The following is a 285769-nucleotide window of genomic DNA, read 5'->3' on the forward strand; positions in this document are numbered from 1 at the left end:
GCTGAAGCCTGTTCGCCTGCACTGATCCTACTGGTATTTTAAATACCAGTTGCAGAACGTCCAGCATCCTGGCAACACGAAAGCCAGCACAGTACAGCAAACAGACAGACAAGTGGTAGTAAAGAGAAATTAGATGATTTAAAAAAAAAATGGCCTCAAGGAACCTCTTGAGGCCATCTGAGGACCACTATTTTGTCACCTAGCCTGTGCCTAACATCACTGGCTGAACTACTTCTTCGTAACTTGCTAAGCTGGGTTCTTGGAACACATGCTGAGCTATCCCGAGGAAGCTCAGGATAATATGTGATGGTATGAGGACAGGGTGTGTGTGCCATGGGGAGGCAACCGGGTCAGCATGGAGAGGCTTTCTGATTCCCCGGGAGTATAAGGATGAGCAGAAAGTAACCAGCCAAGGCAGCGAGGTTCTGGGTGGAGGGGGCAGGATGATGAAGGCCCAGAGGCATAAGAACTCTCCACAGGTTTGAAATCCATCCCTGGATGTTTGCCCAGGGCATGAGCAGGCATCACTGATGTCTATTGTTCCTTATAATGGCTGCAGTTCTCAGCAACAATTACCCCCCCCATCCCCCATGAGAAGAGGCTTTCTCTGCCCATTCAGGAACTCTCTCACCTAGGGATGTTGGCAAAGGTGACCACCTGTATGCTTCTGAGAAATTAAACTCCTAGCCGGCTGACACAAGTGGTGGGAGAGAAGGTCCTTGCTCCTGCCATTCCCTGTAGCAGCATCTCTAGGGAGCACTGAAACTTCAGAGGTATGAGTCACTGCAAGGTTGGTCCAAAGAATGACAAGACCACCTGCTGAAGTGCTATCCTCAGAGCTGGGGCCTGGGGAAGGCAGGGTGTAGGTAAGAGAAAATTTCAAAGGGCAGCTTGAGAAGATGGAGCTAAATATGACAACAAAACGTGCAAGGACCTAGAATCAGAAAACCCAAAGGGAAGAAAATGCCCAGCATATCGGAAACTAAAAGAACTCAAGCCTCGATGACAATTTTGAAAGGTTCTTTAGGAAAAATATTGAATGATGCAGTGTGGTAGTTACATAATCTGTTGTCAATTTGAGAGAATTAAGAGTGAAGAGGTGGCATTTAGCTTGTCAATCAGGAGGCACTAAGGAGATAAATAGCTCATTTGAGGTGGGACACACGCTGACTCCCTGGGAGACATTGCTGCTGACAAGCCACATGGAGACAGGTTGATGGCAGCCAGAGACTCAGAGCTGGAGAAGCCACGTAGAGACCCTGCCAGCCTATACCACCACTGGATCCACAAGACTTCCCACCCACTGGCCTGTGACCTTCCTGCATTCAGTGTCATTGCAAGTGTCTCGTGAGTCTGAAGAGGATTTTCTAGTTTAGTATCGGACATACGGGCTAATGTCGGAATTATGAACTTGCTCTGGACTGAGCTCGGATGTTTTCTTACTGTACAATTACTCTTTATATAAAGCTCTTTCTTATGCACATATGAGTCTCCCTGGATTTTTTTCTCTAGCGTACCTGGACAATGGCATGCAGGAAGCATCAAGAGGAGATGGCGAGAATACACAGTCACTGTGCTCAGAAGAACTGGTCCACCACATCAGGAATAGCATATTAGCAACAACCAATGGTGCGGAAGGAAGACCTTCAAACTGCACTGAATGCATTCACCAAAAACAAGCCTCCAAGAATTGATGGGAGACCCACTGAAATATTTCAGAAGGCTGAAGAAGCCCTGGAAGCACTCACTTGTCTCTGTCAGGAAATTTGGAACCTAGCTACCTGGCCAACTGACTTGTGCCCATTCCAAAGACAGGTGAGCCAACAGAATGTTCAAACTATAGAATGATATCATTGATATCACACACAAGTAAAATTTTGCTTAATATCATCCAACAAGAGTTCAACAGTACATTGGCAGGGAACTGCCAGAAGTTCAGGCTAGACTCGGAAGAAGACATGGAACATGGACTATCACTGCTGATGTCAGATTGATCTTGGCTCAAAGCATAGAATAACAGAAAGATGTTTATTTCTGTTTCATTGACCATACCAAGAAATTTGACTGTGTGAGCCATAATAAACTGTGGATAACCTTGAGAAGAACTGGAATTCTGAAACTCTCCAGATGCTCATTTGGAACTTGTATATGGATCAAGAGGCAGTTGTGTGAACAGAACAAGGGAACAGTTTGGTTTAAAATGCACGGTTTAAAATCAGGAAAAGTGTGCATCAGGAGTGCATCCTGTCACCAAACTTGTTCAAACTATATGCTGAACAAATCATCAGAGAAGTTGGATTATATGAAGAAGAGTGTGGTATCAGGATTGGAGGAAGGCTTATTAACAACCTGCAATATGCAGATGACACAACCTTGCTGCTGACAGTGAGGAGGACTTAAGGTACTTGCTGATGAAGATCAAGAATTATAGCCTTCCCTATGGATGACAACTCAATGTAATGAACACCGAAATCCTCACAACTAGACCAATTGATAAATGGAGAAAAGGTTAACGTCTTCAAGAATTTTGTCTTACTTGGATCCATAATCAGTGCTCGTGGAAACATCAGTCAAGAGATCAAAAGACATGTTGCATTAGGTAAATATGCTGCACAAGAGCTCTTGAGAGTATTCAAGTGCAAGGATGTTACTTTAAGGAATAAGGTCTGCCTGCGCCATAAGGTATGATATTCTCCATTGCATCACATGCATGTGAAAGTTGGACAATGAATTCGGAAGACCATAGGAGAATCACTGCACTTGAATTGTGGTGCTGAAAAAGAATATTGAAATATGAAATTATCATGGACTGCTAAAAGGCCAAACTAAACTGATCTGTGTTGGAAGAAATACAGCCAGCGTGCTCCTTGGAGGCAAGGATGGCAAGACTTTTTCGTACATACTTTAGACATAGTGTCAGGAGAGACCAGTCCCTGGAGAAGGACATCATGCTTGGTAAAGTGGAGGACAGCAAAAAAGAAGAAGGCCCTCAATAAGATAGATGGACACAGGGGCTGCAACAATGGGCTCAGGCAGAGGAACAAGTGTGAGGATGGTGCGGGACGAGGCAGTGCTTCGTTCTGTTGTGCACAAGGTTGCTATGGGTCAGAGCTGACTTGATGGCACAACACCACCATCACAACTACAACACAGCTGTTGGGGGAAAAAAGAAAGAAAAGAAAGAAATGAAGCTGGAGATCCCATCATAAAGTTTTGCAAGACCAATGACTTCTTCCTCACCAATATCTTTTTTCAACAACATAAATGCCAATGATACACATGGACTTACGGAGATGGAAAACCCAAATGGAATTGACTGTACAATGGGAAGAGGTAATGGAGAAGCTCAATATCATCAACCAAAAAAGAGCAGGGGCTGACTGTGAAGCAGATCATCAATGGCTCATCTGTAAGTTAAAACTGATGTTGAAGAAAGTGAAAACAAGTCCACAAGAGCCAAAACACGACTCTGAATATGTCCCACCTGAATTTTGTAAATAGTCCAAAATTAGTTTAGACTCAATGAACATTAAAGACAGAAGACATGACAATATGTGAAATGACATCAAGAACATCATGCATAAAGAAAGTAAAAGCAAAAGGTCATTAAAATACATGCAAGAACAAAAAGGTCAAAGTGGATGTCAGAGGAGGCTCTGAAACTTGCTCTTAATCACAGAGTAGCTAAGGCAAATGGAAGAAATGATGAACAGAAACTTTCAAAGGCAACTCTTGAAGATAAAGTATTATAATGAAAAATGCACAAAGACCTGGAGTTAGAAAGCCAAAAAGAAAAAACATGCTCAGCACATACCAAGTAAAAAGAACTCAAGAAAAAAAATAATAAAGCATCAAGTTGCAATATTGAAAGATCCTACGGCAAAATACTGAACAATGTAGGAAGTATCAAAAGAAGATGGAAAGAATGCACAGAGTCACGATATCAAAAAAGTACTAGTTGACATCCAACCATCTCAAGAGATAGCATATGAACAAGAACCAGTGGTACTGAAGGAAGAAATTCAAGCTGTTTTGGCATTAGCCAAAAACAAGGCTTCTGACCCATCTCCTCTCCTAAACCCGGGTCAGTCAGGGCGCGAGGTAGTACCGATGAAGAACACAGCTTTCCCCCAGATCCTGGATGCTTCCTCCCCACAACTACCATGATCCGAATTCTGCCTTGCAGGATTGGATAGGGCAGAGGTTGTACACTGGTGCATATGGGAGCTGGAGGCACAGGGAATCCAGGGTGGATGATACCTTCAGGACCAAGGGTGTGAGGGGCAATGCTGGGAGAGTGGAGGGTGAGTGGGTTGGAAAGGGGGAACTGATTACAAGGATCCACATGTGACCTCCTCCCTGGGAGATGGACGGCAGAGAAGGGGGGGAAGGGAGACTCCGGATAGGGCAAGATATGACAAAATAACAATCTATAAATTACCAAGGGCACATGAGGGAGGGGGAGCGGGGAGGGAGGGGGAAAAAAGAGGACCTGATGCAAAGGGCTTAAGTGGAGAGCAAATGCTTTGAGAATGATTGGGGAAAGGAATGTACAGATGTGCTTTATACAATTGATGTATGTATATGTATGGATTGTGATAAGAGTTGTATGAGCCCCTAATAAAATGTTTTTTAAAAAAAACAAGGCTTCAGGCATTGATGGAATACGACTTTAAATGTTTCAACAAGCTGATAAAGCACTGGAAGCACTTATTAATCTATGCTACAAAATTTGGAAGACAATGAGTTAGCCAATGGACTGGAAGAGACACATATTTGCACCCATTCAAAGAAAATTGACCTTAGAGAAGGTGGAAATTATTTGACAATATCATTAATGTCACATGCAAGTAAAATTTTGCTGAAGATCATTCAACAACTATTGCAATAGTATGGAGACAAGAAACTGCCTGAAATTCAGTCCAGATTCAGAAGAAGTTTCTAGAACAAGGGATATCATGGTTGATGTTAAAAGGATCTTGACTCAAAACATAGAATACCAAAAAAGAAATAAATGTATGTGTGTTTTATTGATTATGCAAAGTCATTTGACTGTGTGGATCATAACCAACTACAGATAGCTTTCAGAAGAATGGGAATTCCAGTACATTTAATTGTGCTCCCTGGGAACCTGTGCATAGACCAGTATCAGTCTTTCTAACAGAACAAGGGGACGCTTCATGGTTTCAGATCAGGAAAGGGGTGCGTCGGGGTTGCATTCTTTCACCAGACTTATTCAATCTGCACGCTGAGCCAATCATCAGAGAAGCTGGAATCTATGGAGAGGAATGCTGCATGCTAGTCACACAACCTCGCTGGCTGAAAGCGAGGCGGCCTTGAAGCTCTTGCCGACGAAGATCAAGGATTGCAGGCTTTACTGTGGACTGCAAGTCAAAGAAAACCCAAATCCGGAAGCAGTGTTCAAGAGATCGGATGACCCATTGCCTTGGGTAACAACTGGGAGGACAGTACAGCACCGGGCAGTGTTTCCCTGTGTTGCCCATAGGGACAGTACGAGTTGGAACTGACTCAGTGGGATGTGCCCAACAGAAAGAATATTTTCCCTTTATAATATGACAGTGTCCGTATTATATTTGGAGGATGAGTTAACATTCCTTCTTTGGGGGTGATAGCAATGGTAACATCTTCCTTCCAGTGAATTCCTAGTGGGGAAAGGGATTACATTGGCAATGGCCTGAGAGTACCACGGAGAGCGGCCCCCAGTCCACCGCAGCCAGAATCTGTAGCAAGTGCACCATTCTTGGAATGGAATTTCAAAAGAACAAACAGATCCATGAGAAAAGATGGACAGTAGAGTCCCAGTACTCAACTGCATCAGTAACTCAACATCATCGGATTTTGACTCAAAATGTCAAGAAAATGTTGCATCGGAGATTGAACAAAACATCGGAATCAGATCCAATGCACATGATGTTTGTAAACAAAAGCAGTTCATGTTTTGGACATTCAGCGTTAATTGACATTGTTAGTACACATTGTTTAAATCTTTTGTGCTGTGTTTCAAGTGTTTTTGCTATAATTTTCTTAGTTTTTGTGGCTTTTTGTACTTTTTTTGATAAAAAACATGGGTCCTAAGAAAGAGTGTTTTGAAAAGAATCATCATGATAAGGAACTGGTTAATCATGCTATCTATACTGTTGATGATGATTTAGTAAACCCTTTTAGAAAACAGTTAAGGAAACGCCAACAGCAGACCACACTACACAGATTTTTTTTTTAAAGAGAAAGCCAGCCAGGTCTTAGTGAAAAAAGGCAAGGAAGGGGGAAAACCCTCCTGAAAAGCAGCTACCAGTTAATTTTATGGAAGGGGATTCCCTTTCCCAACAATGCCTCTCTCTCCATCCCTCCTCTCCACATCGGTGTCCACAGATCCAGATCCCCATCGATCTCAAGGTGTGGGCCATACTGCAGTTGTTAAAAAAAAAGCCTTTAAGTGTTGTGTTTCTTATTTAAATTATATCATTTAACTCTGAACTAATTTACTTTGAAATTTCTGTGTGATGTTTTCTATAAACAGGCAAGGTTAGGGTAAAAACTTGGTGGTCTAGAATGGATTAATCCGCTTTCAGTTATTTCTTGTGGAAAAAATTGACTCAGAACTTGACTCCATCAAGTCTCGATACTCCTTCTAGAACACATTAGCGTCGAGATCTGGGGATCCACTGTATTATTATTATCCATGGATGATTTATTAGCCAACGGAGGCAGAAAAGTTACATGCTCAGTGCCGTGACTCTGCGGGAACATTTGCTAAGAGAAGGCCAGGATCTCATTTATTGACCCTGACCTTTATTTGTGGAGAATGTTTGGTGGTATGGCAGTTACACGCTGGCTTGCCATCCGCATAGTTGAAAGTGCAAAATCACCAGGAGAGAAAAGCTGGGCTTTCTACTCTGTCAACAGTTGCAGGCTCAGAAACCCACAGGGGGTCTTGAGAGTCAGCACTGACTGACGGCAGTGAGTATTTGTTGGGTGCGGGTACATTGCCAGGCACGGAAGATGGTGAACCAAACAGTAGGTTCCTGTCATCCCAAAGTGGGTGTAGGAGGGACTGACAGTAGGCAGATAATTATATTGTTAGAGGGCTTAATTAATGCATGCTATAAAGGAAAATCTAGGATGTATATCTTATATACATGTATACTTTTATAGACATCTAGGGCGCCATAAGAGATTATATAAGGGGAGGAGTGTTGCCTGCCAGCATTTACTAGGAACTTACTGTGTGTGTTGGTGACTCCACTCTGTTCAGACTTGGCTCATTTTACCACAAACATAGGGAGATCTCATATGCCCTTTGCGTAGCCTCACCTGTCAAAGGTGGTGCATGAGACCAAAAAAAGAGAAGACAAACAACTCGACCGTCAGTCAACAGATTTCCAGCAGTGAAAACCGTACTGCTTTGGTCCGGCAGAACTGCTGTGAGTTGAAATCGAGTCAGGCAGTGGGTGTCGCCCCACTAAGGTAAACCCATGTGGAGTACCACGCTTGCTCTCCTCAAAAAGATGGCCATCCTTTCCCTCCCCCACCTTCCCTGAGTTCTTCTCTGGAGCCAGCTGAGGGAGCCAGTGGCCTCAGGCTTGTGTGTTTGCTCCTCTTCCAGCACAAACAACCTCACCAGGAGGTTTTGTAAAAACCACAAAGAGGATGAGATGGGAAAGGGACTCTCCAAAGCGGGGAGAGATTCAGAGAGAGACCTTCTCCACTCTTGACCCTGTCTGAGAGGTGGCCCCAGGCCACCAGGCCTCCTGTGGACAGAGGCTCCTCCAGATGAATGAGAAAACAGGGAGGAGCTTTCTTGTCTGCCACCTCCCAGGAGGCCCAGCAGCTTGGGGCCCAGTCTGATGACAGCCTGCTGTAGGGTGCCAGCAGGGCCGGCCCAGGGAGTTGTGTGGGAATGAAGGAGAGCTTGGTGCAAGCCCTGGCTGCCTTCCAGGCCTGACTTTTCCCAGCCCAACCTCCCTCTTGCCCAAGCCTGCGGTGACTCAGCATCCAGAGCACTAGCCTCTGCCGGAGGAAAGAGGAAGTACTCTAAGGTCTTTGAGGCGCAGAGGCTGGAAGGGCAGCCCAGGAGAGGCCATTTGCAGAGCAGGGTTTGTGTGCAGGACGAGGTTTGTGAAGGGGCCTCTTCTCCGACAAGTGAGAGAGCCCCAGGTGACACCTGGGTCATAAGGTGCCTTCATACCTGGAGCCTCCTTGTAGGACCCGCACCACTGACCTGAGGGACAGATAAAGAAGCGGTTGGTGAGCAGCTTGTTCTGACACAGCTCTCCGATCAGTGGTTACCACTTGGCCACTGCCCCATTTCCCTGCTGCCTCCCATTGGCCCAGGAATTCCTGCTTTAAAGATGGGAGACAATGGACATCACTGCCAACCAACCTGCCATCCCACCCCTGCTTCCCTCCCTCTAGGTCTGAGGAACTAGTGCTTCCTGGCTTGTCAGTGATTGCCCCACAATATGAATGACTTAAAGGATCATTGTAAAGATAGGATTCTCAGAGTAGAACAGCAGGCAAGAGACCATCAGAATTGCTAGTTGAGGACCTCGCTGTAGGTCCTTAAAAGAATACAAAATTTTACGTTGTAGTCGACTCCAATTCATGGGGACCCTATGTGCATCCGCATAGAGCTGTACTTCTGCTTTCTTCCATCACAAAATGCCCGCAGGCTGACAGAGTTGCACAGGAGGGACGCCCAGGCCCTGCCATCCTTTGTGCTAGCAACAAGGGCCAAGAGGCTACACCTAAGCCCCACCCTCCGTCAGCACCCAAGATGCCTGATGCCCAATGCGAAGGGAAAGCAAGGGAGCAAAGAGCACGAGAGGCCAAGTGCTCACCAGAGGCCAAAGCCAGCTGCCAAGAGCGACGTGGGGAATCTCAAAGAAGGACCGGCCAACAGCTGAAGGAGGCAGCCAATGACTGAAGCGCAGCCAGACCAGCAGCAAAACCCACCCAGCCTTCTCCGCAACAATTGCTTTGGCTGCCAGCCATCCCCCGCAATGCGCACAGGAGAGTCTATCACCAGCAACTAAGTCACACCGACCACAGCAGTGAAAACCTTTCCAAACCGACACCTTCGCTCTGGATGCTTGAGGGGAGGATGTGAAGAAAAGAAATGTTGTCTATTGGTGGGGGAAGTTCTATGGTTCCTTGTATATTTAGAGAAAGCGAGTTCTCTAGAAACGCAAAGAAGCCTTTCCCTCTGCAGAAATGTTTGTTTCTCATCACCATGGGAGAAACGGTGTCATGTTCCCACTCTTTTCCCTTCCTCCCCATTTCAATCAGGAAGCTAAGAAGCTTTGTGATTTCTTAAGAAAGGGCTTTGACAAGGCGGAAAAGAGAAGTCGATTCTGGTGCAATTGACATCAGAGGTCAGGAGCAGGGAGAGACTGCCGGAACGCCAAGGTAGAAAATGGAGTTTCTTAGAAATTGGAAATCAGGTGGCAAAATTTCAGAGAGGATTTGCTAAATGGTTACTGCCTCACCAATAATTCACATGGTCCGAGGTTGGCCTGGAAGGGACTCCAGAGAATGGGACCGCAGGTAGCTAGCTAGGTGGTGGTGGTGGGAGTGCCAGAGCCTGGTGGTGGTTGTTAGGTGCTGTCGAATCTGTGCCAGCTCATTGTAACCCTATGGACAGCAGCACAAACCCTGCCTGGTGCCATGCCAGCCTCTCAGTCTTCGCGATTGTTGGGCCCATGGTGGCAGCCACAGCGCTGATTCATCTTGTTGGAGGCGTCCCTCTTTTTTGTTACCTTCGATTAAACCAGTAGGATGTTCTTCTCAAGGAACTAACTGGTTATCCCTAATGACACGCATATTCGCTAAAGTATCACCATGCTTACTTCTAAGGAGCATTCTGGTTTTTCTTCTTCCACAACAGAGTGGTTTGTTCTTTCAATATTCTTTGCCAGAACCATAACCGAAGACATCAACTCCTCTGCATTCTGCATTCTTCTTTGTCCAGCTTTCACGGGCATGAAGCACAAAGCAATTGGAAATACCATGGGTTGCACCAGGTGCCCCTTAATCCACAACATCTTTGCTTTTGCATCCTTTAAAGAGACTCTTTGTCTGGTACACTATGTCGTTTGATTTTTTTCAGCTGCTGCTCTCATGAGGGTTAGTTGTTGATCCAATTAAAATGAAATCCTTGAGAACTTCAATCTTCTCTCCATTTCTCAGGATGCTGTTGATCTGTTCATTGGGAGGATTTTCCTTTCCACTCTGTTGAGGTGTAATACATACTGAATGCTGTAGCTTTTGATCTTCATCAGTAAGTGCTCTGAGATTGTTCTGCTTTCCGCATGCAAGGTTGTGTTATCTGCATGGTTCAGGCTGTTAATGAGTCTTCCGCCAATCCTGATGCTGCGCCGTCTTCATACAACTCAGCTTCTCAGATGAGTTGCTGAGCATACAGATCAAGTATCATGAAGATACAACTCTGATGCATACCTTTTGTTTTAAACCACAAGTTCCCCCCTTGTTTTCTATAAGAATTATTGCAATTCAGTAATACGATGACAGATTCAGTAATAAGATGACAAAATTAAAAATGGGCAAGTGATTTACATAACTGACCAAAATTTAACAAATCTGTTGTTATTTGCCATCAAGTAGATTCAAACTCATTGTAACCCAGGTGTTACAGACTAGAATTTCTCCCTGGATTTTTCTCACTTATAATTATAACCAACGTCAGTCTCCAAGCTTTTTCTTTAAGGATACCACTGGGTGATTCTGAACTGCACACTTTTTAGTTAGCAGTCAAGTATAAACCAATTGCATCGCCCAGGGACCTGAAAAAAACAAATATACGCAGTAAATAAGCTCAGGAAAAGATTCTTCGTTAGGGTGATGCTAATTAGAGTATTGCAATACTAGAAAAACGCACATTTAAACTAAGATGCCACTAGAATGACTATAACCAAAAAGATTGACCAAGCCAAGTCATATATTGGAGCTGTTGTTTACCCTGACCCATAGCAACCGTATGCACAACAGAGTGAAGCACCACACGGTCCCGTGCCATCCTCACAATTGTTCCTATGCCTTAGCCCATTTTTGCAGCCACTGTATCAATCCATCTCATTGAAGGCCTTGCTCTTTTTGCCGCCCCTTGACTTGACCAAACATGATGTGCTTCTCCAGGGGCTCATCTGTCCTGACAATGTGTCCAAAGTATGTAAGACTAAGTCTTCCCATCTGCCTTATTTCTTCCAATACAGGCTGGTTTGTCCTTGTAGCAGTCCATGGTACGTTCAATATTCTTCTCCAGAACCACAGTGCAAATGCATCAACTCTTCGACAATCTTTTTTATTCGGTGTCCAACTTTCACATGCATATATATTGTAAGTAAAATGTAAAATAATACAGCAAGTTTGGAAAACATTTTCACAGCTTCTCAAAATGTTAAACTTAGCACTCACCAGCTGTCTGAGCCACCCCACTCCTGATTTATCCAAGATAAATAAAAATATATGTCCGCAGAAAAACTTGTCTGCAAATGTTCATGCCGCATAAGTAATACTTGTACTCCCAAACTGGAACGAATCGATCTATCTAGTAACTACTGAGTGCCGTTCTTGTTAGATTTCCAGTTAGTGACCCTATATACAAGACAATGAAACGCCTGTGGCATCCTCACAACTGTACTTATGTGTGAGCCCACTGAGGTGTCCATCCCTCTCATTGAGAGTCTTTCTTTTTCTCCAGCCCTCTACTTTACCAACTATTATGTCCTTCTCCAGAGACTTCTCCCCCGATAACCTGTCCAAAGTACGTGTAATGAAGTTCTGCCATCAATTCTAAGAAGCATTCTGGTCGTACTTCTTCTAAAATAGATTTGTTAGTTCTTCTGGCAGGCCATAGACCTTTTAATATTCTTTGCAAACTTGATCATTTAAATGCATCAATTCTTCAGTCTTACTTATTTATAATACAGCTTGCAATACATATGAAGCTAGTGAAAATTCCTTAATTTGTGTCAGGTGAACCTTAGTCCGCTAGTGACTTAAGTGAAGCTTGGATTTCTTCCTTCAATACCATCAATTTTTGATCATATGTTATCTTTTGAAACAGTTGGACATTGATCAATCCTTTATGGCATAGTGACTGTGTATTTATTCCATCTCTTTTTTCTTATGCCTTCTGAATCATTAAACATTTTGCCAATGGAATCATTAAATATTTCTACTCCAGGCTTGATTTTTTTGCTTTGTTTTCATTTCTCTCAGTTCAAATATGCCGAGTGTGTTCTTCATTTTTGCTTTTCTAATTCCAGGTCTTTGCATCTCTCATTATAATATTTTGTTTGTTTTCTTTTCAAACTACCCTTTGGAATTTTCTGTTCAGTTAGTTTACTTCATCATCTTTTCTATTTGTTTTATCTACTGTACATTAAAAGCAAGTTTTGGTGTCTCTTCTGCCATCCACTTTGGCCTTTTCTATATTTCTTGTTTTTTTTAATGAACTTTTGTTTTCTTCATGTCTGTTGGTGAAAATAAGTTTTCACAGTGACTAAATTACTGATCTTGCAAAACTCTAACATGCAATCTTGAGCTCCATTTCTATCACAAAAAACATATTTTCTAACTACCAATTTTTTTTCTCTGTTTCCAATGTTCACATTCCAATCACCAATAATCATGAGTGCATCTTGATTGCATGTTTGACCAATTTAAGATTGAGGGTTTTGGAATGATTCTGCAATTTTTCATCACTAGCTAGTGGTTGGTGTGTATAATAGTTGTAGAAACCTGACTTTCTAGTAACTAACCACATGCATATTGTCATATGACAGCAAGCTTTGTAGTTCAAGACAGGTGTTGAAATGTATTTTTGATGCTGAATGTGACACCAACTCTCTTGAATACATCATTCCCAATAAATCATATGATTGTCTGACAAAAAATGACCAATCACTGTCCATTTCAGCTCACTAATGCCTTGGAAACTGGAGCCCTGTCAGTGTAGTGGTTATACATTGGTCTGCTAACTGCAAGGTCAGCAGTTCAAAACCACCAGCCGCTCCATGGGAGAAAGATGGAGCTTTCTATTCACATAAAGCTTTACTCTCTCGGAAACCCAGAGGGGCAGTTCTTCTCTGTCTTATCGGGCTGCTGTCCTAGGGGGTATCTTTGAGTTCGCATCAATTCAATAGCAGGGAAATGCCTTAGATACCAACCTGTACTTCATCTTTGTCATATTGTATGGGTTCCAATTTCCCTAATCCAAACTTTGTCCATTATATGTTCCGATTATTAATGGACATTTGCAGCTATTTCTTCCCAATTTGGGCCACAGCCCATCAGCCAATGAAGGTCCCCAAAGCTTTACTCATTCACGTCATTGCATTCAGCTTCCCTTTGAGCAGCCGTCTTCGTCCTGTTTTATTTGAGTGCCTTCCACCTGAGAGGCCCATCTTCTGCCACTCTGTCTAACAAGGTTCTGCTGCTGTTCGTGTGAGTCTCAGAAGTGTTCTGCTCTGTCTGGCTCTGCTCCCTAGTCTGGTCTTGGATTGGAAATTCCACTGAAACCTGTTCTCCAGGGATGACCTGCCGCTACTTGTAATCATGGTGGATAGCTTCCAGCATCACAGTCATATGCAAGCTGCCACAGTAGGTAAGGGGTGGGGGGAATGGAGACAACATACACATGTGGTGCATTCCTACAATGGAGTGTTTTTCTGCAGTGAAAAGGAACAAGCCACTGAAATGTGCGACAACATGAATAAAACTTGAACGCATGATGTGAATGAAAGATGCCAGGCATATTACTTGGTTCCATTTAATGCAATTTCCTTGGAAAGGCAAAAAAGCTTATCAGTGGTTGTTTGGAAGGGAGGTGGGCAGGGATAGACTACAAAGAGGAACAAAGAACCGTTACAGGTGATAGAAATGTTCTAAAATTGGACTGTCGTGCTGGTGGGAAGCAAATCTGTGTATATTTACCAAAAAAAAAAAATCATTGTTCTACACAACTGCAACAAATCTGCCATCTGATTTATAACTAATTATACCTCAGTAAAGCTGTTTTCAGAAATAGAGCTAATTCTTGCACATGAGTTTCCTTTCTGTTTTTCCCCCTAGAAGAAATCATTTGTACTCTGAAAATCAATTAAGGAAAAGTGTGTGCCCTTTCTATCACCGTTTGATAATTTATCAATAAAGCACAGAAGCTTCTATGCCTTTGAGGCCCCCTCTCCTTCAAAACCTTTGCTGCGATGGGATGGCTCAGCTTCAGGAGAGCTCAGCCATAGAGCCAGAACATAGGATTCCATGAGAATCATGACACTCAGGTCCAATGCCCTATTTTTTTTTCAAAGTCAAAGCAGTGATTATGTTCTACTCAGGAATAAGATTACAGCATTTCAAAGTCTGAAAATAAATATATATATATCTCAGGAAGGGTGAGGGAGAGAGGGGGAAAAGAGGAGCTGATAAGGGCTCAAGTAGAAAGAAAATATTCTGAAAATTATGGTGGCAACTTATGTACAAGTTTGCTTGATATAATTGATTTATGGATTGTTATAATATCTGTATAAGCCCCCAATACAATGATTTAAATTAAAAATATGTATATCTCAGAAGACCATTGATTCCTTTACTCAAAAAACTCACTACCATTGAGTTGATCCCAATTCATAGCAATCCCATAGGACAGGGAAGACCTGCCTCTATGAGATTCTGAGACTGTAACTCTTTATGAGAGTAGAAAGCCTCATCTTGCTCCTGTTAATTAAATGTCATCTCATTAAGGTTGAGAAGACCCTTGTGAGACCATTCTCTGGAGCTGTTCAGAAGCCTCTTGAGATCCAGAGCCGCCCAAGAGCTAGAACCTTGAAAACTCTAGGCACACTTGCTAGATGACTTTGCCGCACTTTGTAAATCTTTCTTTCTTCATACTTTGGAAGTTCAATAAATGGATTATAATGTCTTTTTTCCAAATCGAATATTAGTTATTGTTTCTTTCTAAATCTATAAATTAAATTAAATTACTGGTAAAATTACACTCTACCTAGTGTTGAAGTTGCATCAAGCCTCAGTGAGGTGCTGGGGCCTCACAGATTTTTGCTTGCCTTAGTAGTGGTTCTGTGTTGGGCTACTAACTCAAGATTAGTAGTTCAAACCCGCTAGCTGCTGCAAGGGACAAAGATGAGGTTTTCTCAAGAGCAGAAGCTCAAAACCACTAGCTCTTGCTAACTCAAAATTAGCAGTTCAAAGCCGCTCGCTGCTGTGATGGCGAGGCTTTCTACTTCCATAAAGAGCTACAGTCTCAGAAGCCCATAGAGGCAGCTCTGCACTGTGCTGTAGGGTCCGAGTCGAAGGTGACTTGATGGCTGTAAGTGTGGTTTGAGTTTGGGTTGGTAGTTTGTAGTTTTTGCGAGAATTTATTATAGAGTGGGGTGCCTTTGTTGTTGGATTTTTTGTTTGTTAGATGCTAAAAGCTGACTTTAACTGAAATGATTCAAGTAAAGGGCAATTAAATAACTTCATGGTAGAATAAGTGAAGAGTGGGTTAAGAATTAGCTAGAATTTTATGAGTCTGATTTGTTTTGGTTTCCTTGGCAGTAAGAATGGAAACAAGTGGACAGTGTGTGAGTGTAGGCCAGAGGCTCCGAGTGCTGGTCAGAGATTCACTACATTGGCATGTGTGCCCTGGAGTCCCATGGGGAGTACGAGCCATCTTCCCTTTGTCCTGTCACCACCTGAGGAACACAAACCACCAACCCCCAGAGCAGAACACAGCAAAGGAAGAAGACGGGTTTACCAAGCGGTTCCTCATAACTTAGTTACAAGACGATTACTGTTCCTTTTCCAAACCTCTCGCCCTTTTCAAATGTATGAAAATTCCCTCCTTTCTTTGTTTGGAAGCAATCCTCCACCACCTTGTGTTACAATCTTACAACTAAAACCATCTTTCTCTTTGCCAAAAGCCTGGGTTGAAGTATCTTGGCTTGACACTACCAGCAGGTATAGACCCAACTTCTATGGTAACACCAATTTGTCCAGTGAAACGCACATCTAAATACTGGCCCAGTTCTGGGGAGAGTAGCCCAAGTCCAACAGGTGTAGCTCCATGGCCCTGTTTACAACTGGTTGACGAGACATAAGACAATGATTATTTCTCCAATGGAAAGTAGGATGGTTTTAACCTTGGAATGTGTTTTTCACACAGAGGCCACCCATTTCTTCCTGGATACCATCCACTGAAGCTTTCCCAAAACAAGTGTGTCTGTCCTTGAGCTTTTATTTAGAAAACATAAAAGATACCAAATCAAACTCACTGCCATCAAGTTAGTTCCAGCTCACAGGGACTCGATAGAGTAGAATTGCCCCTTTGGGGTTCCAAGACTTCAAATCTGTACAAGAGCAGAAAACCTCATCTTTCCTCTTCAGATCAGCTGGCGATTTCAAACTGTTGATCTTGGGTTTACCGCCCAACATGAGACCCACTCTGCCACCAGCGCTCCAAACCAATGCCAGACACTGTCGTGACTCAGATTCGAACCAAGGATGTTGTGGTCACAACAAAGACTATCAACCACTCTTAGATCTCAGCAGGCCAAAACTCACTGCAGAGTAAACTCACAGAACGACCGAATCTCGGAGTTGAAGGAGACCTAATTCATGAGTGAGCTTCTCAATATCCCTGGCATTCATCCACACAGCTCTGTCAAAACAGAGCAGCAAAAATGGACTCGCCACGCCCATGATGTGAGTGACTGGAACATGTTCATTCTGTTACACACCAGGTCTCCGTGAGCCGGAACCAACGTGACGGCCACTAAAATCAGCATGAAGTCCAGAATTCCAGGGTGTGGGTACTTTTCTCTTTGGGTAGCACGTTGAACACTCCAATGGTTAGTGCAGAATCAAATCGGACTGTATTTTCTCTAGACGACTGCACTTTTTCAGCCGGAGGGGAAATTACAACAAAAATAAAGAAATTGAACCACCAGAAAGGTTTGCGCCTGTTATTTGAAGTGTTTTTTTTTAAACAATTTATTAGGGGCTCATACAACTCTTATCACAGTCCATACATATACATACATCAATTGTATAAAGCACATCTGTACATTCTTTGCCCTAATCATTTTTTTTCTCCTCTTTTCTTTTTTTACATTTTATTAGGGACTCATACAACTCTTATCACAATCCATACGTATACATACATCAATTGTATAAAGCACATCCATACATTCCCTGCCCCAATCATTCTCAAAGCATTTGCTCTCCACTTAAGCCCTTTGCATCTGGTCCTCTTTTTTTTTTCCCCTCCCACCCCTCTCCCCCTCCCTCATGTGCCCTTGGTAATTTATACATCATTATTTTGTCATATCTTGCCCTATCTGGAATCTCCCCTCCCCCCCCTTCTCTGCTGTCGCTCTCCCAGGGAAGAGGTCACATGTGGATCCTTATAATCAGTTCCCCCATTCCAACCCACTCACCCTCCACTCTCCCAGCATCGCCCCTCACACCCTTGGTCCTGAAGGTATCATCCACCCTGGATTCCCTGTGCCTCCAGCCCTCATATGTACCAGTGTACAGCCTCTGCCCTATCCAGCCCTGCGAGGTAGAATTCGGATCATGGTAGTTGTGGGGAGGAACATCCAGGATCTGGGGGAAAGCTGTGTTCTTCATCGGTACTACCTCGCACCATAATTAACCCATCTCTTCTCCTAAACCCCTCTATGAGGGGATCTCCATTGGCCAACACTTGGGCCTTGGGTCTCCACTCTGCACTTCCCCCTTCATTTAATATATATATATACACACACACACATACATACATGCATACATATACACACACATATATCTTTTTTTTTTTGAATGATGCCTTATACCTGGTCCCTTGGCACCTCGTGATCGCACTGACCGGTGTGCTTCTTCCATGTGGACTTTTTTGCTTCTGAGCTAGATGGCCGCTTGTTCACCTTCAAGCCTTAAGTCCCCAGACACTATCTCTTTTGATAGCCGGGCACCATCAGCTTTCTTCACCACATTTGCTTATGCACCCCTTTGTCTTCACCGATCCTATCATGGAGGTGTGCAGTCAATGATATGATTTTTTGTTCTTTGATGCTTGGTAACTGATCCCTTCGGGACCACTCGATCACATAGGCTGGTGTGTTCTTCCATGTGGACTTTGTTGCTTCTGAGCTAGATGGCTGCTTGTTTATCTTCAAGCCTTTAAGACCCCAGTCACTATCTCTTTTGATAGCCGGGCACCATCAGCTTTCTTCACCACATTTACTTGTTCACCCCCTTTGGCTCCAGCAGTTGTGTCGGGAGAGTGAGCATCACAGAGTTCCAATTTAATAAAAGAGAGTATTCATGCATTGAGGGAGTGTTTGAGTAGAGGCCCAAGGTCCTTCCACCACCTTAATACTTAACCTATAAATATAGACACATAGATCTATTTCCCCATCCTCCTATATATATTTGCATGTACATGTCTTTGTCTAGACCTCCATGAATGCCCTTTGACTCCTAGCTCTTTCCTCCATCTCCCTTGACTTTCCTCCTGCCCTACCACCATGCTTCGTCACCACCTGGGCTAGAGTATACCTCTTCTCTAAGCAACCTTACCCTTGAACATTCCCCACCAGGCCTGCCACTCCCCCCTCTCTACCATTTTGGGTCCCATGTTTTTCCCTTGTCCCTGTGTTTGTTAACACCACTTCCTTACCCCCCATACCCACCCCACCCCAAGTCCCCCAGAACTGTCGGTCCCATTGTTTTTCCTCCAGATAGTTCATCCAACCTGTCCTATTCAGACAGACCTGTGGAGACACTAACATGCACGAAAACAAGACAGAGGAAAACAAAGCAACAGTATACAACCAGACAACAAAACAACAAAAACAAACCACTGACAAAGAACAGAACAAAACAGTTCACAAGAGAAAAGCTTGTAGTTAGTTCAGGGATCGTTTGCTGGCCCTTAGGAGCGTTTTGCAGTCCAGTCTGTTGGGGCACCACGCCCTGGCCCCAAAGTCCACTTTCAGCATTCCCTGGGGACCTTGCCACTCCATTCCCTTGCTGTTCCGCTGCACTCCCTCAGTGCTTTGCCTCGGTGTGGTGGGATCAGGTCAGGTGCAATTCCCACACTGTGTCTCCGGTGCAGTCCCCTGTATCGCACTTAGTCACTGATTGGCATCATTTCTCATAGTAGGCCAGCCATCCTGTTCTCTCTGTGGACTGGCTGCTCTACTCAGGAACATCATCATCACGGCCTGGTGGGCCAGGCTGTGCTCCACTCTCTCCTCCTGCCCCTTCATCTGCTCCCGTGTGCTCTGATCAGATATGTTCATCTCCCGGAGCTGCAGAGTCAATGTCGTCCTTTGGAACAAATTCTTTTTGGGGGAGGGGCAGGAATCCACTTAATTTATGGTGCTGGGGCCAGCCTCCCAGAACTCTGCACTGGTTCCCTACTCCACGCTGGGATATTGCATTCACACCTTGCGGCACTGTGTTGAAGTCTGGTCCCACTTTCACTGTGGAGATATAAACAATACCCTCCCCTTGGGTGGATTAATGCCCCATGCCCCCGCTCCCCTTTTCTTCCTTATATTCATCCTTTTGTTTTCCTTCCAAAACCAGGGATGTACATGGTAGACAATGGTGGAGGGGGGGGGGGGGGAAGGAAAACAAAAGGATGAATATTTGAAGTTTTTACCACGAAAATAGTTTTGCTCCTATTTATATCAGTCCCGATCATTGTCTACTGATCGCCTGCTCTCTTAGGCTTCAAATACAACCCACGGGGCTCTCGATCTTCTTGGAGGAGGGTAGAGGAGCCAGTGAGTTTCTCTTTCAAAGTTTTATTGTTTTCAAGACTTTAAGCAAGAAATTCCGCCCAACTTGGTATGTTTAACTTTTGAGTCATACAAGAAACAAAGAAATTCCCCGGACCACGTGCACACACACATGCACACATATATCTTGGGGGTATTATATTAAAAGAGATTTCATGTATCACATAGTTACACATAGTAGTTGTGTAAAATACAAGCAAGGCTTTTCCTCAATCCTGTAAGCCTTTTAAGGAAGAGCTAGAGGGGCTGTCTACTCTAGGCGTCATCATCTTGGTAAATAGTTGTTGCTCATGGGGTGTCATACAGCTTTTTCTAAAAATAGATATTTCCATGGAAAAGCATAAAGTGTAGCTATTGTATGAGACAAAAATACAAAAGAGGTTATTTTTATCTCCCAGGCAGTTACATTTATATTCTGAAAGGATCATAGCAGAACTCCCCCGCCTCCCAAATAAGAGGGTGGTGGCGGGCAGAGGGGTTGGGAGAACTTAGACAGCAGGAACTCTGCTACGTTTTTCTTTTCCTCCAACTTCCTTTTCTGAAATACCTTTTCCTGTGGCATGAAACCATACTGGCTAGCCAAGAACTCCCCAGCTTGTAGAAGCATGTGACAGTAAAGTCAAGCTCTTGAAGAGCACAGGAAACCAGTAGAGAGAAATCATATTATTCAAAAAGCAAGCAGCCGCTCTAACCCCTACCTCCTTTTCCTATCATTTCTCTGCTGGGCCACATTGAATGGCAATTCAGCCTGAGGCTCAAGAGCGTGATCTGCCATTAGCAAAACCAAATTGTGAGGCTCTCGGTGGAAGTGCTGGTTCGATCAGATAGTTCTGCCTGATTATCATGATGTCTTTAGGGAAGAGGCTTGATCGCTAGCACCTCAGCTTGCTCATCTGTGAATGTGGTTACAGCACTTCCTTCCCCAGGCCACAAGAGTAACAGAATACATAAGCAACGTGCACACTTCGCGTTACACGACAAACACCACAGATTTTAGGAAGGAGGAGCCTTGATTCTAGACTTACACAGGCTTTTGGGGAAGGAATGGCTGGGAACAGTGTGAAGAACATAGCAAAAGAAGGAGGTTGTCTGAGGGAGCTACCCAGACATTGGGGTCCTAAGAGAATGAGAGGCCGTCTACCCCATAACGATCTATACTCTTAGAAACCCGTCGGAGTGGTTCTTGTGTGGCCTACCGGGTTGCTCCCAGTCAGAATTGAGTCAGTGGTAGTGGCTTGGGGTCATTTATGTTGTTGTTATTGTTATTGCTGGACACACAGCAACCCCAGGTACGACAGACCCAGGCCTCCGCCATCTCGCACTTGTGAGACCTTCGAGCCCACTTGGGCAGTCGCTGGGTCAGTCCATCTCCTTGACAGCTTTCGTCTTCGTTGCTGACCTTCTACTTTAGCCAGCATGATGTCCTTTTCCAAGGACCAATCTCTTCTGATAAGTGGCCACATCCTTGATTCCAAAGAGCATTCTGGAAGAACGTCTCTCTTCCAGAACAGATTAGTGTGTTCTTCTGGCAGATCATGGTACTTTCGATGTGTTCACCAATGCCATAATTCAAAATGTACCAATTCTTCAGTCTGCTCTACTCAGACCCTCGCCTTGTTTCGGCTGCTAATATTGACCTTCGCCCCGGCTCTTCCCACAGAGGTACTGAATATATTTGTTTGTAAGGTGGCTAATCATCAGATCCCGTTTTTCATAGGCCAAACTGAAATCTGAAAGTGTTGAGGCCCCAAGGCAAATCCAGAAAGGAAACACACACCTTATTGTGGTCATTCTGCACCAAAAGTGGATTACATTATCACTTCACTTTTCAAAAACCAACCATATAATTGTTAATCATGAGTGTAGGTACAAAATAAAATATGAATGACAGCACTCTAAATTGTCGATAAATTGCATATCAAGAGAACTAGAAGTCTACTTGGATGGATTAAAATATCATTTTATTTTGGATGACATTGTGTGTGATATATATATATGTGTTAGAACTCAATTTTCTTAAAAAAAATTTTAAAGCAAAAACTCCACCACTCATCCATAGATCGTAGTAATATTAATGTCATTGTTTTCCATAAAACTTTACAGAAATTGACAGCCTCATATCTCTCCTAAAGAGTGGCTGGTGTGTTCTGAGTATCAGTCTTTGGGTTAATAGCCAATGCTTAATGCTTAATGCACCGCACCACAAGGACTCCTTCAAGAAAAGGATAGAAAAGAGGAAAGAGAAAGTGATTAAGAGCAATGGAGGTCAAGACACGGAATCAGAAGAGCCCGTTGCCATCCTCAAACCCAAGAAGCTCTCTTGTCAGATGAGGCAGCTCGATGGAGAAAAAGAAGTTGTATGTAGCAGGATGAATTATGTACTCACAACTCTGTGCCAGCCAGATGCCTCTCAGGCAAGGTTTTATGCATTGCCCATGACTGGGACAGCTCATCCATTCTCTTTCAGAGTAACAGCATTCTCATTTCTGGATAAGATCCACATCGTATAGTCACAAGATGTTATTTAGAAATCCCCAACATTGCACATCAGTTCCCAGTTGAAACAGTGACCAGTTTTCAGATGGCAAGCATGCTATTATTTTTATTCCTTGGATTGGCATGGTGTTAGGTCCAGCACACTCATATCATGAAGACTTGGGTCTTAGCCAGTTTCATTTGCCAAGAGACTCGGGATTCCCCAAAGCACAATATATGGGATTTGATTCACAGTGTCTTTTTTTAAAATTTGCTTATCAAAATATATACATGTGTAAGTAGCGTGCAAATGGCTGATAAACACCCGTGTTTTCCTAACTGACTTAGACTACCTCACTTCCTGCCATCATGAACAGGATGTGACCCAACAGGATGTAGTTCTCCCTTGTTCTCTATTTTTCAGCTTTACAAAATTGATGTCTGGGTTTGATAACTGACCTTGACAAAAATCTACTCTAATCATCTACATCTTTGCCTTTTTTCAGATGTGACTAGTAACCACCTCTCGGTAGTAAGTAACCTTAAGGAAAGGGCAGCAAGAACTGAATCTCTGATCTGTCTTGTGATGTCTCCATAGTGGCTCTGCCACATCTCTGCGAAGTCTCTGCTGCCCTGGGAAGATTGCACTTTTAAGCCTGATGCTTAGAAATTGCAGGCACTACCCTCAGATCTGGAGGCTAAACTTGGCCATCTGAGCCGCTTCCTTCTCTCAAGACCCCTTTGAAAAAACTTTTTATTGTGAAGTAGGTGAGGGTGTACAGATAAATTTATGAAGTGCCTGCGAAGGTCCCTGCTCTGTGCTAAGTACTTTATAGACCTTATAAAGTAGGTATTATGACTGCATTTTATAGATGAATTAACTAAAATATAGAAAGCTTATACAACTTGTTCATAGCTGAAGCTTTTTCTAATTCAGGGTGTTTCTATGGGAATAACAACAACAGCAACAAAAGCCTTGGGGACTCGAGGCTTGCCAGGCCAGGCTAACAGTAGACTGAAGACAAATCCAGGCCCCATAATAGGGCCTAAGTAGGCCTTCCGCTCCAGTGCCTATTAGCCACCTGTTACTGATTTGTCTAAACCCTCTTGGAATGTTTTCGTGTAGCTTGCCTGTGTTGCCGCTCAGGATAACATCTGCTGGGCACGCACTCCTCTGCTCTCTCCTGTGGGTTGAATCCTGGGCACCTGGACGTTGGTCCTAGTGGCTGTTCTAAGCGTCTCCTGTGAGTGCCTGGAGTGAGATTACCATATATACTCGTGTATAAGGCGAGTTTTTCAGCACCAAAAAATGTGCTGAAAAACTGGGGTTCAGCTTATACACAGGCCAGTGGTACCCAAGCAAGCTGTAACATCTCGTCGCTTCCCTCCGACCCTCCAGGTAACGGGACAAAAGCCGGTTATCTCGCGGGTGATTTATTCAAAGCCCCACTGACACTGCAGGGCTGTGAATGTTTGTTTACTCACATCTAACCAATCAGAGCCATTCTATGATGTGCATCTTTCAATAAGCCTTTTAAAGACTGTGTGCGAAGGATGTGGTATGAATGGATGTCATCTGGTCAAGCCCGACTAACAGAAGGAGGAAATCTCACGAAGCCTGACATAGAGTTAATAGCAAAGTGGGTTCGAGATGCATGGGAAGACATTCCAGAAGACATGGTGCGACGTGCCTTCCAGAAATGTAGTCTTAGTAATGCTGTGGATGGCAGTGAAGACTGCGCTTTGTATGAAAATGACAGCAGTGATGGTGATGACGGCGATCTCAGTGAGGACAGCGTCTATGATGACCTCACACCAGCTGAAGCTCTGCATTGGGATACGGATGATGATGAGGAATCCAGTTTTGAAGGATTTTAACTCTACATTTTAGCTTGGTTGCTGATTGAGCTCAGGGAATAGTATTCTTAAGGTATCGCTGTTGATACTTTATTGTTTTTGTTGAACCTATTTTCCACTTACTGTGCTGGTTTACTAATGTTAAATGACTTGCTGTTCTTTTATTTATGTTTTATTATTTAAAATAAATATTTAAATACATTACCCCACTGATGTCTCAAGTTTTAGTAATTTTATTTTCATTTGTTTTGATTATTGAAACTCACCAATAGCTTCTGCATTTCCCACCCTAGGCTTATACTCAAGTCAATCAGTTTTTCTGGTTTCCCAGGTAATAATTAGGTGCCTTGGCTTATACTCGGGTCAGCTTTGTATAGCTCTTCTAGTAATGCACGATCCTGTGGCACCCCAAAACATGATTGAGTAGAACTATGCAAATAAGAAATGTGCCATCCATCATGCAGATTGTGCAATCTGCTGATAATGAAAATAAACTTCATGAACCTTCATGAACTTCATGAGGGAGGGCATGCAAATAAAGTAAAGAAATTGGCCATATCTGACCCCCTTTAGCTACACAACAATGAAGAAGAGTCTATTTCCATACAAACCCAGCTGGTTGCCACAGGCAGAATTCAGACTTGCCTCCCCCTTACACTTCCTTTCCCTTAGTCTGAAAACAGGCGTTCCTCCCACCCCACTCTCCTCTGCTAGTTTCCGTAACTGTTACAACCACCACACAGAACTCACAGGCAATATTCAGGATTAAAGGAGTTATCGGGGCTATTAACAGGTCACCACAAGCCAGTCTCAAAAACATTAACACCTCTTCTCAGCCAGCAGCCAAATCTGTCAGTGGTCCTTAGCCTCTCTGTCACTTGGTCCCTTGGCCTCTCCTTCCATGGGCCATGATGCCAACCCCCCAAAAATAAAGTGTGTTTCTAGGGGAGTAGCAACAGGAACACTGGAGAGAGACTTGAGGAATTGCCTCATAGTCTCGTGGTCTTGGTGTTGATCCTCTCCTCTGTCTCCTGGTCTCCATACTCTGGTCTTGCTGTGGCCTGGCCTCCACCACATGAGGCAGGAGTTTTAAGCATGTTCTCACAGTGGCTCTTTTACCTTGATGGTCTCAAGAGTTCTTTCTGTCTGTTTCTGAGTTGGATGTCTTAATCATAAGGGGAATGCTTTCATGGAGGTATGGTTTTTGTCTCTCAGCAGACTATACTCCCAAGGAAATAAAGGGTGTTGACTTGAGTCATACTGTGATAGTTACATAATCTGTGTCAATTTGGAAAATTAAGAGTGAAGGGGTGGAGTCTAGCCTGTGAATCAGGTCATAGCCAGTGAGGCCTCTTTGTGGGCATGCCCTTCTCCTGAGGATTCTGGGAACTCCTGTATTCCTCCTTGGAGGCAGGAGACACAAATACTCTCTCATTCTGTTCACTCCCTGGGAGACACTGCAGCTGACAAGACACATAAAACTATGCTAGTGTCCTGAGCTGGTGAAGTCATGTGGAGACCCCTGCCAGCACTGAGATGCTTCCCCTGCCACTGGATCCACAAGACTTCCTACCCACTGGCCTGTGATCTTCCTGCATTCAGCATCATTGCATGTGTTTCATGAGTCTGACGAGGACTTTATAGATTGGTATCGGACATATGGGAAATATCAGACTTATGAACTTGATCTGGACCTGGCTGGGATGTTTTCTCAATATTCAATCACTCTTGTATATAAAGCTCTTTCTTATACACATATGAGTGCCTATGAATTTGTTTCTCTAGTCTACCCACACTAACACACATGCACACACACACATACACACACACCTTCTAGTAAGGTAGACTCAGAATATGTTACACCTTAATTCTGCCCATTCATACAACATAGGACTCCCTTTGAAATGAGATTATAATCATGAACATAAAAACGGTAGAATTTATGATACATCACAAAAGAGATTATGGATAGAAGAGCCCAATCAAGAAATTTCACTTCCCCGGGGAACCCTAACAAGAAGATTGATGAGTGTTGCCATGCCTTTCGGCTTAAAAAGAAAGCCAGTTCCAGAGCAGAGGGGATCTGGGACCTCATTACCTCTGAGAGGAATTGATGGAGGCAGTGCAGTTCCTGTCCTGAGACTTTCCTTCACTCAGTGAACTGAGTGAGCTATTGCTGTCCGATGGGCTCCGGAAAAACTAAGCAGTGCTTTGGCCTCCCCGTAAGACAGTTTTATTCACAACAATGTAAACTATTGCCCATAAAATGCATTTTCTTTCCATGATTCACCTCTAAATCAAACCCAAATAAGCACACAACTGTATCCTATTAGCTATAAATCTGTTGTCATCAATTATGACTATATAGGACAGGGTAGAACTGCCCATTAAGGTTTCTGAAGGCTATATTTTTAAGGAGACAGACTACCATCTTTCCCTAGAAGAGCAACTAGTGGGTTCAAACTGCGGACCTTTGGCTTAGCAGCCCAGCTCTTAGTAGAATTAATCACATCCTGTTCCACATGCTATAGAAGTGGCTAAGGAGGCAAGAAATGGAATAAAGCAACTTCCTTTGATCTCAAGACAAACACCACCCATATCCCACAATTTATCAGAGCCAAAACTCAAAACGATACTTCTCATTCATAAAAATGTGTAATTGTTGTACAACATATATATTTGTTATATATATATCATCGTAACAATTAATAGATGCAGCATTAATCGTATTCATACTATTGTACAGCCTTCATCATGGCCTATTTCCGAGATTTTTTTTCATCCCATACAAAAGATGGCTGAAGAAGAGTTGCCTTCTCAAAACAAGATGGATGGTGTAACACCTGCAGGGGTCAACCCTGTAGTGATGTGGATGGTGTAACACTTGCAGGGGTCAACCCTGTAGTAATGTGGATGGTGTAAAACCTGCAGGGGTCAACCCTGTAGTAATGTGGATGGTGTAACACCTGCAGGGGTCAACCCTGTAGTAATGTGGATGGTGTAACACCTGCAGGGGTCAACCCTGTAGTAGTGTGAATAGAGTGGTGGCTTTAGGGGTAAAGTCTTTAATATCTTTATTTGCTGAAGGGGTATGACTCAAAATGAGAAGAAGCATCTATAAATAATAATCTAATAATCTGATCATCTGAATTTAGGATGTACGAAATCACCAAAAATGAAATTGAATGCAAAAAGATCAATATCCTAGGTGTTAGTGAACTGAAATGGGCTATCATTTGCCACTTGGAATCAGGTAGTCCTATGGTTTGCTGTGCAAGGAATGACAGATGCAAGAGGAATCACATGACATTCATAATCAAAATAAAAATTTCAAGATCTATCTTGAAGTACAATGTTGTCTGTGATAGGGCAAGGTCTATCCCCATACAAGGAAATCTAGTCAATACAGCTATCTTTCAAATTTATACACCAAGCACAAAAGTCAGTGATGCAAAAAGTGAAGAATTTTACAAAATTCCTAAGACTGAAATTGATCAACCATACCATCAGGAAGCATTGATAATTATTGGCAATTAAATATAAAGGTAGGAAACAGAGAAAGAAACAGTACTTGGAAAAAATATGGTCTTGGTGACAGAAACAAGACTGTAGATCGAATGCTAGAATTTTGCAGATCAACAACTACTTCATCACAATAACCATTTTTCAACAACAAAAAAGGCAACTATATACGTAAAACTACATCTGTGGGAAGAGATGATGGTGATATTCAATATCAGCAGTTGAAACAAGGTCAGGGGCTGACTATAGAACAGATAATTAATTACTCATATGTATGTTCAGGTTAAACCTACAGAAAATTAGAATAAATCTGCAAGAGTCAAAATATGTGCTACTTGAATTTTGAGAAAATCTGAAGAACAGATTTGCTGCCTTGAACACTAATGACAGAAAACCTGACAAACTGTGGGATGACGTGAAGACTATCATCCATGAAGAAAGAACTAATTGACATTCAACCATTTCAAGAGGAAGCACATGAACAAGAACAATGGTACAGAAGGAAGAAGTCTAAGGCTCACTAAGGCTCCAGGAATTGATGGTATTCAAACTCAATGCCAACTGAAAAGATTCAACAAACTGATGAAGCCCTGGAAGTATTAACTTGTCCCAAGAAATTTTGAAGACAATTACTTTGACCCACAAGCTGGAAGAAATCTGATATTTGTACCCATTCCAAAGAAAGGTGACCCAACAGAATGTGCAAATTATAGGACTGTATCATTTCAAGTAAAATTTTGCTGAATATCATCCAACAGCAGTTGCAGCAGTATATTGAACAGCAGTCACCAGAAATTCAGGCTGAATTCAGAAGAGGACTTGAAACAAGGGATATCATTGCTGATGTCAAGTGGATCTTGGCTAAAGTAGTTAATACCAGAAAGATGTTTCCTTGTGCTTTCTTGGCTTGTGGATCATAACAAACTGCAGAAAGCCTTGAAAGGAATAGGAGTTCCAGAGCACTTCATTCTTCTCATGTGGAACCTATGCATGAATCAAGGGGCAGTTGTGTGAACAGAACTAGGAAACACTTCATGGTTTAAAATCAAGAAAATTGTGCATGCTGAGCAAATAATCTGAGAATCTAGATTATATGAAGAAGAACTTGGAATCAGGATTAGATGAAGGCTTATTAACAGCCTGCAATATGCAGATGAGACTGCCTTGCCTGCTGAAAGCGAGGAGGACTTGAAGCACTTGCTGATGAAGATCAAGAATTGCAGCCTTCAATATGGATTAGGACTCAATGCAAAGAAGACCAAAATCCTCACAACTGGACTAGTAGTTAACATCACGATCAATGGAGGAAAGATTGAAGTTCTCAAGGATTTTTTCTTACTTGGATCCACACACATAGATGCTCGTGGAAGCAGCAGTCAAGAGATCGAAAGATACATTGCATTAGGTAAATCATTGCATTAGGTAAATCAAGACCTCTTCAAAGTATTGAAAAGCAAGGAAATGATCTTCAGAACTGAAGTGCACCTGACCTGAGCCATGGCATATTTTCCATTGTCTCAAATGCATGTGAATGTTGGACATTGAATAAGGAAGACCAGAGAAGAATCTATGCATTTGCATTGTGGTGCTGGGGAAGAATATGGAAAATACCAGACTGCTGAAAGGAAGAACCGACCTGACTTGGAAGAAGTACAGCCAGAGTGCTCCTTGGAGGCAAGGATGGAGGACCTTTGTCTTACATTCTTTGGACATGTTGTGAAGAAAGACCCATCTCTGGAGAAGACATCCAGTTAGGTAAAGTAGAGAGGCACCAAAGGAGAGGAAGACCTTCCAAGATATTGACACTGTGGCTGCAACAAGGGGCTCGGGCATAAGAACAATTGTGAGGATGTCACAGGACCAGGAAGTGTTTTGTTCTGTTGTGCATAAAGTTGCTATGGTTTGGAACTGGCTTAATGGCAACTAACTACAATGACAATAAGCAGATGGCACAACCTTGTTTGCTGAAAGTGATGACTTGAAGCGCTTGCTGATGAAGATCAAGGATTGCAGCCATCAGTATGGACTACAATTCAGTGTAAAGAAGACCTAAATCCTCACAACTAGGTAACTTGTTAAATGGAGAAAAGATGGAAGTGGTCAAAGATTTCATCTTGTTTGGATCTACAATCAATGCTAATGGACCAAATGACACATTACATTGGGTAAATCTGCTGCACAAGACCACTTTAAAGTGTTCAAGACCAAGACTATCACTTTGAGAACTAAGATGAGTCTGACCCAAATCATGGTATTTTCAATTGCCTCATATGCCTGTGAAAGTTGGATATTGAATAAAGAAGTCCAAAGAAAATTGGATGCATTTACATCGTGGTGCTGGGGAAGAATATGGAAAGTAGCATGGACTGCCAAGACAAACAAACCTGTCTTATAAGAAGTACAGCCAGAGAGGTGTCCAAGGGATCGGGTATCAGGCATCATGAGAACAAAAAATCCTATCATTGTGAATGATGGGGAGTGCAGAGTGGAGACCCAAAGCCCATCTGTAGGCCATCGGACATCCCGTTACAGAAGAATCGTGTGGAGGAGATGAGCCAGTCAGGGTGAGACATAGCAACAATGAAACATACAACTTTCCTCTAGTTCCTAAATGCTTCCTTCCCACCCCACCCCACTAGCATGATCCCAATTCTACCTTACGAATCTGGCTAGACCAAAGGATATACACTGGTATAGATAGGAACTGGAAACAAAGGGAATCCAGGGCGGATGATCCCATCGGGACCAGTGGTGAGAGTGGCGATATCAGAAGGGTGGAGGGAGGGTGGGGTGGAAAAGGGAAACCGATTATAAGGATCTACATATAACCTCTTTCCTGGGGGACAGACAACAGAAAAGTGGGTGAAGAGAAATGTCAGACAGTACAAGATATGAAAAAATAATAATTTATACATTATCTAGGGTTAATGAGGGAGGGGGAGCATGGAGGGAGAGGGGAAATGAGGAGCTGGTGCCAGGGGCTTAAGTGGAGAGCAAATGTTTTGAGAATGATGAGGGCAATGAATGTACAAATTTGCTTTACACAATTGATGTATGTATGGATTGTGGTTAAGAGGTGTATTAGACCCTAATAAAATGATTAAACAAAACCAAACCCACATATAATACCATCAGACCACACGTGAAAAAGAAAGAAATACAGCTAGAATGCTCCTTTGAAGTAAGGATAGTGAGACTTTGTACTTTGAATGTGTTATCAGGAAAAATCACTCTCTGGCAAAGGGCATCATGCTTGGTAAAGTAGAAGGGCAGCAAAAAGGAGGAAGACCCTTCACAAGATGAGTTGACACAGTAGTTGCAATGATGGGCTCAAAAGTAACAATTGTGAGGCTGGGGCAGGACTGGACAGCGCTTCCTTCTGCTGTACACAGGCGCGCTGTGCGTAAGGACCGACTCGATGAGGCGCGCTGTGCGTAAGGACCGACTCGACGGCCCCTAACAACAATAGCACGAAGGGCAGTGCCTCTTGAGCAGAGATTGCCCATTGACCCCTCTCCAGCCCTGGTACCCACTTAGAAGTTTTTGGTTTTATGCAATATATAAATAAATGTATTTTGAAGGGATCAAACCCAGTCCAAGGATGCCGTGAGCACACCACCCCACAGATCTCTGGTTCACTACATACAAGCACACAAGTTGTTCTGATACCTGAATACAATCTTGAGAACGGATTTGTTTGTTCTTTTGTCAGTTATTCTAAAATGCACTGGAGGATGAGAATAATGAACTGTCATTTCCATTTTCAAAAAATATAATTTTCCAAAATATGTAGCCTATCTAGTAATTACAGCAGAGCCCTGGTCGAGTACAGTGCATGTGCTTTGGGATACTAACTGAAAGATCATCAGTGGGAAACCACCAGCCACTCCACAAGAGAAAGATGGGGCTTTCTGCTCCTGTAGAGAGTTACAATCTCAGAGACCCATGGGAGCATTTCTACCATGTTCTACGGGTTCAGTGTGACCCAGAATCGACTCAATGGCAGTGTACCTAGTACTAAAGAAATTAAAATTGAAACAACAACTTGGCATCATCTCAGATTATCAAATAGGCAAAGACTAAAAATGAATGCTAATACCCAAGCCTTGATATGACACTGTGTCTAATTGCAAGTTACTAGCCGTTAAAGTCAGGAGCAAGACGAGGCTGACTACTCTCATAAAAAGGAACCGGCTGGAAACCCACAGAGGCGGTCCTACTCTGTGCTGTAGGGCGACTCTGATGGAAACCCACGGGGCGGTCCTACTCTGTCCTGTAGGGGGCTCTGAGTCAGAATCGACTCAATGGCAGTCAGTGAGTGAGTGAGTGAGTGAGTGAGTGAGTGAGTGAGTGAGTGAGTGAGTGAGTGAGTGAGTGAGTGAGCATCTCAGTCGGTCATTCGTTGATCATAAAAGCATCTTCATGGACCAGATGCAGAATATTTTCTTACTTAAAAAAGAAAGTGAGGAGGCCACTCCACCCGGTAAGGATGATGGAGGAGCCGTGGTGGTGTATTAGTTACAGGTTGGGCTGAGCGCCGTAAGGTCCCCTGTTTTAAACCACAAGCCACTTATTTTCTGAGAAGATGGGGCTTTCAAGTCTCTAGCGTCTTGGACCCTGACAGGGGTAGAACTATGCCCTGCCCCTGTAGGGACTGCTCGGAGTTCGCATCAACTCTATGGCAGTGCATTTTGAGGCAGGAAAATATTACACTTTTCTCTCATTTATAAATCCTGGGTGGTACAAAGGATTTGGTGGCTCAGTAAGTTCACCATGGCTGTACTGCCAACCACAGTGGCTTGAAAACACCGTGGCTCTGCACTGTGGAAGAGAGGTGGGTGATCAGCCTCTGTAGTAGTCACAGCCTCGTAAACCCTATGAAGCAGTTCTACTCCATCCTACAAGGTTCCTTGCTCTGAGTTAAAATCAATAGCAGCGCTTTGGTTTTGGACATGGCAAATGCTTAAAGTGCTTCGATGTTAACTAAAAGGTTGGAGATTCAAGTCCACCCACAGGAGCATTGGATGAAAGGCCTAACAATCTCCAAGGGCACTTCTAATAGTTTGAGGGAAAATTCCATTATTTTTTAGTTCCAGTTTTATGATGTTTTTGAAGCCCTTCATACGTTTGAAATGTAAGCCATGGAAAACTCTAGGGAGCTCTAAGAGTTTGACTTTGTTGGGATCCACTCCACAGCAAATGGTTTAGGAGAGAGAGAGAGAGCTGAATCATTAGATAAAATGCATTTCCTACAGTGAGTCCTGGTGCAAAAGGTTTGAAATGTCTATCAATAGATAAATGAATCAGCAAACTAAGCAGTGGGATATTACTCGGCCATAAAAGGAAATGAAATCCTGGTGGATACCTCAGCATGGATGAACCTTGAAGACATACTGCATGATTTCACAAATAAAACAAGCCAAGAGATACCCCCTGCCATTGGGTAGATTCCAATGCATAGCCACCCCTTATATGATTCCACGGTGATAAATCTGCCACGTGGCAGATGGCCCATCCTTCTACAGAGCGCCGGGTGAGTTTAAAAGGATGGCTGATTGCTAGGTTCTCGGTTAGCAATGCCACTCTTACCTCGCAGTGAGCTTCTATGAGCAGGGATGGATAGATTCGGAAGAAGATGGTGAGGAGGGTGGTACAATGTGAAGCATGACATCAGTGCCATTGAATTCTGCATGCGGATTTTTAGTTGGTGTGTGCACTGCTGTGTTTTCACCTCCACAAAAATTGGAATCATAAAAAGATAATGCACAGCATAAAAGTTAGATGTCTGTCATTGTAGCGAGATTGTTAACAGTCACATTGATTTGGTGTAGAGCTGAACAGCTGATTCTTGTAAGTGTTGTCGAGAAGTTGTTCAGCTGGTAAAGCTGAGTGATAGGTACTATTTACAACAATGGTGATAACAACAACAAAAGAGTAGCTGCCGATGTTCCTTGCGTACAACCGAATACATCCTAGGATCTGATTTCTTGATGTGGCGATTTGGGGGTGATGGTTTCATGGGGCATCTCTGTTAATTTGGCCTCATTATGGGTTTGTTGCTTCTGTTCTGCCTCTCTAGTTTTGTGTAGTGGTGCTGGACGTCTTAAAAATCTGCAAACGGTCGTCAAAGGCAAAATAATTGATCTCTCTTCAACTGGAGCAGCAGAGGAAAAAGAGTCAAGAATCAGAGGCGGATATGAAATGCGTGGCTAATTGCCTCCAGGCACAGTTGTCTCTTTTACCATGAGATCAGAACTGGATGAGGTCCACCGGCCACTACTGAATGTTTTGATAGAAGAATCCAGATAAAAGGACTAAAATGCAGAGTCGAATTTCAAATTCTTATGGACTCCAGATTTTCTGGAGTCATGTAAGTGATATGAACCCCAAAATTATTACCCTAAAATAATATTCAAACCTTCCTTCAAAAATAATCCTGGAGTCTTCTTAAAACCAATCAATACTTAAGCTTAATTAATAAAAAATAATAATAAGCTCACTGCCATTGAGTTGATAGTGACTAACAGCAAAACTATAGAATGAACTAAACTGCCTCTGTGGGTTTCTGAGACTGAAACTCTTTATGAGAGCAGAAATCCCTGCCTTCGTCACACGGAGCGGCTGGTGATTTTAAACTGCTGACTGTGATTAGTAGCCCAGTGAGGAGGCACTATGCCCAGGGCTCCTGTAACTCATAAAATACGGGAGATGTATGGGATCGCACTGACAATAGCAACTTGGAAGACTAAATAAGAACGTAGGGGGTATTATTTTTTATAAATAGTGTCTAAGCACTGAAGAGTCTAATCTATTCAAGTCAACAATTCGTGTATTGAAGTTTGTGGTAGTTACATAATTTCATGTCAATTTGATAAATAAAAATGTAGGGGTGGAGTCTAGCCTGTCACTTGGGTCACAGCCTGATGGTGCCTCCTTGTGGGCATGGCCTTCTCTCATAAGAAGGATCCTGCGAACCTTCCCCTCTCACTCTGCCTTCACCTTGCTGCCAGTGAGCTGCACTGAGGCTTGCAACAGGCCTGTGATGCAGTTTGTGAACTTTCTGACTTCTGCATCATTGCATGTGGCTGCATGAGTCTGAAGAGGGATATATGGACTAGTATCAAATTTATGGACTTGTGTGGGACTGGATTGGGATGTTTTCCTGATCTATAAAAATTCTTCAAATAAAGCTCCTTCATACACATATAAGTGTGACTGGTTTTGTTCTCTAGTCAACCCGGCCAAACAGAAGGTTCGTAGCCAGCCTATTTGTATGAGAGGGTACCCTCCCCTTCCCCCCAAAAAACCACAGATTTTCAAAAATATGTATTCAATTTTTTTAACAAAACAATCTTATCACCTTCAAAGTACTCTCCATTACACAATACATTTGTCAAATCTGTGATTCTGTAAGGTCTCTCTCTCCGGCCTAAATTCCAACCTCAGTCCTTGGCTCCACATGAGAAAGATTTCACGCCGAAGCCGGGCTCGTGATCCAAGTGAATTTAATGAAAGTTCAAAGAAGCTTCAGGTTTTATGCGGCACCCATAGGATTCCTTTGACCATGCGGCCTGGCAGAGACTGCCCCAGGTCATGCAAGGATCTCTCCCCTCCCACAAAGACGACCAGACCAGCCAAGCAAGACAAGCCCCTCTCCCTTCCGGTCCCTGTCTTTTCAAGGGTTCCTGGGGGAGGCGTGGTGAACGACCCCAGGTTGATTCCATTGGCTGAATTGCAATCACCTGGCCCAGGTGGGCTGCTCCAGGTGTAACGCCCATCCGACAGCTTTGTCCTTTGCTGGCTCTCCTGGGCATGCGTAAATGGATTTCCCAATTCCCTAAGCTAATCTACCTAACAATTCCATCCTTGGAAACATTTTTCAAACTCATCTGTTTGGATGGCTGAGAGCACCTCTCTTGTTTTTTTCTTCATCTCTTCTATGTCGTCAAATTGTCCTTTCATGTCCCTCTTCATTTGAGGAAACAAAAAGAAGTCTCACGGAGTGAGGTCAGGTGTGTCAGGTGTGTGAGGCAAGAGAGGCAGGCTGTTTTTTTGGCCAAAAACTGTTGCACTGAGATGGCTGTGTGAGCAGGTGCATTGTCATGGTGGCAAAACCAGTCCTGGTCTGCCACAAATCAGGCCTTTTCTGTCACACACTGTTATGCAACCTTTTCAGAACCTCTAAATAGAAAGCTTGATTGACAGTCTGACCTGGTGGTGAATGAACTCCAAATGCACTATCCTCCTCACCCATCAATAATACAAATGAGCATCATCTTCATCTTTGATTTCACTTGATGAGCTTTTTGGGGGGCAAGGTGATGATGGTTGCTTCCTCTGGCGTGATTGATATTTGCTTTGGGGATCCTAAAAATAACACCATGCCTCCTCACCAGTAATGACCTTGGGAGGAAAGTCTGGGTGGCTTCACAGCTGTTCTTTCCAAGCAGAGCATGTTTCCAGTCCACGCTCTTTTCCTGGTCTACCAGAACCAGAGACACAAATTTACAGCAACCCTTCTCATTCCCAAATCTTCCATTAATATTTGCTGATAGTTCAGATAACTTCCCCATATCTTCAGTGGTCTGTCGTTGGTTTTCAAGCACAAGTGCACGAATTTGGTCAACATTTTTCTCCATTTGGAAGTGGATGGATGTCCAGAATGAGGTTTGTCATCAATCGACATTTCACCTTTTTGAAACAAGAGCACCAACTCATACACTGGAGTTTTTCCATAGTGCTGTCCTCATAAACTGTGTTCAACATCCCAACAGTTTCTGGGGAGACTGGAGGGACATTGGCAACCAGGTAGATTTGCCCACTGAGAGCTCCTGCTGCCAGACCAGAAAATTAAGAGGTAAGGGGAACGAGACTGGGAGGCGACTACCAGAATTAGAATCTGGGTACAAAGGTCTGATCCAGACTCCCGCTTTTTAAAAATGTTTCAACCACAAAGCGAACCAAGAATGCACTTGGACACTCTTGGGTCCCTCTTGCTGGGCTTGTGGGCTCGGGCAGACTGGGCCCCTCCCAGATTTCTAGTCTGGCAGCGAGCAGCTACAGTCCCAGGCTGCTGTCTAAAAAGTGGCTGTGATCCTAGACTCGAGGCGAGCCTCTAAAAGCTGGCCACAGGATCCCACACCAGAGTGCCCCATGCTGTTGGGTGGCTGGCATTCACAGCCTGGGCATTGGCGTGCGCAGCCATAGATTTGCAGCAATTGAAAAGACGTCGGGAAATTTACCTGTGTCAGATCGCAGTTTGGCCGAGTACAAACAGGTAGGCGTAGAGGTGGGTATTCAGTTCCAGTGGCCAAGAAGAAACAACCTCTCTGGTAAGTTAGATCTCTTCCCCTGGGGGTCAGCATGACAGCCCCGAGATCAGGGCACCCCACACGCCCAATATAAAAAGGAGAAAAAATATTTTCGTGGTAAAAACTTCAAATAACAGGCGCATTGGTTAACTCCTGACAAACCTGCAGGACATGTCCTTAAGCATACATCAACATAACAAGGTAGCTAGAGCTAAGGAATGCCAGAAGTTCGCTACAGAGCATAGCCCAGAGACTTTCAACATAATAAAGAGTCTCAGAACAGTTCCACAGAGCATAAACGGACAGCCCATAGCCAGGGGCTAATTTAATTCAATTCCAGTTTGGGGGATGGAAAAAAAAGATTTCTCTGAGCTCTTGGGCATTAGCAGTCCCAGCACAAACTAGGACAACTCTATAAGCACAATGAGGGGAGCCACTGTCTGCCCTCAGTGAACCTACACACAGCTGGAGAAATCCTGCCTGTTCCTTAGAGTCCTTCTCATGGCTGGGGGATCCCGTGCCTGTCCTGGGGCCCCCACATGCGGCTGAGGGAACTTCCTCCTTCCTGTTGCTGCATACTACACAAGGCAGCTATACCAGTCCTCCCCAGCCTCCACACTGCTGCAAGAACCTCTGCCTGACTTCCGCTGTGATTTTGCCTGTGAGGGTAAGTCCTCCCAGCCTCTGTGGGACCCTGCACCAAAGTGGGCACACCTTGAGGCAGGGTTGGAACCTTGAGGCAGGGTTGGAACCTTGAGGCAGGGTTGGAACCATTACAGCCCAACAGACAGGCAGGCAATCAGGGCTCAGCTGTCTCCTTACATGATTTTCTTCTCTCTCCCTTCTCTCTTTCCCACCACAGTCAGTCTCAGCGGGCCCAGATTTGTCTTTTTCCTTTCCTTTTTCTGTCTTCATATCTTTCAGCTTCCTATAGAAGCAACATGAGGTGGCGAGCATCACAAATTTGATCAGCAACACAGTCAGATTGGAACTTAAGCCATGTGAAGTGCTTTTAACCCAAGCGCATAGGATCCAGCCTCTTTCTATGCCAACCACCATTTGTTCAAATACCTCAGCTGGGGAATGCCTTACATCCACCCTGAATGTATAGAAAATATCCCTTTTAAGCTGATCAACATCTAATGAAATGTTTCCCTTAAACCCTTGCAAATGTTTCCTAATCAAATCCCAATCGTGCAATGTTACATTATGTAGGTAAGGAGTTACACAGAAATCAGTTACATTCCAATCGCATTATAGCATTGACAAGTCCAAAATCTTGATCTTTCAGCAAAACAGTCTGTAATAATAGTCCAGTCACTATTGTATAAAATGTTCAGTATGATAGAGTCCCCGAGTTTCTCTTAGACAGCGTCAGCAATGGAAAAAATATCTCAGCGGTCAGCTGCCGCCATTCTCAGGACTCTGCGAGGTCTTCTATACGTTTTGGATAACTTTGTAGGGAACTGCGTGTCCCCCTACCCTGGATTTAAGCCATGTATGACCTTTATGAATGTACTCTCAGTTTCCTGTCAATACAAACTGTGCCCAGTGGTTTTCCTGCCTCTGTTTCACCTGCCAGATGGTGGCTGTCTTGACCCTTGCTAGGACTGGTGCTCTTTCACTAGCAGTTGCTACGTTCATTGGTCAATACATGACTGGTGGCATTTCCCCCAAGGCGCTTGGAATGCTTCATTAGCATACTGACCTGTTCGAGCACAGTTGCCCATTTCTTCCTTATTTGGGAGATGCACGACTATTGGCTACCTCAGCTGTACCTTATTTCCATGTGAGGTAAGGGTGCCCGCTCTTCGCTGGCTATTTAAGCCTCTGCTCTCAGCTCAATAAGAGAGACTTGATCATACTCCTGTCTTGTCTCCATTTTCCGTGTCTCTTGCCCATCTTCATTCCCAGTCCATCTTTAAGGTACCCACGCTGTTGATGGATGACCCGCGGGATGGGACATAACTTCAGTAACAGAGTCAGGGCACATGTCAGCTTCCCTCCTTTCTTCTGGGCCTTGCTGGCTGAAGAGAAATCCACCTCTCTCCTTTGCCTGTGAATATATAAACAAATAGCCCCTCTCTTCGGGGTGTCATTAACCTGAAAAGGGAATTATGATTAAGCTTTTGCAGTTCCCTCATGTCCTTTATGTCCATCTTTCTCCAAACATGGTTGTGTCCTTCTAAAAGGAGTCTATCAGCTTTATTCTGCGAAAATACAAATGCATAGCCCTTTCTCCAGGTTTATGGACCCGGATCCCAAACACGGTTTCCATCTCCTTGGGACTTCTTCGGATCAGTTTTTTCTGTAGAAGTGAAAATGTGTTTATCTGCCCTAATTTTATTACCAGCTTTTAATAAGGAGAAAAATTTTTTTGGCTAAATTGACAAATGAAATTCATCATACATAAGATTCCTCTTCTCCCTCTTCTGTTTTAACAATGCAGACTTTACAGCATTGCTGGCAATCTCAGTTAACTTGCTAGGCTTTGAACCAGTAAAAGGACTAGTTAGAGAGCCTTCATTGTTATGTAAATACTGGCTCCCAGCCCTCAGAGAATTAAGAGAACTGACTAATGGGGTGAACTTCTTACCATACTTTGAAAGACTGAAAAAAAATTTTTTTTTTTTTGTCGCTTGCTTGCTTTGAGTTTAATTCTGTCCTGGCCTGCTCCCTATAACAGCACCTGGGGGGCCGCTGACTTGCAGACTGCCAAGTGGGTAAAAAGTCAGTTTGGAGTGCATGAAAAGGGGTAGCTGGGCCTGGGCCCCACGTCGGTCTATGCAGAGGACTGCTCCTCGGGTTCCCCGTTCTCGGCCAGATGCAACTTCTGTATGGAATTGCTGAGATCTTCCAGATTGCTGAGCAGCTGGTCCAGGTTGTGGTCAGCCATGGTCTTCTGCTCCTCGGGAAGCCCCTCGGTGGCTTCGTCCTCCTCCCCACACACGTCCAGGCTGAAGTGCAGCCGGGCCAGCTTCTCCTGTATCTCCCACACGTGCTCCAGCTTCTTGAAGGAGCATTCTTTCCCAAAGGCTTGCAGGCAGCATGAGTGGAAGTCATTGAGCAGGTTCAGCAGCGCCAACCTCCATCTCACAGATGTCCATCACTGCGATCAGGTAAGAGTGCTGCAGGGGGTGCCTGCCAAGTCGCCCCCAGCTCCGGCCAGCATGGGGCGGCATTTCACCTTGCCTACCCTCTTGAATTTGGCCCGCTGCTGGGGAAATGACAGGTGAGGGAGTTCCAGGGTCAAGGAGCCTCTGTGACTGGTGGGCACAGGGCCCCTGCGTAATGAGCCTGAGGGGGGGCCTGGGCTGGTTGGGTCAGACAGGGCTTGGGACTCCCCTTCTTCTTCTTGTCCTCCATTGGGTGCTTACGGGGCCTCAGGTACTGGAGGCTCAGCATCCAGAGCGAAGCTGCCTACTTGCAGGTTCCTCTCTCCCACCCTCCGCGCTCCGAAAAAAGTCTTAATAAATTTGTTCAGCTGTTCTTTAAGTAACTTACCAAACACATTTTTTCTCCAAGCTTACCAATAAGGTTATAGGTTCAATTAAGCCGTTTTGTCTTTCAGGCTTCTCACACTGTATGATTTTTACTTTCTTGCAATATTCTGTCTTGGTTAACTTCTCTCATTCCTTCCATGCTAGATTTAGAGGAAGTTAATGGGAGGGTCTTAGATCTTCCTGATTGCTCTAAAGAAATGATCCTGTTAGGTAGCTTAGCCTAGGCATGGGATGTCCATTGACGCATGCCCAGGAGAGCCAGCATAAGACAAAGCTGGATCTTCCCTCTGGTGGGCGCGGATGGGCGTTATACCTGGAGCAGCCCATCTGGGCCAGGTGACTACAATTCAGCCAATGGGAGAGACCTGGGGTTGTTCACCACGCCTCCCCCGGGAACCCTTGAAAAGGCTGGGATGGGAAGAGAGACAGGGGTCTTGCCTGGTCGTCTTCATGAAAGGAAACTTGGGAGGGAGATCTTTGCGTGACCCTGAGCAGTCTCTGCCAGGCAGCAAGGTCAAAGGAATCCTATGGCTGCCGTGTAAAACCTGAAGCTTCTTTTAACTCTCATTAAATTCACTTGGATCACGAGCCCGGCTTCGGCGTGAAATCGTTCTCATGCGGAGCCAAGGACGGCAGTTGGAATTTAGCCCAGAGAGAGAGACCTTACAATCCCATATCCAAAGTTTAAAAACCTTTTCCCTTCAATTTCTAATTCCACGAGGGACACTGTTGTTTCCCCACAACAGCATTCCAGAAGACCCCTTGATTTAAAGGGTAATCAAACTTCTCAAGTACTCTATCCTGCCAGACATAACTTTTAACTCTAGAAATGCAAGGAAGCAAAAATTGCCTTATGCGGCGATCTTCCTTTTTTATAAGCCATGGTTTATCAGAATTCATCACTGCCTTAACTTTTTCATAATCCTGTTCAATAATTCCAGCAACAATCAGAATACCTTGAGAATTTAGATTAGACTTTCCTAATAAACATCTCATAGTTATTTTAGGTAGCAGACTCCAATTATCACTGTTAATAATTTCAGATTTAGTCACAGATTTTGGCTTTTCCTCACAACTCTGATCAACTCCAGTATCAATTTTAATTTTTTGAGTACTTGGGTTAAAACTCCCTGATAAAAACGGTATTACTCTTTCAATAAGATGTGCCTGCCTTTTAGAATAAAACTGCTGTGAGGGCTACGGAGCCATCTCTTGGTTAATCAATCCAACTGCAGCGAGAACAGAGGCTGGGGTTCTGCAAGTTTGGCTAGGTCTGGTCTCCTGCTGTGAGATTGGGGGATACCTGCAGTTTCTAAGATCTTTTTTGCTCTGCCTCCCATGCTCTGCTGGGTGGGGTCTGTATCAAGCTCCTTCCTCTATTACATGAGCTCCATACAAAGGGGCTCGGAGGATGCCCCGCTACACAGTTTTGGGCTGGGTATTACTTCCAGGTAAATGTCCTCTATTGCTAACCTTTGAATGACCATGCTCTGCCCAGTGATTACCTCTGTCACAGCAGGGGCAACATCCAGTTCCCTCCGACTCTTTCCCTGGGTCTTTTCTGCTGTCAATCATGCTGTTCTTTTGCAATACCTGCCTGCAGTCTCTCTGGTAATGACCCTCTGCACCACATGTAAAGCATCTCCCTTTAGGTTTGGTGTAACTTGCCATAGCAGCTGCCATGAGGTTGGCCCTGTGCTCATCTGTCCCTACATCTTTGCATAGCCTGATATAATCTGACTGCGTGCTCTGTTCTTTGAAAGGTTGTATGGCAGCCGGACAAGATGTATTCGAGTTCTCAAATGCTAACATAAGGATAAGATTATCTGCTGCCCCTTTGTCTGTTACATTCTTGTGGACCGCATCCTGCAACCTGGATATAAGGTCTATATAAGACTCATCATTCCTTTGCTTTACTGTCATGTAACTAGACCGTCTGCTTCCTGATGGTATTAATTTCTCCCAGGCCTTTAGACAGACTTCCTGTACCTGTGCAAAAGTCTGCTCATCAAAGTTTAACTGTGCCTCGATTGTGATATAATTCTCATCTCCTAGCAGCTGATGAACCCCTATATCTATGCCCTCTCCTGCATTTTTGCATGCTCGAGCTAGAGCTGCTTCGTTCCATAGCATCTGATATTGCAAAGATTCTGAAGGGGAAAAGCACACTTTTGTCAAAGATTTTTAGTCTGCCGGGATCCAATATTCCATATCTGCCATAGTCTTGACCATACCAATTTACAAATGGTGAATCTGGACTATAACTAGATACTGTTTGCTTGAGATCTTTCAGTATCTTAAAGGGAAAGGCATTAGATAGCCTTTCTTGATTCCCTTCAGGGTGCTGCTCATTAGGCTCCCTGTCTGTAATTCTAACAGGATAAGCCATTCTGAATTATAAGTCTGCTTCTTGAGCTATACTCTTCTCCACCCATAAGTGCAAAGGTGACTTCCTACTCCCTGACTCTTTGCTTCTCACTTTCTGAGCATCACCTTCTATGTTAAATATCTCCATTAGCATTTCTTTGGATCTAATCTCTTCTCCAGCAGCACTGGCTTGCTTGAAAGCATTGTGATTCCCTGTGATATATTCTGGCAGGGCAGATGCTTCCATTCTGCTATGTCCTAATTCAAACTTAGTTTTCTCAGCTACACCTAAGATCTCATCTGCCTGAAATTCATTCTGCCTGCTTCTCACCTGATTTAAGCCTGCGTAGCTTAGAGATTTCTCACTATTCTGTTGGTTTTGTTCCTTCACTCTCTAATCCCATAGTGGCTCTAACACTGCTTTAATCTGCACCCACAGCTGCCAGGCCTCCTTGGATGTGCTCTGTCCTTCCCTGTGAGCTTTTCTTAAGTTAATGGCTACCTCATCCCAGATCTCCATATCAAAGGTTCCTGACTCCTGAAAAGGATTAGATTTCTTTACCACTTGAAGAAACTCTTTCATTCTCTTATTCATTGCCACTACACTTTGCTTCTTCAAGAGGTGGCAAAGAGTGATGCCGTACTCTGCATCCTTGCTCTTTGCCTGACCCATATCTCACTTGGACTAAAAAAAAAATCACTTAAAAAATAAACTAAAAAAAAAGTCCCAATTCACCCACACTGTCCGATGAGGCCGTACAACTGTTATATGGGATATAAATCAAAAGAGTTATTTTCCTACGAGGGCCCACGTTGGGCACCATATGCCAGAGGAAGCGAGCCCCTAACACATCATTACGTGTCCAGAAGGCGCAATTGTACAGCAATAATAAGTAAAGATTATAGTAAAGTCATAGAGAGCATGAGAGATAGAAGAGAAATATTGAAATAAATGGAGTCAGACACATTTCATAGTAGCATGCTCACCTCAGCACTGCATGTTGGTCCACGTGGAGAGAGCAAGAGAATCTTTAATGCTAACTAAGGATTTTATATTCCCTGGGGATATGGAAGCCCCCTAATTACAGGTGAAGACATACGTCACAGGAAGGGGTGGTGCTATAGGTAATGCAGTAATGGGAGGGGTGATCTAGGGGTATCAGGCAATAGGGAGAGGAGGGATTGGGGGTATACATGTGGCAAGATGGGTGGATCCTAGATACAAGATGGCAGCCTAACTTTGGATGTCACAGAGCCAGTTTGGCCTGTTCCCTGGCTCAACTGATAGAGACCATTATCAGTAGGGTGTGAACTCCACTTACAGGAACCAAGCTAATGGTCGCAAGCCTTGGAGAGAAATAATCCATTGTCCCCAGCAGCAGGGTGGGGCGAGACAGCAGCCTGGCAGCGATTGCCTTCAGAGAAGATGTCTGTAAGCATCCGACCTCCCCCCATGCCTGTCCTCCTCACTCTTTTACCCTGCATAACCCCCAACACTAGCCCCACTGCACCAACACCCCAAAACTTTTATTCTACTTGCTGTCCCTATGGAGTCATCAATCCTGGGTTCATATGCCAAAAAACAGAACAACATATTACATAATTCCAAAAGGGTAAGCCCCCAATGACTCAACACCTCTGAAATAAACCCTAATATGAACAAACAAAATAATCCACAGAAAATGTTGAAAACCAGATCAGGTCCAGTGTGCATCAGAGAGAGAGGAATTAACTGACAAGGTTTTAACCATTCAAGTCAGGTTTATGCTTTGATCTTCTATGAACATCTCTCCAATGCACTCTGTTTAGTAACAACATTCCTCTGATCCCTCAATTATGGATAGAGGGAGACATCAGAGGCTCATTTCCTATGTAGCTCCCACAAATGTATCTTTGGCTCCCACTGTCATCCATAGCCTTCCACGCCCTGGATTCTCACAATTTAGCCTCTGATACTAATCCCTCCTTTTACTTTGGATTATATGATTTGAAATCCTTTGGTGACTGATAGTATGCTTCTTCCATGTGGAATTAACTGATATCTTACTTAGATGCCTGCTTATTTGGAGGCAAGTCTTTAAGACTCCAAATGTTGTTGGGTTTTTTTTTCTGGTATATAATTTTTAATTATTATTATTTTTTAAAATCATTTTATTGGAGGCTTATACAACTCTTATCACAATCCATACATGCATTCATTGTGTGAAGCACATCTGTACATTTGTTGCCATCATCATTTTCAACACATTTGCTTTCTCCTTGAGTCCTTGGTATCAGTTCCTTGTTTTTCCCCTCCCTTCCCGCTCCCCACTCCCTCATGAACCCTTGATAATCTATAAATTATGATTATTTTGTCATATCTTACACTGTCCAACATCTCCCTTCACCCGCTTTTCTGTTGTCCATCTCCCAGGGAGGAGGTTACATGTAGATCCTTGTAATCAGTTCCCCTTTCTACCCAACCCTTCCACCACCCTCCCAGTATCGCCACTCTCAGTACTGGTCCTTAAGGGGATCATCTGTCCTGTATTCCCAGTTCCTATCTGTACCAGTGTACATCCTCTGAGCTCCCAAATTTTTTTATCTGATAGCCGGGCACCATCTAATTTCTTCACCACATGTTGCTATAGCACCCATATCTTCTATGTTCCCTTCCTAAAATTTTTCTCTTTTTTACTTTGTTATTATTGTTAGGCATTGTTGTTGTTTTTGGTGTATGTTTCTGTATATGAAATTCAGGATAGGTAAATCTATAAAGAAAGTAGCTGGATTCATGGTTTCTTGGAGATACGGCGGAGGAGGCTTAGGGGGAAAGGGGAGTGAATGAGAAGGCATTCAAGCAACAAGAAAACGTTCCCAACTTGATTGTGGTGATGATTGTACAACTCTTCTTGACACACTTGAACTATTAATCATATGACATTCAGATTATGTGCCCATAAAACTATTTTATAAAAATACAAAGAGAACCATAGTAGGTGATGGTCCTTGGCCATCCCCTTGGCCCAGTGGGGGAGGGACAACTCTGCCCAGGGCTGAGAATGGCTGCACAACTCAAGGAAGGTGGCCAGTGTCACTCCATTGCACACGTACAAAGTGTTAGACTGGTGTAGGTGGTAGTTACATAATCTGGTGTCAACTTGTGAAGGGGTGGAGTCTAGCCTGTCAATTAGATCACAGTTTGAGACCTCATTTGTAGATGGAAAGGAGAAAAATAACTCATGGGAGGACAGGCTCTTTGCTTTGTCTCCCTGTGAGACATTCCTGTTGACAAGCCACACGGAGGCACAATGATGGACCCAGAGTCTGGAGCTGGAGGAGCCACGTGGAGACCCCTGTCAGCACTGACATGCTCCCACCACCACTGGATCCACAAGACTTTCCACCCACTGGCCTGTGATTTTCCTGCATTGGGTATTATTGCATGTGCTTCACGAGTCTGAAGAGCAGTTTATGGACTAGTATTAGACATATAGGCTAATATTAGATGTATGGGCTTGATCTGGACTTGGCTGGGATGTTTTCTTAATATAAAATTACTCTTTGATATAAAGCTCTTTGTTATACACATAAGTGTCTATGAATTTGTTTCTCTAGTCTACCCAACTAACAGAGTGTATGTTTGCAGTGTAGTCTCAACAGTAGCAAAAATAAATGGCATACTTTAGAATTATATAGTTGTATCTAAAATGGCATTTACTACATGACTTTCAGTTAAAAAGTCAGAAAAAAATACTAAAGCAGAAATGGCAACAGCCACATATTCTGATTGGATTTTGTTTACTTCTTTAAAGAGACAACATTAAGGATTTTTACCCAGTCAGGCAAGGAATTCTTGCCTGAAGTTCTCTTTCCCTTATCTGGAATTTCTATAGCTTCTGTGACAATCCTCTTTCTCATCCCTTTCTCTACCCTCTCTTCTGCTTTCTCTCACTTTTTTAATCCAAGGAAGTCCACTGACAGAAAGCACATGAAATTGCCCATAGTACTCGAGCAAGGCCTCCAAGCAACTCCGTGTTGGAACATTGTACCTGAGGCGATTGCATTACTCATGAAAAAATGACCACATCCTGTCCAAAGAAAAGAGTTCAAACTGAGCTGGACTGTCCTTTGTGTTTATCCCTAAGTTACAGACAGGGACCGGAATGGCGTGGTACGTGGGTGGGGGCTCATAAAGAAAGTGGGAATTTACAAAAACACTGGGAAAAGGGGATTTTAACATCACCTAGTGTCTCTCCAAAGTCCATTAGTAGCATGTGAGTGTATTTCCTTCCCATCTTTTTTTTAGGTTACGGTCGTCAGATGGGGACACAATGAGGCACGCTGGTTTCCTCACTTAGTGCTGCAAGCATTCACCAGTCTATGACATAATCTGCAAAAACGCTGTCCTAACGATTGCATTCCGTTTCTTCAGGGGATATGCCGTTTCCCTAACCATTTCTCTGCTTAAAGGACATTCAGACACTTTAGCTGTTCTACTTAAAGCTACGAAGCTTTTTTGCACACGAGTTCGTTATACAAAAGGAGGCTTCATGAAGGTCCTGGGGAACTTCCTTTATTTTTCCATCCCATGTTGAAGACCCCTCAGATAAATGGCTTCAGTTTTTTACATATGTGGAATCACAGAAATCGAATTACTGTCTCAAGGTTCATGCGCATTTAAATCTTATGGTACATGCTGGCAGAGTAAAACTGATGTTGTCCAATTACTACCATATATTTAAGCTGGCATTACGAATTGGTACAGCTTTGTAAGAAAGCACTAGAAATATTGTTATTAATTTATCTGCAGAGCCCTGGTGGCAAAGTGGGTCATATATTGTGCTGTTAACTTCAAGATCTTCAGTTCAAAACCGCTAACTGCTCCACCAGAGAAAGATGAGGCTTTCTACTCCCATGAAGATTTACAGTTTTGCTAACCCAAAGGGGCAGTTATACCCTGTCTTATATGTCTTATAGAAACCCTATGAGTCAGCAGATGATGTCAGTGAGTTTGGTCCTTTATTCCAAAAAGAATTTGAAGATGAAATTACAGAAATAGACACAATTGGAGACTTTGTTTAAGTTGGTAAATTAGGATAAAGAGACAAAATGAGAAAAGAAACAAGTATTTATTGTACTGATAATGTGTATCAGGCACTAAGCCAAATCCATTCTATATGCTCTCATTGAATCCCTAGATATTATGATGTCCATTTTACAGATAGGAAATTGAGTCCCAGAAGGTTAGTAACATGTCAAAGTTCACAACACCTATAATGCACAGAGCAGCTTTTCAAACTCATGGATTTTAGCTCTTAATCACTAAGCTGCACTCCTCCTGGGGGTATGGTTGTTGTTGTTGTTCTGACTCATAGCACCCTTAAGTACAACAGAACTAAATATCGCCTCATCTGGGCTATCCTCACCATTGTTGTGTCGGGCCCATGGTTGCGACCACAGTGTCACTCCATCGCGTCACGGGTCCTTCTCCTTTGCTCCGCCCGTTATTTACCGAGCACGGCATCCTTGTCCAGGTACTGGTCTTGCCTGATAACACGTCCAAAGCACCTAAGACGACATTTCCCCATCCTGGCTTCTAAGGTGCCTTCTGGCCGTACTTCGACCAGGACAGTACTAAGACATGGTACTCTCCGTGGTCATCAGTAATAGACCAAGCCCTCTCCAGCCGTCCTTAGTCATTGCCCACCTTTCCCATGCATGTGAGGGAACTGCACAGAGCGTGGCTTGGGGGTCCTCAAAGCGACGCTCTGCCTCTCCTGCCAACTGTCTGTCCATTTGCCAGACAGAGGAGTTACTTGGATGCTAGAAGCGATGTCACCAATATTTCCAAAATGATTAGGGTCACCCAAGGTGAGCAAATTTCAACAGAGCTCCCAGATAAGAACAGACTGCAACGAAGCAATTGGCGGTCCACTTCTGAGGGAAAACCTTAGGAACAGGGGCTACGCTGGTATAATTACTGAGGGTGAACCACAGTAGAGCCTGCTTTCCAGGCACAGAGGGAGATAAAAAATATTAAAGATTTCATGGTGTTCACAAAATAAAAAATCTCTTCTGCACGTGAGCAAGGTGATTTTATCACACCAGCTTCAACACGGGACTGTTGGATCACCAAATATTTTAAAATGTATATCAATGAACCTTAAGTCACTCTGGCTTTCACTTTAACAGTGGAGCTTGAGCTGTTTTTCCTATGTATAGTTACATGGTGAATTATTTACTTGTTGAATTGACCTTCCCCACACCTCTTTTGTCCGTTATTCCGTTGGCTTCCCCTTCAATCTGCGTGATCACATCTTAGAATAAGGACACGACTCTTTTAGGAACCATTCGCAACAGATATGGCGAGCTTCCATTTATTGGAATTCAAATGACTTTTTATGTTCTGTGGCCAAATCTTATCCATTGATTTCCATGCATGATTATCTGTTAATTGCTTTAAAACCTTTAAGATTTCACCTTTGAGAAATTGGATTAAAATCAAAATCTATGCCTTTGAAGTTTTTCCATGACAGGACAACTATTTATCCTATCCTATTTAATATAGGACAATAGGCCTGATACACATCCCCTTTATTTGATCAGTAGTATTATAAATGTATTTTATTTGTTTACTTATTCATGTACAGGACTTTTCCAAAAAGGATTCATTTTACTTGTTATGGTTTGTTTATTTCCAGTTAGAGCAAACATTGAGTTTTTAGATGCATCACATATACTGATTCTGCTCCACATACAGTATCCTTTCCATCACTGGCACCCAATAGCTTGAGTGACTGGCTGATGACACCAGCCATGGTGGGGTGGTGGTTACGAGTCGGGCTGCGATCCGTGTGGTGGGCAATTGGAAACTACCCACAGTTCCTCGGGAGAAAGCCTGGGCTTTCTACTGCCTTGCACAGGTACAGTCCTGGAAACCCGCAGGGGTCGCTGTGAGCCAGCACTGCTGTGGTGGCAGCCAGTTGGGTTTGGAGCTGATGTTACCAGCACTCCCTTCGCACTATCTCCTTCTCCTCGTCTTTAGAATTTGACATGTTCTCATCTGTCTGCTAACCCACAACCAAGTAATTTGAAAGACTAGGTGATGTGTGTAGGTAGACTTTTATAATAGTTTTGTAATATCTGTTAGATCAATGAAATAGATGTTGGATCAATTGCTAAAAAAGGGTGGGAGGGTGGTTGAAATGTTCTTTCCTGAAAAGACATCCAAAATAAAATATTGTTTTTAATCCCACTAGTTTAGAGAGCTCTGGTGGCTTAGTGGTTACGTGTTGGGCTGCAATCTACAAGGTCGGCAGTTCCAAACCCCCAGCCGCTCTGAGGGAGACAGTCGGGGCTTGCTATTCCCATAAAGTTATAATCTTGGACACCCACAGGGTGGTTGCTAAGAGTCAACAGTGACTTGGTGGCAGTGAGTTTGGTGTTTTGGTTTTAACTGAGATTGGGAGCCCTGCTGGCACAGTGGTTTGGCATAAGGCCAGCAGCTCAAAACCACCAGCCAGTCCTTGGGACAAAGTGAAGCTTTCTACTCCTATAAATAGTTAGTCTCAGAAACCGACTTGGGCAGTTCTACCCTGTCCTTTAGGGTCACTGTGAGTCGGCATCGACTCGATGGCGGTGAGTTTATGTGAGGTTGACATTTCAGTACCCCTATGCATCAGTCTTGGAAGAAGCCACATCTCAGGAGGTTTAGCTTTCTCCACCCGGTGGGCCAGACCCCTGCTGACTCCAGCTCTCTTTGGGGTGGCTCAGTGAATGTGTGCTTTCATCTCTGAAGCCACTTTTTGTTTGCCCCTAACCTGTCCCCATATTAGACTCACTCTGTAGCCTCTGTTTCTTTACAGAAGGAACATAGCATGTACATAATATTTGTATAGACTTACATCTATAAAAGATTTATATAGGACCTTTATATAAGATCCCTTACATGAGATTTATAGAAGATCCTTGACATAAGATTCCTTATCTGTGGATAAAGATTTCGTGGACAACTTTTCATTTAATTAAATAATTAGTTAACAAAGGCCCTGTGGAAGAGACCCAGGATACAACTGGAAAGGTGGAGTTTGCTGAGCCATTTGTTTTTGGTTAATAGCCACTTGGCACCTGAGAGTCCTGTGTTTGCCTTAAATTTAAGTGGCTTCACCTGTTGGGTCAAATTTTGAATATTGGGAATAAGGACAAGTGGAAGTTCCCAGAATAGGGCTAGGACAGGGATGAGGCAAGCAAGGCCCCAGGGTACGAACTGGGAGGGCTTGCTCTCCCAGGCACGCTCACGCCTCCCTGGCTTCGCTGGGTAGTGGCTGGCGTTTTGAGCAGTGGGGTAAGGAAGCCCTTGGTTCCCACGGCTCTGCCTCAGGACCTCCGCGTTGGGAGTTGGCTGGGAGTGGGTAGGGCATCTCCTCTGAGAAGATCTTGTCTTCGCCTAACAGACGGGCCCCACCTTTGTTTGTCTAGGTCACTTTTGCATTTGGGTTTCAAAAGGGCTTTGCAAGCTGAAACTGTTCGAGAACCTGATACCTGTCGCAATGAGAAATTCACATTGAACTATTTGGTTTTTTAGGTGCTTGAACTTTTTGTTATTGTTCATGAGGTCATGACCAACACTCTGCCCCTGACCACCTTTATCTGCCCAGCTCAACCTTGCGTTAAAGGGAGAGTTTAAAAAAATGCTCGGGGAGCCAAAGATAAGCACATGAAAGCAGACAAAGCCTCCAATCGCAATATGTGGGGCTTGATCCTATTGTCTTAAGATGCAGAGCAAGAATTTCAGATTTAGTAAATATTTCAGTACTTCCCATTGATGTATATGACTTTAGTTTTGATTTTACACCTTTTAAAAGAAAAACTCATCAAAACATGGAGGAGAGGTTTGGGAAAGGAGAAATTTATTTTTACCTGTTTTTAGAAATTGCATCAAAAATGAAGCATCTGCGATAATATCATTCAGAATAGAGATGGACAGAAAGAGAGAAGAGGGGATGTGGCTGGAAGAGACCTGAGAGAACAGAGCATTGGCAGAAGCAGCAAGAGACCCGCCAGCAGTAACCCCAAGACCCTCAGGGAGCGAGATGCAAATCACCAAAGAGAGGGTCTCCCATCACCCACCCACACGCCCATTATTCCTAAAATTCATCACTTGCATAATAATCTCTGGTTCTAATAATGACCCTGTCTGTCACGGAGGAAACTGAAGCACACCTACCCCCAACTGAAAGCAGTCCCAGTGAAATGGTACACGGCCAACCCATACAGGAAGCTACCAGTCTGCATTCCCCATGCTCTGAGTACTGCCATGTGATCCAGGAGAACGACTGCCAGGGACACTGATATTGTCACCTGCCAACTAGTTGGTTCTGATGCACACCCGCTCTTTACTAGCCTCACAGATACTGCTCTGATTGAGCCTGCTGTCACAGCCATCTGCTCATCTCTCTCCTTAAAGGTCTTCCTCACCCCCACCCCCTACCCCCCACTCCCCAACACTTTACTCAGCATGATGTTCTGTTCCAGGCACTGGCCTTGATAACATGCCCAAAGGGCGTGAGACACAGTCTCGCCATCCTCGATTCCAAGAAGCATTCGGGCTGTATTTCTTCCAACACAGGTTTGTTCATGGTCTGGCCGTCCATGGTACTTCCAATATTCTTGACCAACCCCACAATCCAAAGGCCTCAATCCTTCTCTGATCTCAGCACTGGAAGTGAACATTAACTCATGTCTACAAAGGCTCTCAGTCACGAGCCTTCTGCTGCCCCATCCTGAGCTGATTTGTGTGATAGAATCTGTGTTGTGGACTTGCTGTCTGTCATTTAATTCATGTCCCAGAAAACAATTTTAATGCAGAGTACAGAAGGGATGGTGCTGGGCCTACCAATACCCAAACCCAAACATGACTGAAATGCTTGGCTGCCAACCTAAAGATTCCCCATTAGAAACAGAGGGAAAAAGGAGGAGGCAAAGACAGTTACAGAGGTCTAAGCACAGGCATGTACATATGTAAATATATTTATATATAACAATATGGAAATAGATCTATGTACATATATGTATATGTTAAGTAGCAGATGGACATTGGGTCTCTACTCATGTCCTCCCTTAAAGTAAGAACACCTTGTTCTAATAACCTGGCATTCCATGATGCTCACCTTCCTGACATGATCGCTGAAGACAAAATGGGTGCATAAGCAAATGTGGTGGAGAAAACCGATGGTTCCTGGTTATCAAGGGAAATAGCACCTGGGGTCTTAAAGGCTTGAAGATAAACATGTGGCCATCTAGCTGAGAAGCAACAAAGCCCACATGGAAGAAGCACACCAGCCTGTGTGATCATGAGGTGTTGATGAGATCAGGAATCAGGCATCCAAGACCCAGAACAAAAAAATCATATCAATGTGAATGAAGTGGACTGTGGAGTTGAGACCCAAAGCCCATCTGTAGACAATTGGGCATCCCCTTACAGAAGGGACACAAGGAAAGGATGAGGCAGTCAGGGTGCAGTGTAGCACTGATGAAACCTACAACTTTTCTCTAGTTCTTTAATGCTTCCTCCCTTCCAATTCTACCTTACAAATCTGGCTAGACCAGAGCATGTACACTGGTACAGATAAGAGCTGGAAACAAAGGGCATCCAGGAGAGAAAAATCCCTCAGGACCAATATTGAGAGTAGCCATAGCAGGAGGGGAAGGGGAAGGTGGGGTGGGGGGAGAAAGGTGGAACCGATCACAATGATCTACATATACCCCCCTCCCTGGGGGGCAGACAACAGAGAAGTGTGTGAAGGGAGACATGGATTGATTGATCTGTGTAAGACATGAAAAATAATAACAATTTATAAATTATCAAGAATTTGTGATAGAGGGAGGGAAGAAACGAGGAGCTGATACCATGGGCTCAAGTAGAAAGAAAATGTTTTCAAAGTGATAATGGCAACATATGTACAAATGTGCTTGACCCAATGGATGGATGTATGGATTGTGATAAGAAGCTGAATGAGTCCCGAATAAAATGTTTAAAAAAAAAAAAGATTCCCCACTTGAAACCCACAGCTACTGTGCAGGGAATGATGTGGCAGACTGCAGTCTGCGTCCGTACAGACGGACAGCTTGGGACGCCCTGTAGGGCTCCTGTAGGGAGCGGTGGTCTGTGGCTACCCAGGTCAGCTTTGCAGGCGCTCTTTGAGAGGGCGATGTGGTTCTCTGCTCCCCAGGTAAAGATTCAGTCTCTGAAACCGCTGACTTACTGATTGAGGTTGACTACACAGCCACTGGCCTACACTGCCACCTGCTGTAAATATGTGGAAACTACATCAGCCCTCGCATCCCTTCTCCAAAGCCCTGTGTATTGCCCTGGCGCAGGCAATACATAGGCTACTGGAAATAGGGAAGGACACAAATGCAGAGGAAGCACAAATTGACAAGTGGGATATACTGAAGATAAAACCTCTGTGTACATTGAAAGACTTCCCCAAGAGAGTAATAAGAGAGTCCACAGACTGGGAGAACATCTGTAGCAATGACACATCAGACAAAGGCCTCGTTACTAAAATCTACACAATACACCGCTAGCCTACAATAAGAAAAAGCAACCCATTTGCCCAGGAGATGGGCAAATACCTGAACTGAAGTTTCACAAGGCCATAAATTCAAATTCACAAGGACCAACAATCATAGGAGAAAATGTTCCTGATCATTAGACATAAGGGAAATGCAAATTAAGACAACTATGATAGACTACCTAACACCTCAAAGATAGCCCAATTAAAAACAAAACAAGCAAAAAAAAACCCTAGAAAGCAACAAGTGCTGAAGGGGTTGTGGAGCAATAGGAACTCTCATCCACTGCTGGTGGTCCTGTAGGTATTTGCAGCCACTATGGAAATCAATATGGCGATGCCTAAAACAGATGGAAATCGAGCTACTATATTACCCAGCAAACCCCTTTCTGGGCCTATACCCAGAACAAGTAAGAAACAGACCACTACCAGACATCTGGGTTCCAATGTTCATCGCAGCTCAGTTCACCTTTGCAAAGAATTGGAAACAGCTTAACTTTCCATCAACAGACCAAGGGATCAGAAACTGTGGTACATACATACAATGGAGTTCTTTGCATCCCTAAAAACCAGTGATGAATACATGAAGCACATCACCACATGGGAAGAACTGGAGGAAATTATGCTAAGAGAAAGAAGCCAAGCACAAAAGGACAAGTACAACACCAGTCCACGGTGGTAAGCTTAAAAAGCACAGTGGCAGAGGGGAAAAGCCACCAAATGCATAAATTCCTGGGGTGAAGTCCAGACACTTTGGCAGGGGTCAGACCCAACCCAGGGGATGCATATGGAAGCCAACTAAAAGGGGGTGGGGAGAGGAGGAGGAGGAGGATAGTGGAGAAATGGGGCAGTAACCCACACATGGGGTGGATATTGTTCATGTTTCCACAGGTAGGCGAGAAAGGGACCAGACCTCAGCCTGGGGTGCCAAGCTTCGAGGGCAACGTACGAGCAGGAAACAATGAACTAACAGAAAGGTTTGGAGGCCAGCCCCAGTCCCAGCTACTTCCACCCCCTCTCCAGAAGAATGTACTACAGGGGACAGCACTGAAGATACAGCCAACGGATAGGGGTAGATCTGTCCAGACCACACAGGAGCAAAATAAGAGGGAGACAGGGAGAGAAAGACACACACACACACACACACACACATAGAGAGAGAGAGAGAGAGAGAGAGAGAGAGAGAGAGAGAGAAACACATACTGGCCCACCAAGCCTTGAGGATGACATTCCTGCTCAGAGCAGCCAATGCACAGAGAGGACCATAGGCTGGCCCCACCACGAGACATGATGGCCACTCATTGACCCACAAGGCTACAGGGGACAGCACTGGAGACACAGAGTAGGAATTGTGACCAGTCTGACACACACACACCAGCACCACCACCACCAAAACGAAACATGAAGGAAGCGCAACAGAGAAGCAAGGGGAGCAAAGAAATGAAGTACCCCAGGAATCCCCAAAATGAACTCCGGAATCCATAGGCGGGGTGTGACACTTCACCAGAACTGATCGGAAAGCATTCAGAAGGGTCAGCATTCAGACCTAGAACTCATTATAGGCTTATTTGTTCTCCCCCCTTTCTCTTTTTCTCATGTTTATCCATATAGGACAGGCAGATAACCTATCCCAAGTAGAAAACAATGGGGCCAACTATTATCTGGGAGAGGAGGATGTGGGAGAAAGCAAGGGGGAAGCGAACATTCCCAGGGACAAGGGAATAACAAGTGATCTAAAATCGATGGTGAGGAGGGTGTAGAATGCCTGGTGGGGCTGGATCAAATGCAATGAGCTGAGAGAAAGTACTGAGAGTCAAACAAAGGTCGAACATGATAGTGGGACAGAAGGAAAGTAAAAGGAAATAGAAGAAAGAACTAGGAGGAAAAAGACATTTATAGAGGTCTAAACATAGGCATGTACATATGTACATATATTACTATATAACAATAGGGATATAGGCCTATGTACGTATATTTCTAGGTTAAATAGCAAGATAGTAGACAGACATTGGGCCTCTACTCAAGTCCTCCCTCAATGCAATAACACTTTGTTCTAATAACCTGGCATTCTGTGATGCTCACCTTCCCTGACATGATTGCTGAAGGCAAAATTGGTGCATAAGGTAGTAGGCTAAAATAAGTTGATGGTGCCCAGCTATTACAAGATATAGCATGTAGGGCCTTAAAGACTTGAAGTTACGCAAATGGCCATCTAGCAGGGAAGCAACAAAACCCACACGGAAGAAGCACACCAACCCATGTGATCATAAGGTGTCAATGGGATCAGGTATTAGGCATCAGAAGACCCAAAACAAACAACCATTTTGATATGAACTCAGGGGATCGGAGTGGAGATTCAAAGCCCATCTGTAGACAACTGGACATCCCCTTACAGAAGCGTCACAAGGAAGGGACGAGCCAGCCAGCGTGCAGTACAACACTGACAAAACACACAACACTCTTCTAGTTCTTTAATGCTTCCTCCCCTCCACCCCCACCCCCCGCCACTATCATGACCCCAGCTCTATCTGACAAATCTGAGAATGCACACTGGTACAGATAAGAGCTCTCAACACATAGAATCCAGGATAGATAAACCCCTCAGGACCAATAATGAGAGTATCGATACCATGAAGGTAGGGGGAAGGTGGAGGGAGAAAGGGGGAACTGATAGTAGTGATAGTTGTACACCTGTCCCCCCACCCCACCCTGGAGGAATGAACAATAGAATCATGGGTGAAGGGAGACAGCGGACAATGTAAAATATGAAAATAAAGATAACTTACAAATTATCCAGGGTTCACGAGAGTGTGAGGGTGGGGGTGGGAGGGGGAAAAAGAGGAGCTAATACCAAGGGCTCAAGTAGAAAGAAAATGTTTTGGAAACGATGATGGCAACATATGTACAAATGTGTTTGATACAATTGATGTGTGGATTGTTATTAGAGCTGTAAGAGCCCCCAATAAAGTGATTTTTTTTAAAAAGGATAAAAAAGAGGACTGTTGGATTGATAAACTACATTCAGGAGAGAGAGGAAAATTCCTTCCTCACGAGGAATGCAAATAAAGATTTTTTTTAAACATTTTATTAGGGCCTCATACAACTCTTATCACAATCCATGCATATACATACATCAATTGTATAAAGCACATCTGTATATTCTTTGCCCTAATCATTTTCTTTTCTTTTTTTACATTTTATTAGGGGCTCATATAACTCTTATCACAATCTACACATATACATACATCAATTGTATAAAGCACATCCGTATATTCTTTGCCCTAATCACTCTCAAAGCATTTGCTCTCCACTTAAGCCCTCTGCATCAGGTCCCCTTTTTTTTCCCCTCCCTCCCGCTCCCCCCTCCCTCATGAGCCCTTGATAATCCACAGATTGTTATTTTGTCATATCTTTCCCTATCCGGAGTCTCCCTTCCCCCGCTTCTCTGCCGTCCATCTCCCTGGGAGGAGGTCACATGTGGATCCTTGTAATCAGTTCCCCCTTTCCAACCCACTCACCCTCCACTCTTCCAGCCTCGCCCCTCACACCCCTGGTCCTGAAGGTATCGTCCACCCTGGATTCCCTGTGCCTCCAGCTCCCATATGCACCAGTGTACAATCTCTGCCCTATCCAGTCCTGCAAGGTAGAATTCGGATCATGGTAGTTGGGGGGAGGAAGCATCCAGGATCTGGGGGAAAGCTGTGTTCTTCATCGGTACTACATCGCACCCTGACTGACCCGTCTCCTCTCCTACAGCCCTCTGTGAGGGGATCTCCAGTGGTCGACACTTGGGCCTTGGGTCTCCACTCTGCACTTCCCCCTTCATTCACTATGGTATATATATGTATATATATATATATATATATATATATACACAAACACACATACACATATACATACATACATATATATATATACACATATATATTCCTTTTTTTTTTTTTTGCATGATGCCTTATACCTGGTCCCTTTAGCACCTCGTGATCGCACCAGCTGGTGTGTTCTTCCATGTGGGCTTTATTGCTTCTGAGCTAGATGGCCGCTTGTTCACCTTCAAGCCTTTAAGACCCCAGACACTATCTCTTTTGATAGCCGGGCACCATCAGCTTTCTTCACCACATTTGCTTATGCACCCATTTGTCTTCAGCGATCCTATCATGGAGGTGTGCAGTCAATGATATGATTTTTTGTTCTTTGATGCCTGGTAACTGATCCCTTTGGGACCACTCGATCACACAGGCTGGTGTGTTCTTCCATGTGGACTTTGTTGCTTCTGAGCTAGATGGCCGCTTGTTTATCTTCAAGACTTTAAGACCCCAGTCACTATCTCTTTTGATAGCCGGGCACCATCAGCTTTCTTCACCACATTTACTTGTTCACCCACTTTGGCTCCAGCCGTTGTGTCGGGAGAGTGAGCATCATAGAGTTCCAATTTAATAAAAGAAGGTATTCATGCATTGAGGGAGTGTTTGAGTAGAGGCCCAAGGTCCTTCCGCCACCTTAATACTTGACCTACAAATATAGACGCATAGATCTATTTCCCCATCCTCCTATATATATTTGCATGTACATGTCTTTGTCTAGACCTCCATGAATGCCCTTTGACTCCTAGCTCTTTCCTCCATCTCCCTTGACTTTCCTCCTGCCCTACTACTGTGCTTCGTCGCCACCTGGGCTAGAGTATACCTCTTCTCTAAGCAACCTTACCCTTGATCATTTCCCACCAGGCCTGCCACTCCCCCCTCACTACCATTTTGGGTCCCATGTTGTTCCCTTGTCCTTGTGTTTGTTAACACCACTTCCTTACCCCCCTACCCTTCCCTCACCCGAAGTCCCCCGGAACTGTCGGTCCCGTTGTTTTTCCTCCAGATAGTTCATCCAGCCTGTCCTATTCAGACAGACCTGTGGAGATACTAACATGCACGAAAACAAGACAGAGGAAAACAAAGCAACAGTATACAACCAGACAACAAAACAACAAAAACAAACCACTGACAAAGAACAGAACAAGACAGTTCACAAAAGAAAGGCTTGTAGTTCGTTCAAAGATTGTTTGCTGGCCCTTAGGAGCATGCAAATAAAGATTTTTAAAGCAGCACATTTGTGCTGGGCGCTGGTGGTTCTCCTGTTTTGAAGAGGAGGAACATTTACTATACATCTACTCCAAGCAGACAGGTTATCCGTTGAATGGTGGAATGGGTGTTACAGATCATTGAATACAACAAACTTTTAAGAAAGAGAACTCAATCTGCGTTCTAGTAGCTTACACTCACATCTCTTAAAAGTTCAGACCCTTACATCAATCAGATCCTGGCAAAAGCCGATGGCATCGTGGCTTCCTCGCCCTGCCAGAGTGAGCACAGAACCAGCCGCCCTCCTTTTGAAGGCTGAGAGGCTCAGTGAGCTCAGACCACTGGCCGGCGTATTCCCTCGTCCGCAGCCCCAGGGGAGGGCACCTCCTTTCCACTTGGGGGCCCATGGGTGGTTCTCGGTGTTCCTCTGCTGCTTGCTCATCTGCCACAGGGCAGCTGTCTTCTTTCTGTGCGTGACTCTACACCACATCTGGTCTTCCTTTTTATAGGACACCTCTTAGCAGGGTCAGGATAAAGGCACACCCTGCTATCGTGTGACCTTGTTTAATTGAACTGGTTAAACAAAAGAACAACCTTTCTCAAGCATGGCCACACTCACAGGTACAGGGGATGTATATATGTATATCCTAACCATGTATATATACTAATGGTACCCTAATAGATACCCAGATACTACCCTAATTTATAATTGACTGGTGTGAAAATACAATGCAGTCTTACATCACATACTTAACAAATGAATAGTGTCAAGCATTCAAATTATTGAATCATGCCCCAAGAAGGTCTTGAAAGGAAACTTACGTTAGACTTCTGGGCCCATAGCCTGTGCTTCCTGCTACCTAGTGGTCTAAGGAAACCTAAATTGTAGACCTCATCCTTTCTCTATCATGACCTGTGACGAGAAACCAGCCACCACTTCTGTGGAGTTGATTCAGACTCATGGGCCCCACAGGGAGCAGGAGGACTGTTCCCCGGGTCCCCGGCTCTCAGTCTGTACAGCAGCAGAAAGCCTCATTGTTCTCCTGAGGAGCCGCTGGAAGACAGGACGCCCAGAACATCTCAGTGGGCTCATGCAGAACTAGTGCACAGGCCGAGAGTGGTCGTCGAACAGAACCGGGGGGTTGCGATGTGGTTCAGAAATAGGAAAGGTGGAAGCCAGGGTCACAACACTCCGCCCTACTTGTTCCACCGCTTTGCTGACTGAAGAACCTGCGTGGCTGCCTGTACTTTATGAAGAGCAAGGGTCGGGTGTGGAGGGAGACTCACTAACAACCCGCGGTATGCCGAACACACAACCTTGCTTGCTGAAAGTAAAGAGGTCTGAAAACTCGTAGTGATGAGCCTCAGAGCTACGGTCACCAGTATAGATTATACCTCAACATAAAGAAACAAAAAATTCTCATAACTGGACCCACAAATGAGATCATGATAACCAGAGAAAAGAGTGAAATTGTCAAGGATACCATTATACTTGGGCCCACAGTCAACACACATGGAAATCAAACGATGCATTTCATTTGGCCAAATTTACTACCAAATGTCTTTCTAAAATGTTAAAAATAAAAATAAAGTGTTAAAAAGCAAAGATGTGTCCTTGAAGAATAAAGTGCCTGGCCCAAGCCACAGTATTTTCCATCATGTTCTGTGCATACGACAGCTGGACCCTGGCTAAGGAAGACTGAAGAACTGGTGTGTTTGAATTCTGATGTTGGTAGCGAACAAAAGAAGATGGAGGGAAGATAGAGTCATTACCAAAAATAACTGACCGACATTCGACCATTTCAAGAGGCAGCATATGAGCAATAACCAATGGTACTACAGAAAAAGGCCCAAGCTGTATTGTATTAGGCTGGTTTCCTAGAGAAGAAAAAGCAGAACACTAACTTATGTCCATAAAGAGAAAAGTTTTTATCAAAAAAGAAATGTAATCAAGGGCAATGTAGTGGAGAGGAATGACTGAAACCCACATGAAGGCCAAACATGATAGTGGGACAAGAGGAAAGTAAAAGGAAATAGAGGAAAGAGCTAGGAGGCAAAGGACATTTATAGAGGTCTAAATACAGGCATGTACATATGTAAATACATTTGTATATAACAGTAGGGAAATAGATCTACGTGCATATATGTACATGTTAAGTATTAAGGCAGCAGACGGGTATTGGGCCTCTACTCAAGTCCTTCAATGCAAGAACACTTTATTCTAATAACCTGACATTCTGTGATGCTCACTTTTCTGATACAATCGCTGAAGACAAATTGGGTGCATCAGCTAATGTGGTGACGAAAGCTGATGGTGCCCGACTACCAAAAGATATAGCCTCTGAGGACTTAAAGGCTTGAAGATAAACAAGCCCATCTAGCTGAGAAGCAAGTAAACCCACATGGAAAAAGTACACCAGCCTGTGTGATCATGTGGTGTCAATGGGATCAGGGATCAGGCATCGAAGACCCAGAACAAAAAATCATATAGATATGAATGAGAGGGGGTGTGTGTGTATGGAGTGGAGACCCAAGGTCCATCTGTAGATAATTGGACATCCCTTACAGAAGGGTCACAAGGAAGAGATGAGCCAGTCAGGGTACAGTATAGCACAAATGAAACATACAACTTTCCTCTAGTTCTTTAATGCTCTCCCCCCACTATCATGACCCCAATTTTATCTTACAAATCCGGCTAGACCAGAGCATGTACATGGGTACAGATAAGAGCTCACAAAGCAGGAAATCCAGGACAGATATGCCCCTCAGGACCAATAATGAGAGTAGCGATACCAGGAGAACAGGGGGAAGGTGGGGGAGAAAGGGGGAACTGATCACTACGATCAATATATAACCCCCACCTCCCATGGGGGAAGGGGGGAGGAATTACATAAAAGTGGGTGAAGGGAGACAGCGAACGATGTAAGATATAATAATAATAATAATTTATCAAGGTTTCATGAATGAGGAAGGGTGGGAGATGGAAGGAAAAAATGAGGAGCTGATACCAAGGGCTCAAGTAGAAAAAAAAATAGTTTGAAAATGATGACGGCAACTTATGTACAAAAGTTCTTGACACAATGGATGGATGGACGGATGGATTGTGATAAGAGCTGTAAGAGCCCCCAATAAAATGTTTTTTAAAAAAGACTGTGGGTCACAGAGCACAGAGAGACTAGCCAGTCTCATTGACTCCCATGGAGTCAGATGCTGGGTCGAGACAGAAGAGCCCACAATGAGGAATCGGAACAGGGGTGGCCACTGTGAAGGTAGCTGTGGTGCTGCTCAGGGGTTACTGCAACGGTGACTTCCCTGGCTGCAGCGACCACAGACAAACTGCAGGCTGTGAGGTGAAGCTGGTGGCTGGTGTGGTGGAATCACACCAGCAAGCAGAGGGGAGGAAGGGAGTGGTGGGGAGGTGGTGGAGAACACCTCTCTGGGCATTCACTCAGGGACAGATCAAGTAGATGAACAATTAGGAGGAAAGTGCAGGGCCGGGCAGAGCATCCTTCTGCTTTGCACAGGGTCACTGTGGGTCAGAACAAACGCGATAGCATCTCACAACAGCAAACGAGACTCTGTGGATTCTATTTGAGTTGGAGGTCTCCTTTTGTCCTGTCGAGCAGGGCAAAGCTCTTTACATGGCTGGCAATGGCCAGAATGAGCTCGGTGGAAGCTGAATTTATGTCAAGACTCAAAACAGGGCTGAGCCTCCTACTATAAACGGTAGCCTCTGACCCACCGAATGCTTAGCCTTCACACTCTCAGACGAGCCTAATCCTGAAGCCTGGAGAGAAGACTGACGTTGTCAAGGATCTCATTTTGCTTGGATTCATGGTCAACACCCATGGAAGCAACAGCAAAAACAGTCAAACTACAGACGGCATCGGGCAAATCTACAACAGACGGTCTTTCTTGCCCCCCAACTCCTGCTCCCCGACTCCCACCCCAGGCCCCACCCACCATAGAGATGCCCAGCCTTGGAAATCTTACACAGAGTTTGACTCTGGCCTAAGTCACTCTAAGAATCGCCTCTATGGCAATGGGTTTGGTTTGGGCTTTTGAACTCTTTACAACAGCAGCTCACCATATCTTTCTCGGCTGCTGGATGGGCTTGAACCACCAACCTCTCCGTTAATAACCAATGGCTTAATGTTTGCACCACCAGGGCTCCTTGGAAGGCACTGCAGTGTTTGCAAAGAGGCGTTCTAGTGGTGTAGTGGTTATGTGTTGGGCTGTAATCCACATGGTCAGAGTTTGAAACCACCAGCAACCCTGAGGGAGAAAGACTGGGCTTTCTACGCCAGCAAACAGCTACAATCTCAGAAAACCACTAGGGGTCGCTATGAATCAGCACTGACTCCTTGGAAGTGAGAGAATTTACAAAGAAGCCACCTTGAAGATAAGGAGCCCAGCCTCTGACCATTCCTGGGCCTCTGCTGGCCCCACACCTTCAGAGGAAAGGCAATCACTGTACACGCAAGGGAGGAGAGTGTGAAGTTCCCATGGGATAACCCAGGAGGGGTGTCTTGGAGATGGGCAGAGGGGAGAGAGTGTGGCCGGCAAAGTGTGGAAAAAAGACCAAACACTGTTAACAAGAAAGGAACCTGAGGCCCCCTTTTGATGGTTCATTCTACGCACACAGGAAAGTTCACAAAGGTCACGGGCCCACATGAAAAGCACTCAGAAATGAATATGAGGCGGAGACATCGCGGAGAGCGGGTAATCATAAAATCGCGAAAACCCCTTTTTGTGACAGGTGTCTGTTAGCCAACTCCTAGAGGGAAAAGGGCTCCCAAGTTCAGACATATTTTATAGAGACCCCTTTATTAACTCTAAGACAAGATTAAAATGATGAATCATTCAGATGAGGGAGACCATCTGCTTGAGGCCACAATAATGTCCAAAGGATTTATGGCCAAGTTGCTTATTATGGAAGATGGGAAACAAAAGAAACTTACCAGAAAATCATGATTGCAAGCAAATCAATCCATCACTGTCAGAGGGGAGACGATGATCAGGAAAGGTCTATGCTTGAGACACAAACACCGTAGCAGATTAGAAAAGCAGACAGGTTTGTTCTGGGGCCCTCAGATCATGAGGCCTGCGCACCTCAATTTCTAGTAGGGGCACACCCAGGTAAATTCCTGAGGGCAAGACATTCCTCCCTTGGGCTGGTTTCTCACTGCCGCTGAGTCAATTCTGACTCTTAGTGACCATTTCAGGGTGCAGTGTTGTTGCTGCTACTAGGTCCCATCAAGTTGGTTCTGACCCAAAGCCACTTTATGTACAACAGAATCCTCATAATTATTCCCCTGCTGGATCCCATTGGTGTGGCCACTGTATCACTCCACGAGGGCCTTCCTTTTCTTTGCTGCCTCTCCCTTTTACCAAGCATGACGTCCCTCTCTGGGCACTCGTCTCTCCAGACCACATATCCAATGTATCCTTGCCATTAAGGAGCATTCTGGTTGTACTTCTTCCAAGACAGGTTGGTTTGTCCTTTTAGCAGTCCGTGGATGGTACTTTCAATATTCTTTGCCAGCACTACAAATCAAATCCATTAATTCTTTCCCAGTCTTCTTTATTCAGTTTCCAACTTTCACATGCATGCCAGGGGGTACCCACCCCCACCCCCCACCAAAAAATGGAATTGCGCTGGGTGGAGTAGAGATGTCTTAGTAGGCATATTTTTCCCACTAGGTGAGCATCGAGCAACTTGCTCTGAGTTAGTGCACCCAGTGGCATCGCCTGGGAAGATTCTCTCTGGCCACGGTGAATTTTTTTGTAAAAGCACTTTTGCTGGAACCTCGCTTTTTGTGATGGCCGATTTAAGAGAACAGCTTGCAGATGTGAAATTTTGTTTCGTGCTTGGGGAAAATGCTGCAGAAACTTGTGATGTTGAACACAGCTTACAAGGACAGTGCTATGGGGAAAACTCAAGTGTCTGAATGGAGTTCTCATTTCAACAAAGGTAAAATATCGATTGATGACAAACCTCATTCTGGACATCTGTCAACTTCCCAAATGGATGCAAACATCAACTCATAGTGCATTTGGAGTTTGTTTTACCTGGTTGGACTGTTTATCAGCGTTTCTATTTAAAGGTTCTGAAAGATTGCGTAACCATGTGAGACAAAAAAGGCCTGATTTGTGGCAGACAGGGGACTGGTTTTGCCACTACAACAATGCACCTGCTCACACAGCCATCTCGGTGTGCCAGTTTTTGGCAAAAAACAGCATGCATCTCTTTCCCCACACACCTTACTCACCTGGCTTCTCTCCTGCTACTTTTTTTTTGCTTCTGTGAATGAAGAGGGATTTGAAAGGACAACAAATTGATGATGTACAAGAGGTGAAGGGAAAAAAGAAAGGGAGGTACTGTCAGCCATTCCAACAGATGTGTTGAAAAATGTTTCCAAGAATGGAATAACAGATTTGACAAATGTGGTAAGTGTAATGGAGAGTACTTTGAAGGTGATAAGGTTGTTTTGTAAAACAAATTCAAATATATAACTTTGAAAAAAATCTGGTTTTGTCTGTTCGGTACCCCCTCATATGAGACCATGGAAAATACCATGGCGTGGGCCAGGCCACCTTTGTCCTCAAAGTAGCATCTTTACTTTTCAATTCTCTAAAGAGGTCTTGTGCAGCAGGTTTACCGAATGCAACTCCACTTTTGACCTCTTGACCGCTGCTTCATGAGCATTGAGTGTGGATCCAGGCAAGACAAAATCCTTGACAACTTCAACCTTTTCTCCACTTATCAGTTGGTCCGGTTCTGAGGATTTTGGTCTTCTTGACGTTGAGTTGTGATCCCCACTGAAGGCTGCCATCCTTGATCTTCATCCGCAAGTGCTTAGAGTCACCCTCCTTTCAGCAAGCAGGCTTGTGTCATTTGCACCTGGCAGGTTGTTACTAAACCTTTCTCCAATCCCGATGCTGCACGCTTCTTCATAGAATTCAGCTTCGCTGATGATTTGCTCAGCGTGGAAATCTTTATGGGAGTAGAAAGCTCCTCTTTCTCCCTCAGAGCGTCGGGTGGCTTCGAACTGGTCCCCTTGCGGTTATCAGCACAGAGCAGGACCCCAACCAGGGCTTTTATACCCCACTGCAGGGCTCCCCAAACCCCAAGAGGGCTTTGCCGGAGAAGTTCTACATCTGATTCAGACGACCTCGGGCTTCCTCGGAATCGTGGGCTTGAAGTCCAGTCCCTGGGGCCACCGCACCCTGAGCTGTGCCTCCTGGGAGCGTCCACCGCACAGAATCTGGGCAGAGACGCGCCCCGCGCCGAGCTCTACTGTGTAGCTGGCAGAGCGCCCTGCCCAAAGCTGCCCGGCGGGGAGGCCGCAGCGCCGAGCACAGGCCAATGCCGGTTGGAGCAGCCGCAGCTCGGGCGGGGCACGGCGCGCGGGGCGGTGCTGCGGCCCTTCCCGCCCCTCGGCCACCTGCGCGACTCTCCTGCAGGGTCCTGGGCGCTGCAGGTGCCCGTGCCCGCGGTGCGGCCGGCGGGGAGCGCAGGATGCAGTGCCTGAGGGCCGAGGACCTGGTAAGAGGCCCAGAAGAAGGGTCGGGCTCGGGCCGCAGACCCACACTTACCTGTGGCAGTGCTTAGGGAACCCTGCTGCCCCCTTCCCCCAACTCTTGGGTGTAAAGCCTCTGTCCTGGACCCCCACCATGCCCTGGGGGACATCTGAGGGGGCAAAGGCGAGGGGTTTCAATGCTCGCTGCGGGGCTCAGTCTTGAGGCTGCCCCCTGGGCCACTGGAACCAAATGTCTGGCGGCTATAGAACAGGCGCTTCAAAATCTCCCCGGAAGTTTCAGGAAGCCAAGATAAGATACATTGATAAACGTATCTTTTTATAGACTTACAAACGTACTCTAGTCATATAGCTAGACAAGGGATTGGTCGCACGGAGCAGTCGTGGAGTAAGTTTGGGTCCCAGGTTGGGACCCACATGGTTATTGGTTCTCCTCTCGCGTCCTTTTCCTTCTGTTTCCGGAAGGTTTCTGCCGAGAGTCCCAGGCCGAGAGAGTGGCGGCCCCAGATTCACAGGAAATGCACCGATACGTCATGGCTGCTCCTATTCTTTCTCTTTTGGACTGGTCTGGTAAGTGTGTTTGCCAGAGAAGAGGCGCGCGGAGAGCACGTGTGTGTGTGTGTGTGTGTGTGTGTGTGTCTTTCCCTAAATAGCCAGAAGTATAAATTGCAGTCCTACTTCCTTCCCTGAGGAAGTTCCGAAGTGGCACCAGGTTAAACCCAGTGCTACAAAGAGAGGCTGTCATTACCCCAAAATAAACATCCGCAGTCCCTGGAAAGCTTGTTTCATAGTCAAAGTCACATTCACCGCCATCCAGTCTCTTCCGACTCATGTCGACCCTCCAGGCCAGCATAGACCTGCCTGTGTGGGCTTCCGAGGCTTTACATCTTTACAGGAGCAGAGAGCTCACCTTTCCCCGCTAGACCTCCTGGTGGCTTCCAAGCAGCCCAGCAGGTAACCCGCTGTGCTGCCAGGGCCTCTGTGCTGAACCTCATTGCTTTGTTGCACTGGGTGGCTGTCTCTTTCTTCAGGCTGCCTGCTCGCTGGATGACTGTACCAGAAGATCTAGAATCAAGGTCTACAACAGGATCACTGCTCAGCGAGCTGAATGCGACCTCTTATCATCTGAGCTTGCTGGGCGGAAGTTCTATACTTTCCTCCTCCCACCCCAAATCCCACGTCCCTCGGGTTTTGGCTGAACTTCTAACAAAGGACATGCCAGGATCTGCCCAGAAAGGCTCTTCCTGCAGCATAGTGAACTACACACCTTCTCTCTGGACGCTGTGTTCAGCTTTGGTATCAAGCTTCTGGTTAGCTAGGAAGGAGCCCAGGTGCCCGGCTGCTGTCAAAGGGCATCCATTGGAACCCAGGAGCTGTTCCTTGGGAGAAAGTTGTGTGGCAATCTGCTTCTTTGAAAATGCACAGCCTTGCACACCCTACGGTGCCCTATGAGCAGCTCCGACTCGGAAGGGGCCCCACAGCAGAGGGCTTGGCCTTGGTGAGGCAGGTAATGGTCGTTTACCTCTCAGGTTTCAGGGATATGTGGTTATTGGCAGACCTGATCGGGGAGGCTTATTTTAGTCTGAGGACAGTCTCTTGGATGCTGAATCTTGATGCTTCTAGACTTACGTTTACGTTGTAGGGAAAAGCAGGGAAAGTCTCGTTTTCCCTTCTCCGAGACCGTGTAAATGAACTCACCCATGCCAGGTTGAGGTTTGCTTCCTAGTAAATGATTAATTTATAAAGCCCAGCCATAACCACCCAGCAGTAATTATCTTTGTTGAAAAATAAATAAATTTGAGTGGGCCATATTGTTTGTTCTTCTCCCATGCTAAGAAAGGCCTTTGTTCACTTGTTGACTCTGCCGACTGGTTTCAGGCAGACTTTGTTGCAGGCGCAGTAGAAGGCTGGCCCTTAAAGGCGCAGCAGACTGCTCCGTGTCCTCTACACAGTGGCCTTGAAACTCTTATCCAGGAGCTGAGAGAGGTGCCCGACCTACCCCCACTTATGCTTCACTTCCCTGCAGGTAGTCTGTGTTTTTATCGTTTTAGAACTCCACTCCTCTCCCCCAACACCCCAGCCTACTCTCAGCCGCTGTGACCATCTTACTGTTGTCTTTTGATCTGACTGTTGTATACAGCGGAGCCCACTATGGTGGCATAATGATTACATGTTGGGCTGCTAAACCATATGGTCATCCGTTTGAAGCCACCAGCCACCCCCACCCCAAGGGAGAAAGATGGGGTTTTCTACTCCCGTAAGAGTTATTGTCTCAAACTCACAGGGGCAGTTCAACTCTGCCCTAAAGGATCACTATGGGTCAGCATCGACTCGATGGCAGTGAGTTTGGTTTGCGTTTGGTATTCTGTATAGGAGAAAAATGAGGCTTTCTACTCCCATAAAGATTCACAGGCTCAGAAAGCCACAGGGACAGTTCTGCTCTGTCCTGAAGGGTCATTATGAATCAGAATGAACTCCGTAACAGAGAGCTTGGTTGGTTTATTCTATATAGAAGGGGCTTCAAAAGGCTTATGGGAAAATGGAATTAATTCTAAGGAGCCTTGGTGACTGTCAGATAGCAGTTCAAACCCACCAGCCGCTCTGTGAAAGAAAGATGAGACTTAGTATCTGTTACCCTAAAGATTTATAGCTTCAGGACCCCTACATGGGTGTGGTGTGAGTCAGAAATGACTCCATGGCGGCGGGTTATGGTCCAGTCTACATTTATCTGCCGGCACCTTTGTGCACAGAGGGTGGTTTGTGTTTTCACTTGGACCAGCTGCTTGGTAAATCCAGGGGAGCAGCTCTTCTGCCTGGCTGTCGGTTGCTTTCTTTTCTTTCCTGGTCGTCCCTCGCACCGACCAGCTCTCCAAGCCTCCAGCCCCCCAGCTCCACCTGAAAAATTCTGAAGAAGTGGGGCACAGCTGAAAACTGCTCTAAGATGGCATTTTATTTGCAAGACAAATCTGCAGGTTTCAGTAAGCCCCTGTTGGCTTCACTGTGTTCTAATCTGAGAAATTTGAGCCGTTCCTCCTGGGTTGTCATGTTTGCGGCAACCTTCTCTAACGGAGGATTCGTACACAGAGTAAGTAGCGTTTCCACTGCATCTGCTGTCTGCTTCTGGGTCTCGTGGTGGGCTGACCAGTGAGAGGGAGGAGTGGAATCTGCACAGACAGGCTGGAGAGGATGCTTACTGATGGCGCCTCCCTGAGTCAGCTGAACAAAGGGCATTTGCGAAGAGGGCCTCACTTGCAAACAGAGAAAACCCCCAAAGCCAGGCTCTCTGCCATCGAATCGGATGCCACTATAAGACAGGGTAGAACTGTCAGATGGTTTCAAGACTCTCACTGATTACGGGACTAGAAGCCAACAGCACACCTGTCTTTGGTTATGTCCCTAAGACATGCAACAAAGTCTCCATATCTAGACCCTTCTGTTCCTCCTTCCCTCTCCAGTGCCCCATTCCTCCCACCTTGCTCATTGCTGCTTTCCTGTAGCCACTCGGCCGTTCCGCTGTCCCCAGGCATCCTGAGTGGGAGCTCTTTGGTAGCCTCCCATCTGGGCCATACAGTTTCACCTTGCCCTTGGGATTGCCATGGTGTGCTTGGAATTGCCGCACCATTTTGAAGGAGTTAAGTAGTATTCTTGCTGCACGGAATCAGGACTAGCCACATCTGCCCCCACCTCCAAAGTAACTCTTCTTCCCTATTCGCAAGCTCCCCAAAGGTGGTGGTATTCATGTAAAGCATGATGGCCAACGAAAAATCGTCCTTCTGTGACTGGATCTCTGGTGAGCTCGGCTGAAGCATGAGCTTGCTCCTCCTCCTCAGGTCAACCCCAGCCGATCCTACCGCACGTCCTCCAACTAGCCACTCGTACAGAGAGACGAGGGGGCTGAGCCTCGGTCATGCCATGCCACACCACTCAAAGTCAGGCCCACACCCAGAGCCGTTAAAGATGGGGAGAGAGACCCTGTCCACTAGCAAAGGGGACCCACTTAGGCAGGAATCTGACCAGTCAGTCGCATGGCCGAGCAGCTGGGAGAGTGGGAGGGACTTCCTCTGGGGTAGGGTACTTCCTTCCTTACCAGGAACGGTTACACGTCTTTCCCTTTGGGGTCAAGTTTCGTCATGGCAGGGGCAAAGTTCTGCTCATGCGTGTGTCTCTAGTAGCAGAGTACCCGCCACACACTGGGCACCTGAAGAATGTTAATTATCTGGACTACTAAATTAGTAATGAATGCAGAAGGTCTGAAACCTACTTTACCGATGTCAGTCTACATTGAGGATGATGGGACTGTGCATGAACCGTGTACTCTATCTTCTCTCCTGGAATGAGTCTGTCAGCACCAAATGTTAAATTTTATTCTATATATTATGTGTTAGCAACTCACACACTCTATATTACAGGGAAGAGCACACTGCCATTAAGTTGACTCCAACGCATAATGACCCTGTGAGACAGAGTGGACCTGTCCCCTTGGGGTTCCAAAACTGTGACTCTTTACAGCCGTAGAGAGCCTCAGATTTCTACGACAGAGAGGCTGGTGGTTCAGAACCGCAGGTCTCACAGTTCGCAGGCCAATGCATAATCACCTACCCCACAGAGGCCCCTATATTAAAGGAAGATAGATCATCTATTTTGTTCAATCCCAGCACAAGACCTGTCAGTGTGCGATAACACAATGATTGTTTGAGCTGCATTCACTATGAAATTGAATTCAAATAGATCCTGAGATTCTTTAGTTTGCATTTCTTACCCAGTAATTCCAAGCAGCAGTTTCAGACTTCTAAGGGATAGTGTTGGTAGTGTGTTTTGACACACATCGGGTGCCCCCCAAGGACCCGAGTCCCCTAAAAATAAGACAAAAAGAAAACAGGAAAATAACCACATGGTGGGGGAGGGGAGAGTCAGCATAGTCTTGATGCGCTTAGATAAACCAAGAACTTCAATATAAAACCCGAGTTGTCCTGGGGAAGCTTGGCCAAGGAGAAAGAGAGAGAGGAAGAGATGGAGGGTGGGAAGGACAGGCTCTTGGAGAAGAGAGGAAGAAGCATAGAGATGGGGAGGAATCTATTTCAGGTTTGAGAATGTTCTCTCTTCCTAACCCGTTAAACTAAAATGAAGTCTTAGATGAGCGGGATCTCAAATGATTTAAGCTGTTGACCTCAATTTGAAGGCGAGACGCGCATGGCAGCTGGGAGATTCCATTTTGACCAAGATACTGCGGGATGGGAAGGGAGGCTGGTGCCCTGAGCCTTTTGCCACAGGCTCACCTGCCACCCGGGTCTTGCTAGATGTTCATCATGGGCTACTCGGTGATGGCGGGGGCCACCGGACGACTCCTCTTTGGCTACGACAGCTTTGGCAATGTGTGCGGCAAGAAGAACTCCCCGGTGGAAGGGGCGCCTCTTTCAGGCCAGGACATGACCCTAAAAAAGTAAGTGTTCAAGCAAGTTCTCCAACCTGCTGGGTCTCAAAGCTTGCGGAATTCTCACTTAAACCTGGAAACACGTTTCCCATTCAAAGCTCTATCAGAGCAGCTCATTAAAAGTGGGGGCTGTGTGGCAGGGAGGGACATGCCTTTTAGAACCAGGCTGCTTTTAAAAAAATCATTTTATTGGGGGCTCGTACAATTCTTATCACAATCCATCCATTGTGTCAAGCACATTTGTCCATGTGTTGCCATCATCATTCTCAAAACATACTTTCTACTTGAGTCCTTAATATCAGCTCCCCACTTGGGTGGAGAGCAAATGTTTTGTGAATGATGAGGGCAATGAATGTACAAATGTGCTTTCCACAATTGATGTATGTATGGATTGTGGTAAAAGTTGTATGAGCCCCTAATAAAATGATAATAAAAAGAAATGAGTATATATAAAAATATCAGCTCCTAATTTTCCCCCTCCCTCCCCACTCCCCACTCCCTCATGAACCCTTGATAATTTATAAATTATTATTATTTTGCCATACCTTACACTGTCCAATGTCTCCCTTCACCCACTTTTCCATTGTCCATCCCCCAGGGAGGAGGTTATATGTAGATCCTTGTAATCGGTTCCCCCTTTCTACACCACCTTCTCTCCACTCTCCAGGTATCGCCACTCTCACCCCTTGTCCTAAAGGGGTCATCTGTCCTGGATTCCCTGTGTTTCTAGTTCCTATCTGTACCAATGTACATCCTCTGGTCTAGCCAGATTTGTAAGGTAGAATTGGGATCATGATAGTGGAGGAGCAGGAAGCATTTAAGAACTAAAGGAAAGTTAAATGTTTCATCGTTGTTACATGGCACTCTAACTGGCTCATCTCCTCCCTGCAACCCTTCAGTAAGGGGGTGTCTAGTTGCCCACAGATGGGCCTTGGGTTTCCAACGCTGCACTCACCCTCATGTACAATGATATGATTTTTTGTTCTTTGATGCCTGATACCTGATCCTTTGACACCTCGTGGTCACACAGGCTGGTGTGCTTCTTCCATGTGGGCTTTGATGCTTCTGAACTAGATGAATGCTTGTTTACCTTCAAGCCTTTAAAACTCCAGACGCTATATCTTTTGATAGCCAGACACCATCAGCTTTCTTCACCACATTTGCTTATGCATCTGCTTTGTCTTCAGTGATCATGTCAGGAAGGTGTGCATCATGGAATGCCAATTTAATAGAACAAAGTTTTCTTGCATTGAGTAAGTACTTGAGTGGAGGTCCAATGTACATCTGCTGCCTTAAAACTAAACCTATAAATATATACACGTGAATCTATTTCACCACCATCCTATATAAATATATTTACATATGTACATGCCTGTATTTAGACCTCTATGAAAACCCTATGTCTCCTAGTTCTTTCCTCTATTTCATTTTACTTTCCTCTTGTCCCACTGTCATGCTCAGCCTTCATTTGAACCGCACTGCTTTAAGTTCAGATTCAAGATCTGCTGCTTATCAGCTGTGCGACCTTGGGCAAAGTACGTAACCGCCCTGAACCCAGTTTTCGTATTGTTAACTGGTTGTGATGCATGCGGTTGTGTCTGTTGTTAAGTGCCATTGAGGCGAGCCCAGGTACAACAGAACGAAACCCGGCCCAGTTCTGTGCCATCCTCACCATGGCTCTAATGCTGGAGCCCGTCGATGCAGCCACTGCGTCCATCTGTCTTGTCGAAGGTCTTCCTCTTTTTCGGTGCCCTGATGCTTTACCCAGCATGATGTCCCTCTCCCAGAACTAGCTCCTCACAAACTGATTTAAAGGTCCCCAGAGCCACTGCGAGAGCTAAGGGGTGATAAATGTTGATTGTTACCCTTCTTGTCCATAAATGCATCAGACCCGTGGTGGTATTGATGGGCCTACAGCTATTCACGGGATTGCTTCCATATGGAAATGAGGGAATCCCAACTTGGAAGGCCCAGCCTGCACCCTCAGCAGAGTCTCATTCCAGCCACAGGGAGCAGGGCTCCACCCAGAGACAGAAAGGAGGAAAGGGAGATGGGACTGCTCTGGAGAAGAGAGAAGTCGCTGGTCAGATTTTTCTAAGCTAGAGACTGCTCCACAATGACTTTGAGACTTGACGATCAGAAACAGATGCTAGAAGAGCTATTCGGAGGTGTAACAAGTAGGTCTTGGTATAAGTTCGGTGTCAACAAATTCTGACCAGCACTTTTCTACGTCAGTATTTACCAAAGTGGGCGTTACCACCTGCTTGGGGGTGCTGGACCGATCCAGAGAGGCTGCAAAAACAGATCCCTGCTCTATCCTGGATCATGGGCAGAAGGGTGCATTTTTCATTGCCAAGAGGGCGCTGGGAAGCTTTTTAAAGGGGTGGTCAGACCAAATGCATTTGAGAGCCTGTGCTGGTGATGTCACTTACAGGAGAGGCGTTGTGTGTTCGGGGCACAGACTGCATGCGAGACAGTGCCCCTCCACTTGCAGATCATGAAGCAGACAGGAGGAGGAAGGGGTGACCCAGAGTTGCCCATCCTTGCTCTTCTCTCTCACTGCATTTAAAATGCAATTCTAAGAGTCGTCCTTCTGGGAAGTAAGAAGTTTCTATTTATCCCAGACCCGGGAATTCTGCGCTGTGATTTCCTACTGCACCACATCTCTGCCTGCCACCCTAATCTGGAGGGAAAGAAGCTTCTGGAACCCTTTCCCAAGATCCCTCCCTGCAAGGTTCTTCCTATACTCTCCTCTAATGTGCGTGACCTACATCGGTGTTGGCCAAGGATGGGCTAGCATGCTCCCCAGGAATGATAGTGCCAACCAGTTCTAGTCTGGTGACCCACCTGCCCAGCTGCTGGGTAGCTGCGGCAGGAAGGGTCTCATGAGATACCTGCAGGGAGGAGGAGGGACACACCTAATTCACAGCCTAGGCCTCCCCCTGTCCACCTTTCACATCCCTGTATCCAGCTGTTCTCACAAGTCCGTTTGAACACAGGTGCAAATATGCATCCCTGGATAATATGTCCAGCTGCTAACCAACAGGCTGGAAGTTGGAGTCCACCTCGATGTGCCGCAGGAGAAAGGCCTGGTGACTTCTGAAAAACCAGCCACTGAAATCCATGAAGCACAGTTCTACGGGGACACATGTGGGGGGTCACACCAAGTTGGAATCAACACAGCAACAAGTTGGTTGCAAATACGCTTTCTGTGGCTCCGTGGACTAGAGCAGGCATCGATGGTGCCGGTGACCCTTGGGCAGTCTGGCCCATCCCATCACCCCTCAGTTTCTCCTCAAAGTTATCTTCCAGAAAACGTTAAATTTGGGAAAGGACAGCTTGGGTAACATTGACTCCTGAACTGCCTAATCCCAGAAGACATAATAAATGTTTAATTATTCCAAAGTAGGAGATTATAAAAAGTTTGCCCGAGTCATTCCCACGTTGTGTAGCATCCGTGCAGGTGTGCAGTTTTCTAAGGCCTGCATAAGTCCAGGGAGGGAAAATGCTCTAAGACACCCTTCTGTTTCATCTGCCTCCTAGACACGTGTTCTTCATGAATTCCTGCAACCTGGAAGTGAGAGATGCTCGGCTCAACTCCATTGTCCTCTGCGTGTCCAACTGTCCGGAAGAACAGCTTGACACCCTAGAAGAGGTCCGGCTCTTTGCCAATAGCAGCGGTGAGTGCTGAGGGGCGGGCTTTGCTCCCTTCTGTCCCCACCGGGTAGGAAACACAGCAGGGCTGCCTGAGGGGGCCTAGAGAAGAATGGTTGTCTTCATCGTGCAGCTACTGAAAAGAGAGGACCTGTCCGGGTGGGTGTCTCTTCTTTGTGGAGAGGCCATCAGACCATGCAGGTAAAACACTAGCTACTCCTTGCCTGCGCCCCCTGCTCACTGCTGGGCATGGTTTTCCACAGAGAAGGCAGCATTGACAGGCAGACCCAAGCCGTGTATTGATTTATATCTGGGACCCAAGGGCAGCGTCACTGTACTCTGTTCACAACTGTCATTTCCAAATCGAGAGCCTCCCTCACTGGCTTCAGATGAAATTGCCAACAAGTACAATTATTCCTTGAGGCCTTGGGTGGTGCACCCAAAAGGTAGACTCTTCGAGTCCACACAGAGGTACCCCGGAAGAAAGGCCTAGCGGTCCGCTTCCGGAAAGACAACCATGGGAAGCCCAATAGAGCACAGCTGTACTGTAACAAGCATGGAGCCATCATGAATCAGAACTGGCTCGACAGCAGGTGGTTGGATTTATGTTTGTCAGTAAAATGTTGGGGCCCCATGGATATTTTCACTGATCCGTTGTGTTACTGACATCACTTCTTAGACTTATTTTTATAAATCTTCAATAAGCAAAGGAAAAGCCAGAAAACCAAACTCAACTGTCATCAAGTCAAATCCAACTCAGAGTGACCCTGTAGGACAGGGGAGAACTCCCTCTGTGGGTTTCTGAGACTGTGAAGCCTCATCATTCTCCCATGGAGAGACTGGCCTTGCGGTGAGCAACCCAACGTTATACTAGTGTGGAAGAAATGTAAGCAAACGACTGCACAGTTATGTGCCTGTGATACGATGTGTCATTGGAGCTTTTTTGGTTTGTTTTTAAAGAATTATTTGCAAGACCTTTTTTTTTTAACCAAATTAGGTAACAAGTCACCTTCAAAGAATTTTCAATTCACTCTAATACTAATCATATGACCCGTGGTTCTGAGTTTAGGGTTTGGGAGAACAACAAGAGGGGGCCTAACTTGACCTACTCTTTGTGTGTTTCAGTGACCCGTAGGCCTGTTTTCTCCAGCTGGGGTTTATTTTTCCATCCCAAGAGCAGGGTTTCCTTATCTCCTCTACCAGGAAGATGGACATAAGATAACCAGCCTGTGTGTCTTCTGCTTCTAGGTTCCTTCCTTTGTGTTTATAGCCTGAATTCCTTCCAGAACCCAAATGCAGACTCACTGTGTCCCAGGCTACCAGTCCCTCCGAGGTAAAGATGTCCATGCCTTTCCTTCTTGTTCAACAAAAGTTCATGGATTCTTGGTGCATGTCCGTTACTCTTCTACATATTGTGGGGATTGCATACGAGATGTCAGCCAGAACCTCTGCCCACCACAGAAAGATTCCAATCTGGAGACCAGGGGGAAACAAGGAGAGACAATCTGCAAAATATGCAATGATAGTGGATCAGTATCCAGGCTAAGTAAGGAGACAACTCCACCAACAGTCCTGGCATATGTAGTCTTCAGATAATAAGAGGGCTCGCAAGGATACCATGTGAGTGATTGTTAAATCAGCGAGTGGTTGTTAAAAATATTCTATGTGTACTTTTCCTACTCCAATTGTGTTTTGTGGTTTAGTGCCATTGAGTTCATTCCAACTCACGGCAGCCCTCCATGGCAGAGGGGATCTGCCCCATCGGGTTTCTAGGCCGTCAGCTTTCTGGAAGCAGAGCGCCAGTTCTTTCTCCCACAGAACCACTGGGCAGGTTTGAAGCCCCAGCCTCTCAATTAGCAGCCAAACACTTAACTCCGACCTCACCAGGGCTCCTGCACTCTTCAGGTCGAAGAAGAAATTGTTACTTTCCATTTTTTAATTATCTCCAGGTACTGTTGGCTTGACACAGATCCAAGTGGGTGAGGCCAGTGGGCATCGCAGCATTCCTTCCAGGGAAGAGACATCACACTCCTTAAGAACATACCCAGTCAGCTCTGTCAAGGACCTTACTTATCCCTGTCAAGTAGTGGGCCGCCAGGCACGTTGTTGTTGCTGCTAGTTGATACCAAGATAGCCCCAAACTCATGGTGACCCACACACAGCAAATGCTGTCCTGACCAACACTAGTCCCACGATCCATTGCACACCAGATTGTTGTGGTCCATATTGCAGTTTTCACTGGTTGATTTTGAGAAATAGATCATGAAGTCTTTCTTCTTAGTTTCATGTACAAGCTCCTCTGAAACCTGTTGAGTTCCTTGGCAACAGAGAAATCTTCTACTGACTGGCTTGACATACATTGGCTATTAATTGAATCATATAAACCAAATGATGATAACATATTTAAACCATATGTTAGGCCACAGCATGCTTCAGTGAATTTAGAAGCATCAGAATACTGCGAAGTATGTGTCTTCTCAGGTCGCAATGTTAGATATTAATGTTAATATCAAATTATAAATCAATAATAGGAATATCTAATACATGAAAATTCTATAACATGTCCTTCTTAAAGATTGATGGATAATAGAAGACAAAAAAGTAAAAAACAAAGTTCTTGAGTCAACTGAAGGTGAAAATACAACATAGCAAAACATTTGGGACAAAGCAAAAGCAGTGCTCAGAGGGCAACTTATAGCAAAAAGAATTAAGAGCCAAAAATCAGCATCGTAATCCAATGTCTTCAACAATTAAAAAAAAGAGCAGCAAGATAAGCCTACCATCACCTGGATAAAAGAAATAAAAAAGAGTAGAGCAGAAATAAATGAAACCAAAACAGAAAAACAATAGACAGAATCTAACGGACTAAACGTTCTTTGAAAAGATTGAGTAAATTGACAAGCCATTGACAAACCCAACAAAGGATAAGAAAATTATGAAAGTAACATGAATAAAGAATGAAATCAGTGATGTCACAACAGAACCAAAAAAGGAAAAAGAATAGCAATATTCTGAATTACTGTACTCCAACAAATTTGAAAACAAAGAAGAAATGGACACATTTCTAGAAATCAATCACTCATAGAAGAGCTGACACCAAGTCTACTTAAACTAACCTAGAATAGAGAAAAGATGGGAAATTACCAAATTTATTTTGTGGAGTGAGCACTAGGCCCTCTATTTGGGATATACCCTAGTGAAATAAGATCCACTATATGAATACGTACTCACCCGTGTTCATCGCAGGACTATGCACACTAACAAAAAGATGGAACAGCCTCACTGCCCAACAATGGGAAGATAGACAACCAATGGATACCATGCAACATTAAAGAATAATGATGACTCTGAAAAGCCTCATAAAACGGATGAACTTGGAGGATAATATGTTGAGTGAAAAGAGCAAATCACAAAATGGAATATAATTGTGTGAGTCCACTCTCATAAAAAGTTATGATAAAGTTTTCACACTAAAAGAATCATTCTTTCATAACTCCCAGGAGAGAGAGGTGAAAGGAGCAAAGGGTTGACTAAAGCATAGATTCTCAGACGTATTTGACCAACTGACCCCTTTTCAAAACAACAAAATAAAGCTACTCGGTACCCACTGGCAATTAAAAACTGTGGCATAGCTTATAATCCAGGAAAAAGTACATGTACTGGCTGCTGCAGCCCCTCTGGATTGTAAAAGTCCACTGGGGAGAAGCATTGTAGGCCACTCTGGAAAACACCGGTCTAGAGGATGATGTTGTTGTTGTTGATAGGTACCATCAAGTCGGTTCCGACTCATAGCGACCCTCTTTAAAACACAACAAACACTGCCCCGTCCTGTGCCAACCTCACAGTTGTTCTTATGCCTGAGCCCACTGTTGCAGCCCACCGTGGTATCAGTCCATCTTGTTGCAAGTCTTCCTCTTTTTCACTGCCCTCCACTTTACCTATCAGGATGTCCTTCTCCAGGAACGTCCCTCCTGATGACACGTCCTAAGTAGGTGAGGCACAGTCTCACTGTCTTTCCCTTTAAGAAGCACTCTGGTCATACTTCTTTCAAGACAGATCAGTTTGTCCTTTTAGAAGTCCGTGGTACCTTCAATATTTTCCAGCACCACAATTCAAGTGCATCGATGCTTCCCCGGTCTTCCGTTCTCAATATACAGCTTTCACATGCATATGAGGTGATTGGAAATATCATGGCTTGGGTCACACACACCTTAGTCCTCAAGGTAGCATCCTTGCTTTTCAATACCCTACAGCAGTCTGTGCAGCAGACTTACCTAGTGAAACTTGACTTTCGATTTCTTGACTGCTGTTTCCATGACCATTGGTTGTGGATACAAGCAAGACAAAACCTAGATAACTTCAATCTGTTCTCCATTTATGGTGATGTTACCCATTGGTCCAGTTGTGAGGATTTGGGTCTTCTTGACATTGAGTTGTAATCCATACTAAAGACTGAAATCATTGATCTTCATCAGCAGGTTCTTAGAGTCTTCCTCACTTTTAGCAAGCAAGCTTTTGTCATCTACATATCACAGGTTATTAATCAGCCTTCCTCCAGTCCCGATGCTGCACTCTTCTTCATATAATCCAGTTTCTCTGACGATTTGTTTTGCATATAGATTAAGTAGGGTGAGAGGATATAACTGTGATGCACACCTTTCCTGATTTTAAACCATGCAGTATGACCTTATTGTGTTCCCACAGGTTCCACATGGGTACAGTGACGCGTTCTGGAATTCCCATTTTCCTCAAGACTAGCCGTAGTTTCTTATGATCCACACAGTTGGATGCCATGGCACAGTCAATAAAGCACAACTACACATTTTTCTAGTATTCTCTACTTTCAGCTCAAATTCATCTGACATCAGCAATTGTATCCCTTGTTCCTTGTCCTCATCTGAATCCGGCCTGAATCTCTGGCAGTTCCCTGTCAATGTACTGCTATAAACATTGTTGGATAATCTTCAGCAAAAGTTTAACTCGCATGACATCAGTGATATTTTTCTATAATTTAAGCATTCTGTTGGGTCACCTTTCTTTGGAATGGATACAAGTATCCATATCTTCGGGTTAGTTGGCCAAGTGATTGTCTTCTAAGTTTCTTGGCACAGACAAGCGAGTGTTTGCATTGTTTCATCAGCCCATTGAAACATTTTAATTGGTATCCATCAATTCCTAGAGCCTTATTTTTGGCTAGTGCTTTCAGTGCAGCTTTCTTGCTCATGGACTATCTCCTGAAATGGTTGGATGTCGACTAGTTCTTTTTGGTGTGTTCACTGTGTATTCTTCACAATTCTTTTGATGCTTCCTGCATCATTTGATATTTTGCCCATTGGATCTTTCAGTATTGCAACTCAAGGCCTGAATTTTTTCTGGAGTTCATTCAGTTTAAGATATGCTGAGTGTATTCTTCCCTTTAGCTTATGTCTTTGCACATTGCATTTTAATATTTTACTTTGTCTTGAACTGGTCTTTGAAATTTCCTGTTTAGCTCTTTGACTTCATCTTGTCTTCCACTTGCCTTAGCTACTCTACAATTAAAGGCAAGTTTCAGATCCACTTTCATCTTTTCTTTTTTTCCTGAATTTTCTATTACGCTTTGATTTCTTGATGAATGATGTTCTTGATGTCATCCCACAGCTCATCAGGTCTTCCCTTATTAGTGTTTAATGCATCAAATATGTTTTTGAGGGATTCTTGAAACGGGGAGATAGACTCAAGGTCATATTTTGGCTCTCCTGAACTTGTTTGTATTTTCATATGAACTTACATCTGAGCAGTTGATGATCTGTCCCACAGTCAGTCCCTGGCCTCATTTTAGCTGCTGCTATTGAGTTTTTCCATTGTCTCTTTCCAAAGATGAAGAAGTCCCTTTGTGTTGTTGAAGAAGGTATTTGTGATGAAGTCGTTGGTCTTGCAAACTTTATTATTCGAACTCCAGCTTGAGTTCTGTCACCAAGACCATAGTTTCTAACTAATGTTTCTTCTTCTTTGCTTCCAATGTTTGCATTCCAGTTGCCACAATGGCCAATATATTTTGATTGCACAGTTTATCAAATTCAGACTGAATCCTGCTAGAAGTCAATTCCTCATCACTAGTATTCGTTGGTGGTGCATCAGTTTGAATAATAGTTGTACTGAATAGATTTCCTTAATCCTATTACAGATGGCATTGTACTTCAAGATAGAGCTTGACAATTTGGGGTGGGGGTGGGGGTTGATAATGAAAGCAATGCCATTCTTCTTAATTCTGTCATTCCCAGCACCATAAACCATATGGTTTTCTGGTTCAAAATGACCAATACCAGTCCATTTCAGCTCACTATCACCTAAAATATCCATCTTTATGTGTTGCATTATATTTTTTACCACTTTCAATTTTCCTCGAGTCATACTTTGTTCATTCCAAGTTGCAATTGTCAGTTGTTGCTTGCAGCTGTTTCTTCCTATTTTGAGTCGTGACACATCAGCAAATGAAAGTCCCAAAGGCTTTAACCCTGAAGGCTTTCCTCCATCTAAGTCCTTGTGGTCAACTCTACTTTGAAAAGGCAACTCTTCCTCATTCACATTTTGAGTTCCTTCAGACTTGAGTGCCTCATCTTCTGGCATGATCGCTGACAATATTTTGCTTCTAGTCATGAGGTTTTCAGTAGCTGGCAATGTCTTGATGCTGTCTAGAGGATTCTCAGTGGCTCATTCCTCTGAAGGGCACAGCCTAGTCCTTCTTCGTCGTCTGCTCTTAGCCCGAAAGCTCCACTGAGACCTCTTCCCTTTGGGTGACCCTGCTGGCATTTGGAATACCAATGACCTAGCTTCCAGCATCACAGTGACACACATGTCACCACAGTGAGACAAATGGTGGGGACTAGAGGACAGAGAGGAATTAGCTTAGTGGGAGGGGAAAGTAAAATACCTCAAGAGGGAGGTTAGAGAAACAAGTCCGAGCCAGGAGGACACTGAGGAGTGCAAGAGGCGAAGGCATCCGAGATGTATGTTGCTATCTGTATACACAATTCTGCAATCATGGGGATGCGTAGTAGATGCGCAATAGACCCTCAGACTACATGGGGATGGGATGGAGAATGAGGGGGAGGGAATTTAGACTTCCTTTTGCAATATCAAGGAATTCCTTGGTTAAATATTAAATAGCATATGAAGCCTCAAAAGGAGATAGAAAGGGCATTTTTAAAAGATGGCAAGAATGCGTAGTCACCATGCAAAAAAGTTGGTCAACATTCAATAGTTTCAGGAGACAGAATAGGTATCAATAAATGAACTAAGAAGTCAAAGGTACACTGAAGGCATTGACAAAAAGCAAGGCTCCCAGAATTGATAGACTACCAATTGAGATGTTTCAACAAAGGAACAAAATTCTGGAGACACTCACTGATTTATGTCCCAAAATTGGGAAGACAGCTACCTGCTCAACCAACTCTAAAAGATACATCTTTACACCCATTCCAAGGAAAGGTGATCCACCAAAATGCAGAAATTGTTGTAGTAATATTCACAATTATATATGCAAGTGCAATTTTGCTAAAGATAATCCAAAAAACATAGTAGCAGTACATCGACAGGGAGCTGCCAAAAACACAAGCCAGATTCAGAAGAGGGTATAGGATAAGGGATAACATTGCTGACATCAGATGATCTTGACTGTCTTTACTGAATATGTCGACATATTTAGTTGTGTCAAGAATCTTAACAAATTGTAGAAAGCATGAGAATTCCAGAACTCGTTAACTGTGTTCATGAGGAAACGACATACACAGGCCAAGAGGAGGTCATTGGAACAGAACAAGGGGGTGCTGTGGAGTTCAAAATCAAGGAAGATAGACTCAGTGTTGTAGCCTTTCACCATCCTTACTCTGTGCTGAGCAAATAATCTGAGGCACGCAGTAGATACCTTATAACTATTTGCAGAATAGAATCGTAATGATAAGGCAGTGATTTTGTTGTCATTGCAGACGGCTCATATACGTACTCTTGTTTGTTGTGAAGTTGAATCCAATGCATACAGACCCTATTGCACAGAGCAGAACTCCTGTCACCTGTACAGGAGCAGATTGCTAGGCCTTTTCTCCTTCTGAGAGGCAGGTGGGTTTCAACCACCAAGCTTACTGTTAGCAGCTATAAGCACTTAACCATTGTACCACCAGGTCTCTTTTGCATAAGTTAAAGGATAAAATTCAATGAATATTCATTGCCACCTTTAGGATGCCTGGATGTACTGAAAGAGTGGTTGGATTTGTTGGGCATTGCTATTTTTCTGGAAAAAGGTATATTTTCAGTGAATGAGACCTCTGTGCAAGCCCTGAGAAAGTGCAGTGATTTAAGTAAAACAAGGCATTGTGCAGGCCTCTAGCACAGTGTGTATCAGACGCTCCAGTGGAAACCTGTATGAGCCAGAATTCCACAGGGCCGCTTTGTGTTTCTGGGTCTCAAGAGCTTTCTGTCTCTGTTGCTCCTTTTAATGGAAAAGATTTAACTTCTCCATCGCTGATCGGTTCTGGCTTTGACTAGTTGTACTGTATGTGACCGCACAACCTCACCACACACTTCGCTTCATCCACAATTGGGTACGTACAATGGAAAGAAAGGTCCAGCTCAATGAGACTCCCCCTTTGTGTGTGATCCCCACTAACAGTCCCTATTCTGTTACACTTCAAAAAAATTCATTTCATTATTCTGCCAGGTGGAAATACATCCAGAAAAATGCTGATCTAATGGCCACTTAAAAAAAAAAAAAAAGACGAGTAAGTTCAGCCGACTAGGAGGCAGGATATAGTTACTCATCCAGTGGGTTCTTTTATAAAATATGAGCTACTTCATGTTATAAGTAACTAAAAGGAGAGTGTTGTTTGCAGAGGAAGATGCTCGTTCTATTTTTAAGTTCTGGTTATATGCAGAGATTATAAGCATGCCCCAGTGAAACTTAGCTGGGCCCCAGATGAAAAAGCAGTAAGCTTTAATCGGCTGCAGGATAATTTAGCACTTCGAAGGAGGATTTTTTTTCACAAACACTATTTGTAACTCTACCTAAATAAAGAACTAAAAGAGAATAGAATTTTTAAGAGTGTAATTTAACCAGAGTTCGACAAACTCTCCTCTTACTGTAAACTCTCCTCCTCTTACCGTAAACTCTCCTCTTACTGGAAACTCTCCTCTTACTGGAGCCCCGGGGAAGCTTACATCTTGATGCTTCAGGTGATAATCATGAACACGTGATGAGCTTTGATACATGCCAACCACTGTTCTCAGCACTTGACAAGTGTTCCTTGGTTGGAGATTCTAAAAACCTGTATATAAAACCGGTAGGCATTATTTTCATGCTGATTTCACAGCTGGGAAAACTGAGGCAGAAAGAGGCTGAGGTCATCAAACCAGCAAGTCGAAGACTTGGCATTCAAACTCCACAGCATCTGCATAATCTGTTTCCATAATCTAAAATAGTCAAGGCGGGACTTTCGCTGTTGTTTATTTTTGGCCTCCTTAGCCTTATACCACTGAAGAGGGGAGTGGAGGTGGATAGGGGGGAGGGGGGGGTCTCAAACTGTGAGCCCTAGGGTCACCACCTGTTCCATAACCCTTGTCCCTTCTCCCCTTAATTCAGTCCTTTCCAAGACTAACTTTCCGCTGAAGACAAAACAGTTGATTGACTGGCCTTTCTGGGGCTGAGGGAGGGAGATAGAAACAGCCTCGAGGCCTCCGTGTCCATCGCCTACACAAGCAAGTGTTTGTCTAAGACCGAAATGATCATCTTTAGCATGGATAGACGGTGCCAAAAATAAAATACATCGAAAAATGTGAGCAGTGTGACTATAGGCCAAAGAACATTTTTAAAATACCTCTTGTTCACTAAGCCGATTGTTTCTGCTTCCTCTGGTGATCATGTGTGGTATAACACACCCTTTCGAGCAAAGCCTGAGTGTCAGGAAAGGTTTATGGACCTAGGACTGAGCCTTTAAGTGAAACAGTACTTCTGTAGAGAGCCAACAATATGTGCTTTCCCTTTGGTGTGCAGTGACCTATTGTCTTTTGAAGGCGAACTCTAGTTCCGACCTCACACAGAAGAGTCCACAGATGTCATGGTATTAGTTGTTTGCTCGGATGAATTCCATACATAGGGTCATCTACATCTACAGTCATGAAGCAGATATGATTCCCAGCTTTCCTACCAGACTCCTGGGTTCAAGTCCCAGACAGGGAAACACACGCTCAGCTGGGGCGCTCTGTCAGCAGAGGGTGGCATGCTGTTGATACTGAACAGGTTTCCCAGAGCATCAGTGACAGATGGACAATTCAGAAGGGCCAGGTGATCTGTTTACAGAACTCAGTCACTTAAGTAAAAACTCGGAGAGGTTCCTTCTGCAGCTGATGGTGGAGAAGGTGCAGGGCAGGCAGTGTTCCGTTCCTCCCCAGGAGGCCAACGTAATGGCAGCAAACAACAACAAGAAGCAGATAGCTCTCTAAAGGACTTCCTGCAAGTTTAAGTGGGTCTGGTGATGGGGTGAAGAAGCCGATGTGGGAAAGAAACCAGAACTGTGGCTTAAAGACACTCCTAATGATCCCATAGAGAGCCGATCAACCACCCAGCAGGGGCTCCCCAGACCTGCATGGCTGATGGGTCCTTCTGCAGCTTCACCTGGTGATTATATGGCCAAAACAGACAACAGTTGGCAAAACAATGTTGGAAAGATTAAGGTCTGACAGAGAAGTGGATTTGGGGGAAAATAAATACGGTGGCATTAAATCTAGATCTGATTTTATCCTGTTTAAACCCTAAAGGAAAGTTTGGAAAACACTGCTTTCAAAACAACTCGGATTTATTGCGGTTAGAAATCTGTTTAGGCATAGCCATGGAAAAGAAAGAAATTAGAGGTCTGAACATGGGAAAGCAGGAGGTAAAACTACTGCTCTTTGCAGAATGTCTGATTGTATCCCTGGAAACCCAAGACAATAAACCGGTCAAACTTCTCCAATCTGAGAGCTCATACCACAGGGAACAAGACCAAAGTACTGAAGTATATAGGACTTTAGGATTTACATCTTTTTAAAACCTCCTTTTAGCACAACATGAGAAAGCAAATATAAAAACATAAAAATTCCCAGAAATAAATTAATTGAGAAATTTTAGTGTGTCCGTGAGGTATAAAGAAAAGAAAGGGACAATCAGACTGTGCTCTTGATAGTACAACTCAATGATTTAAAGTTCCCACTTCACTCCAAGTTGAGCCATAAAATTATCATGTGTGCAATTAAAATAACAATAGGATTTTTGAATCACTAGGCAAGTGGGTTGAAAAGTTTACGAGGGAGAAAAAAGAATAGCCAAGGTCATTTTTAAAAATCAGCCACGGACTGCAGGGTCAACCACAGCTCGAGACATGAAGCCCCCTCACTGGATCATACTGCGACAGAGGACAATACTGGGGACAGAAAGAAGACCAGCAACAGAAGCAAAGCAAAACCACAAAGCTCCCGAAGAGTCCCCAAAATAGACTTCAGGTTAGAAGGGGCAGTTCCCAGAATTCCCTCAGAACCAGTGGGGAGACAGTCATAAAGATCAGCAGACAGACCTGGAATTATGTATGCTTTTTTTACTTTTTCTGTCTTTCCTTCAATCTTTTGTTTGCTTTTTGTTCAGTCTCTGTTATTGCTGGGTTGCCTACTTATATAAGGCATGGGAAGCATGTTGGGGGAGAAGGAGGTAGGGGATGGGGGCGGTGAGCAAACAACACCAAAGACAGGGGAACAACTGGGGGATTAAAATCAACAGCAATGCGGGCGTAGAGATCCTGGGGGTATTGGAGCAACTGCAATCTAGCTGAGAGGAATTAGCTGAAAGGAATTACTAAGAGGCAGAAGTAGGGCCAGTGTGATGGGGGTGAAGGAGAAAGGTAAAAGGAAACAGTGGAAAGATCTAGGAAGCAAAGTTATGGATAGAGGTATAAACATAGGTGTGTACATCTGTAAATACATTAATCCATAATAATAGAGGTATTGGTACATACATATATTAATATGGCAATACACTGAGGTAGTGGACGGACTATGGGCCTCTGCTCATGCCCTCCCTCAATGTAAGAACACTTTATTCTAACAAACTGGCATTCTGTGATGCTCACCCTCCTGGCACTATCACTGAAGACAAAATGGGTGCATAAGCAAAGGTGGTGAAGAAAGCTGATGGTGCCCGGCTATCAGAAGATAAAGCGTCTGGGTTCTTAAACGCTTGAAGTTAAACAATCGACCATCTAGCAGAGAAGCCACAAGGCCACATCAAAGAAGCACACCAGCCTGTGTGATCATGAGGTGTTGACAGATCAGTAATACACATCAGAAGACCCCAAACAAACAAACAGACAAAACCATATTGTTGGGAAAGAGCAGGTGGAGACAGAGACCCCAAACCCATGTGTCAACAATGGGACATCCCCTCAGAGAGGGGTCACAGGAAGGGATGAGCCAATCGTGGTGCAGTGTATCACCAATGAAGCACACAATGTTCCTCTGGTTGTTCCTTGAGGCTTCCTCACCCCCACTATCGTGACCCCAGTCCTGCCTTTCACTGCAGGCTAGACCGGAGCATGTGCATAGGTACAGCTAAGACTGAAGAGGCCCCGACACCTAGAATCCAGGAACAGGAATGGGAGTAGTGATACCAGAAGGGTCGGGGGAAGGTGGGGAGAACAGGGAAGTCAGGGGGAACCGAGTGTGATGATCAGCAAATAGCCACTCGCAAACCCCCTCCAGAAGGATGAGCAACAGAAACTGGAATGGGAGACGCAGTCGGTGTATGATATGAAAATAATAATACTTCATAATTTATTAAGGGGTCATGGGGGTGGGGATGGGGAGAGAGGGAAAAAAGAGGAGCTGATACCAAGGACTCAAATAGAAAGTAAATGTTTAGAAAATGATGATGGCAGCATATGTACAAACATGCTTGACACAATTGATATACAGATTATTTTAAGAGCTGTAAGAGACTCCCCCAAATTATTTAATAAATAAATAAAAGTCAGCCATGAAGGGAACCAGCCTTCCCGTGGTCAAAATGGACTGGATTGTTATTTTTGTGTGCTGTCCAGCCTATTCCTCCTAATAGTACCTCTCTCTACACGGCTGAGTCGGACGGACCCATCGCTCTTCCACGGCTCTGAATCTTTACACAAACAGGCTGCCGCATCCTTTCCATCAGTTCACCCCACCAACCCTCTGGCTAGCAGCCGAGCACTAGACCAACCTGCCACCAGGGCTCCTTAACATAGATTATGAAGCTGTAATAATCAAGATACTGTGGCCCTAATTTATTCTCAGATGGATCAGTAGAAAATAAAAGATAACAGATGAATGGATCCAAAGACTTACAAGAATTTAGTTTGTGATAAAAACCGGCTTCTCAATCAATGACAAAAAGAGAGAACAGTCAACAAAGGGTTTGGGACAACGGAGTAGATGCAGGGGGGTGGGGGGAGGAGGGGACTGGATCCATCCTTGGTCTTTTGGTAGATTAAGGATTTTAATGTAGCACGTGAAACCATGAAGTACTAGAAAAATCTATTGAAGAAGTCTTTTAGAAACTGTAGGAAGTAGGAAGAAGGCTTCTAACTATGGCTTAAACGTTGAGAACATTAATTGGGGCATGGACGGAGAGAAGAGGACCAAGTTCCCTAATTTCTAATAAAGAATAGACTCCCTTGTGGGAGGAGTGTAAATCTTGGTGGAAACGGTGGCGTGTGCAGCTACCTAACGAGCACTGTGGAGAGGTGTGCGAACACACTGTATTGACCAGGGCGAGGGGGGCCAGGCACGTTCCTACATGTCAGCAGTCTTCACCCATTACGAATGAATGTGCCTTTTGTGTATGCAGGTCACCTCTAGAAATTTAATCTGCAGAGATACTTGTGTGTCAGAGCATCCACTGCATTGACAAGAAGTAATTGTCAAGAACGAAACTCTGGTACATCATTTGCTGCAACTCTAGTTAGGGTTCCTTCCTTAAAAATAGCAAATCCCCCAATTGCATCGATCAGCATTTCACTACATTGACATCCTGGAGTGGTAGACCATCTCTCGGACTCTGTGTCCAGCGGCCATAGCAGAGAGGGTACGTCAGAATTTGGCACGAACCTCGCCAAACACACCCCACTGAGTTGTACTGCCCTGCTCCTGCATGTCTATTCAGTGATCCAGGGACTGTTTCTGTGATCTTGTGACTTGCTGGGAACGATTTTCCGTATGTTCTGTGTTGAGGATCACCGGAAATGTCTGGAAGCGCTCAGCCCCGCTGAGCAATGTAAGGTCTGCATTTGGCTTTTCCCTTCCTCCATCCTCACACATTTCACAAAATGCATGGTGGGTGGCTGACTGCCTAGGGTTGGGGGGATTTCTGCCGGGTAGGACCCCTACAAGGAAAGGAGACCAGGGCCCTGTGATGATAGTTGTAGCCCATTAAGATTCAATAAGACAAAAAAGGCGTCTTGATGGCGCAATGGTTAAAGCACGGCATGCGAACCCAGCGGTGACTCCAAGGGAGAATGAGGCGGCTGTCTGCTTCGGCAAGCATCCTGGGAGTTGGCATGAGTTTGCGGCAGCAGAACAGGGTTAAAACAGAAAGACAGAATGAGGCCCCTCGCCTCCGGTCGGGAAGAACCCCGCAAACCCACTGCCATGGAGCCGCTTCCAACTCACAGCCACCCTATAGGACAGAGTCAAACTGCTGCATAGAGTTCCCAAGAGTGTGACTTTGTATGGGAGCTGACAGCCTCATCTCTCTGAGGGCTGGTGGGTTTGAACTGCTGACCTTGCTGTTAGCAGCCCGACATCCAGCCCACACCACCACCAGGGCTCCTTTAACCCAGCTTCGCTGACACATTCATGACACGTGATCTCCGCTCTCACTCAGCAGCCTGAGAGCCCTTCTTGGGAGGACATAAGGATCCCTGGGGGCGACGGGGTTGCACGTGGGTCTGCTCACTGCAAGGTCAGGAGTTAGAAATCACCACCTGCTCCTTGGGAGAGACAGGTCTTTCTACTCCCGTAAAGAGTTACCATCTTGGAAACTCTCGGAGCCAGTTCTCCCCTGTCCTGTAGGGTCACTAGGAGCGGGCCCGGATGGCAGTGAGTGGGAGGAGGAGGAGGAGAAGGAGGAGGAGGAGGAGGAGGAGGAGGAGGAGGAGGAGACAATGCAGAAACAGCATGTATTTATCATTGATACAGGTTCTGGTTGATTTCATCCAAGTCCTAATACTTCCTTAAGGAAGTGTAGTGCGTGTGTCTTTGTTCAGAAATATAATTTTCATGTTGCTGTTAGTAAGTGTCTGGGACGGACCAAGACATGATAGTGAAATTTGGCACTCCCTACGTTTAGCTTTTTGGTTTCTATTGGTCTCCAGAGCAGTCCTGGCAGTGCAGTGGTTAAGGTTCAACGGCTAACTGCAGTGTTCAAAGTCCAGGCTCCACAAAGAGGACATGCCACCGGGCAGGGCTACTCTGTCCTGCAAGGGGGGGAGGGCGGGGGGCTCAACAGCACTGAGTGTGGTTTATTTTTGTTTTGGTTTTTTGTTGCTTTTTAATTGGCCTCCACAATCAATTTCCCATCGGGTGCATTAGCTGAATGAGGTCGTTTCCAGGCTTGCTAAGGCTATGAACCGGATGGTGCTCTTATGCTGTCTTGGTTGTGGAGAAATTTAAGTAAATCTCTTTGGCGTCTATTCTTTTCTTTTCAGCAAGTCTTTCCCCTTGTTTAACCGATGCATCCCTCAAACGCCTGAATGCTATTCCCTATTTGCGTCTGTGTTGATAAATGACGTCGGCACCCTGCATCGAATTCTAAGTGGAATCATGTCAGCAAGAGACACAGTCCTGGGCTTGTGTGTCCTCGCACTAGGTAATGTTCAGTTAATTTTACTTCGGTAACTATGGAATGCCAGAGCCCCAAGCATCTGCATGCATGTTTCACACTGAAGAGTGACTCTGTGACTTGAATAGAAGGCTGCACTTCATATTTATTTTGTATATGTTTTCCCAAGAATGTCGGATTCCGGTTGGTGCTGGGATGGGCAGAGCCCTCCTCAGTGGGCGGGCGATGCCTTCTTCCTGTGGTGGCCATGCCCCAGCATCTGGTCCTCTGTGGACACAGAGATGGCTGTGGAAAGCAGGTTACTGCCATTGGGAAATGAAAAGTAGATTCGTCAGGGAAACCTGACCTGTCTGTGTTCTGACCAGTGGGCTCTCTTCCTGCGGACCTTGAGTCCAGTCAGCAGGCTGCTTGGTGGGCAAGAGGAGCTGTGTGCATCTCACACACGGTAGCCTGAGGCTGCCCCTCTTCAAAGGGACGCGCCTGCCTTGTGGTGTGGGAGCAGCCGAGTCTGAGCCCAGACATGCCTCCTCTGGGCATTTCTGGACGCACCTACCAACCTCTGGTCCTTTGGCTTTTCGGGTTCTGTGTTCAGATTGATGCGTCCCATTAAGATCAGTCCTTCTCTTTGAGCAAAGGCAAAAGTAATGGCCTTTCATAATCCCCTTATCCAGTGCCCACCTCCCGACCTACTGACCAGTGAAACTCTTGCTCGTTCGTTAACACACTTCTGCCAGTTTACAAATTGAGCTTTCCATAATTTCATTGCCAAAAAGTCTACTAGTTCCTGAGTGCTTGGGGATGCTCTACTGTGCCCATTATGTGACTTCCAGACTTCTTACTTCCACTGGGAATGACTTCAGATGACCCAAATAGGATGCTTTGACTTCCAGACACTGGTGTGGTGACCATATTATACCAAAATCTAGAGGCTCGTTCTGCCATACCATAGGATGGCCTAGTGTCCCCACGGGGACATGATGTTTACACTCATATTAACAGTGCTTGTGGGACTCTAAAGGGTGTGAGCGACTACCATTTACCGAGCAATTCTCGTGCACCAAGCACTGTGCTTACCCTTATCCATTAAAACCCACCTGCACTGTGTTGTTGTCGTGCGTCCTGCAGTGAATTCCAACTCATAGCGACAATGTAGAACGGAGTAGAACTGTCTCATAGGGCTTCCCAAACCGAAACCTTCATGGAGTCGGTCACTAGGTCCTTTCTTCCACGGAGCTAAGGGGTACAAACCACTAAGCTTTCAATGAGCTTCCGATTGCTTTACCATTGCACCACCAGGCTGCACTCCTGAAGCTCAGCAATTGAAAACTACCAAGTACTCCCAGGGAGAAAGACGAGGGTTTCTACACCCATAAAGAGTTACAGTCTCAGAAGCCATGAGGCAGTTCTAATCTGTCCCATAGGGGTGTGATGAATCAGAACGGATTCAGTGGCAGTGAATTATGAACATTTCACGTTTAATACAAATACCTGAGAAAATTTAGAACTTGACATAATCCCAGTGTGAGGTTGAAAGAGTGAAGTGTGACAACTTTTTTAAATGGTCATTTGAAGTTGTAAGAGAAAAAGATTTTAGTTCATAGGAATTCTCTCTCTCTCTCTCTCTCTCTCTCTCTCTCTCTCTTCTTTACAGAAACCGCTGTTAGAAACTGGTCTGGTTTACTCTAGCAGGCTTAGCGCACATGTTTCCGACAGGGCCCGGATATAAATTGCTGTGGGTTTAATGTTTGGTAGCTATGCCGACGGACTTGGAGATTGATCAGCTTCAACACTGCCATTACATTCTTTGTTATTTTGGGATTTATTCATTTTGTTTTTCAGCCTTGTCTCTGGCCATGATGTTCACTTTCCGATTCATCTCCACCCTTCTGGTCCACATTTTCATTGCACTGGTTATTTTGGGATTACTGTGTAAGTATTTCTACATGGTCACCTCTTCTTGATTCAGTGAAAAGTCTTTCCATTAAGAATAGAACTGTCTGAACTTAACAGAGTCGTCAAGCATACCTAGTCTAACCCTAGTACGTTGCCTATGAGAAAACTCAGGCTCAGAGAGGACAATGGGAGCGGGTATGACTCAGATAAGAGCAAAATTAATGCTCAGTTTGTCATTTCTACTCTCCCACCCATGCCACCCCTGAGAGGAGCCTCCGGTGGAATGGCCCTGGTGCGCCTGACATGAAGGGGCACGCTAGTGCCTGGTGGAAGCATTCTAGAGAATTTCTTCTGTGCCTGTACACTGCCTGTTGGCATGGGCATGGGTTTCCACAATTGTCAAAGGCACCAGTCAGTCTGAGGAAACAAAGGCTTCGCACTGAACTCTCTTCTGGGCCCATTATTTCCGTTTGAGTACATGTGGTTTGTCCCAGAGCCTGGCAGCGTCTGAGGGGCAGGGGCATTCAGAAGGCTCCAGGCAGCCACTACTCATCTATCAAAATGGATGGCACAGTTAAGGATTCGACTGCTAACTAAGGTTGTCTGTTCAAAAACACTCTGAGGCAATCTGCTTCCAAAAGGCCCGAGCCCTGAAAACTTACGGATCAGAGTTCTATCGGCACACACACAGGCAGCCATAGTAGGAACTGACTTGTTGGCAACGGATTCCGTTTGTACGGACTATTATAATATATCATGACTGGTAGGTCGGAGCCCTGGTAGTACAGTGGTTAAAATGCTTGGCTGCTAACCACAGGGTCAGCGGTTCGAACCACCAGCTGCTCCGTGGGAGAAAGATGTTGCTGTGTGCTTCTGTAAAGATTCACAGCCTTGGAAACCCTATGGGCAGGTGTACTCAGTTCTAGAGGTAGCTATGAGTTGGCGGTGTTGACACAACAGCCACAGGTTTGCTTCTGGTGTATGGCCAGTGTTCTGTTCTCCCCAGTAATCAGCTCTGCCCTTGGTAGCCTAGAGCCCCGCAGCTCACCAGGGACACAACTGTGCCCAGCGCCTCAGCACAGGCGCGATGACCCCTGTGAGCGATGCTTTTCCATGTCAGTTAGTGCAGGCGACAGTGGCCTTCCTGTAGCTATTGTGGATGTGGGGGGTAGTGGTTTCCCTGTTGTCACTGAGAACTGACAACAGCAAAGAATCCTGGGAACAAACCTCCAACTTCGGTTTTGTGGGTGGAGAAGCCAATACCAGGCTGCCGTGGTGCGGCATCCCCAGCAGGGATGGTTTGAGAAGTCTAGACTGAGGACTCTGATCACTTCTGGGCAGTTTCCTCTCTGCTCACACTCACACTGCTGGGAAGTACTACTGTTCTGAGATCAACCCCCACCACCTCCACCCCTACACACACACACACACACACACATACACACACACACACACACACAGTCTCCCAAAGAAATGCAGGAGCTGTGGGACTGGCAGGGCAGGTGCAGCTCCTCCTGAAGTACAGGTGTTGCCCAGGGAACTAGGAGCTACTGCTTGAGCAGGGCTGCTGAGCTGACAGCAGCGGCTAAACTCTGCGTGTGTGTATGTGTCCGTGTGCATGTATGTGCATATGTATGTGTGTATGCGTATGTATTTGTGTGTGTATGTATGCATGTATGAGGGACTACCCCCAAAACAGAATAAAAAGCTCCCCTGGCTGAGCTTTCGTGGTGTGCATTTTTCCCACAAGGCGAGCATTGAGCAACTCCTCTGAGTTAGAGCACCCAGTGGCATCTCCTGGGAAGGTTCTCTCTGCTCACTGCTTTCATAAAAACAGTTGCACTTGAACCTTGTTTTTTGTGGTGACTGATTTAAAAGAACAGCTTGTGGCTGTGAAATTTTGTTTCTTGCTCGGGAAAACGCAGCAGGAACTGTTAAGATATTGAGCACAGCTCATAAGGACAGCACTAGGGGAAACTCAAGTGTGTGTACAAGTGGTATTCTCTTTTCAAAAAAGGTGAAATATCGATTGATGACAAACCTCATTCTGGATGTCCATCAACTTCCTGAAAGGACAAAAAGGTCGGCTCATAGTATACATTTGGAGTTTGTTCCACCAGGTCAGACTGTTAGTCAAGCTTTCTATTTAGAGGTTCTGAAAAGATAGCATCACAGTGTGTGACCAAAAAAAGACCTGATTAGTGGCAGATGGAGTACTGGTTTTGCCACCACAACAATGCACCTGCTCACACAGCCATCTCAGTGCACGTTTTTGGCAAAAAAAGAAAAAAAAACGAAAAAAAAAACCCATGCTTCTCTTAGCCCACTCACCTTACTCACCTGATCTCTCTCCTGCAACTTCTTTTTGTTTCTGCAAATGAAGAGGGACTTGAAAGGACAGCAATTGAATGCTGTGCAAGAGGTGGAGGAAAAAAAACTTGGGAGGTGCTGTCAGCATATCAAACAGATAAGTTTGAAAAAATGTTTCCAACCATGGAATCACAGATTTGATGAATGTATTACGTGTAATGGAGGCTACTTCGAAGGTGATAAGGTTGTTTTGTAAAAAAAAATGTAAACACACAAAATTCCGGTTTGGGCACTACCCCCTCGTATGTATGTGCGTATGCTTTGTGTGTGTGTGTGTGTGTGCATGCACGCGTGGGCATACACACGCAGGCTGTACCCTGGGGAAGATGGGTACCTCGGGACATGGGATCTGAACACCGCCGATTCCTGCTTTCTAGTTGTCTGTGGTGTTTTGTGGTGGCTGTACTACGACTATACCAATGACCCCAGCACAGAGCTGGACACAGAGAGGGAAAATATGAAGTGCCTGCTGGGATTTGCTCTTGTATCCACAGTTATCACGGTAAGAACCACCCCCAACTGCAGCGCTCACGGCCAGCCAGAACTCTGGAGTCCAAATAACTGAATTCTGGCCAAACACAATGAGAACTGGTTTTTCTTTCCCCTCCAACTGTGCTGTCTTTGAATTTGAGATACCTGCAAAGGGTTGGGCAGCTAACCGCGAGGTCAGAAGCCTGAGAGCCCAGCGGCTCAGCAGGAGAAACACGGGGCTCTCTACTAGGGTAAAGAGTGAGTCTCAGAATCCCCCAGGCACAGTCCCACCCTGTCCTGCGGGGTCGCTCTGCACACCGTGGACGCAGTGTCAGTGAGCGAGCAAGCCATCTATCGAGGGCTATACAGAGACTTTGAAGAAATACGGAGGAAAGGGGCTTCCCCGATCGTTTCTGCCATCTCCAAGAGGCGAGTTTGTCATTCTTGGTGTTGTGCCCTTTTCACCTCTAAGTGGCTGTAAGATGGACATCCGCCTGGAGGGGGATGTCCAAGTTTAAAACAAGGTCCCAGTACCTCTTTGTGAGGCCAGACATCTCCTTTCAGCCAAAGCGTGCTCAAGGGCCTGGGGTGGGACCGCACCCAAAGCCATGGAGCACACAGAGCCCTTTGTTTCCGAACCTGCCCACCCCACCGCAGGGCTAATTTGGTCTTCTGAGAAGCTGCCGCTGCCTCCTCTGTGAACTCCAGCTGGAAGGAGAGAAGCTTAGCACAGGGAGGCAGTGATTCAGGTTGCTTGGGGAGGGTGCTGGGCAACTAAGAACCATTCAGGTCACCCCTGGGCGAGTCAGAAGTGCTGGAATCTCTGGAAACAGGAGAGGGTGAGGAATTGATTTCAGGGGCCTCCCCCACCCCTGTCCCCTTTGCTGGTGTGTTTTATAGGCCATCGACAGCAAGGGGTCTCCACAAACTCCTGAAGTCTTTCAGCAAATGCAAATTCCCTCACCAACTTAATGTTCTTTGCCAAGGGAGTCCCTGGTGTAGTGCTCACACATTGGGCTGCTCACTGCAAGGTTTGCGGTTCAAAACCTCCCGCTGCTCCAAGGAAGAAAGATGAGGCTTTCTACTGTGAAAACTTATGGCTGTAGAAACACACATAGGGACTGATAGGGGCACGGTGACTTGGCACAGACTCACTGGCAGCTGAGTTTTCTTGGTAAGGAAACCCCTCCATTCCCATATCCCAGGCTTTCTTCGCATTGTCTCCCTTCAACATGGGGGGGCGGGGTTGAATTTGTGCTCTACACGTAAACAGGAGGAGGCCCACGTGCACAAGGAACTTCTGCAGGTCCCAGCTGAGCCAAAGGAGCAGCGCTTCCTGCAGCCTGGGCTTAGGGTGGGCCTGTCATTCTCAGCAGAGGACTCCCGGCCCGGTGTGGAGTGGAGGAGAGAGAGCCTGATTCAGCCAAGAGCCCTTCAGGGGCTCCCTTTGTTTTCACACACCCATGGGTGAGTGGGTACCCACCTCCCTGGGCCTGGAGGCAGAAGTCTACTCTGAGCTGAGTGTAGGTAGCAGTGGAAAAGGGAAGGCAGTTGGTGGAGGAAGAGGAGCTGTTACACTCGCTTGTCTGGGAAGAGCTGGCCGGGCCCAGTACGGGGATAGAGTCGAAGTGTAGCTGTCACTTACCCCAGTTCCTATCAAGTCCTGCTTGCTGGATGAGGTGACGAAAAACCAACTCAAGGCTGTCAAGTTGAGGTTGGCAAAGCCTCATCTTTCTCCGATGCAGTGACTGGTAGTTGCGAACACTGACCTTGTGGTTAGCAACCCAAAGCGTAGCCCGTTATTCCAGCAGGGCACCTGCTGCTTATTCTGATAAGCAGCCCTAGATGTCCCCTTGCCATCGCCGTTTCGGAAACGGCATGTACGAGGAGAGGAGCCCTGGTGACGTAGGGATAACGCACTGCCCTGCTAACTGCACGGTCTGCGCTTTGAAACCACCAGCAGCTCCACGTCCCACAGGGTCACTATCAGTTGAAATCAACTGCATGGTATTTTTATTAGAGGCAGGGGACTTCTGGGGGCACTGTTACATAAGTGTTGGGCTGCTAACCCCTAACCACAAGATCTGTGGATCAAGCCTACCAGCCACTCCTTGGGAGTAGGATGAGGCTGTCAGCTCCAAAACGATTTACAATGACTTAGAAACCCTACATAAGGCTCCTTGGGAGTCAGAGTCAACTCAATGTCACTGGGTTTGATTTAGTTGTGTGTGTGTTTAATTTTCCAAAAGTATTTCTGGATGCCAGTGGGCTAAAACGAGCCTGGTGCTGCAGTAGTTACGGGCCCAGCTGCTAACTGAAAGGTCAGCAGTTTGAACTCACTAGATGCTCCATAGGAGAGAGATGAGGTTGTCTTCCTCATCTCAAAGCCCCATAAACCCTACATAAGAGTCAAAATCAGGAGGGATTTAGTATATACTGCAAAGGTCCATGCAAGCATTGCAGGTTAAGCACTGGAAAGTTGCTACTAGCAACTCTGCATGGAGAAGGATGAGGCTCTCATGGAAGAAGCACACCAGCCTGCGTGATCACAAGGTGCCGAAGGGGTCAGTTATCAGGCATCAAAGAGCAAAAAAATCATTTCATTGTGTGCTCACCTCCCTGATACAATTGCTGAAGACAAATGGGTGCATAAGCAAATGTGAAGAAAGCTGATGGTTCCCGGCTATCAAAAGATATACCGTCTGGGGTCTTAAAGGCTCGAAGGTAAACAAGCGGCCATCTAGCTCAGAAGCAACAAAACCCACATGGAAGAAGCACACCAGCCTGTGCGATCACAAGGTGTCGAAGGGATCAGGTATCAGGTATCATCAGAACAAAAAATCATATCATTGTGAATGAGGTGGGCAGTGCAAGTGGAGGCCCAAAGCCCATTTGGACATCCCCTTGCAGAAGGGTCTCGGGGAGGAGACGACCCAGTCAAGGTGCAATGTAGCAACGGTGAAACATACAACTTTCCTCTAGTTCCGAAATGCTTCCTCCCACCACTGCACCCCCACCCCCACTATCATGATCCCAATTCTACCTTATAAATCTGGCTAGACCAGAGGACGTACACTGGTACAGATAGGAACTGGAAACACAGGGAATCCAGGGAAGATGATCCCTTCAGAACCAGTGGTGAGAGTGGCGGTACTGGGAAACAAGTTACTGCTGCCCGTCTCCTCCCAGAGAGGCGAGAGGAAGGGGAGAACCACTATTAACAGAAGCCGCCTAGGAGCAGAGGCGAGGCATAAGAGGAACTCCGCTACCCCTCACCTTCTTATGCCCCTCTTCTCTCCTCCCCCACCCTCCTCCCACCCCAGGCTGGAGCAGCTGTGGCCCCGAGAGCCTTGCCTAGTGGAGTCAGGCCTTGTCCATTTCCTGGACCTCCAGGGCTGATCTAGCTGCTCGGTGTTCTGAGTGCCCAGAGCTGCCCTTTTAATCCACTCCAGAATATTGTCCTGGAAAAATGGGTGGGGGTGGCACCTGCTGCTAGTCTTTAAGTGGTTTCAATAGAACCGCTACAACAAGGACGAGAATGGGATCCAGTGGTCTTACAGGCTCTCCGCAGCCTCCGCCTGAAATGCATCTCTTGGAAGCCAAAGGCCAGAGGAGTGACGTCAGGGCTTGGCCACTGGGCGGTGAGTCACCCTACTGCCTATCCTAGCTCAGCCCCGTGTGTGTACCAGGCCTATTGGAGTCCATAAAGCATGACATTAGCTCATCGCTGCTCATCAGCATCCTGGCTGTAGACTTGGAATCAGAGAAGGGCCGTGTGTGCTTGTGGAGAGAGCAAGCACGTTGTAACAGAAACGTGCATTTCGACACACACGCTTGCTAGCATTCAGCTTGTGAGCCAGAACAATTTAATGTGCCTACAGAGGGGATCATTCAGCTCCATTACAAGTTTAAACGGCGGCAATGCTGTGTTATGAAGATTGCAAGCTAGGAAACGGCTGAACTGCCAGCAGCCCTCCCAGCCGAGGCCCCTGGCTGCACACGCAGCTTTGGAATCAGTGTCAAGCCTCCCAGCTTTTTCAGGAACCGAAGGAAGACAAGAGGGGCAGCTCTCCCAACGTGCCTGCAAGTTTGATTCAAAGACATAGTCAGACCTGACAAATGGGCCTCGTTGGTGACCAGGGCTGCCTGTGCAATACAACCAAGCCGAAACACCTTTGTGGCAGGCAGGGAAGACACAAAGGCCGAATGCCTACGAGGCCTTTGAGTCTGAAAGGGCACCTCTGAGTGTCTCACTGGCCCTGTCAGGCAGCTGTGTCCCTGCTCCTGCACCGCTCACCCCACTGACCCGTGACTGTCAGCCCAGCGCAGCTTTGAGGGCAGGGATTCCTAAGCCCAGTTTCTTTAAGGCCAGAGAGGTGTGGGTATTTTTTTTTTTAACATTTTATTAGGGACTCACACAACTCTTATCACAATCCATACATATACATACATCAATTGTACAAAGCACATCCGTACATTCTTTGCCCTAATCATTTTCAAAGCATTTGCTCTCCACTTAAGCCCTTTGCATCAGGTCCTCTTTTTTCTTCTCCCTCCCTGCTCCCCCCTCCCTCATGAGCCCTTGATAATTTATAAATTATTATTTTTTCATATCTTGCCCTATCCGGCATCTCCCTTCACCCCCTTCTCTGTTGTCCATCCCCCAGGGAGGAGGTCACATGTAGATCCTTGTAATCGGTTCCCCCTTTCCAACCCACTCACCCTCTACTCTCCCAGTACCACCCTTCACACCCCTGGTCCTGAAGGTATCGTCTACCCTGGATTCCCTGTGCCTCCAGCTCCTATCTGCACCAGTGTATAACCTCTGCTCTATCCAGTCCTGCAAGGTGGAATTCAGATCATGGTAGTTGGGGGGAGAGGTGTGGGTATTTCCATGCAGAGAGGAAAACCTAGCAGAGAAGGCGGCACAGAAGTGGCTGTGAAGCACAAGTGCGGTCATGTCCACAGTCCCTGCTGCTCCCTTTTGCAGCTCCTCAGCCTTCTGGAAACGGTGGGGGCAGGAGGTTTTGAGACATCGCCCTGACCCTGGCTGCCATCAAGTCAATTCTGACTCTGAGCGGCCACAGGATGGAGAAGAATTGCCCTGGGAAATTCCTAGGCTGGAACTTCTGCTAAGAGTAGAAAGCCTCACCTTTCTCCTGGTGGTTTCTAACTGCTCACCTTACAGCTAGCAGCCCAACTCGGACCCACTAGGCCACCAAGGCTGCAGGTCCTGGCCCTGGAGGAGCTGTTTCTCATTCTCTCCCACTCCGTGAAAGGAAGGCAAGCTGCTCTACCACAGGGCTGGCATGCGGACACGCACATGGTAGGCACGTTAGTGCTTGTTTGAATTCTCCACAGAAGCTGTCTGCTCAGCTGTGATCAGACCAGCAGGCGACTATCATAACAGAACTGTTCATCAAGATGTGAAGAAGTACGAGGGGGCTTCAAAAAGTTCATAGAAAAATCCATTACCTTTTCATTCCATTCTTCCATGACCTTGATAGTGGAATTTTCCATAAACCTTTTGAAGCCCCCGTTGTCTTATTACGATTTGTTTCTGAAAGGAGTGCGCTGCCCGGGTCTGCATTATTTTGAAAGGATTTATTGTAATACCCTTTTCTCACCAGGGAGTTCTGCTCGTCCTGATCTATGTCCTCAGAAAGAGACTTAAGTGGACAGTCGAGCTTTTCCATGTCACAAACAAAGCCATCAGCCGCTCCCCGTTCCTGCTGCTGCAGCCACTGTGGACGTTCACCATCCTCGTGTTCTTCTGGGTGCTCTGGGTAGCTGTGCTGCTGAGCCTGGGAACTGCAGGTAAGGGCAGGGGTGTGTGGTCCCGCGTCCTGCCCACCCCCACCCCCGCCCCCAACAGGGACATCACCATGTCAAAACCAAGCAGGTATCTGAGGACAACACTGGCAGTGCTAGGGGCTCTGTGCTGGGGGGAAATGGGGAGCATATATACAGTTTTATTGGGACAGCATCCAAATAGCATACAATTCTACACTTCTATCCCATCAAGAAGTATTGTATACTCATTGCCACCATCAGTTTTAGAAAGTTGTCTTTTCCCTAGTACTCCTTGTTATTGGCTCCCCAACATCTCCCCACCTCCCTGCCAGGCCCCACGGAGCCATTCATCCAGTCTCCACAGATTCCATCATCCTGGGTTTCATGTACCGGACAACATACAGAAATAGAAAAGGCAGAGTCAAAAAAGCTAACAACACTAACAAAATCAAATAGAGAGAAACCCCAGTTGGGAAGAAAACAGAAAATGTTAAAAACTAGAACAACTTTAAATGTGTCCAAAGGGAGCAGTTCCCAGTATATCTGTGCCATTCCACTTCCAGTGCATTCTGGATGACAGCCGGGCTGCTCAGAGGGGATTCACCGCAGGCTTCTTCCACAAGTATTTCCCCTTGACTATTTTTGTTTTTTAACGGATAGAACTTTTAGATGTATCAGAAAAGGGATCAAAGCACGTGTTACATTTTAACCATTCAAAGCAGATGTCATATTTTAATCTACTATAATTATCTCTACAATACTCTCTGTCTAATAACTAGACTACTCACATCTTTCGACAATGGTAAGAGAGAAATCACCAGAGTTTTCGTCTGTGTGTAGATCCTGCCAATGGGTTTTGGATTTCCACCGTCATTCATTAGCCCTCTGCAGACCAGGAGTTCACAGTTTGAGCTCTGATACCAGTCCCTCCTTCGGATTTGGATTATATTATTTACAGTCCTTGGGTCACACAGGCTGGCGAGAGCGGGTATTCTTCCCCCTTTTGCATTGACTTTAAAGGAACCGGGTCTGCATTACGTGGGAGAATGCGAGCAGCAGGAACGGAAAGAGCTTCAGGAAGACTGCCACCGGCACAAAGGCCGGGAGAAGCCAGTTTCACATGGCTCTGGGTTTGGGTCTGGTCCCAAATGATTAGTCAACTCCGATCCAGCGAGCGCCTCTGCGGGAGAACAGAGCTGATGCTCAGCTCCCGTAAAGACACTCCGAAGGAACTCTCGCCGGGCAATTGCACTCCTTCACAGTGGTCGTTGTGAGCGGGAATGGGCTCAACTGTGCGCAGCAACAATAATTGACTCAGTGAGGGGTAAAGAAGAACCCCCAAAAGTGCTATTAAAATTCTCCTGTGCTCAGCAAGGGCAGCTTAAGTTTAAAGTAAATGCACCCAGATGTTCTCGAACTTCAATCCGTCCCCTTGTCATATCTGACGGGCATTCCTCACATCACCAGTGGTGCTTCCTACAGACACAGATGCCTGAATCCTGTCCCCAGAGATTCTAATTCCGTTGGTTTGGGTGATTGCAAGTATCTCTATATTTTAAAGCTCTCTTCAGATTTTGAAGGGCAACTAGACAGCATTCAAAGAAGTGCTGTCACACTAGGTAGGAAGCCTGTGCCAGAACGAATATCTCCCCATTGCTTCATTAATAATAATGTCAGCCCAGAAAAAGAGTGTGCTTAGGGACCCAGTTATCTGCATTCTGATGGGCGTTCCTTATGCCACTGCATATTGGCCATCGAATGTGTGAGGGTGGTAGCTGGCTGGGGACCACACTCTAAGTAGCTCTGTTGTAAATCTTCTGTAACTCCTCTCGCCGACTTGATTGGGGCCCATATGTATACGCTGAGATAAAGGCAAAAGAGCAAGGTGATTTCGAGACTGTCTCTAGGCAGGTACAAACTCCAGCCGATGTCAGATTAACAAGGCAAATGGCGTTCCTGAAGAAGCCCTGGTGGTGCTGTTGGGTAAATGTTGTACTTTGAACCACACGGTGGGTAGTTCAAACCCACCAGCTCCTTCAAAGGAGAAAGTTGAGGCTGCTCCCGCACATATTCCCAGCCTGGGCACCATATCCAGGGTTGCTCTGAGTTGGAATGGCCTCAGTGACAGTGGGTTGTTGTCGTGTGCTACTGAGTTGGCTCTGACTCATAGTGACCCTGTGTGCCACAGAAGGACACACCGCCTGCCTGGGTCTGCGCCGTCCTCACGTCTGTTCTGTGTTTGAGCCCGTCTTTGCAGCCACTGTGTCAACTCGACTTACTGAGGGTCTCCTCCTTCTCGCTGCCCTTCGACTTGAGGGAGCGCAGTGTCCTTCCCCAGGAACGGGGCTCTTCTGACAGTATGTCCAAAGTACAGGAGGCAAACTCTCGCAGTGCTTGCTGAAAAGGAGCATGGTGGCTGTCCTTCCGAGGCGTTTTTGTTTGTATGCAGTTCCTTAATGTTTCCATCAAGTTCATTGTGTCCCTTATTAGCTCTGGGCGAGGAGCCCGGAGGGCATAGTGGTTACTCACTGGGCTGCTAACCCAAGGTCAGCAGTTCAAAAGAACAAAGCTGCTCCGCAGGAGAAAGATGAGGCTTTCTATTCCCATAAAGAGTAACAGTCTAGGAAACTCACAGGGGCAGTTCTGCCCTGTCCTATAGGGTTGTTATGAGCCAGAATTGGCTTGATGGCAGTGAGATATTAGCTCTGGACATATATTGTAAGAACAGATTCCCTGGATGTAGCATCTCTTGAAAACCCAAATGTCCAGAGATGTCTAGAGACATCCTCATCTGTAGAGGCCTCCGGAAGCTTACTGAAGTTGCAGTGAGCTTCAGGAATTACCTCGGAAGGAACCTTGAATAGGATATAATCAGTCAGAATGAGCTTTGCTCAAGAACGAGAAAACCACACCAAACTCACTGCCGTTGCGTCAACTCTGGCTCCTAGCAACCAGAGAGGACCAGGTGGGGCAGCCCCTGTGCGTTCCCGAGACTGCAGCTCTTTATGGGAGCAGGAAGCCCCATCTTTCTCCCTTGGAGCTGCTGACGGTTTTTGACATGTTAGCAGCCCAACATGTAACCACTAAGCCCCTGGGGTTCCTGCGAGGAGTGACAAAGCCCTCAAGATAACAATGGTCTAAACAAAAGATAAGGGGAGTTCTCCCTCCTCTAAGCGCCGTGCACGAGAAGATCCCATTCCAGTAAGCCCTCCAGAGGCTAACCCAGGAACCTTATTCCTGCTCCACTCTCCTTCCCAGTTGCTTGCCACTCTTAAGAAGTCCAGGAAACCATAAGGAACACAGTCTGACTCAGTAGCACCCATTGACACTAAGGGCCATAGCCAGCCTGCTGCCGGCAGGGTCTCAGGATGGGAAGGTGAGGTTCATGGAGCCATTGCCCTCATACCTCGAGCCCTCTTGTCCAGCTCCCTCTGCCTTCCCTGCCCATCCTTCCAAGCAGCTCTCCAAGAATGACGTCTGCTCCCTCTCCTCTGACTGCAGGGCCTGGTGTCCCCAGGCCTGCCCCCTGGCCAGGGCACAGAGATCCTGCAGCTCCACTCCTGTGCAGGCCACGGGGGCTTCGGGCACCTGGGGAGCAAAAGCTCAAAGAAGCCCCTAGGCAAGTCCTGTGCCGAACTCACAGTGATTGTGATGTTTGCGCTCTTGGCTGCGGTCACTGTGTCGGTCCTTCTCCTTGCCGGTCTTCCTCCTTTTCCCTGACCCTCTACCGAGCACGATGTCCTTTTCCAAGGACTGGTCTCTCCTGATCACGGGTCCAAAGTGCATGAGACAAAGTCTCACCGGTCTGGCATCTGGGAGGCATCCTGGCTCTACTTCTCCAAGACAACATGCTAGTTCTTCTGGCAGTCGGTGGTACTTTGAATACTCTTCGCCAACACCATAATTCAAAGACATCGATTCGTCTGGGCTTGTCCTAATTCAATGTCCGACTTTCACACGAGGAGATGGAGAATACCCCAGCAGGATCGGTGCACTTTGTGTGGTCCTTGGCAACTCCAGTGTGTGCTCCGCTTATCATGATGCTGCTTCTTGATCCAGGTGTGAGGATGTCTCTCTCGGGGTCTGTCTGACGCTGTAGTCTGTGAATCGCATCGCTAAGTGCTGTCCTGCGGAGCAGTGTCCCGCATAGCGACCGTGAGTGGGAGGAGGCCCAGCAGCAGCGGGGCTGGGTTCTGTTGTTTGGCTTGTGGGGACGGATAGGGCACTGGGCAAGAGGCTCCTTTTACCACGCACGGTCTGGCAGGACAGACTGATAAGTACACAGATAGGCGCAGTAAAGGTTGAGAAGGGCCATGATGGGAGACGTTCAGGGAGCTATGGAGAGCCCGAGAATGAGGCCTAACACACTGTGCGTCAGGCAGGGCGTCTCAGAGGGTGGGTTGAGGATTGCCCAAAGATCAAAAAACATAGAAAGCAGCAAAAGGGAATTGAGTGGGATGGGATAGAGCATGAGCAGAGGACCTGGTCAGCTGGGTAAAGGGGGAGCCCAGCAACGGAAGAAGACGCTGCAAAAGGGACTTGCTGACAAGCTGCCTGCACTGCACCCCTTAAGTTCCTCTGCTGAGCCCAGAGCCTATAGTTAAGTAGCCTGAGGTTCTAGGTTTGAGCATGGTGGGGACTGGGGGCCAAGTAGATTATTCTTCAGAGCGAAAGGTGGTACAACATGGAATTGCTGCCTTGCACAGACATTGTGCTAGTCTGGGTTGACTAGGAAAACAAATCCAGAGACACTAATATGTGTGTACGAGAAAGCTTTATATCCAAGAGCAATTGTATATTAAGAAAACACCCGGCCCAGTCCAGAACAAGTCCATAAGTTCAGTATTAGCCCATAAGTCTGATATGAGCCCATATGTCCAATACTAGTCCATAAATTCTTCTACAGACTCACGCAGCACATGCAATGATGTTGAAAGCAGGCAGATCCCAGGCCAGTGGGTGAAAAGTCTGGTGGAAGCATCTAAGCGCTGACACGGCTCTCCACGTGGCTCCTCCAGCTCCAGGGCTCTGGCTGCCATCAGCATAGCTTCATGTGTCTAGTGAACAGAATGTGTAGCAGAGAGAAAGTGTGTCCTAATTGACAGGCTAGACTCCACCCCTTCACTCTTGTTGACAGATTATGACACTACCACAAACACGTATTGGAAGCGTGGCAGTTCTCTCTCCATGGCAGAAACAAACTAACCAAGAGGTGCAGGAGCAGAAAGAGGACTCAAAGGGCGGGAACAAAAGCAATGGCTGGAACCTCACGGAGGTGTCCAAGCAACTTGGTCTTCCAAAACCAACCAAACTCATGCCCTGGGGTCAGTTCTGAATCACAGCCACACTGTGGGACAGAGTGGAACTGCCTCTCTGGGTTTCCAAGACTGTAACTCTTCACCGGAGTAGAAAGTCCCGCCTTTCTCCCATGGAGTAGGTGGTGTTTTCAAACTGGTGAACTTCCAGTTAGCTTGTGAAGGTGCCACACAGAGCCCCCACTTTTACTTTCCTCCCCCCGTTTCAGGTATCCTACAGATCAGATTGGATTGTCCCCTCAGGCTTCCTGACTCCCCCAGTCTCTCACCTGTGGGCGGACCCAGATACACAGAACTCACATTGCTTCCAAAGGTCTTGTCACCCAGTGCCAGAGGCCAGAGCGGAAGCCAGCCCGCCCGGAGTTGGCAGGGCAGCAGCAGGCGCCCTTTGCCTCCTGTTGTGGTGATTGCCACAAGAGCAGCAGAAGGTGCCCCAGCTACTGGTGTGCCTGAGAGACCTTGGACTGCCCTCACCTCTGGAGAAGAGACCTGAGGCGGCCTGTGGGGCAGGCTCGTTTAACTTAGCATTCCCCCCACATGCAGTGAAGACAGGCTCTTCTCGGGAGTCTAACATTGAGGATTTCCTCAGTGGGTAATACTTGTGGGTTTTCCATTGTGTCCTTTGGAGGAATGGATTAATATTCTAATGCGCCAAAAAGAAAGCTGGAACATGCACGAAGGAAAAGCAAGAGGGGGAAAGGAAGTCGAGTCTTTTAACCCAGATGAGCTGTTAAGTAGTCCATAGGTTCTGGTTTGGTTTCTGCAGTCCCTGGGTGGAATAAAGGGTTCATTTAATGTGCTTAACTGCTAACTGAAAGGCTAGAGGTTTGGGTGCACCCAGATGTGCCTTGGAAGAAAGGCCTGGCAATCTACTTCTGAACAAGTAGCCATGGAAAAGCCCACGGTGCACAGTTCTACCCTGACACACATGGGATTCCCAGTAGCTGGAATTGGCCTGGCTGCCTGACAACTGTTTGTAGGCTTGTTAACGGCTTGTTTTTAGCAGCGTCTCTAAAGATCCCCTAGCAATGAGATTTATTAATAAATCAATAGGACCTTGTTTTCTATAAACAGTATGATGCTCAGAATCCACTGCCATCCAATCATGCTAGATGTGAGCTTCTTTCCTCTCAAAAACTACTCTAGCCAGCTGGACTATCTCCCTTCACGAAGCTGCCATGCACAATGGCTTAACCGTATCATCCAAGTCTTCTGAGATGTTTTAAAGTGTGCTAACAACATCCAGATTTACATCTAGCCCTGATGGTATTGATGTTCCACAAGGAGGTCTCCAGAAAACTGTCTGCAAATCTCTGTGGTAGAATGTATCACTGGAGGGAGACACAGCTAATCATTCGACAAATGCTTATTGAGCTTTGACTGTGTCAGGTCCGTGACAGATGCATTCCTTCCAGTTTGGGAGGTGGAAGGAGGCAGGCAGTTAAATAAAATAAGTAAGTGTGTTTTCTAGTACATGACCTGTGAGGTCACGGTACAGAGGAAAACAAACACAGAGGAAGGTGCATTTTAAAATTGCTGATCAAGAAGGAACCCACTGAGAAGGTGGTAGAAGCACTGAGCAGAGATTCTCAGGAGGTGAAGGAGGAGCCTGTTTGAGGGAACAGCAGGAGCTGTTGGGCCTGGCTCAGGGGACTGGTGCAGCCAGAGTTAAAGAGTGGGTCAGAAAAACATGGAGTCATATCCCAAGGCTCCCTAGGGCTTGACAGGAACTTTGGCTATTAATCTGAGTTCGATTGAAAGTCGTTCTAGGACTTTAAATGGATGGTACTGTGAGCTGGCTTACATTTTAATAACACTGAGCCGCGAGGAGTTGGTGATGGCTTAAGGGTATGGTCATGGCGGAAGTCATGTGACATGTTGGATTCTGGATCAAGTTTGAAGGTAAACCTGAAGGATTTCCTGATATGTGGAGTATGAAATAAAAGGAGGAGTTTGGAAATGATTCTAAGAGTTCTTGGCGGGAGCCGTAATCTGAGATGGGGCAAGACTTTGAAAGAAGCAGGTTTGGGGTGAAGATCAGAAATTAATCTTTGCTAAATCCACATGGAAGAAGCATACCAGCTTGTGTGATCCAAGTATAGTAAACAATGAAATCCAAGACCAGAGGAGGGAACTGTATTAGGGCTTAAATTCTGAGCACCCAGTTTGCAGAAGGCTGTGGATGACAGTGAAAGTCGAAAATCCAGGGGCAGGGTCTCCCCGTGGACTAAGCCTCCAGAGACTCTCCTCCTGACCATTGACAGAGATGCGGATAGCTTTAAAGTGGATTCATTCCAACGCCTCATTTGTTTTCTCGTTTTGTCTCATTTTAAATTTGTTCTAGTTTTTATTCTTTTCTGCTGTCTTTGGATTGAAATTTTTCTGTCTTATTTTGTTATTATTGTTGTTTTTTTTACGTGTTTTTCTTTGCATGAAGTCCAAAACAAACAAACAAACAAACAAAATCACTGCCGTCAGTCAGGAGCCACTTAGAGCATCCTGTGGTATCTGAGACTGAAACCAAGACCTTCACCATGGACCAATCGTTGACAACATCATGGTAACTGGAGAAAAGACTGAAGTTGCCAAGGATTTTGCCGGCTTGGGTCCACAATCGATGCTCACAGAAGCAGCTGTAAGAAGACCAACAGGTGCATTGCATTAGGCAAATCTGCGGCCTGAGGCCTCTTTAGAATGTTCAAAGCACTAAGAGGACGAATAAGACTAAGGTGCACTTGACCCGAGCCATCGTATTTTCAACTGCCTCATCTGCATGTGAAAGATGGACAAAGTATAAGACAAAATGATGCATTGGATTGTGGCACTGGAGAAGAATATTGAAAGTACCATGGACTGCTACAAGGACACACTGAAGAATTTAGGGCAGAGCACTGCTTAGAAGCAAGAATGACAAGACTTCATCTTACATATTTTGGACGTGTTGTCAGGAGAGACCAGTCCCTGGAGAAGGACATCGTGCTGGGTGTTGTAGCGGGGCAGTGAGACAGAGGAAGGCCCTGGAAGAGATGGCTGGACACAGTGGTGACAACAGTGGCTTCAGTCATGAGAAAGCTGTGTGGATGGCATAGGACCGAGCAGTGTTCTGTTCGGTTGTGCATAAATAAGGTCCCTGTGGGTCAGAACCAATTGGACGGCACCTAACAACAACCACTCTTTGCTGGAGTAGAAAGCCTCATCTTTCTCCTGAGGAGCAGCAAGTGGTTTTGAACTACTGACCTTATAACTTGTAGCCCAACATGTACCCCCTGGGCCAACAGTGCTACCTGTGAAGTCCAGGGCAGGTCCAGAGACAACTGCATCGATGGTTTTGGAAGAGTTATGGCAGGGGAGGTTGGCAAATAGGGAGCTAACAGAAGCCATGCATACAGGAATGAAGAAAATGTTCTAAAATGGATTGTGGGAATGATCACACAGCTCTTTTTATTGTGTTTAGGCCATTGACTGTACAGTATGTGCATTATATGCCAGGAAAACTGTTTAAAATTTTTAAATAACCCATTCGGTATCCCCTTAAAATGTCAATCAGTTTGGTCCATAGCAATTTGAATGACTTAGACCCAATTGGATGCCAGATTGCCTACCGATCGTGCATCTACTTGTAAATTAATTGCCACATTGCTTACTATCTCTTTAAATGTCCCTTTGAATTCAACTTCGAGCCGGTTGAGACTAGTCATTGAGTTCCTCATTCATTAATGTGTCAAATAGAAACCTTGACTTTTAAAGAAAAAAAAACCAAAAAAATAAATTCATCTTAGGCTGTGTTCATTGGTGTGTGTCTGTGAGAGAGCAAAGGAAGATGTTGAGGATGCCGTTAACTCTCTGAGTTTAAAGTTCAAAGAGAGGCCCTGGCTGGACAGCTGCAAAGTAGGTCAGGCCCTGAGATTACAATGAGTGTAGAAAGAAGAGGACCCCTGGTGGTGCAGTGGTGAAGCACATGGCTGCTAACCAAAAAGTGGCCATTTGAACCTGTGCCACCACAGGAGAAAGGCCTGGCACCTCCCCCCACCACCCCCCAAATCCTTTCTAACTCATGGTGACACTCAAAGGCGAAGGAGGGCTTCCCCATACGCTTTACTACGCTAGCATCTTGATGGGCATAGATCACCAGGCCTTTTCTCCCTTGCACTGGTTGGTGGGTTCAAATGACCAGCCTTTCAGTTAGCAGTCAACCAAATGATTAACCACTGTGGTCCTGGAGTTGTTGGTAGAGTGTGAAGATGGTTCCTACTCATAGTACAATAGAACAAGAGCCCGCGGTCTTGTGCCAGCCTCACAAGTGGTGGTGTATTGGAGAGCACTGTTGTAGCCAGTGTGTGGATCCATCTCTTTGAAGGGCCTCTAAGATTGTGGACCGTTATCATAATTAGGATGTGGGGACATTATGGGCACCTGCAACTAGAGGCTCAATTTAGGGGATGGGGACTAGCAGAGGCTTTCTGATCACTTCCACTGTCTCAATGGCACAGGAAATAAGGTCCTACCTGTGAGTGAGAACAGGAAAGGAGCTTTTGGAGACTGGAGAAAAACATAAAGTATTTGTTCAGAAGAAGGACCAATAAGTAGACAATCACTTAGGTACTCTTTTTCTGATTTTTTTTCTTCCATTGTTTTCCCAATAGCTAATGTCCAGCAAAATCCCAGTATGCAGTCTGTGCCCAATAAATATTTTTAAGGTGATTTCAGAACTGGAATCATGTAACTAACCATAATCCTTTATAAAACTAGTTGCTGTTGAGTCAACTCTAACTTGTGGTGTGTCAGAGTAGACCTGTGCTCCAGAGGGCTTGGGTTTTGTTTTATTTTGTACAGAATCACGAAATTTTACTGAAAGATGTTGCAAGACTTAAATTAGTAGAGACACAGCATGTAAATGAATAATAAGAAAACTCAGTATAACAAAACTCCCACTCCTTCCCAAAGTACCCTAATTTCACGGACTGAGATGTTGTCGTGGGATACCATCAAGTTGGTGCCAACGCAGAGCGTCCCTCTGCACAACAGCACACACTAGTGCACCGCGCTCCGCGTCATTCCTGTTTGTGCTCGTGGCTGCAGCCACTGCGTCGATCCATCTAATTGAGAGTCTTCCTCGCTGTCACTGACCTTGTGCTTTACCAAACGTGACGCTCACTCCTCATCCACTTTCTCTCTCCGGATAGCATGCCCAAAGTAGGGGAGGTGACATCTCTCCATGCTTGCTTCTAAGGAACATTAAGGCTGTACTTCACCAAAGACAGATTCATCTGTTCTTCAGGCAGTTCCTGGTACTTTCAATGTTCTTTGGTAGTACCGTAGTTCACACGCATCATGATTCTGTGGTCTTTCTGAGGTGTTGTCCAGCTTCCACATGCATAGGGATCCATTGAAAATGCAGTGGCTTGGATCAGGCACACCTTAGTCCTCAAGGTATTTTCTTTGCTCTTCTGCATGGTTAAAAGGGCTTACAAAAGATCTACCCAGTGAAACATGGCCTTGGGTTTCTCGACTGCTGTTGCCATGAGCATTGATTGTGAACTCAAGTGAAATGAAATCTATCAATTTCAATCTTTTCTCTGTTTATCACGATGTCATCTTTTGGTCCCTTTGTGAGGATTTTTGTTTACTTTATATTGAGTCACAATCCATACTTGTGTTAGTTTAGGTTGAGTAGAGAAGCAAAGTCATAAACAATCAGAGAGCTTTTTATCAAAGAATAATTGTATATTAAAAAAACGTCCCAGCCCCGACCAGTTCAAGTCTGTAAGTTCGATATTAGCCCATATGTCCGATATCAATCTAGAAATTCCTCTTCAGACGCACACAACACATACAGTGACACCAAATGCAGGAAGATCACAGGCCAGTGGGTGGGAAGTCTTGTGGATCCAGTGGCAGTGAAAGCGTCTCAGCACTGGCGTGGATCTCCACATGGCTCCTCCAGCTCCAGGGCTCTGGCTCTATCAGTGTAGCTCCATGTGGCTTGTCAGCAGGAAGACAAAGCAGAGTATGGGTCTGGCTTCCAATGAGCTATTTATCTCTGTAGCACCTCCAAATGAGGTCATCAAGCTGTGACCTGATTGGCAGGCTAACCTCTACCCCTTGACCCTTAATAGTCTTAAGCTGACACCAGATTATTTAACTACCACAATATTGAAGGCTGTAGTCTTTGGGCTTATTCAATCGATGCTTCAAAACCTTTTGTCTTTCAGCAGGCAAGCTGTGTCATTGGCACAGTGCAGGCTGTTAATAGGCCTTCCTTCCAGCCTGATGCTGAGTTCTTCCACATGTAGCCCGGCTTCTGGTGTCACTTGCTCAGCACAGCAGGTGAATAAGTATGGTGAAAGGATAAAACCCTAACACATACCTTCCATGATTTTAAATCACTCCAAATATCCCTTGGTTCTGTTCTGTTCAAACAACCGCTTCTTGGGATATTGCTCTTGTCCAATAGTGTCTGTATTCTCTTGGGTCACTTTTCTTTGGAAGGGACACAGATGTGAATCTCATCCAGTAAGTTGGCCAGGTTTAGCTGTCTTCCAAATGTCTTGGCTTAGACTAGTGATTGGGCCCAGCACTGCATCCGTTTATTGAAATACTTTGATTACTATAACACCAAATCCTGACACCTTGTTTTTGGTTAGTGTCCTCAGTGCCATCTGTGCTTCTTTCTACAGCACCATCTGTGTTTGATCATACGCTTCCTCTTGAAATAGATTAATTCCAACCTTTTTTTGTTTGGTGTGTTGACTCTGTGTATTCCTTTCTTCTTTTAATGCTTCCTGAATCATTCAATGTTTCACCCAGAGAATCCTTTAATATTGCACCTCAAGGCTTGAATCTTTGCTCTTCACTTCTTTCAGCTTGAGAAATGCTCAGCAAGGTCTTTCCCTTTGGCTTTCTCTCTCCAGGTTTTAGCCCATTTCATTATGATACTTTGTCTTCTTTGGAATTTTCAACTCTTTGACTTCCTCATTTCTTCCATTCATTTTAGCTACTCTACATTCAAGACATGTTTCAGAGTTTCTTCTGATTTCCATATTGGTCTTTTCTTTCTTCCCTGTCTTTTAAATGACCTTCTGCTCTCTTCATATATGATGTTCTTGATGTCATCCCACAACTCATCCCGTCTTCAGTCATTAGTGTTCAATGAGTCAAATCTGTTCTTGAGATGGTTTCAAAATTCAAGTGACTCTTGTACATATGCTTTAGTTTTTTTCAGCTTCAATGTGAACTTGCATGGGTAATTAATGTACTAGTGTTCTACAGTGATCGCTGGCATTTGGGGGCTGATGATGTTGAATTTCTCCAATCCTCTTCCCATAGATGTGGTCTTTTTGATGCGTGAGAATTTTATCCCTTAAGGACCATGTGTATAATCATGTCTGGTATTGAAAAAGGGTGTTTGCCGTGAACAGTTCACTGGTTTTGCAAAATTCTATCACGTGCTCTCTGGCTTCATTTCTATCAAAAAGCCTTTATTTTCCAACGACTTAATTCTTCCTCTTTATTTCCAGCATTGCATTTCAATAGGCACTAATTATAAAAAAAGGGAGGGAAATTTTTTTTCTTGGTGTCTTGGTTTTTAGGCCTGTTCCTGGGATTATTTCGGGCACTGATTCAGAAAATTGCATTAGCTAGCCTGGTCAGCCCTAGTTTCTTAAGTATGGTGTTCCACTCTATTTTCAGCTTTTAAGTTATTAAGTTATTAATTTATCATCCTAGTTTTAATTATGAGAATTCAAACCCGAAATTACAAAATAAAACAAAAAAGCTAAGAATGAGGGAGGGTCAGTGGGGAGGGAGTGGGAAAAATGAGGAGCCAATGTTAAGAGCTCAAGTAGAAGGCAAATGTTTAGAGAATGATGATGGCAACAAATGTACATATGTGCTTGATACAATGAATATACATATGGATTGTGGTAAGAATTGTACGAGCCCCCAATAAAATGATTCAGAAAAAATACTGCAAGCAAGTGGGTGAAGGGAGACATCAGTGTAAGATATGACAAAATAATAATTTATAAATTATCAAGGGTTCATGAGTGAGTGGGCAGCAGGGAGGGAGAGGGGAAATGAAGATCTGATGCGTATAACTTACGTGGAGAGCAAATGTTTTGAGAATGATGAGAGCAACAAATGTACAAATGTGCTTTATACAATGGATGGATGTATGGATTGTGATAAGAGTTGTATGAGCCCCCAATAAAATGATTTTTTTAATGCTAAGAAATATTTTTGTGGGGAATTAGGTATTATGAGACTTCTAAGGGAAGCTATAAATAGACCCATAGTGGCTAGTTGGTTATACATTGAGCTGCCAACCATAAGGTCCATGGTTTGAATCCACCAGTCACCCTGCAGCCTTTAAAGGATTGAAAGGTTTGGAAACCTAAAGGGGCAGTTCTTCTCCGTCCTATAGGGCCACTGTGAGTTAGAATTGATCAGATGGCTTTTTGGTATGGGAGGCTGTGCAGTATAAAGACTACATGTTGGAAAATAAAAATTAAAGTTGAAAAGGCACATACATGGAAAGTGTGAGGGAAATTTAGAGTGTCAAAATGTAAGATTTCATAGAAATTTTCAGAAATATTTTGAGGATATAAATTTTTTCTCCTTCAAATTATGCAGTAAATATTTCAGGACACACTTTAATATATAGATGTCGACATGTTTCAGAGGTAAGACTGACACCAAGTTTCTTCATAAAAAAATCTCTAACTTTATTTTTAGGGGTTTCTGGGCACAGGTGGAGACATTGTGCCATCGTATAACAAGTCCGGAATATTTTCATTTTGATAAAGGAGTCTCAACGATGACAGGCCCCCTTTGAATTTCAGTATATTTGGATCTCTATTTATTGTACCAAACTCACTGCCACACAGTCAATTAAAGCTCCCAGTGACCCTGTAGGACAGAGCTTCTGTGGGTGGCTGAGGCTATAAATCTTCATGGGAGGAGAGAGTCTCATCTCTTCTTGCAGAGTAGTTGGTGGGCTCGAATAACCGACCTTGTGGTTAGCGGTCACTCTGCCAGCAGGGCTCCTTGCTTATTGCACAGTAACTCTTGTTTTGGGGCCCTTTAAGAAAATAAATTGGAACTGCCTGTTATTCCGTTTCTAATTAAGGTGAAGTGATACTTGGGGGAAACTCCAAATTCATATAATTTGCAGTGTTCAAGTATATCTTTGAACCAAAGATACCATGTGAAGTCTAACTTAACCTAAATATGTAGTACAGCACAAACTGCTTCAAAGAAAGCCAGTATGCACTTCCTCTGTCTCGGGCTAGCTAACACTACATTAAAATATCCTGACTTCTTTATGGGTGAGCAGAATGAAGAATGGCATGTGTATGGCATATGTTCTGTATCTCAAAAACTAGAGCTGGTAAGAGGAAACTGGGGCCATTTTTGGAATCAGCAGGTGAAATATACCCAGAAGCAAGTCTAATAGTTGAGGTGCCAAAATGTGTGTTGACCATTATTTACAATGCACCTCGATTGCATGCCTGATCGACGCCAGATGAAGAAGCTGGTAGAATTCTTTAACTTTGTCATCACTAGCTTTAGTGGTTGGTGCATAAGCTTGATTCTAGTTGTATTAACTAGTCTTCCTTATTGATGTATAGATACAATCCTATCACAGACAGAATTATACTTCAAGATAGATCTTGAAATGGGTGTGTTTTTTTTTTCATGATGAACCCAATGTCATTCCGCCTGCACTTGCATCCCCAGCACAGTAACCCATATGATGGTTAGACTCAAAATGACCAATACCCACCATCTCCACCCAGCCTGGGTTATCTATCTGCAAAAGTTCCAGACCATTTTGGATGACTTTCAGTTTTTCTAGATCCATGCTCTGTTCTTTCCATGGTACAATTATTAATATTTCTCCTCATTTTGAATCAAGTCTCTTCAGCTAATGAAGGTTTTGAAAGCTTTGCTCCATGCATTTCATTAAAATCCATACTGCCTGGGGAGGTTGCTCTTCCCCGGTCATGTTTTCAGTGTCTTCCACCCTGCTCCTCTTCTGGCACTATGTCAGACAATACTCCACTGTGATTCATAAAGTTTCCGATGCCTAATCCCTCAGATATGACCCACCTAATCTTTCTTCACCTACTCTGGAAGCTCTACTGAAACCTTCCCACCATGGGTGGTGATCTTACTCTCGATTGAAATACCAGTGACACCGCTTCCAGCATCACAGAGACACCTGAGTCTCCACAAAACTGACAGACAAGCTTATTTTGAACTGTATTTGAAAGGACAAAGGACCATGAGCAATGAAGACACTCGTGAAAATAAAATGGACCGGGGAGTATTTCCCCTGCTACATGATGACTAATAAAGTTGTGGTAATTAGGAAATGGGGTTTTGATATATGAATAGACTACTAAGCTCCTTGGGGTATTCAATGACTAATTCCCCACCCCCTACCCCCACCCCGCCTGGTGGCCTAGCAGTTACAAGTTGGGCTGCTAATTAGCAAGGTCAGCGGTTTGAAACCCCCAGCCCCTCCTGGAAGAAAAAGCAGGCTTTCTACTCCTATAAAGAGTTAAAGTCTTGGAAACCCTCGGGGGCAGTTCTGCCCTATCCTATAAGGTCTCTATGAGTCAGAATCAACTTGAGGGCAGTGAGGACAGTATAGTATACTATATAATTTTTCAGAATTAAATCTCCAGGCTTTTTTTTTTTTTCCTAAGGCACCTCTGGGTGGACTCTAACCGGCAAGCTTTCCGTTAGTGCCTCTCGTCCTATGTGACATTCATTACCCTGTGCCGGACTCTGCTCTACGTGCCTTGCTGTAAGTGTGGCATTTACAGGAATGAGGCTCGATGGATTCGCAGAGGGAATGAGAAGTCACCAGTATCATAGGCTGACAGCATAGCATCAAGCAGACCGAAGAAAGGGGCAGGGAGGAACCAACAGACCTAAACCAGCCCTGTAGGTCACCTGAGGTTGGCCCACCAGTAGGGAGCAGTGTGGAGATGCGGCTCTCCTATGTGACTCAGTCTGAACCCCCGCCCCCAGACCTGACTCCCTCTTTAATAAGAACGGAGCTCCAGATTGCCTGCCAGTGCTCACCCTGGAACACAAGTCGGCCCGCACTTACGTGCTCTCCTCGCCACCGCCCCTGAAACCCCGCCTCCGCGTCCCCTGTACCTTCACGCTGTCTTGCGAGCATCCCCAGGAGCAGTCTGTGAAGGGGGGCTCGCGCCTGCACAGAGCCGGCCATCCAGTAGAGGGCACGGTCAAGCAGGCGCGCCCCGCCCACCAGCTCCTCCTAGACTCCCGTCCAAGCTTTCCCTCTCCAGCTGGATCGCGGGAGAAGATGCGCTTCAGGTAGTGCTTCCAGCAGGACCACCCGACCCCACCCCACCGCAGGGAATCTTTGGCCGTGCCCGCAGGCCTGGTGGCATAGTGGGCTGTGCATTGTGGCTGCTAACCACAAGGTCAGCAATTCGAACCCACCAGCCACTCCGAAGGAGAAAGATGAGTCTCTCCGTTCCCCAAAAGATGGACAGCCTCAGAGGCCCTGGGGTGTCCGTGGGTTGGAATCATTTGATGGCAGTGGGTTTGAGGGTTTTCAGAGACATTTTTGTTTCTCATAGCTGGGGAGGGTATTGGGGAGGGTGTCATTGGCACCTAGTGGGTGGTGGCCCAGGATGCGACTGAACATGCTACACTGTACAGGTCTGTCCCCCTCCGCTCCCCTCCCCCTCTCCCCCCCCCCCCCCCCCACTCACAAGGGGAATATCTAACCTAAAAAGGCCAGTCAGTTCTGGGGTTGAAAAACCCTGCCCCGAAAGAAAAGATAGGCTGGCTACCATTGAAAAATAAAAAGTTCAAAATCTAAAAATGATTCCTAAAAACGGACTTACTGGTTCCGGGGATGCCAGCGATCTCAAGCCTTCATTGGACCCTGACGGATTGCCCTCGGGTGCCCAAGTCAGGGCAGCCCAGGCAGCGCGGGGAGTGCAGGCCCTTCCCGGCGTCCAGGGATCTTGTCTGTGTCTGAGGAACCCGCGCCCCTGCGGTGTCCGGTGTCCGTGGGAAGGCCAGCTCTGGAGGACGTCGTGCTGAGCCCTCCTTGCAGGGGCCCTTGGGGACTCAGTCACACCGCTCCGCTCCTCCCGGCCCCACAGACTTCGCGCAGTCTGTGCTGTATTTGTGCGGAGTCAGCTAGCTTCTTGGGAATCGGAAATGTTTTCCCGAAACACGCCCAATTTGGACAAGCTTGACCATTTATCAGTCCGTGCCTACCTAAAACCAGTTTTCTCCAAGCCAGAGAGCCTAGCGCGCCGTAAAACAGTGCGCCTGCGCAGGAACCCGCGCTACCCCACTCTGTCTCGCCACGTGACTTTTCTTAGACCCGGGAGGATGAAGACCGGTCTTGTTTGTGGAATCCTGATTATTTTCTCCCACTTCCTGTGCACACACATCCTATTGTGAATGTCTAAGCATAGAGGGATGATAAACCGAAGAGCACCATATAGCTACTACAGGAAATATGAAGCTGTCTTTTTGTTCCTTTTAAAAGCATTTTATTAGGGGCTCCTACAACTTTATCACAATCCACACATACATCCATTGTGTCAAGCACTTTTGTACATTTGTTGCCATCATCATTCTCACATATTTTATTTCTACTTGAGCCCTTGATATCAGCTCCTCATTTTCCCCCTCCCTCATGAACCTTTGATAATTTATCAATTATTATTATTTTATCATGTCTTACACTATCCGAAGTCTCCCTTCACCCATTTTTCTATTGTCCATCTGGCAGGGAGGGGGTTATATGTAGATCCTTGTGATCAGTTCCCCTTTTCTACCCCATCTTCCCCTCCTTCCACTCCTGGCATCGCTACTCTCATTATTGGTCCTGAGGGGTTCATCTGTCCTGGATTCCCTGTGTTTCCAGCTCTTATCTGTACCAGTGAATTCCTTATTTCACGTAAGCGCTAATACCATTGTGCGGATGGCGCTGGGCCTGGCAGTGTTTCATTCTGGTGTTCAGGGCGTCACTGTGAGTCAGACTGACACGAAGGTGTCTAACACCAACGACTGTGACTGATGCCAGTCCCACATAGCGGACAGGGAGACTGAGCTTTGGAAGAATCAAGTACCATTGCTGCGAAAGTCTCACATTTCACTGTTGGTCGAGGAGACATTAGATTCGAAACGCCGGGGCCTTTCTACTGTAGGCCTCTGGGAGGCAAATGAAACTGGTTATGACGATGAAGCCACGCGGAGCTGCTGGGGTCGTCAAGCCCACCCACCAAATGTTCACACTCTGTAAAACAGACACGGATCCTCATGTCTGCTTGTTTGTTCCCCCAGAGAGCTTCAGCTCCTATTTGGTTTAAAGGGCAAGCTCACTTAGCACCGTGTAACTGTCTCCTGGGCCCCAGTGGTAAGCTGGATTCAGAATTTCAGCTTCACCTTTCCTTGCCAGGTCTGCTACGAGCTACTTTGCTGCTAAGGTTTCAGAGTCGTTCTCTGCAATGCTCATTTCCTGGCGATGGTGTGGGGATGGAGTGCAATGACCTAGTGGAGGGCCTGGCTCCTCGAAATAACCCATCCTGTGTGAAAACAGTAATTATCATGATTAAATTTCAGGAGCTCAGCATGCTATCCAACTGAGGAGGGCAGGGTGGCCCTACCTAGCGTGTTCTGCCATTCAAGTGGCTACTTCCTTCTTGCCCAGCCAAAGAAGCCCGTGACGGGCTCTGTAGATACTTGCAAATGCAAACCCCAGGCTGCCTGGCTGCATTTGATTTCTAGATGTCCTCTTGCTCTGGGTTTTTAAAACATCGTTTATTCATGCCTCAGGACAGCAGTGGTGCCTGGTGGCTTAGTGAGGGAGCTCTGGTTGTGTGGCTAGCGGGGCACTGAGTTGCAAACCACAAGGTCAGTGATTCAAAGTCACCAGTTGCTCTGAGGGAGAAAGACGAGGCTGTCTACTCCCATATAGATTTAAAGCCTTGGAATCCTGAGGGGCAGTTCTACCCTGCCCAATAGAGTCACTATGGTTTAGAATGGACTTGATAGCAGTGAGCTTTTTGTTGTTGTTGTTATTGTTGTCTGGAGTGCAGTGGTTAAGCACCAGGCTGCTAACCCAAAGAGTTTGTGGTTCAAAGCCAGCTGTTGCTATTCAGGAAAAAGATGTGAGTCTGCTTCCCTGAAGATGACCTCCTTAGAAAGGCTGTGAGGCAGTTCCACTCGGTCGTATGAGGTCAGTATGATTTGGAATCGACTCAACAGTAATGAATTTTTAAAAAAAGATAATGTATTATAAGTAAGAGGATGAGTACTTTGACAAATGGAGACACAGCTTGAACCACATTGAAAGACAGGGAGAGGGCCATGTCTGATCAGAGCACACAGGAGCAAATGAAGTGGGAGGAAGAGAGGGTGGAGCACATACTGGCCCACCAAGCCTTGAGGACCACATCCCTGCTCAGAGCAGCCAATCCACAGAGAAGACCATAAGGCTGGTCCCACTATGAGACATGACATCCCTCACTGACCCATAGCCCTACAGGGGACAACACTGGAGAAACAGTGTGGGAATTGCACTCGATCTGACCCCACCACACCGAGGAAAACACTAAGGGTGTGCAACAGAGCAGCAAGGGGAGCAGAGCAAGGAAGTCCCAAGGGAATACCAAAAATAAACACCCCATCAGATTTGACCAGAAAAACAGACATTGAACTATTTACAGGTTTTTCCTTTTTTTGTCATTGGTTTGTTGTTGTTTTGTTTTCTTTTGTTGCTTTGTTTTGTTCTGTCTTGTTTTTTTGTGCATATTATTATCTCTGCAGGCCTATTTAGATAAGATAGGTAGGATAATCAATCTGGAGGAGTAAACAACAGGACCCATGGTTCCTGGGGAAGATGGGAGAGAGGGAGGTGGGGTTAAGGAAGTGGGTGCTAACAATCCCATGGACAAGGGAACAACAAGTGATCCAAAATCAGTGGCAAGGAGGGTTTAGGATGCCTGGTAGGGCTTGATCAAGGGCAATGTAACCAAGAGAAATTACTGAAACCCGTATGAAGGCTGAACATGATAGTGTGAAAAAGGAAAGTAAAATGAAATAAAGGAAAGAACTAGGAGACAAAGGGCATTTATAGAGGTCTAAACACAGGCATGTACATATGTAAATGTACTTATATCTGACAGTGGGGAAATAGTTCTATGTGGATATATTTATAGGTTTATTATTAAGGAAGCAGATGGACATTGGGCCTCTACTCAAGCCTCCCTAAAGTCAAGAACACTTTGTTCTATTAAACTGGCATTCCATGATGCTCACCTTCCCAACACAATTCCTGAAGACAACGTAGGTACATAACCAAATGCAGAAAAGAAAGCTGGTGGTGCCCGGTGATCAAAAGACATAGCGTCTGGGGTCTTAAAGGCTTAAAAATAAACAAGCGGCCATCTAACTGAGAAACAACAAAGCCCACATGGAAGAAGCACACCAGCCTATGTGATGGGATCAGGTACTAGCCATCAAAGAACAAAAAGTCACATCAGTGTGTATGAGGGGGAGTGTAGTGTAGAGCTCCAGAGCCCATCTGCAGGCAACATCCCTTTACAGAAGGATCTTGGGGAGGAGAGGAGCCAGTCAGGTGCAATAGAGCAATGATGAAACATACAACTCTCCTCTAGTTCTTTAATGCTCCCTCCCCCTACTACCATGATCCTAATTCTACCTTACAAATTCGGCTAGACCAGAGGATGTTATGTGGGTGCAGTGGGTTAAGTGCTCACAAGGTCAGTGGTTCAATCCCACCAGCTGCTCTACCGGAAAAAGATGAGGCTGTCTGCTCCCGTAAAGATTGCCACTCTTGGCAGCCCTACGGAGCAGTTCCACCATATCCTGTGGGCTCCCCGTGAATCAGGAGGGACCTGATAGTAGTGGGTCGGGTACATAAAATGCCATGGAATTCACCCTACCAATCTATCGCAGCACTTACTGCCATTGACATCATTTGTTGACTGTGCACTCTCCCGGTTTTGCAATTTGCCCTGGCGGTTTTGGGTTGTGGGGGATGCTCCAAGTGACATGCTGGCGCCCGTGTTCCGTGGAAAACCTGGAGTCGGCCAGTTGAACCAGGAGGCCCACTGACATCAATGTAGGAAAACACTGATGGCAAACATGTCTTGTTCTGTGTTTAACTGTAGGGGCTGCTCAGGTTGTCGAAGGGGGCCAAGTGGAATATAAGCCGCTTTCAGGCATTCGGTACATGTGGTGGTACCACTTACTTGGCCTCATCTGGACGAGCGAATTCATCCTCGCGTGCCAGCAAATGACAGTCGCTGGGGCCGTGGTTGCTTGTTATTTCAACAGGTAAGTCCCGCGTGTTGCTCCTCCTGCTGTATCTGTCTGCCTCCTCGCGGTGAGTGCCTCACAGCCCTGGGGGAGGTTGTGACATACCCTTGACCAGGGGTGGCAAGAGTGAAACAGTTGGTCATCGTGTGTGTTTGGTGGTGAGACTAGAAACTGTCGCACGCCCAAGGTCTTTTGCTAGAAAATTCAAATAAAAACCAAAAAAAAAGTGATCTTATGGCTTAGAATTGAAAGATATCTGACAGGAAGAGTGGTTTTCATATAAATATCCTTTTATTGTTGATGTTTTATTGTGGTGAAATATAGAAAACAAAAACATTCACCATTTGCAACATAATTCAACATTTTTATAGGTACAGTCTGGGACGTTAATTAGATTCCTCATATTGTACAAGCATCTTCACAATTCATCTCCGACTTATTCCACCACCAGAAACAGAAACTTGGTGCCCCAAAGCACTGCTTCCCCTTTCTCTCTCTCTCCACGTGTGCTGACCATTCAGACATGTCATGGGTCTTCTAGATGTTTCCTGCAAATGGGGTCTTACCATATTTTAACTTGGTGACTGACTCAGTTCACCTGGCATAATGCTTTCAAGATTCATCCATATTGGACCCTATATCAGGAGCTCATTTTTCTGTATTGGTTAATATTCCTTTGGGTGTAGGTACCACATTTTGCTTACTGTCCATTCATCTGTCGATGGACATTCAAATTGTTTCTCTCTGTTGGCCACTGAGGTCAGTATCCCTCTCACACTTCCAACAATGACGAGTCTGTATTGAACACTCTTCAGTCAATTCTGTGAGCCTCATTTTGTCCTACATAGCGAGAATATTTACTTGGAAGATCATTTTAAATCTGGCAATTAGCAGCCCAACGCATAACCACTACGTAGCCACCAGGAGAGAGTCCTCATTTTAAGTCTTAAAGGAATTGTGTGTTAGTACAAAATATAATTAATGTCCACATAGATGTTTGCTAGTGCATTAATTACTTGCTTCTGTGTTCACCATGGGACTTACCTAAGTGCCCCGTGGCGTAGTGGTTGGCCTGTGATGCTCACAGTTGGCAGTCTGAAGCCACCAGTCTGGAAAAAGATGGGCTTTCTACTCCCGTAAACAGCTACACTCTGGGAACCTCACAGAGGCGGTTAGTTCTAGCCTGTCCTGTAGGGCTGCTATGCGTCAGAATCTGTTCAATGGCGGTGAGTTTGTGTTGCTTGTTTGTTTGGCCTCTCTAAAATAAAGTAGGAGACACACACGGAGGGACACATGCACACACACACCTAAACCTCCTGTCCGTAGATGTCTCTCTCCGTGGGACGAGGATGAGGCTCCAGGCCAGAAGAGTGTGCCCCCAGACAATGATAGGCTTGAACTCAGAACAGGAAGCTCACTTCCGATCGGGCTGGTCCTCCCTAGTCTCTCGGAGAGAATCAGGAGATGAACAAGAGTGCTCATGGGGTTAAACCGGGGATGACTCATGGGGAGAGCAGTTACCTCCCGAAGATAACGAGCGTGTGGATTTTTAATAGAACGGTGCCCTTGGGGAGCCTCCCTCATTGGAGACTCCGGGCGCCCCACCAAGGACTGTTTCTCTTGGCATGGAGAGCCTCTGAGCGCCGGAGGTGAGTGCTGTGTGTTGCCTGATCCTGAGCAGGGGAGCACTTGCACTGAAGTGGCTTCAGGTGCCTCTGACTGCAGTGAGTGCCTGTACCGTCTCTGAACAACTACACGAAGCATTTTCCCAGAGTGCTTCTGGTTTGACATGGCTTTGGGTTGGAGTTCCAGTGAAGTGTGTATATTATCTCCTCCCCTCGTACCCAAAACAAGCAAACAAATGACAAATCCAACAATAACCAAACGTCATGAAAGAGTACAAAGGGCATAGCACCAAGAGACAGCAAGGAGCAGGGTGTGCATGCCCGTAAATAAGAGGTGTCAACCACGGTGGAAGTTGGAGGAGACTGGCTGGGTGCTGGGAAGACGGGGGTAGCCGCTGCAGAGGCCTATCTGGATGTGTTGGGTGAGTGCAAATAAGATCCGGGCGGAGCTGAGCATGTACAAAAACTCAGCCGTTCCAGGGGAAGATGTGTGTCCCAGGATCAGTGAGAAGACTTCCTAAGGAGCCCTGGGGGTCCCAGGCCCTTGCTTCGCTGCAGCAAGAGGCTGGCGGTGAGCTCTGGGGAGTGCGGCCTTGAGAGGGTATGGACTTGGTTCGGGTCCAGCTGGGGACTGAGAACCGGAGGTGAAAGGAGGAAGGAGGTGAAGCTGAAGTGCTGACAAGGAAGACACCACCTCAGGCCCCATTACAATCAGGTTTATCTCCTCTGGTAGGAGGTTGGAGGATGTTTCCCTAGAACTCTGCCTGAGGCGTAGTACAGTTAAACCAGCCTTATGTGAAGGCCCCCAGGGAAGTGGCTTGGTGGCCTGACTCCGAACCCGAGAGGAAATCTCATCCATCAACAAGTAAGATGTTCCTTCCCGGGGCTGGATTACCCAATAAGCAGGTCCCCAAGCCAAGCTCACTACCATCGAGGTGATGCAGGCTCCTGGTGACTCAAGCCGTGATTCTCTCAACCTTCCGAACGCGCCCCTTCCATCCAGTTCCTCATGCTGTGGTGACCCCCAACCATAATATTATTTTCATTACTACTTCATCACTGTCATTTTGCTACTGTTATGAATCGGGCGACCCCTGTGAAAGGGTCGTTCAAACCCCAAAGGGGTCGCGACCCACAGGTTGAGAACCACTGCCCTAGAGTGCTCACAATGTCCCTGTGGGTTTCTAAGACTGTAACTCTTTAAGAAAGTAGAAGTTCCTCTCTTCCTCGGAGCCACTGGTGGTTCCAAACTGCTGACCTTGCCAATGCATAACCTTTACACCACCAGGACTCCTCAGCAAAGTCCACATGGTCGGACTGTGCCTTGCAGTCGACCCATCTGCAGGGCACAAATTTACTGTCCCCCACCTTGTCAATGATGTGGTAAAACCCGTGTGAGAATGCTCCCCACAGGCTAGCAAGGAAGCGCAGTCAGCCTGTGCACACCCTGCTTAATGCAACCGGGGCATGCCACGCTTCCCGGTTAATTCACCCCTGCGCCTCACACAGAGCCTCAATTCACGCCTTAGTGTCTCCCTCTTAAATCTAAACCGTTAGCGGGTGGTTTTTAAACATTTGAATATAGCTTCCAGTAAAAGAAAACAGTCAAAATAAGCAAAGATGAGGAATTTAAAGGATACATGCAGGCAGTGAGAGAATTCATGTCTCCGGTAAATAAAGTCTAAAAGAGAAGGAGAAAGCCAGAACAGTGCGAGAACAAGAAATACCTCTTTGTAATTAAAATAGAAGGTTGTAAAAGTAAAAAACACACACACACACACAAAGATTGGAATATAAAGTCGACAGACTCTTACAGCATAAAGGGCAAAAGAGAAAGAGGGAAATAGAAGAGAGAAGACAAGAAGCCGGAGGGCAAACCCAGGAGAGACTGCATGTAACTGACTTGAGTTCCCAGAGGAGCAGACACAGGGGAAAAGAGGGAAGGAAGCTTCAAAGAAAAAGGCCCGGGGTTGGAGGACATGAATGAAGAGGAGATCCCAGAAGCTTCCAGTAATGAAAATGGGTCACGTGCAAAAGAACCCACAATCAGGACCTGACGTTTCAACAGGGACTCTGAGGCACGAAAATTGTGGAATGTGGCTGCCAAAATTCTGGGGAAAGATTATTTCCTATCTAGAAATCTACAAAAACTCAGTGCTCCTGAGCTGACTCAGTGCTCAGAGCTGACTCTGACTCACGACGACCCTGAAGGACAGAGTAGAACAGAGCCTTGGGGATTTGCAAGTGGCTCCAGCACATGAGTCGGGAGGTGCACTGGGGTGCACCGGGAGGCTGTGAGTCAGAAGCAACGTGAAGCATCTGAGAACAACAACAGCAACAACAACAACTTTTTACAGGAACAGACAGGTTCATCTTCCTCAGTCCTTCAATTAATCCCGCATGTGCTCATTGGCCATGTTGGCACAACAAAACTACCTCTCACAATCCACCCCTTGCCAAATTGGCACCTGTACACAATTCTTCAGCCATATATAATTTCCAGACATTAATGAAATCACACTTACATTTAACATCAAACATCTATCATACATATAAATGAAAACACACTGAGTTCAATTGTATCTGATCTATCATACATGAACAAAGGAAATATATTCAATAAGCACATATAAAGAAAATAAACTGACAATCACAAACCTCGCTTTTGCAATTGATCACGTGGCCGTAATTGATAGGTAGAACTGCCTTCTACTGCTACCCATTCTGTATTACCTTTGCCCTCAGCAAGCACCTCAGCTGGCTGTGGTTTTTGGCCTGACAGGGTGACCCAGACCTTCATTCCTGAGGGGTCTGGGTCATTATAAGTCCTGTTAGGATTGGGTTGCTGCAACTTACCATTTACTTTAATCACAGGGCATGGTAACACTAAGAGTCAGCCTATGGGATCTCCTGGATTCCAGACATATTCTTCTTTACCTCCATTATGTAGCACCAGTCCAATTTCTCCTTGGTAATCAGCATCAATCACACCACTTAGTACAGTGACACTCTTCCTGACCTGTTGATCCAAAGGCATAAGAAGCCCAAAGTGGCCAGGGGGCATTCTCAGCTGCCAGTTCAGTGGAATCCGCGCTGTGTTTCCAGGTGGGAGAGTTCCTTTCTTTGGGACCAGGACCTCCAGGCCTGAGGAACACAGGGTTGCTGGGACAGGAAGCAAAAATGCTGCAAGTGGATCACTAGGAGTAATAGTGAGTGGTGCCACTCCAGCTTCCACCCCTTGGTTCCTGGACCCAAGAATTCTGGCTATTGGAGACACAGCACCATATATTGGCCGCTGGTTTAGAGCGTATACAGCTTCCTGGAGAACATTAATCCAGCCTTGCAAGTTGTTGCCACCTAGTTGGCACAGTAATTGAGTCTTTAGGAGGCCATTCCATCATTCTATCAAGCCAGTTGCTTCAGGATGATGAGGAACATGATACGACCAGTGGATTCCTTGGGAATGGGCCTACTGCCGCACTGTATTTGCTGTGAAGTGAGTTCCTTGATCTGAAGCAGTGCTATGTGGGATGCCATGCCGGTGGATGAGGCATTCTGTAAGTCCACGTATAGTAGTTTTGACAGAAGCATCGCGTGCAGGGAAGGCAAATCCATACCCAGAGCAGGTGTCTATTCCAGTAAGAACAAAACGCTGTCCCCTCCATGATGGAAGTGGTCCTATTAATCAACCTGCCACCAAGTTGCTGGTTGATCTCCCCGAGGAATGGCCCCATATCTTGGACTTAATGTTGGTTTCTGCTGCTGGCAAATGGGACACTCAGCAGTGGCAGTGGCCAAGTCAACCTTGGTGAGTGGAAGTCCATGTTGCTTTGCCCATGCATAACCTCCATCCCTGCCGCCATGTCCACTTTGTTCATGTGCCCATCGGGCGATAACAGGGGTGGCAGAGGAAAGAGGAGGATCAGTCTCCACAGAGCGTGTCATCTTATCCACTTGATTGTTAAAGTCCTCCTCTTCAGAGGTGAGATACCATTACCTTTACTTTCTTGGCCCATTCAGAGAGGTCTGTCCACATACCTCTTCCCCACACCTCCTTGTCACCAATTTTCCAATCATGGTCCTTCCAATTCCCTGATCATCAGGCAAGCCATTACCCACAGCCCATGAATCAGGATACAGTCTCACATCTGGCCACTTTTCCTTATATGCAAACTGAATGGCCAGGTGCACTGCTCGAAGTTCTGCCCATTGGGAAGATTTCCCTTCACCACTGTCCTTTAGGGAGATCCCAGAAAGGGGCTGTAGTGCTGCTGCTGTCCACTTATGAGTGGCACCTGCATATTGTGCAGAGACATCCGTAAACCAAGCATGACTTTTGGTTCTTCACTTAAAGTATGGTAAGGAACTCCCCAGGAGGCCAGAAGTGCAGACTGGGAGAAAGAAGGTACTGTGACAGGAGTGGAGACTGTGGGCATTTGGGCCACTTCTTCATGCAGCTTGCTTGTCCCTTCAGGTCCTGCTTTGCCCGATCTCGTATATACCACTTCCATTTAACAATGGAGTGTTGCTGCGCATGTCCAACTTTATGACTCTGTGGATCAGACATGATGGGCAGCTCAGGCCTCATGGTGACTTGGTGGCCCATGGTGAGACATTCAGTCTCCACCAAGGCCCAGTAACAAGCCAACTGCTGTTTTTCAAAGGGGGAGTAGTTGTCTGCAGAGGATGACAGGACTTTACTCCAAAATCCCAACAGTCTATGCTGTGATTCACCAATAGGGGTCTGCCAAGGATTCCACGCTGCATCTTTATCTAAAACTGACACATCTAACACCATTGGGTCAGCTGGATCATATGGTCCCAGTGGCAAAGCAGCCACACACTGGTCTGATCATCAAAGATCAAGAGACAAGAAAGAAGAGGCTTGCTGACCCATTTACCTCTCCACCCTCCAATTAATCCCACCTGTGTTCATTGGCCATGTTGGCACCTATCACAGTGGGGGACACCTGTTATACTATTTGACTCTTTAATACTTTTCACATATTATCTTAATAAAATAGACCCATTCAAAAATAAAATGCATAGTGATTGTGTTAGTCCAGATTGACTAGAGAAATCCAGAGGCATGCAAATGTGTATAAGAAAGCGCTTTATATAAAGAGTCCTTGTATATTAAGAAAACTCCCAGCCCAGGCCAGATCAAGTCTATAAGTTTGATATTAGCCCATATGTCTGACACCAGTCTATAAACTCCTCTTCAGACTCATGCAACACATGCTGCAATGAGGCTGGATACAGCAAGACCACAGGCCAGTGGGTGGAAAGTCTTGTGGCTCCAGTGGTGGTGGAAGCATCTCAGCACTGGCAGGGGTCCCCACGTGGCTTCTACAGCTCCAGGGCTCTAGAGTAGCTACGTGTGTCTTGTCAGCAGGAAGATGAAGCAGAACATCTGTGTGTATCTGACCTTCAGTGAGCTATTTATCTCTGTTGAGGCTCCAAATGAGGTCATCAAGCTGCGACCTGATTGACAGGCTAAACGCCACCCCTTCACAAGTTGACACCAGATTATGTAACTACCACAGTGATGCCTCTTCCCCCCAACACTCTTCCATTTGCTAAAGGGTTCTGCTTTATTTTTTTTTTGACTCTGTAGTTTTGGAGCATTAAGGTTTTCCCTGTGTCAAAGGTTCAGAATTCTCTAACCCTGAGGTCCAGCGTGCACACAGGAGGAGGATGGCATATCCTGAGAGACGCATTCATCTTTGGCGTTCGCTGAAGCACTGAGAGGGCGGGTGAGCTCGCTCAGGGTGTGAGCCACCTGCAGCATGTACCTGTACAGACATTTGCTTGGAGAGAGGCCAGCTGAGAGCCTCAGAGGAGATGCTGGTCCTTCGCGATAGGAAGGAGCTAGGGCCGCCCCACTTGAAGACAAGGCAGGACTTCATCTTGATGATCCCACAGTCTGAAGGTAGATTCCAGCTGCTTGGGAGCCACCGAGGAATACTAGAGGAAACCGATTCACGCAGAGCCTGGGAGACTGAGATGAACTACTTGACGCTAAGCAGAGTCCCGGAGCACAGCTCGGGAATACCGCTCTTTACAATAATGACAACTTCCATTTTCTGTGGGATTGGAAAAGCTGGAACAGATACCTTCCCATGTGCTCCCCACCCCGCCTCACAGTGATCCAGCTGGAGGAGTCTTAGGAAGGGATGTGGTCCCCACAGGGCCACCGGGCTCATGCTCCTTAAGAGCCAGACTTCCCCCTGAATCCGTCTGCCGCAGGCAGCCATTCCTGGTCCAGGAACCTCAGCGCAAAATAAGGTTGGATGGCATGTTTCTCGAGGGAGGGCGAATGAGCACCAGGGCAGCTGTGAGGATGGCGCGGGGCTGGGCCGTGCTCGTTCTGTGGCACAAAAGGTGGCTGGGAGTCGGAACCGGGGCCTCGACACCTAACCACACCAAGTCATGAAAGGCTAGACTCCGTGCCTGGCACAGACAGGCCTCCTGTTCATCGAACTGTAAGGTGGGAGCCTTCGTCCACTCAGAAGGGAGGCCTGGCAATCTCCTTCTCAGAAATCAGCCCCTGTAGCCCCCATGGAGTGCAGTTCCCTATGACAATGGCGTTGCCCGGAGCTAGGAGCCACCTGAAGGCCAGGAGAGGCTGGGTGTAACTATAGCTCAAGCTTGCTCCCAGGCCCCAGAAGTCGCCTGCTTGACTTATGTATGCTCTGCGCTGTCCAATGAGACTCCTAGTTACCCATGACCAAAGGTGTTCCGGGCCTCAGATGGACCGGCCTGCTAGCCGGTTGCCCATGACTTGAATTTGTCCAGTGACTTGAGCTTCAGTTGTATTTGGAGGTCAGCCTCCGTGGGACAGAGCCAGGCACCCTTCACACTTTCTAGGCACCCCCCAGCTTTAAACAAGGGGAGACTAGACTATGTTCTGCACATGTGAATCCTGGAGTTCCCCCACCCATTGTCACCACCTGCCACGACCCACAGAATCAGGGTCGATGTGGCTAGGGGCAGATCATGCTCAACACATAGGGGTGTGGGAGGCTGAAGCAGGGGTCAGGGAGGATGCAGGGACGCTCTGTCTGTCTGTCTTCTCCAGCCTCCTAGTAATGTCACTCCCAAGGGCCTCAAAATACTTAGCCTTATCATCACCCCTGGGCCAATTCTCAAAATATGAGTCATCCCGAGAAAGGGATCATTTTAACCCGGGCAGGTGTAACTAGATCTTCCTGAAGGTGGGTTTGGCTGGTCGTGAGAGAGAGTCGAAGGCACTGGCCATCTGCACAGAGGGAGGCAGGAGACAGGAAAATGTGAAGCCCCAGCTGTGGACCCTCTGGACCCTGTGTATCTTCTTCCAGCCAAGCCCTGGACAGCCCAGGAAAGTCATGAGACCAGAGAAGTTGAGATGGTGCAGACACTCCTCTGTCTGTGATGGGTGATGCCATTATAGTGAAACCCCCTCAGAAAGCGGAGGCCAGGCCCCAGGTTCTATAGCTGCAGGACCAGCCCCCCAAGGCCTGTGACTCATTCGATCCCCCACCAGATGGAAAGCAGGTGCTGCCCTCTCCTCTCTGCATCCCCTCTTGAGCACCGCAAGAAGCTGGAGGGCACATAACTCTCCTCACTGGAAAAGGAAAGGTTCTTCCTTTACAGAAAAAAGTGAGGAAAGGGCGGGGGCGGGGTGGACCACATCAGATTTTCCTGGCCTACTCCCTGGTTTATCAGATCAAACTCAGCTCCATCGCTTCCCTGGCATTTCCTGTTTGAAGTAAGTAACACGGGGCTGAAGGACACGTCCCCCTTTCTGCAGGGCAGCGGGGCTGCTGTTCCACTGCTCTCGTGTTCCCTCTTTCTTCCGGGATGATTTAAGTCACAGCAAAATGCAGCCACTGCCAACCCTTGAAACAGTTCTGGCTGCCTTCCTTCCCCGCCCGGGAAACCGAGCTCTTTGTCAAAACCCTAATTCATCGTGACTTAGTAGCGACTCAGCAAGTTGTAGGATAATCCATTAGCAAGGAACCACGCTTCCCTTGGCATCTGTGGAGCTGCTTCTCGGAAAGGGGCCTCCTTTTCTACAAGTAGCCTTTGCAGGGATGAGCCCCTCCCTGGAAAGGTGGCCAGGGCCCTCCCTCCTTTGCTTTCACTTTGGGGTCTGGGAGTCCAGTGAAGGTTGTGCCCACTCTGTTTCTCTGGTACTTTCCCCCCTGCCTGTGGAGCTGTCTTGTACACATTCTCGGGAGCTGCGTCAGGACAAGTCCTGTAAATGATTCGCATCACAGTGACCTTTAAAGAGCAGAGTAGAAATCAACTGGGCTGTAGGAGCCCAGGACAGTGCGGAAGCCAGCATCCGGAACACTGTCCCTGCTCTCTCAGTGGGAGCACATTATCTCCTTGGCTGCTAGTTTGGTGATGACATTAATGATTATGTGTTGGGCTGCAATTCACGAGGTTGATAGTTCAAAACCACCAGCAGCTCTTTGGGAAAGAGGTGGATATTTTACGCTCCTGTAAACAGTTACGGTCTCAAAAACTCACCGGGGCAGTTCTACCCTGCTTTATAGGGCCACTATGAGCCAGTATTGATTCAGAGGTGGTGATTGTTTTTCGTGTTGTTGGTTTTTGGTTTTTTAATCTCAAAGCTAAATCCCGCAACACCACTACCCATGCTCACATGCAACCTCAGTTGTACACATTTTCAAATAATTTAACTTGTTAAAACGGAAAGGGGGGTTATTTTATTTTGTATTGATCATTTTATTGAGGGATCTTACAGATCCTATAACAATCCACAAATCAATTATATCAAGCGAACTTGTACAGATGTTGCCATCATCATTTTCAAAAGTTTCTTTCTACTTGAGCCCTTTGATACTAGCTACTCTATCCCCTCCTCCCACCCTATCAGTCTCATGAACCCTTAATAAATTATAAATATATATATATATATTCATATCACAATCCAATGAATCCCTTCATTTACAGTTCTGTTATTTGTCCCCTCAAGGAGGGTGATACATCCATCGTTGCTATCAGTTCCCCCTTTTCCATACCTCCATGGAAGCATTACTCCGATTACTGTTTCTGGGGGAGTTATCTAGCCCAGAGTGTGTGTGTCAAAAGCTCTTATTTGTACCAATGTACGTACTCCAGTCTAGCTGGAATTGTGGGGTCTCACATGGGGCTACGATCGTGTGGGGGAGAGCATTAAAAAACTAGAGAAATGTGTGTTTTGTTGATGCTCTACTGCACCCTGAATGAGTTGTCCCTTCTGTGTGCCCCTTCTGTGAGGGAATGTCCCACTAGGAGTAGATGGGCTTTGGGGCTCCACGCTGACCCTTCTCCTTCACAACGATATGATTGCTTGTTTTTGATCTTCTGATATCTGATCCTGTGAACACCTCATGATCACATAGGTTAGTGTGTTTCTTCTATGTGTATTTTGTTGCTTCCCTGTTAGATGGCCATTTGTTTAGCTTCAAGCCTTTAAGACCCCAGATGCTAATTCTTTTAATAGTCGGACACTATCAGCTGTTTTCACCACATTTGCTTTTGCACCCATCTTGTCTTCAGGAAGGTGTGTATCACACAGTGCCATGTGTTCTTGTGTTGAGGAAAGACAAGTAGCAGCCCAAAGTCCATCTGATACCTTAATACTTTAACATATAAATATATGTAAATAGACCAATACCCCTTTCTTTATATATTAATACATTTACATATATACACGTCTATACTTATACCTCTATATATACCTTTTACCTCCTAGTTCGTTCCCCTATTTCCTTTTACTTTCTTCCTGCCCCACCATCATGTTCACCCATCATTTGGCTCTCAAGAATTCCTCTCAGCTACATTACAATTGATCAAACACCACCAGGCGTTCTAAGCCCTCCTCGCTGTTGATTTTAGATCCCTTGTTGTTCCCTGTCCCTGCGTTTGTTGGCTCCCTGCTCCTGGAAAGGAGATTTTTGATCGGCCACTGAAAAGAGTCATGAAGTGAGTAGGAGCTATAAAGAAGAAATGAACGTAACTCATCAGAATTCTTTTATTTATGTATCCTCCCTGCTGTGTTCATCTGTAGCTTCAGTAGCACCAAAAGGATTATGCTACTCCAAAAAGACTGTAATCTTAGTTAGCATAGAGTATACAAATATACCCAAACTCCAAAACCAAACCCATTGCCATGGAGTAGATTCACTGTGACCCTACAGGACATTGTAGAACTGTCCCTCTGTAAAGAGACTGTAATTCTTTACCGGAGTAGAAAGCCTCATCTTTCTCCAAATATGCCAAATGTGTACTGAATCCCTGTATTATGAATCGTTCCCACCATTGATGTGTTGAACGAGAGGGACGTTGTTCCGTTACGTGTTAAATAGTACTCTTGGTTTTCTCTATCGCCAGAAATAAAAACGAGCCTCCGGACCACCCGGTCCTGTCGTCCCTCTCCCTTCTCTGTTGTTACCATCAAGGGACCGTTGTGAAAGGGTCCTTGCTGATCACGGTGTTGAGGCTTCCGCGAATCCTCCTGGGCGCGTGCAACACACTGAGAGGGAAGGTAAGGCAGCACCCTGGTGCACGTGCGCAGCACCAGGCAGCCGATCTGTGGCAGTGGCTTCCGAAGCATCCCACCCTCAGCCCTCCTGTCCCAGGCTGGGTTTTGTTGATGGCGCCCTTGCTGATGATCTCTGGACTGGGAGGGAGACAGCTGTGAGCCGTGCGGAGTTAGTGGAGTTTCTTTCTTATCTGAAAGCCGGGCACATGGAATGAATTTTTAAGGAAAAAAAATGTGAAAACGTTTTGTTGGACATTTCTCAAGCTTAAAAGGAGTGTGGGGGGTGGGGTGGGGAGAAGTGGGGGGAGAGTGAGAGAGAGAAGACACTTATGAGATAAGGAGTGATATTTGTTTTTGTTTTAGTGAAAAATTACTTCCTGTTTTATGGTGTTTTCTAGAAGGTGCCAAGGGAAGTTACTGGTGTGCGGGAGTTGAGGAAGAGGGAGAGCGTGTGAATGAGTGTGTGTGTGTGTGTGTGTGTGTGTGTGCGCGCGCGCGCATGTGCGCGCCCGCCCACTCTTGGGAAGGCTTGAGAGAGAGCATTGGACAGTTGACCTAAATCTCAGCTCAAAGGCTAGAAAACTGTAGGCTTTTGTGCCTTGGGCTTTTCTCCTCCTCGGTGTTTATTTCCATGCACATTTGGTTATCAATGCCCGTGGAGACCAGAATGCCAGGAAAACAGCTGTTCTCATGGTATTTCTGGCCTGCCGGACAGGGAAGATTGGATTTCCCCCAACTCGACTGTTCTCACACCACGTTCATCTCTCTGCAGCCCCCACCCCCTGCCCCACGCCAGAGCTGGTGACTTGGTCAGAATTTCACAAACTTACCTGATCCCAGCCCCCTTAGATTGTGGAAATTTTACACACAGGTTCATAATCTATTATAAAATTGTTTTTGTGTTCCCTTTTACATAGAAATCTGGGTTGCTGATGTTTTAAAATCCATAACAATGACGTAAGAGTCACCAATGAAGTAGGGGAAACTTTTCGTTTTAGTTTCACATAAAATCGTCTTGAAATCCATGCCCAGCTGTTGCCTCTCCTCCTCAGAGTTTCCTGTATTCAGTTCTCACCTCGCTACATTTTGGCAACTCTTCTTTCTCTTAAAGAGACATTTCTATGTTCCGGCCAAATCTGGCTAACCTCTGGCTCCTACATCATTAAATCAACCCTGAAATCTTGGGAAATGTGGAGAAAGAGTCCTTTGAAGATAAAAAAAGCTTTTAAAAAATGTATTCATATATATGCATTAGTAGTATTGTTAGGTGCCACTGGGTCTATTACATTAGTAACAGATAATGCAGTTACATTAAAAATAATAATAACTCAAAGCTCACTGCCATCCAGCCCATTCTGACTCAAAGCAACCCTCTAGGACAGGGTAGAACCACCCCCTGTGAGTTTCTAAGACTGTAGCTCTTTACAGGATTAGAAAGTCTCATCTTTCTCCCGTGGAGTAGCTGGTGGTTTGGAACTGCTGACCTTGGAGCTAACAGCTCAAGGAGTCACCCACTACACCACCATGCTCCTTGCTATTACATGAAAACAGATCTACATTCATAAGCAGCAGGGGAGCCTGCCATCCCGCCTACAGTTAAGCATCTTAAGCTCGCTGGAGAAGCAGCCTTCCATAAATCTTAAAAAAAAGAAAGAAAAGAAGTCAATGAAAGACCCACGGCCCCTGGCTGGGCTGTAAGAGGATTTTAGCACTCCCAACATCTCCTAAGGACCACGGGCCAAACTCCTTTTCAGTGATGCCTGGCTCCTTTCTCGGGTTAGGGGACAGCTGGGTGTCCCCAGGCAGTCCTGTGCCTGCAACTTAAACACTTCCACGGGACTGAAATAGGCCCGTTCACTCTGAGTCCCCAGATCAGGTTTCATCCCACCGGAAAGTGCTGTAACTGGAAAAATCTCCATATAAGGCTGGGTTCTTCCTGGGGTCCTCCTGGAAGACTATTTCAGGACTGTTTTCAGGGACTTTTCCCCCCAGAAACTCTGTGTGGCCAGTCACCCTCCCCCGCAGTTTGATGGCACTGTTCACTCTTGAAAACCCAGCGTGGGGCTCCCGTGTGGCCTGGGGGTAGGGGGGACAGCCTGGTGCAGAATGGGCTTCGGTTCAGCTTTGGTGCTTCCGTCAGCCACGGCCACACTCATGCCAACCCTGTTTAAAAGTACGAGAGAGTCTCACTGTCAGATTCATTTCCCCCAAAGTGGCCCCTGACCCTTCTTGGATGTGTGCACCTGGCTGGGAGTGACCGTGAACTGCTTGGTCTGAGTGTCTCTGGAAGGAGCCCTGGACCCGCAGGGCTGTAGACAGTGGCCTGCTGGCCCCAGGGTCGGGCTTTCGAACCCACGGGAGAAAGACGAGGCCGTCCACTCCCGGAGCGAATGCGCCCGCCTCGGAAACCCACAGGGCCAGGTCTGCCCCGGTGGACAGGACCCCGGACCCGCAGTCGGCTTCAGGGCAGTGTTGACTCCCAGGCAGGACTTTCCTGAGTTGTACTATTTGCGAGACTTAGAGGGGACCAAGGGACACGGGGGACTCCGTGGACTAGAAGCAGCGGGCTCGGTCCACTCCTTTCCTCCGCTTCCCTTTCCGCGGAGTTTCACAGCGACCACAAAGGCTAAGTGAGAAACCGGTTCATCAACACAGCACCTGTCATCAGGATACCAACATATCAGTATTTCTTAATAAGGTTCGTTCATGAAAGACAGTCCGACGGGCACAGTAGGAGACCTTGTCTCAGACTGAGGGGGAATGGCTGCCCTGACCCCCGACGAAGAAGCTCCCCAGGAAGAGAGACACAGAGAGTGGGCCCCTCAGAACCCGCCCCGCTGCCCCCTCGGCCTGTGTGGTTTCTGACTCTGCTCCCTGTCCCGCAGCGGAATGCGTGGTCACGGTGCTCGTCCAGATGTTGCGCCTGCTGTTTCTCCTGCCTTGACAAGAGCCTGCGCCCTCTCCACCAGGTATGTCCCCGCCGAGGGCCGCAGGCGCCCACAGTGGGGCAAGAGGGGGGCGCCGACAGGACTCCCCAGTCACAGGCCAAACCGTGTAAATGTCTCGGGCAGTTGCTCCAGCGCTGCTGTCGTAGAAGGAAAGCTACGAACGCAGAGGAGCAGCAGTGACACTGCCAACTTAGAATTTTATATCGTTTTCGTGTGTCAGGAAATATGCTTCTTCTTTTGATTGCTAAAGCCATTTGAAATGTAAAAATAAACTTCGCTCCAGGCCAGAAGAAAACAGGGGTGCCGGCTGGATTCGACCCCCATGCTGTGGTTTGCAGGCCTGAGTGTAGGACTTAAGATTATTTAGGACCCTCTTCCAATGCCAGGAAAAGGAAAACAGGCGTTTCCCTTTTGTGGAGTAGAAAGGGGATGAAAGGCATTAACAACCCTAGCATAATGAGTATATATCAACTGAGAGCCGATTTTCAGTGCCATCTCTGAGAACTGTAATTTTCCTGAAATAGGATCATTATCTCCCTAATTTTGATATATTTTACAGCAGCCTTTCTTTTTCAAGTTATAAATAACCCCTGTGAAAAAAATAAAAATAAAAAATTACAGACTGCGATTGTTTGAATCTCAGATTTCTGTTCTCTTCTAAGTCGTTCCAGCTGATGGAAGCTTAAATCTGTGTTTTATTTTTCTGTCGAAAAATTAAGAAATTTTAATAGCCCTTTGTCAAATTTAGACAAAACGGTTATTGTAAGTCAGCAGGCTGTTTCGACATTGTAAGTGCTCGCAGGAATTTCTCTGCAAAAAAAAAGTCCTTCTTCCTAAGAAATCAGGCCCTGATGAACCCATCCATGTTTAATGTCTTGTAAGTGGTACTTAGGATACCTTTTGTTCTGTTGGGGAAAATGCAGCCTTCTTGTAGTAAAACACTGTTATTAAGGCATTTCTTGAGAGAAGACTGCTGGGGGGTAGTGTAGAGTGCATTGAGTTTGCATGTGGATCGCCACCAGCCAGCACACATACAATGCCCAGAGGTGGTCCAGAGATGGAATTCTCATATACACCTTAGAGAGTATGGATGCTGTGGGGACCACCACTGGAACAAGAGGCAGAAATGGGAGAAGGCAGAGAGGGAGTGCTCAGGCTGCCTGCCAACCCCACCCCACCCTGCCTTTCAACTTCAAGAGCTCCGCTGGCTTAGGGTTCAGTTCCTGACCAATGTTCCTCATACACGGTGACCATCCATCTGTCAGCGAAGCCGAACCAGTTTCAGAGGGGTTTCTAGACTAACACAGACTAGGAAGAAAGGCCTGAGGTTTCCCAAAATCAGCCAGTGAAAACCCTCAACCTCCACCTGGGGATGGCGCAGGGCAGGGTTTTGCTTCTTTGTGAAGGGGGTCACCAGGAATCAGAGACTTATTTGACAGCTACTAACAAGCCAACAACCGCCACACAGAATGACCACTGCCCTTTCAGCACACTGGAAAATAAAACAAGTGGAGCCAAGTCCTACGAATACTCCTCCCAACATCGCCCACGCTGCTCCTCTATGTGCCTGTACCCCGACTCTGCCTGTGCCACAAGGCTTCAGACACATTGTGACAGTGCAGTCACCTTGATGAGATCTAAACAACAATACACGAAAGCCCACGGCCACACAGACATACTGAAGGCCTAGAAATGTGAGCGCAGCGGGGGCCAGTGATAACACAGGTAGGTCCGCCAGGTCAGCCTACACGGCCCTGCGAGGGACCGGCCATCTTCTTCCTTTCGTTGCTGCATGGAAGCCTGGGGTCTCCTTGTGGGTGCTGGAGGCACCACTGCTTCAGGAGGGGAGATCGGAGGGAAAGAGGGGCAGGGCTCTAGCTTGATACCAGCCCAATCCCCACCCCACCTTTCCACTGGAGGACCCCACCCCGCCTTTCCACTGGAGGAACTCGCGGGTCTCAGCACAGGGACCCACTGAAGGCTCCGTAGGAAGACAGGCCTCTGCGGGTCCAGCACGTTTGAGAGCGCCGGCTCCTTGTCAGTCTCACACCGGTGTTCTCTGCCCTGTTCTTGCAGGGGCGTGCACTCTGGAGGGGGCCTTCTGAAGTTCCTCCCGCTATGGGCCCACACACAAGGTCAATGATGAGGATAGCGCAGGACCAGGCAGTGTTTTGTTCTGTTTGTTGTGCCTGGGGTCGCTCTGAGTCAGATTGGCTCGGGGCCCCTCCCCACAACAACCAACAGCTTGCTCGCTGCCATCAAGTCAGTTCTAACTCAGAGCGACCCTCTGGGACAGTAGAACTGCCCCTGCGAGGTTCCAAGAGTGTACGTTTTTGTGGGAGTAGAAATCCTCCTCCTCCCACAGAAGCAGCTGGTTGCTTTGAACTATGTACCTTGTGGTTAACAGCTCAACACGTACGCAACCAAGTACCACCAGGGCTCCTGGTGGATGCCATCCAAGGCCCTGTGCGTTGGAACGAACTGCACGGCAGTGAGGGTTTTGAGTTCGACACCGTTGGTGTGTCTGCTAACGGAAAGCTGGACAGTGGGCCTCCCTGCAGTGGTGCCGCGGAAGACAGCCACGGCAGATTGCTTCTGTCAGCTGACAGGTGTGACAGCCCTGGGGAGCACATGTACACTCTGACACCCACGGGGCCACCGTGAGCGGGAGTCAGCCTTGCAGCTGAGGCTCTATTAACCTGGGGCCTTGTCTCTTGGAGGTTGAAATGTTTCCAAGATAATAGTAGTGTTACTACTAACTGCACTATCATTGTCATTGTGAAGGCGTTGCGTCCTTACAACGGACACACAGTGGGAACACTTGTCTCTGAACCGCAAAACTGGCCAGGAGATCCAACTCCCACCGTGAGCCAGTGGCTCCCACAGCATCGGGCTCTTGGATTCTGATCATGGTGCCTGTACACTGGACCCTGCCTTCAACTGGGTGTCCTAGCCTCTTAACCTTGGCATAACGCCTGGGGAACTAGGTAACCCCAGCTGACAGCGGCCCATGCCTATGGTTCAGAAAGAAGAGAAGAAAGAATGAAAGAAAAAAGCAAATGGAGGAGAAAAGGGTCCCCTTGGGGCTAAATTGAATACTGAAAAACAGAATGGGGAAAGACGGCCAAAAGAAGAGAGAGAGAGAGAGACTTTAAAAACAAAGATGGCTATTGTATAATGGTGATCAAATCTCATCCCGGTCTTATTTGGCAGTCGACAATGGAAATATACTTCAAAATGCGCGAGGAAAGGAATTTAGATTTGCCTCTTGAAAAATGTGCTGGCATTGGAATGAGTTAGTAGGGGAGGTTTGGGCACCTTCGCCTCTGGAAATCGGATTTAAACAGGCAGAGGTCTATTTGATTTCCTTGAGAGAACTGGCACTGGCGTGCGCACAGAGAGCCTGGCGTCCCTTGGTTTCCATCAAAACCCCGGCGCGCCTCTTCATTTCATGTCGAGGACCGGGTTGTGTTTTGCCATTGCTCCTTGAAAGCCGAATCTGTCTTCCCGGAGCCCGGGGAGGGTGGCAGGTGGCGGTCGCTCCACCCTGTCGGCACCAGCCAGAGGCTGCTTGCCTGAGAAGGAGATGGCAGCCCCGCTCTCATAATTTCTCATTATGAGAAATTACTTGTCTCTGCCAGGTGTGCACACCCGCCAGCACATCAGTGGTTTGCTTCTTGCTTACTGTGTTTGTGTGGTTTGTGTACGAATCTGTACAGAACAGGGAGGGGACCGTAATGATCCTGAGTAGCGGTGAAGCACCGACTCTGCCTTCAGGGTGACCAACTAGGAGGTGTGGAGGGACGAGAGGAACGAGAGGAGGCATGTGGGCGAGGTATTTGTGTATCAGTGCAGAAGAATGGCAGGATGAGGCTCACTGTTGTTCAGAGAAGGGAATCGTGTTTGATTGGGGGTCTTCATGTCCTAGGGCAGCTGTGAACAGAGATACCACAAGTGGGTGTCCTTAAAGACCAGAAATATATTTATAACAGCTTCTAACAGCTGGAAGTCCAGGCCAGGCTTTGAGTTCAGGCCATTCCCTAGGGTGGTTCCTGATATCCCCTGACTCCTTGGTTTCATGTGGTCTGCTCCTGAGTGTGCACTATGTCTCCTCTGCTCCTTTTGTAGCTCAGAAGTGATTAGTTCTAGGACCCACCTTACTAGGGTAGCTGTTCTCAACCTGTGGGTGGCCACCCCTTTGGGGGTTGAACGACCCTTCCACAAGGGTCGCCCGATTCATAAGAGTAGCAAAATGACAGTCATGAAGTAGCAACAAAGATAATTTTATGGTTGGGGGGAGGGGTTCACCACAACATAAGGAAGTGTATGAAAGGGTCACGACATTATGAAGGTTGAGACCACTGCTTTAGAGGGAGGCCAATTGGACAATGGTCGCTGTGTTTGAGAGAGTAGAAACAGGCCGACTTCTCTTCTCTGAACAGATTGTGTCCGTCTGTGAAAAGCCCCTTGCCACTCTTGCTGGACTTGAAGCAATTGTTCTGTCTGTACTTTTAGCTCTTTGAACACTTTCAGGAATTGCATCGTTCTCTTAGACTGTTGCGTGGGAGTTTGGGGCTGAAGCGAACGACAGCGTGTCCACCCTCTTGTTGTTTGGCCCCTGTGCCCGTGATGGTCTATGTTTGCTTACTGAAGTAACAAATACAAGGGAATAAAAATGAAGAATTTCATCAAAACAGAGTGAGGCTTACGAAGTGAATAAATAACTCGTATCCCATCTACTTCTTTATACCTGTGGACAACATGACCATTACTATGGATGCTACGAACACGCTGTGGTGCAGCTGAACATTGCAAAAGAGTAAGAATGTCCACCTGTGATCTCCACAGTACCGAGAAGCCTGGCTCCAAGTGCCATTTTCACAACCATTCTCCAAACTCAACAAAACAAGTTAGGGCTTGGTTCTGCCGAATCTGTGCCCACCAGCTGTTCTGGGCCCTGGCGACTGCACCGTAGAACTGCCCCGTGGGGTTTCCCTCTGAGGAAGTGGACTGACCGCACCTTTCTCCCGCAGAGCACCCGGTGAGTTTTTCCAATTAGCAACTGGTGCTCAACCACTGCGCCACCAGGGCTCCTTAATTCCCCCACCGAAAACCCTTTTCCACAGCAGGCGTGTCAGGTGGCACAAGCAGTGAAGCACTTGCCCAGTAACCCAGAGGCACATTGGCAGAGACCCTGGGAGCCGAAAAGGTCACCGCCTGGACAAGCCTTGGGCAGCGGACACACAGCTCCATCGGACACGCGTGGGAACAGACTCGGTCACAACTGGGGTGCGGTGTGGTGGTTTGGTGTTTCTAAAGAGAGCCAGGATCTGGCATATTTTTTTTTCTGGCATATTTTTTAAAGGACATTGTTGAACCCTTGGCAATTAGGAGAAGTTTCAGAGAAGAGGCTAGTCTGGTCCGACCTGAGTAGGGAGCACCGGCGGAGATCCCCAAAACAAAACAGTGGCCGTGAGGCCGACTCTGATTCACGGTGTCCCCATGAAACTCCTTTGTGGCAGCTGTCGGCAGACCAGCCAGCAGTAAGGACGCGCCTCTGGTTTGATTCTTAGCGGCCATCCTCACCGAGCAGTCTCCCTCAGTGCACGGCCCTCGTCTGCCTGGGTCATAGGCATCCGTTTGTGCAGCTCCGGCGTGGGCGACGTCGGAGTCCCCCTGGTGAGTCTAAACTGACAGGCGCATCCTGCCTGTCGCCCTTTCTTTCGGCTGATTGGCAAACAGCAGAACCCCATAGGCTTTTATTTTTCATTTTTGCGTGAACGAAGGACCCTTCACAACGGCGAGTGAGTTGTTAAGTGCCTTGTAGTTGATTTAGACGCAATGTGAGTCGTATGACAGAGTCTTGGCCCATAGGGTCTTCCTCGTGCTCAGCTGTTAACCAAAAGGCCAGCAGTTCAAACCCACCAGCCACCCCATGGGAGACGTGATGATGTATTCCCATGAAGGGCAGAGACAAGAAAACCTTATGGGACAGTTAGACTGCTGTGTAAGGGTCGCCATGAGTTGGAATGGGCTTGAGGGTACCCAAAGACACACGCATTGACGGGGCAGCTGGCCACCTCTTTCTCTGCAGCATCCAGGGGTGGATTCCAACCTCCATCCTTTCAGGGGACAAAACTTGTGATCCAATAGCCCAACTGGTGTTTAATGAGTTCCCCCGAGGACTCCAGTGGTTATTCTGGGAAGCAACCAAAGGTGCCTGGTAACGTTGCCGATCTTGTGAGTGTGCTCACATCGGGGAGGGAATATGTCTTGTGACCGCTGGCTTTAAATCAGCTGTGCTGTGGGATGACAGTTGACTTTTCCATTCATTCGTTATTTTCTCTATCACTCTGAGCATTGCCTTCCTCCGCAGTCCTTTGTCTGCTGGCCAAGAGAGGCTGGGGCTGGGGCAACTGAGGGCGCTGGCCTGCGGGCTGAGGTCCAGGTCCGAAAGTCGGAGAGCAGGTCCCCGCGGCCTCTCCTGGGAAGAGCTTCCAGATACAGGCCAGTGCTTGGGGATCGCAGGAAGTGTGTCTAGCATAGGCCATTTCCTTCTTCGTGTAACATGGGTGAGTCATTTAACCTTACCGGCCTTCCGGAAAGCAAGGAGCTGAGCTAAATGAGCCCCAGGGTCCTGGTGAGGCTTTCTGACCCTGGGTGTGGTGCCCAGCCTTGTGCCCGGACGAGCCCCATAGCAGCCCTGCTGACTTGGGGTGGGACATGGGGTGGGACATGGGGTGGGGTGGGGAATGGAAGCATGTGAACTGGGTGTTTTCCCATCATGTGCCAAGAGAACAGGATCCTTTCTTCCTCTTGTTCTTCTTATCCGTGGCAAGGGCTTCCTCGGGCAGCACAAAGATGAGCTGTGTTTTGCGTCCCCCTCCTGTAGCGTGGCCTGCGATGGGAGCTGGCCGAGGGGTGCCAGCCATCTCTCTGTCCAGCTGCAGTGATTCTCTAGCTAGCGTCAGGAAAACAAAACAAGTACAGTAAGTGGGGGTGCCGTCGGAGATTCCGGGGAAATGCCAGCCACTTCAGCCCTGGTGGTATAATGGTTACATATTGGACTGCTAACCATAAGGTGAGCAGTTTGAAACCACCAGCCGCTCCTTGAGAGAAAGACGAGGCTTTCTACTCCCTTAAAGCGTCTCAGTCTCCTAAATCCACAGGGGCGGCTCTTCCCTGTCCTATAGGGTCTCTCTGGGTCAGCCTCGGCTGGACAGCAGGGAGCTGTTTGTTGTGGTTCAGCTGTTGTCAACACAGGAGAGGTTGCTGGAAGCCTGATGGGAATCGCTAGGCGCTGTAAATGGTTAGCCCACTTGGTTGCTAACTGCAACGTTGGAGGTCTGAGTCCACGCAGAGGCAGCTGAGAGCCCAGGTCTGGCTATCCCCTTCCCCAAACTCAGACATTGAGAACCGTCTGGCCCACGGGTCCACTCTAACACATGTGCATCTGCTCGACAGTAATGGTCCTGAGGGATGCGGGCTGTACCTCACCAGGGGCCAGTGGCATGAGGAGAGGGCCAGGTGAATCACGACTACCTTTCTGCAGTCTAGCAAGTCAGCAGTGCGCTTTTACTTTGGCCGTGGCCTCGAGAAGAGACGAGGTCCAAAAGCACAGAGTATCATATCTTAGACGTGTTTGATCGGAGAGGCCTGTGGCTGCCTGGCTTCCTGACCAGCAAAGGCCCTGGAGAGTCATACCAAGTCCAGGGCGAAGAAAGCTCATTGCTGCTTGGGAAACAGGCACACATCTATCCCTCTCCACCTTTGCACCTCCTCACCTCCCCACCCCTCGCAGCTGACCAATACTCCCAGCACCCCCTGCCCCTCGATCTCCGGTGAACATAATGCCAGTCTCTGTCTACTCAACCTTTGTGGCAATGTCTCCAAGTCTCTCACCACTTCCACCCCCTCTTCTCTTATGGCTAGCTCTGACCCCGAGACTCTCTTTCTTGCAAGCCATCAATCACCAAAGCGCTCTGTGACGTTTGCAAGTCAGGTCGTGGTTCATCCCAAGCCAACTGGCACATCTTCAGTGACTCTCTCTCCCAGAGCAGCCTCTCGGGGGGAGGAAAGGAAAGCAAGGCTCTTGTGCAGTTTCTTCAACTGGATTATGGAAACGGTGCAAAGGTCCTCAGAGGACACCTTCTTTGGGAGCCGACGTTGCCATCATAGGTGGGCCCCGCACAGGGCATCCAGGCTCCCCTTCCACCAAGATGGCGGTGGGTCTGACTCCTGCCACCCCCACCAGCCTGCTTTCCAGCTATTCTGGGACAGCCAGCTGATGTGGGGAGCTCGGCGAAGCTCCTCCACCTGTGCACGTGCTAGAAAGAAAATCCCATGTGTGTCCCTGTGGTCGTCGGCAGGAGGGCTTAGTTAGAGACGGGGGTTAATCCCCACCACGCAGCTGTTCCATGGCAAATGCTGCTGCCCTGGCTTTAGATAGAAAGGAATTGAGGCACCTATGGATCAGCGGCCCCAGACTGTCTGGGAGAAAAACAAACGGTGTCCTCATGTTTCCTGGTGCCCGGCTCAGAGGCTGCTGAGCTGAGGCTCTAGATGGCCTCCCTGGGAGCAGTCTCTGTGGAGCCGAGCCCTGCCTGCTGCGGGCCAAGAGGGTCAGGCCCAGAGCCCTCTTCCCCACACGGGCCTCAGCACTGTCTCTGTGCTGCGAGGCAGTGGTGGGATTCAGCACTTCCCACCTGTTCAGCGGAACCAACGACCCAGAGTTTTGTTGAGTCCAGTGAACTGGGGGCGGCAATGGGCCTTGTGATCAGGGTTCCCTCTAAGGTGAGCAGCTGGGAAACTGCCCCAGGTGGAAATCACAAATTGACATTCATTACTTTCTTTAATGGTCATCTGCGCAACGGCGTATCCTAAACACCGTAGTGATGCTCATTCTGTCCAGAGGTATAAAAACTAGGCAGAGCTACGCTTGTCGTATTTGTTTCACAGAACTCCTTGTACTTTTGATGGCTTACTACCTTGTTACTCCCTTGTGTTTGTGACTTCGGTAAACAAACGCAGTAAGGAAGGAAAGTGTGTCCAATGACCAGAGGACGGCACACAGTCGTTCATTTCAGCTTTGTGTTGTGCCCAATCCCACTCAGGACGACCTCGTGCGGCTCAGAGCGGAACTGCCGCACCCCTCCCCCATGAGTGACAATGGCCGATCTGCTTTGGGACGGGCCTCACCGAGTTTTTCCTTCAAGGCACCTCTGAGTGGATCTGCAGCCTTCCAGGTCGCTGGTAGGACTACCCAGAGACTCCAAGGACAAGCGTCCCCGTCTCTCCATGGGCATTTGGTCTACACCAGACGCAAGGCTGGTGAGGCTTCATCTCACAGACCTTGGACATGTTGTCAGGAGAGGCCAGACCCTGGAGAAGAACATCAGGCTGGGTACAGAGGTGGGGCAGGGAAGAGCAGCAGACCTTCGATAAGATGGATGGGCACAGTGGCCGCATCAATGGGCTCACACATGAGAACATTAGTAAGGATGGCACAGGACCCGGTAGTGTTTTGCTCTGTTGTACACGGGTCGCTATGAGTCGGAACCAACTCGGCAGCACCTAACAACAGCCGGAGCTATACACCACGGACCTCTGCTGGCTAGCACTGGGCTGGCCAACCTCTAGGCCGTTGGTTCGAGACCCCCCAGGTGCTCTGCAGCAGAAAGAGGAGGCTGTCTGCTCCCATAAAGGTTTGTAGCCTCAGAGCCCCTGTATAGAGAGGGTCGCTACAAGTCAGAATTGGCTGGATGCCAGTGGGTTGCTTTGTGTCAGGCACTGGGCTGAGTACTTTACGTGTATTGAACGTCTTCCCCCCTCACAAGTAAGCCTGAGTGGGAAGGGCTTCGATTGTCCACTTTTCGTTGTATTAACATCTGCTCTCAGCTTCAGAGAGACGAACTAGTTACCTGGCCAAGGCTAGCAAGGAGGAAAGTAACAGAGGTGCGTCTCCTGGTTTTGGAGACCCAATCGGTTATTCCCTTGCTCCTTGTCCAAGTCCTAAAACCATGAAGAGACACAAGTCAGACATGAAAAATTCCATCTTGAGTTACTCAGCCAACTGGTTGGAGGACCTGCTCCAGGAACAGCTGTTAGCTAGGAATGCTCAGTCCAGAGCCAGAAAGACCAACCCAACCCCCAGCCCTTCTGGTCCATGGCAGCTTTCTGGACACTCACAGCTGACAGGTGGATCCCAAGAGGGAGTGAAAAAAGGGCTGACCCCCCCCCACCCCCCAACGTGGCCACCCCCACCACCCCTCTGCTCCTTCTTCCAAATTCACGCAGTCCCTTAACTCAACGTCTGCTCCTGCAAATAGATGAGGGGCCTTATCCTAAAGGAGGCTCCCTGGGCGTGGCCCTACAAAGGCAGAGCAGTCTAGGTCACCCCAGGCCCAGACCCCAGCCCTGGTCTGCGCTAGTTACCTCCTTCCATCGGGGAGGATGAGTGGGCGGAGCGTTAGGGAGCAGGAGAACCCACCTTCCTCTGCTTCACCACAGGATTGGCACACTTGGATGCTGAAGCCCCAGTGGCCCAGTGGCTGGGATGCAGACTGACTTCCTGGGCTCCTGGCTCTCTAAGTCTTCTCTTCTCTGTTGAGTATCTTCTCTTGCCCCTGTTCTTGCCCTTCCAAAGTTCACGAGGAGGCTGGGAATGGACAGATATGTCACACCACACAGCGGGTCGCCTTACCTTTAGAGAAGAGTAATTCTCCCCACTCTTCGAGCACACAGACGGCAGCCATTCCAGTCGGGACAGAAGGGTGAGGAACGTCTACATCCTGGGGAGATCAGCGTCTCGCGTCTTAGTGACATCTCACTCTGAGCGTCCTTCTCCAAACCCCCTATGTTTTGCTCATAGTTCAGCCTTGGCCTTCTTTTGGAAGACAGATGCCTCTCTCTTATGAGAACTCTCACTTCCTCACTCCTGCCTCCTCCTTGGAGCTGGGCCCAGTGTGTGCCAAGCTCCTTTCCAGCCACATGGTCAGTCAGTCTCTCTCCCTCTCTCTCAACCACAGAGTCGACTGAGACTCGCGGCAGCTCTACAGGACGAGGTAGGACTGCCCAAGTTCGCTTCCCAGACTGCAACTCTTTACAGGAATGGAAAGCCTTGACTTTCTCCCTCAGAGCGGCTGGTGGTTTCAAACTGCTGACCCAGTGCGTGCCACTGGGGCTCCTCAGCTGTATGATAGATCAAGGGAAGCACAGGCTTGTATCCGTGCTCCATCTGAATCCCAGCTCCTCCACTTACTGTGTGACCGTGAGCACCCGTAGCCAGAGCAAAACTCCTCACACCCACCTCACGGGAACGTCAAAGGGTTAACCAGCTAATCATAGAAACCTCCTAGCATGGGGTCTGGTTTTAGTGCACGCTCCACCACGGTCACTTTCTTTTGGAAAATGTGGAGAATCAAGTTACTTTAGTTTATTCATTCATGCACCAAATATTGGGTGCCCATCTGTGCCAGACAAATGGGACATAATAATGTCTACCTCCCAGAATTGTTGTAAATAGAGAGAGAGAGTTTGCAGAGCTCTTGTTCTATGCCGAGCGTATAGAGGTACTAGCAACGGGGTGGGGGGGGTCCATTGTTAATTATAACCAATCGTGATCTCTCCGAGCTCCTGAGCGCACAGGTCCTGCACTTCAAGAGCCCTGCTGTCACAGTGGGTGAAGTGGTGAGCTGCTAACCAAACAGTCCATAGTTTGAACCCACCAGCTGCCACAAAGCAGAAAGAGGAGGCTTTCCGTTCTGTCCTGTAGGGCTACTATGGTGGGCACATGGAGTTCACACGGGCAAGGCATACACACTCTCAGTTGAGGAGACGTCAGTAACATCCATCCATGGGACCCTCTCCTACTCAGAAATGCCCTCCGGTCCTTGCAGCCCAGATCTGCCCACTGTCCCCGTTGTGAAGGGGACAGTGAGCAGAGCACAGGACTATAATCCAGACCCGTACCAGGAGGCAGGAAGCTTAGGCCCTGTCCCCTACACAGCACGTTCGCCGGGGTGCACCTCCGACCCGTTCCCTCCTGCTTTCTTCCTCCTTCATTTCCTCTGCAGCCCTGCCAGGCAAGGGCAGCCGGGGCTGTTTCCAGCCGGACTGGATCAGATGGGATGGATCCCCATTTTCCTGAATGATGACACCCCTCACCCTGTGCAGACATGCATGAAGCGGCCCCTGCATGCCACTCACACCTTCCTGCAGTGACAGTGTAGGCACACCACGAGTACCCAGAAGGAGGCTGCCTCCGTCTTTAACCTTGATCTATGAAAACCACCTTCAGAGTCAGCAATTTCCAACTTCCGCCCGAACAGGGAAGTTGATAACACGTGCAAACACTGCTCTGATAAACGGTGTGTGGATGTGGGGGGGGGGGTTGGCAGCCCCGACTTCTCAAGCGTTCTCTGGAGACCAGCAACCCAGCCAGTGACCTCTGACCACAGGTGGCAGTGAGGCTTCAAAATCATCGCAAGTGCTGAAGACTTAGACATTTAATAGGTTACTTTGGACATTTCCCAAATCTACTTAGGGTGGGAAATGCAATTAAACCATGAAGAGGCTCATCCCTGAATCTGATCTTCCTCATGACGGAGAGCAGGTTTATTCCTGCCATCTCTGTGTCTGGCCCCACTGCTGTCCACAAAGTCAATGGCAGAGGCCCCTTGCCACCCTGAAGCCCACACTCCCGCGCCCTCCACCCCCACCCCACACACACATACTCCAGGCCCTGCTGGTGAGCACATTCCTCTGTGCCCCTTTGTCCTCGCATACTGAGGCTTGTTGAGAGAAGAAAGCACTGGTTGGCCAGGGACTAGAGAAAGCATTCATAAAAAGACAGGAGGAAAGGAGGTGAGTGCCACCGAGGTGGAGGGAATAAAGGCCGCTTTGTCACCAACCCTCTGCTATGTGCTGCAGTCTGACCATGGCCCAGCCCCTGAGGATGACCACAGCCCCCTCCTCACCTGCATTCCTCAGGTGTGACCCTCCGCTCCTGCGCAGGAAATACCCTGGGAGGCCTTGCAACCTAATCGCTGGCTGAGAGCTCCCGTGCCACGGGGCAGGCTGACGGCAGAATCTCTTATGCATGAGGTGCCCCGACCCCAAGGGATTATGCACCATTTCTGGTAGAACTGGCCCGGCCCGGGCATGCATGTAGGCAGGTTGTCCCTTCTGCCATCTTCATGGTGCCTTCTGGCCCTGCCGGGGGATCGGGAATGTTTGGAAGATTATCTTTGGTTAGGTCTGCGTGAATGTGGTGGCTGCGTGTCTCAGATGGACCCCTGTAAGCCTCATGTCCCCAGAGCCTCTCACGCGTGGCACACCGTGGTCATTCCCCATTAGGGCCTTGTCGTCCCTCCATGCCCTACCTACAAGGCTGACCTGGACTCCCTCCTCATGGCCCACAAAACCTCCCTCACCTCCTGCCCAAGGAGGCTTCTTTTTCCAATTTGCTCCAAGATAGTCTGGTTTAGACAGGAATCCACCCCTTTTGCCTCCTCCGGATAGGCCCTTCAAGAACTTAAGCTTTTGTAACTCAAAGGCCAGGAAAGAGTTACAGGCTGGGTGTCTGCTCGCCCCTCCTGAGGGACTGAGCACAGGGCTGGAGCTCTGTTGGCAAAGGGGGCTCGGGGAGGGTGCAGAGTGGCAAAGCCAAGAGGGAGCAGAAACGGGAAAGCCAAGCTCACCACCCACCCCACCTATACGTGAGGGACAGGCTTTTCCTTATGGATGTTAGAGACGCAGGTTCTGAGAAATGTAGAAAAGCAAATGAGAATGTGTGTGTGTGTGTGTGTGTGTTGAACTTTTTATTCATCCTGAAATTGTTCTTTAGCTTCGTTTCATTTAATTACACCCAACCGTTAAAGCCAGAATACAGCAGCAGCACTTTCAATGACACGCTAAGCCACCAACACCACAGTTGATTCTGACTCCTGGCAACCCTGTAGAGCCGAGCAGAGCTGCCCCATGGGGTTTCCTAGGTCACAATCATTTTTGTTTGTTTGTTTTGTTTTCAATCATTTTATTGGGGGCTCATACAACTCTTATCTCAATCCATACATGCATCCATTGTGTCAAGCACAGCAAATAAGGAGTTTGTCCCCGTCACTGAGCTCCGTACTTAGATGCTTCCCTAGGGGGTGCAGATGGTTAAAGAGCTCCACTGCTAACGGCTTGGTTGCAAGTTCTAATCCACCCAGAGGAACCTCAAAAGACAGGCCTGGTGGTCCGTTTCGGAAAGACCCAGCCGCTGAGAACCCTGGAGCACAGTTCTACTCTGACGTCCATGGGGCCCCAGCGACAGCTGGTGCTGGTGTCTAGGTGGGGCTGGCAAGTTCCTAAAAGGTTTGGCAAGTGGGCCCAGTGGTTTCATCTTCCCCCTCCTTGGGCCTTTTCCAGAATTCCTCAGTTGACATCCGGGTAGGGCAGGGAGAAGCACTCGCTAGACTTCCCCGGAGCGAGGCAGCTGGGGCGATGACTTCATCGAGATGCTTCTCAGGGCTCACATCTCAGCGCGGGTGGAGAAGGGCTTCCGGTGGGGCCTGTTGGCCACGCTCACATCTTGCTTCCCTCAAAGCAACAGCAAAGCTGCTTCCCTGGGTCCCAGGAGCACAGGACTACTGGCCTGGCTCTCTTTCCAGGACCCAGCCCCCAGCCCTGGCACCCAGCCCAAAGCAGACCTGTCCGGCATGTTTGCTGAAGGAAGCATGATGGCCTAGGAGGCCCCCTGATGCCCTCAGCCCCCACCTGGGCTCACGCACCCTGCTGCCTTCACACAGCTTCCCGCCTGTGCCGAGCACGGCAGGAAGGCGAGACAGAACCGGAAACCCAAGCTCTAAAGAGCTGTCCATTCTTGTTGGAGCCGCTCTGACCACACTTAGGACTGACAGCAAGCGAAACTGTTCTCACAACAGAAGTGCCAAGAGGCCCGGGAGGCCAGACCGGCATCGAGGGGGAGGGCGGGGCGTGGGTGGAATCAATGCATCTTTTGAAGCTTCACAAAGGAAAGAGCTGTTCCTTTCGTGAGTGTCTTTACGCAAAGATGGTTTTCTGGCACGGACTCTTCTCCAAGGGCTGGAGCGGGCTGTGGGACAGAGGCCTGGTCATGGCCCTTCCTGCTGCTGCCCAGCGCAGCTCTCGCTCCTCCGCCCCACGCCCACCCCCACGGTGTGTTCCCGGGGGCCGACTGAAGCCTCTGCACATGTGCAAACACCCCCATTGCTGCTGTCCATCTCCCCCGACCATTTCTCAGCCCTGAGCTTCAAATCAGAGATGTCTCCACATTCTCTTAATCAAAGAACCAACCCTCTAAGAAAGCGGTTCTCAAGCTGTGGGTCTTGACCCCTTTGGGGGTTGAACGACCCTTTCACAGGGGTCGCCTGATTCAGAACAGTAACAAAATTATAGTGATGAAGTAGCAAAGAAAATAATTTTATGGTTAGGGGGGTCACCACAACATGAGGGGCTGTATGAAAGGGTGGAGGCATGAGGAAGGTGGAGAAAGAAGTACTGCTCTCAGGCAGTGGATGGAGTTTTAACTGTGCCCCAGGCACCGTGGTAGGCTCTGTACCCAATAGTCCTGAGAACACAGTTATCCTCTGACGGAAGCCGTGCATTAGGTGGGCCTTACCCCCCTCTGTCCTCCTAACATCTGTCCGTTTGTCTCATGGGGGTCTGCGTATCACGGTGGTACTGGAAGCTATGCCCCCAGTATTTCCAAGACTGGCAGGATCATTCCATTTAAATTTGCCAGGAGTTACAATCAACTCGATGGTGTCTGTGTCTGTCCCCGTTGTAAATGAGGAAACTGAGACCAGACGCTAAAGAACTTCACCTGGGAGCACTGCACTGCCCTGCCCTGCGGCGGTGGCTGTGAGTCTGAAGCCTACAATAGCCACGGTTTCCTTGTGCCGTCCAGAGTCCCTTGTGCAGGACAAAGGTCAGGAGGAGAGTAAACAGAGGTCCTCACTCAACAGAGACAAGTCCCCCTATTTAATCACAGAAACATATAAGCGTTCCCTGCCCTCCACGTGTCCCACTTCCTGGGTCCACAAGTTAAAGGCCGCCTCACTAAAGACCAGACCTCCCTCCTGGCGCGCTCATTTCTGCTATTGATTATGCACCGTTCAGAGGAGATTGACGTCCTGAGGGCCCTTGGCAAATGGGAAGGCGATTATTAGATGGCAGCAGCAGATCCTAGCCAGCCCAGGGCCCTGGGCTTGCCGCGTCAGTACAAACCATCACATCGTGCGGGTGGATTTCTCACGACCGAGAAACAGCTTTGCCAGGAGATCAGTGCAGGGTCAAATCCAGCAGACGTGTGTGCCTGATTTGACTGTGGATCTCAGAGGGAGGAGGCTGGTCCAGCACAGAGAGCAGAGAAACCTGATTCTGGCCACCGCTCGGCACCCTGTGCCTGGTCCCTTGGACTGCTGTGTTTCCTTTTCCTGGTCAGTGAGATGCCTTTCCATCCGAACGTTGGACCGCAGGAGCAAACCAGTCAGACAGGGGCGTTCTGTGAAGAAGCACATGGACATGTCAGAAGGGACTTGGGCCCTTGCTCTTGAATGTAGAGTCGTCAGAGCGAATGGAAGAAATGGTGACGTGAAAGAACTGGATGGACCATTTCCCAGGACAGTCCAAGAAGGACAGTCCAAGAAGACAATGTAAAATACGGCAATGAAATGTGTGAAGACCCGGAGTAAGAAAATTAAAGGAGAAAACCGCTCAACACTTGTCAAATGGAAAGAACTGGAGAGGAAAGTGATTCCCCATAGAAGAATAAATTAATTAAAAGAAAAAAAATTTATAAAGAAGGAAAAACCTGTTAATAGATCAAGGTCTGATTTTTGATCTCTGGGCGTGTCCTTCAGTCAGGTCCAATGGGGTACCATGCTCTGGCCCCAGAGTCTGTCCTTTGTACTCCCTCAGGGGCTCCCTGCTCTGCTCCCACGGTTGCTCTGCCGCACGCTTTTAGTATTTTGCCTAGGTGTTACAGGGTCAGTCTGGTCCAGTCCCGACACTGAGTCTCCAGGGTTGTCTCCTTTAGGGCCCTGGGCCATCAAGGGATGGCATGTCTCATAGTGGGATCAGCCATATTGCCCACTCTGACAATTGGCTGCTCAGAGTGGGGATATCATCCTTCAAGCCTTGTGGGCCAGGATGTGCTCCACTCTCTCTTCCTCCCCTTTGTTTGCTCCCATTTGCTCTGATCAGACATGTCCCTCTCCCCTAGCTGCAGCTTTAGTGCCTTCCTCTCAAGTAAATTCTTCTGGGGTGAGGGGCAGTTGTCCATGTAGCTGATATGGGGGCTGAGTCCTCAGGCCCCTCCACTGGCTCCCCACTCCTTGTCGACACACTGCATTCGTCTTGCACTGGCTTTATATCTGGTCCCTCTTTCCCTGTGGAGACACAAACAATACCCTCCCCTTGGGTGGGTCAGTACCCTATTCCAGTCTTTTTTTTTTTCCATCTTTGGTGCATATTATTAACTCTACAGATCTATCTAGATAAGATAGACTGGTTGAATAATCTGGAAGTGAAAACAACGGGATCAATGGTTCCAGGGGAACATGGGAGAGGGGAAGGTGGGGGTAAGGAGGTGGTGCTGACCAACCCAAGCACAGGGGAGCAACAAGTGATTCAAAAATCAGTGGCAAGGAGGGTGTGAGAGGCCTGGTAGGGATTCAGCAAGGGCAAGGTAACCGAGAGAAATTACTGAAACCCAAATGAAGGCTGAGCATGATAGTGGGCAAGAGGAAAGTAACAGGAAATAGAGGAAAGAACTAGGTGACAAAGGGTATATATAGAGGTCTAAAGACTGGAATGCACATATGTAAATATATTTATATAAGACTGGGGAAACAGATCTATATGCACATATTTATAGGTTTAGTATTAAGGCAGCAGATGGACATTGGGCCTCCACTCAAGCACTTACTCAATGCAAGAACATGTTGTTCTATTAAACTGGCATTCCAGGATGCACACCTTCCCGACACAATTGCTGGGAAAAAAAAGTGTGCATAAGCAAATGTGGTGAAGAAAGCTAATGGTGTCCGGCTATCAAAAGATATAGTGTCTGGGGTCTTATAGGCTTGAAGATAAACAAGTGGCCATCTAGTTCAGAAGCAACAAAACCCACATGGAAGAAACACACCAGCCTGTGTGACCACAAGCTGTCGAAGGGATCAGGTATCAAGCATGAAAGAACAAAAAATCATATCATTGTAAATGTGGGTGAGTGCAGAGTGGAGACTCAAAGCCCATCGGTAGCCAACTGGACACCCCTTACTGAAGGGTTGTGGGGAGGAGATGAGCCAGTCAGGGTGTAGGGTAGCAATGATGAAACATATAACTTTCCTCTAGTTCCTAAATGCTTCTTCCCCCCACCTGCCAACTATCATGATCCCAATTCTACCTTAGAAATCTGGCTAGACCAGAGAAGGTATATTGGTACAGATAGCAACTGGAAACACAGGGAATCCAGGACAGATGACACCTTCAGGACCAGTGGTGAGAGTGGTGATGCCTGGAGGGTGAAGGGAATGTAGGGTACAGAGGGGGAACCGATTACAAGAATCTACGTATAGCCTCCTCCCTGGGGAATGGACAGCAGAGAAGAGGGCAGGGGAGACATCGGACAGTGTAACATATGACAAAATAATAATAATTTATGAATGATGAAGGGTTCATGAGGTAGGAGCAGTGGGGAGGGAGGGGGAAAATGAGCAGCCAATATTAAGGGCTCAAGTAGAAGGTAAATGATTTGAGAACGATGATGGCAACAAATGTACATATATGCTTGACACAATGGATGGATGGATGGTGATAAGAACTGTATGAGCCCCCAATAAAATGATTAAAAAAAAAAAAAGAACTGGAGAGAAAACTCAAGGCTGAGATTGGCAATAATGAAGGAAAGGTATGTGCCGGGATGGTATCTTTTCACCAATCTCTCTGCTAAGCAAATAGCCCAAGAGCTGAACTCTCTGAGAAAGGAAGGAGAAAGGCTCACTAACAGCCTGCAATAGGCAGGTGGCACAGCCTGGCTCTCTGAAAGTATATAAGACATGAAGCCCTTGCTGATGCAAATCAGAAACTGTACCATCTTCAGTGTGGGTGACAACTCAACCTAAACCAAACCAAACTCGCTGCCATTGAGTCCACCCACCTCCAGGTGACCGTGTTTCCTAAGCGGTCACTCTTTACAGGAGTAGGAGCCTCACCTTCCTCCCATGGAGGCTGCCTCTCTGGCTGGTGGTTTCAAACTGCCAACCTTGAGGTTGACAGCCCGATGTGTAACTTACTATGCCACCAGGGGTCCTAACCCTAAATAAACAGCTGGGACGTATACGCACCTTAGAATAATCAACCATGGAGATGGGAAGGGCAGAGGGTTCCGAAGAGTTGGGAAGAAGGAAGCGAGCTAAGTGATGTTGGGAAGGGCAACTCTCAGGACATGGTCAGCAAGCGACCCTCCGGGAGGGTGCAGAGGCGGCACCATGCAGGTGTATAAGGCACTAAGACTTGGGGACTTAGATGTAGGGATTGTCATCATGGGGGCTGTAAATTGACCCTGGCGCAGCCAATAGTAATAGGAGTTGTGCTGCTGACTACAAGGTCAGCAGTTCGAAACCACCAGCCACTACACAGGAGAAAGACAGGGCTTTCTATTCCCCTACAGAGTTCCAGTCTTGGAAACTCCTAGGGGAACTTCTCTCCGGTTCTCCAGGCTCACTCTGAGTCGGTATCTACTCGACAGCAGTGGGTTCATGAAAACCAAGAGGTGGGAGAAAGTGTGGAGGCCCATCTCTCAGCAGCGCCACCTGAGCATTCTTACCAGCTGCCCTAATGACTTTTGAAAGACATTTTTTTAGAAACATGCATGTTGGGTACGAAACTCTATCTACCTGAAACTTAAATATGCCTTCCCTTCGCTTCCCTTTCCTTCTGTTGAAAGTCATTTAACATCGCAACATTTCTTGGAACTGTAGAGCCTGGTCCCGTTTTAGTAACCTTTGCTGGACCACCCATCCTGCCGGCCTCTGGTGGTGTGTTTTCTCAGAGACATGGTGGGGCTCACAGGATGCTATGAATGCTTGTTTTTGAGGTGTGGGTTTGGAATGGTTTTCCTGCTTGGTCCTTTCTCTTTGGGATGGTACTCCATTTGGGGCTGGGGGGGGGGCAAGCTTGTTTTTTATGAGGACCGTGTGTCATTTTTTAAAATAAAGCATGCCAGCAGCCTTGCCTGCGCCCAAATTCCAGGCAGCAGCAGGAGACCTCAGTGGGGTCCCATTGGTTTCTGCTCCACACACACCCCTCCACTCTGGCCCTGGAGCCAGAGGAGGCGAGCAGGCGTCTCCACTCACTGCCAGTGAAGTCCTGAACGGATCTGAATGGTGAATTTAATGCCCTGGGAAGCCCTGCAGCTGCTGGTGCGCTGCCTTACCCGGCACGTGTTGGTGATAAAACCCGAGCTCCGAGGTGGAGGGGTTTCGGGTGACTTCCGTGAACTTCTCTGTGGGTCCCAGGAAGGAGCCTGGGGTGTGTGGGGTGGTGTGTCCGGACTCAGGTTTTACCGTCTCTTTCCGACTCGGGCAGGGGATGAATGCCGGTGTTATTTGTCCCTTTTCGAGTTTCCCAAGTTTGTTTTGGTAGCCTTGGCTGTCTTTTGAGTTAGTAAATATCAGCGGCGGATATTCCAGAAATAAAGCGGACTATTCATGGCATGCTGTTTGGCAAATACCCTCTCCCCTCTCCAGAGGGGAACTCTGTTTACCTTTCCGAAGGGTCAACAAGACCCGGTTCACAGTGCCGCCACCAAGAGAAGAACCGGCTGCGGAGCCGCGTGGGGCGATTGGCCACAGCCTGCTCATGAAGCACAGAGCTGAGCTGGCCGGGTTTCGGTTTCGCTATGGAATCAGATATTGGAGTTGGGGGTTCCCTCACCCTGATGTCAAAGTTGCGATTGCCATTCCTGGCTAACTCTCAAAGTAAACTACAGAGGCAACCCAGCCTTTCTGTGACTCAAAAGCACCCTCAAGTCCCTCTCAGTTTGCTTCCATAACTGGAATTTTCTGTGAGACATGAATAGAAATCCTCATGCCCAGAATGAGATGCGATGGTGCCGGGGCCCCTGGTCCTCTGGGAAGCACTGGTCAATGCCTCTTCAATGGGGCCGTCAGGACAGGCGGCAGCTGTCACGCCGAGGCCCTTGAGAAGTGACCTGCTTTGCTGGAGGCCACTCTGCCAGGCTGCGGAGACACCGCGCCTGGAACCTAGCCGCGCTGGGCTCTGCCATCCTTCACCCACACCCGGACCTCTTTGGAATGATTCGTCTCACGAGGGAACCACTTCGCCCTCTGGACGGGCGAGCACCTAGTGCAGCTCAGAGTAAAGGTTTTTGCTGCTGATGGGCCTGAATGAGTCATAGGTCAGCCTCCTGTAAGGGCCAGGCACCCTCCCGCCTGCCTGAGAGCCCACAGCGCCCTGTGCATTAGGGCTACAGGGGCCCAAGGTCGCGCGTGCAGGGTACAGGAGTTCAGGGCCCAGCCCCCAGGGTGCACTCACAGAGGACTTGCTCTTGTTGCCATGGTGATACTTGGTGTTCAAGGACAGTGGGCATGCCCCTGACTGACGCCGACCCCACCTACCACAGAATGGAACCAAGGTGTCTGCTTTGGCAGAATTTTAGAAATAGGTGGCTAGAGCTTTCTTCCTCGTCTGTCTTAGCCTAGATGCTCCCCTGACACCCATTCGCCGTCAGAGCATCATGCAGAGCCTGCTTCCATGGACAGGTGGGTGTGGCTGCACTTGAGGGGCTTTGGCCAGAAATGGAACCCTGGTGCCCTTCCCGGAGGGCGTCCCGTGTGGAAGGCGAGGAAGCCACCACTCCTGTCCTATGGACTGTACCCACTGAGGCTGCACGCCTGCCGACAGACGTCGGAGGAAACGCTCAGTGCCAAGGGCCGGATCACCATGGCATTTCTTAGGTGGGCACAGAGGGGGACCAGAGCACCTTGGACAAGTGACAGTTGCAATGCACTTCATTCCTCCCCGGGGAAGAGCTTTTCTTTGGCCTGGTCCCTTGCTGGTGATGGCCCGTGGCTCCAGTGCGCTCACTGGTGCATCACGCGTTGGCATCTGTGGAGGTGTTTTGGGGACTCCCCCAGGGCCCAGGGAGAATGCGCCTCAGGAGGTGCAGGCTTTTGGCACCGCGGGTCGCAGAGCAGCAGGGGGGGGTGCCCAGAAGCACAGGCTGTGAACCACATGCGGCTGGCCTTTCTCCCAAAGGCCCCGTTGTTCACCATACCCCAGCCCCACTGGGACCAGGCTGTAGGCGGATTTCTCATGATGCTTCTCTGCTGGGACCCCCAGGACCTGCACAGGCACCTGCTCCCACCTCCTCCAAGTGTCACTTCGTAGCCCTGCTTCTGCCTCAGCCCTCAGCACACAGCTGGACAGCGACGAGCTCATGAGCCACTTGCTGAATGAAGGCTCCCTCACCTGTACCGCTGCCTCTGCTCTCTGACCCGCAGCCTGGGCGTCTACTCCGCGCTGGGCACCCATCCACACTTGCACTGGACTCATTGCTTATAGGTCCTCGGGGCCACACAGGACCTTCCTTGTTTGTGTCCTTCCAACTCCTCCTCTCCTGCAGTGTCGGCAGTCTCGATGGCCAGTCCTTGGAAGTCTGAACGTGAATCTGTCTGGGCCTTTGGGCACAGTGGTGATTTGGTACTGGACACCTCGCCCTCGTGTGGGAGGCTTCTGTGCAGCCCATCTGTCAGTGGAGAGTCGCTCGCTCGCTGCACCAGTTTCAGTGGAGCTTCCAGACTGAGATGGACCAGGAAGAAAGGCCTGGAGGTGTACGTCTGAAATCGGTCAGTGAGAATCCTATGGCAGTGTGCCCGTCAACTGATCAGGGGATGCCATAGGACTCGGCCACACTTGGCTCTGTTGTGCGTGGGATCACCATTGGTTGTGGCCGATTTGGATGGCAGCTAGCAAGGTGATCCCCCACCCCCACCCCAAACGCACCACTGTCAAGTCCATTCTAACTCGCAGAGGTCACAAGCAGGAGTTCCCAGGTGGTACATCTTTCTGGTTTCAAATATCTTTATGGGCACAGAGTCCACATCTCGTACCATTCAGTAATTCAATCAGGTCGAGAGGAGTTGTATAATCATTACCATGCTTTAGAACGCCGCCTTCTTTCTTGGACTTCTTGTTAGAAGCGCCCCGTTCCCCCCCTATGGGAGCAGACAGCCTCATCTTTCTCCGGGGGAGCAGCTGGTCGGTTTGCGTCACTGCTAACCTTGTAGTTAGCAGCCCAAGGTCTGGGAACCAGGGTTGAGAGGCCCCGTGGTCAAGTTAGGGAGCTGTCCTTGTGTCTCTTTTGCGTTCCTATACTCTCAAATTTTGAGACCCAGAAATACCCATTTGTTTCATGTCTCTGAAGAAACACACACACACACACACACACACACACACACACACACACACACACACACACACACACACACCCGCATCTCACTGGTCATAAATCAAGCCTGGCGCCAGGACCTCTCTCTTTCTTGCTTACAAAGTAGCCGTCAGGATCACCTGGGGACGTTCATGACTAACAAAACCGGTTTCCTGGCCTTAGTCTGTCTCACCCTCTCCTCCTTCTGTGAGGATGTACAGATCCCCCTAACGCGTTCACGCTGAGTGCGGCCAGCCCAGGCCATACAAGCGAACGCTCAGACGGGGGATTTGCAATATTGAAAGCGTAGCGCAGGCCCTTGTTCCGAACAAGCAGCATCTCTGCAGAATAAATAGGAATTAGCTAATGCTGAACCCGCAGGAATTTTCACTCCATCGCCTGTCCTGAGTGATCCCTCCCTCCCCCAACTCTTCACACAGACACTAATTCTGGGTCTCTGTCGCATTCCCATTGCGGGCTGACTCTCGTGGTGAGATGCTAATGGTGTGGTAAATACAGGAAGGCGCGCATATCATTTCCCTGTCAGCTGGTTTGAAGGTCTTCTTCCCGTGGGCCGGATATAGGAAAGCAAAAATAAATGGTTATGGGCTCTGAAAAAAATCAGCAGAGGCAGTCGATGCATGAGAAATTACCATTTCAGCCTTTAATCATTTTAGCCAAGGAGCAAACTCTCCTTTTATTGCTTAAGAACGAGATGGCACTACGCTGGCGGGCTCTGAGGCGGGGGTCTGCAGAAAGAGCGGCCTGTTTCCACATGAGCAAGGACACACATTACTCAGAATGATGGGCTGAGGGTAGGAGCTGAATGAATTTAGGGGAGAGCCCAGCTGAGAGGGTTCCGACTCGTGGAGGCATGTGTGTGTGTGAGTGTGTCCCAGAAGAGTGTGCTGCGTGGGGCTGTGAAAGGCTGGGACCTCTTCTGAGCAGATGCCAGGCCTTTCTTACAAGGTACCTCTGAGTGGATTCAAACCACCAAGCATCTGGTTGGTGGTGTACCACTTCACCATATGTGTGCCACTACGGCTTAGAGGGGGCAGGATGAGGGAAGGGCTGAGGACAGAGCCAGAATGAACAGAGAAGAGCCAAGAATGAGACTGAGTGGCATGGCGGGTGGAGCTGCCCCTGCAGAGCAAGACCGCGGTGGGGACTGACACTCAGTCTGACACGTAAGCCCTGTGGTTCCCTGTGACCCTGAGGAAGTGGGGGCTGAGATGAGGAAACCAGGGCCCTTTCTTCCCTTGCCTGTCAGGGGCTCCAGGACTTGCTGCTGGGCTTCCACGTTGGGAGGGAGGCCGCCTCTGGTGACCTTTGGAGGCTAACACCCAAACACAGTCCCACGACCTTGGCGTCAAAGGCCAACTCATGCCGACCCTGTAGGACCAAGGAGAACTGGGCCCAGGGGTTGTCAAGGCTGCCACTGGCAGCCGACTGTCACACCTTTCCCCCGGGCAGTGGCTGGTGAGTCAAGCGTGGACCTCTTGAGGAACAGCCACCTGCTCTCATCACTGCGCCTCCAGGGCTCCTTCTGGGTGATGTCACCGCATTTATTGCACACTCCCTGCGAGCCAGGCCCCTTGCCGACTGTTTTACGGGGGACGAGATCTTTAATCCGCCCAACTTCCTGTGTGTCAGTGTGGTAACGCACTTTATAGACATGGAAATTGAGGTCTGAGAGAGATGGGACACCTGCCTCAGACCCAGAGCCAGCCAGTGGGACTGGGATTTGAACCCAGACAGTCTGGCTGCAGAGCCTGTGCATCCCTTAACCACCACGCTTTGAAATGGCATTTTGTTCTCATGAAAAGGCGCCGTGAGACCCGCAGCAACTGCCCTGCATCTTGGTTTCCTGCCTCTAAAAGGGCTCTCAGGCCATTCTTCATCTACAGAAGGGTGTGGCAAATTGATGAACTGGTCCTCGGGGTTCAGAGAGGCTGGGATGGCTGGAGATGCTTGGCTCGGCAATTATGAGCAAGCGGTTCCACCATCTCTGCTCTAGGGCTCCAGTTCTGACCGCTTTAAAAGCCGTTTTTCCCTATCCATCAGAAACAAGAAGTTCTTTTTAGAAATCCTCTACGGCTTTTCTGCAGGGAGTCTTGGTGGCTGTGGGTTAAGTGCTGGCTGCTAACTGCAAGGTCGGCAGCTCAAATCCACCAGGAGGAAGATGAGGCCGTCTGTTCCAGTGGAGACTGATGGTCTCCATAGGGTGCACAGTGACCCTGTAAGTTGAAATCAACTTGATGACAGTAGGTATGCTTTGAGTTTGAAGGCATTTCTACAGGGATACCAGCTGACATCTGACTGAGAAGATACCCTCTCTGGAAGGTGGAGAGCAGGTTATGTCTCTCCCTGGGCAGCCTCTGTGGAGAGAGGGAGTTTGGTCAGTGGGGTCCTGGGGTTTTCCACTGCTTGCTCTTTGCTGTCTCCTTCGGCCCTAATTCAGACCGGCCTCTTGTGGGTGGGAGTGGGGTGAGGTAGAGAGCAGGATCCGGGTGACTGCAATGTCCCGAACAACTTCCTTACCGCACTGGGGAGTGGGCGTGAGAGGGGCCTCATTTCTCTTTCCTGGGATAATAAGCGGGGGTTCACTTTCCTCCACACCGACCGTCAAATTTCCATCTTTCTCTCTTTTAACATTAAAAAGGCATTTCATTCAAACAGCAGGTCAAAAAGTTGGATATTCTTTCTCCAGATCCACAAGACATTAATGTGAACAAGGCTGCAACTATAGGATTCAAAATCTACCAATGTCAGCTGGGCCGAACCGATGAAAGAAAATGTTTTCCCAAGGCAGTTAGCAAATGATAGATGAGATCATTTTAATAGACCGTTCCCTGGTGCTTCTAGTAAATAACAGCAAACATTAATTTAGTATCTTAGAGATGGTACAAACAATAGGGAGGCAGAGATGACCAAAAGATTGAAAAGTAACATAAAAAGCAAGCCAATTATGAAGGTGAGGAACAAAGAGAGTGTGTGTAACAAACAAACAAGCTTCCACACCAAGAACGGACTGTCACCTCTTTCTCTCGTGGGGCTTGTGGCTGTTTGCTCTGCACGCCTTCCATTAGCAGCTGATGCTTCAACCACGATGACTCGAGGACTCGAGGACAGAGACAGACGTTTATATCCAAGTGAGGCTTAAATCAACAAGGAATGAATGAATGAATGAAAAAAGTTCTTCTGAGGAAAAGAGAATGGTTCTTTTCAGGAACTGAAATATGGCTAATAGAGTATTTGTACACAAACACATAATAGACATATCTACATTTATATGGCTTATATATGGCAGATTTCATATATATTAATGTATGTACCTATTGAAGGTATATGAGATGAAGCTGCAGGATTCCTTGCTAGAGCACACGGAGCCTCCTTGCTGAAGGTTTTGTGCGTTGTGGTTTGTTTTCATGTCTAGTGTATGCTAAGGCAATGACAAGTGGCTGAAGAACATCTCAGTGGAACGTGCTGCTGAGACTCAGGTTTAATCTGCAGCTCACTGTGCTTTGAGGGAGGGGCAAAAGTAAAAGACTGAGTTGTTGGCTGATGGCATCGAGTCGGTTCAGACTCATAGAAACCTTACATACAACAGCAGAAAACCCTGCCCGATCCTGCCCTGTTCTCACAAGTGTTGTGTTTGAGCCCGTGGCTGCAGCCTCTGGGTCAACCCATCCACCTCCTTCAAAAGTGCCATCTTTTATACCCTCTCCTTGGCCAAGCACATCTCCTTCTCCAGTGGCTGGTCCCTTCTGACGAAATTCAAAGGAAGTGAGATAAAGTCTCACTATCCTCCCTTCCAGGGCACATTCCAGATCCAAGGCAGCTTTCAAACGTCCATCCTTTATCCAAGCTGAAAGCTGATGGGTCTTTTTCAAACAATCAAAGAAGTGAGGACGAGGTAAGCAGGTAGCAGTGTGTTCCACAAAGGAAGTTATAAATGCTTCATTCTAAGGAGCAGTACCATTGTCATCTTATCAAGATTTTAAGAAAAATCTGAAAAATAGGTAGTTTCGTGTAGTCAGTCATGCAGAGGCGGAATTTTGAAAAGTGACTTTGGGCATCTTCCCATGTGAACATCAAAATATATACACACCTATGCACACGGAGGTTTGTCTTCTTTGATCAGAAATCCCATTTATGGAAATTTATTCATAAGAAATCATCCAGATCTATGTGCATATAGAAATAGATCTATGTGCATATATTTATAGGTTTACTATTAATGTAGCAGATGGACATTGGGCCTCCACTCAAATACTCCCTCAATGCAAGAATACTTTGTTCTGTTAAACTGGCATTCTATGATGGTCACCTTCCCGACACATCGCTGAAGACAAAGCGGGTACATAAGCAAAAGTGGTGAAGAAAGTGGATGGTGCCTGGCTATCAAAAGATACAGCATCTGGGAGTCTTAAAGGCTTGAAGATAAACAAGTGGCCATCTAGCTGAGAAGCAACAAAGCCCTCATGGAAGAAGCACACCAGCCTGTGTGATTACAAGGTGCCAAAGGGATCAGTTATCAGTCATCAAAGAACAAAAAGTCATATCATTGTGTGCTCACCTCCCTGATACAATTCTGAAGACAAATGGGTGCATAAGCAAATGTGGTGAAGAAAGCTGGTGGTGCCCGGCTATCAAAAGATACGGTGTCTGGGGTCTTAAAGGCTTGAAGGTAAACAAGCAGCCATCTAGCTCACAAGCAGCAAAGCCCACATGGGAAGAAGCACACCAGCCTGTGTGATCACAAACTGTCAATGGGATCAGGTAACAGGCATCAAAGAACAACAAAATCATATCATTGTGAATGAGGGGGAGTGCAGAGTGGGGACCCAAAGCTCATCTGTAGGCAACTGGACATCGCCTTATGGAAGGGTCACAGGGAGGAGATGAGCCAGTCAGGGTGCAATGTAGCAACGATGAAACATACAACTTTCCTCTAGTTCCTAAATGCTTCCTTCCACCCACTATCATGATCCCAATTCTACCTTACAAATCCGGCTAGACCAGAGGATGTACACTGGTACAGATAGGAACTGGAAACACAGGAAATCCAGGGCGGATGATCCCTTCAGGACCAGTGGTGTGAGTGGCAATACCGGGAGGGTGGAGAGAAAGTGGGGTAGAAAGAGGGGACTGATTATGAAGATCTACATGTGACCTCTCTGGGGGACGGACAACAGAAAAGTGGGTGAAGGGAGATGTCGGACAGTGTAAGATACGACAAAATAATTTATAAATTATCAAGGATTCAGGAGGGAGAGGGAGCAGGGAGGGAGGGGAAAAATGAGAAGCTGATGCCAGGGGCTTAAGTGGAGAGCAAATGTTTTGAGAATGATGAAGGTAACGACTGTACAAATGTGCTTTATACAATTGATGTGTGTATGGATTATGATAAGAGTTGTATGAGCCCCCAATAAAATAATTTTAAAAAGAGAAAGAAATCATCCAAATCAGGACATTAAGATATTCACTACTCATCATGACCCCAATTCTACCTTGCCTTGCGGACCTGGTTATACCAGAGGATGTACAGCGGTGCAGTGGGGATCTGGAGGCACAGGGAATCTAGGACAGATGAACCCCTCAACACCAGTGGTGGGAGTGGCGACACCAGGAGGGAAGGGCGTGTAGAAAGGGAGAACCGATCTTGGAGATCTATGTGTAACCTCCTCTCAGGGAGATGGGCAATGGGGAGGCGGGTGAGGGGAGACGCCGGGGAGTGTAAGATAAGATATAATAATTATTTATAAACTATCAAGGGACCAGGGGTGGGATCGGGGAGGGAGGAGGATGGGGGAAAAAAAGGGAAACCGAGCTGATTCCAGGAACCCAAGTGGAAGGTGAATTATGAGAGTGACGAGTGCAACGAATGTATAAGGGTGCTTTGCTCAATTGATGTATGTACAGATTGTGATAAGAGCCTTATGAGCCCCAATAAAAAGATTTTTAAAATAACTCCAAAAAAATCACAATATAAATGATGTCACTTTGAAAAATATTTAAAAATGAATTAGTCACTTAAATATAAGAACTTAAACTATTAGGAATAAAAAGGGAGATGGTAAAGCTTTCAAAATCTTGTTTTTTGGCAATGGATTCATAGCTAAGATCACAAAAGCAAAAAATAAAAAAGAGGACCTGATGCAAAGGGCTTAAGTGGAGAGCAAATGCTTTGAGAATGATTGGGGCAGGGAATGTATGGATGTGCTTTATACAATTGATGTATGTATATGTATGGATTGTGATAAGAGTTGTATGAGTCCCTAATAAAATGTAAAAAAAGAAAAGAGGAGGAAAAAAAAAAGAAAATGATTAGGGCAAAGAATGTACAGATGTGCTTTATGCAATTGATGTATGTATATGTATGGACTGTGATAAGAGTTGTATGAGCCCCTAATAAATTGTTTTTTAAAAAAAGATCACACACACAAAAAAAAGATATTCATTACATGGTTTTTTATACATGAAAAAACAAAACACCCAAATCTGCTGCCATCAAGTCAATTCCAGCCAGAGACCCTATGTGAGACTTCATTATACAAGGCTGGCAATCTTTACACTCTCCCTTGGCATCATCCGTGGGTTTGAACCAGCAACTCTGTGAGCATCCCAAACCCTAACCCACAGCACCGTCAGGCCTCCTCTAGTTATTCACCAGGGCAAAAGATGTGAAACTGTTGCAATATGCTGTAGCCGCACACACCCATATTTGATAGAATGGGTATTAAAAGTCAAAATCATAAAAGACACGTGGCAACACGAAATTGTGTACTGTGCACATATAAGGGAAAGCCATGTATCATCATGAAGACCATTGCACCATTTAAATGGTCCATGTTTCAGTTCCTGGGTTTGTGTTTGGCTTGCTTTCTCCTCTGCCTCTTTATTTCTCACACCTGTTCGTGTCTTATGATCAACATGCCTGTCCTTAGCTCCTTGGAGCCTGAAACACATGTCCATGAATACTTTATGTCTGCTCCTTCTGGGGATGCGGATTTTGCCATTCACTGAGCAGTTTGTTTCCTTCGGTATTTATCAAACCTTCCTGTGACTTTTCCGAGCGCAGCGAGGGTTGTTCTCAGGCCCGTGAGATGTGGAGTTGTTTCTCCTGTGCCCGGAGCCTGGGAGTGTTAGTGCGTCTTGACAGTGTGTTGTTCATCTCAGAGCCCAGGGGTATGTCTTCCCATCCCGCGGTCATCCCCACGGCCCATGTGTGTCATGATGACCCCAGAGGTGTCCAAGTAGAACGGCCCACAATGCGGTCTTCAGAGATGATTTTTCAGGGAAGACCGCCAGACCTTTCTTCTGAGGCTCCTCTGAATGGACTTGAAACTCCAAACTCCAGCCTTTCCATTAGCAGTAGAGCGCAGGAATGTTTTCACCAGCAGGGAGGCCCCTGCGCTTTCCTAGGCCATCAGGTGAAATGACGGGCTTGCTGGCACAGGCGTGGGCTTCTGAGCTCCCCAGGGCCTCTATGCCGTTGTAGCCCCAGGTCATTTCTTGCTCACTTTCCAGCGTGGTTGGTTGAGCTTGCATTTTGAATTCCAAATATGTGTAGGGAGCTCAGTTCTGGTTCTCTGCCGCACCCTGGCTGGCCATTGCATCTGATCCCTGAGGTCTTCATCGCCCACTCCTCGAGCATGCACTAATGCCTTTCCCTGTGTACTTTGGGGTTGTGCTACGGCTAATCCCCAGTGCTTCCTCTGTTTCTGGAACTTAAACACGTGCTGCCCAGGAGGGTGAGGGTGGTTCGTAACTCCCAGACTGGAATTTGTGCTACGGAATTGAAAGTGGAGCCATTGCTAGATTGGTGGATGTTCACTGTGTACTTTCTCAACCACGGCCCAAAGGACACGGATTATTTTTTAAAATAATAATTTGGGTCTTACTGTAGAAGAGCATTCTATCTACTATACTGACCAACCCAAACCAAACTCACTACCATCAAGGCAGTTCTGACTCATAGCAACCCTCTCGGACCAAGAACTGCCGCTGGGGGTTTCTGAGGTGGTAACGCCTGGTGGGAGTAGAACGTCTCCTCTGTCTCCCACAGAGGGGCTGCTGGTGTCAAAATGCTGACCTTGCAGCTCACAGCAGAACCACGATGCCAGAAGTACTTATTGATCTTTCCATTCGCCCCAACCCCATGAAAATGCTTGTTCATGTTATCAGATTGTAAAAATGGAATGACTTGTTGCGTGTAGGGATTGTGGGGTTCTAGCAGCTATTTTGTAAATATTCTGTGTCGTCATTATATTGTCTTTAACCGAATAAGAAGCACCGTCTTCCTAACTCACCTTGTGTTTCAGAACGCATACACTGCAACTGCCATCAATGGGACGGCCTTCTGCACATCAGCCAAAGATGCGCTCACGATGCTGTCCAAGAACTCAAGTCATCTTACGTCTCTTAACTGCTTGGGAGACTTCATAGTTTTTCTAGCCAAGGTGAGAGCCTGCAGTAAAATAATATAGAGGTGTGCCTAGTTGCCTCAAGACAAAAAGCAGGTCTGTGAAGGGGAATGACTATTTCTTGAGTTCTCTCCCCATGATAGATAGATAGATGCTATCTTCTCTCATGAACCCCAGAAAGGTCTGTGTTTTGCAGATGAGGAAGTCAACGGTCAGTAACTTATCTAACATCCCACCATAGGTTGGACCAGGGTTTCAGTCGATCAATCCTGTCTACTGCACCTGATTCCCACTGACGCATTCATGTCTAAAATACCACTACTGCTCACTTCAGAAAACAGATGAGCTTCATGGGCTGTCATAAAAATTACATGGAAACAAGTATTGACACTTGATGGGACTTTACATTGTTAAGGGCATTAAGTCAAGTAAAGGTGCTCATGTCCAAGAGGGAGTCAAAGCGACTCTCATCTATATAATAATCTTTCTGTCTGCCGTAAGAAATCGCAGTCTCCTGGGATGGTGGGGCATCTTAGAGCTAGTGCTCCCCCCCACCCCCCAACCATGATGTAAAAGGGCTGTGCCCCAAACTTGGAATCCTCTTCAACTCCGAGCCTCAGTTTTCCTATCTGGAAAACAAAGGTAGGATGACAAACGGAAATGTTTATGGAAGCTCCTTGACCAGGCTTCAAGTTAAGAGATGGTTCTTGGTTGGTAACACGCCAGACGCAGTGTCCTTCCTTGTAATTTTTGTTCACTTGGCCAAATTTTGAAGGATTGAGTCTGTCTGATCCCATTCCCAACTTGACTGCCCCTCATATTCTTGACAACAGACATCCCGACCGCCCCACTGGGTCTTCTCTATCCCACATGACACGTCCTCTTGCCAACCATCATCCCTACAGAGTCCTATGACATGAACACCAGGAGCCGCCAGTGGTACTCAATAGTGAACAAGGCCTTGGCCTCTAGTTGTGACTTGGTAAAAGGCAATAGATGGAGGGCTCTTGGCTCCTCGTGGGGGGTTGTGTGCTTCTGTGGTACGTGGTGCATGTCCCTAGTACAGCACGGTCTGGACTGCTGCCGGCTTCCAGGTCTGGGTTTCACAGACGTTAGTTGGACATGTAGTTCTTCTCTCAGCTGGGTCGCGATTTTTCACAACGGTAGCTCTCAAAGCATGAAACGATTCTGCTTTTCAAAACAAGCCTAATTCATGTAAGTATTTAAATAGATAGTCTTGTGACAGGTTTTCGAATCAGCATTCCCACAGGTAGGGGGATACGGCCTCACTTTTGTAATACATTTAATGACTTTAGGCCATCACTCATGTTCCTATCTTTGCCCTGAGGAAGCACATTGCTGATGAGCTTCTAATAAGCATACATTTCCAGTAATGCTTTGGTTTTCTGAATGAACTCATTTCCAGACCCCCATGCCCATCCGGGGGCCCCCAGATGAACTCCATTATGTCTGTGAAAGAATTAGATTCCTTATGGCCCTAATCCTATTCCTGGGAATTTCAGAGACACACAAAGGCTCAGGGTAAGGCCATCTTCTCTATATACCAGCATTAGAGAGCGCTTTCACCTGAACTCCAGTGGGTGGAGGTCACATTAAACTACCACTGGATTGATTAGCTGTTGTGGGGAAAATATGTATATAAAAATACTGTTTTTATGGAAATGCTTATTGTGCTCTTAAGTGAAAGTAAGTATAAAGAAAACTCAAGCAGTCACTGGCCCCTGGCCCGTCCCCAGTAACCAACTGAGTGATTGTCTGAGATCACACGCTTCCTTTGTTCTTACTTCTACTTCACTGGGCCTCCTGCGTCAGGAAGTCCCTTCTTTGAACAGGGTGCCTGGCACGTTCCCAAGAACCATGGCTTACCTTGAATCAGGGGCAGGCAGGGGGCACCATGCTCAGAAACATCTCCGTCTTTCCTATCTTTGTTTTACAGCTAAGGAGCACTGGAGTTCAGGGTCGCACAAGACACACACACGTATTTTCCAAAGCATTGTAATGGGCGTACAAAGACTCCCCGCGCTCTTGTCTTGGGCAGGTGCTGGTGGTGTGTTTCACTGTCTTTGGAGGGTTGATGGCCTTTAACTACAACCGGGCGCTCCAGGTGTGGACCATCCCCCTGCTGCTGGTGGCTTTCTTTGCCTACTTTGTGGCCCACAGTTTCTTATCCGTGTTTGAAACCGTGCTGGATGCCCTGCTCCTGTGCTTCGTGGTCGACCTGGAAACCAATGACGGGTCACCTGCAAAGCCCTACTTCATGGACCAGGAGTTCTTGGTAAGCAAATTCCTCTCCTGCTACCATCACCTCGTGGCCATCTCGCGAGCCCTGAATCGAAAAGCCTCGCCCAAAACGGAGGCTGGTGATGATAGTGGTTAGCTGGCCTCCAACTCATGGCAACCGAATACGTGGCAGAACGGCTTGCTCCATAGGGGTTTCGTGGCTACCATCTTTATAGAAACGGATTCCCAGGCCTTTCTTCCGTGGCCTTTCTCCTGCTTGGAGAAAGTTGTGCTGGGCAGGCTTCTTTTCAGAGGCTCACGCCCAGGCTCAGCTTCTCTGTGATTTTTTTGGTTTTGTTATGACCGCCTGGTCTGAAAGTGAGACTGGTGCTGAGCCCGCAGAGAAATCGAGACTACCTGTGCAGAAACCTTAATCCAGGAGAGGCAGGCACAGGAATCCTGACCCCAGAAAGCCTCCCCGGGCGCAGCACCCAATGACCTGGGTAGGGCTCATGCCCAGGACAGCGGGAGTGAGTTCCAGGCCAGGGTGCCTCACATTGTGAAACCGAAAGGGTTTGAGCTGTTTCCAGGCTGAGAAACAGACTCAGAAGGCAGGCCTGACAAACCTACTCCCGAACACCAGCCTGTGGATCACCGTCTGCAACAAAGGACCGACCTGGCAGGATAGGCTTCTGTGACACTTGGGTTCCCACGAGCTGGTGCCGCCTGCCTCCACCAAGGATGGCAGCTGACAGCAGAGCCTGTTCAGACACAGTAGCTATCCAAGCCCCTTTGATGCGGATGGCTTAGCGGGGCCTTGGGGCTGGTCTGGAAGTTTCTGGGGAGCTCTCTCAAGCCTGGTTGCGCTCCCAGCATCATGTGCCATGCCATGCATTTCAGGCAGAGCACACTCCAGCGCAGGCTCCTCAAGCCCCTGGCCCTTTGGGGCTGGTACTGGCGACAGCTGGACCATCCGAAGAGCCGCTTTTAGCCAAGGAACACCCAGCATCAGAAACCCACATCCTCAATGGAGCCGAGTGTATCAGGCCCTAGCAGGCAGCGGCTTGCCCCAGTTGCTTGTTGGCCTTATCCGACGTAGACAGGGATATTTTAGCAGCTGGGTGATGCCCCATCTCTTCTCCTCGTCTGGGTGAAGAGGCAATTCATAACTAATAATCTCCTTCCGTTCAGTTACACAAGACTTTGTTAAAGCCCCTCTTTTGCTTCAACAAAGCCTCCAAAGCACCCTTGAGGCAGGCCTGGAGATTGAACGAGTATGTCTACAATTTTACACTCACTTTCTCCTGGCCCCCCTCCATAGGAAACACACCATTAGTTTATTTGCATGGGCATCGATAGAGAAAATGCGCTGGTGGCACGGCCGGAAGCCAACCATGTCCATGGGCTTGGAGTTCCATGTTTCTGGTGAGATTTCCACTTGGAAATCTGTCTGCCCCGCTCAGCAGGGAAGACCTTCAAGGATCCAGTTCCTTGACCCGCTGTGGCCCAGGGCGTTACTCACAGCATGTATGCAGACCCTCTGACCTCCTCCTCATGTTTTGCAGAGCTTCGTGAAGCGGAGAAACAGCTTCAGTGAGGTGAGGGCCCCGAGGGCCGGGAGCTCCCGGACGACTGAAGAGGGCACAGAGCTCCAGCCCGTGGCACAGTAGCCGCCCGAGAGCGATTTGGACCTGGGAAAGCTTCCCTATCTCCAGCCGTTTACAGACAACATGGTACTGCCTGGAGTGACCTATTGTTCCACGTTGTTTTTGTTATCGCCTGGCAACATTAACAAAAATGAACAATAAAGTTGCAGACCTTTCTTTGTACTGAGACTGAAATTATGAGTCCATAAAAAAACAGCAAAAAATCATGCAGCGGCTCAGTTCAGGGCTCCGCCGAGTGCAATTCTCCAACAGGCACAGGAAACACGGGCACCTCTTGAAACGGTGGTTTGTGGTCACAGTGATCAGAAGCCTCTGGAATGTTGCTCTAGAACAGTTCTCAACCCGTGGGTCTCGACCCCTTTGGGGGCCGGACGACCCTGTCATAGGGGTCACCCGATTCGTAACAGTAGCAAAATTACAGATATGAAGTAGCAATGAACGGTATTAAAGGGCTGCGGCCTTAGGAAGGCTGAGAGCCCCTGCTGTAGACAATAGCAGACCTTTACCCATCAGGGCCAATGTCCACTGTCCTACTCATTCAACCGCTCACTTTTCAAAGTACAATTCTTCCGTCTCGTGACAAGTACAATGGGAAATGTAAACTCCGGCCCAAACCGCACCCCAAACTGGGCCTGGTGTCAAATGGATGCAGAAGCTGAACCAGAGGACTTGACTTTGCTCAGCGCAGTAGTCTGTCTCTTGGGCGCCCACAACGGCACCCTATGCGAATCTCACGCGGGCGATGTGTGCGATGCTTTGGGGGTGTCGGGCTGTGTGAACTGCAGGACGCGAGTTTCCAAACCATTAAGGGAGGAGAAAGCTTTCTGCCCCCGCGAAGTCTCAGAACTCACGGGTAGTTTTGTCGTGTCCTGTAGGGTCGCCTCGAGTCCCAAGCAACTTGTTCGTGGTGTTTTGTTTCGTCGTGCCGGACTGAGGAGCGCTGGTGGCACTGTGGGTTAGAACGCATTGGGCAGCCAAACCACAAGGACAGCAGTTTGAACCCACCAGTTGCCCCATGGGGGGTGAGACTTTCTACTCGTCTAGGATACAACCGAGAGCCCAATCTCAAATCCAGTTTAAGGAGACCATTTGTGAAGTCTTATGCAGGACAGAGACATGTCTTCCAGACGGTTAGCACAAGCCAAAATGGCACCTCGTCAGGATGCTAATGAAAGGAGGTTGAGAACAAGGGAAGTTCACAAATTGTTGCCTGGGGCAGATTGACACAGTAGTGAGACAACAAAGATAATGGGATCCTGACCGGACCTGCACATCATTAGCAGCATACACGATGGGACCAGGAGTCAAGCCGTAAGGGATAGACCTGGCTCCCTACCCTGTGACCCTCAGTACTGCCCATCAAGGAACACCGAGGCAAGCCCCTACGGGACACTGCCCTGCCACAGCTGGCTGGGGAGGGATGGAGGCAGTAATCCACTTCCCAGTGCATGCTGCCTGAGGAAGCTTGTCCTCTTCCCGGAAGAGCATTCCATGGAGGCCTAATCCCCAGACTCTGCAAATGGATACAGGCCTTTCACTGCTAGCCAGGTCTTTTACAAAGTTGGTGCTTGGAATTTAAACTCTAATCCCCTCTTCCCACACCGATTTCCCACTTCAGGAACCCACGGAGCAGTTCTCCTGTTGTCCGTATGGTGGCTGAGTCGGAACGGACTCAACAGCACTGAGGGACTTTGCTTGCCTGGACCGGATATGCAGAGACAGAGTCAAAGGTCTGGGGCCAGTGCCTATGTTCAGGCTTCTCCTTTGGGAAGTTTTTAACTATCAGAAATGCCACCACATTGATGGCTAGCATCCTACAGTTGGTTTGATGGAAAGATAGAATGATTTAGCTGTCCTAACTAGCAAACCTGTAATGACCTGGCCTCGCGGGGTGGGGCTGCCAGGGGTTGAGGGTGACAAACCTGGCCTCGCGGGGTGGGGCTGCCAGGGTGACCCCATGGCAGGCAACCACAAAAAACGGGAGGACCGCCCAGGCCTCCCTGCGGAGCAGGCGTTCCCCTGCCTCAGAGATGCACCCGGCGCTCAGAGTGCTAGCTCAAGTGGACCTTTACAAATGGAGCTCCTGCTGTGTTGCTCAGGAGTTGTCTGGTTGCCTTGTCTTCCTTACAAAGCTGACTTCTCAGTCAGGTGTGCCAGCTTCAAGGCCTATTTCCAATCATCTCTAAGACACGCAGAATCCGGACCCGAGTAAGGCAGACCCAAGAAGAGCTGCAGACTCTGGGTTAGGTTGCAGGAAATGTCTGAATAGACTAGTCTGCCAGCAGAATAAACAAATGTGTTTCAGCAGTGTAGCTCCTCTCAAAGTGAGGATGTCGGTCATGCCACCAGGAGGGCCGTCACTGGAGAAGGACATCCCTCGGGATGGGCTCAAATCTAACAACTGTGAGGATGGCCCCGAGCCGGCCACGGTTCTGCTCCAGACAGCAGTAAGTCTGGTCACGGGGGAAGATGCGCAAACAGACGGTGCTTCCGTTGGCTCGCCAAACCCTGAGCGCGCACGTCTCCTGGATGCTGCTGCCACCTTGGCAAACGTGTTGCGGACCTTTTCTCTCCCGAGGCCCCATACAGCCCATCCCTAAGACATCCCTTCCTTGACTGGGAAAGTGTCAGAAAGCATGATGCCTAATCTTCTTTTAGTGACCGGACTTTTGTAGTTACACACTTCAGCTGTCATTTCACTGGCCTTCTGTATGTATGTCCTGACTGCGGGTGAAGTTTTGCTGACATATTGTACTGTATGCCCTAGTGTATGATCCCATAATACAGTGGTTCTCAACCTACCTGGTGCCACGACCCTTTAATACAGTTCCTCATGTGGTGGTGACCCACCCAACCATAAAATTATTTTCGTTGCTACTTCATAACTCTAATTTTGCTACTGTTATGAATCGGGCGACCCCTGTGAAAGGGTTCCCCCCACAAAGGGGTTTCAACCCACAGATTGAGAACAGCTGCCCTAGTACATCCCATTCCTGCCCATATTACTAATATACTTATTGACCGTAAAAAAAAAAAAAAAAAAGACAAAATGCCCCATTCCTGAAGGTGCTTTCAAACTTATTCCAGTGGATTTCAGGTGAATGCAGGGCAGCCCCAGCGAGCTAGTGTTTTCAGCCTGGGTCATACGATGCAGTTTGACTCCAGGCTGGCCATCCTATGTGCAATAAGTAAGTTCTTTCACTTTTCTTAAGTCTCCTTCAACATATCAATGGAATGTGTGGTCAGGATCATATAAAACGAAGTGTCTTATAAACTGCACCCGGGGGAAAGAATACCTTTAAGTTCGTTGTTTTTAATCTGAATGTACTCATCTGGTAGTTAGCCAGAAAAAAAATGAAAGGGGGGAAAAAAAAATCAGCCTGCGGTTCGGATGCATGTTCCCAAAAAAAATATTTATTTATAAAAAATACAATGGGATAAGTTTATGCTGAGAAATGCAGCAATAAATACAGTGTCGGAAACAGAGCAATTCTATATGGATACATTGGCACAAACAGGAAGAGGCTGCCCACGCTCCTCTAGAAGCCCCACCCCGCAAAGACCTTGTCCACGCAGGGAAGAGAATGAGTCACGTGCCGTCACGGGTGCACACTGATCACGACTTTTATTTAAAAATTAGCAAACAATACTGTAGAAACATTGCTATGTAAATCTCTAAAAATTTCAGATTTAGTTGGCAAAGACCACATTTAGCTATTAAGCACGAGTTTAGTCTTCCGTGTAGAAACCAGATACTGAACTGTCAAAAAAAAAAAACAGAAGAACAGAAACTGTTCCTATTGTTGGAAAATAGCAGTTTTAAGTAGAAGACGGTAAAAATGCATAGATCTTTAATAAAAGAATTGGCTGTCCAAGAGCACTCCCCTTTCACAGTATTCCTTTTTACTTCATATGCGAGTCACTGGTTCTGCGGCACGAGTTAACTCTTACAGCACTACAAGGCAACTACCGAGGGAAGAGGCAGAAAAAGGAATGTATGTAAGGCAGTATTTCCTTTAGGTATAATCAGAATAGTGTTTTAGGAAGACGAGAGAAAAATTACTCAAGGCTAGCCTGGTTCTCACGGCACAAGCGCGCTGGAGTGATACTGAGCTCCTCCGCGGGCGGCGTGACTCTAGTAATCGATGCCTTGGTCGCTGTACTGGTACTCTCGGGGGTAGTCATCTGGGTACTCCCCGTGATACTCATCTGGGTACTCGGCCTGGTAGTCGCTATCACTGATCTCCGACCCATTCGTTCCTGTTCCTTGGCTGCCATTGTGAATGACGGGTTCGGTGGGGGCGGCACAGTATTTGGGGTCATACACTTGCCGCCCCAGCCCGTACACACTCATCCCTTTCTGGGAAGCCACTTTGTTGGTGCCCATCTGCAGCGAGATCGTCGAGTTGTCCACTGGCTGTAGGGTCAGCTTCTGATCGTAGATGTCTCTTCTGGTGCCTGGTGCCAACATCCCCGCCTAGTGTTAGAACACAGGATTAAAAGCTACGTCAGAAAGGAGCGAATGAAAAATCTGATCTTGTGAATGGTTCCATCCGTATGAAAACCAACTGGATGCGGAGGACATTAATACAGGGGCTGCCCTTGCGGCCACCCTTATGCAGCAATGTGCACTGGCTGCGGGCAAACCCCGGGGCGGCCAGAAAATGGCTGCGAGGCCTTCAACACGACACCAGTCTTTAGTTCTTGGTGTCTCATATGCCAGATGCAGACACTGCTATGTATTTAGAATGCACGAGACGACTCAACCAGACTGGACAACAAAGCATACTGCTGCGGGGCCCTGAAAGTCACCTGTGAATGGCCCTTATTACCAAACATGCCTCCCGGGCTACCAACTCCGAAGGCTTAGAATGCATTCGGTGAAAATTAAGTCAGCAGCCTCAAAAGGCTCCAAGACCCCCAAGGGCCAGCCACTTTCCCTATTGCTCCCCTCTCACAGCACACCGTACATCCCCCCTGCGGGCGTCAAGCACACATGCCCCTCCCCTCCCCACTGTGAGAGAGCAAGCTGAGCGGCAGCTCGAGGAGAGTGGCAAGGGCAAGACAACGGAGAGGCTCCATCTCCCTCGAGACTTGCAGCACCTGGTCCATTTTTCAGAGCAGATGATTTATCTTACGTCAAATAAAACGTGGCCACTTGCGTGTGGTCCTAGAACACTTGCAGTGCTGCCATGTTGCCTTCTCCGTGGTCTCATCCCCACACACTTAATAGAACTGCACGGCACGGCACAGCTACCTGTTACCTGCTCATTGGAGGAGGAGGAGGAGGAGGGGCCTATGTGAAAACTAAGCAGCTAGTCAAACACTGCACTAGATAACAAAGCCTGCTGGACTCTGCAGCGCAACACTGCCCTGGCGCCTCCTGGGTACTTGCTGGGCTGCATACCTCAGCTCAGCTGTTTGAAACCACGAGTCACTCAGGAGAAAAACAAGACTCCAGTGGAAGCGTTACAGCCTCTGAAACACGTAGGGATAGTGCTACCCTGTCGTCGGGGTCCTAAGATCGGCACTGATTCGATGGCAGAGAGTTTTAATTGCCACACACAGAAAAACGCGCCCTGCTTACTTGTGCTGCTATAGAATCAAGTCCTTTGATTCTTGTGTTTCCTCAGCAAAATCTATCTTCCAAAAGGAACATAGTCTCAAAGAACCATACTAAAAACAATTCCTACGATGAACTTAGTTCTACGCGCAAATTTCTAGCCATGCCCCTTTGTGTTCTCTGGCACGGGTACCACGAGGCACTGCTCACCTGGCTGGCTCCTTTGTTAGTGCCCATCTGCAGACTAATTGTGGTCTGGTCAAAGGGCTTGTCAGTTTGCATTTTGGGATCATAAAGATGCCTCCGAGTCCCATAGGCTGTCATACCGGCTTGGCTGGCACATTTGTTGGTTCCCATCTTGTAAGTGAAAAATAAAATGAGCTCTAATTAATCAAGTCACCAACACAGAGAAATGTTACTGTATTTGTTTTACGACAAAGTTTCTCCATCACCACCACGGCCTCCGCCGGTAACAATTTATAGCGTCCTCCCAATGCCAAGGCGCCAGTCAAAACACACACACACACACACACACACACACACACACACACACACACTCTCTCTCTCTCTCACCCCCCCTTTAGGCTTTTATGAGTCATTAATTTTCTTTCAAGAGAAGACTTCAAAACGTTCACTAGAAATAGAATCTCTATAGAAACACATGCGTGGAATCAGAGGGACACACAGAAGCCTCCTGTGACAGTACAGAATCGGGAGCCATTCTCTGCTACGAGCTCCTCTATTCCCTGTGGCACACACGGATAAGCAAATGAAGGGGCCAGGCCTCAGCCAGGTGGAGGGACGGAAGCAACCCTGGGAGAGGTAATATGTATGCCCTTCTACTCAGCTAGGTTTCACAGAAGTAGCCCAGGTGGTCACATGGAAAGGTCAGCAGTCTGAACCCACTAGCCAGTCACCCACGGGATCAAGGTGGGGCGGTCCGCTCCCACAGATATTGCAGCCTTGGAACTGCAGAGCAGTCAGGTCACCCTTCCTACAGGGTTGCTGAGCGGGGGAAATGACGCTTTGACATAGGGGTTGCTGTTTTGCATAAAATGTGCAAGCAAATGTCCGCAGTCTTCTCTGGTAGGATAAGAAGGACCTTTCTCGAGACACATCACAATTACCAACATTTTCCCGAGAAAAGACCTATATGTTATTGCTCACACTTGTGTCCCTGGGCCGGAGACAGGCAGACGGTGAAATCTGAACTTGGCCAGAGCGAAACCCGGAGGTCAGAGGGACAATAATTAACTTCACATTCCAGCTGAGAACAAGATGGCTGCAAGGCCAAGCAGAACACCCTGTTCTAACAGCCGAGAACTCACCTCTACGGATGGGCCACTCCCTTAAAAAAACAGGATTTATTAGAGGAAAACTTTGTGACTGAAAGTAAAACCTATCCATTGGAGAAGAGTCAGGAGACAGATAGAAGCAAAAAGAGAGGTAAAATTCTAATCCCACCACTAGACGCTGACTGTAAACATAGATGTTTACTATTGTGTTACCTTATCTGGCTGTGTACACACATGCACATGGGGGAGCACAAACAGGCACGTGCATTATAAAATAAAATGGAGATCAGTGTCTTACAACCTATTTTTTCCCTTATGATATCTTTTAAAACTCTTTTGTGTCGTTTTAAAAGAGCAGTTTCTCTTAAGGAGTAAACATAAATCAACTGACTGCTGGGTATACATTGGTTTCTCCTTTCTCACCACAGATACAATTTTGTGCTCCCTAAAAATGAATCCCCTTCACTTAGACTTAGCCAGAAGACGGGCATTGCGTCCAGTGGAGCACGGACCATAAACCCACCGCACGCCGAGTGAACTCAGCACGGCAGCTTTTGTGACTCTCTGCAAGGGGGGCAGTGCGTGTTAAAAATAAAAACACACACTATGTAAAACGGGGCTTCAAAAAGTCTGGGGAAAACCCTGTCATTCACTTTCACTTTTCCAGAAACATTCTGAAACCACCCTGAGGCATGCATCCCACAATTTTAAGCAATGTTAACAGAGCTTGTACAAATAAGTGACTCTGGCCTTGAGGCTCTGTAAGATTGCCTTGCTTGTCCAATAACCTTGTGGGGGTTATGATGTAAGTTTTCTTTAAAAAAAAAATGATCAAGGGAAAATTTCTATTTCCTGTGGGAGGGGGGGGGGGAGATTTTCAAGTCAGGTGGCAATTCCAGTGTTTTGCCTAATGGACTTGGAGGGGGTGATATACAATGTATCTCATTATCTAGTCTACATTATAGTGCCTATGTGCACCTATTCTTTACTTATGAATGAAAGAGTTCATTGTTTGCTTGAGAGAATGAATGCAATCAAAGAAATAACTGAGTAAGAGACACAACAGACTTACCTGCAAGCCAATCACACTCTGGCCAGCTTTTAACTTTCCTTCATCAAAACGTCTTGTTTGCTTCTCTGCATACTTCACTCCAATGTCGATGGTTGTAGGGAACCCCTTTGTTTTAGCCTGGACAGAAGCATGCACATGACTTTCAAAGGTACACTTGACCGAGAACTTGGCAACAGAGGTTTACAAATGGACAGCGACACATGGATGAGGGCTTCACCAGAGCGCCTCAAACTGGCAGAGAAAACTCACTGAACCCTTTCATGACCCTTGGGACACAGCTTACCCACCTCTGTGTCCCTGGGGAAGCTGCCATTCCAGTTGTAATATATGCCACCACTTAGTGGGGACCTGCCTAACTGTGATTCTGAAGGCCTGTCCCGAGGGTCTGACCTGGGGATATACGCATCCCCACACCATTGTAACAAAATCTTTATTACCTTAAAAGAAACCCCCGCCCCCCCCCACGCCCGGATTTCGGCATGCCTCGCATTACTAAAAACACACAGTATCAACAACAACAAAAAAATAATCATCTGATCACAGAAGGGAACAGGCTATTTGCTAATCCAGAAAACCCTGAGACTGTTCTGACGAAATTATCATAAGGCAGCTGGTAGTAGCGGCCTTTCCACAAAGCAAATAATCATGGAACAGGTAGGGTCCCCCCTCCATCCCCCCACCCCAGAGAACAAGCCCTCAACTCATTGAAAGGGCAGAGGCTGTGTTAAGCTCACATACATACCAGACCCGCTAGGGCCACCAGCGTGGTCTGAACCTGCGTCATGTTTCCGTTTTCAAAGAGATCGTTTGCTTCAAAGATGTCATGGGGCTTCATGCCATACGCCTGGATGGCTTTGATGAAGTTGCCAATATTCTCCAACTACAAAGGAAAACAGTCACATAACTTTAGGGGCTATGTATGAACATTTATCGACAGCGAGGAGAAGCCTGTCTTCGTGACTCGTTAATCCTAAGTAGCTGCCAGGTAGAAAGCTTCCTGGCAAGTCTTGAGCAGATCATACTAAGCCAAGATCCCTCTGGGGAAGGGAAGGGTAAAAAGAGCCATCTCACTGTGGACCCATAATGGTCCTGTTAAAATTTTCAACCAGCTTGGGCTTGTTTTCTTTTTCAATCCATGAAAGACAAGGTCTTTAACCATTTTCAAAGAGGCGTATGACACAGTCCTCCCAGCCAGGCGCTTTCTTTGTTAAAAAGAAATCATCACATGAAGTAATGTGTTTTAATTTACATTTCAAAATAAATTTGTGGCTCGTCTACACTCATTCTTGTAACGCTCAAACAGGCTCCAGAAGCAGGACCATCCTCTCTACTACGGCGCACAGAGCTGCGGCACTGAAAACTCTGATTCCTCTCCTTGCTTGTCTTTGCTGCTTACGCTATATTTCTCCCTTAAGCTACTTAAACTCCTTTCTGAAATTAAGAGATTAAATGCAGGAAAGCATCTAAGCCTCTTCTAACTTCAGAATTCAAGAAATAACTGTGGAGACATTACAGATAAACATGGCAGAGGAGGGAGCCAGAAAAGGCAGGGGGAGGGAAAAACATGGCAGAAAACTGGAGTCTAAACATGGACACAAATCGCTCCTTAAATGTTTAATTTTAAAAAAGGGGGGAGGGGATTGAGGTATCACTGCATAAAGAGCAACCGAGAAGAACAGGAGGTGGCTGATGGGCTGTTACCTGAGGCCAGTTTAGCGAGGACTCGTTAACTTTCTTCACGGAACCTGGCTGTAGTTTGTTTATGAGCCTGCAAAGAAAAACACAATTGACACCTTACTTAAGAGGCTTGTACATAGAAACATAGACTAAAATGCAAGGGTGGTCCCTTTAACATGGGTAAAGGCATGCGTTAAAAATGCGCTGGGCTTCTAATCACAGGGTCAGCAGTTTGAAACCGCCAGCCACTCCGGGGGAGAAAGACGAAGCTTTCTACTCCTGCAACAACGGACAGTCTCGGAAACCCCTGACCTATAGGGTTGCTGCCAAGTGGGAACTGACTGACTCGGTAGCTGTGAGCTTAGCAGTTTGTTTGTTGTTCCCCATCAAGGTTGGAAAGGAGAGAAGACAGATGCCCTGACTCACTCGCAGAGGATGATGCCGTCCTTTAAGCCCAGCTGAAAGTTGGTGCCAATGCTCATGCCAGTCACCTCTTCTATCCAGTTGCGGAGATCTTCTTCTGCCTGATGGTCGTACTTGGACGCAATCTGAAACAAAGGGCAGCAAACTTCAGAAGAAGTGCACCAACACACCAAAACCTGCTGACTGGCCCTGCTTTTATTGCCTACCACGACCACAGCGGAGCCGTGCAGCCAAGCACACTTGATGGGTTTCACTGGCAGGCTAACCAACTATCACAGCTTCAAGGAGGGGGAGGGGAGGAAAAGACAATATTGGGGGTTAAGACTATCACCCCAAATTTCAAACCGTGCATGCAAAACTCCAGGGACCCAGTTCAGAAAGCATGGGTCAGAAGTCCCTCCTGTGGGCACAGGAGGTGGCGACCGACCTCCAGCCGACAGCCTGGTCGATCCTCTGGGTGTGGGATAGGCACTTAATTCACCTTTGTACCCTAACATAGTCAGAACCCGAACATTTCATTAAACATAGGAGGATGTTGAATTTTGGCTGGCGAATCTTACAATAAAGGCCACTTGCCAACCCAAATGCCACGCTGTTATACATCCTGACGCTACCTGATAAATGTGGTTGGAAAGAACCCCTTTGTAACCAGAAAGCCGTAGATCTCAATTACAAGAAAATGAAACAAAATGTTGTTAAAAATCACATGTTCCAGTTCTTCAGTTGTGGCCCGTCCTACCAACCACGCAGAGGCTGCCTAGTCAGAGTTATTAGGGCAACCCTGGCCTTGGCCCTGGCGCCTGGATGAACCTTTGAAAACGTTTGGCCTGAGACAATCTTTAAACCTTAAACCAAACATCCTCCGAGGTCGGCGTGAATCCAACAATAGCTTATTTAGTTAACCTAGCAAAGCACACCCACCTTGAACATTGTGCTCTTTCAGGGACTAGCCATATGGGATCGAGGCGACAGCAGCAACTTAACGGGGTGGGACTACTCTGAAACGGAGGCGAGACTGCGTGCAGCTTCAAGAATGGAATTGTTGGACTCGCAGAGACTATGGAATCGGCAGGGGTTTTGCGATGTACATTCTGGACCACATAATACAGACAGAAGAAGGACACAGCTGGGAAGGAAAGGTTCTTCACAATGGGCACAGGTGAAAAGACCAACCAGGCGCATGCAGACAGGGACAGAGCGCAGGGTCCTAGCAGGGCGGGAAGGTGGAGCCAGCTGTGTCCGGCAGTGCTGGAACCAGGCAGTACACATGTTTTCCACAAAACATAATCCATTCAATGACCAAAGAAGTGAAATGGGCATCCCTCCAGGTTGGCCCCTGAAAAGCCCTTGGAGTTCCAGTTCTTCACGTAAGAACTAAGGACGACTGTGCAAATGCCCACCAAGGTCCTTCCTCGATGCTGCTGTTCCACTGCTGCCCACACTCAGCTCCTGGCAGGCCTTCCCGGGGAGCCCGAGCCCAAGCCCGAGCACAGCCCACTGCCATCAGCGGCTGACAGGCTGGAGAGCCTGGCCCAGCAGTGACGCCCAGCGCCGGGTTTCCAAAACAGGAGGGGTCTCTGTCACACTACATCACAGCTCCTGTAAATGTTCATGAGCAGCTTTTTATACTTCTCAGTGGGGGGTGGGGGGGAGGAAGATTCCATCTCTCACAGCAGAGAACTGGGAAACTCTACCTGGCACGTCACACGCTCTGTGAGGCTCAACAGGCCCTGCTATCCCTGAAACATAGACCCATGGGGTCGCCGTGAGTCGGAATTGACTCAGTCGCAGTGTATTTGTTTGTCTGCTGCTGTCTCAGTTATTCAGTTACAGGTCCCAAGGGGCATGGCCACTGCGGCCATGTGTCTTTCAAGACTGCGGCTCCCAGGCCTCTGCTTTCCCCTGCCCAAGTTCAAGTCGCCACATCTTTCTATTTGAAAATGGACACTACATCTAAGCTACAGATTTACTAAACCTGTCCGTCGGAAAGTCAATGAGTTGTAGATGTTCACAGAAGGATCACTACTCTGCGTAATATTTCCTATATAAATCTTTGGGCTAGATATTGGTTTAAGAGCGTTTTAGTTACAATGTGAAATGGCCTGACCGTATGATCACTTCCTGGTCCCCTCGTACACTCACCCCCTAAAACACATCTATTCTGATTTCGTGGCAGCTCCTGTTACATGAACAGCGGACTTCCAGGGCTGTCACAGGGTCACAACTTTCCGCTGGTACACCCCAATACATATCCTTAATGTATCTCCCCATGAAATATTTCATGTGATCGCTGTACACATCATGCCTTTTGGGAAAGAGATTAAAATATTAAACTGGTAGACAAATCTTTAAAACCCCAATTCTGTTTCCACACTGGGATCCTGTCCCAGGTGATTAGAAAGAGAAATCCCCTCTGCATTAGGAATTCTGGGGGCAAGCGGCGCATGCAGGGAGGCAACGGAGACAGCCATGCTTTTTAAGCCCTAGCTGTGGAAACCAACCGCTAATTTCTAACTGAATTTTTTTCCCTAAAGGCAAAAATCGCTCTTCCCTAAGAGCTGTCTTTCAATAAATCTAAAAATATACACGTGGCATGCTAGGGTAAGAGGAGTTGGTCCTGTGTTCCTTTTCCCATCCACCTTTGTCCTGGGCCCTGGCTCGTTCATCTAGCTTCTCTGGATCCACTTCCAGTCTACACACCAGGAAGACTGTATGAGTCTGGATGGACCAGAGAAACAAATCCACAGAAACTCATATATGTATGGGAGAGTTTTATATATATATGGTAAATGTACATCCAGAAAGCATCCCAACCCCGTCCAGTCTAAGCCCTTAAGTCCAACAGCAATCTACAAAGTCCTCCTCAAACTCACAAAACACATACAATGACGCCAAATGCAAGAGGATCACAGGCCAGTGGGTAGAAAGTCTTTGAATCCAGTGGCGATGTAAGCATCTCAGCGTAGGCAGGGGTCTCCACGTGGCTTCTCCAGCACCCAGGACTGCTTCAGGGTAAGTCCGTGTGGCTTCTCCTCAGGGATGTCTCGCAGGAAGTGAGCCTTGCCAGCTAAGGCAGTCGGCACACTGGTCCGACCATCAAAGAGCAAGAGACCAGAGAACCAGAAGGGCGAGGCTCACAGAGCCATTTTAGCTCTCTACCCTTCAATTAATCCCAAATGTGTTTATTAGCCAGGTTGGCACAATAAGCCTTAACTATCTCAAAGACCAGATTCGATTAGGGCACTAGGCCCCTTCCTACTCTAAGTGCTCTAAACAATTCTGTCAATTGTCAAACATTCTTTAAAATGCTCCTTCTTTTATTCAAATTTAGCAATGATGTTCTATCACAGGGGGCTTCTTTTTAGAAAGGGAGAGTGTTAATTCATACACTAAATAAGATACATTTTAATTAACCAGAAAAGGTGGTGTGGTTATAGGTTGAGAATTGGTAACCATAGGTCAGCAGATCAAACCCACCAGCCATTCCTTGGGAGAGAGAGGCGGTTTCTGGCTCTGATAAAAGAGTCCCAGCCTCAGACACCCACAGGGTCAGTTCCACCCTGCCCTAGAAGGTTGCTAAGAGTCAGATCTGATCGATGGCAGTTGATGTCTTTGTAAAAAGGCAGTGAGCTTGGGTTATTTGTTTGCTTGTTTTTTTGGCTTGTTCCAAATGTGACTGACAGATTCTGTGTCATACCCCAAGCCATTATGCGATGACAAAGCCAACGTATCATGTCCTCAGAGGTATGTCAGTGAGAAGCGCCCATCTTCTCTGTTGACAGTTTTAAGGAGTGATGAGATAGGAAACTCAAGGAGTCAGATGAACCCAGGTTCAAATCCCGGCTCTCCCACTCAGGAAGTGTGGAACAGGGCGTGGACGGCTGCCTGTCCGGCTCGAGGATTCATCCCCAGTGTGTGCCCAGAAGAACTCCATCAGTGTAAACAGGCAAGCTGGGCGTGTCTCTGCCGTCAGCTGTTGGCTTTTACTGAGGGTTTGCTTTGAAATGACAGAGCTGTAAGCATTTTTCTAGCCAAACACTGCTAACATGGCTTCCTAATCAATGAGTTCTCTCCAGTCCTGGTGGTACACAGCGTCCAACCCTTGGGAAGGCGTGTGTTAGCATAAATAAATAAATCATTCTTATGGACTCATCTGGGGGTGGAAAAACCTAGCTCAAATGATCTCTCTGTTTCCTAAGTAGGATGTCCGTAACCCAAGCAAATATGGTTCCAGTCTCCTAACTACAGGGGCTCCTTCTGGATTGTTCTAGACACACCTTTCAAAAATCCAGGGACTGAGAGAAATCAAAAAGTGAGTGCTGGCCAATAAAATGTATTCACTATTTCCAATTTCAAACAGATTTCATTTCTGAACAGTGTGTGTGGGGGGTGGGCGTGGGAGGGATGCTGGCATCTTCGTCCCTTGCATAAAAACATTAGCAATCAAATTATTAGCCTGCACTCATTGATACTTCATGGAAATTTCACTCTGATTTGTTTAAAAACCACTCCTTCTAAGTTGTTTATAAACATCACGTCCTTTACTGTTCCTCCAAGGTTGTTTTACTTGACCTTCCCAGCTCCAAGCTACTTTCACAGGCTTTCCGCCTCCCTTCTCCCGGTGCCCACACCTTCTCATCCCTAAATGCCCACACCTTTCTCCAGAGTGCAGCCTCCCAAGCACTCAAGACACACTAGGGAGAGACTTTTGTACAGAACCTAAGAATCTCTGGAGCACACTTCCCAGAGGCCCCTCCCCACCGGCTTCACGCTGGCCAAATGCAACTCCATGGCTGGGGGCCGTTCGGCACCCAGGCTCTGCTGCACTTCCTGGTCGTCCTCTTCTCCCAGAGCCTGGGCCAAGGGGTCACCCACCCAGGGGTGGCTCCAGCTGCCCGCTCTCCCTCAGAAGCTCAACTCTCGTTAGCTATGTGATCTTTCCTTTCTTTCTTTTTTTGCTTGTTAGGAAAAAATGTTTTCATCTGAGATATTACAGTGACTTGGGACCTTCTAAAGCTCTGCTCTACCCAACAAGACTTCACTCCTTGGTATTTAATTTGGCAAGGGAGTGAGGCAATTAGGAAAAATACTGGGAAAGTTTCCTCGGGGGCAGCAATAATGAGAACATGGTAGAGGAACACTGACACAGGCTGAAAGGACACATTCTCTCCACCCCACCCCACCCCACGCCCCTGGGCCCCATCGCTGGTAACCTACTGCCAACCTTCCATGTGCACCACGTGCTGGAGGGGAGAGACGGTTGGTGCTGTTAGATACAGTAAGTCAGTTCTCTGCCTCTCTATTTACCCTTCCTCTGCCCCCCCCCACCCAAAAAATATCAAGGATGACAGAGTAGACTGTCCCCAAGTTTTTAGAGCTGTACACTTTATGGAAGCAGACTGCCTGATGTAAGTGGCTTCACATTTGACCCCACTGGGGGAAAGCACCACCTTGAACACCTCAAGAGCGAAGGGCTAAGCCTCCCGGAGGACGAGAGGAAAGCCCAGCCCCTGCAGGCATTGAGGTTTAGTTGTCTGTACTTCAAGGACTGAGGTTCCTGCAGGAATATTCAGTCCAAGTGCGATCCAGTGGACAGTGCGGGGCTGCATCCGTTTGCCCTGGCGGGGCGGCAAGTATGTAAAGAACTGCCTGACAGCCCAGCTTGTACCCTGAAGAACATTCTAATGTCTAAAGAATGCAGACTATGTGGCCACCAGACAATCCCCGTGAAAACATTCCCCTTCTCAAAACATAGTCATTATTACAGAGCTCGTTGAAACAAAGAAAAAAACCCAGCTCCTATGAGCTGATTCCAGCTCCTAGCCACCCTGAAAGACTGAGTGGAACTGCCTTCAGGGTTTCCCGGGCCGTACATCCTTCCAGAAACAGGCTGCCACGCCATTCTCCCACAGACAGCTGGTGGACCTGAACTGCCAGCCTCTCCGTTCGCAGCCAAACGATTTGAACCACTGCACCATCATGACTCTTTCACCCAGGAGCATGCAGGTCCAGGCAACTGATTCTAGGGGGGTTGTCTCCCATGATTCTCCCCAGGCTCCACTAAGACAATCCAGCAGTATCCCCACCCCAAGTAAAATCATATTCAATGCCACCTTCTTTCTCTTTTCAAGAGATGCTTATGTGCTTTGCGTTATGCCGAAATGGCTGCTCCAATGTTCTTTATTTCAACATTACCACTGGCCGCTATTACCAGGCATGGGTCAAACTCCTTGCTGGGGAATGTGTGGCAACTCCCTGCTTTGCCACAAGACCAGAAGACCTGGCGGCACCCGACAACCATTACTGAGCATTTTAATAAAGATTCCATAGGAGAATCCTAAGCACCAAGGGGAGAACTGCGGAAAATAACGTCAAATCTACACAAAGTCTCGGCCTTCTGGAGCCACAGAGAGTACCTGAAACTACTTCCCTAAGATCATCATAATTTATTGCTGTGATCAGTTACCAGTTTCTCTCTTTTTAAATTGTAGTATGAGTGAAAGCTGACAGAGCAAATTACTTTTCCACTCAATAGTTTATACCCATTTTGCTTCAGACAATAGCTGTGATCCTCCCAATGTAACAGCACCCTTCCAAGTTCTTCCCTGCGTTTTCCATTTCTATACATCTTTCACTCGGGCCTCCCAAAACGTCCTGCCTGCCCTCTGGGTCTGTATTTCACTGAAGGGTGCATTCCTTCCACGCTCTATTCACTTTATAGGCCTGGCTGTTGTTTGGCTGAAAGTGGATCCCTGAAACAGTGAATGGTGGAATGATTTCAGTGCTGGGCTTTTAGGTCTGATATAATCCTTAAACCACAAAGCAAAAATATCCCTCATCTCCAAACAATAGTTTGGCTTAACTCGTAAAAAGGTCTGTCTTCAGCATCATGCTCTTTCAAGAACTCTCTATTGAGAACCAAAATGACAACAGCAACTCCAAAAAGATTAGATGGCACCCCCTCAGGAGCCAGGAGTCTATGCTAATGAGCTGAGGAATAACTCAGGAAGGGGGTGGGTGGGGAATGGCGCACCACTTCCAAGAACGTAACCTGTATCTCTCAATTGTACATGGAGAAACTGTTGAACGGGTATCTCGCTTGCTGTTGTATATTCTCCACAACAACAAAACTGAAATGAAGAAAAACAAAGCCCTTGCCTAAAAAGTTACGTGTTAGTGGAGAGATACAAACACTAAATAAAAGGTGTTAAGGTGTTGCTAGAGGTGGGGGTGGGAGGATAGGGATTTATAAAAAAAGGAAGTACACGGAAAAAAAGGAAGTCTCCTCATGAATATACATAAGTTTTAACAGAGGATATGTGTGCATGAGTATTTGCCTCTGCTACAAACATATCCAGGAATATCATATGGTAAGTATATAGAGGGCAAACTTATGAAAATTTCTTAGACATAACCAAACACCTTGAGGTGTAAGTCAATGAAACTAGGGGCTCAGGACCACAGTCTCAAGGGACACCAAGGAAAATGAGCAGAACAGAGCCCCAAAATATAATGTGTCATCCTACTTTGGTGAGCAGTGACTGCATTCTTAAATACCAGTAAATAGCCACTAAGATCCAACTACTGGTGTCTCTCCCTCATCAGAGAAAAGAAGATTGAAGAAAACTGAAGATGTACGGAAACAATGAGTCCAATAGACTACTAAACCATGGGAACATCAGTCTCCACACCCGAGACCAGAAGAACTAGATGGTGCCCCAAACCACTACCAACTGCTCCGAAAGGGATTGTGGCAGGAAGTCCTACAAAGACTGGGGAGAATGTGTAGATCAAAACTCAAAATTTCAAGAGATTATGTTTACTGGTCATATCGAGACTGGTAGAACCCCCAGACTCTCTGTGGCCCTTAGCCACCCTTCAGATGCGGAAAGGAATGCCTCTCCAAGGCTCCTCTTTCTGCTGAACAGAGGCAGGTCGATAATGGGAACAACACGCTAGGGAAGCACGCACGCCTCAGGTGGTAAGTGCCATGTGAGAGCCAAAGGGCAGCGTTTATTTACTCCAGGACAAAGCCCAGCAGGGTTATGAAAGAGGGGCGGATGGAAACAGGACTCACGCTATAGACACCACCCAACCACTGAGCCCGGCGTCATCCTGCAAATTCTGCCCTGGCCCAGTGAACTGACCCTACCCTCAGGGCATAAGACATACCACCAAATAGTGGTGAAACTCTGGTGCCTGCTGAACCTCCTCTCCCTCAGCAGAACCTGTGTCTTTTGAGTCCTTACCTCCACAGGGAGGAGTATTGGTCATGACCAGGTCTGGCCCACTGAGCATGTGCAGAAAGGGCAGTCACAAGCCCGCAGCTGACTCCTGAAGAGAAGAACGTTGGCCAAGTTTCAAAGAGTTACTGGAAAGATGGCACCAGACCAACTCTGGCAACATTTAGGAGTAAGGGATTATCCAACAAGCCACTTCCGGGCCAAGAATCATAACCGAGCCTTGGTGTATATTCTAGTCAATGTCCCAACCAAATTCACGTCCTGGTAAATACATACAAAGCAGCCAATCCCCATTTCCAGAGTTAGCCTTGGGGACTTGAGTCCCCGGCTTGCTCCTTGCTTGATCAACCAAAGTGAAGCTCACCCTCCCACTTTTGTCCAGACCAGGACTGTTTCTCGGCAGGGCAAGTGACCCAGGGCAGGCAACTCGGAGAGCAAACAGCTCCGTGATCCTGCACGGTGGGGATCCCATTTCATCAAGGACAAGAAATACAATGTGTATGTATCGTTGAACGGATCTGCTCTGCAAACCTACTTCCAACTCACAATGAAAAAAACTGTATATATCTTTAAAAAGATGGGACTACCACAGTCTCAAAACAGGAACCAAATAGATTGGGACAGTGGAGCCACATCTACCTCAAATATCAAGAACCCTCTTAGCTTCCTATTCTTTGTCACCCTAGATGCAAGGACAATGAACTTTCTTTAAAAAAAAAAACCTACTTGAAATCTCTCCCCTACTCATTCCTATAAATATGTAAGCACTTTTTAAAATGTAAAGTAGCCATACTGGAAACACAAGAGCTTAAAGATCACTTGTACTTGGAGAACTTCAGAAACTTCCAAACTCTGCTTTTCCAATTCCAGTGTGACCTTAGGTGATGCAGATAAACCTGGCCACCTATGTCCACATGGGAGCCCCCCTTTCCAGTGCCACTGTCAAGATGATCCTCAAATGACACATACCAGCTGAATGCATACCTTCCTGGCCATCAGCCTTAATGTGGGTTACTCATCTTCTATAACCCAAACCCCACGGCAGCCCGTGCACCCTGTTTGCACTCCCCTGTAACCAGGCGCCTCTTGGGAACCGGCCCTCACCCACAGCCCATTCCCATCACTACTTACCTCACTGCTCGCTCACTCCTGTCTAAGGCCACACTCTTCCCCCTCCAGAAAACATGCACCCCAATTCTCATTCTCCTTCAGACTGCTACTCATAAAAAATTGTGGGAAAGTTCCATTATCTTTGATTCCATTGTTCCATGAATTTTTTAAGCCCCTCATTTCTTAAAAGGAGCCCTGGTGGTATAGGGGTTACATATCGGGTTGCCATCTGCCAGGTCCACAGTTTGAAACCACCAACCAGACTTTTGGCACCGGTGCTAATCCCAGTACAAAACACATCGCACTGGGGACAATGACGTGCAGGTGGATAGCATGCCCTCCTCAAAGCCACAGAAGAAAGAGTAAGAAACTATTGAAGGAGATGAGTCTTTATTCCAAAGGTATAGGAACTCAACATTCCCCCCAGCTAAGCAGGAGCCACACTGCCATCCTGTAGCACTGGTCTTCATTGGTCCAGCGGCTGCAACAGCAACGCTTCTTGCCTCACATTAGGGCCAAATAAATGCATAGATACTGGGGACGCACCATAGCAACACTGGGGCTCTCTCTCTCTCTCTCTCTCTCACACACACACACACATGCACACAACCATGCACACAAATAGAGAGTAAAACTAACAAATGGCAAGAAAAATGCACAACTGAAAAATCTAATGCTTCCTTTTAGGTCTAGAAAACTGCCTTCAGGCTATAAAGTTTAGAGCATGCACAGGTAAAAGCAGATTGTAAAAGTCCGACTGAAACAAAGAGGTAGCAGGAATACACACCTGGGTCCCCAGAGAGATCCAGTCTCGGAAAGTACTGTAGGAGGTAACCGAGGTACATGTAAGAAACAGCTCATTGTCAAAAAAACCCAGCAACCAATGGTAACAGGAGCCCAGTGAGAGGTCTGTGCTCTCACCAGCCCCCACCAAAAGCCAAGGGCCACATAGTTCTGGGTGGGAGAATTTGGCTCCCATCTGAGAGGGGACACCTGGTGAGAAGGTGTACAGGTACTCAGGGGGTAAAGGCAGGTGTCATCAGGAGCCAGCTAAGGCTCCTGAAGCCACCTGCCCACTTTACTCCTGCGACCAGACCCTTCTTCAGCTCTGTCCCCTTAGGGTCCACTCTGGGCACACAGAAGATTCTCAGGACATGATGTTCCTCACTGGTGGCAGGATTACTAGGAGCCCTGGTGGCAGAGTGGGTTACCCCGTAGACCTCTATCCACGAGGTTAGCGGTTTACAACCACGAGGCTTTTCCTTGGGGAAAAGCTGAGGCTTTCTATTCCCGTAAACTGTTCCCATCCCACAAACCCACAGGGGCAGCTCTGCCGTCTCTAGGGTCCTGCCAGCAGTCGGCATGGACTCGATGGCAGTGAGTGCAGACAGTGTTACCAGACTAGGGAAATGCCACCGATTTAAAGATCTATCTTGTTACGGAAAGACATCTGCATCTGAATGTCACTGGTTTTTATGAACGTCACATCTCCTTGATCTAGCGATCTAGTAATCTTAGATGGGTCACTAGGGGCATATTTGCTTTACTTTCTGATAAAGGCTCCTTATGACGACAGTGCTCCTTAAACGCTGTGCTGTAACCCTAGAAGGAAGGTCCCGGTGGATGGAACAGCCATGCCTCTGGTGCTGACCTGCGCCAGGCAGGCGGAGCTGGAGGTGGCGTGCCTCCAGCCGAGAGTTAAGTGTGGTCCCCTCTATCCTGGGAATTAATAACGTGGCCCACTGATTAAACTTGCATAAAATAAAATTGGGAGTAATGCACAAACACACTGAATAAGGATCCAGAAAGATTTCAGCTTAAGGCACAATGACTAAAGACGAATGTAAACACACCTCAAGGTTCCAGAAGTATGCATCCTTACTCATTGAGCTAGCAACCTTGCCTCAGATAACTGACGCCACTTTAGCTTGTAGAGGTCAATGACACACTTGGTAGAGGGTCCACACAAAAAGCAGCCCTCCATGAGACAGCCCGACCGACAACGTGGCTGCAACAATGGGTTCAAATATATTGTGCAGACGACCCAGTGCCAGGCGGCTTCCTTCGCTGCACACAGGGCTGCGACGAGCCAGAAACAACTTGGGAGCACCCAAGCACAACGGCACCACCTTGGCCTGCACGGTTGCACCGTCACTTCTAAAATACAAATGTACTCCTGGATGACTCTGAGGGATGCCAAAGGCATGCTCAGCCACAAACTGAAGGTCGAAAGTCTGAGTGCACCCAGAGGTCTCTTGGAAGAAAGGCCTGGCACTCTACCTCAGCCACCGGAAGCCCTCTGGAACAGCTCTACTCGGACACACTGGAGTGGAGGCGTCCATCGCAAGCCAGTGCCGACTCGCTGGCAATAGGCAGTGCATTTCTTATTTGTTTGATCACGACAACTTCATGAAGTAGCCAAGGCGAGCAGTGTGTCTACATGAAAATGGACGGGAAAGGATCGTGTGAACAACGGAACTGTAAGCAATCGAGAAACCTTTCTAGAAGGAGAAAATCGACTCGCCAATCAAGGATGAGCATCCTTCTAAGTGGAGGTGCTGGCGTCCTGCCTACTTCCCCGGAATGAAGAGACTCCCACTACACGGTGGCATTATGCAACCTCTCCTGAACGCTGCATTCTAGAGGGGATGCTGACAAACTGGCAGCAGCCCAGGGACCAGAAAAGTCAGACACAACTTACCTTGAGGAACTGGCTGGCAGGGAAAGGCTGTGTACTAAAAGGGACTTTGAGGGGTTAGCTAGCTAACTAAATGCGCTAGCTCTGGCCTGAATATGTTTACAGAAGTCCTGTTAGAAGGAGCCGGTTTGCCCCGAGTGGCCCCTGAGGGGCAGACCTAAGAGCATCCATGACTCACAGGCGGGAAGCTGGGCCTGGCCAGCAAGAGCACTCCCTGGAGAACAGATTCTCTGCTGTGTGGAAGCCAGCAGGGGTGAGAACGTTCTGTGGATGCAGAGGTCTTGCTGAAAGTCCACCTTAGCCGCATCCCTGTATGTAAGAGATGAAAGCATTGTTCTTTCATCGTTTTCGTGGTCCCGCCTCTAGAGTATTGAAGCCCCTCTGAGCCAGCATAGACTTGATGGCAGTAAGTTTGCTTGGTTTGTTTTTCAACCTCACTCATAAGAGCCCTAGTGGCTTAGTGGTGATGTGGTGGGCTGCTAACCATCAAGATCAGCAGTTCGAAAGCAGCAGACACTACGTAGGAGACAAAATGAGGCTTTCTACTCCCATGATGATTCATAGTCTCAGAGATCTACAGGGGTACAGTTCTATCCTGCCCTATCAGGTCACTATGAGTTGCAATCGACTCCAGGGCAGTGAGCTGAGTTTTTGGACCACATTTCCTAGAGCAGGTATCAGGTCTTTGCCATGGTCTAGACGTCCAAGCACTTGTCTCTTCAGAAGGGCTCTGGGTGGCCCTAAAAGAACACTGAAGTTAGGCACATGAGTAGCACTGATAAGTTGTCTTTTTTATTCACAATTCCAAGGGACTTGGTGGCAGCAACCTTCCTATAGGCTAGGCCATGTACCCAACTCCCCAATTATTCAGAAAGTTAGCTTCACAACACGAGTCTGAGATTCTACTGTGAGCCTGTGGGAGGCATGAGATCCAGATCCACCTGACCACCACTGTCCAAAAGAAGTTTCACTGTTCAACATCCACCCAAGTGCTCCCATCCGCCTGCCCCAAAACTGAGCCAAAACATCACGCACTTCCAGACTGGAGGCTAGTCGTCAGGCCAGGCAAGAGGAGAAGGAAGGTCAAGGAGAAATGGGAGCCCAGCATTTTGGTCAGCCTTCAGCGAATCTGGAGCTCCTCTTTGGGGATCCAGATCCACATCTCAGATCTTGGATGCCGCCTTTGGCCTGCCTACTACAATGGAGTCTGTGATGGCTTCCGCCAGCCTGCTAACAGAGATGAAACACACCACAGACACTGGCCGGTGAGACGTCACAGGAGCAACAGAGATAAGTCACTGGGCAGGACCCTGCAGCCTCCCCCCCGCCTGCCCCTGCCAAGAAAATCTGAGGATATGAAATCGCCATAAAAACCAGAGTGGAATTTTCCATTTCCTTCTTAAAGAACAAATTCATACTCGGCCCCATGAAGTAGTGTGTAAAAATATATGATATTCATTTCTTGGAGACTCTAAGTGAAAACGTATTTTGCCCTGCTTTAATGCACAGGATTCCCAAACGTACTAGGGCTACTGTCCCCTTTTTCAAAAAAATATGTATTTTTTAATTACCTTGGCAGCCCCCTGGTAATAAAAAAAACTTTTACACTATAGTCCCTACTCCAGGGTAAAGGGGAGGGATTTGCTTTTGTGGCACCCCGCTGGCTGCAGTGCCCCACAGTGGGTACTGTCACCATTTTGGGAAACACTACTTTGAATGGTCTAGGGTTGGAGGGGTGGATAAAGTCAAAATATGGTTGAAATGCCTACACACCCCCAAATCCTATACAAGATGGCTGGATGAAAATTAGAGCCCAAGCTTTCCCCGCCAAGGGCTCCTTCTGGAGATTACGCTGAGGGGGGTCTGCTACCACTGACCATCTGACATCTGGCGGCCTCCAACTCAGGTAATCCCATCTGTGTCCGAGGAGAACTGCTTAAAGCATGGGGTTCTGGGTGACTGACTTCGCAGGAGTGGAACACCGTGCCTTTTTCTCCCAAGACACCGCTGGGTGGATTTGAACTGGCAACTTTTCCTTCCAAGCAGCTAGTCATGCTAACCATTCATACCGCCCAGGATATCCTCGCTAGAGATAAACCACCACCAATGAATAGGATATAAGCCCAACTTCCCATTCCTGCAGGAGCCCTGGGGCATCGTGGTTAAGAGTTCAAAACTAGCAGCCATTCTTCGGAAGAGGCAGCTTTCTACTGGCTGTCTGCTCCTGTAAAGAGTTAGTCTCAGAAACTCCATGGTAGTAGGCTCAGTCCCATCCCTGCCTTCCAGACGAAGGGCCAGGCCAAAAAGGAGAACAAGTGGCCAGGCTATAAAGGGGTCATAGCAGGAGCCGGCGCAGAGAAGCCAGCTGACTCAATAGCATGTTCTACGTGAGAGCCTGTCTGGGCCAGCGTTCCAGAGTACTGCTGCCCTCCCATCACACAACCCCAGGAGCCAAGAACTCTCACTTAACACGAATGACAAAGGAAAGGAGGAATTCCGCCTACATTTTTGGAGTTCTCGGGTGCTCAGTCCTCTTCCTTTGCGCTTCTCAGTGTGGCCTGTTCCCCCCTCTACTGTGCTGCTCCCCTTCCCTCCCCTCTTGCTCATTCACAACCTACAAGGAGCTGGAGCTCTTCACTCTCCTCAGCCACCAATGGGCGCAGGCTACCCCTACCTTCTTTGAAACAAGGAACTCTGAATGAATCTGGCGCCAGGCTCAGGGAACCCTGATGGTGGAGTGGTTATGTGTTGGGCTGTGCTCCACAAGGTTGGCAGTTCAAAACCACCAGTTGCTCCAACTCCATGGGAGAAAGATGGGGCTTTCTACTCCTAGCATCAGTTACGGAAACTCGAGGCAGTTCGACTGAGTGAGTGAGTTGCCAGCCCCAAACACGGTCTGGTCCCTCCAAAAGCAAACCCCTCCATTTCTTCACTCATTCCTCCCTGAAACCCACACCCAAACCTGTGGCCATCAAGCTCATTCTGACTCACAGAGGCCCCAGAGAACAAAGCCGAGCTGTCCACGGGTTCCCAAGGCTATAAATCTTGAGGCAAGCACGCGGACACATCTTCCTCCCGCAGCTGGTCGGCTGGAAGCGACTGGCTTTGCAGTGGGTAGCCTAGTGCTTAAACACTACGCTACGGGGCTCTTTCCTGGACCCTTGGAAATTTGTCCTGCTAAAAATGGTCTCTCAAAAGGTCAAAACGGGTTGAAATCCTGTCCCTAACCACGGATAGATCACAGGCCCCTGGGCACACCTAATCTTCCTGGCTCAGTTTTCTACCAGTAAACCAGGTCATTTATAGGACTTACATCTGAAAGAATCACAGAGGTAATAAAACTGTAAAGACTCAATAAACAAGTTTTATTCTTCTCTTATCTACGCTTGGCTGGCTGCTCCTGTCTACGTGCTGCAAAGAAAGATTCCCTACTTCAAATACACTATGCCATGAATTCAATTACCTGACGCTATTTGATACAGCCATTTCAATTAAAGACGGCTTTGACGTCGAGATCACTTTGATGTCGCCTAAACTGTATCTTTTTTAAAAAAAAGTAATTTTTTTCTTTAAAAAAATGTTTAGGTTTTCCAACAAGTTGGTAAACAGATATCCACACTCCTGAACCTCATCCCACTGTCAACCCCCACCTCACAGCCTGGTGGGGCCAAGGTGGAAGGCCACAGATGCCATTTACTCACCACTTGGTAACAAAGACAAGTGGCCAGCCATTTTAATATCGCCTTTAAAATACGCATATATTAAGAAGATCGCCCATTTCTTTCGAGCTGTTGGCAGGAAGCATACACGGATTTTTTTAGGGAGCAACTTCTCAAGAGCTGTAGGGATTCCTGGTGGCGTCGAGGTTGGGCAGCTAAACACAAGGTCAGCAGTTTGAAATCGTCAACAGCTTCGTGGAAGAAAGCCCAGGCTTCATACTCCCGTGGAGAGTCAGCGGCTCAGAACTCCACAGGGGTGGTCCTAGCGCTGTGCGACTGGAGGGCAGGGGGGATTGCCCAGGAGCCCTCCCTGGGGGCAGTTGGCTGTCCTGGGCTCACCAGCAGCTTCCTGCAGGAATGGCCTGCTGATCTGCTTCCATGAAGGTTACAGAAAAGCAGCCCTCGGGGTGATTCTAGGGGATGATGAGTCCATATGAACTGGGGGCATCTAAGAGAAAGACGTCACATTCTAACGTGGGCTCAAAAGCTATGTGCTGTTTCCACACACGTGTTTCTCAAGGAACTACCCACGTGTGGGGAATTAGTGGAGAAGGGAACCACACGGCAGCCGGGTTTCGGAAACAGCCCTGTGGTATTTCAAGCTGTGTGCGCGCGTGGGGCATGGGGCGAAAGGATACAGCCACTTCTTGACCGTTGCCAGTTTGGTAATGTGAACGTTTTTAAAATACTCTTTTTATTTTTATTACAAAGGCAGTAATAATCACGAGGAGGGGCAGGAAGATGGCCCTGGGTTGGAGGCCTTGTCTCCCCACAGAGCAAGGATTCAGACCCAGACCTGACCGCCAAGTCTAAGCCCCTTTCCCCACAGGTCGTTCCCTGGTCCTGTGCCACCCGGAGCCCCGGTGGTGTAACAGTTAAGTGTCACTGCACAAGAAAAGAACTAGCTTGGCATGTGTTCCCAGCACCATTACTGCTGAGAAGCCCTCATGGGGCAGTCCTGTCCTGTCGCATGGGTCCCGGGTGTCCATTCCTCAAGGGCACCTAACCACATTAGGCAGAGGTGATTCATTACGTGACCGCCTGCAAGGTAATTACATGGGGACGTTGTCACAGCAGGGGGGACCGACCTGTCTCATGAAGTGCTCTTCACCTCAGTGAGAAATTGGAGTGCCTCTATTCCAACTGATGCACCAGCTTATACTTCGGAGGGACCGAGAGCCCAGGTGACCTGTCTAACCAGCGCTGGGGGCTCTGGAGTGTGTCCCCACGGGCTTGACTGCCAGGGTTCAAAAGTTCCGAACAAAAGACCTGGCAGAGGAGGAGTCTGGGATTGCAAACACCTTAACCCCTCTAGTGGCACCAACCCAACCGTAGGCTCCTGCACATTTGGGGAGATGCGATGCGCGCTGGTGTCTCGGAGGTTAAGCACTCTGTTGCTTGCCAGCAGCTCCGGGGAGGAAACACCTGCGATCCGCTCCCCTAGAGACAACAGTGGAGGAAACCCGACGGACGGTCTGCGCTGTGACATGGGGTTGCTGTGAACTGGAACCAACCAGGAACATCAGGCTGGCTGCAGGGAGGGGCGTCCCAGCAGGGCCATCCCCGAAGGAAAAAAGGTGTGTGTGTGTGGGGGGGACATATAAAAACACCAAGAAGAAAATGGAAAACACGCACCTAGCCAGCAAAGTGCATGCCTGAGCCGTGAACTGAGGGTGGGGTGAGCTCTGAAGGAGATGGGGACAGCACAGGAACAAAGTCACCCCAGTCTTCAGAGCACAGGGCCTGCAGGGCTGCCCCACACGCATGCTGGAAGAATAAATGCATACACACTGCCCTCCATCAGACAGGACTGCTGTTGCTATTTTTACATTCAAAGTAGAATCACATGTTCGAGCTAGTGGACGGTCGCGACTGGCTACACATGGTATCGGTTATGTTCTCTCGATTTCCTCCCACAGGGACCAGGGGAGGGAGGGAACACAGCAGTCGGCACAACATCCACCCGGGTGGCAGGCACCGCAGGCTGCTCACAAGGGTTGGCAGTTCAAACCCACCACCTCGGAGTCACTATGAGTCAGTCGACTGCCTGGCAGTGAGATCTACCCGGGAGCTCTGGACAGGAGGCTGGAGAACGAATGACTGCTGAGCCCACGGCCACGCTCTTGCACACATGGGGCCCCCGGGCCAATGCCTGTGGGAAGGAGAACTCACTGCCAGTGCTTCATAGTCCTGTGCGTGCAGGTCAATACGTTCCGGCTCAGAGCTGAAACTTAGCCACAGTGGCCTCCTCTTTGCTCCACTCGTGGCCAACGCCCGGCCTTCCCACTGCAGTCTCCCTCCATCCCTCCCTGGAGCTTCCAGACCCTGGGCAGAGGGTGGGTTCTGCCGAGAAAGTAGAACTAGTGTCCGGTGGCGTCTAAGACCACGTCCACACCAGAGGTCTCCGGTGGCAAGCACACCTGCAACACTAGAAGGTAAGCCTGTGTATCAGTTCACCTGGAAGTAGCTGAAACCGGGACATAAAAGAGACATTGTGTTAAATAGAAATGGGCCTCTTTGGAGAAGGCAGGGTGACAGTGTGCCATGAAAACAAGGCCTCTGGCTCTGCCCAGAAACCTGTGACCCCCGAGAGCAGTTCGGACAGACTAAGGACAGCGACCCTGGAGGTTCCCCGTGGAGGGATCTCTGCTAAGGACTCCTGAGGCAGGTCACGTTCCAGACACAGAAGCAAAGCAACGCAGGAATGCTTGTGCTCTAGCTGCCAGCCAAGAAAACCCCAAAGGCACTGCCATCGAGTGGGGTCTGACTCACAGCGACCCTCAAGGATGGGGCAGAACCGCCCTGTGGCTTCCAAGATGGTTAGTTCTTTTCAGGAGTAGCATTGACTGCCACTGAGTCAGTTTGGCCTCAGAACCCCCGTTACCCTATAGAACCGTGTAGAACTCCCCCTGTGGCTTCCAAGACTCACTCTTCACAGGAGGAGAAAGCCTCATCTTTCTCCAGCAGAGAGGCTGGTGGTTTCAAACTGCTGACCTTGTGGTTAGCCCTCCAACGTGTAACTCATGCCACCAGGGCTCCCTACCAGGACATATTCAAGTTCACAAGAGTGCCCAGGATCAATTTTTAAAACAGTATTTTTTATTTTTCATAATGAGGACCCTCAAAATCTTTAAATTACACACACCCCTGGACTGCCTTTGGGCTCAAAAAATCTTTAACAAACCTACAGCTAAGAGTCTACTATGGTCAAAACGAGTTCAAATTTTTAGAAGCATCCATATCCTATAGGTAAGCTAGTGCCTAGAATAAATACTCAACTTGACCCCAATGTCTGTGAACATGCTCCCTCCCATCACCACCTAGTGGTAAGGAGAGTATTTCCATACTCCCTGATATAATAATTAATAATAAAATAATGAAGCGAAGCCATCCAAGTGTGTTTCTCTAGACACTGATGAGTTGTACTGTGGACATGTCATCAGGAAGGAAAGACCAGTCCCTAGAAAAGGACATCATGCTTGATAAAGCAGATGGAGCCCTGATGGCGTAGTGGATTGAGTTGGGCTGCTAACCTCAAGGTTAGCAGTTATAAACCACGAGCTGCCACAATGGAGAAAGATGAGGTTTTCTACTCCCAGAAAGAGTTAAGTCTCAGAAACCCACAGGGGCAGTTCTACTCTGTCGTAGAAGGTGGCTATGAATAAAAATGTACTGGTTAGCAGTGAGTGCTTTTTGTTTATTTAGGTCAGTTACACGTTCAAATGGCAGGCAGACTTGAACTGCAGGATCACATGAGGCATTTGGCCATATTTAATTACTACTAAGTAACAGCTTAACTTAACTCACTTAAGATTTTAGTACTTTTCCCAAAATGGTTTTCAGCTGTTGAAGGATACCATTTTGTAAGCAAGCAGATTCTAAGAGAAGCCAGTAAGCTCAAATCACACATTCCATGAGACCAGAAGTCTGCAAGAATGTGCATTCCAATTCCATTCTTCGGAAGTACTTCAAGTCATTCCCCACCCGAAAAATTGGGAGGAGGGAGTAGTACCATCTCAGCCCCACCCCATTCTGCCCTCCACCCCCACAGCAGCTGAGTCCCTCCCTTTTCAGTAAGACCTACAAGAAACATCCTAGCAAGAATCTGCTCTAAGCCTAGGGAGAGCATGCTTCATCGCATTCCCAACCTTACATAAACTACCCAGACATGAACATTTTGTTCAGTCAAGTGTCAGGAAGAGCTGTCCTTGAGGACCTGTCATGTTTTCATGCCTTATGACATTTGGATTTTTTTCTCTTTCCATGTTGGTCCCCAAGATGCAAAGACAGGACCTGGCTCATCCTCTAAGTACCTCACTGTTATCATGGCCCAGCCTCCCAGACTTGGTAAACAGTGGAAATACTGAATTTGTCATGGATTTCATTCCACTTGGATGCACAATCATCCCCCATGGAAGCAGAACTCCAGAAATCTAATGGTGTATTGCAATGGGCGAATCTGCTGCAAAAGACTCTTTTTTCAAAACCATTTTATTGGGAGTTAATACAGAAGTCATATCATTCCATAGTTCAATCACATCAAGCAGTATTGTACAATTGCTATCATAGTTTCTTTTTTTTCCTATTAGTTGGGATTTAATACAAATGATATCTAATTCCATATTTCTATTTTGTCGAGTAAAATTGTACAATTGCTACTACAATCAATTTCCAACCATTCTTTTTCTACATGGACTCCTTGACATGTCTCCCTTTTTGAAGTGGTGAAAAGCAAAGATGTCATCTTGTGGATTAAGGGATGTCTGACCCAAGCCATAGATGGTCAATAGCCTCATAAGCATCTGAAAGTTGGAGAATGAATAAGGAAGATCAAAGAAGAACTGATGCATTTGAATTATGGAGCTGGTAAAGAATATCAAAGACGCCATGGATAGTCAGAAAAATGCAAAAACAAACCTGTGTTGGAAATACAGCCAGAGTGGTCCTGAGAAGCAAGGACAGTGATGCTCTAGCTCATACATTGCATGGATATGTTATCAAAGGCAGAGAGGCTGCATCAATGAGCTCAAATACAGCACTGGTTATGAGGATGGCATGGGACCAGGCAGTGTTTTCCTGTCCATGAAACTGGGCCATGAAATTGGAACCAACTCAATGACACTTAACAACTACATTCCCAGCTGAACTTTCTATACCAATTTTTATTTTCCCCTGGTTCTTCTACTCTATTACGGATTTCAAAAACAATGGATTAAGTTACTGATTTTGTTGTTGTTGTTGTTAAAGAAAAATGGTTAAACTCCAGGTTCTATATTAAGCTGATTTCAAACACCTTCTTGCCCTTAATTGCCCATTGAAAAAAATAACACGGTAAGTTTTATACTTTACCATCAAAGCAATGTCTTAAACTTGAAGATTATCCCAGAAGTTTTACTGTTTGAGTATTTAAGATTAAATAAATCCTCAATTCAGTAACTGCCCCAAGCTTATTTAATAGAAAGGAAATACCTTAAGAGGCTTTAGTACAAGTTTAAGAAGTGTACTATTAATACTAATATTTTACTACTAAGACCTAATAGCTATTTATTGAGCATGCATTATAAGCCAATCCCTTCTCAACAAGCAATGCTGGAGGGAAGAACTGGAGGTTGAACTAGACCTCACCTAAGGGTGACTCCAGTCCAGAGTGACCCCTGCGCCCCCAGAGGGTTTATACTTTTCACTTTGTTAGATGAGTTTTTAAAGGGGGAAAACACCGTTTTATGTTTAAATGACATATCACGTATCCGCTATACAAAAGGAATCAAACCAAGAAATGTCCAAATTCCTGCTTCCATATGCCCACTGTTCTCGTGAAGCAAATCCCGAGCTCAGTTGAAATGTAATACTTCATACAAACCTAGCAAACAAGGATATCAGATTCCCATGCCCAGATATCGAGAAATAGCATTACACGAATACTCACAATGTCAAGTAGTGACAGGTGGGTAGCAAAAAATAGGGGCGGGGACAGAGCGGGGGGGGGGGGGGGGACGGACGGGGACGGACGGACAATAATGACTTCTGGACAATAATGACTTCTAAAAAGCCCAGCCACTAAGCATTGCTTTTTAAAGAGTTAAAATTCTTAGACTATTCTAACTTTCTTCTGTAACCTTGGGCACATCACATTCTGAGCCAAGCATCCCATCTGTAGATGATGCTGAACAGCAATAAACCGCCCTCCCAACTCACAGGGCTGCAGTTAAGATCAAAAGACTTTTATGAAAGGATACTGTATTAAAAGGCCACCCGTCTGAAATGAAAGGGGTGATTAACAGATGGGTTTGGCGCTTAAAGGGATAAACCTGAAGCCTTTGTAATTAACTCCCCCAGGGTTCTGAAAACGGAGGCTTCCCTATGTTTTAAAATGTATAAATATTATAGTGATCTAGCCCCACTGCTCTAGGCTTTCCTTCCAGCAGGGAAAGGGTAACGTCTGCCACATGAGTCAGCAAAAAAATTAACATGGATCTTAACATCCAAGAAAAGTCAGTCACTTGAAGGGCTGCCCAAGTCAATACCTCGTTTACAATGCAAAAGGTGTGAGAGCCTTGGCTACTGCCAGCCGAGGCTCACAAGGGCGAATTATAATTAATGTGCACAAGCGAGGCAAGGAAGAGTACCGCGTACAACTGTTGGGACTGGACGATTCCTCTGAAAAGACCTCCTCCTGAAAGCCACCCGCTGGGTACCTTGAAAGAAACGGAATAACCCCTTGCAACAAAGTTTTAAGTCGGTGGGGTTCGTACTTATCATTCGTACACGAACCACTCAGTTTTCCGTCCATTAAAAAGGGTGTCCGCGTCCGTTTTCCAAACCGGGCAAGCACATTCAATAACCAGGCGAAGCATGTTTCCAATTTAGAGTTACAGTTTGGTGTGCAACACAACCATTCACGGAATTCTAGTACGATGCCTACAAGCCTCTGCCCTCGGGGTGTGCAGTGGGTGCTGCGCTCGGTCGCCTCGACGTCCTTCGCTCCGCATCCCGCACACACCCCATCCCGCACACCCCCGGCACACGGATGTTACAGTTGTGGCAATGCCGGGTATCCCATCAGCGGTGGCACGGCGCGGCGGCAAAACGAACAGGCGGCGGCTCCCGGGGGCTAATGGGAACTCAACCACAGCAGCTCGCCTTTGTGGCGCTGGGGCCAGAACAGCAGAAAGGAGACAATGAGCGTTCTGTGCGCAGTTCCGCGCCGATTGGCTGCTCTCTCCCCCCAGAAACCCCTGATGTCATGGGCTTGGAATGCAGGGAGGGAGGAAGGAAGGAGGGGATTTGGGGAGGGGGACGCCTCTCATCTCTTTCCCAGAGATAAACCCAAAGCATTCTTACACTAGGCAATTGGGGAAAGACGAGCGTCACCGAAGTCCAATAAATGCAAAGCACCACCCCCCTCAGCAAATAAAACCCAAAACAAAAGCAACCTCCAGAGAAACTCCTCGCGACCGTTCAAGGCTAGTCATGCACAACAAACTTCCCGGCGTTCTCTTCTAAGTCTCAAGTCGGTGAGATAGCACCCTCAGAGCAGCGCGCTAAGGCTTTGTCTCCGCTTCCAGCGAAGCAAACAGCAGCCTGTCTTAAGGCACCGACTTTAGCAAAAGTGAAGGGTCTCAGTCCGGCCCTAGATCCCCCTGGGAGCTGGGGGAGGTGGGGGGAGTGGTGGGGCGCCCGGCGGTCTCCCTCCCCGCCAGGCGAGGAACAATGAGGGGCCCCGGGCTTGGCCACGTAACCGCCTAACTTTGCTCGACGCTGAATTCGGCTGGGGGCTGAGGTGGGTGGACCGCAGGACCTGCTGGCAGTCCCAGGCCGGACAGGATGGCGGGGGCTGCTGTGGCGGCGCCTCTCCGGTCCCCAGGCGCCGGCCAGCCCCACCTTTGGGCGAAAGGCCACGCTGGAGCGCCCCCTTCCCGGAGGGGAGCGCCCTACAGCCGCGGAACAGCCCCGGAGGCCTGAGAGGCGGGCGCTGCGGGACTCCAAGCGCCGGGGGACCCCCCTCGGGCGGCGAGACCGGGCCTCGGCGCGGGGACAAAGCTAGCAGGGCGCTCGGGAGCCGGCGCGCCCAGACTCGGGAGCGCGGCGGAGGCGCAAAGCATCCTGCGCGCCGCCCCGACGACTTGCCGCGGAGCCAGCGAGCCCAGGTGTGCGGGGCCAAGCGCAGCCCACGGATTTCCCCCAGCCCACGACCCCCGGGGCGGCGTCTCCTGCCCCTCGCCCCAGAGCCCCGACCTCCCCGGCCCCGGGCGTACCTTGTTCTTGACCTCGGCCGAGAGCCCGTAGGAAGGGCCCTTGTTGAAGTGGGTCATGGTGGTTGCGACGGCGGCGGAGGCTGCGCTCGGTCCCGGGTCTCTAGCACTCGGCTTCCCCGCTCCGGGCCCCAAGGAGTGGCGGCAGCGGGAGATGCTCGCAGCTCGCCCTTCTGGACCGTGCGGGAGACGGCGGCGGGGCGCGGGCGGAGCTGTGGGCACGGAGTCCGGCTGGGTCTCTCGGAACCGCCCGGTCCGCTCTGGCGTGCCGCTTGCTCGCTGGCTTGCTCCTCCGGCACCCCGCACCGCAAGTCCCCTCCAACTGCCCCCCACCCCTTCCCCGGGGCCTGTAGGGATTGGCCGGCGAGCCCGACCAATGGCAGGCCGCCGCCTCCCGCCTCTCCGCCGAGGGGGCGGCGCGGCCAATTGCAGCGCGGCGGGCGCTGAGCTCCCCAGCGCGGGTCCCCGGCCCCCGCCCCGCCCTCGCGCCACCGAGACCCGCCGCGAGGAGGCCCCGCCCCGGCCCCGCGAGCGCAGGGCGGTGCGCAGTGGAGATCAGCCCCGCGGGCCGGGAGTCCGGGCCCCTGCGCCTAGAGGCTTCCCGACGCCCGCGGTTCGCGTCAACTTTTAGGCATCCACCGGAGGGGGGAGGGGAAGCCCACCAGGGCTGGCCTGCGGCTGACCCGCCGCCGCCTCCTCCTCGCTCCCCGCTCCATCCCCGGCGCCTCCCCCTACGTCTCCAGCGCCAGGGCTTGCGCGCCCAGATGGAGGGCAGAGCCCCTCCATCCTCTGCTGGAAACGCCGCGAGCAGCCCCGGGACCTCCGTGGCCAGGAATAGGCCTCTTTCCACCGGCACCTGCTCCTTCCCTCAGCACGCAGCCTCCCACACCTGTTGGTCTGACCTCTACCCCGCCGCCGCACCTGGGGCAGCCAAGGGTTTGGGCAAGGCTCAACTCCCTGTGTGTTTAATTGTCGGCGCGCAGTGGGAAGAAACTCTGCCTTGGCAAAGCCTGGGCGGATTTCAAGTCCTTTTCTGGATTCCTCTTTACGGAGCATCTTAATCCGTAACTCAGTAAATGCAAAAGCCAGGCGGCCGTTTTTTCTGTAAACTTGGAAGAGATGGGATGGGGAGTCCTTTCCATCGAGGAAGGCATCCTTTAGGCCAGAGGTGGCCTCCGTGATTTTCACAGCCTGGTTTCCTACCCATTACGTTCCTGGCACTGGTTCTCACGGCTATGTAGTCAAAGAACGTTTATCTCTCACCTGAGCATCTTGTACTGGCCCAGACGGCCTCAAACACCTCATTTTTAAAAACTATACCCTTCTTAATATGATTGGACTATTGAGTTGTATGATGTGTTAATTGTAGCACACTGAAACTCGTTTGAACCAACAGTAACTCAAAGCTCGTCATAGCGTTGCCTGCCTGTCAGTGTCTCTTTGCTACCCAGGGTTTGCAGTGGCAGATTTGGGGGACACGGGTCTGATGGCCATTCAAGGCATCTCTGAGCGGACCCACACCTTCAATCTTCCAAACTTTCCCTTAGCCTCTAAGCACATTAATCATTTGCATTACCCAGACTCTATTCCATTTCCAGAGAAGACATCACATACCCACTTCAGAGATGAGAAAGTTGAAAGCCAGAGAACTAAGCATCCTGGTCAAGCCGTATCCACGCCTGAAGCTTGGCCTTTCGCCATCTCTCTGGTGTTCCCCCAGACAGGCTCCAATCCTAGAGCTCCTTGTACGAGAATATAATTTACCAACCACTAGAGTCTGTACCATGGAGTCCTGGTGCTGCTGTCTGGGTAACCCCAAGGTCAGCGGTTCAAACCCATCAGCCACTCCTGCTCCAGTGAAGATTTACCGCCTGGGAAACCTCTATGGCAGTGGTTAGTTAGCATCTATCTGTATCAGAAGATGGGGGTGGGTGGGGTGTTCTAAAATGGATGTGGTGATGATTGTACAATCTCCTTGGTGTGATTGAGCCATTAAACTATTGATATGTAAGGTATGTGCACTAAAACTGTTGGGGTGGGGGAGGGATTATGGAACCAGGTGTGCCAACTTGTTTGGGAAAAAGGAGCCCAAACAGGTAAAAATAAAGTAATTATACACAGAAATGTGGAGAGAAAGGTGAGGTGAGGCTTTCTACTTCCATAAAGATTTACAGTCTTAGAAACCCACAGGGGCAGTTCCACCCTGTCTTATAGTTCCACCCTGTCTATGGGTCAGAATCAGCTCGACGGAAGTGAGTTTTTGAGTTTTGATAAGGAAATGCACAAACCTGCTATTCACTTTTGCAAGAAATTTTTTAATGACCTGGTGGTTCCAGCGGGCTTGAGGAGAAAGGGGGAGAAAAGTGAAATGATTTATCAAGGATTTGCTTATTTAGTCAAGCATGGTAATGATAATTAGGGCATTCTTCCCACACAAAGATGACACAATTGACCCATAATTAGCGGGGCTGAGAGTGGTTTGGGCTGTTTTTCCAGTCATCCGATAGTGGCAGTATGTCATTCACAAGACCTCGCCTACTCTCTTTTGGGAGGGAGGTGTGGGTCATGGCAGCTTGATGGAAGGTCCAAATCCAAGTGCTTTTCTGTGCCCAGGCTGGAAAACTTTCTTGTTGTGATGTAAGCCAGACTTTAGTTCAACCACAGTGCAATGGAAAATATGTGATCCAAATCATTTCATCTATTTAGAAGTTCTTCCTTGTAGAATAGTCAGGAAGTATATTCACTTTTGTCATGAAAAGCTATAGACAAAAACTTGAATTTCTCTTTCCCAAATCCACCATTATTAAAATAATGCTTTTTAAAGGCTCTCCATAAAATACAAGTCAGTTCAATTAGGATCGACTCCCAACTGGGTTACAATTTCTCACCTTCCAGACAGGAGTCCTAGATTCCCTTCCTCGTCAATGGGCCTCATATACAACTACCAACCATCTGTCTGTCAGTGCAGGGGCGCTACTGTGATGCTGAGCCAGTGCCAGCGGAGCTTCCAAATTCAAATGGACTAGGCAGAAAGGCCTAGAGAGCTACTTCCCAAAGCCAGCCAGTGAAGACTCTGTGGACCACAATGGTCTGATCCACAGGCAGGCACAGGGATGGCCCATGGGTTCACCCAGCACAGGGCTGAGCACCGTGTTACGCCGTTGCACATGTGGTTGCCAGGGCTTGGGGACTCATTCTGTCACAGGTAACCACAATGTCCTTACGAACATTTAACTCACATGATAAACATGAATGGTCTGCTAGGGGGAGTGATAAAGGGAAGGGCCCTCGGTGAGATGGAGTGACACCGTAGCTACAACAACGGCTCAAGTACGGGAACGATTGTGAAGATGGCACAGAACCGGGCCATGTGTCACGCTATTGTACATGGTGGCTCTATGAGTTGGAACCAACTCGTTGGCATCTAACCATAGCAACATGAGTCTGAATCAATTTAGTGGCAATGGGCTATTTTGTTGAACTGTCATCAGCAATGATCCATGTGATTGGCCTGTTCATATGATTTTAAAAGAAATAGTCGTGTTACTGCATTGATCTTTCCACAGTACTTGAAGTGCTTTCTGACATTTTTATGTATAGTATTCTTGGTTCTATTGCATTTTATTATGTGCCAATGGCTACATTCATGGGTAATTTTATTCCTTGTATAGGAATACGAAATGGTATATTTAAGAATAGAATAAGAAAAATCTAAAGTTTGGGATAGTATACTAAAATCTTTATTGAATTTAACTGAAATATGATAAATGGGCCATTGCATATTGTACATATATTGAAATATATATAATTTGATAAGTCAAAAAATCAGCCCCAGGGCCACATCTGGCATCGTCCAGCTTCAGCAGGGAGAAAGAGGATCTATCTCTACGCCAGCCCAAGGCCAATTGCCACAAGGCACCCACTGTTACTCCCATGACACTCCTTCTCTGCTGGGTTTGATAATCCGCTGCAGTGGCCACACTGAACTCGTGAACAAAACGCATAATTATGAGAGTCTATTAGGGAAGTTAAGAGGTTCCCTCAAATGGGGAAAAATAAACAGTAGGACACAGTCCTTGGGCCACAGTAGTGCCTCTCCACAGCCAGCCACCAAGTCTCTCCATCTGGTCCACAACCTCTCAGCCATGTGGTCCCCTGGCCCCCGTCTTACAATTGCAAATCTATGGTGCGGGCAGTGCGCAGGGCACTCTGCTCCATCTGCTGTGCTCTGTCCCGTGGCCCACATGCCTCATCCTCGGGTGCAGACCACTTTATGTATTTATTTTTAAACCACTACCTTGCCGTTAGCAGCCCAAGGCTTCTGGGGCCTGCCACTTTAGACAGCGATAGTGAAGGGACCCCACTGCCAGTTCTTTCTTGAAGGTCCACACATTCTCTCGCTCTCTGCCTCAAAGATCTCTCTCTCTCTCTCTCTCTCTCTCTCTCTACACAGATGTATAGCTTTGATAGAAGTGTGTATTTGTAAATTTTTTTCATTAGTTTTACTGAGATATAATTAACATCGTGTAATGCAATGGTTCAATAATATTAAGAAGGGCTGTGTAATCATCACCACGATCAACTTTGGAACATGTTCTTTTTTCTTGTACCCACTGGTGTTGACTTCCTAGCTCTGCCCCTCTCCTTTCATGGCCCTAGGTAACTATTTATCTCAGTTACTGTCTCCACAAATCCTGGCTTCCCTACACAGAAAAACATAGGAAATAAGGACAAAAGACGGAAAAAAAGACCCAGCAACAATGATCATATGAAACAGTGAAAGACTTCAATATAAAGAAATGCAAATGATATTAAATTTATAGGATAAATCGGAAGTGGATCCAAAGGGAGTTTTACTGGCAAGGTGATACATTCCAGTGCAAGTTCATTTATTAAGGATAGGGCTGGTCACATTCCTACTCTGTAGGAAATGGGGACCCATCAAGAACTCAATCCACATAGAGAGTCTGTGAATAGATATTGGGTTTTCACTATCATTCATAGCATTCTGCAAACTGAGTGTTTAGTATTTAAGCACTGGTATTATTCCCTCCTGTGGGTTTGGATCTTATTGTCTTCAGTCCTCAGATCACACATGCCAGTGTGCTTCTACTCTGTGGCACTGATTCGTCAATTAGGTGGCTGCTTGTTTTGAGAAATGCCTTTAAGAACCTCTTACCCTAGTTTCCCACCAACCCCTGATGACCTGGGCAACATCCTATGGAAGACTGGGACATTGAACTCTGTACTTTCAAGATATACAACATCCTTCATAAACTACACAAGAAGGACCCAAATTGGAAATCCCACTGGGTGAACTGAACTCTGCCTTGAACTCACTTGTAGCAGGACTAAGGAACTGAATTATTCCCTTGAAGGCTGGAATGCACTCTGAGAAGACACAGAGGACTGCTCTCCCAAGGTTAGGGAATTGGTGGTCATGGGATGATGGGTGGATTCAGACCCATTGATTTGAGGTCACCCAAAAAATGATGACTTGAGACGGTTTAGTTAGATTCTCTTTACAATGGTCTTTGTCTAATATTAGGGCTGTTCACATGCCGACTCTGTGGGTAGTGGTGACCCACTGTGGGCTCAATCCATGTAGAGACCCTGAAAATGGAATTTGGGTCTCCACTGTCATCCATAGCATATATGCATGTAACTGAAAGTATTGTCATAGCTCCAATTTAGCGTCCAATTGCCCAAGTTAAAAAGATATACAAGGTAACAAAAATATTAGAGACCAATCAGATGTCCTACAACATAGGACATAAATCCTTCACACAACAGTGTTTTACCAGTGACTATAATAATTTTTACCATCAATAGCATTAAGGTAAGCCCCCTGTGGATGATCTATGATGTACTGCCACAAAATGATAAAGATACCTCTAAAAGCGAATGTAAGACATATAGAAACCATCGTAATGTTAGTAAATATAGAGCATTCGCCTGACCGTACCTCCAAGATAAGAACAATTAGTTCTTGTGATATGGGTGCCATAGCAAAGTGTAGTGAAGAAACCAGATGGTGCCAAGCTATCCAGAAGTGTGTCTTTTGTCTTTCAGCACAATACACCCCAAGGAAACAAAGGGCAATGGCTCAAGTCAGCAAATATCCTACCCTTACCTGTCCATTAGCATAAATGAGAACTCATTCCAAAATGGGACTATAACGATCGCCATAGAAGCTAGACTTTCCAGCACATCACTGATGGAATTAAGAATAGAAGAGTCATATGAAGTCTGACTCTTGTACACATTATATTTTTCATACACGAATAATGAGCTTCTCCCTCTTTCAGTTACATGTTTGACGATTAGGTTTTACAATCACCATTAACCCTGTTGATAATCATAGCTGACTCAGAAAATTCCAATGTTGTCCCGGTGAGCATCTTCATGGATGCTCTGGTTAATAGTGGGCTTTGCTTGTGGATTTAGATGCTCAAAGTTCTAAATGGAATGAAGCTTCATTAGATTAAAGAATGTGCCTGTCTCCTCAGAGTACTGGATCATGTTGTTGTTAGGTGTCATCTTGTCGCCTCCAACCCGGAGCACCCCATATGCACAACAGAACAAAACACTGCACAGTATTGAGACATCCACACAATTGTTCCTATGCCTGAGCCCCTTAATGCAAACACTGTGTCAATTCGTTGTGTGGAGAAACTTCCCCTTTTTAGCCGCTTTTCCACTTTTTCCAATGTGATTTTCTTCTCCAATGTGTTAGTCCGGGTAGACTAGAGAAACAAATTCACAAACACGCATATGTGTATAAGAAAAATTTGTATATACAAGAACAGTTGAATACTGAGTAAACGTCCCAGCCCAGTTCAGATCAAGTCCATAAGTCTGATATTAGCCCATATGTACGATCCAATCTATAAAGTCCTCTTTAGACTCATGAAACACATGCAATGACAGAGTGCAGGATGATCACAGGCCAGTGGGTAGAAAGTCTTTGGATCCAGTGGCGTTGTAAGCATCTCAGTTCTGGCAGGGGTGTCTCCAGCTTCTAGGGGTGCATCAGGGTAGGTCCATGTGGTTTCTCCTCAAGGATGTCTTGCAGGGAGTAGCAGAGAGAGAGAGGTGTCTCTTCTGCCTCAAAGGAGGAAAATAGAGGATTTCCTAGAATTCTCAGGAGAAGGCCATGCCCACACAGAGGCCTCACTGGCTATGATCCAATTGACAGTCTGGACTCCACCCCTACATTCTTAATTCTCAAATTGACAACAGATTAGGTAACTATCACATCCAGGGACTGGTCTCGCCTGACAACAGTCTAAAGTATGTAAGACAAAGTCTTGCCATCTGTGTTAGGCTGGGTTGACTATAGGAACAAATGGAGAGACACTCATATATGTATAAGAAAGAGCTTTATATCACAACTGCCTTTTGATTGCATATTAAGAAAGCATCACAGCCAAGTCCTTAAGTCTGATATTAGCCCATAAGTTCGATACTAGTGCATAAATCCCTCTTCAGATTTACGCAGCACATGCAATGAAGCAAACTGCAGGAAGATCACAGGACAGCGGGTCCAAAGTCTTGTGGATCCAGTGGCAGTGGAAGCATTTCCAGGGCTCTCGGAGGTCTCAGTGTGGCTCTTCGTGGCTTGTCAACAGGAAGGTGAAAGCGGAGAGAGAGTGGCCCGCCTCGAGGGGGCCATTTATCTCAGTCAAACTTCAATCAATCTGAGAGCTGTCTGACAGCCTAAACTCTGCCCACACGTTCCTACTGGAGCCATGTTGGCACAAAAAAACTATCACACCATCCTTGCCTCTAGGGATCAGTTTGGCCCTACTTCTTCCAACACAGGCTGGTTTGTATTTTTACAGTCCCTGGTACTTTCAGTATACTTCTCCAGCATCACAATTCAAATGCATCTATTCTTCAAGTCTTCCTTATGCAATGTCCAACATTCACGTGCATGTGAAGCAGTGGAGAATATCATGGCTTGGGTTAGGCACACCTTAGTCCTCAAAGTAACAGCTTTACTCCTCAATACCCTAAAGAGGTCTTGTGCAGCAGAATTACCTAATGCGATATGTCTTTGATCTCTTGACTGCTGCCTCCATGAGCATTAATTGTGGATCCAAGCAAATGTTTCTCCATTTATCATGATGTTTCCTTTCGATCTAGTTGTGAGGATGCTGGTCTTCCTTGCATTGAGTTGTCATCCAGACTGAAGACTACAATCCTGATCTTCATCATTGGTCTTCCTTGCATTGAGTTGTCATCCAGACTGAAGACTACAATCCTGATCTTCATCAGCAAGGGCTTCACTTCCTTCTCACTCCCAGCAAGCACATTGTGCCATCTCGATGCCACAGGTTGTGGATAAGCCTTCCTCCTCATGCCACACTCTTCTGCATACCCAGCTTCTCTGATATAGATCGAGCAATATGCTGAGAGGATACAACCCTGGCACATATCTTTCCTGAAGTATTCCCTTGTTCTATTTGCACAACTGCCTCTTGATCCACGTACAAGTTCTGAATGAGCACAATGTACTGATCTGGAATTCCCGTTCACTGAAGGTCATCCACAGTTTATTGTGGGTCATAGAGTTGAATGCCTTTGCACAGTCAATGAAACACAAGTAAACATCCTTCTAGTCTTCTCTGCTTCGAGTCAAACTCCATCTGACACCAGCAATGATATCTCTTCTTCCACATCCTCTTTTGAGTCCAGCCTGAACTTCTGGCATTTCCTTGTCAATATACTGCTGCACCCGTTGTTGGATGATCTTAAGTAAAATTTAACTTGCCTGCAATATCAATAATATTGTGTATAGTTTGACTATTCTGTTAGGTCACCTTTCTTTGGAATGGGCGCAAATATGGATCTCTCCCAGTCAGTTGGCCAAGTAGCTGTCTTCCACATTCCCTGGCATAGATGAGTGAGTGCTTCCGGTGCTTCTTCAGCTTTCTGAAACTTTTCAATGACTATTCTGTAAATTCCTGGAGCCCTGTCCAGGCTTTAGGAGACTCACCTCTCCATGGTCAACTCCCCTCCAAGCCATTATGTCCTCTTCAGTCACATTTTGGGTGCTCTCAGACCTAAGGGGCCCATCCTTTGGCAGTATCTCAGACAATGTTCTGCTTTTTTTGTATAGGCTTTCAGTATTTGAAAATGCTTAAAAGGGCATTTATAGAGGTCTAAATATAGGCATGTACATATGTGAATATATATATATATATATATATATATATAAAATAAGAGGGGAATAGAACTATGTACTCATATCTATATGTTAAGAATTAAGAAAAATAAAATAAAATTTAAAAACATTTTAAAGAATTAAAGTTGTAGGTGGACATTGGGCCTCGACTCAAGTACTTCCTCAACACAAGAACACTTTGTTCTAACAATCCGGCATCTGTGATGCTCACCTACCCAACACGATCGCTGAAGACAAAATGGGTACATAAGTAAATGTTGTGAAGAAAGCTGATGGTGCCCGGCTATCGAAAGATATAGCATCTGAGGTCTTAAAAGTTTGAAGATAAAAAAGCAGCCATCTAGCTCAGAAGCAGCAACAAAGCCCACATGGAAGAAGCACACCAGCCTGTGTGATCATGAAGTGTCGAGGGAATCAGGTATCAGGCATCTAAGACCCAGAACAAAATCATACCCAAGGTGAACGGGTGGGGGCATGGAGTGGAGACCCAATGTCCATCTTTAGACAATTGGACATCCCCTCACAGAGGGGCCACAGGGAAGAGATGAACCAGTCAGGGTTCAGTATAGCACTGACTAAACACACAACTTTCCTCTAGTTCGTTGGTGCTTCCTTCCCCCCACTATCATGACCTCAATTCTACATCACAAATCAGATTAGAGTAGAGCATGCACACTGCTACAGATAAGAGCCTGCAACACAGGGAATCCAGGATAGACAAACCCCCCAGGGCCAAGAATGAGAGTAGAGATACCAGGAGGATTAGGAGGAGCAGTGGGGTAGAAAGGGGGACTCGACCACGAGGATCAACCTATAACTCCCTCTCAGGGGTACGAACAACAGAAACATGTGTGAGGGACGATGGAAGATGATGTAAGATATGAAAATAATAATCTATAACTTATCAAGGGTTCATGAGGGAGGGCAGGCAGTGGAGGAAGGGAAAGAAATGGGGAGCTGATATCAGGGGCTCAAGTTTGAAAAGAATGTTTTGAAAATGATGATGGCAGCATATATACAAATGTGCTTGACACACTGGATGAATGTATGGATTGTAATAAGATATGTCAGAGCCCCAATAAAAGTATTTTTTTAAAGCTATGCATAAGGTTTGGGATCTAAATCATTCTTCATTGTCTCTTCTTAGTCTGGAAGATCTGCTGAAACCTATTCCCTTCAGGTGACCCTGTTGGCACTTGCAATGCCGGCGGCACAACTTCCAGCATCACAGCAACACACAAGCCACCACAGAAGGAAAGTAACCCTCAAGTGATGGACTGGATCGACAGGGATAGGCAATTCCGAAACTGGATCTCTAAAACGCCGAGATGAAGTGACCGGCGTACACGTTTTTCGGGATCTATACAGAGTTGATGATAGTGAGGTGAGGTGATTGAGCTTCACAGTGAGTGGGACAAAGGAAGAGTCCCACTGAATAGTTTTTCCTCTTTTCCTGATAGGTCTTGGAAAGAAAAGGTGTGGAAAGATACTGATGGAAAGTTTCTTGGAAGATCTTTCTTTTCCTCTCACAACAATGAACCCCTTCACTGTTTGAACATAGCAAGGAATGGGAGACTTCTATTAGGAAAACCCTTGACCTTGTCTGTTCAGACTTCTTTTTGTTATCCAAACTCAAAGAACACTTAAGAGGAATATCATTTGTCTGTTTTGATATAGTGTAAACCGAGGAGTGCGGAATTCCTCCAGGAAGTGTAGGAGAGATGGAAACACCACCTTCAGAAGTGCGTTGCGATCCTAATGGAGGATGTGCCAAGAAATAGTAGCTTCATATGATTATATTTTTGTCTTATAGTTTCCTATGATTTTATAGCAGTATTTTTTAATTTACTTTTGGATATTTTTTTACTCAGTCCCTTGTGATTTAAGAATGTTTGATCTCTGTTAATGGCTTGTCTTTTATTCTCTTGCAGCATCTCTTGAAGGGCAAAAGTCCATGATTTTCATGATAGCCAATTTATCTATTTGTTCTTTTATGAATAGTGTTTTCTTTGTCCCGTTTGAGAATCCTTTACCTAATCCAAGATTATGAAAGTTGTCATCTATGTTTTATAGTTTCGGATATGCTTTTAGGTCTGTAATCCGCTTTGAGTTCATTTTGCCTATGATACAAGGTGTGGATTGAAGTTCTGTTTTTTCTCTTTACATACTAATACTCAATTGCTTCAATAGCATTTGTGGAAAACATTATCCTCTCTCCACTGAATTGCCTTTGTACTTTAGTCTGAAATCTATTGTCCATATATATGAATCTATTTTTAGAAGTTTAACTTTGTTCCATTCTTCTATCTTAGTCCACTACTCCAATGACCTGATTATTTATAGTTTGAATCTTATAATATATTTTAAATCTATCATAAGTCTTAAAATTAGGTAATATTAGTCCTCCAACATTATTTTTCTTTTCTGCATTGTTTTGGATATTCTAGGCCCTTTGCATTTTACAGAAATTTATAATCAATTTTTCAATTTCTTTTCTTTTTCTAATTTTTCAATTTCTACACAAGTTCCTGCTAGGATTTTGACAAGGATTACATTCAATATGTACATCAACTTGGGAAGAGTTGACATTGTAATAATATTGAATATGCCCCTTATGATGATTATGTTCACTTGACAAATTCACTTGTCTGTCAGTCACAATGACATTCACAATGATGACAAGTACATTTGTCAAGATAACATAATCATCATAATGGGTATATTCAACATTATTATCAATGTCAAGGAGTCCAAATGGTGTAGTGGTTCCGCGTTGGAGTGTGACCCGCATGGTCGGCAGTTTGAAACCACCAGCAGCTCTGTGGGAGAGAGACTGGGATTTCTACTCCGAAAACAGTTGCTATCTCAGAAACCTACAGGACGTGGCTACTAGTCAGCATTGACTCAGCGGCAGTGAGTTTGATGTTTTCTGGTTTGGGTCATTGTGAAATGAACTTGTTTATCTCAAAGTAAATGTTCTTTGTTCTCAAGTCTGCTTTGTCTGACATTAACATTACCATTCCGGCTCTATTTTGATTAACATGATTTTTTAAAATCTCTTTTGTCTAACTAATTTTTGTCTTCCCATTTGAAGTATATTTCTTTCTTTTCTTCTTCATCTTCATTTAATCCAACCTGACAAATGTTGCCTTGCAATTGCGATGTATAGAACATCTACATGCAATGTGGATATGTTGTTGTCGTTAGACGTCATTGAGGCAGCTCTGACCCGTAGCCACCCTCTGCACAACAGAATGAAGCACTGCACAGTCCCATGCCATCCTCACGATTGTTCTTTGTGCCTGATCCTATTGATGCCGCCACTTTGTCAATCCATCTCATCAAGAGCCCTCCTGTTTTTTGCTGCTCCTCCACTTTACCAAGCATAATGTCCTTCTCCAGGGACTGGTCTCTCCTGACAACATGTCCAAGGTTTGTAAGAGGAAGCCTTGCCATCCTTGCCTCTAAGGAGCCCTCTGGACTTACTTCTTCCAAGACATTGGTTTGTCCTTTCAGAGGTCCGTGGTATTTTCAATAGTCTTCTCCAGCACCACAACACCTTATGCATAGCTCCAAAGCATTGTTGATATAGCTGGATTTAAATCTCTCATTTTGCTATATTATTTTTACCTTTTCCATCTGTTCTTTGTTCTTCCAAGGCCCTCAATGGCTTCTAATAGATTGATTTTTTAAAATGATGAAATATAATTTCCTTTGCTGGCTTATTAGTTATAATTTTTCATTTTGTTGTTTTACTGGTAAGTGCTGTGGATTAAAGGCCTGGTGATCTGCTTCAATAAAGATGGCAGTCAAAAGGTCCCTGTGGGACTGGGTGGGTCTCACTTCTACTCTAGATCACAGGAGTTGCCAGGAGTCAGAACCAGCTAGGTAGCATCTGATTTGGTTTGTTTCCCTAATTTGGTGCCATCAGGGGTGTAGAGGATGCATCTTCGGCTTATCACAGTCAGGATACATTTAGAAACCCTGACCAAGTGCTCAGAGTAAAATGTGTCAGTAATGTTCAAGTTTCGGTAAAATGTGTTACAAAACAACTAGTAGGGTGTGACCCAGCAATCTTAAGAGGTTTAACTAAAAAACTCCTATAACATATAGCACACATTGAAATGCAATAAATATTCTTAAAGAAGTCTACTGAAGTCTTCTAAACTCTCACTAAGTAAAATAAAGAGAATATATTCATGTAACACATACGAATGTATGGGTCATAGTATCATGCCTCATGGCCCCAGGATGAGCTTTCACAAGGTTTTCGAATGTACACCTTGCACATCCACAATTGTAGGGAACCGCAGAGGACTCAACCCGCCACCGTGAAAGGCAGAGAGGATCTGGAAAGCTCTGGGGAGACGAAGAAACTTCTGAACACTCTAGTGCTCAGTGGCGTTGGAGGAGCGCTAGGGGCCATGGGATTGATTACCCAATTGACATCCCAGACAGGGAGATTTCGGAGAGTAAAAGGGAGGAGTACTCCGACTGATCATTATCATGTATTCTTCTGTCTCAGATATCGCTGCTGGAGAGTGTAAGCAGTGCTCCATTTCTGCCTCAAGCTGCGCCCCTTTAGAAGGTGGTCTGCAGGGTCCCCTGTAAACTATGGAACTATCAACCCTCTCGACAACTACGTGAAGGTAAATGTCACCGATCCCCACTTCAGAACCACACAGTGAGATTTTGTGAGTCAAGGTACACAACTTGGCCTAAGACCAGATGCTTAAAGCAGAATTGGGATTTGAAATCCTGTTTTAAAATGGTTTCTGGAAAACTAAGATCGCAAATCCCCCAAGAGTCTGACACCATGCCTGATGGGCACATTGGCTCCCTTGTTGTTGTTGTTGTGTTATTGTTTACTGCAGCATTTTGATAGCTGCCCACTCTATGAGAGAAAGATGAAGTTCGCTGCTCCCATAAAGTTTATACTCTCAGAAACCCTTATAGGGTTGCTATGGAATCAACTCAATGGCCGTGGGTTAAACATAACAAATAGAGTTGTGTACACACACCACGCATACACACACACTAACAAACTTCTCTTTCAATTGTACTTTAGAAGAGCTCTCTCGTTTCCACGGGCCCTTTCAGAGCCCCTGTGCTTACTTTTTATTTATTATTTCCTCTTCTTTTGTTGATTCCCAAACCCAACCAAGCCATCTAGTTGATTCTTGCTCAGATAACACAATATATAGGATTTGTGAGACTTTAAATCTGCCTGGGAACAGACAGCCTCGTCTTTCTCCTGTGGAGCGGCTAGTGAGTTCGAACCATCAACCTTGCAGTTAGTAGCCCAAATCTTATCCCAGGCCTCCTTTTTCTTGAAGAAGACCTCAAAACTTAGAGCAGTTTCAATTTATAAGGGAATCATGTGAGTGCATACCTTTCCCTTCCCTCGTTGTCAATTTGGCATCAAATTCCTGTCACTTCCTTTCAACGACGCCCCCTTCCCTCTGTTCCCATCAGTGTCCAGCAGAGGCTCTTATTACTTGCCACTGAAGGGCATCATGCCTTCAGCCTTCCCTCTCCAGTTCATCTAAATAACTTTTCTAAATACCCATGGGATCAGGGGGTCCACCCTCCTTAAAAACCTTAGTGGCCAAACCCAAGCATTTTGGCTCACAGGATAGTTGTAAAGAGAATTTCAGGATAGGGTGGATGCAAAGTATGTACTTTTGAGTCTGGCAAGAGCAATGCCCGCAACCTGGTCACAATTGCCATGATCACTACCAAGAGTATCATCTGGCTTCTCCTTGCCTCTCCAACCCCCTCGGCCAGCAGCCTCGAGCTTTCCCTCTAAGAGCGGCTCTGGACCATCCGGGCTGTTTCACACTTCGGGGCCTCTTCAGACACTGTTTTCTTCAGTTTAATGATTACCATTAGCCTTCAAAATCCAATTCAGATATCGCCTTCTCCGAGAAGCCTTCTTTGTAGGAGTCCTCCAGTAATTGGCTTCCCACACACCTTTTCTCTGTGTGTCCTATTTTGTACATGATTCTATTATTTCATGTAACACCCAAACCCAAGTTCATTGGCACCAAAGCAATTCCCACTCAGAGGAACCCTAGAGGAAAGGCTAGAGCTGAAACTTGTCAGGGGAGTAGAACACTGACTGCTTCTTTCTCCAGGGTGTAGCTGATGGTTTTGAACTGCTGCCTTTGCGGTTAACAGCCCAACACATAGCCTTACAGGCTCCTGCGTATAACATAACCCGAGCACCAGACTCACTGCCATCCAATCAGTGTCACCTCAGAGCGACGCAATAGGAAAGGGCAGAACTCAATGCTCTTGTTGGTTTCTGAGACTGTAACTCTTTACAGGACTAGAAAGCTTTGTCCTTTCCCTAAGGAGTGGCTGGTGGGTTCAAACAGCTGCCAATGTGATTAACAGTCGAATGTGTAACCCACTACGCTTCCAGGGCTCCTGAAAATAGCAAAATATATTGTAACTTGTTTACATGTCAATCTACCTTTTAGACAGCAAGCAGGTTTAGGGCAGAAAACTGTGTTTAAGCATTACTTCATTTCTCAACACTATATTGAATCTGACACGCAATAGTTGTGGTGGTTACATAATCTGATATCAATTTGGGACTTGAGAGGATTAAGAATGAAGGGGTGGAGCCTAGATTGTCAATAGCCAATGAGGCCTCTGTGTGGGCATGGCATTTTCCGGAGATATCTGGGAATTTCTGTATTTTCCTCCTTGGAGACAGGAGACACTTTCTCTCCCTGTTCCCTCCCTTGGAGACTCTCGACTGACAAGGCTGACTCCTGTCAATAGACATCCCTGAGGAGAAGCCACATGGACCTACCCTGATGCAGCCCTGGGTGCTGGAGCAGCCGTGTGGAGGCCCTTGCCAGCACTGAGATGCTTACAACGCCACTGGATCCAAAGACTTTCTACCCACTGGCTTGTGATCATTCTGCCTTTGGCTTCATTGCATGTGTTTCGTGAGTCTGAAGAGGACTTTATAGATTGGTATCAGATATATGGCCTAATATTGGACTTATGGACTTGATCCGGACTGGGCTGGGATGTTTTCTTAATGTACAATTTCCCTTTATATAAAATCTCTCTTATTCATATATGTGGCTCTATGAATTTGTTTCTCTAGTCTACCTGGACTAACACAATAGTTGAACAACAAATATTTTCAAAATAACAGTATGTCAAGCAATATATTGGGCACTTTTCACATCTTATCTCATTTAATTATCTTAACAATTCCAGGAAACTCAAACACTTTGGGACCTTGCCCAAGACATCAGAGCCAGATTTAAGTTTTACTCTGCCTGAGAAACCCATGCTCTCCTGCCAGTCTACACTACAGTTTCTCAACCTCTGTGTTAGTCCGGGTAGACCAAAGAAACAAATCCAGGGAGAGTTGTTTCACACACTCACATGTGTGTATGAATGAACTTTATATCAAAGAGCAATTGTGTATTAAGGAATCATCCCAGCCAGTCCAGATAAAGTTCATAAGTCAGATAGTACTCCAGATGTCAAATACTAGTCCATAAATTCCTCTTCAGACTCATGCAGCCATGCAATGATGCAGAATGCAGGAAGATCAAAGGCCAGTAGGTGGGCAGTCTAATAGATCCAGTGGCAGTGGAAACATCTCCACACTGGCATGGGTCTCCATGAGGCAGCTCCAGGGCTCTGGCTCTGTCAGCATAGCTCCATGTGGCTTGTCAGCAGGAAGACAAAGCAGAGAGAGTGTGTGTCCCACCTCCAGGGAGGAAGACAGGACTTGCCAGAACCCTAAAGAGAAAGTCATGCCCACACAGAGGCCTCAGTGGCTATGACCTGATTGACAGGCTAGACTCCACCCCCTACACTCTAGTCATCAAGACATTATATAACTGCCACACCCACCTCAGAAAGGGGATGGAAAAGAACAGAAAAATTAAAGTCAGTTTCTGGGTTCACTCAGATTTGGAAAAAACAAAAACAAAAATGCTAAAGCAAGTGAAACCAGAAAGAAGAGCAACGGGGATTATTAAAACGAACCCAGAAAGCAAAGAGAAGGTGAATGACCATAGCAAGGAAAAGGCAGGCGGAGGAAAAGACCATCTTGCAGTCTGTCCTTCTCTGTGAGATCACCCCAGGCCACAGGCCCGGTCGACAGCACCCGATTGAGCTCAGGAGGGATGAGGGGTGATCGGGGGCAGGTGTAGAGCACCTACGTATGTTGGGAGAAGGGTGGCTGTGGCTGTTGTTCTCTCAGCCCCTTGGGACAGAGCAGAGCTGCCCCTTTGGGTTCCTCAACCGGTGGGTCGTGACCTTTTTTGGGTCAAACACCCCTTTCACAGGGGTCACCCGATTCATAACAGTAGGAAAATTATAGCTATGAAGTAGCAACGAAAATAATTTTATGATGGGGGATCATCACCACATGAGGAACTGTATGAAAGGGTCGTGACATTAGGAAGGTTGAGAACCTCTGCTTTACCGCTTTATTTTGTTTTCTATTGTTTCTGTTGGGTTTTCCAGTTTGTAGAGCACAGAAGGAGTAGACTCATTGAGCTAATAACTGATGCAAGGGTTGATCGGGGATGTGGGGTGGGGGAGACAGGGAGGGTGAGGGGCTGTGGGGAGCAAACAGCGAAGCACAAGAGCTGATTGTGATTATACAACTCATTTTTAAAGCGATTTAACCATTAAAAAAAAAGAGAGAAATGTTCTAAAATCCATTGTGGAAACGATTGCACAATTCTTCTTGATATGAATGAACAATTGAATGATATGATTTGTGGATAATAGTATATACATAGAGAGAGTATAGTGTATATATATATACACTATATATATATATATATACTATTCTCTCTCTCTCTCTCTCTCTCTATATATATATATATATATATATATACTTGCAAGAGGCAGAGACGAACCCGAGCTGGCAGCTAGCGGTGCTTCTTCAGGTCCAGGGGAGGGAAGTTGTTGACCTCTGACATGCACCGCCCGTGGCCTCTCTTTTCTCTCCTTATCTCTTCCTTTCTTCTCTTCATTCCCATATCCATTCTCTCCCGGTTTTCCCTCCCCACTTTCCCTCCATTCTTTTTACTTTTGTCTTGCTTGAGATTTCTTTCCTGGGTGGCACAAGCAGTTAAGCACTTGAGTAGCAGCCTGTTTTAAAGCAAATGTCTTTCCCTGGAAAGATGACAGCAGGATTAACATCCATCCCAGGGCTCAGCCATCTCTTTGAAGCATCCAATGAACTCATTCCACTGTCAAATCCACCCTTCTTTGTTGCTTATCAAAACCCTTAGATGACTCCATTTAAATGGGATCACAACACCAAAGAAGCCAAACCTATGGTCCTTGAGTCAATTCCAACTCACAGTGACCCTACAGGATGACCTCAACATTTTCAATGCTGCCACGTCTTTAACCCAAAGAGAGGCTGATGGGCTAAAACCACCAACCTTTCCGTCCAACTGGACTCTTAGTGAAAAACAAAAAACCCTCAAAATCAGTGCCATCAAGTTGATTTCTACTTATGTCAACCCTGTAGGACAGAGTAGGTGTGCTATACAGATCTGTTGGGTTGTCATTGTCAGGTGCCATCGAGAAGGTTCCTATTCATACCGATCCATGTCCCACAGAAGGAAGTGTTAGGTAGCTTAGCCTAGGGAATTGGGAAGTCCATTTACGCATGCCCAGGAGAGCCAGCAAAGGACAAAAGCTGGATTTTCCCGCTGGTGGGTCCAGATGAGCGTTACACCTGGAGCAGCCCACCTGGGCTAGGTGACTGCAATTCAGCCAATGGGATCGACCAGGGGTCGTTCACCACGCCTCCCCCGGGGACCCTTGAAAAGGCAGGGACCAGAAGGGAGAGGGGGCTTGTCTTGCTTGGGTGATCTGGTTGTCTTCGTGGGAGGAGAGAGATCCTTGCGTGACCTGGGGCAGTCTCTGCCAGGCCGCATGGTCAAAGGAATGCTATGGGTGCCGCGTAAAACCTGATGCTTCTTTGAACTTTCATTAAATTCACTTGGATCACGAGCCCAGCTTCGGCGTGAAATCTTTCTTGCGTGGAGCCAAGGACCGAGGCTGTAATCTAGTCCCAGAGAGAGAGAGACCTAACAGAAGCACCGCCCAGTCCTGCACCCTCCGCACGATGGTTCTTGTGTCTGAGCCCATTGTCCAGACACCGTGTTAAGTCTCCTGGACCAAGCATGATGCCCTTCTCCAGGGCCTGGTCTCTCAGCCATTGTGTCCAAAGGATGGTCTCATCCACCAGGAGATGAAGTCTGTTGTCTCTGCCTTTAAGGAGCATCCTGGCTGTACGTCTGCCAGACAAATGTGCTCTTTGGACAGTCCACGGGACCCTCGGTCTCATTGGATGGCACCGTCGTTCGAGCGCTCATTTCTCCTTCGGTCTTCCTGGTTAGAAGTCCAACTTTCACTTGTGAATGAGCAGATTGGAAATATCATGGTGTGGGTCAGGCACACTTTCGTCCTCAAAGTAACCTCCTTGTTTGGAATAGAAAAGGGAAATGGTTATAATGATCTACATAAAATGATGTTTAAAAAACTGGAAGAAGAAAAAAGAAAAAGTACCTTCTTTGCTTCGCAGGATTTTAAAGAGGTCTGTTGGAAAGGGCCCATGTAACTTGGGGATTTAATTTACAGTTAAGGGAGTCCTCTAGGGCAGGGTGGAACTGCCCCTGTGGCTTCCCCAAACTGTAACTCTTTCTTCCCCCATAAAATTAATTTACTTATTATTATTTTTAAATCATTTTGTTGGTGGCTCGTACAACTCTTATCACAATCCACACATCCTTCCACAGTGTCAAGCACTTTTGTACATTTGTTTCTCTCATCATTCTCAAAACATTTGCTTTCTACTTGAGCCCTTGGTATCAGCTCCTCACTTTTTCCCCTCCCTCCCTGCTGCCCTTTCCCCATGAACCCTTGATAATTTATAAATTATTATTAATTTGTTATATTTGACACCGTCCGATGTTGCCCTTCACCCATTTCTCCACTGCCCACCCCACCCCACCCCCCATGGAGGAACTTATATGTAGATCCTTGTAATTGGTTCCCCCTTTCTCCCTCACCTTCCCTCCACCCTCCTGGTATCGCCACTCTCACCACTTGAGGGGTTCTCTGTCCTGGATTTCCTGTTTCCAGTTCCTATCTGTACCAGTTTACATCCTCTGTTCCAGCCGGATTTGTAAGGTAGAATTGGGATCATGATAGTCGGGGGGGAGGAAGCATTCAAAAACTTGAGGAACATTGTATATTTCATCATTGCTACACTGCACCCTGACTGGTTTGTCTCCTCCCTGCGGCCCTTCTGCGAGGGGATGCCCTGTTGCCTACAGATGGGCATTGGATCTCTACTCCGCACTCCCCCTCATTCACAATATGATTTTTTTTTTTTTGGTCTTTGATGCCTGATCCCTGATCCCTTTGACACCTTGTGATCTCACAGGTGGGTGTGCTTCTTCCATTTGGGTTTGTTTCCCAAACTGTAACTCTTTATGAGAACAGAAAGCCTCATCTTTCTCCTGCAGAGCAGCTGCTGGTTTAGAACTGCCAGCTTTGCTGTTTTCAGCCCAACGCTTCATAGATTTTTTTTTTTTTGCTTTGAACTGTCAAGGCCAAAGGTTCTGATTGAAATGCATTTCCCTGAGGCTTCCAAAACCATCTCTGACGAAATCATAATCTGTTCTAACAAAGGAGAGGATTTCCAGATTAGGCAGAAAGTTGTTTAGCATTTGTTTCTTTAAATGCAGTTTGCTATTTGGCCATGAAGACCTTTGGAAGATTACCATTGAGTTCCATGTCATTAAAAACTCATATAATGCACAGAAAACTCAACTGAGACTTTGTTTGTTTCCTTTTCTTTTCACTTTCCTGTAGATTATAAAGTCCTGCACGGCAGGAACGGTTTTGTTCATCGTTGTCTCTCCCACACGTTGTGCACACGAACCAACTCTAGTAAGTGAAGGAACAGTAGCAAGTGGACAAGTTTGGTGACTGAAAGTGGCTTACAGAAAGCATCCGGGAGCCTTGCCACAGAGGCCACTTGATTTCATTTGATTCCTTCATTAACTATTTGTTGGTGCAACTGACACGTCCATCAGGAAATGACGTGATAAACAGAACGTCGTATAGAGTCACCGTAGAGCATCACTGACCTTCCATGAGAAACGGAGTTCCGAGGCAGGCCCCAATATGGATGGCCCTCGGCAACATGATATTGTGCGAAATAAGTCCGTGGAAAAGGGATCAATACTGTATTATTGAACTTAACATGAAATAAACATATATATAGAAGCCCCAGATTATTAATGGCTTCCCAGAATGAGAAGGGCGGGAAGTAGGGAGGGTTTTCTAGAGAGCAAGGAGTTTATGTTAAAAGTGGGGGGCTTTTGGGGGAGGGGAGAGCAGTAGTGGGAGGACATGAAAAACTAATCCATGTCAGAGAAGCATAAATGTAGAAAGTGTGCTGGCCAATGTTTTGGTGCGCATGTTTCCACCACAATAAAAAAGTATTACAAATACACGGACATGCTTGGTTATTGAGTGCCTCTTGTGTACTGGGGGCTGTAATACGATTGGGGATACAGTGGTAAGTGAGATGGTTATGGTTCCTTTCTTAATGGGCTTCCAATCCATTGATGAACGAACGGAGCACGAGCCACGGCTGAGCACAAGGGATAAAGAGCCTAATGACAGGAAAGGACAAGCGCCCTTGAGACAATCCATCGAGAGACACGTGTGCACTGCCTCAGAGGGCGGCCCTGGGGGTCATTTCTGAGGAGAGTCTAGCAGAGAGCTGACTGCTGAGAAGATACATCGGAAGTGTATCTGGGCCGGGAAAGTAGCCAGGGAAATGCATATTGAGAGAAGGTTCTTGGAGGCTTCCAGAAACAGACAGAAGGGCCTGGGAGCCTGCCGAGCAGCAGGAGGAAGATAAAGAGGCAGGAGCCAGTAGCGCAAGCTTTGAAGGCCTTGAGGGCCTTGGTCTCCGGGAATAGCAACAATGATCTGAGGTTCCCCTGAATCCTCTGTGTTTGACTTCCGAATTCAAAAAAATTTTAAATATCCTCAGAGTAGTTAAGTGATTTTAAAATAGAAATTCTTGCCTGGTGCATCTGAGAACTCATCCAGAAAATAAAATTAAGTGGGCGGCCCCATTTTCCAGTCATTTCTAGATAAATAAGCACATATTATAAGGCTGGCCTATTCAACTGAGAGTCATATTGTTTCGGGGAGGAATGTGGTCAACACAACAGGAAAGAATTTTTCCACTCCGTTTTGTGTGTTTATAATTGGCCACCAGACTAGTTTTCCATTTCTTTCTCCAACTTTGCATTTTAATTTCCTTGGATCATGATCGGAGATTAAAATAATATTTTGACCCCACCTAAACATATTCTTTCAAAAGATCGCCAAGCTCGGTGAGGGTGCGTAGAGGTGACGTTGACAGGCATTGCAGTGCTTGAAGTATATTTTAAAAAGGATCCATCTCAGCTGTTTCATTTGCCTTTGAGTTGCTTGGCTTTACTATCGCCTTGCTAAAAGCAAAAGAAAGGCAACTTTCACAAAACCTGGCTACTCAATCTGACTGCTTTCAACATTTTCCATCGTGCTGTGGTGTGATGTCTTAATGACAAGGTTAGCAGTTCAAACCCACCAACTGCCCCATGGGAGAAAGAGGAGGCTCTGTGCTCCTCGAAGGAACGGTTGTACTCTGCCCTATAGGGCCACTGTGAGTCAGAACCGCTCGATGGCCATGGTTTTTCTAATACAGATACAGTCTATATCTACATGCATGTAGGGGGAGAAAGCGTTATATACGTATATGTGGCTTTATTAGGCATCATCAAGTTGATTCTGGCTCATAGTAACTCCATGTCAGTCAGAATAAAAACTACCCAGTTCTGAAACTTCCTCCCAATCTTTGCACTGGAACACTGTAAAGAGGTGTTTAGCAGGAGATTTACCCAATGCAGTCTGTCGTTTGATTTCTTGACTGCTGCTTCAATGGCGAGGACTGTAGACTCAATTAACATGAAACCCTTGCAACTTTAATCCATTTATTGTGAGGCTGCTTATTGGCCCGTACGGTGCAGTGAATTATTTGATAGGGCTGGTCTAGTCACAGCCTTTGTAACTCCCACTAGGTGAGCTTTTACTCATGGGTCAGGGTAAGAGGAGGTGGAGGAAGGTGCTGACAGGATTATGTGGCTAAGAGGCCAAAGATCAGATAAAGAGGTGTCTAAGGACAGGCTGTCCTGACTGGACGAATGGTGTCCTGAGCACGTCTGAACTTCAGTGCCACCTCTTCACTTCCCTAGCCAAGCCCAGCATCCTGAGTCGGTCTCTGAGTTCTTTGTGGTCATTGGAATGAGCTAAGGAAGCCAGCAGAGCAGTAGAGAGCGTGTGAGAGTGACGGTGGCTGTCAGAATTGGTAAGGAAGGTTGGGGGGTGGAATAGGTCTTAGGCGTTGGCCTTGGGCAGCTAATCCTGCCAATGGTAATTCTCTTTCTCCCTTGAGAAGCAAGCGGTCAGATGATGCAGACTATTTCTTACAGTTCCCGTTGTGAGAGTGCTTGTTTGCTTTATGTTGGCATGTAAAGCATGGTGGAGGCTGTGGTCTTTGAACTTCATCATTCATTGTTTCAAGTCCTCTTCACTTTGAGAAAACAAGGTGGTGTCATATGGTTACCTCAGATTGTCTACGTCTTCTTCCAAACCAGGTGCCAAGTTCTTTATATAGTCCGGTTTCTCAGATTATCTGCTCGGCAAACAGGTTGAGTAAGTATGATGAAAGGCTACCAGCCGGATGCATGACATTCCTGATTTTAAACTATGCAGCGTCCCCTGCCTATCTATGTACAGGTTCGGCCTGAGCACAATTAGTGCTCTGGATTCCCATTCTCCACAATGCCATCCGTAGCTTGCTATGATTTCCGTAGCTTGCTATGATTTACATAGCTGAATTCCTGTTAGTAGTCAATAAAACATAGGGCATCATCTTTTTGGTATTCTCTGATTACAGCCAACATCCGTCTGCCATCACACTGATCTGGTCAGTCACAGTCCTCTTAGGAATCTGGCTTGAAACTTTGGTAGTTCTCTGTTGATGTCCTGCTCCAACCATTTTTGAATTATCAAAATTTTACTTGTGTGTGATATTAATATTGTTTGATAATTTCTTTGTTCTGCTAAGTCATCTTTCTTTGGAATGGGCACAAATATGGATTTCTTCCAGTTGGTTGGCCAAGTAGATGTCTTCCAGATTTCTTGCCATAGATAGAGAATGCTTCTGGGGTTACGTTTGTTTGTTGAAACATCTCACTCGATAAGTCTTCGATTCCTGGCACCTTGTTTCCCACCAATGCCTCTAGTGCATCTTGGACTTCTTTCAGTCCACCAGTGTTCGATCATAAAAAACAGAATGTCAACCAATTCTTTCTGGCACAGTATCTTCCTCCCATTTTTAATTGAGCACTACATTATTCAATGTTTTGCCCATGGAATACTTACTTCAGTATTTCAACCCAGAGTTTGAATTTGTCTTCAGTTCTTTCTACTGGAGAAATGCACGGCCTGTTCTTCCCCTTTGATTTGCTAATTCCCGGGCTTTGTCAATTTCCTCGTTGTACTTTTGTCTACTGTAGCGCTGTCCTTTGAAATCTCTGTTCAGCTTTAAAATCGTTTTTCCTTTCGCTTTCACTCTTTGATGTCATCACACACCTCGGCAGTCTTCAATCGGTAGCGATTGATGCGTCCGATCTATTCTTGAAATGAGCTGGGAATTCAGGTGGACTAGGTTCAATATTTGACTTGTGTGCACTTGTCTTTATTTTATCTTCAAGTTGAATGTGCATAACAGCAGTTGACAATGTCTTGCGTCAGCGTGCTCTCAGTGGGTACAGAGCCCTTCCATTGGCTTTCCACAGATGTGTCGACTGATTCCTATGCGCTCCATCTGGCAAGGCCCACATGGACAGCCGCTCTTAAGGCTGTGAGAAAAAGTGTTTCCAATGACTGCTACTAGGAAAATGTGATTATGCCATCTCCCGCGTCTCCTGTTTCAGTTATCCGGGCTATGTTTTCAACGCTGATCCTACTATACATCCACCTTTTGTATTTTCCATACAATTCATACACACACATGTTTATCTGTATGGCGGCTTCAAAAAGTTCATTGAAAAATGAAATGACAGTAATGGGAAACTTTCCGTGGACTTTCAAATCCTATATGTAACCTTGACATCTTTTCTGGGATGCTTCTGAAGGAAGGTTTGTAAATGAAGTCGGCAGCAGCGATGTTCAGTGCTGGAGCCAGTCCTCATCTTCCGTGCAGGCCACGCTGCCAGTGCAGTTCCGGTGCGGCCGGCGCAGCGAGCAGGCTTCGCGCCAACTCCCCGACGAAAGGTGCCTGAGAAAGGAAGGCCCGGGAATCTATTGCTGACAATCAGCTGATGGAAGCCCGCGGGTCACAGTCATCTGATCTTTGGCAGATCCGGGGATAGTGCAGGACAGGCGTGGTTGTGTGGTTGCGCACAGGGGCGACTGGAGTTTGCCTGCGGTCAGAACCCAATCACTGTGATTCTGTGCTCAGCATGTCAGTTGACTCCACTGTAAAACGAGGATGATAACATTGCTTACCTCCTGCAGTGGTGTGAGAATAAAATGTAACTGGAAGCACATGTTCTCATTGTCAGCACTTGCTTTATCAACACCCCACCCCACTGTTTATCTGATAGTCAGTTTAGTCATCCATGATCACACTGGCTCTCACACGGTCAACCTTGGTGATGGGCACCCTTCTTTCATGCGTGATTCCTGTCTCTCCATTACATCTTAAATGCCTGGGATGGGGCAGGTTTTAGAGCTCCTCCTTCCTCGCTGAGTCCTGCGTACGAAGCAGATGCCCATTTATTATTCCGAGATAAAATGACAGTGTTACCTCCCCAGGACTACTGAGTCATTTATGTAAGGATCCCAGGGGCTCCGGCTAACATCTGCCTTGTCAGTTCCCTTTGACAGAAGCCGAAGCCCTGTGGCAGCCAGCCTTACTCATAGGATGAACAAAGGCGGGCAAGTGGGGTTTTACAAATGCATCTTTCCAAGCAAGGCGTTCACGCCACAAGCCTCTACTGTGTGTGTCTTCTGTGCACTCACTACTGCGCTTGACTCAGTGAGCAAGACAAAGTTGTTGTCTGGACAGTCATGGCTTCCCCTGCTTGGGTTTGATTATTGCAGCTGGTATAGGAAGAGTCGAGGTGTGTGTTCTGATAGCTTTCATTAAACCAAAGCACATATATCTGAGGACACCCAGCCTGCCTCTCCTGTTGTGGGATTTGCCTGTGCTTCTGGATGAACTCCAAATCTTGAGGAGTGGACGAAGCCCTTACATTAGCATGTCTCATTCCCTGGTGATTAGCCGGAAAACAGGCTCTGCGGGCTTTGTGCAGTCTAGTCGTGGGGAATGACCTGCTGCTAGGAGCTCAGTAACACAGCTGTGCCCAGAAAGTCCCCCTCCACGTGGCCCTCTGCTTTACCTCACTGAGCTCCTCCTGGAAGCCTTCCCTGTGCCACTCCCCACCCCTTTGGGTTCACCACCAGCTTTGGGTGCCCATGACTTCCAGTCGTTAAGTTCTGTGGCAGAACTTATGTCAAAATAGTGTATTTGTCTATCTTCGATTTTCTCTACACTGCGTGCTTCTTAAATTTAGAGCCCAAGTCTTGTATGAGTGGCATTAAGTCGGGGTTTACCAGGTCATTGCACAATGAAGGAATGATGATTGTTGGAGGCTTAGGCAATGGCGATTAATATTTATGTAGCACTTTTCTGTACCAGACAAGGCTTTGAGTGCTCTCCATATACTACCTTTTCCAGCCCACGCATCAGCTTGTAAAGGTGTATACCCCTTTGGCAGACCAGGAGGCTGTGGCCCGGAGGGTATGTGGCCTGCTTGGTTGCTGTGGGGACTTGAGAGCCTGGCAGCACGGCTCTAGAATCCATTCTCTGACCTCCTCCTCCACTCCCCTGCTTGGCGCTGGCTACAGAGGACAATACAAGAAGAGAAGTGATAATTCCTTGTGAAGAAAACATTCTCCCCACAATATTATTGCCCTATTACTGGTAGCAAGGGCCCTAATATGCCAAGCGGGCTGATCTTCAGTCGGACACCATCTAAAAGTCTCTCTGGCTCCCAGACAGACTCACACACGGACTAAGTATGTCTGCACAGGACGCACACGCACAGGACACCACCACCACCAGCAAACTGCCTCTGAGTCCATGCTGACGCTAGTGACCTCTAGGACAGGGGGACTGCCCCTCTTGGTTTCCAAGACGGGGACTCTCTTTTTAAAACTATTCATGTAATTATTTTTTTAATTGTGTCAAAATACACTCAACAAAACATTCTCCGTTTCAACAACTTCTACACGTATGATGCAGTGCCATTGATTATGTTCTTCATGTAGTGCAGCCACTGTCGCTATCCTTCTCCGAATTCTTCCACCATTAACATAAACTCAGTGCTCCCCAGCAACCACTCTTCCTCCTTCACCCATGGTCACCATTGGTCAAACTGGGTTTCTTTCTCTTAACAAATAGTTTCCTTGATATAATATTCACATATCATACATTTCCACAGTGAAATCACTTTTAAAACGAGTCATAGATCCATCATCACAATCAGTTCTAGCGCTCCCTCCCTCCTGCTGCCCTCATTGTTTGCTCCCCAACCCCCCTCACCCTGCCCACCCCAAACGACCCCCATGTTCCCAATAAACCATTAAATCAGTTATTGTCACTACAGATCTACTCCTTCTGTGCATTAAATACTGGGAAACCCAACAGAAACAACAACAACATAACCAACAAAAAACAAAACAGAAAGAGGGAAAAATAATAAAATAAAGATAAAAATAAAAGAGTAAGAAAAGACCACTAGCAATATTGTTAAAGCCAGAGAAGAAATTTCTGTCGTGGAGCAAGTATTTGAGTGTAGAGCAAATTCAGGTCGGGTCAAAAGGGAGGTCGACTGACCAAGTATCATACCATGGTCCAATCCACCACAATCAAGTTTACAATCATCTGATAGCAAAGCTGCTCGAGTCCCCAGCTTGTGGCAGGCGAGAGGGGATCTGCCAGAGATCTGACTAGATGGTCTGCAGCTGGATTTGGGGCTCCCACCGTCTTCCGTAGCCTTCTACAGATCGTGTACCCACACTTTAAGCTCTGGCACTTTCCCCTTCATCATATTTGGATTTTGTTATCATCATCTTTGCATCACACAGGCTGATGGGCCGCTTCCATGTGGACTTAGTGGACACCTCACTTAGATGGCTGCTTGTTTGAATACAAGCCTTTAAACCCCAGAAGCTATTCCAATGGAAAGTCGGTGTGTTAGTCTGGGTATATTAGAGAAACAAACCCATAGAAAATCCTATGTGTATAGAGAGAGTTTTATATAAAAGGTAAGTGTTCATTAAGAAGGCATCCCAATCCAGTGCTGTCCAAGTCCATAAATCCAACATTAGCCCATATGTCTGACACCGATCTACAAAGTCCCCCTCCATCTCACAAAACACATGCAGTGACGCCGACTGCAGGAGGAAAGCTGAATCAGTGAACATGCAAGCATCTCAGCACTGGCAGGGGTCTCCATGCGGCTGCTCCAGCACCCAAGGCTGCATCAGGATAAGTCCATGTGACTTCTCCTTGAGTATGTTTCACAGGAAGCGAGCCTTGCTAGCTGAAGCAGGGAACTTGCTAAGGCAGCTACACCCTAGTCTGACCATCAGAGAGCAAGAGACCTAAGAACTAGAAAGTTGAGGCTGACTGAGCCAGTTATCTCTCTGCCCTTCAAATAATCTCACATGTGTTTATTAGCCAGGTTGGCACAATAAACCTTAACTATCTCAGTCTGGCTCATCTGCTTTCTTCACCACAAAGATTCTAACCCTTTAGGAGAAAAAAAAAAGCCTCATCTTTCTCCCATGGAGGTACTGGTGGTTTCAAACTGCTGACCTTGTGATTTGCAACCCAACTCATAACCCACTATACCACCAGGGTTCAAGGTAGGAAAACAGAGCTTCTGAACAAGTCTTAACAAGAGAGCCTTTCTTCTCCATTTGGGACTGTCATGCTGTGCTACAGAGCAAATCGCTTTGGAAGATCTGTATGGGAGGACAAGATCACCCCCTAACCAGCCTGTCCACTCTCTCTCACACATACACAAATTCAAACTCACTGCCATCGAGTCAATTCTGAAGGTGAGAGGCCTGGTCGTGCAGTGGTTACGCGTTGGTCTGTGATCCACAAGGTCAGCAGTTTGAAACCGCCACCTACTTGGTGGAAGAAAGACTGGGCTTTCTACTCTCATAAAGAGCTCCATAGGGCAGTTCTCCCCTGACCTATAGACCACGATGAATTAGCACGGACTTGATGGCAGTGTTTATTTGTTTGTTTTTTAATAGGGCAGGGTAGAACATTACCTGTGGGTTTTGAAGCCTGTAACTCTTTATGGGAGCAAAATACCTCAACTCTCTCCCCAAGAGCGGTGGGTGGTTTTGAACCTCTGACCTTTTGGTTAGCAGCCTGACTGTGTAACCATGATACCGCCAGAATGCCACACAAAGAAGAGGTTTATTAATCAGAAGAATTTCTTTTCCTATTTCTGAGATTTTCTTTTCACTCACAGATCCACTTAATGTATATAGTTTGTTTTACATGATTTGCATTATTTATTTCCAAAACACTATATCTATTCCTCCAGGAATATTTGGTCTCAGTGCAAAAGCATGGGTCAATAAAGTAGATGACCCTTTCTGGGAACTGCCCTATCGACCTCCCTTCCCCCGCCTTACCATCACCCCAAAAGGTGAGCCCCAGCTGCTGAGTTTGCATTATTCGACCTTTGTCTCTTGCTGACTAGAAGACCAAAGCTGGGCCAGTCAATTCTCTTGTTTGGGTGTATGAAGTTGAAATCATTGTTTCATTTCTTCAACGGAGGTCTTCGGAATTTGGAAGCTATCGGGTAGCCGTTTTCCTTCTTGTATATGGGAAGCAGTGATCACAGGCTCTGACCCTCTCTTAATAAAGATGCAAGTCTAACAGCAGCGCCAACAAGACGTGATCCCTACTTACATAAAAAAACATCTGTGCGTCCTGTCTAGAACTAGTATGGTAGGGCCGCCGCACTGGGTTTCTTTCCACCTTTCTGCTCTGCCATCGTCTCTTGAGGCCTGGGCTCTGGGATGGGGGCAATGACTTCAAGCCCCGCCCACGGAGGCAGCAGGGGGCGAGATGGGAGGGTGAGGGCTTACTCCTTCGTCTTCAGGAGCATAACCTGAAAATTGTACATTTTACGTCCCCACTTGTGCATCTCTCTCTCTGTCTCACCTGCCCTTTTCATATCTCAAACGTCATTAGGTTAAGACAAACCCTACCCTGATAGGTCCTTATTACCATCTCAAAAGCCATATTCCAAGCAGAAGCACATCCACAGGCATCACTTTTTTTTTTTTTGGAGAGCCGTGGGCAGTAAGAACAGGGCGTACTGCCATTGAGTTGAGTGGATTCTTACTCATAGAGACCCTCTGGAGAGGCAGAACTGGCCCTGCGGTCCCTGCGGGTTTCCGAGGCTGGAACTCTGCACAGGAGCTGAACGCCTCATCGTTCTCACTCGGAATGGCTAGAGCAGTGGTTGTCACCTTCCCCATGCCGAGATGCTTTCATATAGTTCCTCACCTTGTGGTGACCCCAAACCATAATTTTTTTTCCGTTGCTACTTCATAACTGCCATTTTGCTACTGCTTTGAGTCGGGCGACCCCCGTGAAAGGGTCGTTCGACCCCCAAAGGGGTTGCGACCCAGTTGAGAACCCCTGGGCTAGAGGGTTTCGACTGCTGGCCGTATGGTTAGCAGCCCAACTGCCTTAACGTGAAGGCTGAGCCAGCAGTCCAAGCAGTCTCAGTTGGCCTCGGGCACAACTGATGTCAGCAGGTAGTGAACTAGAGACTTGGGCCCTGCAGGAGACAAGGGGGCAATACTGGTCCCCATCGGCTCCTCCTTCTTGGTTTCACTCCTTCATGCTGAGACCCACTAGTTTCTATGCCATTTCTTTTTTTTTTAAACAATTTATTAGGGGCTCATACAACTCTTATCACAGTCCATACATATACATACATCAATTGTATAAAGCACATCCATACATTCCCTGCCCCAATCATTTTCAAAGCATTCGCTCTCCACTTAAGCCCTTTGCATCAGGTCCTCTTTTTTTTCCCCTCCCTCCCAGCTCCCCCCTCCCTCAGGTACCCTTGGTAATTTATACATCATTATTTTGTCTCTATGCCATTTCTTATAATAACTCTCTCACGTGGAATACACCTGTTTTCTTCTGTTCCTTGCCACCAAAAGCCTTGACAGACTGTCCAACTGATTGTGTACTTTGTTATTGTTGTTGTTCCTGACTTTAGGCTCATGCAGTGCCAATGATCGGTGTATGAATATCGGTTGCTTCCTTTCCTGGCTGGATGCACTTGTACCAGACATATGCTACAGGCACGTGAGTTCAATACCACCGAGTCCAGCTCCCAGGAAGATGCCCAGAAGAACCCATCTCCACCCCTCCACCCCCAGTATTCTAAATTTAACCAGCTGCAAGGAAGACCCTTCTATTCAACCCTTGAAATGAAAAATGTTGCTTTTGTAAAATGGAAAATCTGTGTCCCATCGGAAGGAAGAGAAAGAACATTCTTGAGGAGTTTGTTTGATACGGAGCCCAGTACAATGGCCGGATGCGTGACAAACCTTTCTGGATGTGTGGTTGTGTTGAGGATGCGCACAGCAGCACAGCCAGCAATGCAACGGTTTCTACCCGCAAAGCTCAGTGAGGCTGATGACAGTCTCAAGTTGCGCCACCAGCCACACACCCCTTTTCTGATGGTTCCTCCTCCAGTACTATCAACGCACGCCCCTCCCCCGCCTCCTGTCTAATTTTTCAAGTTGTTGCTTGTCAGTGTGATCCTCTATGGACAGCTCTTAAAGGGCACGCCATTTGAGGCTGACGTTCCTAACCAGCTAAGACAAATAACTCCCGTCTTTCACATGAGACCAGAGGGACTAGATGGTGCCTGGCTACCATTAATGAAGCTGTTGATCCAAGATTCGATATAAGGATCCTGTTCACATGGGAAGAGGAATTCAAATTCTCATGGAATCCAGAATTCCTGCTGCTGTGGAGGCTGGAGACATCTCCTAATATTGCTCTGAGATCATCTTTAAGGTTTAAATCTCAAGCCCCAAGGATCCCCTGAAGTCTTCCAACCCAGTGCATGCACTTGCTGGCCATCTGCAGCAGGGAACAAAGCCTGGGTTTGGAGAGACTTGCCAATTCTGGGCTTTCCGGTTCCATGCTGCAGCATTGTCAGCAAAGGGCAGGGGCCACGTGCAACCAAATGAAAATTCCACAGGTTTGCCTGGCACGCAGAGAGTATTCAGTTAATTCTTGTTGAATGAGTATGTTCAAAACGGAGAGTGAAGCAATGGGACTAGAAATATCTACAATAAGATACCTGGTCAGCCTGCCATCAAAACCTACAGAATTTAGGAATGACTACAAAAGCGAGCGTCTCGTGTCAGGAAGAAGAAAATCAAGCCATCAGGGTGGATGGGGATGGTGTGAGATAAGCCAGGAGACTTTTAATGCACAACCACCTAAAGATGGTCAGCGACAGCATTGCCACTTCTGACTTTCTGTATCACAGCGACTGCTGATGGCGCTGGGAGGATTCCTGAGGCCTTCACAGTGTGAGGGAGGGTCACGGGGGACAGAATGCTCTTCGGCAATGTTTTCTCCTGGATGCTTTCAAGAACATTTTATTTTCTGACCCTGTTTCTGAGTTTTTTCATCAAAGACTTTTTTTTTTTGGATAACACATTCTATGTCAGAATCCTGTTCAAAAGGAAGAAGTTGCAGAACAGAATTTAGGATTCTGTTGGAATCCAGACCTTCTGGAGACGTTGAGGCTAGATAGGTCTACTCTTGCTCTGAGATCACCTTTAAGCACAAACCATCCCCTAAATTTCATTCATCGATGTCAGTTTGATAATGCTCTGATATCAGTATTTAGAAAGAAAGAGGGAAAACAAGTGTCTGAACACTGAGTTGGCAGGTCCCCAAGGCTCTGCACAGGCAGGATGACTGACTAGGAGGACACATCTGGCTCAGCATATACACCTGCTCCTCCCTCATGGGTTGAGCTCGCTACCCAGCGTTTTGCATTTGGGACAAGAGTACAACATCTGTCCAGCTATTCTGTGCATTGACACTGCGTGTCTGGCAATAAAGAATGCTGAGGCGTGAGGTGAGGGTAACGTGCACTGACAGTCAAGGTTATGTGTCAACTTGGCTGTGACACGATCGTTGGTGGTTTGGCAGTCATGTGGCAATGTAATTTTGCAGTTGTGTGATGATGTAGTTCTCCTCCATTTTGCCATTTTATGTGATGCATCCGTCAATTTTTACATAAAGGCCCGGTCTTTGGCACCTAACCCAAAGGAAGAGTGAGCCCTGAGGAGTGGGCGTAGCTGCACAAATGCTGATGCTTGATCATAGCTAGGGAAACACGGTACCAGTTTCTCAGGCTCTTCTCTCAGTAGTCACAGCAAATTTACTGAATGCCCCCACCCCCACCCCAATGATAAGCAGTAACAACCCATCAGGGAAGGGCTTAGCTGCTCAAGGAGGCATCCTCTGCCTGGCATGTACCCCAATTCCAGACTCGCAGAAGGAAAGCAGGTGTTCAACACAAGCCCCACTGTTTGCCCAGCAGTTTGGGCACGCCGAGCCACGCCGAGCCGCCCTTATCAGCTAATAGTGGGAACAGTCCTCACACTCAAGTTCCCAGGCGCCAACCAAGGGCCGACTTTGCAAGCAGGCCTTTGTTGAGGCTGGAGGTTAGGCCTGCCATGCTAGCTCCTTTCCGCACAGGCACCATCACGTCCGTGGCATCAATGTTGGCTGTGTTTCTGCTTCCCAACAAGTTGAAGTCTGGTTTCTTTCTTCAGCAATTACATAATTAACACTCAAGGAGCCTTTATCCTGGGTCAGGCACACAGATGAAACTATTCGTCTTTTCCAATAACCCCCCAGGAAGGTATGCTTCTGTCCCCACGGTGACGTGAGCACATTTAGACTAGGTGGGATCAGGCCAGGTGAGGCCAGGGTTCTTATTCCAGGCCATGGGCTGGGAGTGGGGGTGGGGGTGGGGCATGCTTAACACACATCTGCCCTTTTTTCCTTTCTTTTAATATTGCCATTAACATATGTATGTATAGGTGTTTATCTGTACGTATATGTGTGTATGCAAACACACCATTAACCCACACACGTGTGACCGAGTGCAGAACCTGGCACATACTGAGCCTTCACATATATGTTGCAATAAATGAATAATTAAAGGTCCTAATGGGAGGTCTAGCATTTATGTGTCCATCCTTAAACAACGAGTGCTGATGCAAGACTGTGGGCCCAGCCACGCCAGAAGGACTTTAATTACACCTGCAGGTAAGCCTCTTAGGAACAGTTGCAGTGTTTGCTTGCTTGCTCAACGTTTAGGTGACTTTGAATACTCACATGTTTGATACCACCAACTCCTTGGATCCTTACCATGGGACGGGCACAGGGTGACTGCGGTCTTTTAAAACCAAGAGCCTATGAGCAAGCCTCCCGTCTGCCGGTATCAGAGCGCCACAGTCACGTTTGAGGTGTGTACTCATCGGCCGGCTGGGTTGTTTTCGGATTACATTGCTGCTAAATGGATCCTTTTTCTTTTTTCCTTACTGTGAAGTTAAATTCACAAAAGAGCACAAAAAGCATTTAGCATTTTAATGTCTTACTTTGGAATAAATCCCAGCTAGCCCGACTGTCTCGGTAAGCAGTAGCACACTGTGACACGCTCACCCGCGCCCTCCCTGATCAGTAGCCGTTCCTTCCTCCTAAAGGTAGGGAGTCGCTATCTTGACTTTGATGATAATTAGTTTCTTTAGAATTTTCTTTTTTCATTCTCCCAATTTGCAAAGTTTTGGAGTCACTGGCATGTCACATGTGACCATGAGAGACAGGCAATGGGACAGCCCTTGTCACTTGAAATCCTTAGTAGGAGACCCCCGAGGAGCCCATGGGGCTTGCTCCCCGTAAGTGTGCAGCAGCGTTGGGGGCCACCCTCACAGAGTGCTAGCTGGAGGAATGGGATGTCCTTGGGAGCTTGAATCCCAGGCCCTGGCTTCTGTGCCCGGTCAATCTTTAACGAATCCGTTAGAGCCGGCCAAAGTCTATTACTGATGGCGGGAAGATAAGACGTGTCAGAATCCAGAACAGACGATGATGCAGAAGGGGACAGTGTCACTCACTGTCCTGTCTACCTTCAGGTGGTCGCTCGCGGTGGCTCTAATTCTCTTCATTTCACAGTCTCTAGCCCTAGTTTTAAGTAAAACAATTTCCCCTAAAACTGCTACTTATAAACATGGGCTTTGTCCAGTCCCCAAACTAAACCAAAAGCAATAAACCTAAGCTCACTGCGGTTGAGTTAAGTCTGACTTATGGTGACCGTAGGACAGGGTAGAAGTGCCCTGTGGGGTCCCGAAAATTACCCCGGAGATACCCTATGGCACTCAGTGGTCTGACCTACAACTGATCAGGCAGCACCAGACAGCATTTCCTGTCTGTGCATCAGCTGACTTGAGACAGCTAGCACCATGACTGTGATTTTGCATGGGCGTTTCTGATAGTGGCATCAATATGTAATGATCTATTTACACATCCTGAAAGATAGCTTCCAATAGCACACTGGCTCACAAACCTCCAGTGCTGTAGGTGACAGAGGTGTGAGGTGGGGGTGGGGGGCAAGGATGGTTCAAGAAATACATTGTTTCTCTATCCTCAGCTGTGGGCATCCGGTCTCACTGGGCTGCCTGGGTTCTGTCTGTTTTGACGTGTTTCTGTGTCACCTCTTCTGGCGCTGCCTGGAGTGGACACATGGTCTGGGTTTCTCTGAAGTTGTTTGCATTTCCCTCAGTCTCTGTCCTGGTGAAGGAGGCATGTGCGTTGCCAGGTTGGCTAGTGGCTCTTTGGCAACGTTCACTGTGCTTGTTAGCGAAGCACTCCCTGGTGCCCCAGATCGCACCGGTGCATACCCCACACCCCAGCGTGGGCCTGTGGGCGGGGGGGGGGGGGCTCGGGGGCTGCTCGAATCCTCACAACAACCGAAGAGCCCGCTGGGGTTTCCTGTGTGCTCCTCAGCCTCGATCCCAGGGAGCTCCTTGGCTGCTTCCATCACTTTGGGGTTTCCTCAACCTTTTTGGCAGAAAGAAGTGGGCAGTAAGAACCAGACTGGGTACATCAACACATTCTATCGCTCTTTTGCCGTGTTGCAAAATCAATCATCTCGGCTGGCTTTCTTCCTTCAGCCCAGCCTTAAATGTTATAGCTCCCCGCGGCTTTGGTCTGACCTCAGCTTCTAACTCCTCTCCCTTACTGGGTGGTCCTACTTCTTGGACCTCTCCACTGGAACATCCCGAAGGCTTCCAGTGCTCCTGCAACTTGACTGGAATGTAGTCTGCCCCGCATTGCCCCTCTTTTGAAGACGTGATAGAAAGTTCCACCTATGGCAGTCTGGCACCATTTGGGCGCTGGCTTCATGGCAAAGCAGGTACTTGTTTCTGAAGGTAGTGAGCCACACATTTCCCCCCGACTCCTATTCCTCATGCTCCTGCCGCTGCTGTGCCTCGGATAGCGGCTTGCAGCCCTTGCAGACCCAAGGCAATGCATGACGACCTAGGAGGTAGACCAGAAGCACTGGACACAGTATGAGGCTGGTTAACTGGGATAGCCCAAGAAATCATGACCTTAAACTGCCAAACCAAGGAACCAAGTCCCATGAGGTATTTGGCCACACATAAGTAAACTTATCAGCTAGCTGCTAGCTTCTTTTTTAATCATTATAAATATATTCAGGGATTCAAGGTAGCACCTCATACATCTCAGTAAACGTAATATACTTGGATAATCTCCACATTCCCCTGGTTTGTGTATGTGCTAAAAAGACAACACTACCCCCCTCCCCACCTTTAACCTCTGCGTTCCTCCTGCATTTTGCCAGTCTAGAGTGACTGACCATCCTGTTTGCCTCTGAGGGCTGGGGGGGTGCTGGTGGGGGGGTGCCCCACCACTTAATTTCCTCCATGACGGCCTCGCTCCCTCTCCACAAACCCTTCCCTCCGAATTGTGAGGCCATCACATGCACACACCGAGGAGCCCTGGGAGGAGGACAGGATGGGACTGGGAAGTTCTTGGCCCTTGTGAGGCCGGGGCAGGAGCACCCAGCAGCGCCAGCAGTTATCAAGAGGGCCCCTCCCTGCTTCTCAAAGGAGCCTGGTATACCAGTAGGCCTGGTATAAGAGGCCGTCTGCTGACTTGCTGTGGGCTTGGCATCTTGGAAAGAGCCAGGTCTTGTCCTTCCCAGAGCTGCTGGATCCCAGACCACACTGCTAACTCAAACTGCTGGTGTCGAAGACTCCAGAGCAGGAGACATGTCTGTCTGTGGCCAGACCCCCTTTCTTTTTGCTATTGCTACTTGAAACTCAGTGGGGCTGGAACCACGAATCTGGAGCAATGCCTCCCGATTTAATTGAAGTTGGAGGGATCCCCAGGCCTTCAGTCTGCAGACCTCTCATCCCTCAGGATTTGCTCATGCCTCAAAGAAGTGCTGGTGGTGGAGGGTGGGGGTCTCACTCTCGGAATATACTAGCTGTTTTTCTCTTTATCTGAAATTGGCCTGAAAAGATCATGCTGAAGTTTGGGTGGGTTTGTTTTGCTTTGTTGAACAGAAACATCCATGTTTATTGATCCTTGCTCGGGAATCTACTACATGCCTCCACCCCTGAGCTGAGTCTACGCAACAGGCTGGAAAGACCGGGGGAAGTTGGGGTTTCCCCTCCCCTTGTCACCGAAACACAGGAGCTCTGGTGACATAGTGAGTTATTTTGTTTTGTTTTGTCACTTAAACAAGGGAGCGAGAGAGGTCTCTGTTTTCTCCGGTTCCAAGAGTGAAATGATGGGAACCTAAGCATGCCCATCATTAGACCCACAGGGAAGCTGGAGAGAGCATCTTTCCTCCTTCCTAATACGTGTGAGCCTCTAAGGTGCGTTTTTGTGACCTGTGGTTTCCACAGCCATTATCCTTTAATCCACGCACTAGCTATTCAGAAAGGTTTTAATACACCGCGGCAATGGTAGCAGCTATCATTTATGTTTGTGCTCCTGGCACTGGGCCAGGCGCTTTGATCGGCGGCTGCTAACATTTCTGGTTTACATTGGCGATCACAGTTGCAAGAACCTGCCCAAGGACACACCCGAGATAGGAGGCAGGGGCAGAATCCAAACACAGGGCACCCGGTTTACCAAAGCCCTTGTTCTACTTGCCCTCGTCGGACAATGGGGTACAGCAAAGCCTACTTTCTACCTCCATAAATTTTCTGTAGAAAGGAATCTGGTTAATCTGCTCATCAAGTAAAAAATCAGCTGTGTGTAGATGCAGATTTCTACACAGGCTTCTTGGCACCGTTTCCGATGAGCTACAAGGGCTCCTTCTTCCTCTTTGAGGGAGTCGTGATGGTTAGGACTATTAAGGGGCTTGGGGTCACCAAGAAGAGGAAGGCAGATGGCCCCTGCCCTCATGAAGCATGTCACCTTTTGCCTTCCTGGAGAACATCACTCTTTATTATCAGACAGCTGTCACTTTTACAACGGAGTCAATTCCAACTCATGAAGAGAGAGCTTTTGTGATGGCTGCTAACTGCCAGTGTCGGGCTGCTAACTGCCAGTCAGTGGTTCAAGTCCACCAGCCACCCTGCAGGAGAAAGATGAGTTTGTTTGCATCTGTCAAGATTGACAGTCTCAGAAACACTAAGGGGAAGTTCCAATCTGTCCTCAAATCCAAACCAAATGTGCTGCCATTGAGGTAACAGGGTAGAACTGGCCTGTGGGTTTCTGAGACTGTAGCTCTTTATGGGACTGGGAAGCACCATCTTTCTCCCTCTGTGAGGCTGGTGGTTTCAAACTGCTGACCTTGCATTTAGTGGCCCAACACATCTCCACGACACCACACCCTAAGGACTGCTATTAGCTGGAAGAGCCCTGAAAGCCATGGGTCTGGTGATCGAGTCGGATGGCTCCATGGTGGAGCTAGGGTGTCGTCACATCGCTAGGGAGCAGACCACCAGGCAGTTCTCTCTCCAAGCCTCTGGGGGGCTTCCAACCACCAGCCTTGCCGGGAGCAGGGACATTGCCAAGAGCTTAATTACTGCACCACCAGGATTGCTTCATTACAAGGCTAGAGAAAGTTAAAGTTCCCAGTGTTCCCAGCCCCAAGGATAGAGAGATAAAAAGTTCAATTTTGAAAGCTCTGACTCCAGGGGGTGGGGGGGATATCTGCTGCCAACACCCCCTTTCCCCCCCTCCAGCATGGCCGGCTCACACTGCCTTGCAGAACTTGGAGACTTTACTGGGTGCTTCCCAAGTTCAGGTTGAGCAGAAACACAGCTGAAAGTCAACTCAAAACAACCCTTGTTCACTGGTTTCCATCAGAGCATGTCAAAGTCACTCAAATTGGGAACACTTAGGAGAGGTTTGTTGAATGACGGAGTGGGGAATCTAACCTTCCAGTTCAAAAATTAAGCCAAACCAACCCTGAAGTAGAATAGTCTGGATTATATCGATTTTCTTTTTTGGGTTGCTTTGTTTTAGTTAAATCGTTTTATTGGGGACTCATACCACTCTCATCACCATCCATCCATGTGTCAAGCACATTTGTACATTTGTTGCCATCATCGCTCTCAAAACATTGGATTATATAGATTTTCAATGTACCATTTTGATCGCTGTCCCTCCCCACTCCCTGCCAAATACACATACACCAAGGGGCACAGGGTGAAGCAGCCAGGTATTTCTTGGCTGAATTTTATTTTGCTTTCGTTCCCTGCCAGTTCGGTTCCTGTGACCATGCTTGGAGGTGCCCGGGAGCGTGCCAAGCAAGGCCCGGAAGGGATCCCAGGCTGCGCGGAAGCACATTTGGGGCAGCACAGGCTGCCTGAGACCTTAAAAACAGGGTGCCAGTGCAGTCCGGGGGACTCGAAGATGCCCCTGCATCGGCCTGAGCCTTTGTGAAACGGTTTCCTGCGTCAGCCCAGAAAGGAGTCGACAAGGGCTCTGAAGAAATGCATTTAAGTTAATGAAGCTCTTTATTGAGTGTTGACTGTGAGTTACAATGTGCTTTACATCTCTGAACTCAATCTATCAAGGAACCCTATAAAGAAGTTACAACTCTGGTCCCCCACCTTCCAAATGGAAAACTGAGGCACAGGAAGGCTCATGCATTTGTCCAAAGTGAGAGTGGCTTGGTTATCCAAGCCAAACTCACCGACAATGCAGACTCATAGCGACCCCCCGTGGGTTTCTGAGACTCTGTTTATGGGAGCAGAAAGCCCTGGCGTGCTCCCGCAGAGCCGCCGGTGGCTTCAAACTGGTGACCATGAGGATCATAGCCTAACGCATAACCACCACACCACCAGGGCTCCCCTTGGGGATCTGGTGATCCCGTAACAGAAGTACCATTCGATGACTTTAACAGGAGAAGTCTATCGTCTCACAGTTCACCATTCCTTCTTTCTTTTGTTTGAATGTTCTTACCTCTATTTTTTGGTACACCCGTGATACAGGCATTTCACATAGCAGGGTGAAGTGGTGTGTGCACATTTTGGATGTTCCCACCCAGGGACAGCACACTAAACAAAGCTGAAGATGACACCTACTCACCAAATTACACCCACTCTTTCTCACACACACACACACACACACACACACACACCACACACACACTCCATCAGTCCTGACACAGTGACCCTATAGAACAGAGCAGAACTTCCCTGTGTGTCCCACAGGCTGCATATATTTGGGGAGCAGCAAGCCTCATCTTTCTCCCACAGAGAGGCTAGTGGGTTTGAACTGCCGACCTTTCAGTTAGAAGCCCAATTGACAACTCATTACACTTCTAGGACTCTTGAGGGAGTTGTGGCAGTAGGGGCTGGGGATGTCTCATAGTTTAGGAGGCTGGAAGTCTGAAGTCCAAGCACAGGCTATGGGGAAGGCTTTCTGTCTGTGTTGACTCTGTGGAAAGGTCTTTGTCTCTTTTCAAGATCTGTTGGCTTGCTGTCTCCTGGAGAGTCCCATATGTATAGCTATTTAGGTAATTCTCCTGCTACAATCCATACATCAACTGTACCTGACATATTAGTACACATATTGCCATCGATTTTTTCTAGACATTCACTTTCCACTGAGCCGTTGGGTGCGTTCCATGTATTTTTGCTCAGGAGTGTCGAGGCATTGGGACACCAAGTTCAAAGAATGTTCCCTATTCCCAGCTCTGCTTTCCTAGTAGCAGTAGGTCCTCTGATCTCTGCTCACATGTTTAATTTCTCAATCCAGCTTCGTTAACATCATGGAGGTTAGGATTGGCAACATTTAGGATAATTACATTGAGCCACAAAATGGAGGACAATTGGTCATTCTAAGACTCATGGCCTACCCAAGTTGACATATTTTTGAGGGGGTGGGGAGGGTGGAGGACACATGATTTAATCCATAACAGAGGGTAAATTAAAAAATAGAGAGAGATCTTGAACCCAGAGAGCATGGTACTGAGGTCCAGCTATTTAATCATATTAAATTATATTACATTATATTATAGCTGAGCTATATTGCCTCTCAGATGAACTACTGGGTTGCTGAGTTTAGGCTGTGTAGGTTCTGTGTGTGTGTATGTGTGTGTGTGTGTGTGTGTGTGATAGCCCTATAAATAAGAGTTGAACAAAATATAGCTGAAATGTAGAAATCAACATTTTAAAGGTTTTGCTTAGCTTTGTTATTCCTAATTTTATCATTGGTTCATCCTTCTCACAAGCATTTATTTACTACTTCCTATCTACACAGCAATGTTCTAACATCTGTCTGAAAACTAATCCTCTCCAACAGTGTTTGCCATGAGTTTTAGAATCATTCAGACCTAGGTTTTACTCTCCCTCTCACCACTCACAAGCTGTGTGACTTTGGGAAACTTTTTCTCATATAGAAAATACAGATACCAGTTACCTTCCAAGATAGAGCGAATGTAACAAACAGTGACTTAGTGCCTGATTGAGGTAGGTATTTTATTGTGCCAACCTGGTCAATAAACACATGTGGGGTTAATTGAAGGGCGGAGGGATAAATGACTCCGTGAGCCTGGCCTTTCTAGTTCTCTGGTCTCTTGTTCTCTGATGGTCAGACTAGGCTGCAGCTGCCTTAGCCAGTTCCCTGCTTCAGCTTGCAAGGCTCACTTCCTGCAAGACATCCCCAAGGAGAAGCCATGGACCTACCCGATGCAGCCCTGGGTGCTGGAGCACCCATGTGGAGACCCCTGCCAGTGCTGAGATGCTTACATACTCACTGATTCGGCTTTCCTCCTGCAGTCAGCACTATAGTGTGCGTTTTGTGAGATGGACGAGGACTTTGTGGATTGGTGTCGGACATATGGGTTATTGGGTTAATGTTGGACTTGTGGGCTTGGGTAGCACTGGGTTGGGATGTTTTCTTGATGCACACTTACCCTTTATATAAAACTCTCTCATACATGAGTTTCTATGGATTTGTTTCTCTAAAGTACCCAGACTGACACATTGATGTATTGCAGGCCTAGAATAACTTTTCACCGCCAGTCAAGATGTTGCCAGCGGTGAGGGAAAAGAGACCCACAGACAAAATGAATGGTGACTTCTCAATGGAACAGCGCAATGCAAACCAAGAAACCAGAAATCCAAAGCCACCACCATCAAGTTGATTGAGACTTGTCACGACACTATGGGACACAGGCCCTATTAGTGTCCCTGTAGGTTTCTAAGGCTGCCAATCTGTGTGGGCACAGAAAGTCTCATCTTTCTCCCTCAGAATAGCTGGTGCGGTTGAAACACTGTACTTGTGGTTAGCAGCCAGTGTGTAACCCACCATGCCACCAGAGCTCCACGCAAACTAATAGGAAGTAGAATTGAATAACTTTGGCCCAGGATTGCTCCATTGCAGGATGCGGTTTGAGCGCTATTGGAAGATAGATGGGAGAATGGAGGTCTGGTGTTTAGCTCTGGCATCTTCGTTTCTAGCTGTGTTAACCCTACGTGTCCCTTAGCCCCTTGCAGCCTGCTCTCTCTAGTGTACCAAGTGTCGGTTATCCCAGACGATTGCCAATGTTTCAATCAACTGTTTGGTGTCCGGTCTTTCTTTGAAAATCACATAAGAAGGGAAATAACGCGGAATTGCACTACAAAGAAGGGGAGGTCATGTTTTCTTGTCTTTTGAATTTCATTTACTGACTAGGAATAGGAAACAGTCAAATGCTGGTGTCAGATTTCTTTGGTGGAGCTGTAGCACACCAAAGAAAAACTTTGGGATGTAAGGTGCTATATAACTTAATCCGTTCATGACCTGTGGGACAGATAATGCCCAACATGTTCTGTATCTGAAGCTTCGTGGGGAGTTGGCATCTTGCCTTTAAGTACATGCTGCCATCTGGCAGTGCCTGCACAACTAGTCCATCTGAATAAACAAGCTGCTTCCCACCAACCCTAGTACCTGAGAACCTCTGGGAAATATGTGGCCCACTAATTTTATAAAAAGTCATACTACTTTTAAAACCTTTCCACTGTTTCATTCAAAATGCCTTCCATTGCTAAAAATACACGGTTTCAAGAACAACAGCAACATTAAAAGCAGAGATAATTTGACCTTGAAAGGATAAAATTACATGAGTACAGTTGTCCCTTGGTATCCTTGGGAGATTGGTTCAAGGACACTCTCCTGCCCTCCCTCCCACTTAGATACCAAAATCTGGTGTGGTAGTCACCTAATCTGGTGTCAATTTAAGGATTAAGAGTGTAGGGGTGGAGTCTAGGCTGGCAATCTGGAGATAGCCAATGACTTCTGTGTGGGCATGGCCTTCTGAGGAGTCTGGTACTCCTCCTTGGAGGTGGAAGACACCTCTCTCAATCTCTCTCTCTCTCTCTGCTACTCCCTGGGAGACATTGCAGAAGACAAGCCACATGGATACAACCAGACCTCGGAAGCCAGGGAAGCCTCAGAGAGATCCCTGCCAGCACTGAGATGCTTACAACGCCACTGGACCCAAAGACTTTCTACCCACTGGCCTGTGATTATCCTGCATTTGGCTTCATTGCATGTGTTTCGTGAGTCTGAAGAGAACTTTATAGATTGGTATCAGACATATGGGCTAATATCAGACTTATGGCCTTGGACTGGACTGGGCTGGGATGGTTTCTCAATGTTCAATTCTTCTTGTATATAAATCTCTCCCTTGTATGTGCGTCCATGGATTTGTTTCTCTAGTCTACCCAGACTAACACATCTGGTGGTGCCTAAGTCCCCTATATGAAGTGGTTATTTTTGCATATATCCGAGGCAATCCTCCCATACATTAACCATCACTAGACTGCTTATCATACCTCATAACATATAGATGCTGTATAAATAACACCATGCTCCCTTTCAGCTTTGGTCATTCAACTGCTTCCCTCCCACCAAAAATATTTTTTTTTCTGTCTATAGTTTGTTGAATCTGCTAGATCACTAATTCAATCTCTTCAACAGAGCCAAGTACAATTTTCAATTGAGAAAGTGATTTTTGCCAAGTCAATTGTAAAAGCTGGCTTCTTACAGGAGGCACATTTTGAACATTCTTCGATGGAAGCAAACACCTGCGGTAATAAGCCACCAGGCCTGGGTCCCAGGAACACTGCGGTCAATCGACAGAGTGTGCAAAGACAATGCTCCACACCTGGAGTCTTAGACGCTTGGGATTTTCCATCCGCTGTGTTACTAGTTCTCTCCTCGTCCAGAGGGAAGGATGAAAACCGAAAGGCTCAGAGAAACAATTACTTCAGTGCATAATGAACTCTGCAACATCAGCCTTCACAGTCTTGGAACCAGAAGGACTAGTTAGTTGGTGCCCTGCTGCCACCACAAACTGCAGTGGAAGGCCCTGGATAGAGTGGGAGAGACACGTGCAACAAATTTAAAGTCACAAGAGCCCAGGCTTATTAAAAGGGATAGAGGGCCCTGAATCCGTGAGCCTTGGTCACTCTTCAAGTTTGAATAGTGGCAGAACCCACTCCCTCTGTTAGAGTCACCAGCCATTTAGGATCAAAAGAGCAGCATTTATCCAAGGGCTCAGAGAGTTAGGAAAGAAGGCAGAATGGAGACAGGGAATACAGGGGGTTGGGGGGTGGCGGTACATGGAGGGCACTACAATGGATGAGTGGAAACAAAATGTGCAAGGATTGTTGAGTGTCAAATTGATCATCTGCTCCGTAAACCTTCACTTAATGCACAATGAAAAATTTAAACTTTTTTTTTTAAAGAGAGAGAATGTATTTACAGTTGAGAAAATATAAATGAACCGAGACTTTTGCTTCTGGCCTAAGATACAGAATACCAAAGTCTAACCCAGAACTTAGGTGGTGTCCTTGTTATCACTATTCGCTGATGAGCATTCTCATTTTAGCGGTAGAGTGATCAACCACTATGTGAGTTCCAGCCGTGTGAGTATGCTCTAACGGTGTATTCTTACATGTAATAGCATGATGTGGTACTGCGGAATCAAGTTAAGTGCTTTGGGTGGAATGTAGTGGAAAGTCAGGGCCAGACTTAGCCAGAATGACCAAGTTGTAATGATGGGTTTATAGTAACCCACCAGCTCCGTGACTTGAGAACCTCTTGTCCTCAATGACCTCATCTGTTTTGTTTTCGAAGTGAGGGTGCTCATTTATAAACTCCCCCGCTCTGGTCAACTGTCCCTCCTATGGGTCGGTCGTTTGCTCCCACCCCAGAATGGTTTCCTTTATCCTCGCACGTCTATCCCAACGATCACATGACGTACCTTGCATGTCAGCCCACTGCTGAGTGTATACCATCACATCACTTAATTGGTAACAGAGTGCAAATGTGCTGTCTCCGCTCTTGCAGCAAGTATAGAATCCTGTAATTCACAGTGGATAGCAGATAACAATTAACAAAAGCCGAAAGGCTTAGGGACAGCTCTTGGCAGATTTTTGGGAAAAAACAAACACTTGCATCTCGCTCCAGCTGCCCGTCCCGCTCTCATTGCATTGTGCTGCCCCAGGGATGCACGTGGAAGAATGGGAAGACTGAATAGACACGGGAGGAATTGTGATGGGGCTGTTTTTTTTAGCAAGGACGAAGGATTCAGGTGTGAGTTTTAAAGCTTTTGGGGGGGCTGTAAGAGTTAGAGACTCTAATAAAAGCTATGGCCAATTTCTCCAAAAATTCACTAACTACCCAAGCTGAACGTGCTGCCTTCTAGTTGACTCCAGCTCACGGTGTGGCTGGAGGGAGTTCCTGAGACTGTCACTCTTTATGATATCAGACAGCTCAGCTTTCTTCCACAGATGGCTGATGGCTTCGAACCACCGATGTTGTGGTTAGCCGAGAGCCACCAGGGGCCCTGCCAAAATCTTCACTGCCACTGAATTGAAAACAACACCTAATGACACGATCTGTCTACGGCTGTAAATCTCTGCGGAGTAAAAAGTCTCATCTTTCTCCCGAGAAGCAGCTGGTGGTTTTGAACTGTGGAGCAGCCCTGGCAGCTCGCAGGCCAACGAGGAACTGACCACACACCCCCCAGGGCTCCTCCGATGTGTCTAGTTCTTGGGCTTCCCAAGCATTTCCATTAAATCCAGCTGAAGATTCCCTGGCTTAGATGTTGGAAAGAGAAAGATATTTTTAAATGTTGGATGTGTTTGTAGTTCATAACAAGGACCGTCAAAAAGTTTGTAGTAAATTAGGATTAAAAGATAATGATTTTTTTCCCCTAGAACTTAAAAAATTTTTTTTATTGGGGGCTCGTACAACTTTTATCACAATCCATACATACATCCATGTGTCAAGCACATTTGTACATCTGTTGCTATCATCATTCTCAAAACGTTTGCTTTCTACTTGAGCCCGTGGTATCAGCTCCTCATTTTGTCCCCTCCCTCCCTCCTTCCCTCTCCTCCCTCAGAAACCCTTGATAATTTATAAACTATTATTATTTTGTCATATCTTACACTTCCAACATCTCCCTTTACCTCCCTTCTCCCTTCTGTTGTCCATCCCCCAGGGAGGAGGTTGTATGTAGAGCCTTTTAATCAGTTTCCCTTTTCTAGTCCACCTTCCCTCCCACATCCCGGTATCACCACTCTCACCACTGGTCCTGAGGGGTTCATTCGTCCTGGATTCCCTGTGTTTCCAGTTCCGATCTGTACCAGTGTACATCCTCTGGTCTAACCAGGTTTGTAAGAATTGGTATCATGATAATGGGCGGTAGGAAGCATTTACGAACTAGAGAAGGTTGTACGTTTCTTCGTTGCTACCCCACACCCTGACTGGATCATCTCCTCCCTGCCACCCTTCTGTATGGGGATGTCCAGTTGCCTACAGATGGGCTTTGGCTCTCCACTCTGCACTCCCCCTCATTCACAATGATATGGCTTTTTTGTTGTTGTTCTTTGATCCCATCAACATCTTGTGATCACACAGGCTGGTGTGCTTCTTCCATGTGGACTTTGTTGCTTCTGAGCTAGATGGCTGCTTGTTTATCTTCAAACCTTTAAGACCCCAGAAGCTATATCTTTTGGTAGCTGGGCACCATCAGCTTTCTGCACCACATTTTCTTATACACCCACTTTGTCTTCAGCGATAGTGTCGGGAAGGTGAGCATCACGGAATGCCAGTTTATAGAACAAAGTGTTCATGCACTGAGGGAGGACTTGAGTGGAGGCCCGATGTCCATCTGCTACCTCACCTATAATTATATGCACATAGATCTATTTCCCTATCCTCATATAAATATATTTACATATGTACATGCCTTTATTTAGACCTCTATAAATGCCATTTGCCTCCTAGCTCTTTCCTCTATTTCCTTTTACTTTCCTCTTGTCCCACCATCATGCTCAGTCTTCATTTGGGCTTCAATTCCTCTCAGTTACATTGCCTTTGATCAAGCCCTACCAGGCCTATTACAGCCTCCTCACCACTAATTTTGGATCATTTGTTGTTCCCTTATGCCTGGGTTTGTTAGCACCACTTCCTTTCACCCACCTCACCCTCTCCCATGTCCCCTGGAACCATCGGTCCTGTTGTTTTCTCCTACAGATTGTTCATCCCTCCTATCTTATCTAGACAGACCTGCAGAGATAATAATATGCACAAAAACAAGACAGAGCAAAACAAAGGAACAAAAGAAAAGAAAATAACAACAACAAAAAAGCCAGTGACAAAAAAAAGAAAGAAAGCCTGTAAACAGTTCAAGATCTGTTTGTTGACTTTTAGGAGTATTTTCTGGTCGAGTCTGACAGGGTGCCATGCCCTGGCCCTAAAGTCTATTTGTGCTACTCCCTCTGGACTTCGTTGCTCTGTTCCCTTGCTGTTCTGTTGTAGCCCTTAGTGTTAAGCCTCAGTGTGGTGGGGTCAGATCAGGTGCAATTCCCACACTGTCTCCAGTGTTGTCCCCTGTAGGGCTCTGGGTCAGTGAGGGATGTTGTGTCTCACAGTTGTGCTGGCCGTATGGTCCCCTCTGTGGATTGGCTGCTCTGAGCAGGGATATCATCCTCAAGGCTTGGTGGGCCAGGCTGTGCTCCACTCTTTCTTCCTCCCCCTTCAGCTGCTCCCGTGTGCTCTGATCAGACATGTTCCTCGCCCTGAGCTGTAGCTTCAGTGCTGTCCTCTGAAGTGAATTCTTCTGGTGGGCAGGGGCAGGTGTCCATGTAGTTGGGATTGGGGTCGGCCCCTCAGACCTCTCTATTGGTTCCCTGCTTCATACCGGTATGTTGCATTCACATCTTGGAGCACCAGGTTGAAATCTGGTCCCTCTTTCCCTGTGGAGATATAAACAATAGTCTCCCCTTGGTTGGGTTAGTGACCTGGTACCCCACTACCCATTTATTCCCCCCCCCCTAGAACTTTTTGATACTCCCTTATAGTGGTAAGTCAAACTTTTATTTTTCAAAACATTTCATACATAATTTGGAGATGAAATCGCTGAATTTCCGTTTATAATCCAGCATCTATATATCCCATGTTCTGTCATCCACAAGGTCATCAATGTAAATAGACGAGACAACCATGGGTTAGTAGTTGGCTTAGCCCTCTTAAGATTGTAGGGGGGAATACGAAAATCTTTGCATTATATAACTAGCTTGTTTCTCAGAATTGAAACGCACCTGTTACGGTTTAAGTTTTCTATTTACACCTATACATTTAGCATCCTGTGTAATCAATCAAGATCCGTGTGGTAGTGATGCTTTAGCACACACTTTAATTACAGGGACAGACACCACTCAAATCTTATTATAAAAATAGCAAAACAACAGGTGTACCAAATCTCCCTGCTTTAAATCAGAATGATTGCAATTGATATCAACTCAGAACCTGCTCTAAAATCAGGGCTGCTTCTACGAACCCAAGCACTGCTGTCGCTCTTGTCGGGACTGACGTGAAAAACAAGTTGGCATCCCAGCAAAGACGCGCTGGCACCTACGCCACTGTGCTCAGGGCAGAAACCGAAAACCTGCCCTGGTTCTTCCTGCCTCCCTCCAGGAGCGCTCGCTGCGCGTGTGGAAAGGCAGTCTTCCCCGATGACTTTTTCTAAGTGTAACAGTCAGGAGGTTATAGGAATAAGTTGAAACGTGGGGTACATACGAGAAAATGAGAGAGACAGCAGGCTCTATATTAGGGGCTGGCGTGGAGTTATGAAGAACACGACTTGAAAACACATGGAGCTGCAGACACGCTACTTTTCTACCCAGCATCATGAATGGAGCTTTTTTCCACCAAAGAAAGGCTACATTGTTACTGTACATGTTCAGCGAAAAGAGAAACAATTTCGGCTCAGAATTGAATTTCTTCTACCTTCCTCTTGGCTCTTTCCTTGGGGTTGGGACAGTGCGCTTTACCAAATGGCCAGCTTCGGTCTGCTCTCCTTGTTTGGAGGGAAAAGCGCTTGCTGCCCTGAGACTTTTAGCTAACTGGGAGAGACAGAGGGGGCATTTTGTTTGACCAGTTTGCCCCTACGCCTCTCTCCCCAGGCACGTCCTGCAATTAACTGTGAGATGGCGTGTGTGTGTGTGGGGGGGGGGGGGGGCTCCCTCCAGAAGGTTTCTGAGCCGCAGTGAAGGTAGGTGGATCCCTTTGACTTCAGGCTTCAATGCGCAATGATTTTCCTTTTCAGGGACCCATTCTCTAGGCAATTGTATGGGTACTTGCATATATTTTCTTATTCCTACATTCCCGTGGTCCCAGCTAACTTAAGAGCTCTTTGCTGGCAGAAATAAGGTAGAGAATGATGGCGGCTATCCTTCGCTGGTTCCATTTTCCTTTAATGACATCTCTCTGACTCCATAGGGCATCGGTGTGGCAGGGGATCACATTCTTCTGTCTTAGCCATAGGGATAGACTTGGGAGGTGCATTGGCCAATCAGGCTTCTTGTCTCCCTTCCATAGTGATTGGTTCATAGGATTCAGGCTCTGCCTACCAGAGGCGTCCCTAGTATTGATACATGGATACTGAGAGAGGCATTTCCTTCTTCTGTAGAGCAGATGAGCTGGGGAGATTGGAGGATGGGGGCTTGAGATTTGGGGTGGCCATCTTGCTTGTTGACAAGCAAAGTCTGCATAGAGAACACAGCAGGACTTGAGGAGCAGAGCTGAGAGACAGAGGCAAAACCAGAGCCCATCATTTGACCTCCTGAATCCATCTTGTCTGGTAACTGCATTGACACCTGGACTCCTTAATATGACTCAACTTATCTTTTTTTGAGTTGCATTACCATGATCTCAACCTTAAGCACTTTAACTGAGACCTTGTCTTAGAGTTCCTAATGTGTCTACAGCATTGACCGCCTGGTAGACGCCCCATAGAGGCCTGCAGATGGACTTCTGATTTGTTCACAAAGCACTCTGGTTTCTCGTGGCAGTCTTACCTGCCTCCTAGGAGAGGGCTAAGATCTTGAGAAGATGTTTGTGAAAATGATGTGGGGGGTCATGCCTGACTTCCTTGGCTACCTAAGCTCCACAACTGCCCCTGACTGATTTCAGGAGGCAGAGGTCAGATATGCCTCCAGGCTCCATCATTTTTAATCCTATTTTGACACAAGCCATCCCTGCCACAGCACTACTCTGCTGAGTTTAGTAATTAGTTGCAATCATCACACAGAATTCACAGACAGTACTCACAAGCCTGGGGCTTTGTTAGGGAAGTTAACAGATTACAAGTCAGGATCAGAACACTTTAAGGATACAGCTCTCTTTTTAGTTGTGCCAGTAGGCATGTTTCTCTCCTTTGCTATGCTGCCTCTTGGCTTTGGCCCTGCTTAGACAAGTGTTCAAACCTCCCTTAGTACTGCCAAATGCCCAAACACCCCATTCTGTCAGTAAGTGTTTTTGCCTGAAGGCATTCAGTTTTACTCCTACCACGGGGCAAGGAAGCTTCAAGGTCTCCCCATTGATGTCTCCCTCTTCTCCACTCAGGGATCTTGGATGTGCTCCAATTTGTAGCTCTTCTTCCTGGCTGATTGTGGATTCTCTCTTCCTGCTTCTGAGAGGGCTTGTTTTATACCAAGCAGAATGGCAAAACTGACGGATCCTCTCCTATTAGTTTCCTATACCCTATTTACATGCTCCAGTCTAGTCATTTGGCGGGAGTTACAAAGGGTCTGACTAAGAGAGCCATACCAAGCAATTTCCCTTCTGCACAATGGTGGAAACAATGGAACAGAATAGGTTCGGAGAGGATGCCGATATCCCACAAAATACCACACCTTTGGGTAAGAGACGATCTGGAAGCAGGGAGCTGGGACAGCAAACACAGTGTGTAAACACAGGGTCTAGAGACAGGCACACCTGAAGCTCATCTTGGAGCTGCTACCCAGGGGCTGTTTGACTTCAGCCTCCATTCCCTTATCTCAGCAAAGGAAATAGTAACAGCAGATAGGGGACCCTGGTGGCATGGTGGTTATAAGTGGTTACCAGTTGCTCCATGGGAGAAAGATGGGACTTTTCTATTCCCACAAAGAGTTAGAGCAGCGTTTCTCAACCTGTGGGTCACGACCCCTTTGGGAGTTGAACAACCCTTTCACAGGGGTCATCTGATTCATAACAGTAGCACAAATTTTTTTCAGTAGTAAAATTATAGTTATGAAGTACCAATGAAAATCATTTGATGGGGGAGGGGGAGCGGGGAGGGAGGGGGAAAAAAAGAGGACCTGATGCAAAGGGCTTAAGTGGAGAGCAAATGCTTTGAGAATGATTGGGGCAGGGAATGTATGGATGTGATTTATACAATTGATGTATGTATATGTATGGATTGTGATAAGAGTTGTATGAGTCCCTAATAAAATGTAATAAAAATTAAAAAAAAGAAAATCATTTGATGGTTTGGGGGTCACCACAACATGAGCTGTATTAAAGGGTCGCAGCATTAGGAAGGCTGAGAGCCCCAGAGTTAGAGTTTGGGAAACTTGCAGGGTGGTCTTGCTCTGTCTTATAGGGTCACTCTGATTTGATATCAATTCGATGGCAGTGAGTTTGGAAAGTTTTGAAAACAAGCATGTAGTAAGATAATTATCACAAGGCTAAAGGGCACTACAAGTAACCAATAACTCCTTGTTATATTTTTTGCCATGCCTGAAATAAATACTATTGTGCATTTAATGTCATACAATCATAGAATCATGTTATTAAGATAGAGCTGGAAGGTCCTCAGAAAGCCAAAGGACCTTATTTTTATGTGTAACTGTAAAAAATTACTAGTTATTTAAATCTACCTTGTTCTCTGAAGCCAACCTTTGGCTGGATGCAAATGTAAGAAACAGAGACTAGGCTAGATTGCTGCATAAACGAAATGCATCAGATGTATGGGCCATGCTTTGCTCACTGCTGTGTCTCCGGCACCTGGTGTAGTCCTGGGAAATGGAGGCAGATAATAGGTATTGTGGAATGAACTTGGAAGAGGGCAAAAAGGAGGGAGAATTTGGCAGGTGAAAGAAGTAGAAGAAGCAACAGCTAAGCTCAGGGGTTCGACTCCACCAGGGGCACTATGGGAGAAAAGGCCTGGCAGCCTGCCCTGTGAAGACTACCCAATAGGAAATTCTGTGATGTGGCTCTTGTCTGACACATGGGGTCAATGTGACTCAGAATCATCTCCATAACACACACTAATCATTGTAGAAGTAAAAGGAATTTGGAGGAAATTGGAGGAATTTGGAGGAAAGAAATAAGAATAAAGGGATGGAGTCTAAACTGTCAACTAGGTCACCACCTGGTGATCCCAGCTTGTGGGTGTGGCCTTCTCATGAGGATCCTGGGACCACTTCTCTTCCTCCCTGGAAACCAGACACACATTCTCTCTCTGCTACACCTTCCTGTTGACAAACCACATGGAGTCATGCTGATGGCAGCCAGAGCCCTCGAGATGCTTCCACTGCCACTGGATCCACAAGACATTCCACCCACTGGCCTCTGATCTTTCTGCATTCAGCATCATTGAATGTGTTTCGTGGATACCATCATTGAAGGTCTTCGTAGACTGGTATTGGAGATAAGGGTTAATATTGAACTTATGGACTTGATCTGGACTGGGTTGGGATGTTTTATTGATGCATAATTACTTCTTGAAACAAAGTTCTCTCTTACCTATATATGAGTGTCTCTGGATTTGTTTCTCTAGCCAACCTGGAACAACACAAAAGCATTTCAAAGAAATGTCAAAGACACTTTGCTGGTGATGTGACAGGCATCTCCCTGCCCTAAATCTTTCCCCCCCTAAATCTTTAGTAGTAATATTCAGTACTATTACTCACATCTTTGGGAGTCATATTTATGGGATGTTGGCAAGTGAAGATGCAGGAAATTGACCCTGTCCCAGAAGCTCTATTGTATAAGGCTGAAAACACAAGGACCCAGAGAAATCAAGCATTTGCCCACAGACCTAATTAATGGCAGATTCAAGCCCAGAACTCAGATCTCCTGATTCCTGTTTGGCTGCCCTTCCCACAATTGCACAAGGCTCTCCTGTTGGCAGGATTTTCGTTCAGTCTCTTAGACCATCATTAGAATGTGGTCAGGACAACATAGTTTTGGTTCTGCCTCGGCACTGGGTCTGTGCTCGTGGGCGCTTTGTTGGAAAGAATGTCTGCATTGCTCAGCCCTGGCTTGATCCTGTCCCAGCTGTGAGAACCTGGACAGGTCACAGCCTCTCTGAGCTGTATTGCCATTACCTGAAAAATGGGCGCTCAGGCTACATACTTCGTGCTGTTGTGAGAAGTGAGAGAAATGTGGTGAATGCTGCATGTGAAACAGTAAAGAGGACACAGGTTCCCTGAGTGATTACTTCTATTGTTATTTATCACACCAGCCAGGATGATCTTTCTGAGAAGACTTGATCATGTGCCCTGCTTTTACGCACCCTGTGCTAATGATTTTTCACATTGTATTTGTATTTAAACATTTTATTAGGGGCTCATACAACTCTTATCCCAATCCATACATACACATACATCAATTGTATAAAGCACATCTGTACATTCTTTGCCCTAATCATTTTCAAAGCATTTGCTCTCCACTTAAACCCTTTGCATCAGGTCCTCTTTTTTTCCCCTTCCTCCCTGCTCCCCCCTCCCTCACGAGCCCTTGATAATTTATAGATAATTATTTTGTCATATCTTGCCCTATCCGGAGTCTTCATTCACCCCCTTCTCTGTTGTCCGTCCCCCAGGGAGGAGGTCACATGCAGATCCTTGTAAGTGGTTCCACCTTTCCAACCCACTCACCCTCTACTTTTCCAGTATCGCCCCTCACACCCCTGGTCCTGAAGGTATCATCCACCCTGGTTTCCCTGTGCCTCCAGCTCCTATATGCACCAGTGTACAACCTCTGCTCTATCTAGTCTTGCAAGGTAGAATTCGGAACTTGGTAGTTGGAGGGGAGGAAGCATCCAGGATCTGGGGGAAAGCTGTATTCTTCATCGGTGCTACATCACACACTGACTGACTCATCTTTTCCCCTAGACCCCTCTGAGAGGGGATCTCCAGTCCAGTGTCCGACAAATGGGCTTTGGGTCTTCACTCTACACTTCCTCCTTCATTCATTATGGTAATTTTTGGGGGGATAATGCCTTATACCTGATCTCTTTGGCACCTCATGATTGCACCGGCTGGTGTGCTTCTTCCACGTGGGCTTTGTTGCTTCTGAGCCAGATGGCCGCTTGTTCAAACCTTCAAGCCTTTAAGACCCCAGACACTATCTCTTTTGATAGCTGGGCACCATCAGCTTTCTTCGCCACATTTGCTTATGCACTCGTTTGTCCTTGGCGATCATATCATGGAAGTGTGCAGCCAATGATATGATTTTTTGTTCCTTGATGCCTGATAATTGATCCCTTTGGGACCACGTGATCACACAGGCTGGTGTGTTCTTCCATGTGGGCTTTGTTGCTTCTGAGCTAGATGGCTGCTTGTTTATCTTCAAGCTTTTAAGACCCCAGACACTATCTCTTTTGATAGCCGGGCACCATCAACTTTCTTCGCCACATTTACTTGTTTACCTGCTTTGGCTTCAGCAGTTGTGTTGGGAGGGTGAGCATCATAGAGTGCCAATTTAATAGAAGAAAGTATTCATGTATTGAGGGAGTGCTTGAGTAGAGGCCCAAGGTCCTTCTGCCACCTTAATACTAAACCTATAAATATAGACACATAGATCTATTTCCCCATCCTCCTATATATATTTGCATGTACATGTCTTTGTCTAGACCTCTATAAATGCCCTTTGCCTCCTAGCTCTTTCCCCTATTTCCCTTGACTTTCCTCCTGCCCCACTATCATGCTCCGTCCCCACCTGGGTTACAGCTATACCTCTTCTTTACGTAACCTTACTCTTGATCATTCCATACCCGGCCTGCCACTCCCCCCTCACCACCAATTTGGGTCCCATGTTGTTCCCTTGTCCCTGGGTTTGTTAACACCACTTCCTTACCCCCCCCACCTCCCCCTATCCCAAGTCCCCCTGGAACTGTCGGTCCCGTTGTTTTTCCTCTAGATAGTTCATCCAGCCTGTCTTATTTAGACAGACCTGTGGAGATAATAACATGCACAAAAACAAGACAAAGGAAAACAGAGCATCAGTATACAACCAGACAACAAAACAATAACAACAAACCACTGACAAAGAACAAAACAAAACATATCAAGAAAGAAAAGCTTGTAGTTAGTTCAAGGATCATTTGTTGGCCCTTAGGAGTGTTTTCCAGTCCAGTCTGTTGGGGCACCACGCCCTGGCACCAAAGTCCACTTTCAGCATTCCCTGGGGACCTTGCCGCTCCATTCCCTTGCTGTTCCACTGCACTCCCCCAGTGCTTTGCCTCGGTGTGGTGGGATCAGGTCAGGTGCAATTCCCATACTATGTCTCTGGTGCTGTCCCCTTAGCGCCATTGGTCACTGAGGGGCATCATGTCTCATAGTGGGGCCAGCCATGTTGTTCTCTCTGTGAACTGGCTGCTCTAATTAGGATCATCATCCACACAGCCTGGTGGGCCAGGCTGTGCTCCACTCTCTCCTCCTGCCCCTTCATCTGCTCCCGTGTGCTCTGATCAGATATGTCCCACTCCCGGAGCTGCAGAATCAATATCATCCTTTGAAACACATTCTTCTCGGGGGAGAGGCAGGAATCCACTTATTTTTTGGTGCTGGGGTCAGCCTCCCAGATCTCTCCACTGGTTCCCTACTCCACGCCGGGATGTTGCATTCACACCTTGCGTCACTGGGTTGAACTCTGGTCCCACTTTCCCTGTGGAGATATATCTCCACATTGTATTTTTTAAGACTGTATTTCCCCCCAATAAAATGATATTTTTAAAAAGATTTTATTTTTTCTTACTATGCAATACATAGCCCATATAGAATTTCTAAAGTGACATTGATACATTCAGCTACTCCTCACCTATTGACATAGTTAGATTGTCATTGTGCAAAAATTGGCATTATGTGAAAATGGAGGATGACTACATCAGCTCACAAAATGTATCACCATACAACTACTGAGTCATATCATTACACAGCTGCCAAATTATTCCAGTTATGACGTGACATAACTGTCAGATCACTGAGAACCATGAGCCCAGTTAGGTTGACACATAACCGCAACCTTCACAGCCAGCATCGCTCTCGCTCATGGCGTGGCATCTGTTACTGTCAGACATAGGCTGTTAACATGAAAAATCATCAGAAAGCAGGTTTTCACAGTTGTTGGTCATGTCTGATAAAGATAGTTGATAAGTGAGGAGTAGGTGTAATTCCTTAACTCAGAGAGATTGTGAGTAGTTTGTATGCTTTTAACCTTTTTTCTTTGCCTATACTTACATATATTTTAAATTGTATTCATAATATATTTTTAAAATTTAATTAAATATTTAAAGTATTTTATGTCATTAAATATTCCTTGAGAGTATATATTTTAATGACTGCATAACAGTCCTCTATATGGATATACCATAGTTTACAATTCCCAATTTATATTGTTTACTTTTTTTATTATAATAGTGCTGTATAATCTCAGTTTTGTGCTTACTAATATTTCACTGAAGAAAAGTAGTAATGACACAAACTACTGGGTTGTTTGAGAATTCATGAGTTAATTCATGAAAAAGGCTAAGAATTAGACCTGGCATATAATAAGCACTCAATTTTGTTAGCTATTATTACTAACTTAAGAAATTTGTCTTAGTACCCCAAATGTAACTAAATTGACTACTTGGTATTAAGTATGCCAAATAATACCATCTAAAAATATTGTACCTTTTTATAGCTTTGTTCAGAAAGTTGATTTTTCAAATTACCTACAATTTGCTAGATGTTTCATTATGACTAGTAATTGAAAATGTGTTTTGTTTTATTTTACTTCATGCCTCCGGGTGTCCTGGGGTAGGGGGGGAAGTTTTCACATATCAAAAGCAATTTCCTGGTTTTAGGGCTCAAAGGAAATAAACAAAGACCTGCTTATTTAACCGGCCAAACGCTTGTTCCACGGGGTGGAAAGCTGGTGAAGGTGGCTTCTTGATCTTTTCTGGCTGGACCAGCAGCTGCGGGCCAGAAGTTCAGAACAAACAGTGAAATCCTAGGATTAACTGTCATACTCTTGTATCAAATATTTCTCGGTTGAAGCAACTTCCCAGGGTAATGTGTTTCTGGACGGGGCTTTGCTACACTGCTGCCGGCCACCTTCTCAGCAAGCACGGAGACTGCAGACGGACGAAGATCAGCAGCTGAGGGGAGAGGGCTGGCCGTTCAGGGTGTCTCTGAATTGGGGATCTGCAGGTTCTGAGATTGTGCTCTGCGGCAGCGAGAAATGAAACGCTATGGAGGCACAAAGGAATCCTGAGGTGGCGTGCACAGTTACCATGCACAGCCACCAGCTAAAAGGCTGGAGGGCCATAGGAAAAAGACTTGGTGATCTAATTCCAAAAGATCGGCTCTCGAGCACATCGATTCTGACACACATGCATGCACTAGGCGGTCACAGGTTTTCTTGTTTAAATGGAGTCACCAAAAACTGCAGCTGTCGGGCCTTAGGCAGATTACTCACACTTTCTGAGTCTCGGTTTTATTGTCTGTAAACCGAGGTGGTGGGAGTAATATTCAGCTCATGCCGGCTCGCCCTAACCAGTGCAGGACCGCAGGCCTCATGCAAGTCGGCCTTAGAAAAAGTATGGGCAGAATGCTCCTGCAAAGCCAGGATGGCGAGTCTTAGTCTCACGTACTTCGGACATGTTGTCAGGAGGGACGAGTCCCCGGATAAAGAGCAAGGCAGTGGAGGAGGAAGAACCCCAGGAAGATGGATCAGGGGCGCCAACAGCGCACATTGGGAGCACGTCGGAGGACCAGACGGGGATTGTTCTGCTGCGCACAGAGAGGGTTACTGTGAGTCAGAATCAACGCACAGCGCCCAACAACAAAGTAGGGAAACCCCAGCCCAGAGAGCCCCTCTTCCTTCTTTCTACACCTGTCTCCCCTGAGACTGTGGGGCACCTCAGGTGTAGTGCCCACCTCCCAGCCTTCTCCACCTGCCTGGTTGCAAACCAGCCTTGGCCATCCCTCTGTGTCTGCCCGGTTCCCCTGCGCCGTTAGCAAGGCCTGCCTGGAGGAAAGGCTTATGTGAGCTAAGGAGCAGGCTCAGGCCTTTGAAGCAGGGGATTCTGGGGTGTTTGGCCCAGAAAGGGAGTGTGAACACTGGATGGATTAGTCTTGCTGGCTCTTCAGGAAGGGAAGTGGCCAATACCTGGTACGTTGTTAGCGTGCAGTAAGAGATGGAGGTATTCCAACCCTGTTACGAGTTCCAGTCTTGAAAACCCAGTTGGCAGTTCTCCCTATCTGATAGGGTCTCCAGGAGTCGGACAAAATTGACTCAAGGACAGAGAGAGGTCATTGTCACCGCTGCGGGAAGGGATTTCAAATATGACCTCGCCCACATCCTTTGTGTCATGTAGTGATGGAGTTAGAACACAGAAATATGAACATCAACCCACTGCCGCTGAGTCGATGCCCACTTGTCGAGACCCTGGAGGGCAGAGTGGGAGTGCTCCCCAGGTGCACATCTTCACCGAAGCAGAGAGCCACACTGCTCTTGATGGAACAGCTGATGGGTTCGAACGACTGACCCTCCATCCCGCAGCCCAGTGCCGGCCCCATTGTGTCACCAGGGCTCCCCATCATTAAAGTTAGCCACAGTTAAGCACAAGCATAGCGGCAAAGGCAGAACCAGGACCCTGGCTTTTAGCAGCCCGGTGTCTTGTTCTGCGCCACACTACAGAAACGAGATTGGCACTCATGCTAATAATATTCCTGGCTTGGAGGTGACTTGTGTTGCCACAGTCTTCCATGTGGCAGGGACCAGAACATGTCCTCGGAGTCCGTGCCATTAAGTCTCCTGTGAAGGTCTTGTCGAGGTGACGTTGAAATCCCTCAAATATTTACGGAACGTTGAGAAGCCCAGCCTTTATGTGCATAAAGAAAAAGGTGACACTTTGCACTTGATAGCAACATTGAAAGCTTCAGGACTGACTAGGTTAAGTCAGAAAAACCTTTTCAGGTTCACAAATCAGGTCCACAGACGATTCCCACCCTGCCCCCCTCCTTAGTTAAACATGATCTGAGCATAGCTTTCATATTTCCTCTCTCCCTTAAAAATGGAGTCTGCTCGCCTTGGATCTGCCATCAATACAATCTTTGGCTTTTGAGCACCTGGAGCTTTCCTACATGACATATTCTCTAAAACCTAGAACGATGGACGTGTGAGGCATGCAAACGTTATAGCACAATCAGCCCCATGCCCCACAGGCCCCCAGTTTCTACAGGGATCATGCCAGGGGGGTCCTGTTTCTCCTACCAACAGCCCCCTTGCGCTGTTCCAGCCTGGCGGCGGATTCTGAATAGTCTCAGTTCTGGCTCCTTCCATCCCAGCACGCCGTGTTCTCTAAGAGTACGATGGAGGCCCAGGCCACGTCAGACTCAGCTCGTCGGATCCCGGAATCAATGGACCGAAGCGGAGCCTCACAGATGCCGCACATGGCTTTAGGTCTAGAGAGTTCAGGGAAGATCAGCTTGAAAATGGATCCTCTCCTAATTTGGCTGCCAGGCTGGGACTGAATAAGGGAACACTTTGGATACTTTTAAGTCTCTGCTGAAGATCTGCCAACTCTGTCCGTATATGGTATTTCCATAAAAATCTGTTTTTCTTCTCTCTTCTTTGAAGAATGCAACTCCCTCCCCAGCACCCCCACCCCTCACTTTAAAAAAGTTGTGAGAGGGGCGAGGAGATGGTCGCTCCAGACTTCATCCCTCCTGCTGCTGTTTAGCAACTCTTGGGTTGGATTCCCCTCCTTGTCTCAGTTTGCATCTTCCAGGGATTCGCAATCCACACTCCACCGTGCCCCCAAGACGGGGAGGGGGCCTGCCTGATGTCATCCTGGGATTACCGCAGCGCCGCTGAAAGCTTGGCATCGTTTTGTTCTTTCTAGTCATTGACTTTGAAGCCAGTGCCGTGAAGAGAAAACAAAACAGGATACTGAGGGACCAAGCAAGTTTGAAGGAAGGATGAGTGGCGTTGCTATTAATTAAGACTGTGCTTGGCTGACATCTCCTTTGCTGCATGCGTGCCCTGACAGTCTTATCTGGGACACATGACTTCTGCTGAAATGCTGACGTTTATTAGAGTGGAAAAAAAGATAAAACAAAAACCAAGTCAGTTATATAAGAAAGGAAAAGAGATTAGGAGTCAAGTCCAACCGTTTGCTTATTCCTCTGCATATGGTTAAATGATTGAGAAGAATCCGCTGGTTTCTATTTCCCTGCTGCGATGTAGGCCAAGGCGCCAGAAAGTAAAAACCGCTTTCCTACCCAGGCTGTGGAAATACATCTTCTTCCTTTTGCTGTGGGTGAGAAATTGCTTCCTCGTCTAATATGAAACACAAGCACCACATTTGGAAGGCAATGGCCCCTCAGAAAGGTTATGGTTGAAGTTACCTACTGCTGTGTAACAAACCATCCCCACATCATTCTAGGGAAACAACTTCCCATTTAACCATGCGCCTAGATCGTGTGGATCCGGAATTCGCGGGACACAGAGGGGAGGATTTGTCCCTGCTCCCAAAAGTCCGAGTCTCATCCAGGAAGGCTGGAAGCCTGCGAGCAACTTCTGGCTGACAGGACAGGAATCATGTGCAAGCTGCTCCGCTCACGTGGCTAGTGCGTGGACCGGGGTCACTCAAAGTTGGTATTAAGATGCCACCTGCTAGTTGGAACACCTACACACGGCTTCTCTGTGTGACTTGGGCTTCTCACAGCATGGTGGCATCCAAGGGGGGTGTGGAGAGCCAGTGTTATTAAGACCAACTTAGAATGTCACTTCTAACTTGGTCAAGCAAGTTCCTCAAGCTAGTTAGTTCCCTGTCAAGGAGAGAAAAGTCAGATTCCATTTCTGGATGGAGACGTGTCAAGGTCACTCTGCAGAAGAGCCATCTGAGCCAGAGGAGGAGGAGACCTTCTGTGAGGAGAGCCCTGAGTGAGTATGAGGACCGTTGGGAGAGGGCGAGGGCGAGGGAGCGGCCCAGAGAGATTTCATGTCCGGATCATTTTCTTCTTCTAAGCTGGACTCAGTCTGCTCCTCGCAAAGACTTCTCAAGCAGCCACTCTTTGTTCACAGCACCTCCACTGTCTTTGCTTCCTCTCTGGGCACGAGCACAATGGGATCCCAATGAGCAAAAGTACGCCTATGGCGGCTTCCTGGCAACTGTGCTGGGCTCGTGTTTGTGTTTCATCTATCTATCTATCTATCTATCTATCTATCTATCTATCTATCTATCTATCTGTCAATCAATCTATCTATCGATCGATCGATCAATCGATCTACACCTACACATACAAATAGCTGGATAACGACACATATGTGAGCATGTGCTGCTGGTGGCTAGATTCCACCAAGTCGGTTCTAACCCTCTGTCCACAAGACCCAACACCACCTCATCCAGTTAATATAACCACTCAAATTTACATTCAACCCACTGGTGCCAGAGAGGAGGAAATTGGAGATTTTTACCAGCCTTTGCAGTCTGAAATTGATATAGCATACAATCAATATGGATAATTATTGGGTATTAGAATGCAAAAGTTGGAAACAAGGAGGAGTCATAGAAGGGAAATAAGGTGTTGGTGATACAAATGATGTTTGAAATCACGTGATAGACTTTTGAAAGACCAATCACTTATTCATGGCAAATTCCCTTTTCCTTCCATATAAATGGTGCCTATACATGTGGAATCAAGTAGACTACATCTGTGGACAGACATGATGGAGAAGCTCGGTATCATCAGTCAGAACAAGGCTAGGGACTTATTGTGGAACAGACAATCAACCGCTCACATGCAAGCTCAAGTTGAAATGGAATAAAAGGATCATAAGTCTAGGAATTGAATAAAATGAAAATAGGTCTTGGAGAGCCAAAGTAGGGCCTTTCGTACATTCCACGTGGATTTAGCGCCCATCTCAAGAATATACTTAAAGGGTTTAATCCCAGTGACTAAAGGACAGATGAGTTGTAGGGTGACGTCAAGAACATGGTCCATGAAGAAAACAAATGGTAGTGTAAAGAAAGAAAAGAGCAAGATGTCTGCCAGAGGAGACTCTGGAATTTGCTCTTTGATAGCTAGAAGTTGAAGTGAATGAAAGAGCTGATTTGAGAAGACCAACTATTATAATAAAATGTGCAAAGACCTGCAGTTGGAAATTCTTGAGTATTCTTCAAGCTGGGAGAAATGAAGAAAAAAAAACAAGCCTAAAGTTGCGACATTGAAGGATTATATGAATAAAATATGTAATGACACAGGAAACATCAAAAGGTGAGTTAAATATGCAAAATCACTGTATCCTACCCCCTAACAAACAAACAAACTCAATCATTTCAGTAGAGCAAGAAGTAATAGTATTGAAGAAAGCACTGGGCAGAAACAAAGCTTCCTGAGTAGACGCTCCGGTTAACTGATGCCCGGGCTGGAGGCACTTACCCCAACTGACCGGAAGACACCCATATTTGTGTTCAAATATTCAACAATATCCCTAAAGTAGAATTGTGCTGAAGATTATATGTATATTAATGATTGCAGCTATAGTTCCACAGGGAACAGCTAGAAATTCAAGCTGGATTCAACAGAGAAAGTGAAAAGGAGGTATCTCATTCTGAAACCAGGTGCCTCTGCTGAAAGAGGAAAACACCCCTGAAGACCAACATACAGTCCTTGAGCTAACTACAAGCTTCTCTTTCTTGTGTTTTGTTTTGTCATCGGTTTGTGGGTTGTTGTTGTTGTTTTTAAATTTTCATTGCTTGGTTTTGCTCTGTCCTGTTTTCGTGTATGTTGTTATCTCTTCAGGTCTGTCTAAATAAGACAGGCTGCATGAACAATTGGAGGAGAAAACAATGGGACCAACGGTTTTGGGGGGACATGGGAGATGGAGAGGTGGGGCGTAAGGAAGTGGAGTTAACAAGCCCAGGGACAAGGGAACAAGAAGGGATCCAAATAGGTGGTGAGGAGGGTGTGGGAGGCCTGGAGGGCATGACCAAGGGAAATGTAACTGAGAGGAATTACTGAAATCCAAATGAAGACTGAGCATGATAGTGAGACAAGTGGACAAAAGGAAAACCAAAGGAAATAGATGAAAGAACTAGGAGACAAAGGGCATTTATAGAGGTCTAAATAAAGGCATGCACTTATGTAAATATATTTACATATGAGTATGGGGAAATAGATCTATGTGCATATATTTATAGGTTTAGTACAAAGGTAGCAGATGGATATTGGACCTCCACTCAAGTACTCCTTCAATGCAAGAATACTTTCTTCTATTAAACTGGCATTCCATGATGCTCACCTTCCCAACACAATCGCTGAAGACAAAGAGGGTGAATAAGCAAAAGATATAGCATCTGGGGTCTTAAAGGCTTGAAGGTAAACAAGCGGCCATCTATCTCAGAAGCAACAAAGTCCACATGGAAGAAGCACACCAGCCTGCATGCACACGAGGTGCTGAAGGGATCAGTTATCAGGCATCAAAGAACAAAAAATCATTTCATTGTGAATGAGGGGGAGTGTGGAATGGAGATCCAAATCCCATATGTAGGCAATTGGACATCCACTTACGGAAGGGTCACAGGGAGGAGACAAGCCATCCGGGTTCAATGTAGCAACGGTGAAAAATACAACTTTCCTCTAGTTCCTAAATGCTTCCTCCTCCCCCTCCCCCCTACTATCATGATCCCAATTCTACCTTACAAGTCTGGGTAGACCAGAGGATGTACACTGGTACAGACAGGAACTGGAAACACAGGGAATCCAGGGCAGATGATACCTTCAGGACCAGTTGTGAGAGTGGCGATACTGGGAGGGTAGAGGGAGAATGGGTTGGAAAGAGGGAACTGATTACAAGGATCTACATGTGACCTCCTCTCTGGGGGACGGATAACAGAAAAGTGGGTGAAGGGAGACATTGGACAGGGCAAGATATGACAAAATAATAATCTATAAATTATCAGGGGTTCATGAGGGAGGGGGGAGCAGAGAAGGAAGGGAAAAAAATGAGGAGCTGATGCCAGGGGCTTAAGTGGAGAGAAAATGTTTTGAGAATGATGAGGGCAATCAATATACAAATGTGTTTTACACAATTTGTGTATGTATGGATTGTGATAAGAGTTGTATGAGCCCCCAATAAAATGATTAAAGAGAGAGAGAGAGAGAGAGAGAGAGAGAGAGAGAGAGAGAGAGAGAGAGAGACACTACCAGGAAGATGTTTACTTGTGTTTCATTGACTATGAAAAAGTATCCAATAATGTGCATCCTAACCATCTTTCGACAACGTTGCAAAGAATGGGAACTCAAGAGCACATAACCGTGCTCATGCGAAGCTGGGACCGAGACCAAGAGGCCGTCACTTGAACGGAACAAGGGGCTCCTGTTTGGTTTAGAGTCAGGGAAGGTTGCAGCAGGGCTGTGTGTCTCTCCATAATGAAGTAATCTGTATGCTTAGTCAATCTGCATGTCTCCTTCTTGGCCTGACATTTTCAGAGATTTTCATGATAGCCTCCTCCAAAGCACCTAGCACCTTACCTGCCATCAAAGCCCCTGCTTTGTTCCTTTCTAGCATTTCTAGGAAGGCTCAGTAACAACTTTCCCTATGCAGATGTCACAGTCTTGCTTCTGAGAATGAGCAAGACTTGAAGCATTGGCTGAGGAAGATCAAGGGTTGCAGCCTCCATGGTAGGGTACAACTCAATGTAAGGAAAACCCAAATTCTCACACCTGGAACACGAGGTACCATCACGACGAATGGAGAAAAGTTAAACGCTGTCAAAGATTTCATCTCGCTTGACTCCACAATCAATGCTTATGGAAGCAGCTGTCAGGAAATCAAATAACATGTTATGCTGAGAAAATCTGGCGCGAAGCCCTCTTTAAGATGGTGAAAAGCAATCGAGGGATACATAAGGTAGCCAACTAAAAAGGAGGGGGAAAGAAGAGAAAAAAGACACGGGAGAAAAAAAGACATGGGCAGTGGGGGCACAGGGCACTAATCCACACAAGGGGAGGCTATTGTTTTTATCTCCACAGGGAGAGAGGGACCAGACTTCAACCCGGTGCTCCAAGATGTGACTGCAACATGCCTGCATGGAGCAGGGAACCAGTGGAGAGGTCTGAAGGGCTGGCCCCAATCCCAACTACATGAATAGACCCCCTCCCTGCCGAAGAATTCACTTCAGAAGACAGCACTGAAGCTACAGCTCAGGAAGATGGACATGTCTGATCAGAGCACACGGGAGCAAATCAAGGTTGAGGAAGAGAGAGTGGAGCACTTCCTGGCATACCAAGCCCTGAAGACAATATTCCTGCTCAGAGCAGCCAATGCATAGAAAGGACCATAGGGCTGGCCCCACCTTGAGACAAGACGCCCCTCACTGAGGGACAACACTAGATGCACAGTGTGGGAATTGTGTCCGATCTGACCCCACCACACTGAGGTGAAACACTCAGGGTGTGAAACAGAACAGCAAGAGGAGCAGAGCAACGAAGTCTCCAGGGAATATAAAAAACAGGCTTTGGGTGCACCCCATCAGACTCGACTGGAAAACACTCCTAAAGGTCAACTAACAGACCTTGAACTGTTTACAGGCTTTTCTTTTTATTGTTGTTGGGGTTTTCAAATTTTTTTATTGTTGTTTTGTTTTATTTTGTTGGTTTGTTTTACTGTGTTGTTTTTTGCACATATTATTATCTCTGCAGGTCTATCTAGATGAGATAGGTGGGATAAACAATCTGGAGGAGAAAACAACAGAACCGACGGTTCTCGGGGGACATGGGAGAGGGGAATGCAGGGGAAAGGAAGTGGGTGTTAACAAACCCAGGGACAAGGGAACAAGTGACCCAAAATTGATGGTGAGGAGGGTGTAGGAGGCCTTGTAGGGCTTGATCAGGGTAATGTAACCAAGTGGTATTACTGAAACCAAATTAAGGTTGAGCATGATAGTGGGACAAATGGAAAGTAGAAGAAAATAAAGGAAAGAACTAGGAGACAAAGGGCATTTCTAGAGGTCTAAGTACAGGCATATACATATCTAAATATACTTATATATGTCAATGGGGAAGTAGATCTATGTGCATATATTTGTAGGTTTAGTATTAAGGTAATAGATGGACATTGGGCCTTTACTCAAGTACTCCCTCAATGCAAGAACACTTTGTTCTATTAAACTGGAATTCTATGATGCTTACTATCCCAACACGATCGCTCAAGACAAATGGGTACATAAGCAAATGTGGTGCAGAAAGTTGATGTTGCCCAACTATCAAAAGGTATATATAGCATCCGGGGACATAAATGCTCGAAGATAAACAAGCGGCCATCTGGCTGAGAAGCAACAAAGCCCATGTGGAAGAAGCACACTAGCCTGTGTGATCACGAGATGTCAATAGGACCAGGTATCAGGCATCAAAGAACAAAAAATCGTATCATTGTGAATGAAGGGGACTGCGGAGTGGAGACCCAAAGCCCATCTGCAGACAATTGAACATTCCCTTACAGAAGGATCGTGTGGAGTAGACAAACCAGTCGGTGTTCAGTGTAGCAACAATGAATCATACAACCTTTTTTCTAGTTCTTTAATGCTTCTTCCCCCCACTATCATGATCCCAAGTCTACCTTACAAATCTGGCTAGACCAGAGGATGTACAGATAAGAATTGGAAATGCAGATAATCCAGGACAGATAAAGCCCTTATGACCAATAATGAGAGTAGCGATACCAGGAATGGAAGGGGAAGGTGAGGGAGAAAAGGGGGAACCGATTACCTATAACTCCCTCCCTGGGGGGGACAGACAACAAAAGAGTTGGTGAAGGGAGACATCAAGACAGTGTTAGACATGAAAAAAAAAACTTATAAATTATCAAAGGTTTGTGAGGAAGGGGAGGCAGGGAGGGAGTGGAAAAAATGAGGAACTGATACCAAGGGCTCAAGTAGAAAGCAAATGTTTTGAGAATGATGATGGCAACAAATGTACAAATGTGCTTGACACAATGGATGGATGTATGGATTGAGATAGGATTGTGATAAGAGTTGTATGAGTTCCCAATAAAATGATTGGGGAAAAAAAGATGTTGAAAAGCAAAGATGTCACTTTGAGGACTAAGGTGCACCTGACTCAAGCCATGGCATTTTTCAGTAGCCTCTGTGCATGTTGGATCATGAATGAATAAAGAAGGCTACAGAATTGATTCATTTGATTTATGGTGTTCGTGAGAACAGTGAAAGTACTACGGACTACCAGAAGAATAAATAAATCTCTCTTGGAAGAAGTACAGTCAGAATGATCCTTAGAAGTGAGGATGGCACAAGTTTGTCTCAAATTCTTTGGTCTGCTGCCAGGAGAGACCAGCTCCCGGAAAAGGACATCATGCCCAGTAATGAAGGTCATCAGAGAGGTGGGCTGGCACCGTGGCTGCCACACTGGCTCTGACAACTATTGGGAGGCTGGTGCAGGACCAGGAAGTGTTCCATTTTGCTGAGTGTGGGGTTGCTATGGGGTGGATTGACTCGACAGCCTCAACACAAGCAGCAGCAACAGAGCTTTAAAATGTTAACTTGTCATAGCTGCTGAAGGAAGCCTAACTGGAGCCACTTTCTAGCTCCATTATCCTGTGACTTAACCTTTCCGTGCCTTGGTCTTTCTTTAAAATATGGTAATACAGCAAGAGCTGGCTCAGATTGTGACGGTGGGGACATGATTCCCAGGAGAGAAAAGGAGGCAGAATTAGAAATTTCTGCAAATATAAAAAATGTAAAAAAGGGAACGAACCCATTATATATGTGTGTCAGTCCAGGTTGACCAGAGAAACAAATCCAGAGATGGTCATATATGTATGAGAGAGCTTTGTATTAAGAAAACATCTCAGCCCAGTCCAGATCAAGCCCACAAGTCCAATATTAGCTCACAAGTCCAATACTAGTCCTTAAATTCCTCTTCAGACTCACATAGCCACTTTCAATGATGCTGCATGCAGGAAGATCACAGGCCGGTGGGAAAAAGGTCTTGTGGATCTAATGGCGGTGGAAGCATCTCCAGGGCTCTGGCTGCCATCAGCGTGGCTCCATGTAGTGTGTCAACGGGAATGTGAAGCAGGGAGTGTGTGTCCCACCTCAAGGGAGATAGAGAGGAATTTCCCAGAATCCTCCTGAGAGGGCCACACCCACAAGGAGGCATCATCAGGCTGTGATCTGCTTGAGAGGCTAGACTCCGCCCCTTCAGTCTTCATATAGGATATGAAGTGAAGTTGGACATGAGATTATGTAACTACCACAATATGTATAAACAAAGAGAGTTAAAACCCAATATGACTCCAAAGCCTGTGACTTGAGGGTTATGAGAGGGGTAGTTGGTTACATGTTGGCCTGACAATCGCAAGGTTTACAGTTCAAAACCACCAGCTGTTCCATGAGAGAAAGATGAGGTTTTCTACTCCTGTAAAGAATTTCAGTCTCAGAAACTCAGAGAGAAGGTGATACCCTGTCCTAGAGGTTCACTATGAGTCGAAACCGACTCCATGGAAGTTAGTTTTGTGTAAGACCGGTTCAGAGGGCAAACAAAGCACTATGGGAAATTGATGTTTAAAATGGGTTGACAACAGGAATTTAATTGTAGATCATTTCTATGCGGTCTGAGTATGCGGTAGCCATGGGCATGGCAACCACGGGTTCAAATGTAACAGGAGTTGCTAGAATGTTGAAGGATCGGACCATGGTTTGTCCCGAGTTGGAATAGGCTCAGTCGCCTCTAACCACAACATTGCCACGGGCAGTATTAGAAGAAAGTGCAGGGCAGACAAGGACGTCTGGGTGCCTTCTCCCTGAGGATCACACCTAAGTCTCGGGGAAGAAAGTGGGCCAGGCTCCGACCGTCGCTGGGTGGCCGACGATCTTCTTTAGTCGCACGCGGGCATTATCCCCCACAAAGCATGCCTGACCTACTGTTCTCCGGCTTCTCCGGGGCTGTAACTTTTCAGAAGAAATAGAGCTACACATCTTAACTGGGTTCATTTTCCAAGTGTAAGCTGCCATCTGATCTTTGGAAGGCCTGGGAACAATGGATCTCCATGGCTGTTATAAGGGAAATCTATAGTACCCTCTTCTTCCTCACCAACACCTTTTGCTATTGCCACACCAGTTGAAACTGTAAGGTGTTCTTTGTGTGGACCAGGTTCCGTAGACCTGTTCACTCCGGGAGAAGGCTTTCCGTCTTGGCTTTTGGACATCCTGCTCGACACAGGCGGGCCTCCGGCCTTGGCAAGTGCAGGGGATCTTTTAGGGTAGCTGAGTGGTAGATGAAAACCTTCTGGGGAAGTGGGGGTGGGCAGGAGTCGAGTTTTCCCGCTGCCCCTTTGAAGGCTGCTGTGGTTAATTTTTCATGAACAGTCCCCGGCTGGGCAAGTAGCATTCCAGAGTGTTCTAAGAGACAAGCTAGCTACTGATCTGCTTCAGTGTGAGCGGAGACCCACACACTGTCTTCTTGCCTGCCGCAGAAAAGCACAACAGGAAAACGATGCCCCCCTGCTAGAGGCCAGCCCCCTCTGCCAGTGTGACCCGAAGGGCTCCAACTAGCCATAACAATAACACCGAGCAGAGCGCGCACTTGTTTACCAAAGGATCGGGAGCCGAGCAGGAAGGCCCAACAGCACGGGCCGCAGCCGGGGCCTCGGTGTGTGCACAGACAACGGCGTGAGCCCGCGAAGGTATTTGCTAAGCGTGTCGTGGAACAGCACACGGTCTCTCTCTCTGACATTCCAGGCTAACCACTGTCTACGCGAACTCGGCAAAAACATCTGGGACATATGTGTCTGGAAAAAGTGATGGCATCTCTTCTTCAGCCCTCGCTTGCCTGTGCACGGAAAGCCCCGCAGGAGCCCCGCAGCAGGATTACCCGGCCTTGCAGCACAGACAGGCATTAACTGAGCATTAACTGAGCTAAACTCCGTCCAAGTTCATCCGTCAACTATTTATCTAGTGTCACTGAGAAACAGAGCACAGGGGGGAGAGACGCTCAGAGCTGAATAAAACGCAGATGCGGCCTCAAAAAGAAAATAACTCTCTGCCTGGAAAAGTCGAGGTGGACATGGCGTCAGCCCCTGGTGGACTCCCACTAATGTGCTCTCTAATATTCCAGGTCTCTGGGTCAGTGGAGAGGCCCTGTGGTGCAGTGGTTAAAGCTGGGCTGCTAACAGCAAGGTCGGCCGATTGAAACTACTGTCTGCTCTGTTTGTCAACAACCTGCAGGATGCAGATGACCCAACCTTGCTGAAAGTGGGGAGGACTTGAAGCGCTTGCTGATGAAGATCAAGGTTGCAGCCTTCAGTAGGGATTAGTCAATGTTAGGAAGACCAAAGTCCTCCTGAGTGGATCAATAAGTAACATCATGACAAACGGAGAAGAGATTGAAGTCGTCAAGGGCTTCGGTCCACAATTGATGCTCATGGAAGCAGAAGTCAACAGCTCAACAGCGCTGCAAGACTTCTTCTTCAAGGTATCGCAAAGCAAGGACGTCACTTTGAGGACTAAGATGCACCTGACCCAAGCCATGGTATTTGTGGTCACCTCCTATATGCGAGGGTCCCCCCACCAAAAAAGTACCCAGAATGGCACTGGGTGGAGCAGAGCTTTCGTCCTATGCATTGTCCCTTCTAGGCAAGCATTGAGCTACTGCCCTGAGTCAGTGCACCAGGGGTGCAGCCTGGAAAGACTCGTAGTGCATTCAGAATTCCTTCCACCAGGTCAGACTGGTAATCAAGCTTCCTATTTGGAGATGTTGAAAAGATTGCGCAACAGTGGTACCAGAAAAGGCTTGATTTGTGGCAGATGGGGGACTGGCTTTGCCACCAGGACCATGCACCTGCTCACACAGCCATCTCAGTGTGCCGGTTTTGGGCAAATAACAGCATGTCTCTTTTTCCCCCATGCACCTTACTCACCTGGTTTTTCTCTTTGCAACTTCTTTTTGTTTCTGTGAATGCAGAGGGAAATGAACGGATATCTATTTGACAATGCAGAAAAAGTGAAGGCAAAACGGAGGGAGGTGCTGTCAGCCATCCAAAGAGATGAGTTTGAAAAATGTTTCCAAGAATGGACTCACAGATTTGGCAAATGTATGAAGTGGAATGGAGAGTAATTTGAAGGTGATAAGGTTGTTTTATAAAAGAAATTTAAATACATAGCTTTGAAAAAACTTCAGGTTTTTTTGGGCATACCTCCTCGTATATGTGAAAATTGGGCACTGAATAAGGAAGAATGGAGAAGAAGCGATGCAGTTGAACTCTGGTGTTGGTGCAGAATCCTGAAAGTCCCATGGGCTGCCCAAAGAACAGACACCTGTCTTCGAAGAAGAGCAGCCAGAATGCTCCTTAGAGGCAAGGATGGCGAGACTTTACCTCATGTATTTTGGACATGTTCCCAGGAGAGGACTGTCCCTGGAGAAGGCCATCATGCTTGGTCAAGTGCAGGGGCATCAAAAGAGAGGTAGGTCCTTGATGAGATGGAGGGAGACAGTGACTGCGACACAGGGCTTCAACGTGAGGATGGCGTGAGGACGGCGCAGGCCCAGGCCCAGGCAGGGCCTTGTTCTGGTGCGGTAAGTCAATTGCACCCAACAATAAAACGACACCTTCTCCACCAAAGAAAGATAAGGCTTTCTACCCAGTAAGTCGTACTCTCCAAAACCCATAGGCAGTTCTACCATGTCCTATAGGGTCACTGTGAGTCAGGATCGACTCGATGGCACAGTTTGACTTTCAGGGAGAGGTCAGTGGAACGAGAACCTGTGCCTGAGACGTGAAAGTTGCAGTCAGGGCTTGCTGAACTGCTGCTTGGCTGCCCTACGGCCACTGTATCTAGATAGTAAAGCATCTTCCCCATTGGGTCATCTTTGGCCTATGTATCTCCCACCAAGAACACAGAGAAATATTCTGATGAAATCTGCTTGCTTTATTCAGAAAAGGAGCTTTTTCTAAGAAAAGCAGCCCAGACCAGCCTCAGCATTTTAATTTTAAATTACCTTAAGTGAGCATGTCTCTCTGTTTTTTTTTTTAACAATTTATTGGGGCTCATGAGCATGTCTCTTTTCATACACACACACACACTCAACATCTTCTTAGATCTCACACAGTTTTTAGCCTTATACAGTACTTCAAAGCAGTTCTTCCAAGTTCAGTCATGAGTGATGAAACGACGCTTTATGAAAATGTGGATCTTGGAACGATAACTGAAGTGAGGAAAATTTGGGATCTATGCCCTGCTAGAACCTCCTTTGACGTGTAGAAGAGCAAGGATACTGTTTTGAAGACAAAGGTACACTTGACCCAAGACATAGTTTTAGTCGTTTCATATATAATTGAACAATGAATATGCATATGCAGTTGGACAATGAATAAGGAAGATTGAAGAAGACTTGATGCATTTGAATTTTGGTGCTGGCGGAAAACATTGCAAGGACCACCAACTGCCAGAGGAACAATCACATTCGTTGTGGAACTGAAGGTTGGCAAGACTTCATCTCATGTACTTTGGATGCGTTACCAGGAAAGATCAGTCCTTGGAAAAGGACATCATGCATGGGAAGGCAGAATGTGGGGGGAAGAGAAAGTCTGTCAAGGGGATGGACTGACAGTGATCGCAGCAGTAGGCTCCAACATATTTAACTATTGTGAGGATGGCGCCACACTGGGCAGTGCTTTGTTCTGTTGTGCACAAGGCTGTTATGAGTCAGACCCAACTTAAGGGCGTGTAACAACAAAGCCCTGCCAGAAACTCAATCGCCCTCTGAGAAAACAAGGGCAGTGCATCCACTGCATAAATCTCTTGACCAGCACAGTCAGAAACAACAGTGCCCGGCTCAGAAATGACAGCTCACTGAGTTGCTTTGAGTGTGAGTCATTCTCCACAGCCCTGGCAATCATGCATTCTCAAGTTCTGGATTCATATCCCATTTATTAAAGGGAAGACTCAAGAGAGAAATGCGTTTATACTTGGACATATAAATTCATATACAATTAAGAAGTCCCCTCATTTTTTTGGTCAGCTCATTAAACAAACCGTGTAGAGGAAGTGGAATGAAATACCTGTTTATTGAGGACCAGCTGACCAACAGGGTACTAGGCAATAGTCTGTTGTGGGTGTGGCCTAAGGGGGCAAAGTTCAAATCAGGGTCAGCTACTTAACTTGTGGGATCCAGTGCCAACTGAAAATTCAGAGCATGTTGCTACAAAATTAGTCAGAAATTCACGAGAGGGACAGCAGAGCACTGAACCAGGCATGACGTCCTCCTAAGCGTGGGGCCCTGCGTAAACGCAACATCCAGGCTTTGATACCTGGCTTTGTCACTTTCTAGTTGTAGGGACAATAGTACCTCCTTCATTGTTATTTGATATTTGAAAGGTGCGGAGAGAAATCCCTGGCATACAACAAGCACTCCATACATTAGTAAATATCGAATTGAGCAAGCCTAGCCATCACAATGGAGCTCTGGTGGTGTAGTGGTCAAGCCCTGGGCTGTGAGCTGCATGGTCGACAGTTCAAAACCACCTGCAGCTCTGCGGGAGAAAGATGAGGCTTTCTGCTCCTGTGAATAGTCACAGGCTCGGACACCTACAGGAGGTTGCTATGAGTCAGCATTGACCCCATGGCAGTGACTAATCACCACAAAATGCCAGAGAAACCAGCATTGCTACAGCACTGTACACGTATTAAACATTAAAAATCAATGTTTGTATCCCCGATAAATGGCATGACGCTTCTGTTACGATGGTAACAAACACCTTTGGTTTTACTTTGACAGTCAGTTGTTGATATCCTTAGGCTGCCCCTCCCTCGAATTCCGGGGACAAATCCCACTTGATCATGGAGGGTAATCCTCTTAGTGTGCTGTTGGATTTGTTTTGCTAATGTTTTCATGAGGATTTTGATGTATGGTTTGCTTTTCTTGTAATGTATTCACCTGTCTTTGATATCAAAGTAATCCTGGTCTTGTAGAATGAATTAGATAGTATTCCCTAATCTTCACTTCTTTTAAAAATGTTTGATAGAATTCCACAGTCAATCCATCTGGTCCAGGGCTTTTCAGTTATAAGATTTTAACTACTGATTTAATCTTCTGTTATGGGTTTGTTGAGATTTTCTCTTTATTCTTGAGTCAATTTAGAAAGGTATGTATTTCTAGATATGTGTCCATTTTATCTAAATCATCCAATTTGTTGGTGTAAAATTAAAAAAAATCATTCTATTGTAGGCTCATACAACGCTTATTACACAATCTATTGTGTCAAGCACATTTGTTGACATGATCATTTTCAAAACAGTTTCTTTCTACTGGAGCCCTTGGTATCAGCTTTTCAGTTTTTTCTCCTCCCTCCCCCATGAACTCTTGGTAATTTATTATTATTTTTCATGTCTTACATTGACCAATGTCTCCCTTCATGCACTTTTCTGTTGTCCATCTCCCAGGCAAGATCATTGTGATTGGTTCTTCCATTCTCCCTCCACCTTCCCCTTCTGGTATGGCTACACTCTATATTGGTCCCAAGGGGTTTACCTGTCCTGGATTCCCTGTATTCCCAGTTCTTATCTATACCCATGTACATGCTCTGGTCTAGCCAGATTTGAAAGGTAGAACTGGGATGATAGTTGGGGGGGGGGGATCATTTAAGAACTAGAGGAAAGTTGTATGTTTCATTGGTGCTAGACTGCACCCTGACTGGCTCATCTCCTCCCCGCAACCCTTCTGTAAGGGGATGTCCAGTTGCCTACAGATGGGCTTTGGGTCTTCACTCTGCACTCGCCCTCATTCACAATGATATGATTTTTTGTTGATGCCTGATACCTGATCCTATCGACACCTTGTGATCACACAGGCCAGTGCGCTTCTTCCACATGGGCTTTGTTGCTTCTCAGCTAGATAGCCACCTGTTTAGCTTCAAGCCTTTAAGACCCCAGATGCTTTCTCTTTTGATAGCCAGGCACCATCAGCTTTCTTCAGCGATCATGTCAGGAAGGTGAGCATCATGGAATGCCAGTTTAACAGAACAAAGTGTTATTGCATTAAGGAAGCAC

At 46.9% G+C, this 285769-nt stretch overlaps 2 protein-coding genes and 1 pseudogene across 2 annotated transcripts; 1 reads left to right on the top strand and 2 right to left on the bottom strand.

Annotated features, from left to right (window-relative positions):
• Positions 1–39791: 39791 nt before the first annotated feature.
• On the bottom strand, positions 39792–40375 carry LOC142436938 (coiled-coil domain-containing protein 28B pseudogene; annotated as a pseudogene).
• A 26656-nt stretch (positions 40376–67031) lies between these two features.
• SLC44A3 (solute carrier family 44 member 3) lies at positions 67032–175171 on the top strand. Its single transcript, XM_075558601.1, has 15 exons — positions 67032–67058; positions 67516–67620; positions 72348–72490; positions 76025–76161; positions 77384–77468; positions 91870–92030; positions 93843–93932; positions 96644–96768; positions 102368–102554; positions 124048–124213; positions 136207–136360; positions 139243–139326; positions 171112–171249; positions 173273–173509; positions 175020–175171. The coding sequence occupies exons 1-15, from the start codon at positions 67032–67034 to the stop codon at positions 175122–175124; spliced, it is 1944 nt and encodes a 647-aa protein (XP_075414716.1). The 3' UTR covers positions 175125–175171.
• A 3344-nt stretch (positions 175172–178515) lies between these two features.
• On the bottom strand, positions 178516–209487 carry CNN3 (calponin 3). Its single transcript, XM_075558606.1, has 7 exons — positions 209177–209487; positions 185155–185276; positions 184753–184819; positions 183794–183931; positions 183052–183168; positions 180895–181041; positions 178516–179598 (listed from the first exon to the last, which is right to left on the bottom strand). Exons 1-7 carry the CDS (start codon positions 209231–209233, stop codon positions 179257–179259), a joined length of 990 nt encoding a protein of 329 aa, XP_075414721.1. The 5' UTR covers positions 209234–209487; the 3' UTR covers positions 178516–179256.
• Positions 209488–285769: the final 76282 nt, after the last annotated feature.

This window comes from Tenrec ecaudatus, chromosome 1 (genome assembly GCF_050624435.1).
Source record: "Tenrec ecaudatus isolate mTenEca1 chromosome 1, mTenEca1.hap1, whole genome shotgun sequence".
Lineage (NCBI taxonomy): Eukaryota > Metazoa > Chordata > Mammalia > Afrosoricida > Tenrecidae > Tenrec > Tenrec ecaudatus.

Bases quoted from the DNA above. Each gene is read 5' to 3' on its own strand.
- CNN3 (XM_075558606.1), bottom strand. From the start codon at position 209,233: ATGACCCACTTCAACAAGGGCCCTTCCTACGGGCTCTCGGCCGAGGTC. The intron at 184,820-185,154 runs GTGAGTCAGGGC...TTTTCTTTGCAG, and splicing joins GACGGCATCATCCTCTGCGA to GCTCATAAACAAACTACAGC. The intron at 183,932-184,752 runs GTAACAGCCCAT...TTTCCTTTGTAG, and splicing joins CCTCGCTAAACTGGCCTCAG to TTGGAGAATATTGGCAACTT.
- SLC44A3 (XM_075558601.1), top strand. From the start codon at position 67,032: ATGCAGTGCCTGAGGGCCGAGGACCTG. The intron at 76,162-77,383 runs GTGAGTGCTGAG...TTCTGCTTCTAG, and splicing joins GCTCTTTGCCAATAGCAGCG to GTTCCTTCCTTTGTGTTTAT. The intron at 171,250-173,272 runs GTGAGAGCCTGC...TGTCTTGGGCAG, and splicing joins TCATAGTTTTTCTAGCCAAG to GTGCTGGTGGTGTGTTTCAC.